General features: G+C 45.2%; 5 protein-coding genes and 1 long non-coding RNA gene across 16 annotated transcripts in view; 2 read left to right on the top strand and 4 right to left on the bottom strand.

Moving 5' to 3' along the window:
* The window catches only part of CPNE5 (copine 5), a 137040-nt gene extending 31713 nt beyond the window's left edge, over window positions 1-105327 (bottom strand). Inside the window, exons 1-12 of one of the 2 annotated variants that reach the window (XM_079980368.1) lie at window positions 104749-105327; window positions 70851-70891; window positions 69283-69329; window positions 53960-54063; window positions 52135-52174; window positions 50015-50091; window positions 37480-37539; window positions 33602-33665; window positions 28623-28726; window positions 27095-27199; window positions 13881-13922; window positions 13285-13360 (exon numbers count right to left, since the gene is read on the bottom strand). In XM_079980368.1, the coding sequence (XP_079836494.1) occupies window positions 13285-13360; window positions 13881-13922; window positions 27095-27199; window positions 28623-28726; window positions 33602-33665; window positions 37480-37539; window positions 50015-50091; window positions 52135-52174; window positions 53960-54063; window positions 69283-69329; window positions 70851-70891; window positions 104749-104858 (870 nt within the window). In that variant the 5' untranslated portion in view covers window positions 104859-105327. The remainder of the gene's footprint in view (window positions 1-13284; window positions 13361-13880; window positions 13923-27094; window positions 27200-28622; window positions 28727-33601; window positions 33666-37479; window positions 37540-50014; window positions 50092-52134; window positions 52175-53959; window positions 54064-69282; window positions 69330-70850; window positions 70892-104748) is intronic. The other variant, XM_079980367.1, reaches the window with a different exon arrangement.
* A 25464-nt stretch (window positions 105328-130791) lies between these two features.
* Window positions 130792-137014, bottom strand: PPIL1 (peptidylprolyl isomerase like 1). The gene is made up of 4 exons (XM_079980572.1): window positions 136867-137014; window positions 135124-135278; window positions 134622-134690; window positions 130792-133669 (listed from the first exon to the last, which is right to left on the bottom strand). The coding sequence occupies exons 1-4, from the start codon at window positions 136920-136922 to the stop codon at window positions 133449-133451; spliced, it is 501 nt and encodes a 166-aa protein (XP_079836698.1). The 5' UTR covers window positions 136923-137014; the 3' UTR covers window positions 130792-133448.
* A 7-nt stretch (window positions 137015-137021) lies between these two features.
* PSRC1 (proline and serine rich coiled-coil 1) lies at window positions 137022-148048 on the top strand. 7 transcript variants are annotated; one of them, XM_079980440.1, is made up of 9 exons: window positions 137022-137179; window positions 138666-138701; window positions 139690-139747; window positions 142700-143279; window positions 143996-144163; window positions 145138-145291; window positions 146063-146200; window positions 147496-147583; window positions 147691-148048. In XM_079980440.1, the coding sequence occupies exons 1-9, from the start codon at window positions 137134-137136 to the stop codon at window positions 147719-147721; spliced, it is 1299 nt and encodes a 432-aa protein (XP_079836566.1). In that variant the 5' UTR covers window positions 137022-137133; the 3' UTR covers window positions 147722-148048. The 7 variants fall into 7 exon arrangements, with proteins under 7 accessions (XP_079836566.1, XP_079836567.1, XP_079836568.1 ...); XM_079980442.1 differs by having other exon boundaries at window positions 137041-137179; window positions 138594-138701; XM_079980444.1 differs by lacking the exon at window positions 137022-137179 and adding an exon at window positions 137197-138303.
* Window positions 148049-148591: 543 nt separating this feature from the next.
* CELSR2 (cadherin EGF LAG seven-pass G-type receptor 2) lies at window positions 148592-260887 on the bottom strand. Of its 4 annotated transcripts, none has more exons than XM_079980211.1 (35): window positions 257257-260887; window positions 220722-221366; window positions 205472-205694; window positions 191274-191389; window positions 190876-190964; window positions 180600-180757; window positions 179451-179614; window positions 179039-179164; window positions 176607-176773; window positions 176163-176348; window positions 175582-175695; window positions 174196-174370; window positions 172938-173079; window positions 171568-171688; window positions 169979-170162; window positions 169141-169242; window positions 168682-168776; window positions 167878-168087; window positions 166541-166724; window positions 164767-164910; window positions 164317-164494; window positions 163393-163560; window positions 163135-163261; window positions 162763-162963; window positions 162390-162564; window positions 161968-162080; window positions 160850-160929; window positions 160188-160314; window positions 159460-159582; window positions 158268-158398; window positions 157584-157672; window positions 155919-156092; window positions 155425-155649; window positions 154405-154648; window positions 148592-153523 (listed from the first exon to the last, which is right to left on the bottom strand). In XM_079980211.1, exons 1-35 carry the CDS (start codon window positions 260738-260740, stop codon window positions 153496-153498), a joined length of 9012 nt encoding a protein of 3003 aa, XP_079836337.1. In that variant the 5' UTR covers window positions 260741-260887; the 3' UTR covers window positions 148592-153495. The 4 variants fall into 4 exon arrangements, with proteins under 4 accessions (XP_079836337.1, XP_079836339.1, XP_079836338.1 ...); XM_079980213.1 differs by having other exon boundaries at window positions 148592-153384; XM_079980212.1 differs by having other exon boundaries at window positions 148592-153000.
* Window positions 260888-265542: 4655 nt separating this feature from the next.
* LOC307218354 lies at window positions 265543-274315 on the top strand. Its single transcript, XR_013839939.1, has 2 exons — window positions 265543-265879; window positions 272729-274315. It is a non-coding gene; the product is annotated as an uncharacterized lncRNA (long non-coding RNA).
* SARS1 (seryl-tRNA synthetase 1) lies at window positions 273993-287462 on the bottom strand. The gene is made up of 11 exons (XM_079980393.1): window positions 287199-287462; window positions 285322-285392; window positions 283457-283537; window positions 280203-280361; window positions 278972-279115; window positions 278564-278719; window positions 277745-277966; window positions 276858-276987; window positions 276317-276474; window positions 275167-275296; window positions 273993-274668 (listed from the first exon to the last, which is right to left on the bottom strand). Exons 1-11 carry the CDS (start codon window positions 287332-287334, stop codon window positions 274511-274513), a joined length of 1545 nt encoding a protein of 514 aa, XP_079836519.1. The 5' UTR covers window positions 287335-287462; the 3' UTR covers window positions 273993-274510.
* Window positions 287463-288358: the final 896 nt, after the last annotated feature.

Below are 288358 nucleotides of genomic sequence, written 5' to 3'. Positions count from 1 at the left end.
GGCGCTGGCAAAGGGGTACTTCCCTCCTCTCCGGCTTGCTCAGGGTCAGTGTTGAGGCTCTCCCTAGCATCCCCTGGTCCCAACACCTCCTCTCCACTGGAGGAGGGGCTTTCCTCCTCTCCAGAGGAGGAACTGCTTCGCAAGACTTTCGGAGGTTCCCTATAACACAACTGCCCTTCCACCTCTTGCCTCTCAGCTGATGACAGTTCCCTGACAGCTAAGTAGCAATTGTAAGTCACTTAAAATAAGAGACCCCACTGCTTCCCTTGGGGGAGGGTGATCTCACAGTCTCTATGAGTAGCAACAATTTTGTCTGTTGAAATTCAACCTGCTACAGCAATGTAGTACCTGCTCACTTTCTAAATTTTTTTTAGAGCTGCTGTAGAAAGAAAGGGTGAATTCAGGTCTGCAAAACTGACCTTTTCTGTGTGTACAGTAGAGATCAACATACCTAAAAAAATTCCTTGCACAGCTATTTTTTCCCAAAACTCTACCTTCCATGGACATTAGTCAACAAATGATCACATTTAATTTGTTTAACTTGTATAATAGGCTACTAAAAACCAATGATGTATTAATTCTTAGTAGCCTGAGACCCAGTCATTCAGTGCATACATCTTAATCAGATTTTCTGGGCCCAGTACTGTTAAGTATAATTGCTTAATTGTACCTTGAAATGGAAAATGAGTCTGAATGTGTATTGCTAAAGGGGAATGGAAAATTCCACCAAAGCTAAGAAGAGCTCTCTGGGTACCTAAACAGGTTGATAATTAACTGTTGATGTATCTCTGCTGGCTCACTCACATGGTGTTTAACTTGGACTTCCGGTTTCCGCCACGGAAAGAAAGGGAGCGCGGAAAGCCTCGATGAGGCTTTTCGGACAATACAGGGGCTTGGGGGGGCTGCAAAGGCACTGCACCCCCCAAAAAATCCCCTTGAGGGATGGCTAACCGGCAGCGCGGAAGCGGCCCAGCCGTTTTTTCGGGGTTTTTTCTTTGAAGAGCTTGAAGACGATGGGACCGCGAGCGCAAGAGGAAAGCACCGACCCTGTATTGCGATGCCTCTGGCTCTCGATAAAGAAAGCGGCGAATCTCCAAAAAACCTAAGAACGGACCCTTCGTGTGAGAGAAGCATCTTAAAGCAAAAATTTGGAAGAACGCACTAAGTGAACGCTGGATGTTGAAGGATTAAAGTTAGGAATCCATCTCGGCAGAGGAGTTAAAATGGCGCACCATACAAAGTCGCAGGGATGAAGAAGGAAGTAGCTGCCTGCCTGACTGCGTGAGTATAAAACAAAAGACCACGGCAATATTTGTCGAGGCAAACAGACTTTTGAACTCTTAAAATAAAGCTGCAGATAAAAGACTATTGAGAAGCTTTGTTGCTCCCTTCTTGGGAGAGAGAAAGATGGAAAATTAGAAACGTTATAATCACAGTGCTGACTAAAAGAGCGGACTGAGACAATTAACAGAAGCTTGACTTCATAAAAAAAACGGGAAACTGTGGAAGAGGCATTAAAGACAGAAAAATCTTAGTAGGGAAGATCTGTAGGAACAACTTCTTTCTTTTAAATGAACTGCATAAAGGAAAAAAGTTATAGCGGACTGTAGTGACTTTTGCCACCTTCTCTACTGTAGGAATATCGGACTTAAGCTAATCCACTTTTACCTGCATCTCTTTTCTTGGTACTTATCTTTTTTGAGAAACTGACAATTAAATGTTGGAGTCAGAAATCATCAGAAATAATTCGAAGTGAAGGACATTATTGGATTAATTTGGGGAAAATTCATAAGTTACTTTAAGTGCTAAGAACAGGGGTTTTTATACCTCAGTTGACTATAATCTGATATACAAATCATTTTGAACTGAACATCAATACTTTATTGAAACTTGAAAATATAGACAGGAAAAGGGGAGGAAACTAGACTGAGACTGTGTCCTGAAACCAGAACATTTTGATTCCAGATTGGGTTTAGATTAATGCATTGGATTGTGGATTAAAGCTACAATTAGACCAACGCCGTCAGACCTCAGATTAAGATATGGACTAAATTAAAGAACTCACCTCGCTCGTAATGGATTAAGCTGACAAGTGGCGGAAGATTAAAGAAACAAAGAGATTGGAATAATTTGAACTGGATATCAATCAATTAATTAAAAAAAGGAACTACTTCCCTTTTGTTTGAATTTATCTAAATTTATCTAAATATCAGAAATCTACTTTAATAGGATTATTTGAGTTGTGGGGGAATTTTCTAAATTCTTAGTGGCTGTTAATATCGGGAAGGACGGTGTGGGAGAATACAAATTTATGGTTCTAGATTACTAATAAATCCCTGGAGGTGGGGACATTCAAGGAAAATTATAAATTTAAGAAAGGTATTTAGAGGTCCAAACAAACTTAAAATTACTAAGATTGAGCTACATCAGGTCTTCAAGTGAAATTATACTTTTTTTTATTTTGTGACTTCATTTTATTTACGGGACTTATAATCGTATACTCATTCTGGAACATCACCTTATTTAACAGGACTTATAAATATATATTAATTGGTATCTGGTATTAGAAATTGGTGGTAACTGGAGATATTTGGTTATAAATTAATTGTATTCTAAGACATAATTGAATTAACCTGACGTGAAAGGTAGTATTCTGCTTGAAAAAAAAGGAAAATAGAACATTAAGAGATATAAAGGAAATTGTAAGAATACAAAATAAGGAAAGCAAATTGCATGGGAGTAATAAGGTAAACCAAAGGAGAGTGGTTAAGATATAGAAAAATAAAAATAATAGAAATAGATTGTGTGCCCCCACCAGGGGAGAGAAAATTTAATATAGACCATTGTAAAAACCACAAAATGTCAGGGAAAAATGGAAAAAAAGGTAGGAGGAACACCTGGAGATAGAAAGACCTCGAGACAGGAGGAAATTAAAGACTTAGACATTCTGTGGTTAAAGATCAAAGAGGAATTTAAACAGAATGAATTACATATGGAAAGTAAATTGGGAGAGGTGCAGGAACAGATAGATAAAAAAATTGAAGGAGCTGTGGGAGAACTCACTAATAAAATACAAGATTTATCAGTCAGATCAAAAGTAATAGAGGAATCAAATAAGAAAATTCAAAAAGAAATGAAGGAACATAAAAGGGAGACAGAAAAAATGAAGGAGGAAATAAGAGAATTGAACAAATCACAAGAACAAATTGAGAATAGTTTAGCTATGACAGAAATGCGTCAGAAACAACTCAATTTAAAATTCAGAGGAGTAGAAGAAGAAACCAACGAGAACATAAAAGAAAAAATGATAAGAGAATTAGCAAAATGGTTGGAAATAAAAGAGGAAGAAGTAGTCTGTACTGTAGAAAGCGCATTTAGAATAAGGGTGAAATCCCAACAGCTCAAACTAAAAAAATCTCCTGGCGATCGTTTGATGATTTTCAATTCAATTGAGATGAAAAACATGATACTAAGAACAAGTTACCGAAAAATAATAATAATTGAAAACAGATCAATTATTATATACAAAGAAATACCAATTAGACTTTTGCGTAAAAGACAAGGATACCGACAAATAGTAAGTGTCTTACAGAGAAATAACATACAATATAGATGGGAGTTCCCTGAAGGAATTAAGATAAAAGATTCAGATTGACAGATACACAAGAAGCAGAAAAATTCTTGAGAAGATATGAGAAGGAGCTTGGAAAAGGGGAAGAAAGGTACGGAGGAGGAGGGAGATATATAGAAAGGAAAAAGTAAAAGAAGGTAAAAAATACAGAGAAGCAAAAGAGAGGGAGAGAAGAGGAAGAAGAGGAAGAGGAAGAGGAAGGAGCAGTAGGTGGAGAAGAAGAGGAGGAGGAAGAAGAAGAGCTAACAGAGAAGAGGTCAACTAGAATATAAATTAAAATCAAACAATATAATGTCGTTAAAGGTTGTGTCCTGGAATGTGAATGGTTTGAACGAAAAATCTAAAAGGAATAAAATTGAAAAGGTGTTAAAGATTAAAAACTATGATGTGATTTGTTTTCAGGAACACACGTGGCAAAAAAACACAAACATATACTGGCAAATAAAAGGTTGGGGGTAGAATTTGTTAATTCAGACATTAATAAAAAAAGAGGGGTTGTGATATATGTGGAGAAATGGGACCCAATATTAATATGTAATAACGATGAAGGAAAAATCTTAGGAGTACAAATCAATCATCAGGGAGAAAAGATTAATGTTATAAATTTCTATGCACCAAACATGAATAAAGCAGAATTTTTTAAAAAATTGGAACAAATGTTAATAGAACTGGAGGATCATAAGGTGATTTTACTTGGTGATTTAAATGCCGTACCAATACCTGAATTAGATAGAAGTGTGAAAAGAAGAAAACTCAAGCAAGGGAAGTTACCAAGAACATTTAATAATCTGGTGGAAAATCTAGATCTGATAGATATCTGGAGACATAAAAATCCAATAACGAAACAATATACACATCTGTCAGAACCACACCAAATTTGGGCTAGGTTGGATCAAATATGGGTCTCAAGAGAATTAACACTAAGAGCAGTTAAATGTGAAATCCAACCCAGAACTCTTTCAGATCACAGCTCAGTAACGTTGGAGATAAAAAGCAGACTACGAGGATCATATAGATGGAGAATGAACGATTATCTTTTTGAAAATGAGGAAATAATTGAGAAGGCCAAAAGAATGTTAAAAGAATATTTTGAGATGAACTTAAATAAAGAGACTAATATAGAGATAGTTTGGGATGCCAGTAAGGCAGTGCTAAGAGGATTTTTAATTAATCAGAACAGCTATAGGAAAAAGTTAAGAGAGCAAAAAAAAGAAGAAATAATCAATTAAGAGATTGTGAAAGAAAATTAGCAATAAATCCAACTGAGGAGCAGGTGAAACAAACTTACAGAATATTACAAACACAATACTCAATTTTAATAGGCCAAGAAGTGGAATGGAGAATCAAGATATGGAAGCAAAAATTCTTTGAATCAGCAAACAAAACCGGAAAATTACTTGCGTGGCAATTACGAAAAAACAAAAAACAAAATGTGATCATAAATTAAGAATAGAAGAGCAAATTGTGGAAGAACCTGTCAGGGAACTGCCATCGGAGCCAGAGGGAGAAGGAGGGCTCCAGAGGGATTCTGGAGAGCGTACCGGGAGGGAGAGAAGCAGCCCATCTTCTGGGGAAGGAAATCAGCGTAACACTAGTGGAGAAGGGGGGCAGATGGGGGAATCGACGAGGTGGCTCCATGACTCCTCACCGGAGACCAGCGGGGAGAGCACGGGTCCTCCGCTGCTCATACCCTCCCTGCGCAGAAGGCTTCCGTGCAGGGAGAGTAGGCGGAGACTAGGCGTCAAAGAGCTTCTTTGCTGGAAGAAGTTCAAGAAATGCCCACTGACGGATTCTGCCAGCGACTGAGACAGCCACGGGTGAGTGGCTGTCCGGACAGAAAGGGTTCACCCAGGTAACTCAGCCAAGCATGGCGCCGATTTACACATGAGCAACCCCTAGAACCATTACAGAACCTAAGAAAATAAAGGATTTTTTTATCAAATTCTATGGAAAATTATACAAAAGAGAAAAAGAAGATAGCACAGAAATAAAGAAATATTTAGAAGAAAACAGATTAAAAGGATTAACAGAAGAAGAAATAACACAATTAAATAATCCTATCAACATTGAAGAAATCCAGGATGTGATAAAAAAAATGAAATTAGGAAAGGCTCCAGGGCCTGATGGCCTTTCTGCTAAATACTACAAAGTCCTAAAGGAATATCTAGCCCCGGTGCTGTGCGAAGTAGCGAATAACATCTTAAGTGGCGGAAAGACACCAGACTCATGGAAGGAAGCTTATATTACATTAATATCTAAGCCAGAAACAGATAAATTAGACATGAAAAACTACAGACCAATATCATTATTAAATAATGATTATAAATTATTCGCGGAAGTAATGGCCAACCGTCTTAAGAAATGTTTAAGAAACCTTATTCATACAGATCAAGTTGGATTCTTACCCAATAGACAATTAAAAGACAACATAAGACATATAATTAATATCATTGAATATCTAGACTCCAAGAATGAAATCCCTGCGGCACTAATTTTTATTGACGCCGAAAAGGCCTTTGATAACACTGGGCAACAATTTTTTACTTTTTGAATGTTGTCTAGATTTCTACAACTGATTTAGGGTATTTTTGCACTGCTGAATCAGGAAATGGCATCCATTTCTCTCCATCAGGTCAGGTTTACTGTAAACTGAATGGTGGGCATTGATAAAGGTAAGTACACGTAAATTGCATGTTGCTTCACCATTTTTCAAATTTCAGGGCTTGAACTTCCATTTCTTGGAACTCCAGGAATGCTCAGCGGCAGGGAGGTCTCTCTTCAGAGTCCAACAGTAGTCAGCCATCATGACTGCATCCCAGCAACCCTGATACCTGGTCTCCATCTCTTTCATGTCCTGATGGAATCTCTCCCCCTGCTTGTCACTCAGTGAACCCAGGTTCTCAGGAAACTGGTCCATATGTGAAAATAGGTAGTGCATCTTGACGCTCATGTTGCAGCCCAGGATTCTGAAAGCAGTCAGCATGTTGTTGACAAGTTTTGCGTAGGTTCTGGCCTTATTGTTGCCAAGAGAGTTCTTCACTACCAGAACAAATGCCTTCCAGTTCCACTTCGTTGAGTTTCCGAACTCTGGATCTCTGATGAGCTGACGGATCTGAGGACCGTCAAAGATGCTAGCTTTCAACTTCTCCATGGTCAATCCTGGAAAAGCCTGGCACAAGTAAGTGAAGCAGTCACCATCCTTGTCCAGAGCCTTGGTGAACTGCTCGATTAAGCCGAGCTTGATGTGCAGCAGTGGGAAGAGTATCCTGTCTCTGTCCACCAGAGGGTCGTTAATGACGTTCCTTTTTTTGTAAGGCACCAATTCCTTCCGCACAGGCCAGTCCTTCTTTGTGTAATGCTGAGCACAGTCCCTACTATCCCACATGCACAGAAAACATGGGTACTTGGTTAAGCCAGACTGTTGTCCCAACAAAAGTTCACCATCGTCAGGTCAACACAAATAAACCACTTATGCTGATCATAACTAATTTTCTCCAGCACATACTTCACCGCTTCATAGTTCTCCTTCAGTGTACTCGAGTTAGCCAGGGGTATAGAGGCAAACTGGTTGCCGTTGTGTAGCAGAACACATTTCAGTGATCACTTGCTGCTGTCAATAAACAGTCTCCAATCTTTGGGCTCATACTGTGGCACTCCAAGCTTGAGCAGAAGCTGCGCAATATCTGAACAGTACACCAAGTCCTCTTCTGAGAAAAAACGGAGGTTTTATGACTTCAAACTGATCCCTTTTTGACATAATCACCCAGAACTATCGGACCTGAATACTTCTTGTCATTAAAATAATCATTTCCAAACAAAAAAATTATTCGACATGGCATTTTACCCCCACCAACTTCTTCTAAAATGCTCCACACAAGCGTACATGTGAACAAAAACGTAAAAAAAAAAAAAAAAAAAACGGCATGTGGCCATAGCTCAAAAACCTGACCTGATTGAGCGAAACCAATGTGATTTTGGGATTCAGCGCATCAGATTCATCCTAAATCAACTGAAAAAATGCAGACAACAAATTTGTTGTTGACCAGTGTAATGTATCTTGGCAATTCCTTGTAAGATGTCTAGGAACAGTAGGGATAGAGGGCGCCTTCCTGGAAGGGATAAAAGCTATTTATTCAAGCCAGAAAGCAAAATTGATTATTAATAATGATTTAACTGATTATTTCGAAATTTCAAAGGGTACGAGACAGGGGTGCCCTCTATCACCTCTTTTATTTATAATGATATTAGAAATTATAGCAAATAAGATAAGAACAACACCAGAAATACGCGGAATTAAAATCGGGAAAAAAGAATACAAACTGAAAGCATATGCTGATGATCTGATGGTATCATTAGAAGATCCACAAAAAAGCGTCCATAAGGTAATAGAATTGTTAGAAGAATTTGGAAAGTTATCGGGTTTTAAGTTAAACAAATTAAAAACTAAAATGATGATGAAGAACATGGAAGAAGTTATGAAAAACCAGCTAGAGGCCAAAATTGGAATTAAAGCGGTAAAAAAAGTAAAATACCTGGGAATTTGGCTAACTATGAAGAACATAAATTTAATGACAGACAATTACGAAACAACCTGGAAAGAAATTAAAAAAGATTTAGATATATGGAACAGAATAAAATTATCATGGTCAGGAAGAATGGCCGCAATTAAGATGAATATACTTCCGAAGTTGTTATTTCTGTTTCAAAATATTCCGGTGATAAGAGGAAACACAGTATTTAAAGATTGGCAGAATTTTTTATCTAAATTCATTTGGCAGGGAAAAAGGCCTAGAATTAAATTTAAATTGCTTACAGATAGAAGAGAAAGAGGAGGTTTTGCGGTACCGAACTTGAAACTGTACTACAAGGCCTCATGCCTCTGTTGGATTAAAGAATGGATTGTAATAAAAAACACTGACCTATTAGATTTAGAAGGCTTTAACACCAGATTCGATTGGCACGCATATTTGTGGCACAATAAAGCAAAAGTACATAAAGGATTCTCCAATCACATCATTAGAGGACCTCTGCTAGAGGTTTGGGAAAGAAATAAAAATCTCCTTGAAAGAAAAACTCCCTGGTGGTTGTCACCAATAGATATTTTAACAACCAAAAAAAAAAAAAAAAACCCACACACACAAACAAATATAGAAGGTAAGAGATGGACATATGAAGATTTATTGGTGAGAACAGAAAAAGGTTGGCAGATCAAAAGGTATGAAGAACTAGGAGATAAATTAACGAGCTGGTTACAATTTCATCAAATTAACGCACTGTGGACAGAAGACAAAAAGATCGGGATGAACGAAAAAAAATCAAGATTCCAGATAGAAATACTGGAAGGAAATTCAAAACTCTTATAAAAAATGTATAATCAGCTGTTAGAATGGGATACTAAGGATGAGGAAATAAAAGAAGTTATGGTGAAATGGGTGATAGACCTGGGATATAATTTGGAATACGATAGTTGGATTAAGCTCTGGAATAAAGATATGAAGTTTACTGCTTGTGTTGCCTTAAGAGAAAACATGGAAAAAACGATGTACAGATGGTACATCACCCCCGTAAAATTAGGAAAAATCTATAAGAATGGAGATAAAATGTGCTGGAGGTGTAAAAATAAGGAAGGAAGTTTTTACCACATGTGGTGGACTTGTGAAAAAATCAAGAAGTTCTGGGAGCTCATTTATAATGAATTAAAAAAAAAGTTTAAATATACTTTTGTTAAAAAACCTGAAAATTTCCTTCTGGGTATGATTGGCAATGAAATTAAGAAAGAGGACCAGACCTAATTCCAGTATGCAACAACAGCTGCTAGAATTTTAATCGCCCAAAATTGGAAATCAATTAATATCCCAACAGTAAGAGACTGGCAAAGTAAATTATTTGAATATTCAGAATTGGCAAAATTAACACAAAAAATCAGAGACCAGAAAGAAACAAAGTTTATTAAAGAATGGAACAATTTTACAACCTACTGTATTTTTCGCCCCATAGGACGCACCGGCCCATAGGACGCACCTAGTTTTTTGGGGGGAAAATCAAGGAAAAAATTTTTATTTCCCCCCCAGGTTTGCGTTTCCATCCCCAAGCTAGAAGAGGGAGACGGAGCGGTCCGTCTCCCTCTTCTGCCTTCAGGGACAGCCTCTTTAGCCTCGGTGGGGAAGCGGCTTGCCCCGCTGTCCCCCGAGTTTGTGGGGCCGGCGGGGGGGAGAAGCAAGATTGCTTCCCCCCCCGCCAGCCTCCAGATCAGGTCGGGGAATAGAGGGGTGGCGGCACTCCGCCTCCCCGCTATCCCCCGAGCTTGTGGGGCTGGTGGGGGGGGAGAAGCAAGCTTGCTTCTCCCCCCGCCAACCTCCAGACCTGGTCCGGGAATAGCTTCCAGATCAGGTCGGGGAATACCGGGGTGGCAGCGCTCCGCCTCCCCGCTATCCTGAGAGTTTGTGGGGCTGGCGGGGGGGAGAAGCAAGCTTGCTTCTCCCCCCCCGCCAGCCTCCAGACCAGGTCGAGGAATAGCGGGGTGCCGGCGCTGTGCCTCCCCGCTGTCCCCCGAGCTTTTGGGCTGCAGGCTGCTGCCCGCAAGCCTTGTGAGCCCGCGGGACCTCCCGCCGGGCTTGCAAGACTTGCAGATAGCTTCCTGAAGCCTGGAGAGCGAGAGGGGTCGGTGCGCACTGACCCCTCTCACTCTCCAGGCTTCAGCGAAAGCCTGCATTCACCCCATAGGACGCACACACATTTCCCCTTCATTTTTGGAGGGGGAAAGTGCGTCCTATAGGGTGAAAAATACGGTATACTGAAGTAGTTTTAAAAAACTCAAAGATCACAGTAGGCTTAATATAACCCTACGACATACAAAAGCTTTAAAGATAAACTGCGAGGAAAATTGTATTACATAACCCAAAACCGGGGTGGGGGGAAGTCAATAACTTACATGTTTGTCTCTGTTTTTTTCTTCGTTTTCTTATAATTTAGTTATGTTGTTTGTATTATTATTTTTGGTGAAGAATTTATTTTGTGTATATATGTGTGTATCTGTGTGTATGAAAATTAATAAACAGAATTAAATCACACACACGGTGTTTAACTTAAGATCACATGGGAGGGTTATTCAGTCGCAAATCCCTATTTTGGGTGTGTGAGTTGTCTTTTCTCTCAAGTCACAGAAGACAAAGGTGTGCAAATGAGTCTCTACTGGAGAGAAAACAGCCTCCAGGCTAATGGACTCTGTGGGAGAGAAAGAGCTCTGTTTGTCAGCTCTGATTGTAAATAGTATTCAATATTTGTAAGAAGCTGAACCTGTGCTTGGACAAGTACATGATATTATGCAACTATTTGGATACATCATTTATTACTTTAAATCAGTCTGGAAAAAGTTGTGTTAGTAAAGGTTTGAAACTATATTTTGGGTCTGGACAATATTTATTCCAAGGGGAGTCAGTTTTTATTCATCGTATTGCTTCAAGCTGTGCAATATTAATATCTGAAATATGTACACTGTGTGTGGATTGGGTCCTCTGTCCCACTTGCAAAAGAGAACACAAGTATTTGCAACACTTTGTGCCACATGCAAGTAAGACGATGTCTGACAAACAAAATTCTAACATGTGAAGCTTTTCCTGTAAATGTATTTCCACACTAGAAAAAGCTTAACTTGTTGGATTTCTGCCTGCCACACAGCTGCTAATGACACAAGAACCCTGCTCTCCCTCCAATGCCATTCCTAAACCATGCAAACAAGCGCTGTGAGTTGCAAACCAGTTATGTTACTGGGTATAGGTCTTTCATCAAATGATCTTAGGGTGGCAATACAATATTCAGGTATTTCGGATGGCAATGTGTGTGTAAAGATATTTAAGGTTTACAGCAACCAGATGCCCATGCTTGGATAAATTCAATATAAGAATTGTTAAAAAGAAAGCTTTGTATTCTAAGAGCATGTGTTGCAGTTATTTATTATTTATACCTCAGAATAACTACAGCAATGTTATCAGCACAGGTCAACTAACCCTTTTTGTTTTCTTGAGCAAAAAGCATATGAGTCTCTGTCATGAATATACACATTTTAGTTTTATACCAGCAACAACAACCCACCCCAAAGTATTCCACCATCATGGGTAAGAAAGCAGCTAATCACCACTGTGCCAATCACATTTCCCTAAAAATGCACATACCAGAAGGCTAGATAGTGGACTACATTGCACTCCTACTACTCTCTCACACTCTGCCCCCTGTAATATTACTATAGCAACACTGGGCTACTTTGCAGGGGTGATGTAACCCACACTTTCTCTGCCACAATACCCACCCCTTTTGCGATACAGATATGTGATTGATTTAATGCTTACATACTCAAAAAACAAAATAGTTTGCATGAAATTAATCTTCGGTTAGGAAGAGCAATAAGCTCTTGTCTTTGCTGCTTCCCTTTGCTTTAGGGGTGGACATGCTGTTGCCCATTTGCAACTATACTCAAATTCTGGATTTCTCTATTATTTTCTTATTGCAAATTCTTATTGTTATTCTCTTTTCCAGAGAAGATGGGAAAACAGCTTCAAAATAAGCACTTAGTCATTTCAAAATGAGCCAGGAAGTCCTTTCTCTATTGTTTGAAGAAGGAACTTCCCTGGGCCATTTTGAAGCCATTTGAGGTCTTCCCTTGCACTTGCATGACTCCAAATTTCTACCTAGCAGTTATTACCTAATGAGTTACCTGGCCACTTTTTGGCTAAACACACTAAGGTGGGAACAGTCACATATCTCACAAAGCAATTGTTTCAAATGGTTTCTGCTCATTTTCTTTCATAACTTTTGTTCCAAAAGGGTTAGATACTTTTTACAAATGAAATTTAGAATCTGGATCCCTTTCTGGTTCTGGGCCCCATGAAGATGTATGGCCTGCACACACCTCATCAGCTCTGACTTTCATCCTTCAAACTCCATCCCAAACAGAGTTTTTCTCCTGTCTCAATGGCTATCCAGATAGATGGACTCATTCAAAGCTATCATTTTATTGATACAATAGTAGTAGGATGGGATGTGAGCATCTCAGTTGCCATGGCTACAGGTACTACATTAAGATATGCCAAATACAGGCCACTATCTGTTATATGATCTCTAGGGTCAAGGAATCATTCACAATAGCATCTAAATTGGCCTTCGCCGACCTGGTGCCATCCAGATGTTTTGGCATACAACTCACATCAGCCCTGCCAGCATGGCACCAGTTGGGGTTGGGTGAATGCTGGTCTAAACCCTTCATTAAGTGCCAAGTTCAGTAGAAAGGGTTAAATACAATAGCATGTTGAAATTCATGAACACAGTTATAGTTAACACAAACTCACCACCAATCTCAAGTTAACACACACAACACTGGGGGCAGAAAATTGTTACTGAGCCAGTAGTGCTAATAAAGTTAAAGGACACAATCCTTTGGGGAGTTCAACTGAGAAGGCCCAAGTGAAGTGAATGGGAGCTGCTTTTGCACAGCTTCCATTAATCTCAATGGGACTTACTTAGGAGAACAGCATAGTGGGTTGTGCCCCAATATGCTCTGAGTGCCTGGAAGAGGCCCCTTTTCTCAAAAAGCTCTCTGGGGTCAGTGCCAGGAAGGCTTCTGCCCTGATGTTTTGGGGACAGCTGAAGAAGTCACTCACCTCATAGACATTAAATTGGCTTTGTCCTCGTGCCAATTCACGGTAACTGGTCGTAAACTCCCCAATGAAGTCGTGGCTGTTAAGTGGGAAAGAAATTGCTATGAACAACACTGTAGAACAAAGGTACTCCCATTCCATCACCTCCTCTACTTGATAGGCCTCTTTTTTTAACCGAATAATAATGATGATCCCAGCAAATAAGTGACAAGATCCCCTTCTCATCCCTGCCACACCCACCTTTCATTTTCCCAATGTGAATCTTACACATGTGGCCCTGGGATAAAAAAATGTTGTTGTTGTTGTTTACATGATAGGGGGAAGAATGTACTCTGCCAGTACAATGCAGCCAACTGCATAAGCCAAATTCCTTTTTACTAAATGTGTTGATTAATGGGAGAGGGGTCATATTTTGTATAAATTGTTTTGTTTTGTTTCCTGGGGATCCTCAAAGAACCTCAAAGCATTTCACAGACCTGCAATACACAACACTGCTAAATTTCTTCTATCTAACTTTGGTTTCAGTCCAGTTCCTCCTAGCCAGAAATAATTTTAAAAAACCCACCTTTTTAAACAAAGGAGTTATAAATGCCACTTACCTGCCATCTCGGTCCCAGTCATATACCTCCACCTTTATAGTTCTGGAAAAGATGACATTAATGGTCATTCCCAAAGCAAGCTGCCATCCCTATTGCTATCACTTCAGATTCTTTCTCTCTGTGGAATTCGTTGGCAAGAAAAATGTCAAGCTGTACACGAGAGATAAAAGTTATCCTTTGCAGAAAACCTGGGGGAAATGAGCCCCAGTGGGATTTTGGTGATATTAAAACTGCACTTCTTTCTTTCTGTGGCAGGGAGTTTCCTGTGTGGGTCGTACAGTAGCACTTCTGAGCTATTTGGGAATGAGGTTTCTGTACATTCGTATACTATAGTTCAGGCATGTCCAACAGGTAGATCATTATCTACCGGTAGATCATAGCACGTCTGCAGTAGATCACTGGTAGATCATTGGCTCCCCCCAAAGAAGCTGAACAACTGTGGCTCCCCTAAAAAAGCTCAACATTTGACCTCCTCCCTGAAAAAAACTCAACAACTTGATCCACCCCCCCCCAGGGGGTAGATCACTGCCAGTTTTTAACTCTGTGAAGTCTCTTGGGAGTTGGCCACCCCTGCTACAGTTAAATGAGCATGTGTTTAAGCTGATGGGCTGTGTACACATATACAGTATCTCCAAAGCACATTCAGAGCACATTCTTTCCCTCAAAGAATTCTGGGCACTGTAGTTTGTCCCTCACAGAGTTACAACTGCTAGCAACCTTTAGAAAACAACCATGTCCAGAGGGGGGAAATGTGCCTTGAATGTGCTCAAAAGGTATAGTGTGTACACAGACATGGCTTTCAATGTGTTAGGCAATTTGTTGCCAGGGAGTGAAGCGGGCAAGATGCCCTTTCTTCTAAGCCCTTTCAGAATGTGTCCCGACAGGAAAAGGAGCCAGAGACCCCCATTTTTTCCATCCCCAGTAGCCTGTCCACCCATGAAAGAGAGTGAAGAAGCTGCCACAGCCCCTGAGGTGGTGTCCCTACAGGCCCTCTCCCTCCTGCCTTCATCACTGGCAGAGCGCGACAACTGCATTGATGCCAATTTCTGGTGATGTCTTGCAGGGTCTGGCCGAAATCTCATGGGTTCTCATGGAGAGTGACAGATCTCGTGAGATTTTGGTGAGATCTCACCAGAAACTCGTGCCGATGCCAGTGGTGCTGTCAGTGCCAGTGGCCCGGCAGAGCAGGGTGGCACTTCCTATCTTGCCTCAAGTGGCAAAAAGGGGACAAACCACCCCTGCAGCCATAATTTGATAAGTGAAAAGTTGGGATATAAAAGATTCTGACAAATAAGCAAATAAACTGGCTTTGCTTTGTCTTTGAATAATGAAGAAACGTGAGTGGATGCTGCCAGATGAGCTCTCTAGGCTTTATTCAGTTGCACCAGGAAAGAGTTTCATCTTTGGTTAACAGATGGACCCACTGTGGCCAAGTTTGCAAACCCAGTGTCTAAAGACTATTTTGCTTACAACGACACCAGCTGTTCTCATTACTCCGTAGAAGGCAGTGGAGATGCTGGCCATAATCACTTTCCTCCTACTGTCCCCCTTCCTATGCCAGGTCCGCAGCCACTGGGTTGTTGTCAAGAAATGCCCTTGGCTAGCCAGCTTCTTAAACTCCTGTTAGAAGAGTGACAGTGATTAATTCACCCGTGGCTCCATGCATGTTGACAGGTGACAGGTGAAGTCTCACAGGTATTGGGGAGAGCGGAGAAGTCAGATCACTCTTTCAACTCCAGTTGGAGTTCATTTGCAGAGAATGTGCCACGTCCCCCAGTGACTTTTGCAATTGCTGCCTAAATATTTTCACTCCCTCTTGAAGCTTGCCAGTCTGCAAGCCGAACGGCTGCACTAGCCAGCAAGTTATAGAAAATGAATGAGTGGTAAAATATACAGCAAAGCCAGTATTTCATCAACGAATAGATAAGAATTCCTAAAAGGCCATGAAAAGGGGAAGACAGCAAATAACAATAAACATACTCATGAAGATGAAAGAACATCGGATTCCTGTTGTGTGGAATGAATGGATATCCAATGAATGTGAGTTCTATGAATCCTTCTGTTGGCTAAGAGACTACAAGGTTGGGAGGATACACCCGCCATCTTTCACCCAGTGGTTTGAAGACCTCACTCCCTTTTCTGTGTTTGATCATACAGTGATACCTCTGGTTATGAACTTAATTCGTTCCAGAGGTCCATTCTTAACCCGAAACCATTCATAACCTGAGGTGCGCTTTTGCTAATGGGGTTTCCTGCTGCCGACGTGCCACGGGTGTGCGACTTCCACTCGTATCCCAGGGCAAAGTTTGTTGGGAAACGCCCTGGGGTTGCCCCTGCAGTCCTGAACTCCAAGCGTCGTCCAGTATGCGCAGCTCTCGAAAAGGCATTTCCCTTCTTCTCCAGTGAGCTTCAGTGACATATATCAAATGATATATGCACACTAATTTTCTAGCATGACACAGCAAGAAGTGTGAGACATCATAGAGCTAATCTACGTACAGTGGTACCTCGGGTTAAGAACTTAATTCGTTCTGGAGGTCCGTTCTTAACCTGAAACTGTTCTTAACCTGAGGTACCACTTTAGATAATGGGGCCACCCACTGCCACCGCATGATTTCTGTTCTCATCCTGAAGCAAAGTTCTTAACCCAAGGTACTATTTCTGGGTTAGCACAGTCTGTATCCTGAAGTGTCTGTTACCTGAGATACCACTGTATTTATTTACACACTTTGTACAGACAAAGGAATCATGGTGCTCACTCTCTCCAGCTCCGAGAGGAAACAGGAACAAGTAAAAGCAAAAGTACAGTACAATAGTAAATACAGCTGAAGAGATAAGACTGTCTTCTGTTCCCACACTCTTCCCAGACAGGCATGTGATTTACGCCAATCTCATCTGCAGCATCGGAGGCGTGAAATACTGACAAAGTTTGCTACAGGAGCATCTACTTCTGGGTTAGCGGAGCTCGTAACCCGAAGTGTTCGTAAGGAGGACGGTACGTAACCCGAGGTTCCACTGCATGGCTTATAACCACCAGTTTTGTTTAGATACCTACCTGGACGGCCTACATGTTTAAATCAGAATTGATAAAATATTCTTTTTCTGTCAAGCTGGCAATGTTTCTTTTAAATTATCACTAGTTTGATTTTTCTCTTCTTTCTTTCTGCTATATTCACAAAATCTTTTGTGAAAAACATTTTTCTAAAAAGTTGAAAGAATCTTCACAAAAATATTCACAAACTTAAATGGCAGCAAAAGAGAGATGCTGTTATCTCTTGGCGAGCTGGGAGCAGAGCGCAGAAAGCAATCAAGGCAGCCAGTGGTCTGCTACATTCCTATCTCAAATCACTCCAAAGCTCTGCTGAAGGACAATATAGAATTCTTTTCAATAATAAAAATATCAGAGGTGGGGAACCTTTGTACAGCAGGCTACATTCCATCCATGTAGAGCTTTCTACAAACACCTATATATGTCCATAGAATCATAGAATCGTAGAGCTAGGAGGGACCTCAAGGGTCATGTAGTTCAACCCCCTGTAGAATCTCAGCTAAAGCCATCCAACCTCTGCTTTAAACCCTCCAAGGAAGAAGAGTCCACAACCTCCTGTTCCACAGTCAAACAGCTCCTACCGTCTTATCCCCAACCCAGTCAAGCAAAAAGCATTATAACCGTTCAAAGCCCAAATTGGAGATTTCTCGCCTAACCAATGATGAGGGCTGTCTATGGGTTGCAAAGTCCAATGGGACAGCACTGATAACCTCTTCTTGGGTTGAGAAGTGCTGCTCTGATCTAAAAGGTAAAGGACCCCTGGATGGTTAGGTCCAGTCAAAGGCGACTATGGGGTTGCGACGCTCATCTCGCTTTCAGGCTGAGGGAGCCAGCGTTTGTCCACAGACAGCTTTCCAGGTCATGTGGCCAGCATGACTAAACTGCTTCTGGAACACCGTGATGGAAACCGGAGCAGCGCACGGAAATGCTGTTTACCTTCCTGCCGCAGTGGTACCTATTTATCTACTTGTACTGCCGTGCTTTCGAACTGCTAGGTTGGCAGGAGCAGGGACAGAGCTCACTCCATCACATTCCATCACTCTGATGTGTATCACTACTTGGACAGTTAATCTGTGTTTATAGTACCCAGAACGGAAAACGGCAGTTTAAGCCCTAAAAAACAGGCAGATACTCAATTTAAAGCTTGCCAGTTGGTAACATCAGGACACACATTCTCTTTCTTGGGTCTCTATGTGCATTTGCTATTCCCTTCTGCAAATGAATTCCTTTCAGTCTCTCAGATTTTAGAATTTCACAAATTTCTTAGAACAGACGTACACACTATTTTTTAATGTGGTAAACCCATGAGCTTATATTGTCTTATCAGTTTAATACCCTCTAAATATTTCACATTTCAAAAGAGCGACACTCGGGTGTATTTATTAACACCCCTATTCTCACACTAAAGATCACTGCTAGACATCCCTCCCTATGCACACAATTATACCTTGTTGAAGGCTCTTCTCCACCTGACAGGAGCTGTGTTCTGCAAAAGCCCGATTTTTTTTTTGCACTGATTTAGATGCATGCTCTTCGGATTATATGGTGGAAAAAACACGATGGTCTTATAGACCTTTGTTCCATTCTGACTGGTGGAAATTGCAGCGTTGCGTCTCAAGCAAACAGTATTTTCTGCCATCTTTAACTTGTTCATCTGCTTCTGAACAAGTCCAAACAAATTATTAAAATGACTCCCACCCTCTTATCCTTGCAATTCCTGCATTGGATCTTTAATTAGTTTGTTTCGACTGCTGTGTGGGCCTTCCCCACCCCCACCCCTCATTTTTAGGTGGTATATTTTTAGCTTTAGTTGCCATGGAAACATATGACACTGGGACCAAGCTAGTCACCGATCGAGACAACAAATGCAATCTTCTCCTCATTCTGTTTCCTGATTGAAAGTGTGCTTTCAAATATTAACCTTTTCCTCATCCAGTAGTTGGAAATGACAGCAGGTGTTGGCTGCAAATCCTGGCTACTCACAGGGTAGGTGTTTGTATAGAAAGTCACTACCTATAGCTGTATTTAGAGCTCTCCCCTTGATCCCTTTTCTATGATCATCATCCATGTGCGGGACTGGAACTGCCCATCTGATATGAACAGGCTTACGGTACATCCATACTTGCAGAAGTACAATCGAATGTAGCAGGTAAAAGGTAAAGGTAAAGGTACCCCTGCCCGTACGGGCCAGTCTTGACAGACTCTGGGGTTGTGCGCCCATCTCACTTAAGAGGCCAGGGGCCAGCGCTGTCCGGAGACACTTCCGGGTCACGTGGCCAGCGTGACATCGCTGCTCTGGCGAGCCAGAGCCGCACACGGAAACGCCGTTTACCTTCCCGCTGGTAAGCGGTCCCTATTTATCTACTTGCACCCGGAGGTGCTTTCGAACTGCTAGGTTGGCAGGCGCTGGGACCGAGCAGCGGGAGCGCACCCCGCCGCAGGGATTCGAACCGCCGACCTTTCGATCGGCAAGCCCTAGGCGCTGAGGCTTTAACCCACAGCGCCACCTGCGTCGAATGTAGCAGAAGAAACCCTAAAGAAAAGTGAGGAAAGGCAGTTCGATGAAGACTGAGCTGCCCCTGACTGTTGTGGGGCAGGGGTGGAAAGTTGGAGGTGGAATGTCATATCTTGGAAAATGCCATGGCTAGCTGACTCAGATCCTGAGCAGGAGCATACAGAAATCTTCAGCTGCAGGTCCCTCCTTGTTGCCTTCCAGTCTTCATTAGCAATAGCTTCTGCAACTCTCTACCCATCCTCCTCTACATCAGACTCAAGCAGACAAAATGTGCTCCAACTCCATATATTTTATTCTCTGTAGGAAGCAGATTGGTGAAATTGGTGCAGTCAGCATATCTCAAAGACCTTCATTGGCTCCCAGTACATTTCTGAGCACAATTCAAAGTGTTGGTGCTGACCTTTAAAGGCCTAAATGGCCTCAACCCAGTATACCCAAAGGAGCGTCTCCACCGCCATCATTCAGCCCGAACACTGAGGTCCAGCGCTGAGAGCCTTCTGGAAGTTCCCTCACTGTGAGAAGTGAAGTTACAGGGAACCAGGCAGAAGGCTTTCTCGGTAGTGATGCCTGCCCTGTGGAATGCCCTCCCATCAGATGTCAAGCAAATAAACAGTTATCCTATTTTTAGACGACATCTGATGGCAGCCCTGTTTAGGGAAGTTTTTAATGTTTGAAGTTTTATTTTGTTTTTAAGGTTCTGTTGAAAGCCGCCCAGTGTGGCTGGGGAAACCCAGCCAGATGGACAGGGTAGAAATACATTATTATTATTATTATTATTATTATTATTATTATTATTATTACAGTGGCACCTCAGGTTAAGTACTTAATTGAAACTGTTCTTAACCTGAAGCACCACTTTAGCTAATGGGGCCTCCTGCTGCCGCCGCACCGCCAGAGCACGATTTCTGCTCTCATCCTGAAGCAAAGTTCTTAACCTGAAGCACTATTTCTGGGTTAGCGGAGTCTGTAACCTGAAGCGTATGTAACCTGAAGCATATGTAACCCGAGGTACCACTGTATTATTATTATTATTATTATTATTATTATTAGGAAATGTACTTTGAATATGCTTTAGAGGTCTAGTATTTACATAACTTCATTGCTACCTTTGCAGAACTCAGATACCCAAACCATCTGAATGTTTAGGGAAGTTTTTAATGTTATATGTTTCTTCCTCTTCTTCTTCTTCTTCCTCTTCTTCTTCTTCTCCTCCTCCTCCTCCTCCTCCTCCTCCTCCTCCTTAATAATAATATTCTATTGGGAGCTGCCCAGAGTGGGCCCAGAGTGGTTGGGGAAACCCAGCCAAATTGGCAGGGTATAAATAATAAAATTATTATTATTATTATTATTATTATTGGCTCAGTATTTCTGCTGGTTATTATTATTTTTAAAATTATCAAAAATAAATGTGAGAACAGAGATCTAGCACTCACTTTTGATTATCATGAGTTAAATATTTTTTTAAAAAGTTCTTATAAAAATTCAGCAGCAATTTAGTGCTCATCTCTCCTTATATACACATTACAGTATGCTGTTTGTCCTAATGAACATGCATTTTTGTGAGTCATTTTCCTTAATTAAATGTATTTTTGCATGTTGTTTATATGAATATATGTATTTCACTGCACACTTCACCCTAATATTCTATCTCTATCTTTCTATGACCTTATTCTTTTGCTACTGTTTGCTTTAAACTGACTATAATTCTGTGTTTTGTAAATTGCTATAAGCAGCCAGTGTGGTGAAGGGTGAGTAAAGATATCAACAAAAACAAAAAAACAAAAACGGAATGCAAAATGTTTGGTTGGAAGGCTGCAACACAAAATTCAGAGAAGCTCAAATTTGGAAGAGTAGCTGCCTTTTGGTTTGTGTATTGCTCTGGGAAATGAGAATTAGGCAGGTTCACATTAAAATGTGAACTGCATCTCTTTCCATCCTCAGTTCCCTGTCACAGATAGGTTTAGTCTTTTCATTTTACCCAGGTAAAATGCAGTGGCAGCCGGAATCATATTTCACATAAATTAAGCCACCTCTAGATGAGAAAAGTGATAGCAAAATTAGAATAATTTAGAAAACGAAACAAATACTGTTAAGTGGGGGAATGTGAAGGGTGGGGGAGAAACACTGAGAACCAACCCTGAAGAAACATATCCAGCCCTTTGCCTGTGTGCTCTGGGGGTCAAATAACTCACAGGGTGTGTGATGTTTTTTATTTAAAAGCAAGAATTCAACCATCTGTGTTGTTGTGAGAAGAGCACTCTTGGCTGGCGGAGAGAGACCTGTTCCTTTTCAAAGCAAAGAAAATGGAAGGTAGGTGATAATGCAGCGAGTTTTCAGTTTTGCAAGAAGCAAAAGGCCAGAATCATTTTGACCCTTCCTTCGATAATCTCCAAACTGAGGCCCTAGTACGGCAAGGTCAAGAACTGAATACATCTCAACCTGTCTGGTTGCTATTCTGATTGATGCGCTAGGTCTAAATGTGGTTCCCAAGAGGAGGATTGTAACATGTTCTAGGGCATTGCCAGATCTAATTGTTTATTAGTCTCTTCTAGTATAGAGCCTTCACCAGAATAGCATTTTTGAACAAAGTTCTGACCCCCACCAATGCAGCCCCTGACATAAATTAGCAAGCCATGATGAATTCTGACTGGCTCCAAGAGACACAGACATAAACATCTAGAGGGATTTGTATTAGAGGGATGGTGACAATAATTAAAGCTGATGGCAGGCCTTCATGGCAATATATAGGGCTCCCATGTGTACTCTAAGCAGAGTAAGATGGATCTTGGGCACTGCCAAGAATTGCCTTCATAAATATATTCTGCAAACTTTATAGTGGCAACATTGCAGACCCAGCATTTGGGTGGAAAACCTTCACGCTGAAAAACTTAATGGCAAGGTTTCTATACATGCAAAAGTCTTTTTCCTTGGAACTGCCTATGACTGGGTCTCCAGTGATTCTACTATAGTAGCATCATTGACACAAGACACTTTCTCTTCCATTCAATATAGTTCTCTTCAAGAAGGAAGATAAGGGAGAGAAATAAGAAATCCACTCCACTTCACAGTGGGGAGGAGTTGCGGTGGACCACATGGCCACCCACTCCTCTCCAGGGGCGGAGGACAAAGTCCCACGTCTCCCGGAGGTTCCTGGCCACATCATTCATCTGCCAGCCAATCTGCTGGCTGGGGGGGCATGGCCAGGCCCCATTTAAACTGAGGCTCAAGCCATTTGGCCATTTGGTTTTCACCTACCTTGTAGCAATCATCACAACTTTGTAAGGTTTGGCAGTTAGGCATCGGTTGATCTTATGATGGGGGAGGGGAGGTGTGGCCATCACCTGCCCCTCCAAGCTTAAGGGTATTCCATTAAAGGAATCCGGGGGTGTGGATCTTGTCCGAAGTCCGGGGCTGGACTAGGGCCATGCCACGACCCCATCGGGAACCCAGGGGGAGCTCGAGTTGGTTTGCATCGACGGGGCTCCCCCTACCGGTGGTTGACCCTTACTGGACTCCCTGTGTGACAGGCAGGAGTCAGACATAGTCGGGTCAGTTCCAATGCCTAAGCCAATACTGCTCATATTCTGTAACCAATAAAGTTGTGGCCTAAATTTGCCCAATAACATTAACCTAATATCCATTTCCTTGTGTTTTATTCATCAACCTCGGGGTCTCGACACACAACTACTGCCCAGTTTGTATGCTGGATGTATGTATGCATGTATTTATGTATGTATTATCACCTCAGGTTTCTTCTGGAGAAGCTAAAAAAATAATAAAAATGGGTAGAGTTAAAAGGCTCCAGAAAGGACGCTCAACAACCAAGAAGCAGTTATGAGTCTGTCAGTTCAACAGTACCATCAGACTGACCCACTATTTCCCCAAGCTTATTCACTTTGTTCCATTGGTGTACTGAACCTGGCTTCTCTATGGGCAAATCCTACACTCTAGCCAAGCCAATGCCAACCTGGGCTCCTCCAGAGGTTTAGGCTACTCTGGGGCCGATGGGAGTTGTAGGATGAAACATATGAAAGACTCCAGGTTGGCAAAGGCTGCTCTCATCCACAACTGAACATCTGATTTCTGGGCCAATGGAATTATATGCAGGTCCCAATGGAAACCATTCCTCTAATATTATCCTTGTAACAGGCACTTAGAAAATCCACTCTATTGGCAAATAAAAAGACATGGACCTCTCAGTGCGAATGTGTGGCTAATTCAAATAACTGTAAAATGAAGCCCAGTGGGCACAATCTAGCAATGCCAGGAACTTTAAACAGTGCCATGCTATGGCTGTATACACACCTACTTGGGAGTAAGCCCCACGAAATTCATTGAGGCTTTCTATTGAATAGACACATACAGGATTGCACCAAACATTCCATTGCCTTCAAACTGCTTAATGTAATCCTGATCCTAGTCAGAATTTCTAAGCAATAATTGCAGCACTCAAGTTTCATGTTGCTTGCATAACCAGCAATATTGCATCGCTAAGTATATCAATCTGGATGTATTTAGCTGTTCAGAAATGAAAAAGAAAATCTGTAAATAAAATTAAATTAACAGTATCACTGGATTCAAATCACTCCCATATCAGCAACCATCAAACTTGAGAATTTATGAAGATGGGGGCGGAGGGAACCAAAAAGCACTTGAAAACCCATTCACATAAATAGAACTATGTCATTAGATATGTGGCTAGCATCCAAAAACTTGAGTGCATCCCAGGTCTTATTAGGCCAGTAGTCACTTTCTAAAAGAACAGAATGTGTCAGTGCAGAATACCCTGAAGGAAATGTCTGCCACCTCATTGGGTTGTGTAGTAATTTGTCGTGAATGCTAGTTTGGGCAAAATTAAAGTCACAGTTGAGCACACTGCATCCTTGTAGAATGGGCAAGGCTAAGAAAAAGGCAATCCAGAGCACATATATTTGGAAGTATGTGTGGAATAATTTCACACTTACTAGAAAGCAAGCCCCACTGAACTCAATGGTATTTAGTTCTGAGCAAACACACAGAAGACTGCTCTGAACAGCTGCAAGAACTAGAGGGCTATTATGGGCTCTGGTTCCTGAATGCTCTTTACCATTCCTTTTCCCCCTTTATGAAATGGAGCTCCAGTGACATGGTTGCTTGTGAGGATTAATAAGATAACCATAGCAAAACCCTTCACATGCCTAAATGGTTATAATAATGCACTGACAGATTATCAACGTAAGTGATGGAGTGTTCTCAGCTATATTTTTTGATGGATACTTCGGAGTGCAACCTGGAGTCCTTCAGAAAATGATGCATTGTGGTTTTTCTTCCATTTTAGCAAGATAGCCTTATGATATGAAGCCAAGAAGTTGCAGCCAACTGGGTCATTTTTACACCTAAGAAAATATGCCTTGTGGGAGTCAATATTCTTATAGATTCTTCTCTTTATTTACTTCATTTCAGGAGGAATTTTATTAGGTTCATTTGCTTTTAAATCTCAGAAGTCTTAGCAAAGCAAAGCAAAAAAGTTAAAGGGAATTGTATTAAAGGATATGAAAGCAAATCATTTAGGAAAATGCAGTGAGCTGTCAGCCCATTTCTGGAGAATGACTGAGCAAAATAGGTATGAGGTACTATATCTTACTGATTTAAGATTCCAAGTTACACAGAACTCTTTATCATGAAACAGAATGAATGAATAGATCCTAAGATAGTCTTACACTTGCTTACCTGGGAGACAACCCCACGAAGCTTACTTCTGAGTAGATGTATTAGGATTGCATTCTCAGTCACATTTTTTTGCTTTTCTGCCAAGAAATGATACCTCCTCCACAATGAAGGGGTGGGGAATACGTTTTGTTCATTTGATGTACACTTTGCCCAGTATATAGCTGGGTTTTATCACCAGGAACCACTGGCATGGAAAACAGCTTTGTAAATCTACATCAGGGCTGAGCGTCTAATCAATGGTAAACATTGTAGGTTTCATGGTGGTAAGAGCTGCAATTAAAGCACAGCTCTCAAGCTTGCAAGTGTAAACACACGGATGCTGAGAGTGAATTCTATTGTGTTTTATGACAACCGCAAGCTGAGTGAAGAATATATTGCACTGGGTAATGGGCCCAATCATTCTTCATGTAATTGGCATTCCTATGTACAAGGTTCTCTTATTACGCTGATTAACATGACTGTCAATCCCCTCCCAGCAAGACTATCTCTCCTGAATTGCTACTGACCTTTTCTGTGGTTTTAGGCATAGGAATGCTAGCTGCTTTTGCAAATGAAACAGATAATCCATCTCCAGGACATCTTCAATCACACCTTTCCCAGGCCTTTTAGTTCATTTCCATCCATCAATCACCCATTAAGTACATCTCTGTTCCAAGCAGCCTTCTCTAGGGAGTCGTCTCTCTTCACACCACCTCCACTTTTGCCTTTTCAGTTATGTTGACAGAACCTGAGCCATCTAATTTGGAACAGATCAGAGCCCCAGGTTTTTAGATTCTCTTAAGTCCCCAGGGAAGAGAAAACACTCACATCACTTTGTTACTGGATGTGACAATTTCTACAGTATATAGTGCATAGCCAGTTGGGTTACAGAAATCATGAGCCATAGCTGACCTTGGTTATTGAACATACCATCATTTAAAGTAACCAGAGTTTGGACATAAATACGGAACTCTGGTAAGTTTAAAAGCAAGTCCGACCTCATCTTCATGTGTGCATATAATGCTAAAAAATAGTTTAGTGCTATATCCAGAAAGGGTCAATACGAAGCAGGGGTATCTCCTACTCCACTGCTCCAATGGTCCACTCATCTTCCCTTCTTTCACCCACAGTGAAGGCCAGTCCATTCAGGCAAGTGGGGCACTGCCCCAACAACCTGTCAGCTCCCTCTTCCTTGGTCTCAGTGTTGCCCTTATAGAACTTGGCAAGGAGGCAAATAGGAAGGAAACGAGAATTAGCTGGCTTTGCCTCTCCTCGGCTTTGGCTCCACCTACTGTTTGGGCTCCCTCTCCCTGCAGTCTGCCCTTCCAGTCCCAATGGACACCAGTCACCACTGATCCCCACTCTCAGCTCAGTTTAAATCCCACTCACTGCAGCATGTGGGTAGTGAATGAATTGACTGAGTACTGGTGGTGGTAGCACAGTTAATGCATATTACCAGATCTCACTATACAGCTCTGAAAGTTGCAGGAGGCTCTCAGGGTCTGGCCCCGAAAGCCTTAATCCTCAAAGGGCTTGTGATCCCTATGAAGTCAAAGAATCAGTGCAGTTGCTAATACAATAGGAAGAGGTGAAATTGACAGTTACTGTTTGCAGAGGCAAAAGGGAGCTGTTGTCGATTGCTGCATGCTTTTCTTATTTTGAACCTAAGAGCAAACGAAAGATCCTGCTCAACCAGAACAAGGGACCATGGAGTCCAGCTTCCTATTTTTCCAGCCGTGACCACCCAGGGGCTTCCAGAAAGCCCACAAGTGAAGCTTGAAGGCAAGAGCACACCTGCATTGCTTATCCCCAGCATCTAGAATTTAGAGCACAATTTTTGGGGCCTCTGTGACATTATGTTGGATCCAAGCCTCCCTCAGTGTTGCTTTCCTGTAAGACCTCGTGATCCTTTCCTCTAACACACAGTTATCAAAGCGGCATCTTATTCCATGGGGTCTGTACCTGTCATAGTCTCCATTGCACAGGGCCCGCACCGGGATAGCAAAGGACTGCCATACAGGGTTCAAAGTGTTCTTCACCACTTCGGTTTTGTGGCAGATGGTAAATCTGGCAGGATACAAATAAGGCCAGTTGAGTTAGGGTAGACAGGGAAAAATAAATAAGAACAATGCTCCCCTAATGTCAGGCAGTCATGGACAGGGGCAGACTAACACAAGGTTGGACCATGACCAAAATGGATTACTTGCTTTTAAAAATGTAACAACTCCCTAACGAAGCACCATCTTGGTAAAAGGTATCTGGATCTTCCTCAGTGAAACTGGTCTTTTGGAGGAGCCTAAATAGAACTGCATACAACCAAAGGGCAGCATCATAGGCCTTCAGTGCCAGCAGATCAAAATTTAGAAGCCAGGGGTCGGGAACCTGTAGCTCTCCAGATAGTTTTGGACATGCAACTTCCATAAACCCCAGGTGCTTCCTCGGCAACTGAATGAATGAAATGGCCTTATACTGAGATCAGCTGGTAGTAGCTGTCTGAAATCCTCAGCAGAGTCTCCCCTATCTTGGGAGGGTGGAGAACACCAATGAAAATGGAAAAGGAAGCAGAAGCTGCTGTGATTTGCATGCTTGTCTGTGGTCAGGAATGGAAATCTGTCAAGCAAATTCAATTGGTGTCCACCAATATCATTGCTATTATTAAGTCTGCAGATGATACGTAATGACATAAGAAGAGCCTGCTCTATCAGGCAAGGGGCCCATCTAGTCAAGCTTTGTATTCTCATACTAGCCAAAGAAATGCAGGACCTGAACACAACTGCAATCTCCCCTGCTGTGGTTTCCAGTAGCCCTTGCCAATTCATGCAGTGAATCTGGGGGGATATCAGAATCTGGATCAAACTGGGGACCCCCACCCTGCATCCAGTCCCAAATAAGTTTGGGGTGGGGATTATATTTAATTAGGCCTTTAAAACCCTAATTAAACACCTAGCTGAAAGATGGGCATGGGAAGGAGACCATGCATAGTTCTATTCTAACCCCATTTAACTATGTAATTAATTTCCCCCTCTTTTTTTTTACAGCATTTTGATGTTTCCTTTAAAATGAAATGTGAATGTAAATTATGTAAACAGTTATGTATGTTACATAAGTTAGGTACCTTATCTTAAATAGGGGACATGAAACGTATAAGGTAGTATTTGGCGGAAACTAAACTGCAGCAACGCAGAAGCAGAGCTGATTTTTTTCCATAGTTGTTCAACTGTTGTTACCTAGTTTCTAAGCTGAGTCCCTTGTTTGGAGCAGGAGGATGGGTTTATAATACTTCTATTGTTAGAAAAGGAGAGCAGCTGCACCATGGATGTGGTGCCCAATACATTTTGAACAAACTCATTATCAAGGGAAATATTTTATGCTTCTTGGCGGGGGGAGGGGGGGAGTGCTTGGGACAACATTTTGCTACAGGTCACCTAAGCAAGCTCTGTTGCAATCTGAATAATTATCCTGCCCCCAAAGCAAAAGCACTTTGACTTACGTCCCATCCTCGTTACTCCTATAGAATACCATGAACGGGTCGGATTTTCCAAAGAAATCTTTCTTGTCCAGCTTGTTGGCACAGAACTGCATTGTGGCCACATCCTTGGAATGGGGAACAGAAAATATATCTATAAACTATTTGTTTGTTTCTCAAAATATTTACATACTGCCTAATTTGCACACATCTCAAGATCAGACTGGGCTTCCTGTACCTGCGATTTGCCTGTAAGACACCATCTGTGCAATGGCTAATTATGTATTTGTTGTCTTTTTTAATTTGGCCCAGAGATCCTGAGGGCTGCAGTACACTTTCTTGGTAGTAGGCAGATATGAGAGAGAGCCAGAGTATCCAACCTTACATGTTGTTTGTGAATTCAACTCAGTGTGCAATTCTTCTCCCATTCGCCTGCCAAACTCCCAGCTAATGATGCTACAGGCTGTGATCCTCTGCCCCTCTTCAGTTGGAAATGAGTGACTCACCGTGTGAATGGTGTAAGCATTTAATCTTTCAAAGGATACCATTGTAGGGGAACGAATAGGAGGAGCACATCTTCAAGAGTGGAGCAGATTGAGGGGAGTTGGGATGTCGTAACTCTGTCCCAGGTGTGTCACTATTGCCTTGTCATGTGCCCCCCCTCCTCCTCTTGTTCCCATTGATCTGTCTTGGCATCATGGTTTGTTAATAAGTACCCAATACTTTTTGAGAGTGGGGACAAGGCAGCAAAAATCCAGGGTAGAGAGACAGGCCAACTCTTCCAAGAATTAAATGGCTGCCTTGTCCCCACTCAATGTGCACATTCTCATGCTTCCTAAAGGAAGTTTGAAAAGCATTGCTTTCTAAGCTAGGACCTGTGGGATGTGATACATAAATAGCAGTAAAGTACAACATTCCTGGTTTTCCTAGAGTGAACTTGCAGGGGAATGTTTGGTCCAGTCAGTAGAAAACTTCCTCTTACCTCCTGACTGGGACATACTTCCTCTTGCATGTGGCTAGAGGTGGGTGTGACCTTACCTGCCCAGGTAACACAAAAGGACATAGCATGCTGCACACTCCCTCTCTCTCACTTCCTCTCGTCGTAGGACCAGCAGCTTTTTAGCTAGTGATGCTCTGTTGGCCAACAGAGGACAAAGGGACTATTACCATATGGGATAGATTCCACATGTATATACTCTGTAACTAAGTTTGCCTTCAGGGATCCATCTGTGAACTGAATGTGTGAGTAAACTTATTTTATATACTTTACACAAGATTGTGCTGTGTCTATTCTTTTAAGAGGGAGATATAAGGGAAATTACCAGGAATCTATATTGAGAAGCTTAAACAAGCGTGCAACCAGCTACCTGCTGTGCGTTTAAGAGGGGAATGTAAAACTCTGCTACGTTATAGAACTTGCTAGCACAAGTTAGGAAGGATATTATTAAACAATATATTCTCTCCTGCCTCCCTGAACATTCCCACAGGACCAACATCACTAGTGCTTGTAGCAGCAAAAGCAGATGGTGGGATAAGGAAACCCACCAGGTGATGCATTGTGCAGATAAGAGTAGGGAGTGGAATGTTTTAAGCAACCCCTGATCTCAGCCATTTCCCAACAATGGTCCAATGGCTTTACTGGTTTAGGGGAGAGAATCTTCACCACAGTCCTAGAAGATGCCTCCTGAGATGGTCAGCAGCAAACTATCCTTGAAGACCATGGTAGATGGTCTAGAGCAGAAGATGCTCAAAAGGCTCTCAGGTGATGCAGGATGCTCAGCCAGAGGTCACCTGCTCCTTTGTGCAGCTTTAACCCTTGGCAGCACTGCTCCCTGATCAAGCCAAAAACAGCACTCAAGAATCAATCAAGCTGCTCCTGATCTGGGGACAAAGTCAAAATGGAACAGTGCAGAGGTCTCAGGGCATGTCATCACTTCCCATGGGGTGTCCACCAGATAATGCATGGTGTCCTGCATGCTGCTTCTGGAGCAGAGAGCAAAAGCTGGGTTGTCCAGGAAAAAACAGCATGCAAGTACATTCCTTCTGCCATGGCAGGCTCCACTCACAATGGGATGGCCGATCCACACATCCATAACTTCTGGGAAGGAGGAGCAATGATCTCATGGCTCAGAGGTGTGGCCCTCTAATAGCAGCTTAGCTAGGCAAGGTCTAATAATTGTTCTCCCAGCTGGGGTTAAGAAATTGGCCATTGATCACTTACAGTATGTTGAAATAGTAATTGTTTGGAGAAGTGGAATGTGCTCAGGCAGTACGACTGTTGCTGTACTCCCCGATCCATAGAAACGAGGGAGTATGCAGGTTTGATTTTCTCTTATCAGTGTGGCTTCCCATTATCAGCATTCAGGATAAGATAGGGAGGGAGGCAAGAAAGTGCTGGGTGGGCTCTTGGAAAATCAGGGGGGAACACAAGCATTCCTTGGGGTGATGGTGCCGAAAATGCCAAGGAACAATGTCACTGAGTGGAAGCACAGTTAATCCCATATGATGCATTCCCATACTATCCTCAGCACAGAGGGAAAAGTTAAACCAGATTCTAGCGCAGGCTGCAGAACGGCTCATGCAGAGCTAATTGGTTCTGTCTCGGTTCTTTCAGATCGAAATGAGTATTAAATTCTCTTTATGGCACAACAGATGGTATGCTGCTTTGGATGCATTCAAGCACATTCCCGAAATTCTGAACGGACATCAGTGTCACAAACAGCCTGCGTTAACCAGACAGTGCACGTCTCGTGAGCTGGAGGGGTCTGTGTGCTGTATGTTCATGAGCAAAAAGTGTGAAACACTTTGTGTTGTTTGAATGTAAGTATTTGGTGTGGTGCATCCATCTGCACAAGTCTGCCTACAGAAAGACAAATCCACAAATGAACATGTGAGAAAGAGTTGGTCTGTATGTCTTTTTTTAGCTGTGCAAGTTCAACATAGGTGTGTCAAGAAGGGGGTTAAAAAATATATTGTAATTGTCTGTGTAGGAGAAAAAATAGGATTTCCTTCCCTCTTGCAGACGTCAGCTGTGTGGGCGAGAGAAGGTGACAAAAATGTGGTGATACTGTTTGTATTCATTTCTGTATGTGGGAGAGAAAGGGAATGAAAGAATCTGTCTTTGCTGATGTTTAGTCTCTAGGCAGTCCTGTCTTGCTCTTAAAAGTTATACACCAACTGTTCTGTTTTGTTCTGTTCAACACCAGCAGCAAGCAAGTGGACAGATTCTGACGCTTGTCAGGGGCTGATACTTGACTCTTGTCTACCTGACAGCTGGGTTCAACCAGGCATAGGCTTGTCACTTGCCATCCTTTCCCATTCTTCTCTTGTCTCCCCTTCACAAAACAAATTTGTGACCATGAATGCTAGGAAGAACCTTGATCCAGATGTAAGATTTTCCTCTGGAAGAAACCTGATTTTACTTCATTAACCTCTTCAGGACAGATAATCCAGAAAATTTTCTGTGGCCATTTCCTCTGATGGAGCTGGCTGGAGAAAGGACCCTTATGAAAGGAGGAAAACATTTTAGCAAACAGGCATGCCCAGTGGCAGGTCTGTATGGCAAGTCAACTCAGTTGTGAACAGCTTTCTGCTTTAGAATGTGATAGAGTTGGGGGCAAAGATTCAGATTTGTGCTGGAAGCCCAATGAGTCAGCCATTGATTCATTACATTTTTATCTTGCTCTTCCTTTGAGGAATTCCAAATATTATTGCACATGGGTTTCTCTCTTTTATCCTCACAGCAACCCTTTGAGGTAGATCAGACTGAGAGAATGTGTGACTGGCTGGAGATCACCCAGTCATGTTGAGTGTGTGTGTATTGACTCTGACAAGTTTTGCTTTGTTGCATTTCTGCAGGTTCCGGCTTTAATGGTTTATTTTTACTTTGTATTTCAATGGGTTTTTTACTTATTCATTGTAAACTGCCAGGCAACTTCGTACTATTAGGCAGCATACAAATGCCACGCAGACACAGACAAACACTCCATCCACACAACGCTGTGCAGATATTCATTTGTGTTCTGACACCCACCTACCTCTACCCAGAAACTGCATCCCTAATGGTTAAGGCATCAGATGCATTTCTCTGCACAGCAAATCTTTCCACACACTTATGATTTCTTAGTTGCTGCCCTTGTTTGTCCTTTAGTACACAATCTGAACTCTTAACTTCCAGCTGTGACCACACTTTAGCCATTGACGTTGGCTGTAATCTCGGATCTTGCTCTGAGAGCTGTTGAGAGGAGTGTTTGTCCAGAAACTGCAGCAGACAGTGAGCTTACATGGTAGTCTCCCCACCCCACCCCCACCATAAGCGATAAAGAGCTGAAGGGAGTGGAATCTCTCATTGCAACCTTATGACTCTCCAGAGCTGCACATTTTCTATTTCCACATTACAACTATTCTGGTCTCTGCTGAGAACTTACTGAACAGTTTGTCCAACTTCACAACACGTTGTTCCACCAAGGCTCTACAGTACATACACATACATGTACCATGTGTCCAATACCTCATTTCAGTGTTCTCAGAGGCGTAACATGGGCAGGGCTGGGGGGTGGGCGTCACCCCGGGGACAGTTTTCTTTGGGGTGCATTCCTCATGACACCCTGCCAGCCCGTGGGTTGATGGATACAAGGCAGAATTGGCATGCCAGCATACCATCTGCAAGGATGAGAAATTTTGTGTGCCAACGCTAGAAATGTACGAGCCAGCATGCATTGTAGGAGCACTCAAATGAGATGAACAGTTGCATGGAATAATTGTCAGGGTATCTACTTTGTCTGTGTCTCAGCCTCTCTCACCATACTCTGCATTATTATACAGCTGATCTTCACAAGCCATGAAGTACGGTAAGGACTTAGAAAAGAAAACACCTTGTTATATATGATTATCCCTAGAGCTCTTTGGCTTTTTGAACTAAAGACGCCAGCAGACAGGAGCTTCCCTTGCTCCCTCAGGAGCAGAGGCCTGACCAGAAGCTCAAAGAGCAGAGAATTACTTACTCGGCAGTTACCCAGTTCCTCAGCAGACAGGATAATGGTGCCACACTTCTTCCCTGGAATCCCGCTGCAAGAAGAAAGAAAATGGTTCAGCAGCTGGGAAGAAGATGAAGAAAGAGCAAGCAACTGATTGATGCTGCCAGCAAGTCCCCCTGGTATTGGCTGCACTATAGGCTGATTGGCAACTGCAGTGAGCCCCTGTGAAGGCATGCTGTCAGCATCAATCAGTTGTTTAGCGCTCACACGGCAACTTCAAAGAAGCTTGTTGAAACTGCTCAATAACGATTACAGTGAGCCTTTCTGAAGTCTTAGTTGCAGGTGTAAGTAGTTTTCCAGCTTTATCTGGCTGGAAAAAGTCTAACTTCCCAAAGATCATGCAGAAGGCTTAGATGGAAATATGGGCTAGGGCTTCCCATGTTCAAAGACTAGCATTTTGCTACGGTGGTTTTCAGACCTGGGATCTATCCTCAGCCCCAGCTTGAAACATGAGGCCCTGCTGCATTAGGGCTGTGATTCTGTTGCTTAATTTATTTGGTTGCTGTTGGTTTTTATTTTTTGTCTGGGAAGTTTTGCTGGAGGCTGAAACATTAAACTATTATAAATAAATAAAAGAGTCCAACTGAACAGCCACTTTCAGCCAATCCTGTGCATGCTTACTCAGAAGTAAGTCCCACTGTGTTCATTGGGACTCACTCCTGATAAGTGTACTTTGAATTGCATCTGCAAACATTTCTGAAGGTGGCAAAATAAAGGAGAAGCCAAGAAGGGTTTTTTCCTCCCCAGATGAAAAGATGAAGTTTTTGGTCGATTTGTGCTACTGGTTCTGCAGCTTGAGACAAACTGAAATATTTATTTTGAGTGCACAAGTAAGTAGGACATTGAGAGATACAACTCACCATGGAGCAAAACTAAGAAAAGAGGTTTACTTCAACACCCCCCGCCCTCCTTTTTACTGTCAGCATCTTTGAATAGAACAATTTTGGCCAGCTTTGTGATTTACAATCATTCTGTCCATTCAATTCCACAAGAGCAGGAAGCCCTGCTGGGTAATGATCACTCAAAACGAATTCATCCTGCAGGCCAGATGACAAGTTTATTTGTTTGATGGGGTTTGGAAATTAGGAGTAAGACAGTAAGCAACTGATGTGACCTTTTCCCAGACGTCAAATTTTTGTAAAAGAAATTCCAAAAACAACATTACCCATGGGCTACCTTAATTATGGTTTCAGTTCTTGACCAGCTTCTTGCACAAGAGGAGAAAGTAGGTATTTGAGCACAATGTTTGTTGTGCATATAGCAAACTGGTCATCTGAACAATTTCCCATGAACACAAGTTGCAATTTTGAGCACCACCACTCATGCTAGGAGTAGGGCATGAAGTCCTAATTTGTGGCAGTGACAATTAGGGTTGGTGGATAAATTTGATTTACTTTGCATTTAAAGGTGAATCTGCCTAATCCACACTTTCAGAAACAATATGGGACCTGAAACACAGTCATCCTTTGAAATTTGCACTTCTCTGAATTTTGCAATGTAGTTCTCCAGGCCAATACTGTGTACAGAAATGCAGAATATGAGGGTAAAGTGTGCATACAATGGAATGTATCTGTGAAAACGGCATACAAAAATGCACTGCATTAGGGAAATTTCCTTTGGGAAATGTGTATATTAGACAAAACTGCAAAGATGTGCACACATTAGGAGAAATTCAGACTAAAACACTGGTTTTTCATGAGGACTTAAAAAACATTTCAAACATGTGAAAATGTGGCGAACTGAAATCAAGGTTGGCAAAATGAGAAACCAAGAGAAACTAAAGTTTACAGATGTGCCCATCCCTTGGGACAATAGAGTCAGACCACTGATTTGCCACATGTCTGGAGCAATCTGGATTTTAATATAAGTGTCCCGTATCATGCAAATTAATTGAATTATGTGGACTGGTCTCCTTGGCTCTTTCTGTGCAAGAAGGCATCCCCGTCGTCTTTTCTACAATTGTGATTCATATTGGTTACAGACTGCCCTCTTTCACTATGTGCCCCACATCTCATTTCCCTTTTTTGGGGGTGGGGTCATTTGCATACATTGGGGTCATGCCAGATTAACTAGGTTCTTTCAGGATAGAAAGGCAGAGTGTGAAAATCTGTGCCTTGCTTGGTGTACACACTAACTCTGTTAAAAAGAAATATGACAGTAGTGCAGTTTTGCACAAGTGTGTGGCCTTGGGACAAATTTCTTCAGGTTTATAAATATGTGAGAAATAAAAGGAACCAATACGATGAAGACTGGCTCTACTGGGGAAACTGCAGCACCTTACTGGGAGGGAAGTATGCATGGATACTACTACATGCGACAGCAGTGATGGTTGCTGGAATATGCAGGAGACATGATTATATACTTTTCAGTTCTATCCTACCTTTCCACTGCCAGAAAGGAAGGAAGAGAAACTGGGCTGGGGAAGTTTTTTGACCCAATGGGCCATTCATTTATCTCCCCTACCCCCACCCAGGCCATCTGTCAGTCATCTAGCATCACAATGGTGCCATGTGATTGATAGGTGTGTTGTCCCACCCACCTGTCAAACTTGGCCCAAAGAGGTGGTGGGTGACATTGACCAAGTGCAATTGAACTCCCTGCACATCAGCTAATGTGTGGGTAAATGTTAATCCTGCTTACTGAAAGGTATTGCCAGCCAGTTTGCAACAGGAACTCACTGGCCAGCCTGAAGCAAGCAGGATCAAACTCCACACCACCCACCAGCTGATGCACGTGTGTGTGTGTTTTCAATCCTGCTTTCAGCCGCCATGTCTCTACTTGGCCCATTCCTAACATCACATATAAGCATAAGTATGCCCCATAACTAGGCAGCAGTAAGATCACAATTAGGTTAGTGTGCTGTTAAGAACCAAGTGTTTGCCTGCACCCTTTCACCGCTTTTTATCAGTAATTTTAAATGTTTTATCCTTTTGTCAACTGCATAAGAAGTTTTCTTGCTATGAAAAGTTTGATAAATAAATAAATGCATTTAGATATGAATTATCCAAGTTTTTTAAAAAAAATCCCTGCTCAATCCAGTGTGTTTTAATCTGTCTTTAGTGTACTGCTGATTTTATTTTTTAATGTTTTAAATAGTTGTTTTTCATTGTTTTTACAAAAAATAATAATAATCTCATTGTAAACCTTGTTGAGTTTTTTGTTGTTGTTTTTTGCAATCTCAAGGTGCATAAAATTTATGAAATAAAATGCCTACATAAAATAATAAGGCACAAATCTACCTCTGAGCCTATGGCTGATTCTGTGATGTATCAAGGACAAAGAAGAATCTGGAGTGCCCCTTTTTGCACCGTCCATGTATGGCAGTACCTGCTTTGAATGTTACACATCTCTCTCTTCTTCCTCTATTACCTAGAGTCAGCCATATGTGCTGTGCTCTTATGAGGATTGATGACATAAGCATTGCTAACACTGAAAATAGTGTTAGAAACAATGGGTTGGTCTCAGTTGTGTGTAAACCCAATGGAAATATCACCTGAACAGGGGTGGGGATGATAGCACTAACGTAGTTCTCTCCAGCAATGTGGAATCCCATCCGCAAAGTGAAAAATCTACTCCAGCCCACAGCATCATGCTCAGAATGGTGTAGGACAACCATGTGGAGGTACCATCATTGGGTAAGAAAGACTGGTGTTCTTTGTGCAAATTATGCTTATATTTAGCAGTGGGTGAAATGTGCTAGGTCAGTGCTGGAATTAACAGCTTTTCTCCTCCCACTTTCTCCTCTACCACTTGGTTCCTTAATATATGCCGACAAGCCAACCTATGATAAAAAATAACAGAGTTATTTCTAGGGTAGGAGAATAAGAGGCTTCGGCATGACTTACCCATTGGAGACAGATGGCATAGGCTTCCCGGTTTTGGAATGTAATGTAAAGGCTCCCATCCTGGAAAAGGGGAAAGGAAAGAAAGACGCCTAAAACTTCAATGCCTACTGATTCCGTACTTCTGTGTGTGCGCTCTCTCTCTATCTGCATCATTTCCTGTTCATCCAATGCAACGGTATAGACTGGAATTGGTTCTGATTTCCTGTCCTAAATATGGCAGTTACTAGCTTCAAAGCTCTGTGCAGCTTTGGACCAGGACACTTAAGGGATCATAACCTTCAACACAAGCGTTCAATACATTTAGTTAGGTTAAACAGATGAAACAGAAAGGTGTCCCAACTCTCCCTGCCAAAGCCTCACTTACCAGGATCATGAGGCAGCTGCGACTTCAAGTGAGATCTTGTGAAACTCTTGCGAGGTCTTGCACAGCACTCACGAGATCTTACCAGAAGCCACTGCTTCTCCTCCCTTCTCTGGTGGTGATGGCATGGGTGGGTGGGGCCCCCGTGTGGGTGCTGCCCCACAGAATTCCACCACCTGAGGCGGCTGCCTAGACCAGCTCTGTGTGGAGGCTCTTCTGCATATCCCATAATCAGCTGGAGTGTGAAAAGCTGGAAAAGCCTTTTTTGAAAACATGCCAGATGCCAGTGAGTACAAGCTGCAGTCTAGTCTCATGCTGAGTTTCCCATGTGTTTGTTCCTTGCTTGGTTCCTGCTACATCAAGCAACTACTTACATGATCAAAACTATGCTTGCAGATCAAATATTAGAAAGGCAGGGCTTTCATATCACTTCACATGTCAGCTCAAATAGCAACCTTTTGAGTTCGTGGTAAGTAACCAAGCAAAAAGATATACTGAGCAATTACATGCATGTGTGTGACTCAGACCTCAACCTAATAAAATAATGGCAAATGACTCAAGATATCCTCCCAGTTAAGCTACTGAACAGTGAATCAGCCCCCTGGTGCAAAATGGAAATTCCAATATGGCCCTTGCTCTCCCTGGGCTCACAATGGGACCCTCTTGGATCCCATGTCAAAATCACTGAGCTCAGAGATGTCTAGCAGTGAAGTTGCCTTATTAGCTCACAAACAGCCTCTCATTAACAGCAGGCAATAGGCTCATCTGGCTGTATTGGGGAGAAGAAACCTCTGGCTGTGTTTCTCCAGAACCCTGCTTTTTGTCCATAAGCACTCACCCCACAAAAATTCTCACTTCTTGAAAACCCGCTACAGACTCTGAGGGAAATTGCATCCAGAGAGATAACATCATGACAGAATCTGCACGCTTGCCAATGATCAAGCACGCCGTGACCTTGACAAAAGTTCAACTCGGGCTCTGGAATTCAACTTAACAACTTAGTGTTTGCACGTAAGTTGGAGACTCATTGCTGCCATGACGAGGTTGAGCTCACCGCTCCAGCCTCTTCCAGGCTGCTAAGAACAGTTAAACCTTTGAACTTCCCCTGTATTCCCTGGTTTGAGGGCCACAGCTACAGAGACTGTGATCAAGTCCCCTCCTATACAGATGCAGCTTCCTTGATAACATTTATAGAACCTGACTCTAATAGTCCTTCCTCCTCTCCCCAAATGCTCTGAAAGAGCCATGACTCAGAGACACATCTGGAAAGCAGCAATTTCTAATCAGTTTGGGTTTCCTTCCACCCTGCAAGGACATGAGACTGTCCTGTATTTCACAGGTATGAAGAAGGGTAGACACAGGATTGTTTCATCATAAGCAAATGATCTCATTGAATCAGTCTGGGTCAAAGTGATCAGATACAGAACAGCAGAGGCCAAAGTGATAGTATTTTGGGGACCAGCGGCAACACCCTTCTGAAGAGTGATGATTTCTGCCAGGATTTGGCATTTTTCAGCTATCAGCTGGCTTTTTGCCCAAGACCTAGGACATTCACAGGTAGTGGACTCAAGCATCACTGTTGCCCATTTTGTACATAATCCTAAACCATCATTTAGTATATGGGAACAAGCCTAGTATATGGGAACAGGCACACATGCTTCCCCATCTCCTCTTCTCTAATGTGGGTGCAAAGAGGAAGCAAGAAGCAATGTTACTGCTTTTAAATTAAGCAGAGTTCCTTGTGTCTTGGGAAAACTCTACGGTGAGTTTAAATCAGCCTTCCTCAACCTGATGCCACCAGATGTTGTTGGACTAAAATACAGTGGTACCTCGGGTTACAGACACTTCAGGTTACAGACTCCGTTAACCTAGAAATAGTACCTCGGGTTAAGAACTTTACTTCAGGATGAGAACAGAAATCATGCGGCAGCAGCGGGAGGCCCCATTAGCTAACGTGGTACCTCAGGTTAAGAACAGTTGCAGGTTAAGAATGGACCTCCAGAATGAATTAAGTTCTTAACCTGAGGCACTACTGTGCCCATAAGGCCCTGCTAGTAAGGACAGCTGAAGGGAACCAGGTTTAAATCCTGGTTTGTTCAAACAAATTGTGGCATGCAGTCTGCTTCCATGTCATTTATTACGGTACCTCATATCCTTTCCTATTTAAAGAGGGCTCCAAGAGGGTTACACATATTATTATATACCTATCCTCTTTGCTGCTCTTTTTGTGATGTCAGCAGCACAGGAAAAGCGGAGGAAATAGGCTGTGGCCAAATTCTGAGAGCCATGCCCTGCTTCTGCTGTGAAACTCTGCCAGTTCCTGCTCCAACTGAAGGGCTGAGATTACATTCTGAGGCTCAGCAAGGCTTTTTTTGTCTATCCACCACCAGCCTCACGTTCAGGCTTTGGTAACCATGCTGTCAGAGTGATGGTAGGTGGCAAAGGAGTAGAGATGACGGATCATCGCAGCTGCAGCTACTGACAGCGAAGTGAGGCAACCTCTCTCCCTACCAGCTGGAGAGAGCATTGATTAAGAAAATTGCAGAGTCCGAGGACATGGATTTGCCTGATGCTGTTTCCCCCAGAAGAGCAGGGGGATTTATCCTGCACTTGCCTTCAGTGAGCAAGAGTCAGCCTGATCAGCTTCCAGCAGCACCAGTGTGGCTATTAATATAATGTACCTTGCTCTATTGAACACCCACTCTGAGCCCCAATACCTACATGGTGATCAACTCTCCATCAAAGGACAGAGGCAAGAGAGGGTCTGGCCCTAAAACATGAAGAAGAAGAAGAAGAAGAAGAAGAAGAAGAAGAAGAAGAAGAAGAAGAAGAAGAAGAAGAAGAAGAAGAATAGTAGTAGTAGTAGTAGTAGTAGTTTGGATTTGATATCCCGCTTTATCACTACCCGAAGGAGTCTCAAAGCGGCTAACATTCTCCTTTCCCTTCCTCCCCCACAACAAACACTCTGTGAGGTGAGTGAGGCTGAGAGACTTCAGAGAAGTGTGACTAGCCCAAGGTCACCCAGCAGCTGCATGTGGAGGAGCGGAGACGCAAACCCGGTTCCCCAGATTACGAGTCTACCGCTCTCAACCACTACACCACGCTGGAGAGAGGGAAATAGGCAGGACTAAGAAGAAATTTAGGATCAGCAGCAGGTTCACGATAAAGGATCACAGAAGATACAGGACAAATAGAAACAGGTAGTCAAGTCAGGGGTGATACAATATAATGTGAAATGATGTTGTGCAGAAATGGTTAGCCAGCCTACTACATCCAGTATTTTCCTGCTTCTCTTTCAGGGGCTGAGGGGTAGATGAATCCAAGAATGGCAAGGCAGCCAAGTTAGTCTCAGCTTGCCTCTTTATGGGTCAGTAGGGCAAGGCCAAGCTTCCCAACACCACCCTGGCTGCCTTCCAAGGTCAGGTCAATCCACATAACCATGTTTTTGGTTGCTGAACATTAGCATTATGCAATATGCAACCAAACTATTGGTACTGAGAGGAGACTGCTGAGAATACGAGTGTGGCTGCTGTTGCAAAATATGCACATATCCAGGAGTGTCAAGCTGTCCCACACAACAATATTCCATTTTAATGACACTTTGACCACTTGTCCCGTTTTCTGTCATGCCATTTATGTGAGATCCAGGTTGAATGAAGCGAGAATTATGATAAAAATTGAGATTTAAGAAAATATGGGGAATATGATAAGATGCCGTTTGAAAAGAATATCAGGGGAAACCACAGAGGGGTGGAGGAAATCTGAGGATTCTGAGAATCCTACTTGTAAAATGATTAAGATTTGTGTATGATGACAAATGTTAAAAGTGAAAATGAATAAACAAAATTGTAAAAAAAATGTGTGTGAGATCCAGATTGAGGGGCACAGTGAGGCCACAAAAGAGCCTCCTTTGACATCCTATCCAATGGCTCAGCAGATTGTCATTGGATTTCAGAGCTGACTTGCTCACTGCCTTCACGATGAAGAAAATGCACAAAGTCAAGCCCACGGCTGTGTATGTTCTAGAAGGCAGTACAGATGGCAAGAACGGGAGATCCCTCTCCATGCTTGTCACGAGAATCGGCTGCAGCTTCCAGGCATGCCTATGAAAGCTGGGCTAGTGCAGAACATCCACATCCACAATGGAAAGCTCCAGAGGCAGTTATTTGCTTCCTTCTGACTTGTACTGCTTGCGTGGGTGAGCAGGTGGGTGATGTGGCAATGGGTAGTACTGTATTTTTTGCTCTATAAGACTCACTTTTTCCCTCCTTAAAAGTAAGGGGAAATGTGTGTGCGTCTTATGGAGCGAATGCAGGCTGCACAGCTATTCCAAAAGCCAGAACAGCAAGAGGGATTGCTGCTTTCACTGCGCAGCGGTCTCTCTTGCTGTTCTGGCTTCTGAGATTCAGAATATTTTTTTTCTTGTTTTCCTCCTCCAAAAACTAAGTGCGTCTTGTGGTCTGGTGCGTCTTATAGAGCGAAAAATACGGTAAGTGGGGATTGCTCCCAGGTGGCTTCAGAGTCACTGCCTCATCTGCCCATCCATCTAAGCAGCACCCATGAGAAGGATGCGTGGAAACTATTCTCCCACTTTGCTACTTCCCTAGAGCTATTATCACTTTGCTCAGTCCTGGCATGATTCTGACAAGCAACAGCTGAGGATCACTCCCCCTGATATCTTGCTACCTCCAGTGGGGGAAGTGGAGCCCCCAGCCAATTGCATTTATCTCTAGAGCAAGCAGAGTCTTCTCCTTCACATTCTGTGTATCTGAACAGGAGGAGCTAGCTTGATTCCATGCATCCCCTCATTATGAAAGCACATCAGCTACCTGACTGAGTAGCTTCTACTTAACTCTCCCGTTGCCTGAGATGTACTAAACTTGCCCTTTGGAAGATGCATAGCATGATTTTCTTGTGCACTAACATCTCTCAAAGCAAAGGGGTGCACCCAATGTGCCAAACACATTTGGAATTGTGAAGAATGACTTCTGTAATAGAAATCGAGATTCAAGTGACAAGTGACTGTCATGCATGGAAACCGTGCTGAATCCAGGATGTGGGAGCGGGGTGGGGGGTGGGGTGGAAGGATAATGAATCATTTATCCTTGGTTGAAAAAGTCAAAAACTCTCAAAGCACAGGCATCATATGAGGAGAGGAGAAACAATCTTGAATTAGCTTAGCTGGAAACTGTGCTTAAGAAATCTGCCGCTATTTTGCTAGCATGGGATTTCAAAATCACCAATGAGAAGAGGCCCATAATTGTGACTGGAAAGGTCAGAAAAGCTCTCCAGCATGCTGTTCCCACTGCCTACATGTCCCAGACCTTTGCTGAAGGAGGACATCCTGGCTGTGAAAAAAGCCAATTAGAGCTAGAGGCCGACTGCAATAAGTGGCTGCAAACTCATGTCAATGGCCAGCAAGGTGTGTTGGAAATGCAGAATCTGCCCATGCCTTCCATGCTATTGCACTTTGTCAAAGCACATCTTCTGATGAGGCGAAAACACTAAATGGGGAGCAGTAGAAAGCCCCATATGGTGACATCCTAAGGGAAAAACTTCTCTGGATGTCCAGTGCAGTTCAGTATTAAGACCTGAGGCATTCCTGTCCCTTACCATAAGTTGACTTGAGGCCTTGTTGTGGGTGACTAATAAATTGAATAAATATAAAACAGTACTTTGTAAATTACCAGTGGTTTAATAGTTAAATGCTGATCACAGAAGTTGACCATAAATCTAACTGTGTGTTTGTGCATCCAGGGTGGGGTAACAGGTGGAGTTTAGATTTTCTACCTCACACACCAAAATTTATTATGTTTTATTGTATTGTTATGTATGCTGGAAGCTGCCCAGGGAGCAGGGGTAACCCAGCCAGGTGGGTTTACAAATTATTATTATTATTATTAGCTGGCCCCCTGGGTCTGTGGATTAATAATAGCAAACGCTTCATTCTGTGTTCCATTATCACTTTCACTGAAGCAACTCTCTAACTTAGTAGGCTGCAAACAGATGTTCAAAACACAGAGGCCAATTACGTTCTGTCTCCCAGGAGTTGGCTGTTCCCAGGCCACCCTCTCCTTCGTACTATTAGACCAAATCACAGACTAGGAGATGAAAAGGCAAAGTGCTGTGTCAGCAGCTCCTGCATCTTCTGTCAAAAATATGCCTGGTACCTGGAGGGAGAGGGGGGAAGAGACACACGCCAAAACATGGGTTCTGTAGCTGTGCTTGAAAGGCCTGCTCACACCTCCTGGAGATCCAAGCAGAACGAAGATTGTGCTGATGTAGAGGTACATCTTCTGCTCCCCTCTGTGTTTGTTATTAAATCAGTGCAGTTGCTGGCTTGCTGTGAGCTCCCTGACAGCTCACCGGCTCTGCCTGTTGCGGTCCAATCAGTCTGTCCACGCTAAACACAAAATGATTCTGCACTGTGGCCTAGGAAGGGTTGCTGTTTTCATGGAGGATAAGATTATATTTTACATGTCTAAATACTAATTGATAAGGAACATGAGCAGAGCATGTGATCATGTCCTGCTTGGGGGGCTTCCCATAGCATACCCTCCAATATGGCGTGGCCCAAATCTGGGACACCATCTTCCAGGTCTGAAATCCTGTGTGAGTCACACGGCACATATGTGTTTTGGGGCACTGCGTGAGATCGCGTACCCAGCAAATGCTTTTTTCAGGGCAAGATTTCAGCCTGAAACTGTGCGAGAACAAGGGGTCCAAAATGGCTTCTGTACTCTAGCAGGGGGAAATGGGATGTCCCTGTTTTTCCGGGGCAGTTGACGGGTATGTCATAAGGATTTGGTTGGCCATTGTGGGAGCAGAATGCTTGCCCAGATAGGCCTGTGGCTTGATCCAGCAAGGCTCTTCTTACGTTGTTCACCTGTTTACATTATACATTTCGTTTATTAGAGTGCATCCATAAGTTGCACAATGCTTGGAGCCTTTAGCAGCCATAAGTTAAAGTCGGTCAGTGCTGATTCCAGTTTGCCTCCAGGAGCTGAGCTAGCTTTGTTCATGCTGATATCAATACCTTATGCAAGGAATGAAGGATGCATAGCTGTCAACTTTTCCCTTTTCTTGCAAGGAACCCAATTCAGAATAACGGAATTTCCCTTTAAAAATGGGAAATGTTGACAGCTATGGGAGGGTGTGGGCTTCCATCCTCTAATACAAATTGATGTTTTCATCTCTGGTGTCCTCAGGCAAGTCACAGGCTTGGATCCTAATAAACAGGAGTGTAAGTCTATTTTGAAGGGCTGTCAGGAGACAGTCCTCTTTCAAAGGTGTCCTCTGTTTGCTTTAAAGATAAAGAACCATAAAAATGGAGAGCAGGAAGTCCCTTGGAATTGCACGTTAGCAGTCTGCGCAGGCTGTCACAGCAGTCACAGGTGTCCTTCCGATTATGTCAAGATGTATTTATTGTAATTATTTCTAAATTTGCATCTATATGCATAAATTACCATATATAGTTTTATGCATATTAGTATCTTCTTTTGTCTTCTTTTTGGGGTGATGCAAATCCTCTTTACTACCTTATTTTCTCCCCACCACTGAAAAACATCGCAGGGGAGTTGGAGAATCGCAGGGGAGTTGGGGAAGGAGGAGGTGGAGTCATAAGTTTGGTGTGGGCACCTTGCACAAGTTTCCCAACAGACATTTCAGGAAGTGCAGTATTTTTGTGGGGTGGGGAGATAAAGTCCTTTCCCCACACAGTTCTTTCTGCTGACAGGTCTCAGGATCCAAGTCACTATGCCCCAGTCTTTATTCCCCTGCCTATGGAATGGGAATAACAATGACCTATATTACAGGGTTCCCATGAGGCAGAAACAAATGAGAATTGGGAGTGCATTTTTTTACACATGAGAAGAGCAGTGCAAGGATTAAATAATGATTTGGAAATCTGCTTCCCTTTATTGTTTCTTTATATCCAGTCAGGGTCAGCACTTTGTACCTGCTGCTTCTCTAAGGAGAAAGCATGGGGTTCTGACTTATTTCCAGCAGTAATGATAATTAATTCCACAGTGGGTTTCCATAATGCCCCCCACCCACCAGGAAGGACTGCCTTGCTCCTTGCAGTCACTCTCCCGTGGTGCTTTTGAATTAAAAAGCAGCTTCTCAAAAGATAGAAAAAGTGAATCTTTTTCTCCCACTGTATGAATCTTCATTTCCAATTATGTCTGGCAATTGGAAGTGGTCCCTTAGCGAAGGTTGCCATATTTTTAAAAGTAAAATTCCTGACACCCACAAAGTTGCTGGATTATTTTTTTTAGGAGACCACCAAAATTGTTGAGCTTTTCTTTAGAAACCCTCCAAAATTGTTGAGTTTTTTTTAGTTTTGGGGAGACCTCCCCCCCAAGTAATTTCAAGCTTTTGGAGCTGCCATACATCTGGGTTTTCCCTGACATTTTGCCAGTTTGGCAAAATCCCCGTCTGAAAACCAGGACATATCAGGAATTTTCCTGACCCATGGCAAGCCTACCCTTGGCACCTGCTGCCTTCCTGGAGCTCTGGAGGGAATGGAAAACTACACGTGTATGACTGTATTGTCAGAGTTTCGCACTCCCAACAGTTGCTTCCCGTTGTGAGTTCAGAAGGGAGGGTCAACTGCAGGATACAGTCTGCATCCCCATGCTTTTCCTAAAAAACAGCAGGGCTTATCCAACATAAGATTTTGCTAGGCTGATATCCTGAAAGTTTTCCTAAACCTGCTTTGGCACTGGTGGAGGAAGGGGGGTGCAGTAGGTGCAGTCCACCTGAGGTGTCATCCCTGAGGGGGGTGTGACACTGCCGCCCCACTCCCATGGGCGGCTAGCCCCGCCCCCAGCTGCATAGCATGTACGCTACTCTGGGTGCCGAAGCAGCTAGCTCTGACTCTGTGCTTTGGCCAACCTAGTGTCCTCTAGATGTTTTGGACTATCACTCCCATCTGCCCCAAACCAGCTTCCCCATGCAGAATGGGCTTGATGAGAGCTGCAGTCCAAAAACCTCTGGAGGGCAACAGGTTGGCATTCTAAAATTTAAAAGCTCCTACTGCTAGAAGGAAAAATGCCATTGAGGGAGAAGACTGGTCGGGGGAGGGGGAGTCGGAAGCTGAAGGGCATAGTGAGCTGGGAGAGTCTGTGGCAGAGAGGTCCAGAATCAGAGGCAGAAGCAGGAAAGGAGAGGCCAAGAGGCAGAGATAAGTCAGGCTGGTGAGGAGTCATGAGTGTCTCCCACTCCTGTTACGACAGCAGTGGCGCAGCTAGCTGCTTGGGTGCCTGAGGCGGTGCACATGCCCTGGGGGCAGGATGAGTTGTCCATGGGGCAGGACGAGCCAGGCAGGGTGCTCTTGGTGGAGCCTGTGAGGAGTCCACTTCGCCCTCTCAGCCACCCTCCAGCTGAGGGGGAGGCAGCGGGCTGACGTGAGCCCCATGCTGCCTTTTCGAATGGCACAGTGGCTGTAGGAGTCCACCCGCCTTCTCTCCCTCAGCTGCAGGGCAGCTGAGGTTGAGGTGGCGGGTGGACATGAGCTCCATGCCGCCCCAAAAGGTGGCACAGTGGCTGTAGGTGCCTGAGCCACCGCATCACTCCCAGGAGAGATGCATGGCTTGGGCGCATTGCAGGCCCCACGGCAAGTGCTGCCCCTTGAGTAAGTGGCGCCCAGTGCGCCTCGCCCCCTCTAGCTACCCTGCTGTTAGACAGGCTTTCCTGCCCCCTGGTCTTCCAGAACCAGAAGGGGCATGAAAAGGGCAGAGGAGAAGTTGGCTTTACGTAGGCACTGTCTCTGATTGCTTGGGGGAAACCCTGGGGCGGCAAGGACTTTCAGTCTTGGCAACTGATCCATAGGGTCAAACTTACTGCAGTGTTCATTGGGCCAGATACTCTGCTAAGTCCGTGCAGATCATGTTCTTGCTAATAAAGAGTTAACTCCAACTTGAACAGTGCAATATACTGCCAGCTTGCTTCTGTCAATTGGCCAGCAAAGGGTGGGGGGGGGGGAGAGATAACTATGTGGCCCATTGGGTAGATCCACTTCCCTACCCATGCTTTAGTGCTCAAAACATCATATCCTTACTTCTTTATTTCCTATAGTTACAGGCCACCCCATAGCCATAATGGCTGCTATAGAAGAATTCACGGTTAAAAGCAACTCAAGCCCAGACAATTAATCCAAAATGTAACACAAGAGAAGAATCAGCAGGGCAATGAAAACAGAGCATCAAAATAAGCAAAACAGAACAGCAAAAAGGGTTTGCTTAGTGTCAAACTAGATGGGACTTTACACATATTTTTAAGCAGTTGGCTTAAGACTAGCCATGTTTCAAAAAGCAGCCCTGGGACCCCGATACAAAATGGGATCCTGGCACAGCTGCTATTGATTGTTTTTGAAACAATATCCTACTTTATTAAATGACTATGTACAAATCACAGTTTCCTGTGTCTGGAAAAAATGGGAAACTGCAGCTTGCTTCAAATCACGAGCAGAAGTTTCCATTTTTCTCTTTCATAAAATCTAAGGAGAGGGCATAAGCCTGAGACTGGCCACAGTGTATCATCCTAAAATGGGTTCAGCATTACTTTTGAAAGAGATAGATGGCATGTTAAAAATGAAAAATAAAAATAAATAAATGTAGGGCTGGAGGTAGTTGGAAATGCATTGGTTTACAGAATCTGCACGGAAAGTAATTTTGAGAAACTGGAGAACGGAACCAAAAATAATAACTTGAAATTCAATAAAGACATATGTAAAAGCATTATACCCAGGGAGGAGGGAGGAATCCTCAAAAATTATATTTGTTTTTCTAGAAATATGAAAGAAAACTAACCAAGATAGGCATTTCTAATACAAGCTAATGCAGATTGCAAATTAAATAAGAGGCAGATGCCACTGTGGGATGCATTGATGAGTCCAGAGAGTAGAAAGAAACGTGATAAATGATGTGGATTATATATATTAGCCAAGAGAAAAGGTTCAAGGAGCTGGATGTTATCTGCGGCACACATATACATATATTCAAGTTTATTGGAGAAAAATATATATTTAGCATTCCTAGCTCTCCATTCCCCTGCCTCCACATCAACATATTTGCTCAAAAATATTGTTGATTTCAGTGGAACTGATTTCCTAGTAAATGTGTTTAGCATTTAAGACACTGCGCGAAACCAAACATTAGATGTCTCCCTCTGTAAATGCTAGCAGAACTTATGTCATGTGGTTATGATTTCCAGAGGAGTAGCATAATGGCATTAGCTGTCACAGACTAAAGCCCACTTCTTCAGATGCATGAGGTGAAATCTAAAGGCTCATTCTCAGCACCCTCGCCTGTAATTCCCAGGAGTCTTTGGGGGGAGCCGTGACTATTAAACCGCTACAGAACTGATATGGAGTGCATATATGTGAATGATTTTCTCTTGTGCTTTCATTTAATTTGACTGGGCAAGAACACCTTGGCTGCAGGCTGCATCATGCATTAGCAGCAACACTAGCCCACATTTTTATCTACTCAACTATGAATCAGTCAGGAAACCTGTACAGTGGCCTTCAGTAGCCTGGTGCTCTCCAGATGTTTAGGACTACAACTCACATCAGTCATTGCATACCTGTAGGAACCAGGTAGACAAAGGTTACACCAAAGGATCTCAAATAGGAATAAGACTTGTGTGATTTCATCCTCTATTGGTTTCTGCGATCGCCGAAGAATTGATGCTTTTGAATTATGGTGCTGGAGGAGACTCTTGAGAGTCCCATGGACTGCAAGAAGATCAAACCTCTCCATTCTGAAGGAAATCAGCCCTGAGTGCTCACTGGAAGGACAGATTGTGAAGCTGAGGCTCCAGTACTTTGGCCACCTCATGAGAAGAGAAGACTCCCTGGAGAAGACCCTGATGTTGGGAAAGATGGAGCGCACAAGGAGAAGGGGGCGACAGAGGACGAGATGGTTGGATAGTGTTTTCGAGGTTACCAGCATGAGTCTGACCAAGCTGCGGGGGGCAGTGGAGGACAGGAGTGCCTGGCGTTCTCTGGTCCATGGGGTCACGAAGAGTCGGACACGACTAAACGACTAAACAACAACAACAACAAATTGGTTTCTGCCTAACTTTCTGCCTAACTTTATAACTTTGCAGACAAACAACACCAACAACAACTACCCATCAGGCCCCCAGCAGATGTAGGGAGTGAGCACTCACATCAATGGCTTCTCCAAGCGGCTTCCTGGTGACCCAACAATCTCACCCAGTGTGCAGAATGTCTGGCCAAGGAAATCCTGATGAAGGAAATCAATATAATCATTATGAAACAGCACAGGTCCATTGGAGCTATTTCCCTCTGTCCAGGGATCCCTGGAAACTGAAGGTGAGAAGATGGCCTGGTAAAACCTTTATCTATTCATGGAAGAATCCAGTCAACAAATTCAACATTCCTGTGGGGATTTCTTCATTTCAGTTAAATATGGAAGAAAAAGACCATGCACATCAATATTTCCTGCCTGATACAATATATCAATATATTATTTTGCAAGAGGAAGAGCTGACTTGTTTTTTTAAGGATGGTTCAATTTCCCCAAAGCTGCAGGAGAATTAAATCAGCCCTTCAGCCAAGCCGCATGGCTCCTTGCAACAGACGTTACTGGAGCAACGGGAAACTGAACTAAGAGGAAGTGGCTTCCTTACCACACCGATAATCCCTGAACTGGGCCCATGGCATGCTGCTCTAATCCTACAACACAGGAGAGGCAGCTGTTTCAGATCTAGTCCAAGGAGGGCGGGATACCAGTGCCAGAGTCTGGGTCTGATTGGCTTCTATCCATGCACACAGATGGGTGCATGTCCTGCTTGGTCCTGCTTTGCAGTGAAGTTGAGATGAATTTGGCTATCCTGCCTTCAACAACTCCAGGTTGTACTGGTAAAACAGAGGCTGGAGGAGACAGATGGTAGGCTGGCTAGGAGTTTTTGTCTGACATAGCTCCTCAAACCTACTTTGCCTGCTTATTCCAGGACTTTTGCTTCCGCTTGATTTCCATCCTCTGTGAATCTCTGCTTTGGGCCTGCCCTGAATTCCTTCCCAGTCTTGACTCTGTGTCTGCCCCTTGGAAGCATCCATGCCTTGTGCATGGCTTTGACCCCAATCTGCTTCTGCCCTGAACCTGCTGGACCAGATCTGGCCAAGGTTAACTGGGTCTCGTGGCACTAGAGTCATTGTGACTTACCAGAAGGGAGAAGTGGTGGGGAGATGGATGCAGTGCTCCACTAGGGGACCAACTCTCTGCAGCTTCATAGCTCTGCCTCCCAGTAAGACACAGCGATGCCAGTGCCACGAGACCAGCTTAGCACTGCCCCTCCTCACCGGTTGCTCCTGGCCCTATATGGTCCCTTGCCTATTAGGGTGGCCACATGCAACAGAGGACAATGGTCCTATTTTCAATAGCTGTGTGTCACATTTTTGCACATCTATTTTCTCAAACAGAGGCACCAGCATCTGTTGAAATTTTCTCTTCTGACCAGTTATTAAAAGGTACAATAATCCTGCCCGCCTTTTCACGTGGTCACCTTACTTCTATGGGCAACAGAAAAACAGTAAGTAAATAATGTTCTGGGATGATGGAAGTTGTAGTCCAGCCACATCTGGAGGTCTAGAGTCCCCCCCATCCCCCCCATTCCCTGATGTAGGGAAATTAGAGATAGAAGAAGTGGAGGATGAATCAACAGAACAAGTAAAGGAACCTTAAACTAAATGAGGAAAAGGAAACGATAACCAGCTAAAAGAAATTAAAAGCAGAGAAATTATTATCATAATCATGCATGCAGACAAGATAAGGGAGGTGTCAGAATACTAAACAGAAACCGAAGCTGGGAACAGGGAAGACTGATTAAAAAGAGAATTGCAATAATCCAACAAGGACAAAAAGAAAGAGAGAATGAACCAAAGTATAGACAGAATCAGCAGAAAGAAAAGACTGGATTTTAACTGGGTTTTACTACATAGGGGAGGGACCATTGTACAAAGCACATGATGATTTGCATGCAGATAGTCCAGGGTTAAATCCCTGGCCTCTCTGGTTAAGAAATGTTCTGCTAGCAAAGGACGGGGAAGACGACCTCTGCCTGAAACTGAGGTGAGCTGCTGCCAGTCAGAGTGGGCAATATTGGGCTAGACAGGCAAATATTCTGATGCAGGATAGGACAGTTTTCTATATTCCTACCAATGGAATTGTAAGCGGGGGGGAGGAAGACAAGGATGAATGGGTAAATATCTTAGAATGGATGTGAAAGGATCACACGAAGAAGCAGAGAATGTGCCCTTAGCTTACGTGTTTTGACAGGTCCGGGCTCTTGGAGTCCACATCATAGCTGCACAGAAAGAGAAGCAGAAACCATATGTCACATTCCAGCCATGTCCTGCCCTGGCATTTTGTACTTTGCAAAGCCTATGCAGCAAATGAGAGCATGGCAGCTAGGAGACTGCAACATCTGTGGAGAAGGAAACAGCTGCAATGGTTTTTAAGGCCAGGCAAGCAAACCCACTACTTTCCTTATGTGGGTTCGTATGCTTTGCATCTTGAGAGCGGACTTGAACTGTCTCCTTTATTCATTACTTAAAGCAACCTGCCGTTTCCTAACCTGTGGCCCTCCATATATTTTGGACATGTGCTCCCATTAGCCCTAACCAGCAGGTCCGTGTTGGCCGGGACTGATGGGAGTTGTAGTACAAAACCTCTGGAGGGCCCCCAGTTGTGGAAGGCTGTGTTAAAGCGACAGTGGGGATTTGCAGGAGTAGCTGCCAGGGAGGGAAGAGTTAACCCTCCCCACCCTCTGTCCGACCAGGAGCTGTCCAAAAACCCTTGCTTCCCTCTCCTCCCCACATAACAACTAGGTCTTAAAACACCTAAAAGGCCTATTGGCACAAATGGGAGTTTTCTTTCCCAAGCCTAACTATCCTGCAGAGTTGTTGATACAGGACAAACAATTATTTGGATAGTATCTGTTCTGTGCTGGAGAATGGTTTGTATGGGATAAAATGGCAAAGAATAATTATGAGGAAGAAATTTGTGTCAGCATGAACCCTTGCTCCTCAAGGGTTTTTTCCCATGCCAAGGGCCTTTGGCAACATTGCTCAATAAAGTACAGATCTCCTAAATAAGGAGGAACTTTGGAGAAGCCAATTTCAGGGCAGAACAGTGTAAGAATTCCAAAGGAGAACTGACAAAGCCTGGCTCGATAAGGCAATAATCCTGAGATTAATTGGAATTATTGCTGCCCTTGAAGCTCTGAATAAAAAGAAGTCTGTTGAATTTCAATGCACTTGGGGCTCCTTTCTGTCTTTGCAAATCCTAGCAAGGGAAATGCGCATGCTTTCTCTTTCCAATATTGTCTCACCAAGCCATCGGATGTTACCCAACCAGACACGTTATTGATAGGCATTGGGCCTCTCCAGACTGCCTGCCTGCCTGCTTTTTTGTAGGTGTACAGTGGTACCTTGGGTTACATGCGCTTCAGGTTACAGACTCCACTAACCCAGAAATAGTACCTCGAGTTAAGAACTTTGCTTCAGGATGAGAACAGAAATTGTGCTCCAGCGGCGTGCCAGCAGCAGGAGGCCCCATTAGCTAAAGTGCTGCTTCAGGTTAAAAACAGTTTCAGGTTAAGTATGGACCTCTGGAACGAATTAAGTACTTAACCCGAGGTACCACTGTATTCTTCAATGTGTCGTTGACACAGTACTAGTGGATCAGTGTGTGAATTTACACTGGGCCATCCACACATCAGTCCGTTCTATTCATTGCTCTGTGGTGCTTTCCCAGTGTCGCTACCATATTGCCATCTGGAGAAGCACTCTTGCGCTATAGCAAAGCAACAGTGAGAGTGTGCGGAATATACTAGAACATTTGTGGTGTAAGAAATCGCAGCATTTCAGCAGGGACCGGCACTGACTAGAAATAAAGCAATATGTCTACCCAAAAACATTTGCAGGCTCAAATGGCATTGAAGGCGGGATCGCATATAACTGCCCCGATGCCATAATGAGCACAAATTGTCATGAATGCACCATAAAAAGGACACATGGAGGGGCCATTGAAATTCTCTTTGCACCTTCTCCTCGCCCACACTCAGAATGCCCCGAGTGATGTCACTCACAGATCAAAACGTAAATTCTGCTTCTCTTCAAAAAAGTAATCGAGGATGAACTTGCGCACGAAGTCAGGGTTCAAGGTGTTGTCAATGACTTCGGTCCTGCCAAACTGTGAAGGGAAGGAAGACAAATGAGATACAGTGGTACCTTGGGTTACAAACACTTTGGGTTACAAACTCCGCTAACCCGGAAGTAGTACCTCGGGTTAAGAACTTTACCTCAGGATGAGTACAGAAATCGCGTGCTGGTGGTGTGGCAGCAGCGGGAGGCCCCATTAGCTAAAGTGGTAGCTCCAGTTAAGAATGGTTTCAGGTTAAGAATGGACCTCCGGAACGAATTATGTGCGTAACCAGAGGTACCACTGTACAATGATGCATACAGTGGCAGGCGGAAGCCCCCAACCTCATATATATGGTGCTGAGGCCTGAGTTGTTAGCGACTGACCAGGAAATGGGCTTGTGGAGAGTCGCTTCATTCAAACTTCAACCCAACATGTGGTAGGGTCATGAGGAAAAGTACTGAAAATGAACCTGCCAATATCAGAATGCCTTTATATAGATTGGTTGACAAAAGCATGAGGCAGGCAGTCTGCTGGTTACATTATTTATTGTTACATTTATATTTCACCTTTCCTCCAAGGAGCTCAAGGCACACGGTTCTTTCCCTCCCCATTTTATCCTTACAACAACCCTGTGAGGAAGGTTAGGTTGAGAGATGGTGGCTTGCCCAAGCTTCATGGCTGTGTGGAGATTTGAACCCTGGTCTCCCAGGCCCTAGTCCAACACTCTAACTGCTGCAGCGCACTGGGAATGGTCAGTCATTAAGTGCAAACTAGTTGTGTGTTGCAGCAACTGATGCACATGGTGCATCCTATGTAACTCAGCCTACTAAATAGACACTGCTGAAGGATATGGGAGTGGTTTGACCTTTCCAGAGATAGAGAAGGGTGTGTGCGAAAAGAAAATGTTCAAACTGAGGAAATGCAACAGCGAAAACAGAAAGGGGGTGGACAAGAGAGTCAGTGTAAAGACAGGAACCTCTTAGATCTGAAACTGCCAATTTCTTGTTTGCATTGTAAGTATGGTAGCAAAGGGCAGCTGTCTTTGCACAAAGCTAGCCTAGCAAGAGTTCATAAAGGCTGTGTGATTAAGTCTCTCTAGGTGCATCAATTAAACGGATGTTAATTATACGTCATCAGTCCTCAGGGGGTCACAGAATAGCGGGGTGGACTTACGGAGCCTTCCTGTCTGCTAACAATTAATATCTTTAGGGGATAAATTAATCCTATGACACAATCATGGTTCTCTCTCTCTCTCTCTCTCTCTCTCTGTATTCCAAATGGCAATGGGTGGCTTCTGATGGGAGATACTTCCAAAACCATGGAGAAAGGAATCTGCCCTTGAAGAAATTCAACTTTTGGCTGTTGTACAACCTGAGAGGTAGGAGAGCCCTGTTGTCCCTTGTGAACTGAAGGACAGAAAGGTAAAGATATAGAGCCCCAGGACCTGATCATCTCTGTAAGAGTGCTGACTTTGTCAGCTGACCACTTGATGGAACTCATTTCAATTGCTGTTTGTAAAGCAACAAAGCACAGACTGGAACAAACCTAGGAACCTTGGCAGTTGCCTTATATCAAGTCAGACCATTGGTCCACCTAGCTCAGCACTGTCTACACTAACTGGCGGTCACTCTCCAGGGTATCAGGCAGACACCTATCTCAGCCCTACCTGCAGATGCTGAGGACTGAACATAGGATCTTCTGCATGCGCTTTGCCATGACTGTGAGTTTGCACTGGTGTGGTAGAAGCACTGTGGGTTCAGTCTCTTTCCCAACATGTATATGCCATGCATGGGGAAGAGCCATGGCTCGGTCATAGAGCATCTGCAGGAGGTTGCAGGTTCAATCCCCAGCATCTCCCAGTAGGGCAGGGAGAGAGATTCCTTCCTGAAACCCAGGAAAGCTACTGCCAGTCAGTGTAAACAATAATGAAGTCGATGGACCTGTGGTCTGATCTGGTACAAGGCAGCTTCCTGTGATCCTACATATTTTAAGAGCAGAGAATAAAAGGGAAGTATTCTTAACAGGACTGTGGTTGTGAAAGAACAGCTCACTGAAATTCCTACAGGGAATCAAGGCTTCTAGATTTCCCCATATCTCTGCCTTAGAGATCATAAGATACCCAAAATGGTTGGGTGAGTTAATTCATCTTCTTTTCAAATGCCTTTAGAGACAAGCAACAAATCAGACCACTGGAAATTTGTCAGATTTGTCAGAAGCTGGACAGCATCAAGAGTGTTACTTCATTTCACTTTCACAGCAGCTATGAGGGAGATTAGGATAAGAGAAAGTGATTTGGCCAAGGTCACTCAGTGAGATCCCTGGTGGAGCAGGGATTTAGATCCAGGGATCCCCTTATCCCATCACTTTCGCTATGACAACATTTAAAGAGGATGGTTCAGTTGTGAACTGATATTTTTTTTAATGTGATCTGTTGCATGAAAGACAAGTGCCAGAAAGGTGTTGATATTGGAGTGTTCCACTTCCTGGCTTAATCCACATTGCAAAGGCTACCCAGAAAATTGTGGACTGCTCAACTCAGCACATTGTTAGGGTGTGTCATTTAGCTCTCCAGCCATCCCACCCCTCTATTAAATCAATTCATAACAGCTTTCTCATTTCAGGCTCTGTCTCACAATGGCTGTGTGAAGCCACCTGCAGACTCATTTTTTTGTCTTTCATGAGAACGAGAAAACAAACTCAACAGGGGGAAATATCTCATTGAGGCACTTGGACTTATTTGAGCTCTGCAAATTAGACTGATCTCAGTTACAGTGATAATAACACTAAGCTGATCATGGGAAAACCAAGCTCCCACTATTATTATTGTTATTATTGTTAATATTGTTATTATTGTTATTATTGTTGTTGTTATTATTATTATTATTATTATTATTATTATTATTATTATTTCACCTTTCTTCTTCTACATGTTTTAAATTATAAACTAGGTAGCAGTAGCCTCTGTGTATACTTTGTACAGTGACTAGTGAGTTTAGGTGATCAGAACTACTAATGACATTGCTATTACATACACAACATTTCTCCGATGAAAATAGGGACGCCCCATACATAACAGTAATTTTACTATTTATACCTCACACATCTGACTGGGTTGCCCCAGTCACTCTGGGCAGCTTCCAACATATATAAAGACAAAATAAAACATTAAACATCAAAAAAAACTTCCCTATACAGCAGGCTTCCTCAGCCTCAGCCCTCCAGATGTTTTTGGCCTACAACTCCCAATATCCCTAGCTAGCAGGACCAGTGGTCAGGGATGATGGGAATTGTAGTCTCAAAACATCTGGCGGACCAAGGTTGAGGAAGCCTGCTACAGGATTGCCTTCAGACGACTCAAGGGGCTGGATAACTCCATACCCTCCAACATTTCTCCAATGAAAATAGGGACATCCTAAGAAAAAGTGGGACATTTGGGGATCAAATCAGAAACTGGGATGGCTTCTCTAAATCAGTGACGTCCCTGGAAAATAAGAACACATGGAGGGTATTTCATTATTCTTACGAGATACAGGCCTCTGCCCCAATCTTAAATCATCATTCCAAAATTTAAGCTTGCCCGTATCATTATTCCTTAGTTGCAATGGAAACATGGCAGACCTTGCTTGCATTTTTCTGTGTATGATACTCAAGAATTAGGATGACGAGGGGATAATCGGCAAGAGGATTAATATGCAAACATCTCAGCAATAGGCCAGAGGGGGAAAAGCTTTAAAGTCCTATTTTATTCTTACGGTTCATTTCTTTCACTCTCTTTCTGTAAGGCAAAGTGTGAAATTTAGGCAAAAAAGTGACTCTAATGATAAGAAAGAGATTACATGATACAGTGAGAATCCTGTGGAAGTAAATCTTATTATGGCAAAGGAAAAAAGGAAACTAGGAAAACACACATTTCTGACTGTGAATTTCTCTTGCCCAAGGACTCCCATTCCTCAACCTCAGCTTGCAGCAGAGGTAAAAAGGGTCAACACAGAGCGTTGCTCCCCCAGAGGGAGCTTGCTCTGCCCTGGATAAAAAGAATCATGGTGAGCAGAGCAAAGGCCAACATCTCTGATCATGAAAAGTTGCACTTTCCTTCCATCTCATCACCACAAGGTTTAGCATAAATAAATCCATGCTTGCCTATTCAAAATATTTACACTTTGTTGACTGAAGAAGGAGCTAAGCACAATATATAATTAAAACTAATTCCCATATAGTTGATACGCTTGCCAGGCAGAGGTGGTGAACGGAACCTCTTTGTCTGAGTCACTCTCAGGATGCATCTGTTATGTTAACCAGGGAGACGGACAGATGCCAGAGCTTAAAATAATAATGTGGAATAATTCTCGCAATTTGCCCAGAGGGCCACCTTGTCACAGGCTGAGCATCTGCTCTTTTTCAGAAAGCAGAGACATCAAGGTGTTTTCAAGCTGAATGTTTCTTAATGCCATTTTAAAAAAAAGGAATTCAGGAGAGATTCAGGAATTGCACTATTGGCAAAGCTACTTGGAGAAATAAGAAGATAAGACAAGCCTGTTGGGTCAAGCCATCTAGTGCAGCATCCTGTTCTCACAGTGGCTGAACAGATGCTTGTGAGGAGTCTCCAAGCTGGACATGAGAGCAACAGCACTCTGTTCACCTGTGTTTCCCACCAAGTGGTATTTAAAGGTAAAGGTACCCCTGCCCGTACGGGCCAGTCTTGACAGACTCTGGGGTTGTGCGCCCATCTCACTTAAGAGGCCAGGGGCCAGCGCTGTCCGGAGACACTTCCGGGTCACGTGGCCAGCGTGACATTGCTGCTCTGGCGAGCCAGAGCCGCACACGGAAACGCTGTTTACCTTCCCGCTGGTAAGCGGTCCCTATTTATCTACTTGCACCCGGAGGTGCTTTCGAACTGCTAGGTTGGCAGGCGCTGGGACCGAGCAGCGGGAGCGCACCCCGCCGCAGGGATTCGAACCGCCGACCTTTCGATCGGCAAGTCCTAGGCGCTGAGGCTTTAACCCACAGCGCCACCTGCGTTCACCTGGTATTTAGAGGCAGGTAAAAGGTAAAAGGTAAAGTGCCACCTGGTATTTAGAGGCAGGTAAAAGGTAAAGAACCCCTGGACAGTTAAGTCCAGTCAAAGGCGATTATGGGGTTGTGGCGCTCATCTTGCTTTCAGGTTGAGGGAGCCGGCATTTGTCCACAGACAGTTTTCCAGGTCATATGGCCAGCATGACTAAACCGCTACTGGCGCACGGAGGACCGTGACAGAAGCCAGAGCGCATGGAAATGCCATTTACTTTCCCGCCACAGTGGTACCTATTTATCTACTTGCACTGGCATGCTTTCAAACTGCTAGGTTGGCAGGAGCTGGGACAGAGAAACGGGAGCTCACTCCATCGTGGGGATTTGAACCACCAACCTTCTGATCAGCAAGCCCAAGAGGCTCAGTGGTTTAGACCACAGCGCCACCCACATCCCTTGGTATTTAGAGGCATACCACCTCTGACAGCACCAGCCCAGGAAGTTTTTTCACTTAAGGCAAAACAGAAAATGGCAGCCTCCCTACCTCCTCCTCCACTGCCACTGCCACTGCCCCCTCCACTGTTGTCTCTGCCTTAGGTGATTGGAAGTGGCACACCAAAGCCCAGGCAAGCTGAAGGAGGCTGAAGATGAGCAGGCAGCAGCAGAGGGGCAGTGGTGGAGGAGCAGGAGGAGGCAGGCGACAAGCGACAAACACAGGAGGCAGCAAGCAGCACACTCCTCAAGGCACAGATCTGCCACCCCTTCCAGCTGTCCCCAGCCTACCGCCTGAGGCAACTACCTCACTGTGCCAGCCCTGACAGCAGAGGTAGAGCATAAAGGTAAAGGTAAAGGTAAAGGTAAAGGGACCCCTGACCATTAGGTCCAGTTGCAGCCGACTCTAGGGTTGCGGCACTCATCTCACTTTATTGGCCAGCATGACTAAGCCACTTCTGGTGAATCAGAACAGCGCACAGAAACGCCGTTTACCTTCCTGCCAGAGTGGTACCTATTTATCTACTTGCACTTGACGTGCTTTTGAACTGCTAGGTTGGCAGGGCCAGGGATTGAGCAACAGGAGCTCACCCCGTCGCAGGGATTCGAACCGCTGACCTTCTGATCGGCAAGTCCTAGGCTCTGTGGTTTAACCCACAGCGCCACCCGCACCCCATGTTTAATTTCTTTACATGCAAGAAGGTTTTGGCAGGGGCCAGGGAGGAATCAGACATGCAGACCTTGTTGTCCAGCCTGAAGTGACATTACCAAAGATAAAGTTGATACTGCTACAGGTATAAATACAACTATTCATCGCTCTCATGCCTGAGCACTGAAAATCCTGTTCTTCCACCCCACCACACTTCTGAAACAAGATTGGGGAAGCACCCTTCCAAGTCTTTATTCATGAGCTAGAAAGAAACCAAAGCTTCCTGATGCTCCCTCTTGCACCCCATACCAACTTTCATGCTTGCAATCACAGAAGAGCAGAAAATACGCAGATACTATCCCAAATGAGTGGTGATGCCAGAATCAGAGCTCTTTCTTCTTGAGTCCTGAGCGGCTGCTCTGACAGTTGAGCTGTTTAACCCCTAGTTGGAGGCTCCAATTAAGCCAGCAACATTTGCTCAAGCACTGAACAGGACCAATTTCCTGCTTTATCCTCCACATCATCCCATGATGGTTACTGTCTTTTGCACATTTCCCCCCCATGCTTCTTTACTGCCTCCACTGGGAGGTGAGATGCGGATGATGGGTGGATAGGTAGGAGCTGGGGAATGCTAGCCTTGCAGCTGTACGGCAGTGGAGATATAATACAGGAGGCCAAAGATAGCCTCAAATATTATCTCCAGATATGGGGCAGTGCGTCAGGGAACAATTATCTGTGATGAGTGGCAGTATTAACCACCACTTCATTGTGCTAATTTGTGTCCATTGTGCAATAACACAGAATGCCATAAAATGTTCTGAGAAGCAGCAGATGAGTTGATAGGCATTGGGCCTGCTTTTAATAATTAAAGTCAACTCTGGACGTAAAAGTTATTTCACACCAAGGGGAGTTTGAACCTCGACAGAATCGTGAAATGGACCAGGTCCCCATCTCAGGGGAGAAATCAAGACAGCTCAGTCTAAACAAGCAAACAAATTTCAACATCGTCCAATGGGACAATGTATATTTTATGACTCAAAAAGTGTAAGAGTGATCCCAAGGGAAATATCAGTAGGTACAAGATGGTTTGAATATGAGTTGTTTCCCATGCTTCAACTCACATGCTTTTGATTGGCTTATGCAGGCAGTAGAATCAAGAGGAAACTCTTTTTCTGGATGGTAGAACATTAGTTGGCATGTCAGGAGCCAGAAATCCAAATGTTCTCCTGCCATACACACATCTGAAGGCAGAAAACTAGTGTGGCAAAGAGAAGTCTAGTCTTTTCCCTAGTTTTCCTATGGCAGCAAACCTCCTCCCTGCAGGAAGCATCACGCTATAGCATTAATGGCCCCTCCAGGCTTGTGTTTTTTTGTGGGCACATCCTACAGCATGTCCCTGATGCAGTAATAGAGGATTAGTGATACATTCAACTGAGATTGCATTTATTTATTTATTTATTTATTTATTTATTTATTTATAAATAATTTTTATTAACTGGCCAATCACATCAAATTAAATCACATCATATAAATTCCGAATTACAAAGCCAAATTTTTAAATTTTGTTGGGGGAACCCATACTTCAAGATCCAAAGGGGATTGCATTTAAAGGGAAGGCATACTTTCCAAAACAATGCAAGCGTTGAAAATACAGCCATCCTTTGAAATTCACACTTCTCTGAATTTTGCAATGCAGTTATCCAACCAAGCAATACGTAGAAAAATGCGCATAATGTGTCTATAAAAATGCATATGCTAAGCGAAACATACAAAAAAATCATTATTTTAGGGGGAAATATGTCTATATCAGGCAAAATTGAGGATATTAGGAGAAATTTCCACTAAAATGCTAATGAATTTTAATGAAAACTAAAGAAAAAGAAATCACAAACTCAAACAAGCAAAGAAGAATTTTGCACCCCACACAAGTCATTACAGCAACACAGTCAAACATCTTCTCATGGGAAATTATACAAACTTCCAGGCAATTTTCCCACTCAGCCCCCTGCAGCTTCAGGAGAGAGAGAAAAAATACATCCATTAAAGAATACTTTCATGATTTAATTTTGTAATTTCTTACATATAAAAACTAAATAATTAAAAGTGACATTTTCTAGTTTGCTTGTCATTCTTCTCTTCTCTTTTCTTTTTTCCTTCAAGATGCATGAATGCCAAAGCTGCAGTCCTACCAGGGAATAGATCTCATTGAATTCAATGGGACTTACTTCTGAGTAGAAATCCATACACTTGCATTCTAAGTATCTATATAGAATGTTTCCTAGGTGCTGAAATCACTTTGAGCACGTCCCATCAGCAATCCTCCCAGCAATGCCAATATTATTATCCTCATATTGCTGCTGGGTTGGGGGGAGTGAGACTTGAGAGGTGGTGACTTGCTGTGCCCACCCAGGGAATTCATGACTGCAGTGGGATTTACACCAATGACTTCTTGATGCACAATTCACCCTGTTAATTACTACAGGAGCTCTCGATAAGCCTCCCTCTCTTCACTTTCACAAACAACAGCCCATGGTGTTGATTCAGCAATTATCCAGCTCACAACGCTGATTTGGGTGATGCCATCTTCAGAGAGATGCCAGACCTCTTCCTTTTTAGTTTGGGAGTTTCCTTTTTAGTTTAAGAGCAATACCATGGACAGCATCACAAAGAGCAAATTTGGGCTCCCCATTTTACTACTTGCCCAATATTCTCTAAACAGAGCTCCTGATCCAAAGTACTAACAGTTAGGATTGAACAACTGTTTAGAAATCTGAGAATTCTCTTGATATTAATAAAACAAAACAAAAAACAAAACAAAACAAAACCTGACTATCAGGCAGTGAAATGTTTGGCCAAGATTTGCAATGTTATCACAGCAAAATGAGCAACTTGCTCTGACAGCACGCACACACACGCGCGCACACACCCACCCTCCAGGATCTTTCTATTGCCAGACTGCAAAAGAAGGGATTGAGTGATCCTTTCTTTTTCCATCAAAGGCTCTATGGAAGGAATGGGAAGTTGTGGCTCCCTTGTGGAACTAGTAAGTTAACTAGGGTGGCTACAACTCCAAGAAAGAGAAAATGCATCAGCAAAACGGAGTACAAACGAGGATACAGATCTACATTCATTTCTATCATAAGCACAAACTTAGAAGTAACGTTTTACTGAAAAAGAAAAACAATGCATCTTACCACAGAGGGGATAGTCTGTCCATTCCCAACAGCAAGGGCTGACAGACTGGCTGGCTGTGCTACCACACCCACTTGCATGCTTACTCCAGGGCAGCCTCAGCTCCTGGCAACCAGCACCTCCTGGCCAGCCCCAGAGGCACCATTCACCTGTGCAGCTTGTAGGCAGGGACACGAGGGGGCATCAGAGGAGGGAGGGAAGGAAGGAAGAGTGACACCCCTGGCCAAGGCACCCCAGGGTGCCATGGCACACTGGTTAAAAACCACTGCAGTAGACCTATGGTCCTCAACAGGACACTCATGGGTGCCGTGTTGCTTGGGGTCAGGTTTAGGCTAAAGACTAGATTGGTCTTTCCTTCTACTCTGGCCCCATCTGCACTACGTATTCAAAGCAGTATCATACCACTTTAAACAGTCAAGGCTTCCACCCAAAAACCCTGGGAACTGTAATTTGTTAAAGGTGCTGAGATTTGTAAGGAGACCCCTATTCCCCTCCCAGAGCTCCCATTCCAAAAGTGCTTTAACAATCAATCCCTCTTCCCTGGGAAACAAATAAAACTTAATGTTGTGGTGCTCATATGGTCAAACCAGACTTTCCAAAACAGCGACTTTCTCTCCCCACTATACACTTTCACTGAATGGGGTCATGTAACACTTGCTCTCACATAAGTTCACTTCAGAGTGGATAGACTTCGAACAAAGCATCATAATCAACCAATTGATTCTAGTGTGCAATGGTGCACTTAATGTCCATCTGCTCTCAGCCCAGTACATGCTGGTAGTGGGGTAGAAGTCCCCTCAATAATTCAAAAATGATAGTCTCTCACACACCCTCTGTAGTTCAAGCACTGACTCTGTGGAGAGGAATATACTTTCAGCAGCAGCTGATGCATGTAACTGCTTTGGAATGTAAGTTTCAAGCACTGGTAGTGTGTTAAAGTGGCAATATATGATAAACAATAACTGTCTTTTACAGACCAGCGACACTCAAGTCTGGAGGAGTGGGATGGAATCCTCCAAATGCAAGTAAATATAAGAAAGAATGGGATTTTATCATTCCTTTTGTTTCCTTTTCCAAGTTTCCCTTTCCCTGGGGCGTCAAATTGAATGGGTATGAATTCTACGCTGAGACAATTAAACCAACTTAAAGCCTCCTACAATTAAACCAGTCTAGCAATCTTTCCCATGTCTGCTCATTGATGTCATCCCACACTGCTTTATGCATATTCAAATATTTGAATAATTATGTTCCACATTCAGGGGACTGCTGTGGAGAAGGCCTGTTCCCTTGTTTCCGCCCAGCATGCCTTAGTCAACGCAGGCAGGAGGGCCTCTTCTCCAACTGAGCGCATGGGGTGGGCAGGAAAGCCAAATGGGAGATTGGATCTTCCACTGTCCAGCAATAGTAAATTCTCCAAAAAAGACACACACCAACAGCCTATAGAGCATGGATCGCCAAAGTGGCTCCCCCAGGTGTTGCTAGGACACCCATCATCCCTGACGGCTGGTTATGTTGGTCAGGACTAATGGCAGATGGAGCCAAACAACATCTGCAGGGCACCATGTTGCTACTCTTGCTATACCTCAATTCTCCCAAGATATCTCTGCACAAACCTCCCTGCACACAATCATGGCTCGTAGCACAGATACAAAGCTGCCCTGCCCTGAGGCCATCTGACCCCTTACTAAGCAGGCGCCCGGCGAGAGCTGAGAGGTTAATTGCCATGGAGAAACAACTGCCAAGCTCCTCTTACAACAGCAGCTCAGCCAGTAAGTATTGTGAGAATGTCCTATGAACCTTCCTTTAGCCCAACAAAAGTAGGTTCTGCAGTATTACAAATAAATGAGGATCTTGTTTGTATTGTAAATGCAGACAGGCAGGTCAGCGCTCTGCAGCTGCATTTTAAAGGATCCCTTTTTTACAGATGTGGCGGCTTTTGATACGGGGGTCCTACCGCCTGCCTACAGATATGCGGAAGGGAATGTCCATGTGTGATAACTATCCGTGCTACTATACTAGGGAACAAACAAGGTTAGAATATCCTGAGCCATATTGCCAAGAACGTATCACAATATTGACTCCTCCTTGTATGTATACTTCTCATTTGTTTGTACGTAAATATTTGCATGTGTTGCTGGGTACACTCAATTAGGACTTGGCTGCCTAAAACTAATTGCTAGAATCTTCCTGCCAAGAATAATTGCTTTTTTTTCCAAGAAATGACTTCTGCATATTGGCACCACAGCTATCCCTAGACGCTACACCACCCTGGCTAGGCAACCGTTGACTTCAGGCATCGGGCTAGATGGGATTCTGCTCCACAGCTTTATTTACCTGGTGATTTATGAGCTTTGGACCCAAGCAGCAGCTCCATAATGCCCGACCTCAGGCAGTCCTTGCATTGGCCCGCTGTAGCGTCTCCGTCTTTTTAGTGCACTGGATTAAGCTGAGGAAAGTCACTTATTACAGAGAGGGGACTAAATGCAATTTGGTATATCCTGCAAGTTCTAAGCAAGCATTCATGAAGCTGACTGAGGGCAGGGTGGTTTTAGTGTGGCAATACCTTATTCACCCAATTGGACCAGCCTCCACTGCAATAGGCCCAGCATGCCCCTTAAATTTTTAGTTTTTCCTTCCCTTATCCTCTGATCCCCCCCCCCCCCCATAGAGAAGCTTCTCTGAGGATTTTCCAGCTCAGCTGTACCTTTTGCTACATTTCTTTGAGCTCTGTCTTTTCCCGCTGCTAGAGATATAAATTGTGGTTTGCTGGCATAATTCTAATTTCTAGTTTTGGTTTCTCAAGACTGGACTGTCTTGTATAACTTCCTAAAAGCACACACACACACACACACACACACACACACACACAGAGTAAATGACAAACCAAAACCACATTTGTTCATCCAACAGTCAACAATTAAAGTGCATATTAATGTAAAATGTACCTTCTTATTTTATAAGCATAAATATATCTCTGAATCATCCGCCTTAATCAAAATCTGAAAATGAAATTAAGCTTAACCATGTGTAATTTATTGCAATCTTCTCTAATGAAAGTTGTGATTATAAAAGATAACTGAGGGGGATATGAATGCTTTAAATTAGGATTAATTAGGTTTTTGTCAGCATTGTACAAAATTAGGACATGATTGCACATTCAACCTTCCGCAGGCAGAGCTACACATGAGGGGTGGGGTGGAGGGGGGGACTAGTATAAAGGTCAATGGATCTCTCCTTCTCCCCCCATCACTGGCCAGTCCTTGGCTGGACTCACACACAATGAAGCTCTCATTTTGATATAGATATATAGATATAATGTGTATGTATAAAGACACACATGAATGTGGATGTGTGTTTATTTGTGTATGTATATATGGGGCTGGGGTGGAGGGGGAGAGAGTGAGAGAGATGCATTTTATATAAATATATCAAAATAATCTCCTTATATGCACCCAGGATCACAAGGTGATGCATATTGGGAATAAATAAGAAAATAATACACAACTACATGAAATCAGAGACTAAAAGTGATTATATAAAAATAAAAGCAATTTAAAACCTCCAATCATCCCCATAATAATAATAATAATAATAATAATAATAATAAATTATTTATACCCCCACCCATCTGGCTGAGTCTCCCCAGCCACTCTGGGCGGTTACCAATCAAGTGTTAAAAACAGTACAGCGTTAAATATTAAAAACTTCCCTGAACAGATGTCTTTTAAAGATAGGAAAGCTGCTTATTTCCTTCACATCTGAAGGGAGGGTGTTCCACAGGGTGGGCGCCACTACTGAGAAGGCCCTCTGCCTGGTTCCCTGTAACCTCACTTCTCGCAGCGAGGGAACCGCCAGAAGGCCCTCGGCGCTGGATCTTAGTGTCCGGGCTGAACGATGGGGGTGGAGACGCTCCTTCAGGTATACAGGACCGAGGCCATTTAGGGCTTTAAAGCTCAGCACCACCAATTTAAATTGTGCTCGGAAACGTACTGGGAGCCAATGCAGATCTCTCAGAACCGGTATTATGTGGTCCTGGCGGCCACTCCCAGTCACCAGTCTAGCTGCCGCATTCTGGATTAATTGCAAACATTAATATAATCAATCACCATTGAAACAACCGTCAGCAAAAGCCAGCGAAGAGGATACAAATTAGCAACCAAATGCTTGACATTCAAAGTAAGTCTTGAGCTGGTGTCAACGAGATACCACTGAGGCCAGGTGGGCCTTCCTGGAAACAGCATCCCTTCAGTCTGGGGCTATTGCTGAAAAGGCCCCATCTCTTGTAATAGCCCCCCATACTTCTATAAGGCGAGACCATACAAGGAGGGCCTCAGATGCTGACTTATGGGTCTGGTTAGGTTCATGCTGGAAGAGTTGTTTGTAAAGTACTGGGATCCTCAACCATATATGGCTTTATATGTTGAAAGCAGCACTTCATAGTGGGCCTGAAAACATACCAGAAGCCAGCGCAGCCAGAGTAGAATCATTGTTATATGATTGAACCCTCAGTCTGGCCACAAAACAACTGTTGCAGCTGCAGTTTCCAAGCCATCTTCAAAGGCAGTCCCAAAAATAAGAGTAATCTAACCATGAGGATACCAGGGCATATACTACTAAAGACAGGTTACCAACATCCAGATAAGGGCGCCTCCACTCCAGAGACCATAATGGATCCAGAAGTGTCCCCAAGCTATGTACCTCCTCCATCAATGGGAGTGAGATCCCACCCAGAGCTGGGAGAATGCCATTTACCCAGACAGCAGAACCACCCATTAACAGTATCTCTGCCTTATTTGGATTGAGCTTCAGTTTATTGGCTCTCATCCAATCCATTATCTCAGGTAGGCACCAGTTCAGTGCATCCACCAAAAAAGCCTCTGGCAACGAAAAGGAGAAGCAGAGCTGCGTGCCACCAGCATATTGATGACAATGCACTCCAAAACTCTGGGTGACCCCACTCCGTGGTTTCACGCAGTTGTTCAATAGCAAGGGGCTGAATAATATTCCTCCAGCACTACTTTATGGAGTCACCCATCTAAGTGGTGCCAGAACCACCACAAAGCAGTACCACCCACCTCCGATATAGCTGCTTCAGAAGGATACCATTAAGGATACTCTGGCCCTCCAGATGTTTGGGACTACAATTCCCATCATCCATAGCTAACAGGACCAGTGGTCAGGGATGATGGGAATTGTAGTCCCAAACATCTGGAGGGCCGGAGTTTGCCAATGCCTGGTTAATAGCATCGAAAGTCACCAAGAAATAAAGGAGGCTCTCCTAGAAGCTAGCTGGGATGAGAGGAAGAGGAGAATAGTTCATCGAGCATCTTTAGGGGCTTGAAACTTGCTCAGTTACACTGTGTGGCTAATGCTGGGAGAATGGAGTTGCTATCTCATGCACTCACATCAGCTAAGTCAACGGCCTATAAGCAGGATGTGCTTGTATGGGTACTCAAGAAGCAAGTAGCATTCATTTGCCTTTTATTTTTCTCTCTCTCTGGCTTTTGGCTGCTTGTTGTTTGCACCCATCAAAGGCTCCACTTATATGCTCATAGCATCCTGGACAGCACAGCATCCTGGAAAGCTCAGTCGGTTAGAGTTGGAATGTCGCCTGCACCACACATACTAATAATATACGATATCCAAGTTGCTTTGCTGGGCCCTATACAGACCCCCTAGTGGTCTTCCATGTCATAGAGGGGAAAGCTGTGCAGGTAGTAATGTGGGCCAGCCCCACCAAGCCTGCATTTCAGGAGATGAACCATAAAGGTGAGAAAATTGAGGTACAAAGCAGGGAAATCATTTGCAAATACTGCCCAAGGCACCAGAGGCAGAAAAGTGGAATTAAATGCAGGTTTTTATCACCCAGCATCTTTCTAAGACCAGACCTGTTCCAGTCAAAAATGAAAATAAATGCAGATACATACCTCTCTCCACTGCTTGGTCTCTATGCCCTGAGTATACAGCACACACACTGCAAAGGGAAAACAGCTCAGCTCAGTCACTGGCAGAGTGAAGGCAGTGGTATCATACAGCATAGTCTGCGTTACCCAAATCCATCACAAGTTTCTGCAAAAACAGGAATCCTTAACTACAGCCTGATTCCCCATTGGTGATGGGGAGGGAGAATCCCAAAAGTTGAATAGTTGGGATCTGTTATCTCTCTCTTTTCCCTTTCTACCACATTGACAACTGTGTAGAAAAACAGCACCAATGCATTTTTCTGCACAACGGATGGCATTGTGCACAAAAAACCTATCAGAGTCAAAAAGACAAAAGCAGGGTCACTCAGTTCTAGACATGGGGCTGTATCCAATGATGCCCTTTGCAGTGATGGAAGATCCAGTGTAGGGTTTGGTCCGTGGAACAGAGAGGGAGGCACTTTTTGGTGGTTATGTGCCCCCAATATCTGCTCCGGGGAGTTGGGGGAATTCTTTGGAGACGTGTGGGTGGTGGGGTGCTGGATGGGAGAGGGTGGGGGGTGGAGATCAGTGAAAACTGCTTCACTCCCCTGTTCTGCTGATGCCTGAAGCACTGATTAGATATGACCCATGGTATGTGGACAGGTGGAAGTTGATTTCTGTAGAACCAGCCCAAAGTTCTACCCATCTGAAAGGGTGGACCATCTCTCCTCTCAACCATTTTTCACCCTCTGGCTCATGGATTTGCTTGTTTTTTTAGAGGCCCATCAGAAAGCAGCCTCAACATTCTATTATGGCAAATGCAAACACAAAGGCTAGTCTCTCATGATTTAGGAACTATGGAAATCAAAACGAGATCTTAAGGGTGTCTGTTTAAATTAGCCAATAATGATACCTTCATTAATGTATTTGGCTCCCTTTCAAATACTCCCCATTAGCAAAAGCACGGTGAAGATGTAGAGAAGATTAATGAGATTTTAATGAAGAGCCGCTGCCAAGGCACCGGTAAACTGGCTGGCAGCAAAGGCTGCTGCCCCACCAAGATTTGATCAGGATCTGTTGCTTGTCCTCCTTCATCTGCGTGTGCTGCTAAGGATGCTGTCTATGTTCCCAAAGGGACATCTCAAAGAAAACGGCATTTTGCAAGTGGAGCCACCAACCAAAGTGGAGGGCTCCTCTTTAAGGTTCTAGCCAGCCAGCCATGTTGCCAACCAGGAGTCAATGAATCCAGAACACTACCTGGCAACTTCAACTTCAACTGATGTCAATGGAAGAACTAAATTTATGTCTCAGAGGTTAAAATGAATGGGATTTAAACTGCTTAATCTTGTTCAGCATGCTCAAAGAGTGTGGTCTTTTATTCATTCATTTAAAGCATTTATAAACTTCTTTTTTAAAAAAAGAAATCTCTAAGCACAGGGAGGGGGGAATCTAAGCAGTGTTAAACTCCAAGAATCCATGCATTTGAAATGTAATGCATGGATTCTACAAGAACCTCTGTGAGCTAATCACAGAAGCCCTGTAGCCAAACTATATTTTACAAGGCAGTCAACCTATATAGAAAATGTACATACATGGGTCAGATTTGGAGAAAGTATCCTTATCCAGAAGATTTCTGAAATGAAAAAGAGAGAGAGAGAGAGAGAGAGAGAGAGAGGGAGGGAGGGAGGAAGAATTACACAATTTCCAGTACAGAGCAAAACTAATAATAATAATAATAATAATAATAATAATAATAAACCAATTCAATTTAGCCCAAACATCAGAAGCCTTTCTACCTAGAATAGCCTAGTGGCCAGCCTGGGTGGGAGACACCAATCTGACAATACTGTCAAGGAAGATGCTCTGTTACACAGTGGTGTAACTTAGCTCAGCACACATTGCTGAGGGTGCCTGGCTGTAGTTCCTAGCAGAAGGCAACTATATTCTATATCTATCTATCTATCTATCTATCTATCTATCTATCTATCTATCATCTATCTATCATCTATCATCTATCTATCATCATCTATCATCTATCTATATTATTATTTATTAATTTTCTTTTTCTCATAACAAATATCCAATATCAATAACATTCATTTTCCAGTTTCGCCCCCTCCTTGTTGACTTCCCTCAGCTTCCATTTCTGGTTTGTTACATAAAATGTTACGTTCTGCTGTGTATATAATAATATTTTATCAACTTGTATAATCTTCTTGTTCTTTGTAATTAAAGTTGTGAATATTTATTTAAATCCTGCCAATGAGTCCATGTTTTTGTTGTTGTTTCTGTAAATATGTTGTAAAAGTCACTGTTGTCCTTTTCACACAATTTGTCCGTAACTCTGCATAATTCATCAGTTTTTCTTGCCATTGTTCTTTAAAAGTAATTTGTCCAGTCTTCCAATTTTGCACTATTAGAATTCTTGCTGCTGTTGTAGCATACATGTTTTCCTTTCGGAATATCTTTTCCTAGAATACCTAACAAAAAAGCTTCTGGTTTTTTAACAGACGTTACTTTAAACATTTTTTTTTCAATTCATTATAAATCATTTCCCAAAATTTCTTAATAATCTTACAATCCCACCACATATGATAAAATGTACCTTCCCCTTCTTTGCATCTCCAACAATTCTTTTGTTCTGTTTTATACATTTTTGCCAATTTATTTGGTGTGACATACCACCTATACAGGGACGCGGGTGGCGCTGTGGGTTAAACCACAGAGCCTAGGACTTGCCGATCAGAAGATCGGCGGTTCGAATCCCCACGACGGGGTGAGCTCCCGTTGCTCAGTCCCTGCTCCTGCCAACCTAGCAGTTCAAAACACGTCAAAGTGCGAGTAGATAAATAGATACTACTCCGGCAGGAAGGTAAACGGCGTTTCTGTGTGCTGCTCTGGTTCGCCAGAAGCGGCTTAGTCATGCTGGCCACATGACCCAGAAGCTGTACGTCGGCTCCCTCGGCCAATAAAGCGAGATGAGCGCTGCAACCCCAGAGTCGGTCACGACTGGAACTAATGGTCAGGGGTCCCTTTACCTTTACCTTTACCTTTACCTTTACCTTTACCTTTACCACCTATACATCATCTTCATATAATTCTCTTTCAGCAATATACAGTCTGTAAATTTCAAAATCACTTTCCAAAGCCTTATCCAATCTTCAAATTGTATATTATGACCTATGTTCTCTGCCCACTTAATCATTACCGATTTAATTTCTTTGTCTTTAGTTTCCCATTCCAAATGTATATTATAGGCCTTCTTCAATAGTTTGGAATTATCGTCTATAATATCCCTTTGGAATTTGGAAGCTGTGTAAGTAAATCCTCTCTTATTGTCCTCTTTAAAGATTTTGTTTAGTTGCCTGTGATGCAACCAACTCTGAAGATATTCCTTTATCTCATCATAGTCTTTAAGTTTTAGTTTTCCTTCTTGCTCAGTTAATAGATCTCTGTATGTTGGCCATATTCCTTTCTTTGTTGACGCTTTGGATGATAATGCTTCAACTATATTCTAAATCAACAGCACCCAAGTGTGTGTTTCCTTTCCACAGAGCTCAACCTTTCCAATGCAGGCAGTGGCCCTTATTATCTCTTGGTATAAAGATGATGATCTACATCAGGGTAGTCAATGTAGCACCTTCTAGATATGGTAGACCCCAACTCCCATCATTTTTGACTACTGGTAGAGCTGGTTGCAATTGATGAGAGAGATCGTCCACAATAGTTGGAGGGCTCCACATTGGTTATCCCTGAGCTATGTACATGGCAAGTTATGTCCGTGCAAATATGAAAGAATGGAACTGGAGGGGCTTCAGCAAACCTCAAAATATACATAACTAGTCATTCAAGACATCTCAGGAATTCTAATAAACTCAAAAACCAGTGCAGTTTTGAAAGGTTCAGTCCACCATCATGATTCAAGATGGTATCCAACTACATCCAAGCTTAGATGAAACCATCTCCTTGATCTCATTGTGAAAAATGGCATGTCAAACTGACAAACAGCTTCAAAATGACTCTCTTGTAGTAGCAACCAAGTCCATAGGCACATTCAATTAAGAGTTTCTTGCTCGGCTAAGTTGTTCCCAACTTTATGGAGATCTAAGCCCCATTTGTGAAGAATGCATCTGGTCTTGATGCGGGAAGGGACACACACACAAGCCCGTCTCAACATTCCTGAATATTCCAGATCCACTTCCCACATCCAGCACAAATATATGATAGGGACATGCTAAGCACATTCAGGTAAATCTGCTTAGAATCCTCCCAGCGGTTGGGAATCTTGTGTTATCAGGGTTCCTGATCAAAGGGCAAATTCTAAGCACATTTACTCAAATGCACTTTAGAATCCCCCTTCATGCCATCATATTGCATGTAGAAATGTCTGAAGTGGAGCCAGCACACACAGGAGAATTGGAGTGAGGCTCCATGTGTGCCCCCTCTCCCTCCCCACTTTAAGCCTACACGTATTCACCTTGAATCCAAAAAAAGGTTTCACAAAACCATTTATTCTGAATGTAGACAGAATGTTGATTTATTCTTAATGTAGACTAGAATGTTGGCATGCAAACACCTTGTCCTCCAAGGTATTGATTTATTTATATCAATTATCTTCCCCATTGAAGAGCAGCCACCTCCTGCATCCTGAGAGATTATGGAGATTTTAGGACTTTTTCTAAAGATATTAGGGGAAATGAATGGTTGATAGCACAAAGGAACTAAATAAGGGCTCATATATTGGAATCACCTGGAAAGTGTTTGTTCTGCATTATTGAGTCCATTCTTAAATTGCCTCCATCTGGGAATGTTATGGCATGAAGACAATGCAAACAACAATTTTATGTTCTGCTGACTTCATTTTGTAAATAAAGTAGTGAGAGCTGGACCATAAAGAAGGCTGATTGCCGAAGAATTGATGCTTTTGAATTATGGTGCTGGAGGAGTCTCTTGAGAGTCCCATGGACTGCAAGAAGATCAAATCTATCCATTCTTAAGGAAATCAGCCCTGAGCGCTCACTGGAGCACTTGTGAAGCTGAAGCTCCAATACTTGACCACCTCGTGAGAAGAGAAGACTCCCTGGAAAAGAACCTGATGTTGGGAAAGATTGAGGACACAAGGAGAAGGGGACGACAGAGGATGAGATGGTTGGACAGTGTTCTCAAAGCTACCAACATGAGTTTGACCAAACTGCGGGAGGCAGTGGAAGACAGGAGTGCCTGGCATGCTCTGGTCCATGGGGTCACGAAGAGTAGGACATGACTAAACGACTAAACAACAACATAGTGTTTTCTCTTTATGAGCAATAATGATGTATCACAGAATAATTCTGTACTGAAACTATTACTGCCCTACATAGACTGCACTTGCCATGCTGACTTATGTGCAACTGAGGTTGGTGCTGGCTGAGTGGTCTTCTGTGTAGATGATGTGTGCAATTTGGACCATACTGAATGCATCATCGCTACATGTAAATAATGCCCTATCTACAAATGGACTCTTGTAATATGAACAGAGGGGAGGGAAAAAAGGCTGCAAAAATAATTTAAGAAATTTAAATTAAATTTAGATGAAACATTTGTTCCATGCCAGGTGGTGGGTTACACTTAGACATCTTTGTGTGTTCTATGAATAGGAAAGTTTGTCATACATTTTACTATAACAGGAATTTGTCTCAGGGTTTCTGATACCAGCACCCAGTGTGTCTGAAAGTTTATAGCTTCAGTTCCTTCAAGATCCCTTCCCTCCCTTTGCCCATTTGATTAATCCACAGTCCTCAAGATGACAAGATTCTGGGAGCTGTCCACCACTTGTGGTGCTGAATGCAGTCAGAAAATTCTGCACTTAAGATCACAGAACTGTAGGGTTGGAAGAGACTACAAGGACCATCTAGCCCAATGCCCTGCGATGTAGGACTCTTTTTGCCCAATGTGGGACTTGAACCCACGGCTAAGCATCTCCTGCTCTACCAGCTGAGCTATCTCAGATGAGCTGCTACCATAAAAGTTAGTGGGATCTTTTGCTGATTTGGATGAACTTTGGATTGGGCCCTAATGGCAGAGAGTGTCTGCAATGAATAGCAGAGATAATGAAGGATTAGAAAGGGCTTAATAGCATTCCAGTTTCAGAGCCAGAACTTCTCTGAATGTTTCTTTCAATAGCTTATCTTCAAAGCATGCAAGAGCACCAATTAAATGTAAGGAGATATGCAGACTGAGTGCAGAGGGAGCTTGCTTTAACTCACTGGCATACTCATTCCAGGAAACGATATTTCATTGCTTTAGAGACAGGCTCAACTTCAGGGATTGCAGCAGGTCAGGCTGTTGCATCTGGGCAATGAAGAAAGTTGCTTTGAGTCAGCACAACCATGTGGTTCAGTAACAAGGGAGATATAAAGAAGCCATAGTATTGTTTTCTCTCAATTGCTGTCAGTGAGCAGGTAAGGTGTGTTGGTGGGATTGCAGAGGGCACTGAATACCAGTCCCTGACTACAGTAAAACATGGAGAACCGAAAGCTGCAGTACAGGAAGTTACAGAGAGTACTAATTACTGAGTGATTCATCCACTGTAATTCTTTCTAAACACTCGGAATATTTAGGGGCATCTTGAGAAGGATAATCTATCCCCTTGTCTTAGGAAGTGACAACCAGTGATTAAGAAAGCAGAAAAACTCTACTTGGCCTGTTAACACCCATGGATAATGAAATCAGAGGGGCAGAGAAATTCTGGGGAAGCTGTCAGTTATTGTTGTAATTCCTTGGGCAGCAGGAGCGTAAAAGGAGGGTGGGACTGGAGGTCACAACTGCACTAGCCTTTTTTTGTTTTGTTTGTTTTTTGGTGTGACACTTTCCTGGCACTTTTTGACATCCGATGCAGACAGCTGGTCCTACCTTGCACACTTTGTACACTTGTCCTCTCACAAAAATATGGATGTGAAGTACATAAATCTCCAAAGATGGAATATGCAGTCTCAAGTAACGCCCTGCCAGACTTGTTTCCACGCATGGGCTCTGGTTTGCAGCAACTGGTGTTGAAGCACATAGTACTTTAGAAGTGATTTATAAATAAGAAAAGTAGAGTCTTCTTTTTGACAAGACTGGAAAATGTGGAATCCATGAGCCTCTAGCTGTAATGCTGCAGGAATTCTTTGGTTGAGTAGCATGTCCTGCCCTGCAGTGACAAGCTGCAATTGCTTGACAACGATGTACAGAGATGGTAGAATTTGTGTGGGTGGCCACCGCAAATTACCTGAATGACCCGTTAAGCGTGAGAAGCATACAAGGAAAAAGAAAACCCCTCTTGTCCCAAATGAGACAGAATAACATGTGGGGAATTGGCTGCCTTGCATGCAGCTCACCCTGAAGAAGAAGAAGAAGAAGTGAAGAAGAACTGAAAACAGAACAGTGTGAGAGCAAGAGAAGGAACTGAAAAGAGAAGGAAACCAAAAGACCAGAAATTAGAAATATAATAATTCCAATCAAATGGGGACCATTTGTCCTTCAGATAGTAGTGCTGGCCTTTTGATGATACCTAAAATACCACTCTCCTCTCAGCATTGGTTTCCTCAGGGAGTTCTTGATACATCACCCTCTTCCCTCCCTCCATAGCGTCTCTCATTCCTGCAATAATAAACAGCCCATTGGGATAGAACAAAACCTCCTCCAGTCTCTCCATTCATTGAGCAGCTATGACTTTCTGCTGGAGGACAGGGCTTGGATAACGATCCCGCCCCCAGCTCCCCCACAAAATAAAATAATACTCTATTGGCAGGGTAAGTCATACAAGGGCTGCCAAAAAATACAAAAAGATTCACTGCACATGAACTAAGCAGATTGCAGCTGCATCACACTTCAAGGATGGGAAGGGAAGCTAGTTCAGAGCTGGCGAAGAAAAGCAGGAAGAGGAAGCAAGGAGAGTATGAGACAGGTCCACGGGGAGGCAGCAGAAAGGGTCAGACAGTGAAGCTTCCAGTCCCAAAGGGAAGACTTAAAATGTCTATTGAAGGCTCTCAGTCCTGTCTACTCAGCTATTTTGTGTTATACATCAGTAAAGACAATAATAGCATGTTGAAGGTCTGAGTATTCAGTCCTCAAAGCCTTAGTGGAACTCCCTGGTTCACTGGCCCCACACTCACAGAAGTGTATATTAAAACAACAACAAAGACAGGCACCCCCTGGTCAACATTAGGCACTTTATAAATAATTCTTTTGAGAGAACAGGAGACCTGTGAAGAGTGGGTGGAGCTAGAGATGCAAAAGGTCATGAGTGTGGGTGTATTGGGATCTAAGAGTGGAGAGATAAGGGGGCAAGGGCATTGAGGGTTTTGAAGGGGATGGCAAGAAATAAAGGGAAACTAAACACCTCTATTTTCTAAAGCATCAGGCCCAAATCAGGAAACCAAATTAAGACCCAACTAGATTATGCAGGTGGAGCTGTGGGTTAAACCACAGAGCCTAGGGCTTGCCGATCACAAGGTTGGCGGTTCAAATCCCCGCAACGGGGTGAGCTCCCATTGTTCGGTCCCAGCTCCTGCCAACCTAGCAGTTCGAAAGCACGTCAAAGTGCAAGTAGATAAATAGGTACCGCTCCGGCAGGAAGGTAAATGGCATTTCTGTGTGTGGTTCGGAAGCTGTATGCCGGCTCCCTCGGCCAGTAAAGCGAGATGAGCGCTGCAAGCCCAGAGTCGTCCGCAACTGGACCTAACAGTCAGGGGTCCCTTTACCTAGATTATCAGAGGAGATTGTGAGGACTAAGGAAGGTTTCAAAGCACTCTGGGAACAGGACTTACAAATGGTGACTGAAGACAATCTCCGGAATAATGCTTTGAAATCTGCTTCCACAAAGGGCAGAGGGAATTCTCCCCAAGTTGCCTTACATTGCCCTACATTGGACCATCTAGTCCAGCATCCTGTTCTCACAGTGGCCACCAGAAAAGAAGAGAACAGGTAATCTTTGTTGGGTGGTGGTGGCTACAACTAATGTTCAGAATGCCTTTCTGCCAGGGGTGCATCGTTGGTGAATGTTGTTAATGGGATATGGAAAATGAAAGAGAGTGAAACTGAATGTCAATGTAGTCTCTTCACTGTATCAACAAATAGGAGAAATGAGACACCAATCAAAGTGTCATTTGTGAACAACAGCCCAAGCCACCCACATTTCTCTCCTGGGTGGTTCTAGCACTCTGACAAAAGCTGTATGCTGACAGCTTCTCATATAGACAGACAGAAATGCAAACCAAAGGATGTCAATTTCCTTCACAGCTAGAGACTATAGATCTGGGTTGCTGAAAAGGCAACAGAGCCTAGTTTTTAGAACTTTATGATTATGGAATTATCTTTCAATCAGCTATTTGTGTATGTAACCCAAAATTACTCATGGGAGAAACAATGAGAAAAAGAATTTATGAGTTTTGGGGACATCAGCTTTCCAAGGATTTAAAGTCCACAGAAGTACAGCCATCCACAAAGCCTCATTGCTGAAGTCACTGGAGGAAGAAAATTTAGATGGTTAAGGCTAAGGAGCCTGGCAATAATGTACAGTGCAGTGCGACAGAGATGCTAACCTGGCCTCCTAACCTGACAGGTGAGTCACTGCTGCTTACCAGGATTAGACAGTGACTGGAATGGTGCGGTGCAAACACACAAGCAGAAATAGATTGACTGCACTGGTGCATTTGCACTGCATTGCCCTCACCACTGCCTCTCTTCTCCCAGAAGCAGCAACTCGTCTGCTGGGAGGTCAGGTAAGAGCCCTTGCCCCACTGTGCTGTCCGCTACTGGAGCCTGGATGTCCCCTCTTGACACTACTAGGAAACACCTTTTGTTCACCCAAAGCAATCCCAATAGCAAATACAGGCTATGACGCTGCCACATATGTAAGCCAACACATACCCCATGGATTTTGTAGATATCCAACCTTAAATTTATAATTTCATTTAATAAGCACACAGAGAACACAGCTGAGTTATATCTGGGGGCTGGGAAGGCAACATTTCAAAAAGGCACTAGTGCACAACAATTTTCATTCTTTAAACAATAATGTGCAGGTCTGTACTGGATGTTCCCTAATTTCAATATTCACTTTGAAAGAAACACATTTTTGTTAGAGTTTTAGAGGCTCGCGGGTATGTCATTTTTGTGACACTGTTAATGATGTAATTTATCATAATTATTTTAATGTTTCTGTTCATTATGCATTATGCTTTTATATTCCATTAGAATCATAAAATTGTAGACTTGGAAGGGATCCCAGGGATCATCTGGTCGAACCCCTTGCAATGCAGGAATCTCAACTAAGGCATCCATGACAGATGGCCATCCAACCTCTGCTTAACAAGCTCCAAGGAAGGAGAGTCCACCACCTTCTGAGGGAATCCAGTCCATTGTCACACAGCTCTTGCCATCAGAAAGTTATTCCTGAAGTTTATTCGGAATCTGTTTTCTTAAATCCATTGGCTCAGGTCCCATCCTCCAGAGCAGGAGAAAACAAGCTTGCGCCATCTCCCATGTGACAGCCCTTTAGATATTTGAAGACAACTCCTCTCAATCTCTTTTCCAGGCTAAACATATCCAACTCCCTCAACCATAAGTCTTGGTTTCCAAACCCTTGATCATCTTGGTCACCCTCCTCTACCAACATTTCAGCTTGTCAATATCTTTCTTAAATTGTGGCACCCAGAATTAGACACCGTATTCCAGGTGTGGTCTGACCAAGACAGACTAGAGCAGGACTATTACATATAGTCACATTGTTGATTCATGGCAAACTTGTGGTCTGAAACTATCCTGAATCTTCCAACAAAGTAAGCAGCTCTTCAACACATGGAAGAAAACTCAAAACAAGGCGAGGCAAGTCTTTTTTATTATTGGAAAATATCTGAAAGCTATCTGTAAGGAAGTTGCAGCATGTAGGGGAATCTCACCCTGTGTTTGTGAAACAGACTGGGAGCCTGAAGCCAATGTTTTGGCTGGTAAATTCCAGCATCCAAACACTCCTCGTACTGGCTACCTAAACACCGGACAGTGGAAGAATCTTTCTTGTGAATGCCCCTCCCTCTCTGATGCACACTCTCCACATTGCCTCTTTTCTCTCTCCCATGCTCTCTTCTGTATATCTCTATCTTGGAAGTAAGTCACCTGTCTGTCACCATCCTTCTCTCTTTTCCACTGCATCTCCTCCCACTTCTGCCTTTCTGTTCCTGCTTTTCCTCCCAGACAAATACACGTCCTGTTCACAACGATGCTGCAAGAGCAATACGATGCTATGCTTTCCAGACTCAGTGTGGTGTGGAGTGGCTTGAAATTTGGAGGTGGGTGGTGTTGAGCAAGTTACCAGATGTCACAGATATGTTCTCAGAGTGTGGATGCTTGGCAGACCAGAGGAAACTTAAGGTTCGCAGAACTGTTGCTATTGTTTAGTTGTTTAGTCATGTCCAACTCTTCGTGACCCCATGGACCAGAGCACGCCAGGCACTTCTGTCTTCCACTGCCTCCCGCAGTTTGGTCAAACTCATGCTGGTAGCTTCAAGAACACTGTCCAACCATCTCATCCTCTGTCGTCCCCTTCTCCTTGTGCCCTCCATCTTTCCCAGCATCAGGGTCTTTTCCAGGGAGTCTTCTCTTCTCATGAGGTGGCCAAAGTATTGGAGCCTCAGCTTCACGATCTGTCCTCAGGGCTGATTTCCTTAAGAATGGATAGGTTTGATCTTCTTGCAGTCCATGGGACTCTCAAGAGTCTCCTCCAGCACCATAATTCAAAAGCATCAATTCTTCGGCGATCAGCCTTCTTTATGGTCCAGCTCTCACTTCCATACATCACTACTGGGAAAACTATAGCTTTAACTATACAGACCTTTGTTAGCAAGGTGATGTCTCTGCTTTGCAGAACTACCCCCCACCGAAACAAAACCTTTAGAAAAACCTTGAGTGCGGGGCTGAGATAAAGGCAGCTCAGTAAAGGCAGCTCAGTGGGAACAGAACACTGATTGACTGCTGGAAGGGAGGAATGGAAAAGGGAGCAGAGAGCGGAATGGATTATCATGGGAAAGGGCATAGGATCCTGAAGAGAAGCACTCCACACTGCAACATTTACCGGCACAAACTACTTCACGCAAGCATGTTGTGAAACTAAAGTGCCCGCTCTCAACTTCTCAGGGGGTTGAATATAAACAAAATGATTCCTCTTCAAAGCACTGGCAGGCTGCAAATGGGCTTGCCATCTTTTCACTTGCAGGGCTCCTGTGCCCCTTGAAACCTGCAGGCTAGGTTGAAATTAAAATTCTTTCCCATCATGGAGAAAACAGAATAAGGAAATTATGCCATGCAACTGCCAAAGAGACCGAGCTTTTGTCAGAGAGGAATCATAACCACTATCAGCAAACTATAATGTGATGAGGTAAAAAAATAAACTCTACTGCAAGGGAGAGCCAGCCCATTTTCTCTTTGTGTTGCGGTTTGTGGTCATTCTGACTGCCAGTGCATTTCAATATGTAGAAGGCTATTTGCAAAAGAAAGCCTAAATCCATTTCAGCAGAACATAATTCATCACTATAATGTGCTGGTGATTGATTTACAACCCAATCCTTTGCAAATTTACTCAACATAAATCTCTCTTACTTCCATGGGGCTTGCTCCTCTGTAAGTGTGCATAGAACTGCTCAACACATATATCACCCTCAACTCCTAGGGGCCCAGGGCAATTCCTTACCCCCCCAATAAAATATTTGAGGGGGCTGCACACACACTCAAGGTGCTGGACATTGCCCAACTTCCAATCTCCTGTTGTAGGTACAATAATGTTGCATTAACGCCTGCCTTGGAAGCACTGCATCAGAGGAACTTTTGCTATGCACTTCTCATAAGAACTATGCAATAACATGAGGGCCTCTAATGAGCTCTTTAATTTTCTCAGACTCATAACTCTGTTTGCATCCCCCTACGCTATCAGCACTTCCTGCTGCAAATTTTTTTCCTCTGCTTCCCTCTTGCCTTTGCACTTTACAAAGGGTGAGAAAGTCACCCTAAATATGATGACATGGCTGAAAATCTCTCTCCAGTATAATTTGTTTCCACGTTCCATGCAGTTCCGTTCAACCCTCTGTAATACAAGGTGCATAATTGCCTCCTTCTCCTGGGTTAACTCCAGACAATTAAGCCCATCAAAGGCATCAGCTTTTGTCATAAACAAAGTACCTTGTGATGATCTTCTGTTCTCTGTCACCAACTGCAGGAGAAAGGCTGTTATAATTCTCTCCAGTTACTCTCCACATTTCCAAAGGGCTTCAACTTTGCTAGACTTTTTAATTGCTTCATTATTCACTCTGGATATCCTCTCCCTGTCATTTTTTTCCTCCAAACAACAACTCCATGGTTCCGTGTGTAAAGTTAGAAAATAAGCTAAGACACAGCTACCAGAGTTGCCTTCTTTTGTAAAATCTGGTACAAAATGCATTGGGCAAAAGCACTACAGCTGGTCAATCCATTTGATGCCAGTCTCATTTAACATTTATACTTGGGAAATAATATTTGTCTTACAGTAGTGCCTAACTACTAATGCGTGCCTAATCTCAAATTAATATCCCAATACTTAATGGAATGCCTCTGTCAACAGGAACCTGTCCATACCCTTAGATCAACATCTGAGACCCTTCTCCAGGTAGAGGAGATTGTGGGTGCCCAGTGGCACACACTGCTTGACCTCTGTCCGCTGCTGCCACTCTCCAGTGCCATAGTGGAGACTGAGCCAGGGCCTCCACCAAGGGGCCTCTGTTGGGAACATGCTTCTGCAGCGGCAGTGGGGGTGGGGCAGTAGAACATGGGTGCCCACGTCCCATGGAGATGGTGGAGGCAGAGGCCCTGGTCCAGTCACTGCCACAGCCCCAGAGAGAGGGAGGGAAGGCAGTGGTGGTGGCAGGTGGAGGCCAGGCAACCACAGTGAAAATTTTGTGGGTGCCCAGACACCCAGGGCCCCCCTGGAGATGGAACCAGTGCCTTGGGGTACCCGCTCTGAGGGAGATTCCGAGGATTGTGACAAAAGAGAGGGCATTTTCAGTAGTGGTAGCTCTTCCATCTGTGGACACTCTCCCCAGTGAGGACCACCAGGCACCAACTTTATATTAGTTTTGGATTAGTCCTGGGATGAAGGGTGGTATAGAAATTTTGATGCTGCTGCTGATGTTGCTGGGAAGCCAAAGTCAATTGTTCTCTGCCTGTGCATGTGTCATGTGTCCCACATGTGACAGAGCTCCATGTCTCCACTTGGCTAGGGGTGCTCTCATAACTGCAACCGAGTCCTGCCATTTAGTCCCACAGGGAGTAAAGAAACAGTGTGGAAATGCCAGCTTCAGATGGAAACAGAGGTGATAGCAATGCCAGGTTTATTGCTGTGCTAAGTCAGAATTTCAAGTGGGAAAAGAGGATTTTGTAGGCTTCTACATGTCCCTTCATTACTGCACCAGGGAGCTGCTGGATTTCTCCCTGTGTTGAAGCTGCAAAAGGCATCTGGGAAAGGCTGCAATAAGTAATTGGAAATGGGCTAGAGCTCAGTGGCAAAATCACATGCTTTGCCTCTGCTTCCAGCCCTGTGGAAACCTCCTGTCTGCAACGGTGAAGAGCTGCTACCAGTCAATGTCTATGTAGACATAGAGAGCCAGAAGGATCAATGTGCTAACTTGATAAAGGGCAGCTAGCTATGCAAATTGCAAGAGATAAATGAAGTTCTACAAGGTAAGAACTGTAGTCTAACGAGAGGAGAGACGGTTAATACCACACACTGAACATTAATTTGTGCTTGATTTAGTGCTGCAGAAATTAACACTTCTACAAGATCTACTGGAGTGTATATGCATATAACTTGAGGGAGGGAGGGTTTTGAGGGTAAAGTAATCTATATATGACTAAGGAAGAAGGAACACCAGTCTTGTACATCTAAGCAAAATAAAAGCAATCTTCAGCCAACAGGAGGGGAAGGGGGGAAGTCCTTAGAATCACAGGTCTTTTCTCTTTGAAAAGTGAAGCCAGGCTAAACAGATCCAGACAGAGCTCCCAATTTCACCTGATCCAGTAACAGCAGCAGCAGCAAAATGTAGTATTAATTTACAGTGGTACCTCGGGTTAAGAACTTAATTCGTTCTGGAGGTCCGTTCTTAACCTGAAACAGTTCTTAACCTGAAGCACCACTTTAGCTAATGGGGCCTCCCGCTGCGCTGCCGGAGCATGATTTCTGTTCTCATCCTGAAGCAAAGTTCTTAACCCAAGGTACTATTTCTGGGTTAGCGGAGTCTGTAACCTGAAGCCACTGTATTTGCCACTTACTAAAGCAAAGTGGCCATCCATCAACAGCTGGGAATTCAAAGACGCAGATGGGAGGAGGAAGAATTATGAGACTGCTCCTCAGCTGGTACAAAACAGGGAACCTATGTTGTAGCGAACTGTGTTTCCCCTAAAATATATCAGACAAATATATGACATACGACCCAGATTTTGCAATTGCTCACACAGTATATAGGCCAGTTCTATTACTATTAATATACAATCATAATAAACAAGAGCAAAAGCAGTTTCTTGGCACACTCTGGCTTTGGGAGGAATACAATGTAGGACTAAGTCACTGGTTACATCAGTGCAAGGATTTCTTCTTGCGCAATGTAATGTTCTCCTTCTCCTCCCCTCCCCTCCCCTCCCCTCCCCATTACCTTTAAAAGCCATTCTTGGGGTTCCCCCAAACTTCTGGAGCAGATCTGAGGATGGCACTGGGTGCACACAGGGGGATGGGAAGTCATTCTACTCATGCAATTATTTAGTTGAATATTGCCCTTCATAAATACCATTATTTGCTCATGCCATATTTGGGATCCATTTCAAGTGATTGTGAAGGAGGTTCTGAGTTTTGACAATATAAATTCATTCTAACATGTTATCTCCCCTGTTTTTACTTTGGATTTTGGTAAAAACTTAATACAAAACTCTGTTTTAGCTTGAGTTTTATGTTTACTCCTACATGGAGCTTTCAATGTGTTTTATTTTGCTCTTTCTTGATGAGGTCTGCAGACTGAAAGAGCTGGCCTCCATCAGCCTCCCAGTGGCCCCCACCTAGGAAGGGATGCCAGGGTCACTCTTTCGGCACTGAGCCCCACTTCTGCCTACGAAACAGAAGTGCTGCCAGTGAAAATCCTGCCAGTAACCCATCAAAGGGACTTTCTGGGGTGGGGCTGAGCCATCCCACGGCCCCCATATGATAGAATTGTGCTTAATGCAGGCCTGATTGTTTCAACACCTCTAGGCTAGGGCAGCTATCTGCTTGCCCCTCACCTTCTCCTGGGCTGGGTGGGTGGGGGGTTGAGATTGTTTCCTTATTTAATAAATTGATGGCCATTCTATTCATGCCACCTGTACCTAAGTGAACTCTATCCATGAAAACATGGAATATTCTATCTTCACAACAACCATGTGAAGGAGATTAGCCTGACTGGCCCAGTGTGACTGGCCCAAGGCTACCCCAGGCTTCTCAGCAGGAATGTGAACTCAGCTCTTCCCAGCCAAAGTCCAGCACACCCTCTACTACATCACACCAATTCTCTCATTTTATCTAGCACACCTTTCAAGAAGTGTATCGACTCTTCCGGGAGAGTCAGAATCCGGTGATTCATCGGGATCACCAAATACATTCAGAGCACCAAAAATATTCTTCTAGAAAGTGAGGCAGTCTTATCTCTGCATCTATTAATTGGAAGCCACACGAGTCATTCAAATCCATTGACTTTTAGAAAAGAAATATGCATAGTTTAACCTCACTGTTAACCCCCTCCATGATGCTGTAGAGTTCTATGGGGCTTGGGGGTAGCCATGGCAATAAAGCATTAAGGAAGAAATGTTATGCTGCATTTTCTGCCTTGGCAGCACAAGCTGCCCTGTGCAATAGAGGGGGATTAATATTCCTTGAAGAAGATCCAAGAGGGAAACCTGAGAGTCATCAGAGAAATGCTTTAATCCTGTTTAAAGGCTTGTTAAGGCTGATGCTCAAAACTGGCACTGAAATTAGGCTTTTGCCCCCTTTCATATTTGCTTTGCATTAGAAGAAAATCAATCAGAATCCGGGTGTCTGGTTTACAGCTGTTGGAAGAGCGCAACTTCGAAGGCACGGCACCCACGGCTCTCTATCTCCTCCTTAATCACCCTCACAAACGCACAACCCAGAACGCCATCGAGTGAAAAACCCATCTGCTTTCATCCAGAGTTGGAGAGAAAGAAGCCTAGATAGGGAGATTTGTCAGTCCTGCTGTGGGCTCCCTGGGATCTCAGCCTCCCCCTCCCTTCCCTTGTAGTGAGAGAGACCAAACAACTTGAAAGATGACGGAGGCTGTGCTTATTACTCCCTCAAGGATTTTCCAGTTAATGAGGCTGCCTCCCCTCGGCCCAAGCTCTTTACTCTGGTACCGTTTCAAGGAAGACCTCGGCTCGCTACAAAGGGCACTTTCTGAAGTTGCATTTTCAATCGCGCAAGAGTCTCACTCTCAAGTTAATTGTCTCCCAACTATATGCCGGTTGAAACCGCTTCCTAAGGAGGAGTTATGAAATGAAACCAAGCAATAACTCTTGTAAGGAGAGAGTGGTTGCACATCTCACACAGAGCTGACTCGTGGGGTCTGCAAGGACACAGCACCAGTCTTGTCTGCCAGCGAGGCTACAAGGTGTGGGTTACTCTGGGCCACTTTGCCCCTCTTGAAATGATGGAGATGTTCTGCCATTACCCAGCTTATCCCATGACAGAGCTACCATCCCAATTGCAGCTGCAGACACAGCTGTGGTGTCACCGTAAATAGAGGTGGCAGGGATGCTCTGCTGTGCCTCACTGAAACGAGTCCTGGGAAGGAAGATTAATTAAGGAGGATGAAGCAAGTAAAGTAGAGAGAGGCAGAAGGGAATCATGCTGGAATTTAAGGGCGGGAAGCGCCTGTGGATAAGCCAAGTACTTTCCCCCTTTGGGATCGATGATCCTGTGCTGACAGCAGGAAGCCAGTTGCTCTTCCATCAGTCATCCTGATGGCTGCATAGACAAGCAGGGAGTCTCTTGCTGTGTGCTGAAGCTGGTAGCATGTGCTGACTGCAGAAATGGGCAGGGCATGTTGCAGACTTGAACTAAGCAACACAAAAATACTACAATAGCATTCCTCCTTTACATTAGAGGCTAGAATTGTGGTCCTTCCTCATCCCTGCAGTGCACCCCTGGGATTTGCCAAGATCTAGTAGAATCTTCAAGGGACGCAGGTGGCGCTGTGGGTTAAAGCCTCAGCACCTAGGACTTGCCGATCGAAAGGTCGGCAGTTCGAATCCCTGCGGCGGGGTGCGCTCCCGCTGCTCGGTCCCAGCGCCTGCCAACCTAGCAGTTCGAAAGCACCTCCGGGTGCAAGTAGATAAATAGGGACCGCTTACCAGCGGGAAGGTAAACGGCGTTTCCGTGTGCGGCTCTGGCTCGCCAGAGCAGCGATGTCACGCTGGCCACGTGACCCGGAAGTGTCTCCGGACAGCGCTGGCCCCTGGCCTCTTAAGTGAGATGGGCGCACAACCCCAGAGTCTGTCAAGACTGGCCCGTACGGGCAGGGGTACCTTTACCTTTACCTTTAGTAGAATCTTCATGACATTTGTGCAGCCATCCCATCAATGTCTGGTTGAGTAGGGATTTAACCCTGGTCTGCCAGGCCATAGATGTGGGTGGTGATGTGGTCTAAACCACTGAGCCTCTTGGGATGGCTGATCAGAAGGTCAGCGGTTCAAATCCCCGTGATGGGGTGAGCTCTCATTGCTCTGTCCCAGCTCCTGCCAACCTAGCAGTTCGAAAGCATGCCAGTACAAGTAGATAAATAGGTACCACTATGGCGGGAATGTAAATGGTGTTTCCGTGTGCTCTGGTTTCTGTCACAGTGTTCCATCACACCAGAAGTAGTTTAGTCATGCTGGCCACATGACCCGGAAAGTTGTCTGTGGACAAACGCCGACTCCCTCAGCCTGAAAGCAAGATGAGCACCACATCCCATAGTCACCTTCGACTGCACTTAACCATCTAGTGGTCCTTTACCGTTTTTACCTTACCGAGTCCAACACTCTAACCATTACACCATACTGCCTCTCATTACCTTTCCCAGGCCTGAAGAGATGTACAATAATAATCCAAACCATAGAAACACAGTGAAAACATAAACCAAAACTTCCCATTCGTTCTTTCTTTTAAGCCAGAAAACTGCAGCAGCAGCAGTACAAAGCTTTAGAGCCAAAGGTTTTTTGGAAAAGATAACTCTTCATCTTTTCTGAAAAGCCAACAGGGAGAAACAACTAAGAAACAACTGGTGACCCTCTTCTGGGAGGTTATTCCACAGCCTTGGGGCAATTTGTCATAAAGGTCCTGCGGATCCTAAAGAGCTGTAGGGGTCATAGGTTTCTAAGATGTGCATTTCAGGCCAGGCCACAAAGGACTTGAAAAGTTAAGAACCAGAACCATGATTTGGGCTCAGAACCTAATTGGCAGCCAGTGCAGCTGCAGACAATCAATTTGAATATGTTTCTGCATCCCTAAATCTGACAGGAGGCAGGTCTTGTATAGAACTCATTACAGCAGTCGATCTCAGAAGTTATGCCAATTTGGATGAATGCAGATATCTCTTTCACTACTCCATCAAGAGGCACAGCCTTCGTAAATAGATATACAGTGGTACCTCAGTTTACATACGCTTCAGGTTACAAACTCCGCTAACCCAGAAATAGTACCTCGGGTTAAGAACTTTGCTTCAGGGTGAGAACAGAAATCGTGCTCCGGCAGTGCGGTGGCGGCAGGAGGCCCCATTAGCTAAAGTGGTGCTTCAGGTTAAGAACAGTTTCAGGTTAAGTACGGACCTCGGGAACAAATTAAGTACTTAACCCGAGGTACCACTGTATCCAATATTGCTATCTCTTAACTTAAAGCTGTGTAGTAGCTTACATGGTGGAAAAATAGCTCCTGATAACCCTTGACACCTGCCTACCAAAAGGCAAAGGGGACTCTGAGAGCAATCATAGACTCTGGGCCTGATCTGATGGAGCAATTGCTACTCTATCACAGGTAAGACAGCCCCCATCTAGAGCATTAGGACCATCTACCGCCCCCCTTACCTCTATCTTGACTGGATTCAGTCGCTGATTGTTTGACCTCATCCACAGTAAGTGCAGTGAGACTTAAGAGTAAACATGCCCAGGATTAAATTGTCACTGACCTGTATCTCCCCTGAATGTTTCTAATGCACTTTGAAGTCATCTAAAGTTGTGGCCAATGTGACATCATTTAATTATGCAACCTGCTGCACTCACACAGGATCCCCACACGACTTGGAAGCTGGAGTTTCCAGGGCTCTAAATCGGCAGGGAGTCTATGCGAGAAGGTTCCTCACTAGGTCAGTGGCTCCTAACACACTAGCAGCATGTGTGTTGGGATGGTGTCACCTTTGCTCACTTGGATGGGGCCAAGGCAGGGCAAGGCGGTGGCAAAGTCGGGGCTTCACAGACACTGCAGCTGAGCCACTGCTGCCAATCCAGCAACAATTTAGAGGATGGTGATAGGGTTGTGCTTTCTTGACCTGGAGAAGCCCTAGCCTCCGAAACAGTTTGAACCTCATCTTCATCACAGACCTTGCACACTGCAAAATCCCCAGGCCATGACCTGTGGGGTTAAAGGGCTCGTCTTCACTCTTCTGTTGCCCAACTCTAATCGCACGGAGGGTGAACTTATGGTCCACATCTGTAGATGGGTGGAGGGTCAGCCATGCTGACCTTGGAATCCTTCTGCGACTTGTGGGGATGAAATACACTGATTTAGTGAATCTGATCCCTTATGAAAGCTCTGTTGAAACATTAGAGCCCTGGAGTGAGGCTTTCCATTTGCAAGGAGAAAACAGAAGGTCAAATTTAGTAAAATATGGAGCTGGAAGCAGTGAAATAGCTTCAAAATATCCAAGCTTTGAGGAGAAAAATGAGATTCCCCCCCCAAACAGCTGGCTTCTTCATTTGCATATGCCAAAGGTCAAGCACTGAGATCACAGGCTGCTACAGGAGTGAGTTGTTACTTTGGGCTTCCAGCTGGCTCCCCAAATCAAATGTGATTTATCATTGTAATCTATTATCCTTGTGCATTATATATTATAGATTTGAATTTACATTCACAGCGTAGCTCTGCTGGGTTCCTTGCTCTTATTGTATTACTGAAATATTGGAATATTCTTTCTTTCGCAGCTGCATGCAATCATCCTGACTCCTTTTATAATCTGCTCTGCTCTTTTCCTTCCCTTGTGCGTAGGGACGGTTGCAGGGAGAGGATCTAAGTGGTGCTGGCCTCTGGAATGGGTTTAATCACCAGAAGAGGAATAGGGAAAACTTTGGCCCTCCAGGTAGACACCAACGCCCAGCAAGGCCAATGGCCAGGGCTGATGGGAGTTGTAGTTCTTGTACATAAGAACATGAGGAGTGTCTGCTGGGCCAGGCCAGGCATCCTGTTGTCATGGGGGTCACCCAGATACCTCTGGGAAACCAGCAAGCAGGACCTGATCACAAGAGCCCTCTCCACTCCCTTTGCTGGCTTCCAGCAACTGGCATTCAGAAGCATCACTGCCTCCAACCCTGGAGGCAGAGCGTAGCCATTCTGGCTAGCAGCGATGGATAGCCTTCTCCTCCATGAATTCATTCAAGTCAACCAAGCTGGAGGCCATCGCTGCCTCCAATTTGAGTGAGTTCCCTAGTTTAATTATGCACTGTCTGAAGAGGCACTTTCTTTCATCTCTCTTGAGTCTTCCAATTTTCAGCTTCACTGGATGCCCATGTGTTCTTGTGTTGGGAGAGGGGGACTAAAACATTTCTCTGTCCATTTTCTCCATCCCCTCTGAGCAATGGGATTGGGCAAGTAAGTGGGCACTCTTGTGAGTAGGCTGGGTCTGCTTGTGCCTGTCCGTGTGATGGTGCCTCTTAGGGGACAGAGGTGGGGTCCACTCAGCTGGTTCACAGGTGCAAGCCCCTCCCTAGTTGCCATGAAGATCTCCTAGCACAGGGGTCTGCAACCTTTAAGACAAAAAGAGTCACTTGGACCCGTCTCCGAAGGAAAAGAAACTGGGAGCCGCAAAACTCGTCATTATAAAAATAACTTTTTTGTCACTTTATTATTATTTATTTGTTTGACCCCTCAGAATTACGCCTCCTCATAGAAATAAACGTTAAATTAACAAGTTACCTTTTCGTGTGTGTGTGTTCTTCACTCCCCTTCAAAACAGTGACCAGTGTACATGCCCCCTTTCAATGCAGTGACCAGCGTACATGCCCCTTACAATGTAGTGGGCGGGCGGGTCGGCGGGAAGGTGACGTCGGGACGGTGTGTGACTAATGCACGCACTGCCCCCATGCGACGTCACAGCCAGTACAGCGCCCACCACAGTGGGGTGTGTCGGGACGCACAATGCGCCACCTCCCCTCATTAGTATCAGCCCCGGAGCAGCGGCAAAGGTGTAAAAGAGCCACATGCGGCTCCGGAGCCGTGGGTTGCAGACCCCTGTCCTAGCAGGAGCCAGAGCAGGGGCTGGTTCCTTCGTGTCTCCCTCATCAATGGCATCTGGTTGGCCACTGTGAGAACAGAGTGCTGGACCAGATGGGCCATTGGCCTGATCCAATCCAGCAGGCCCTTCTTATTTTCCTTCCTGCCACTATCATCCCATTCCTCTTCCCACCCCCACCAGTCCTGCCAAGGAGTTTTTGTGGGGCTCATGGCACAAATGACTTTCAGGAAAGATGAAACTCAGACTAAAAGTGGGGTAGAAGAAGAGCTGACGGTGTTGACCTAGTTTGGGGTTTCCCTGTACTTTGTTGATTGGGTAAACCTCAGAGATGCTAACAAAAACAGAAAACAGAAAAACCCCACCATCTTTCTGCATTCACTCTTTGGGGAAACACAGAAGAGGAGACAATGCTTCTGGCAAGTCCAGACCTGATAGCAGCTACATTTACACATTATTTCTCCTCCAAAGCTCAGTCACCACCTCTGTGACTGAGAAGCCAGTAGCTAATAGGAGTTGCTGACTGCCACAGTGGCGTGATGGAGGGGGCAGCTGGATTTCCCTTGCTTACCAGTAGCAGTCAGAAGTGGCCGCAGAGGCAGGATATGTCCCAGACATCACCATGCATGCACACAGTCGCTGAGTCGCAGTTCAGTCAGCACAGGGCAAGCATATCAGAAGGAATTAAACAGAGCGCTGGGCAGCTCTTTCGATCGGGCAAGCAGAAATGTTTGCCCTGATGGAGTGAGCTGCTCTCTCTTCCCCCTGCAGGCTGTACTCCCAATCTGTCCTCAAGACAACTGAGGGGGTGCAGGGGACAAGTGGTAGGAGGGGAGAAAGCCCCATTACACGAGTGGAAGGTGGTGGACTCTCCTTCAGCAGAGGTTTTTAGACAGAGGTTGGATGGCCATCTGTCAGGAATTCTTTAGTTTTGATTCCTGCTTTGAAGGAGGTTGGAGCAGATGACACTTGGAGCTGCCTTATAACTCTACAATTCTAAGTCCTTGCAGAGGCAGAGCAAGGTCTGGGCGGTCCACCCCAAGTGTCATCCCTGAGGGAGGGGTGACAAAATCCCGGCCGGGCCCAATCGTGGCCGGGCTGGATTGCACCCCCAGCCTGGCCGGCGTGCCAGATCACACCCCCAGACAAGCCGCCATGCCGGATCACATCCCCCCTGGCCTAGCCGCCATGCTGGATCGCGCCCCCCAGCCATGCTGGATCACCCTGCCCCCTGAGTAACAGGTGGGTGGTGCACCATTACCCTGCGCTCCCAATTGGAGGAGGCAGGCAGGCAGGCAAGAGGACAGGAAGGAGGCAGGCAAGCAAAGGGGGGTGGGAATGGGCGCCATACTCCTGTCCCGTCCCTCCCTATGTGTGGCTTGCCCTGCCCCTGGGCGCGCCGCCCCAGATACCCGAGAGGCTTTCTTCCGCCACTGAGTCCTTGCACAGGGAGGGCTCATTAGTTGAAATCCACCCTCTGGGCAGCATTCAACTAGGTCTACTCAGAATAGACCTATTGAAATCAGTGGCCCTAACATAGTTATGTTCATTAATTTCAGTGGATCTACTCTGAGGAAAACCTAGTTGAATGCTTCCCATGGTTGTTTCCTGGTTAATTTCCCTCACGGACAACAACAGCTTATGCCAGGGCAACTAGACAGTGAGCAACCATGTGTCTGTGCCATGCTCAAAGAACCACCACTGCTTCTGCCACCTGCTGTCTGCTGTCTGCTACCAATGTAGGCAGGAATCTTCCTCCACCTCAGAATGACCTGCTATAGCAGTCAAGGGTTTCTCTCGTTGAATGGCTTCACCAGCCACTACTGGTATGAGTTAAATGACTCTATGAGAGTGACGTGCCCCAAAAGGACTCAAGCTATCTCATAACGGAACAAAGATATAAACTTATAAACTACAGGACTCTCCTCACCCCAGAACACTCTATACACACGAGCTCCGCTTGGGGGTGATTCAACTATAACAGCCAATATACATACACAGATGACTGTAGTATATATCCTCCTCCTTCTCAGGCACACAAAGTGGCTCTATCATATATAAATTAACACCAGGAATCACTTACATGAAATATCTTCTTCAACACTGACAGCTTGGGTTGATAACAGTAAGAGGAGTTCCTTTTTTTTGTCCAAGCTGATCTTGGCCAGCCGTTCCTTTTGTGGTTTAATTTGTTTGTGTGTTTGTTTTCCAGCTCAAACTCCACAGGGTATCATTGCAAGAGCGAAGGCATGGTTGGTCTGATTTCTTGTGATAAAGAAGGTGCATTATTTAATCAATCCCATTGTGCATTTTTATTATTATTAGGGGAGAAAAGGGTAAATCGCAGGAGGAATCATATCTTCTCCCAGTGCTTTCCCAGGCCAAAGTATCAGAATTATTATTTATTATGATTATTATTTATTGAATTTATATGCTGTCCTATATCCAGATGTCTTGGGGAGGTTCACAGAATAAAATCAAAATATAAAACCACAAAATACATAATCAAAATAAAAACAACAACCCAATAAACCCCCTCCCCAAAAAACACATTTTTAAAGTGGTGCAAACAGGTGGCCAATTAGGGAGATTCAAAGGGTTCTCCATTACAGAGGGGTTTATATGTATTTTTCTTCCAAAGATGGTACTAAAATTGACAACTCATATTTCAGGTATTATGAGAGGTACAGACTCAAAAGGTTTGTCTCCTTAAAGCCTCCTTGAATTAAGTTCCAAAATTTGGATCTATTCCCCTCAATAAGAGTGAGAAACAAAGATTTCCAAGGTTTCCATAATGCACATTTTTTCTCCCTTATCCATGTTTTATACTCTTGCCATTGCTGTTGTAGAAGAGAAATGTGTTAGAACTATTAATATGGGAGGAAAGGTGGAAGTAGCAAGAAAAAAAAAGTTTGCCAAGATGTCGAGTTCTAAACATGGAAAACCAAAAGATCACCAATTTGACACACTGAATAATAAACTGCTGAAACAAGAGAATTCTTTTTAAAAAAAATCTATTGAAATGTACAAAAAAGGAAATGGTTAAAATAATGCATTAAAAATATGAAACCTATTGCAGAAAGAAGGGCCACCAAACTACACAGCACAAATGACAGATATCTGAATGAAGGATGTCGCCAAGGCAATACCAACACCTGACTTTTTCTCTCCCCCCCCCCCCGGTGTTAAATCTAGAAAGAAAGAAAAAATCCCATCACAAATGGAAGTGCCAACAGAAAAGGTTTCAGAGCAAACTGATAGGTTAAACAGTAATAAGAGACCCGTCCCAGACAATATTCACCCAGGGGCTCTGAAAGAGTTCAGATACGAAAAATCGTTGAACTGCTCATTCCAGTTTGTAACGCAAGACAGCATCTATCTTGGTATCAAAGAACTGGAAGGCAGACAATGCCACACAAATCTTCTTAAGTAACATCTGATGTAAATGCAGGGCAGGGAGGATAGCAGTAATGATCACTAGAAGCAGAGAGATGAAATTCTTGAATAGAAGTGGCATATTGAAGAAGACGACGACGACGACGATGAAGAGATAAAATTCTTGAATAGAAGTGACATGTTGAAGAAAACTCAACATGGGGAAGGCCCCATAACTCAGTGGCTGAGCACATCAGAAGAGACTTGCTGCATCAGACCAAATTCTGTTTTCCACAATGGTTGACCAGATGCTTATAGGAAGCACACAAACAGGACATGAGCACAATGGCCTTCTCCTGTTGTTATAGCCAACTAGTATTGAGGCATGTTGCTTCCGATTCTGGAAGTGGTATATAGCCATCATAGCTAGTGGTGACCAATAGCCCTTTCCTACATGCATTTGCCTAACCTCACTTTTATATGCCTGTTGTCTTTGTCCATGGAGTTTTCTTGGCAGGGATACTGGAGTGGCTTGCCGGTTCCTGCTCCAGGTGGATCACCTTTGGTCAAAACACTCCACTATGACCTGTCCATCTTGGGTGGCCCTGCACGGCATAGCTCATAGCTTCTCTGAGTTATTCAAGCCCCTTCACCATGGCAAGGCAGTGATCCATGAAGAGTCCCATGGACTGCAAGATCAAACCTTTCAGTTCTTAAGGAAACCAGCCCTGAGTGCTCACTGGAAGGACAGATCATGAAGCTGAGGCTCTAATACTTTGGCCACCTCATGAGAAGAGAAGACTCCCTGGAAAAGACCCTGACGTTGGGAAAGATGGAGGGCACAAGGAGAAGGGGACGACAAGAGGACGAGATGGTTGGACAGTGTTCTCAAAGCTACCAACATGAGTTTGACCAAACTGCGGGAGGCAGTGGAAGACAGGAGTGCCTGGCGTGCTCTGGTCCATGGGGTCACAAAGAGTTGGACACGACTAAACGACTAAACAACAACAACAACCACCTCACTTTAAAGCCATTTAGGCTAGCAGCTATTACCAGATTTTAGCCCTCTCCAAGCTTTTGGGCAGGGGTGGGGGCAGGGAACCTCTAGAGGAAGGCCTACATGTGCCAGCCCTGACCACAACAGGCCCATGAATATTGGGTGAATCAGATCCACCTTGAACTTTATACACTGCATGGGATTGTCTGAAGGGGGCTTCCAAGCATGTTGGATGAATTTGTCATTACTTCAGATACTAGGTTAGAGGCTATGGTGCCGCTGGCTATGGAGGCAGCTCAGGTTCCTGGCTCTGAGCCTGATACTAGTGATTAGAAGACCAGGAACTCAAGGCTAGAAGGAGCCCAGTTAGATAACATCACCAGGGTCTTTAGAAGCAGGGCCAGGACCATCACAAACACTTTCTCTTGGGTCTGAGTGTGTCTCCCACAGTACTTTGCCAGTCCAACTGCACAGGGAGCACACCAGCAGAAGACCATGGGATGCAGAAAATGTGCCCTTCTCCAGGACAAAAGGTTGGCACTATTGCAGTCCCTAGTTCTCCAAAAGGGAGCAGAGCCTAGGAGTGGAGTGGAGGCAGAAGCTTGAAGGCCTCAGTTTCCTTCCAACCCTTGTCAAAGCAAGTTGCCCACTAAGAGCTCTCCATGGTCTAAGGTAACTGATCTCCTTTGTCCCCTGGGCTCCTCCACAGGACCAACAAATGGACTTTGAAGCCTCCTCGCAATTGGAAACACATTGTGGGCAGGTTTCCAAGCACGTTCAACTGAACCTTTGTTTTTTTTTTTGTTTTTTTAAATGATATTTTATTAAGTTTTACAGAAAATTAACAATCAACAAAAATCACAAAAACAACAAACAACAAACATCAAAAATAAAAAAGAAAACATAAAAAAGATTTAACATAAAAAATGGAAAAAAAATAAAAAAACTCTTCTTCAATTTAATAACCTTCAAAGCCTTATTTTCTTTACTTCCACCCACCTTCCTTTCTTGTATTCCACTTTAAAAATTATTTCAGCAAGCTCATGCATTATTCATTTTCATCCTTTATCCCTCCCTTTGTACTCTTATTTATCTTAGTCACTAGAACCCCTTCCTTTCATTTTCAATGCCTTCAGCATTCATAAATTTTACAATGCTTTTGTAAATACGCTTTAAACTTCTTCCAGTCCTCTTCCACCTGCTCTTCTCCTTGATCTCGGATTCTGCCGGTCATTTCTGCCAGTTCCATATAGTCTATTAGTTGCATCTGCCATTCTTCCAAGGTGGGTAGATCTTGCGTCTTCCAGTGCTTTGCAATAAGTATTCTTGCTGCTGCTGTAGCATACATAAAAAATGTTCTGTCCTTCTTTGGCACCAATTGGCCGACCATACCCAGGAGAAAGGCCTCTGGTTTCTTCAAGAAGGTATACTTAAATACCTTTTTCAGTTCGTTATAAATCATTTCCCAGTACGCCTTGATCCTTGGGCACGTCCACCAAAGGTGAAAGAAAGTTCCTTCAGTTTCTTTACATTTCCAACATTTATTATCGGGCAAATGGTAGATTTTTGCAAGCTTGACTGGGGTCATGTACCACCTATATATCATTTTCATAATATTCTCTCTTAAGGCATTACATGCCGTAAATTTCATACCGGTGGTCCACAACTGTTCCCAGTCAGCAAACATAATGTTATGGCCAACATCTTGTGCCCATTTTATCATAGCAGATTTTACCGTTTCATCCTCAGTGTTCCATTTCAACAGCAGATTATACATTCTCGACAATATCTTAGCATTGGGTTCTAACAGTTCTGTTTCCAACTTTGATTTTTCCACCTGGAAACCATTTTTCCTATCCAAGTTATAGGCCTCTCTTACTTGAAAATAGTGTAACCAGTCTCGCACCTTATCTTTAAGTTTCTCATAACTCTGCAATTTCAAATTATCTCCCTCCTGCTCCAGAATTTCCCAATATTTTGGCCAATTAGATTCCATATTAAGTTTTTTCAAAGCCTTTGCTTCCATAGGTGAAAGCCACCTTGGGGTTTTGTTCTCCAAAAAATCCTTATACTTCATCCAGACATTAAACAGTGCTTTCCTGACAATATGATTTTTAAATGCTTTATGTACTTTAACCTTACCGTACCACAGGTATGCATGCCACCCAAACGCATTATCGTATCCTTCCAAATCTAGAATGTCCGTGTTTTCAAGAAGTAGCCAATCCTTCAACCAGCAGAAAGCTGCTGCTTCATAGTACAGTTTAAAGTCCGGCAGGGCAAACCCCCCTCTATTCTTTGCATCAGTAAGAATTTTATATTTTATTCTGGGCTTTTTGCCCTGCCAGACAAATCTAGAAATTTCTTTTTGCCACTTCTTGAAACAGTCCATCTTGTCAATAATTTGTAACGTCTGAAAGAAAAACAACATTCTTGGCAATACATTCATTTTAATAGCCGCGATTCTACCCAGTAAGGAAAGCTTCAAATTTGTCCAAATTTCAAGATCTTTTTTCACTTCTGACCAACACTTCTCATAGTTATCTTTAAATAAGTTAACATTCTTAGAAGTCATATTCACTCCTAGGTATTTTACTTTTTTCACCAATGTTAAGCCTGTTTCTTCCTGAAACCTTTCCTTCTCAATCGGTGTTAAAATTTTCTCTAATACCATTGTTTTTGATTTATTCAATTTAAAACCTGCCACCTGGCCAAATTCTTGTATTATTTCCAAGGCTCTTTTAGTGCTAGGGATTGGCTCCTGTAATGTCAGTACTAGGTCATCTGCATAGGCTTTAAGTTTGTAATGTTTAGCTCCGACCTGTATACCCTGAATCTGTTGGTCCCTTCTAATCATGTTCAGCAAAATCTCCAGGACTGAGATAAAAAGCAGAGGGGAAATCGGGCAGCCTTGTCGTGTCCCTTTCTCTATCTTAACTTCTTCTGTAACTTCATTGTTCACTATTAGTTTTGCCTTTTGTTCTGAATAAATCGCACCTATACCATTTCCAAACCTTACTCCCACCCCCATCCCTTCCAAATTTTTCCTCATAAAAGTCGAAGAGATATTATCAAAGGCTTTCTCTGCATCTATAAATATCAAGACAGCTTTTGTATTAATATTAACTTGTAATTTTTCCAAAATGTCAATTACGTTCCTTATGTTATTTGACATATGTCTACCTGTTAGAAAACCAGCTTGGTCTTTATGTATCCTTTCTACTAAAACTTTTTTCAATCTTTTAGCCAATATATCAGCAAAAATTTTGTAATCCACATTAAGAAGGGATATGGGGCGGTAGTTCTTAAGTTGTGTCTTTTCAGACTCATTTTTCGGTATAAGCGTGATGTAAGTGTCTTTCCACGACTCCGGCACTCTTTTCCCCTCCATAATTTCATTGCAAACCTCCGTTAGCAGTTGAATTAAATAGTCTTTCCCCCTTCAGACCTTTGTGCTAAACATGCAAAGGACAGGAATGAAGTTGGATGGGGCCAGCATGCATGGGATATTGGGGGCAGGGGTGGGATTCCTGCCCCACTCTGTGCATTTTACCCTTGTGTGTTCAGGCCAAATGCTTGCAAAGGGTCTGTGTGGTAGCGAATTCCATAATTTTAGGTGCTAGGAAAGATTTCTAGCTGATGCTTTGGAGAGCAAGTGTCAGTCAGAAGACAAAAATACCAGATAGAGAGATAGATGGGTTAACTCAGAGTAATGCATTGAAGCACTGATCATGGTTCACAAACGTATTACAGCTGGCCTATCTTTCAGTAAAAGGGTTCCATTTAATGGTTGTGTGGAAGAGAGAATGTCTGTGGTTGGTGCTCATCACATCACATAGCTTCAGTTTTTTGGAGAGGGTGGGCAGAACCCTGCTGCCACTCCCCTCTTCTGCACAATCAATGCTGAAAGGTTAATGATCCTTGTGCTCTAGCTTCCTTGGGTTAGGAAGCACTGAGGTTCCTTAGTTTAAATGTACAATCTATTAACTCTTTCCTGAATGCCTTTGACTTAGTGGGCTTTGTCCCATCAATAGTCGAGAGGCTTCAGTTGTTGGGACCACATGGGAAGGGGGAGAGAATTAAACTTCCCCTCCACAACTCCTATGCTCCCACTGCTACACAAGCCCCCTTATGGCTGCTATTTTACATGTTTAAAACATATGCAAGTCTATTGCATTCACATAGTGTGACCCAGATATACCCAGAAGCAGACTGACCTCCCTCCTGCTGGGTTTTTTGTGTGGCTGGCAGTGCAAGGACCAGATCTCAACTAGTCAGGAGCCCACTAAGAAAACGCTTTGTGGTTACAGAACTCTTATGAAAAGAACACACTGCTTTGAAAGATCCAGCAATCCTCCTTCACAGTGGGCTGTAGTTAGATCTTCAGGCACCTAATCCCAGTGCCTGGAACTCTAAGCTATAGCCCAGCAGGACGCCAAGCTGCTGGAAATTGTGGAGGAAGAGATTCTTCCCTATGGGAGTTATAGATATACGTATAACCCTCTTTGACTGGAGTTTTTTCTGGCCCTGAGCACTACAAGCAAAAAGATAAAGGAGCCTCGGTTTCACCTGTTGGGCTGTTATTCCAGATGTTGAGTGCACAATGAGAATATCAGAAAACAGGAGCTATGCGAAACAGTTGGGGTTTGGATGAATTTCTAGCATCATGTAATTGCTGTTAATTTGCCAAAAGATCGCTCTAATCCTTGCTGCTGTAGCCTGAATTCCACACTGTGAAATTGAATGCAAATGCATGTAGCAAAATATCACAATTCCATTGTGAGCATACGTATAGACCATGTGTGTTTCCAACTAGAAGAGTCAGTCGATGGCTGAGTGGACCCAATAGCTAGGTTTTCTCAACTGCACATTGAAAAGCTCTTCATTCCCTCATCATTAAAAAAAAGGAAGAATCTATCCTTATGAACCAAATTAGCTGTGGTATACAAAGAACAAACTTTACTGGAAGTTGTGCCCCTATCGCTAGCAGGAAAAATAGAGTAAGATTCATGTCACGACCCACATCTTTTGTTCCATTCAGAAACTGGTGAGCTTTCATCGAGACCACTCTGAAACCAACACATCTGATTCACTGGAATGAATTCACACTGTCCAAAGGCTGATCTGCAAATTGAGTTATCTGCAAGCCATCTGATGAATGAAAGGAGATGTGTTTCAGTGGGAGCATATCAGTAAAGCCTCCCAATAAGGCACTTGCTAATATCCAATCACAACTTGGCACTTTTCAGGTGCAGACATTAAACATTACTGATGGTATTTAGATCTATTATTTTCCTGGAAGCATTCCACCAAACAGCAGCAAATTTCCAGTGCTATCTATGCATCATTCCACAAGTGAATTACAGACATTCCAAATAAACCACTATAATCAGGTGTACTTTTCATTTGTTCTTGCAACTTAATTAACCAGAAACAATTTTACTAGTTAACGTACAAACAGATAACTGTGTCTATTGGAAAGGAAAGGAGGGAGAGCTTTGCCTGTTTCCCTGCTTGGTCACCTGGAGGCAATTCCTATTCACCACAGGTCACCAGGTGAGTGGTTATTTACAACTTTCAAGCCTCTTTTAATTCCCCTTTAAGAAAGCAATCTAATCACAAGTTATGTTCTAAGCAAGGCTATTTTATATATGAAAGAAACATCCAGAGCTACAGATAGTTCTCCTTAATTCTGCATGCAGAGATTTGTTTCCATCTATGATGCAATGTGAACAAGAATTACAGCTGGAAAAGTTTATTTGTTTTTTATTCATTTCATCAAATTTATATACCAGTTATTTTGTTTTTTAAGCCCTCACAGCATCTGTATTTTCTCCTTCCCAGAAGGCCTGACTACAACCTGAAACCTGCAAAGCACTTGAAGGGCCTCCTCTCACTCTCTGCTTCCATCTGAACATGTTTAACACTAAGGGGGCCTTGCTGCCTTGCACAAACGCATGTTCTCCCTCAGAAAGTAGGGCATGGATGGCTGAAGGAATGCTGCATGCAAAGTTCCATTCTGATTCAGTTCTGAACCCATTCACTCCACTTGGCTTGGATTGCACTGTTAAGAAAGCATGACAGCGTGTGATTCAGTCTGATGCTTCCTTCGTAATAGGCCTGCTAATTATATGCAGCTAGAAAACACACAGAAAACCCCGTATCTTCTCCAGGCTGAAATGAAGATCCCAAATGATACACTGCTCAAAGGATATGCTCTGCTTTCTGGGAAATCACGAAGGCACTGATGGGAGTTGTAGTCCAGCAACATGGGGTATTATTATTATTATTATTAATAAATAATTAATTACCACAGGTCCCCCATCCCTGCTAATCTGGAGCACATCACAAGACCGCATTATTGTATCTGTTAAGTAAAGTGGAGTGACTTCTCTTTCCCACCCACCCTGCCCCCAACTGCTCACCTCCTTCTCCTTACCAATTGTACGTACAGCATAACTATCTTGCATTAATTCCAAACTCCACAGCTGGGCAGTACCCTTATTAAGTCCAAGCAAAATGTCTCAAAATAGTGAGCAAGCTTTTCAAATTGAGCGGAACTTTTCATCAGCCTGCACATGAAGCAAGCAACCTGATGAAGGCTACAGAACTCAAAAGCTTGTTCATAACCAGGACCATTTCAGTTGGTCCTAATAAATATATTGCCCAGCTGTTGACTTTGGTGGTAGTTATTTTTCTCTTATGGACAAAAATGGCTTCCTATACTTTTTGTCTCATATTAAGAGATCTAGCAGCATTTTGCAACATTAAACGTTAAAAGGATGGATCTATGGCAGGGGTGGATAAAATGCAGTCCTCCAGATGTTATTGAACTATAATGCCCATCATCTGTGACCATTAGCCATGCTGGCTGGGATTGATAATACCTGGGAGAGTCCCCCTATTCTATAGTTTGAGAAACGTTTTGTGTAAAAGTAGTTCAGTTTTAGACATCTGTGCAGAACAATTCCCTGCAGCCCTTGATCAGCATGAGCTTGCCAACAACAACAAAAATAATGTGTGAAATCTTAAAGGTGCTGTCTATATTTATATAGCAGTAAGATTTACATATTGTAAAACAACTCATGTTTTGATGTTCTATATAAATGTTGTATTTGTGGAGCTTAGTAGAAGAGGAATTTATTCCTCACTGGATACATGTTCTCATTTCATTATCAAATAAGAGAAATTTTCTCCCAGGGTTTACAAATATAACATAGGTAAGATATTTCCTTAAATTAATTTGTTGCAGTTGCAGCAGTGTGGAAGCTACAATTTGAGAAAAAGGTTCCTTAGAGACTAAGTTAAGCCCCTGGTCCATCTAGCATCACTCCAGATGTTGATCTACATCAGGCTTGGATAACATGTGGCTTTCCAGATGTTGATGGAGTACCACTCCTGTCATCACTCACTACTTGCCACACTGGCTGAAACTGATGGGAGTTGGAAGTCCAACAAGTGTTGGGGGACCACCACAGAGGTCCACCCCTCATCTTCTCCACCTGGAAGCTACTCTCCCAGACCTCATCCATTAAAAGCTGTATCATAGCACTTTAAACAGTCATGGCTTCCCCCAAGGAATCCTGGGAAGTGTAGTCCGTTAAGGATCCTGAGAGTCATTAGGAGGTTCCTAATCCCCTCCCGGAGCTACAGTTCCCTGGAAAGAAGAACTGAATATTATACCATCTTGAGGACTGTAGCTTGTGGAGGGGAATAGGAGTCTCCTAACAACTCTCAGCCCCTTAAACAAACTACAGTTCCCAGGATTCTTTGGGAGAAGCCTAGACTGTTTAAGGTGCTTTGATACTGCTTTCAATATAGAGTGCAGGTGGTCTTGCCTAGCCTCACCACCAGCAATGCCAAGAACTGAGCCTCTGCTCTCAATGATGAGCAGAGGCTCCGCCACGGAGATGTGGGTCAGTTCTGAAGGTACAGCTTCACACAGTTCCAGCAGGATGAAAATCAGCTATCACAGGTCTAGAGAGCAAGAAGAAACAGCCCAAATACCTCCATCACAATCTGCCTCCTTTTGTGAAGAGTTCTGAGCTCAGTATACTTCTTGAGATATATGCAGTGCCTCACCTACAAAAGTTGATCCAGCGATTCTTGAGGCATCCTTTCCTCCTTCACCAATAGCCTTGCTATTGGGATCCGGACCATGGGCTGTCTACTCAAGAACAGGTAATGTGCAACAGAGACCCCCAATAACATCTACCATCTCAAGTTCTCAGACAAGGCAACTGATGCGTGGATTATTTCTATCTTCTGTGACTATGCTTCCCCCTTAACTCAACCGCGCCTTTTCTCTCAAGTTTCCAAACGCTTTCCAATCGGCCTTTCAGAATCCCAGCCGAATTATTGGGAGAAGCAGAAACTTTGAGCAAGCAAGCGGCAAATTGCACATCTTTCCCCTCTCGCTGAAAATCTCTCCCAGCAGCTGCTAGCTGCGCCAGGATAAACTTGCTGCCTTCCTTTACTTGGAGCTGTGCGCGCCCCCAAAGGCAACCCCACCCCGACACACGCGTACACCTTGCACACGAGCCCACGCGGCCTCCCATTTACCTGCAGGAGACGGTGACCTCCACTTTGGTGGCGGGGATGCTGCCGGTGAGAGGGTCGAAGTCCCGCACCGACGCCATGTCCTCGAGTTTGTCCAGAACGTCCTCCTCCATGGGGGCTACGCCGGAGAGGGCAGCTGTCGGGGCTCGACGAGGCTCCCGGGCGCCGGCTTGCGGGGCGTGGAGAGTCCGATCTTGCTCGCAGGGAGCTCTCGTCGGCTCAGCAGGCTCGCCCTCCTCGCTTTGCCTCGGCGCTGGAGGCGAGGGTGGGCGGTGTGCGAGAGAAACAACCCCGGGGCTTGGAGCGAGAATCCGGGCGCGCTCTCCCCGCGACACCAAGACGCACACACCAATACACCGACCCTCCCTCTCCCCGGCGATCCCGTTCTCTCTTTCTTTCCTGGAGTCCGCGGAGTGGGATTTCGAAGGAGCTCCGCCCCCTCGCAAAAACAAAATCACGGGGGAGCAGCAGCCCAGCCCAGCCGCGCTTCGGCGGGAGGGAGAAGGAGCCGCTTCCCCAGTTCCCTGCGCCCAGCGCACGGGAGGGAGACTGGGAGTAATAAGGCGGCTCCGGAATCCAGACTCCGCGCGGGGAGAGTTTGCCAGACGGGGCGGTCGCTTCGTTGCGCGGGGTCTATCAGGGGTTTCTGTTTCTTCTTTTCCTTCACCCCGTGGCGCTGTCTCGAGGGAGCTGTCTTGCGAGTGAGAGGGTTTGTCTACGTTCGGGCATGTGGGAAAGGATGCGCATGGGGCTGAGGCTGATGGCATCCTAGAATCGTAGAGTTAGAAGGGATCCCGAGGGTCATCTAGTCCAACCCCTGCAAAGCAGAAATCTTTTACCCAGCCTGAGGCTCGAACCCACCACCCAGAGATTAAGAGGCTCATGCTCTACTGCAGGGGTCAGCAAACTTTTTCAGCAGGGGGCTGGTCCACTGTCCCTCAGACCTTGTGGGGGCCCGGACTATATTTTGAAAAAAATAATGAACGAATTCCTATGCCCCACAAATAACCCAGAGATGCATTTTAAATAAAAGGACACATTCTACTCATGTAAAAAGACGCTGATTCCCGGACCGTCCGCGGGCCGGATTTAGAAGGCGATTGGGCCAGATCCGGCCCCTGGGCCTTAGTGCACCTACCCATGCTCTACTGACTGAGCATTGGGGGGGGCCTTTCCCACAGCAGGGACTCTGGCTTCTGGCACAAATATAGGAAGCTGCCTTGTACTGAGTAAGACTATTGGCCCATCTAGCTCAGTAATGTCTATGGTGGCTGGGAGCAGGTTCTCTGGGGTTTCAAACAAGGGTCTTCCCCAGCCTTACCTGGAAATGCCAGGATTGAATCTGGGGCCTCAAAAGCAGATGCTCTACCACTGAGATGGCCCTTCCCATAAATGAAACATGTCACATTCTGCTGCCCCACTGCTCTACTCCAGGGAACCATGCATGTGACACATAGGATCATGACTCAATCATAAAAGGTAAAGGTAAAGGGACCCCTGACCATTAGGTCCAGTCGTGACCGACTCTGGGGTTGCGGCGCTCATCTTGCTTTATTGGCCAAGGGAGCCGGCATACAGCTTCCGGGTCATGTGGCCAGTATGACAAAGCCACTTCTGGCGAACCAGAGCAGCGCACGGAAACGCCGTTTACCTTCCCGCCAGAGCGGTACCTATTTATCTACTTGCACTTTGACATGCTTTTGAACTGCTAGATTGGCAGGAGCAGGGACCGAGCAACAGGAGCTCACCCCGTCTCGGGGATTCGAACTGCCAACCTTCTGATCGGCAAGTCCTAGGCTCTGTGGTTTAACCCACAGTGCCACCCGCGTCCCCATGACATGCTCATGCACGCACATATATGTCACATGATTAACATTCATGGGTAACTCCATACACAATGACAATATACAAAATATGAACAATTCAAATAAGCCAATACAGGCATTCATATAGGCTGAGTGGACAAGTGTGCAAACACTCTCATATGCGAGGACTCTAGAAATCTACGTGGTTGTAATGGAGATAAAAACCATAGAGGACAGCCAACTTTCTGTAGCAGTCAGTGCCTCCCCAAAGTAGAAGTGGTGTGGTCCCACCCAGCAGCACTGCATCCTTTGCTGGCACCCAGGGTGCACACACATGCACCAGGGGGGCCCAGGAGCTGGGCACGGAGAGTACACTAAACCTGCTATGCCAATGCAACCCTCACCACCTCAGGGGCAGGACATGGGAGGTCCACAGGGCCACCCCACCCCATCCTTCCTGCCTGCCTGCCTGCCTGTGCAGGGGGGAGCTCAGCCAGGCAGCCATTCAGCAAGAGGGCCAGAGGTGCAGTGGCAAGCCCAGGCCAGGCTCCAGCTGCCCCCGCCCCCAAGCAAATAAATAAAAATACTTAACTGACTGATTGCATCACAGATAATTCTGTTTTGCACCTCCTAACATAAAGCCTACCTCCCCCCGCCCAAAAAAAAAAACACCAAATCCTGGCCCATGACCAAGTATCTGGCAAACCCTGCTACTTGCTCTCAACATGTGCAGCGACGGTTGTACTAAGATGCAGGGCAGATTTCTCAGATAGCATCACCACTGCCTAATCCAAACCATGTTAAAAGTCTCCAGTCACTTTTTTTGTTTTGTTTTTTGAACAAGTCAATGCCCTCTTGCAAATGGCCTATCAAAAGTTTCCAGGATAGTCAGAGGAAGGAGCCATGTCCTGATTTGGAGAGTTGGTGAAGAGTTTCTGGAACTATTCAGGCTCCAGAGGTACAACCTTGCAATGCTAGGAAAAGATGGTTGGAGGATTTAGGCCCAAGGATGCGGAAACATTTGCAGCCTGAGGGCCACATCCGCCTGTGAGCAAACTTCTAGGGGCCACCAACCAGATGTGGGTGCTGCCAGATGCAATAGGGCAATGGATAGGACTCTTAAGGTGACATTCCAGCCATGTCAAAATCAGTGGTTTCTGCACACAGACATATCACCCAATCTTCCTTCCAGGAGCATTCAAGGAGCCTCTGAGCTGTGGGAGGCTGTGTGGCCTCGGGAGATTCCCAAGGGACAAATGGAGAGGTCTGGGGACCAGGTTTGGCCCCAGAGCCTGAATCTCATCGCCGCCGCCCCCCCCCCCAACCAGTGTTGTCCAGATCTCTAACTCCACCTTTTCCATTCATTTATTATACAGTGCAATGTTCTTCATGCCCCATTCACTACATGCCCTAATGCTACTAGGCAGAGCCCAAGCACTAGGCTATGAAAAAACAAGGACAAACTGTGAATAATGCAAGTAATTCTGCCTTCTCTCTCCCCGCCCACCCTCCAACCACCACCCACACAAAACAGCCCCAGAGCAAATATTTGTACTAAATAATTGAATGCAATTCTGTGCAGAAGAGTTTTTGGAAAAGATCGAGAGAGAGAGAGAGGTGGGGAGCAATTTTGAAATTTTGTAGCCAGCTAATCAATTGTAGCTTTGAAGGGTAATTTGTGATGTGTATTTGTGTTTTGTTTTGCTGCACAAACAATGAAAATCTGGCATGTTGGTGTGTCTCACATATAACCCAAGAAGTTTAATTTCCAGCTTTCCTGATTTTGGCTGCAATCCTAAACTTGCTTACCTGAGAGTAAAGCTACTTAACCCAGCAGGGCTGAATATGTTAGTTAACTATTATTCTACCTTTGAAAATCTGCAGTCCACAAAGAAGTTATTGTGATTATGATTATGTATTAAATTTATATACTGCCCTTCATCACGTGATGTTCATGCTACATGCGTCAGCAAAAATATATGCAAGCTTATCCAAATTCAACTTTTTAAAAACCAAATTAGAGATGAGAATTAAATAACATGACAGTACATTCCTTTAATGTGGACTTTTAATTAAATAAATATACATTGATTCTGTTTGCTGAGTTTTACTTTTATGAGTTATATTGGCAGCTTCAACATACAAATGTTGTCTCTGATGTCCCTGGGTAGAGAGTACACTTAGATAGATAGATAGATAGATAGATAGATAGATAGATAGATAGATAATGGTGGCATGTTTTCAAAAGTAATGAAGTTGTGCTTAAGCTTGGATTTGCTGTGTGGCTTTTTAGAACAAGTAAAGTGGGGGACATTTTTCTCCCTGAAAAGGGCTAAATGCAAAAAATAGTCTACATCCCTTGGGATATATGTTACACACACACACACACACACACACACACACACTTACTTTCATGGCAGAAGAATGTGGGCGTTGTTATTGTCTTGTAACGAACCATTTTAGAGTCTGAAAGGCAGGAATCCAAAAACCAGGCAATACTGTACTTTTATTAGAACCAACAAGTACATTGCAAAATAATGCACAAGCAGTTCCTCTTCAGTTTGGATGCTAAACTAAATGAGGGCTGTGGGAGCCAGGGTGGGGGGAGGGAGGGACGGAAGGAAAAAGCTGGACATGATCTTGGAACCCCAAAATCTGCCATTTCTAACAGCCAAGATGACATGTAGGCGGTGTTAGGCCCTAGGGTTACCAGACATCCCCAGTTCCTGGGGACAGTCCCCGGATTTGCAAATCTGTCCCCGGACAAATTCTATCCCTGGAATGTCCCCAGATTTGCAAATCTGTCCCTGGGAAACGTGGCGGCAGCAGCCTCAGCAGCCCGGAGCCAGCTTGGTAGCCCACCATTTTTCCTCACCAGAAGTCCCCATATGATGGGTCTTGTGCGCATATGATGTGTTTTGTGTGATCTTCTGCCCCCTTCCCCTTTTGTTTTGACTGATCAAGGGAGGCTCGGGAGTCGCGGGCAGGCAGCCGTTGCCCAGTTTTTTTTCAAAACTCTGTGCATTTATGTTTCACAGGGTGTGAAAGAAGGGCTTTGCACATTTATAGAATATGCATGTATGCTTGGGCCCAGGGTCTTTTGCTTCACCATCCCCATTACTGATTCCCTGTTGCTACTCAGCTTCAAAAAAAAAAAAAAAAAAAAAAAGGAAAGAAAAGGGTCCCTGGATTCATTGAAAAAATCTGGTTTTTTGGCAGCCTTGATTAGATTTCTTTTTATTGGGTGCAAAGCAGGTTTTAGGTTGCACTTGGGGGTGCTGGGACAAAGAACTAACAATATCTGTCACCGTATATTTTTGAAAATATAAAATCTAACAGTTATTAAAATCTGTCTCCAACAATATTACACAGCATAATGTGACCACTCCTCTGGAAATAATAGTTGTAATAACAGTAATAGTAGTAATATGTTTAGGGAAAATTTTAATGTTTGATGTGTTACTGTGTTTTTAAAATTATGTTGGGAACTGCCCAGAGTGGCTGGGGAAACCCAGCCAGATGGGCGGGGTATAAATAAATAAATAAATAAATAAATAAATAAATAAATAAATAAATAAATAAAATACCACCATCAGTGTGCTTTGCAGAATGCAATATGACAGGTCCCTGCCTTGAAGAGCATACAGTCTCAAATAACATGGTTTATTCTCTGGGAGAAGGAGAACCTCCTAACTCTCTCTCTCTCTGCACACTCATATATGCATGCACACACTTCCATGTTTACATATAAACAGCACACATGCCATGTATTTAAAAAACACACACACCCTGGTAAGAATTCTGGGAACTGTAATTTAAGGGTGCTGAGAATTGTAGCTCTGTGAGGGGTAAACAACAGTTCCCAAGATTCTTTAGGGGAATCCATAACTAACAGTATAAATGTATGTTGTGTAGGCAGCCTGTTAATCTGAATAAAGTGGTTGCCGCATGAATTGCTGATGGACCATCTGAAGCAGAGCCTGAAGTCATCATTTTGCCACTGAGCATAGAAGGCTGGTCATGGCTCCCATGGCATCATATCCCAGGCACCTTATTATGTGGAGTTACTCTCTTCCAATGGGTAAGCTTTTGTGACCATGATAACATGGGGAACCACTTGAACTAGGAATGGACGTATCTTCTTAGATGCCTCTAGGGGGGCATTTTATTCATCTTTCAGGAGTTGTCCAAGATTAGCTCTTCAGATTCAGTTGAGGCCTCGGGCTTCTTATCCAACAAAGACCCTTTTGTTGTCTTGCTTGCAGTTCACTGGCATTTGCTCTTCCTAATGACTGAGAACAAATCTCCTCACGTTTAACAAAAAAGAAAAAGAAAGAAAGTGGCAGTCTAGAAAGGGACTTCCTCCTCATATCACTAGGTGTCACTACAACCAATAGATCTCTATTATTTAATTTGTAATTATTTTAAGTTTTTTTATTATTCTACTAGCATTAATGTTGTTTTAAGAACATAAGAGCCTACTGGATCAGGCCAATAGTTCACCTAGTCCAGCATTCTCACAGTGGCCACCCAGATTGTCAAGTACTGGTGTGGTTGCTCGAGAGCAAACAGGCAAGACTCCCACCTGTCTTTTCCAGGCTTTATTATCTGTACAACTATTTACAGTGCAGAGCGTCGCAAGTGGGCAGTTCTTATACCTACCCCAGCATAACAGTCATGTGACCCCCATCCTTCTCCTCCCCTCTCTGCACGCAAACCTACTACCCAGAATGGGCGTAGGCAAAGGGGGACTTGCCTCCCCTCCTCTTTGCTCAGGCTCTCCTAGCATCTTCTGATCCCTGCACCCATTCCCCACTGGAGGTGGGGCTTCCCTCCTCGCCAGAGGAAGAACTGCTTCGCAAGATCTTCGGAGGCTCCTTGTAACACAACTGCCCTTACACCTCTCGCCTCTGAGCTGATGACAGTTCCCTAACACAGATGCTTCTGGGAAAACCTCAACCGGGACCTGAGCAAAAGAGCCTTCTCCCCTCCTGTGGTTTCCAGCAACTGGTATTCAGAAGTATCACTGCCTTGAACTGTGGAGCCAGAGCACAGTCATCATGGCTAGTAGTCTACAATTGCCTTCTCCTCCAGAAATTTGTCAGTTCCTTTCCTAATGATCTTCTAAAGCATGCCATTCACCTTTTTCACAGCTTCTGTGTACTGGGTCGACATCCTCATCAAGCTATCCACTACAAACCCCAAGGTCTCATTCCTGGTGCATCACCACCAGTTCACACCCTATGAGTGTACAGTGGTACCTCAGGTTACATACGCTTCAGGTTACAGACTCCGCTAACCCAGAAATAGTGCTTCAGGTTAAGAACTTTGCTTCAGGATGAGAACAGAAATCATGCTCTGGCGGCACGGTGGCAGCAGGAGGCCCCATTAGCTAAAGTGGTGCTTCAGGTTAAGAACAGTTTCAGGTTAAGAACAGACCTCCGGAACAAATTAAGTACTTAACCCAAGGTACCACTGTATATGTGAAATATTTTTTTTTGCCCTGATATGCATCACTTTACACTTGTTTACATTGAACTGCTTCACCTTCAGGACTTCCTCCCCCCCCCCCATCAGGAACCTGCTGAAACTCAATTCTGGCACCTCTCAGGTGGGCACCATTGCCATTATAAGAGAAGCATTCATGGCAAGTCCTGGCACCTCTTTTTTGAGAAAAAGAGCACTGCTTGCTTTATATTAGCTTTGGATAAACACAGAAGTTTTTTTTTAAAAAAAACCACTTGAAAATAAGCTCACATATAAGGAATGCTAAGGCTCTGGCTGTCTGAAAGCACTGCTTGGGTAATGGGACTGGATGAAGGGGGACAATCTGAGACTCTATCCAGACAAGATGGCAGTACTGTTGACTGGTGGATCACCCACCCTGGTGAATAATATTCAGCCTGTTCCAGATGGGCTGCCTTTCTCCTAAGGCGCCAGGTTCATAGTTTGGTGATCCTTCTAGATCAAACATTGTTATTAGATGCTCAAGTGACTTATACAACTTGAAAAGCCTTTTATCTTCAGCAGATATGCCATTTGTGACCTTACCTGAATGGAGATTGGATGGCCACAGTCACATATAGATTCTGGTAGTACATGGGACTACCTTTTAAAATGATCTAGAAACTACAGTTGGTCCTGACCATTATATATGTGCTTGTCAGCTGCATTGCCTCCCATTTGGTTTCTGGACTGGCTTTTGTTGGTGGCAAGGAACATCCAAGTTTGGGGCAAGAACTTTGGCAAGACAACCCCAGAGATTAAAAATCACAAAATATGCAGCAAAGTAGAGCATGTAAATTATAGGTTGTTAGATCTTTGAAATATGCCCTTTTGAGTTCCAAAGTTTCCCTCTTCTCCTAGCTCAGAAAAAGTTTGGTAAGTTAAAAATGGTCTACTTACAAACTCTGCTTTTCCATGCAGCATTCAGAAAAAGTTGCACATGCAATAAAACTTGGCTTAGTCACAGTGGTGAAAGCTCCTAAATTTTTTGTATAGAGACTTGAGAGAGGCTTGTAAGACCCATGTGATCTGAGCTGCAGCAACCAGCTCAGACTTCACACACTGAGCTCCTCAATAGGCTTGATTGTCCGTTTGATCCCAACATAAGTGAAGTGGACATAGCTAAGCCTAGCAGGACAGCTTACTCCATGGTATTAACCCCTTCATGTATTAATTAGACTTAAGCATGTTGGTTATTTGGGACTTGACTTATCTAAGAGTCTCCTCCTTCCCTATTTACCCACTTGAACCTTAAGATTCTCTTCAGAAGTCCTGCTCTAGAAGCCCACACCAAATGATGAGGGCCTTTTCAGCTGTGGCCCTCTCCACATCAAGATTCCTCTGTACTCATTATTCCTAGTCAATGTATCAAAGTTAGCAGGTCACAAGAATACTAGATTGAAGTGGGTTCTTTTGGAAGAAAAGGCAGAATAAAAAAACCTAAGTGATACTAATAACTGATATTTACACTGGGATGAACTGGGCATTTGCAGAAATAACCCAAGAATATTTGTTCACCCTAATGTGATTTTTAAAGAAGTTGTGAATGTGGATAATGTGGCCAGCAATCTCTTTTTTATTTTTATTTTTTTAAAATGACAGATCCTAGAAGCCTGGTTATTTTAATCAGGACAAATGCTGATCTCTTTCTGTGAATAGCTGTGTTCAAAGGGTGCATGTTATCAGCTGCCAGTTGCCATTTTTGCTGCAGGGAAAACATAGCTTCAAAGCTATCCTTTTGGGATATTAGCAACATTATAACGAGAGGGGAAAGAAGGAAAATAATAACGGAATATAAGAATCATCTATTACCTAAGCATGAGAATATCTTCATAAAGTAAAGGGCTTATGGTTCTACCAGTTACAAAGATCACCTGTGTTGCATTTCAATTATATAAGGTGATTAAATCCATCCAAAAAGTCTTCTGTTGCAAAGGAGGTCACACAACAAAAGGTGCTCTATTGAAGCAGTTCAGTAAGAAGCATTTTGGTTTATAAAATCTCTATATAACAGAGGGACACAGGATGCTATTTTGTACCATGTCAGGCTAGTTGTCCACCTAGACCCCTACTGCCTGCCCAGATTGCTGGGCTACTTTTCCCATAAGGGCAGTTTCCCCAAAGCATCCATTCCAGAAAACCTAGGGCAAATGGGTTAGTCAATTTTTGAATTTTAAACTGTTTTTAACTTATGAAGTTGTTTTTCCATAAGAAAATGTTTGGTTTAAAATAAAAATAAAAATATGTATAATTGCTTTTATAGATGAAGTTGCAGAATTGTTCTTATTGCAGTTTTTTTGTTGCGAAATCACGTCAGGATATTTTATAGGAAGCGATTAATAAATAGGATTATAAATGAAGCTTCCATCAAAGTGGCAGTAGTAGGTAAGCCATATTGCAAGATGTGGAGATTGATTTTTGAAGAGCATGAAAAAAATATGTATGAACATGCATCATATAGACCAGAACAAACCCATTTAAAAAAAAATTATGTGTTTGTTTCATTTATGAACCACTGTTCATAAAACACTCCTGATTTCAGACAGGTAGGATCACTCCCAGGATATAGTTCTACTGTATACACCTAGGGTTCATCACTCAGTTGTGAAGTCAGGGTGAAACTGGCTTTGGGCAAACCCTATCAAAATGTAGAATATTTCAGAAGAAACCAGGGGATTGTGGGTAATTGTGTGCAAAGTCATGTGTACACAGATTCAAAGCACAGGGGTGAAAATGCACTGAAGCCAGAGTAAAGGGTTGTGGGTATAAACTCTGAGATAGCTCTGTTTAGGGAAGCTTTTAATGTTTAATAGGTTATTGTATTTTAGTGTTCTGTTGGAAGCCACCCAAAGTGGCTGGGGGGACCCAGCCAGATGGGCGGGGTATAAATAATATGCTGTTGCTGTTGCTGTTGCTGTGTGAGAATCCGAATGCTCTCAGGTAGACTGGCTGTCCTAGCCAGGATCTCTAACCATACCAAGTCAGTTCAGTTCCACTCAGTCTCCTGACACTAAAACAGTCAGCTCCTAATTGGCAAGTAGTTTTTAACCAGCAACCTATACATTTTTTTCCAATTACCTGGCACTGATATAGATCATTGTGGGCTTGGTCCTGGTTTTGCACCCAGGAAGCCAACAGCACTGCCTGTAAGCTTAGAGAAAGTTGTGCAACGTGGGGTTGTGGAGGTGGGGGGAGTGGAACGCCAAGGAAGGTAAACTTTCATTTTAACCTTTCCTCGTTTTTTATAATATAAAGACATTTTGAAACTTGTGACATTTTTCTTTTCTTTTTAAAAATACTTTTTATGCTACTGGGTTTAGAAAATAGCACAGGATTCTTTTAATGAAGTGCCGCATTGTAGTCTGCACTAATGTTTCTGCATAATGACAATATGCTCTGCCTTTTCATTTTACATTATCATTTATTATGTACATGAATATGTTCACTATCATTAAGGTGCTTTTCCCCCACCCCACCCCCAGAAATGAACAAATGCACACTAATTAAAATTCTCTGTTTAAGTATGGATTATAATGTCTTTTAATATTACTTCCTAAAAATAGCCCACTGAGTCACATTCAGATGAACTTCCTAATTTTCTTCCCATATACAGTCATAATACACAACTGCCTATTCAGTGACATCAAAGCCCTGGGATCATTTCCTTGGAGACAGTTTAAAACAACAAAGTAGGAGGTCCCCCAGTACTTTAATGCTTAGACTGATGTCATTACACATCTTATTGGCTGGTGGTGCTGTGGTCTAAACCACTGAGCCTCTTGGGCTTGCTGATCAGAAGGTCAGCGGTTCGAATCCACACAACAGGGTGAGCTCCCGTTGCTCTGTCCAGGGGCATAGGAAAGGGGAGGCGGGGGATGGTCTGCCCCAGGTGCCATCATGGGAGGGGGACAAATTATCAAGGAACAATTACTGCCCTACTAGGGCGGTTCATAAAAAATCTTTTTTTTGAAAATGCCTGCTCCAAAGGTCTTATCTTACTACACTAGGGATTATATAGCTACTGTACATATGAAATTTCATGCATATCAGTTAATATATTGACCCTCCTTCACGAAAATAGCTGTTTACTTGGCCATTTTCCTTTTTTAAAAAAAATAATAATAATATTTATTAGCTGTTAATACAAAAACAAAACAAAAACACCACACAACCCAAACCCTAAAACATTGAATCAACAAAACAAAACAAAAACAATTAAAAACACATCCAATAATTTTGATACTTGGCCGTTTTCCTATGTCGCGAAGGCTGAAATTTCAACAAAGCACATGCCTTTGCTAGATTCTTTTCAGGCACCTGCTAAAAGTATTCTTTAGGCAAGCATACCTAGATACTTAGGAAGCTGAAGCAATTTTAATCTTAATATTTTAGCTTTTGTATGTTTTAAAGTAGGATTGTTAATTTTTCTTGATTTTACTGCTGTGGTGTTTTTTTGTTTTGGTAAACGACTTTGCAGGTTTTTAAAAAATAAATTTTATTAAATAATTAAACAATAAATATAAATAAAACAACACAAGCCAAAACACAATCCATCCTGTAGATTTAAGTATGTATGTCCATAGTTGCCTACTTGTTATCATAGGCTCAGAATCCACATTCCTTTGTAAGAAAATATGAAATAACGTGAAACCATTTTTGCAGGCAAGGATAAAAATAAAAATCAATGTGGGGGGGGGGGGTGCCAATAAATTTTCCGCACTGGGTACCACCTGACCTTCCTACGCCTCTGGCTCTGTCCCAGCTTCTGTCAACCTAGCAGTTCAAAAGCACAGCAGTGCAAGTAGTTAAATAGGTACCACTGCAGCTAGAATGTAAACAGCATTTCCGTGAGCTCTGGTTTCTGTCACAGTGTTCCATTGCACCAGAAGCAGTTTAGTCATGCTGGCCACATGAGCTGGAAAGCTGTCTGTGGGCAAACACCAGCTCCCTCAGCCTGAAAGCAAGATGAGCTCCACAACCCCATAGTTGCCTTTGACTGGACTTAACCATCCAGGGGTCCTTTACCTTTTACATCTTATTGTTGTCTGATGCAGTTGTGAAGAGCTTCTTTTACTCACTTATCAAAGGACATGGGCACCTGTGGGATTTTTTCCAAAGAAGGGGACAAACTAAATACTCCAAATAAATAAATGAGCATAACGAGCACCAGAGAACAAGTCTACAATGCTTGGTAGATCTGGTTCCTGAATGGTAGCAAGACCTGGATAGACCTGGCCTGAGAAACATGTATGCCAGGTCTACCCCTCCACTGTTTCTTTTTCTGTGGGTAGACCTGCTGTCTATCTCAGGTGGACCTGGCATCCAGACAACATTTGATTCTTTTTTACAATAGGGTTACCAGACGTCCCCGGTTCCCAGGGACAGTCCCCAGATTTCTGTCCCTGGGAAACGTGGCAGTGGCAGCCTCAGCAGCCCGGAGCCAGCCTGGTAGCGCAGTTGGCTCTGGCTGGCTTCAGGAGCTGCTCACTGCCACTGCCGAAGGGGAACCGGGGATTTCCAGCGGTACAGATCTCCTGCCTCCTTCCCCCTTTGTTTTGACAGATCAGGGGAGGCTTGGGAGTTACGGGCGGGCGGCTGTTGCCCAGGAGGGTGCAAGGTGCGTGGTTTCTCTGCTACGCAAGGTGCAAAGCCCTCCTTTCACACCCTGTGAAATAAATACACAGTTTTTGAAAAACTGGACAACGGCCGGCCGGCCGCAACTCCCGAGCCTCCCCTGATCAGTCAAAACAAAGGGAGAAGGGGGAAGGGGGAAGGAGATCAGGGGAGGCTTGGGAGTCACGGGCAGGCAGCGCGCCATTGCCATTTTAAAAAAAACTCTGCACATTTATGTTTCACAGGGTGTGAAAGAAGGGCTTTGCACCTTGCCCAGCAGAGAAACCGTGCATCTGGCACCCCTCCTGGGCAATGGCGTGCCTCCCGCCCGTGGCTCCCTAGCCTTCCCCAATCTCCTGCCCCCTTCCCCCTTTGTTTTGACTGATTGGGGGAGGCTCGGGAGTCATGGGCGGGTGGTGTGCCGTTGCCCAGTTTTTTAAAAACTCTGCGTATTTATGTTTCACAGGGTGTGAAAGAAGGGCTTGGCACCTTGTGTAGCAGAGAAACCATGCGCCTTGCGCATTCCTCCTGGGCAACGGCCACCAGCCCGTGACTCCCGAGCCTCCCCCGATCTGTCAAAGCAAAGGGGGAAGGGGGAGGAGATTGGGGAAGGCTTGGGAGTTATGGGTGGGCGGTGTGCCGTTGCCCAGTTTTTTTAAAACTCTGCGCATTTTTGTTTCACAGGGTGCGAAAGAAGGGCTTTGCACCTTTATACAATATGCATGTGTGCTTGGGCCCAGGGTCTTTTGCCTCACCAACCCCACTACTGACTCCCTGTTGCTACTCAGCTTCAAAAATAAAAATAAAATATGTTCCCGGATTCATTAACAAAATCTGGTAACCATATTTTACAACCCTCTTTGCTTATTTCTTCTACAGGGAAGGATGACATTTCAGGGAAACAAAGGAGCCTGCCCTCTCCAGAGCACCTGTGAAACTATCTCACCTCACTTAGTCCCTAATTTAAAAGGGGGGGGGTGGTACCACCACCCCTTTCCCTCAATGAAAGTAGTAGCTTCAGTAAATTTAATACAGCAGGATGCTGCAGGGGGAGCATGCATCCAAGTTACATACACAGCTAGTCTCTTTCTCCTTTTCTCCAAGTGCCTTATTAGTCAGTATCTGCAGTGAAGAACACCAAACAGTAGTTACCCTTAAAAGCTCCGCACAGTTTAAAAAGCAATCGGGGCTTAAAACAAATATAAAATATTACATAATAACGAACTGTTAATGATACATACAGTGTGTTTATTAATAGGGCAATTATTCTCTTCCGTGGCAAAGATGTTAAAAGTAGGGCACGTTATCTAATTCTGCAGCATCTCTGCACCTTCCATGCAAAGTAAAGAGCATTTGGCGTGGAGCTGCAGAAAGTCAAGCTCACTCGGAGCAGAATATTTTTGTCTTGATTATTTCAGTCAATTATTCAGGAGCAGGAAGCATGTTTTAAACCCAGGCTAGTTTATCTAAAAATGCCTTCTCCCCAGAAACAGTTCACAAGGAACCAAAAGCTGGAACCTTCTCAACCTTGCCACGACTTGCTGAAGGGGTCAATTCTTTCGTCCAGCCGCTAAGGGTGGAGGTTCGTGGCACCTTTGGCCACTGATTTTTTTTTTTTTTGTAATCAGTAGGAACAGGTTATGTTGTAACTGAGGCTCTGCCCCTCCCCTCCCAACATAAATCCTGGCTACGCCTATGCTCCCAGCAAGCAATACACAAGCCCTCCAGGACTCTGGTAATAAGGGGAAAGGCGCCACATTCTTGCTGTTCCTGAAATACAGTCACGACCCTATTTTAGTCAATGCAGAATAACTGCAACCACCCTAAACTAACATGGATTTGAAAACCCACTTTATGAGCGTGCATTAAAGGTTTGGGGTGATTTCATCCAGTGGCGTAGCGTGGGGGGTGCAGGGGGGCCGGCCACACCGGGCGCAACACCTGGAGGTTAGGGTTAGGGGGCGCAAATCCACGGGTTGGGGGCGCAAATTACTTGCCTTGCCCCGGGTGCTGACAACCCACGCTACGCCACTGATTTCATCTTCATGACTCTGGATGTATTAAAAACTAAAAAGCACTCAGCATGCACAGACAAACTAAAGTGTGTGTGTGTAAATAAAAGAAAAGTTAGCATTTTAAATTAGTGCTGAGATTTTTTTACAGCCTGATCCTAAGTGTGTGTGTGCTTGGAATTCATTTTGAAGTCAATGGGACTTATTTCCTCACTAGGAGCATAGCCTATTGATGAGACTGCCGGCCACAATACAGATTTTGGAAATCCTTCTTATCTTCTTGGTTGTGCCTGCATTAAAATTTAAAAAGAGCTGGCTGTTCCATAGAAAAGGCCTCCCTTCTCTCTCTTTATATACTTGATTATTTACATTTGTCATATATGGCATCCAATAAAAATGCAAAGCAAGAGAAAAGCACATGTCCTTGGAGGACCTGGAGTGGAATTGCAGAGCAGAAGAGAAGCATCCCTGGAATCAAAGATGCTAAAGGCTAATTTTAAACCAGAAAGAAGCTAAAGCAAATGATAAATGCCATTATGTTTAACATGAAGGCAGTCTCCCCATTGCTCTCATCATATACATAAATAGCATTCAAGTGAATTGCAGTTAGGACCAGGCAACTTGAGAATCAAGGCACTTCCAGACAACCTGTTTATTGAGAATTCAGCCTGTTTTGTTTGGGAGGAGATTAGATGATGCTGGCTATTTAATGAACATTCACTCTGATTTGTTTGTGGGGAAGTGTGTTTTCCCCATCACTTTCTTTACTGCAAATAGTCTGGTTTTTTGCTTCTCCACCAGCTTCCCATATGCCCTTAAAAATATGTTCCAGAGTAGGGGGGGGGGGCATGTATAAGGGGTATAAGGGGAGGAGAGGAAGGTAAAGTCCCTCTGTGTGAATGGAAGGCAACACTGGATTCTGCCTTCAATAATGGGTTGTCTCCTCCATCCCAGATTTACCACCTGAAGCAGGCTGCCTTATCCTATCTAACGGTAGGACTGGCCCAGCATAGAGTCCTCAGCTCCCTCTCTTTTCCTTTTTAGAAATTCAGCACTGCTTGCACTTACCGTTTGATCAGAGTGGAGATTCCCAGCATGGTTGCTGTGGTGGAGCAGAAAGAGGTGGATGAGACTGCTCAATTTATTATTTACAAAGAGGTACTAGCTGTCATATTTAGCTTACATAGATGATTTCTGCTTTAACAATCCAGCAGTTTCAAAAATCCTGGCCCACTTTCTCTATCCTGTGCAGGCACCTGAAATCATCATTATTGCCATTGGCCGTGAAGAAGCTCATCATGTGCCAGATACTAAATCTAACTAATTGGAGGTATGGGGTATGCCTTTCAAGCACCTGAAATTCCTGGCCATTTTCAGCTGGGCAAATACGGAAGGCTGCCGGTGTCCCTATCCCCTGTTTGTAGCGGGGCTTGAAATTAACATGCTGCCTTATCAACATTCACAAAGACAGAGCACAATACAAGAGCTATATACCAAAGAGAGCTGTACAGAGGACTCAGTGTGTTTGCAAAGCCTGCAAGAGCAACGGTCAATTACAGATGATGGTTATTATGTTTTATTTCCCCGAAAACCTGCACTGAATATCAAACAATCTGAATGTGATTGAGTGACATGCAGCAGGTGCATCAGCAGCTATGTAAATCAGTAGGTGTCAATGTGGGCATTTTTTGCTGCTGGGAAGAAGATGGGGGGAGGTGTCTTTTACATTAAGAGCATTTTACATTAGGAGCATCAAGTCTAAGGTTCAAGCCCCACATTAAGTTAATGGTGTGAACGCCATTAATGTACAGTGGTACCTCTGGTTACGCACTTAATTCATTCCGGAGGTCTGTTCTTAATCTGAAACTGTTCTTAACCTGAAGCACCACTTTAGCTAATGGGGCCTCCTGCTGCTGCCGTGCCACCGCCGCATGATTTCTGTTCTCATCCTGAAGCAAAGTTCTTAACCCGAGGTAATATTTCTGGGCTAGCGGAGTCTGTAACCTGAAGCGTATGTAACCTGAAGCATATTTAACCCAAGGTACCACTGTACTTTGTTTTGTAAAGTTCAAATAGCAGTTGCAGGGGTCCCCTTTGAGTACCTAGCTCATGGTGTGCAGGGAGGTGATGTTAACCCTTTCCCCTCACTGCAATCCCATACCCTCCAACATTTCTCCGATAAAAATAGGGACAGCCTATTCAATAATAGTAATAATAATAATAATAATAATAATAATAATAATACCCTGCCCATCTGACTGGGTTGCCCTAGCCGCTCTCGGAAGCTTCCAACATATATAAAAACATAATAAAATATTAAACATTTAAAGACTTCCCTGTACAGGGCTGCCATCAGATCATTTGGGTATTGGATAACTGCTTACCCTCCAACATTTCTCCAGTGAAAAGAGGGATGTCCTAAGGAAAAGCAGGGTATTCTGGGATCAAACCAGAAAACAGGAAGGCTTCTGCAAATCCAGGAATTTCCCTGGATAATAGGAAAACTTGGAGGATCTGCAGTCCTGATGAAAATCTCTCACACACCCCTACTATAAGACACCAGAATGACACTTCCATTGGCTCCAATGAACCATGCCTTCAGAACCAAGAGCACACCTATGAGAACTGTGGCTATTTAGAAGGGGTTCCAAGAGTTAAAACCAGACCATGGGCCCACACCCCAATGCACTGTTCTTCATTAGCAATGCACTGTTTCTTTATGTTAAGCCTAGGCAGTCTCAAGGCTTCCAAATGGCCACAAATGCCCCATTTTTCAAAGTAACAACACCTCACATCTGCCTCCCTAAATAACTCACGTCAAGACAGGTTTCTTCGGCTGCTCAAGTTAGATAGGAAATATTGGCCTGCGCTGCATCCCTTTCAAAGGTGTCCTTTTTTTGCCTCTTTCTAACTCTGAATTTCCCTCTCAGTCCTAATTACCTTACAGGTAGACGCGCTCTCTCTCTCTCCCCCAAGCCAGCCAGCCAGCGCTGCTGAATAAGCAAGGCCTGATTCGTTTCTATGCAGGGCATCACTCCCTGTCACTGCCTGCCTATTGCGCCTGACATATTCTGCCAGCAAAATGATGATTAAATTGGGGTTAGGGAGAGGAGTCAGCCCTGTGCTGTTATTGCCCTGCCTTTTGCGCTATGGCCAGTGTTGCGGCATTGATGGAAAATGATGCTTCAAGGCAAATTGTGTGTTCTCTTCCTTTTCTGTTCACACTCAGACATACAGCCGCTCCAACGGAACACGCTTTTGTTCATCGTCATTGGCTTATCACAGCTGAGCCAAAATGCACACACTCATTGATAGTTCTGGTGATATATTATTCAGAGCTGAGCCTTGGTCTGTTGCCAGTGAGCCAAGTGACAATCTGACAGTCTCTTCAACCCAAACAGTTCAAAAGCAGGCAGTGAGCACAAGATAGCAAAGCAAGAATGGAATAATTCTGGCTTTCTAAGGTGGAAAAAACCCTTAAAAAATTAAATCATGGCCCTTTGCTATCTTTGCAAAAATAGTCACACTTAATGAGAGCTTTGCCACTGACTTGGATGGAGCCAAGATGTAACTTTTGCATATTGAAAGGCGACAAAGCTTAACTTCGATATCCCAAGAGACGCAGGGCAGAGGTGGCTCTATAAAACTGTTCCCCAGAGCTCCAATCTGCACAGCAGACCTGAAATTACCAGGCTTATAAATTTATATAATTGCATGTGTATATGAGGATTTAGGCACAGGGACATTGTAAGGGCACATCTGTGTTTGCTGTTTACCACAAGTGCTGATTTGAAGCATCTGTTATATACACCTGACTTGCATAATCTCTTCAAACAACATATGGGAAGAGAATGTGGAATTGTGTAGTAAGATGTCATTGATTGCATACACATGGCATTTTATCGTAGAATCAATGGAGACTAAGCATTAAATCTTTGTCAATGTCATCCACATGAAATCAAGATTCATTGCATATTTTTTTGCCCCTGAAAAGGGTTTCTTGAGAAACTGTTTTCATTCTGAGAATAAAAGCTCACTGCAGATTGATACATTACCCCCAGAGCGTGGCCATTTGAGAAAAGAAGAAGAAGAAGAAGAAGAAGAAGAAGAAGAAGAAGAAGAATAGGAGTTTGGTTTGGATTTGATATCCCACTTTATCACTACCCAAAGGAGTCTCAAAGTGACTAACATTCTCCTTTCCCTTCCTCCCCCACAACAAACACTCTGTGAGGTGAGTGAGGCTGAGAGACTTCAGAGAAGTGTGACAATCTGACAGTCTCTTCAAACCCAAACAGTTCAAAAGCAGGCAGTGAGCACGAGATAGCAAGGCAAGAATGGAATGGTCACCCAGCAGCTGCATGTGGAGGAGCGGGAAATCGAACCCGGTTCACCAAATTATGAGTCTAACATTCTTAACCACTACACCAAACTGCCCACATTGTTGGGCAGCCCCGACAATGGCAATGACAGTCTCTAGAGGCACCCTTAATGCACCCTTGTTTCCAAACCCTAGGTTTGGAAAATCTGTGCCTACCCTCCTGACTCAGATGGTACTGGATTATTACCCCACCCCCATCCCTGACCACTGCCCATGCTGGCTGGGGCTGGTGGGAGTCCAGAAACATCTGCAGGGGCACAGGCTCTCCATTTTTGGCCTAGGAACGTCTCAGAACATATCAGGTTGTACCCCATGTTATTTGACAAGTTAAGCATAAATTGACTTTAACCCCACCGATTTCATGTGGACCCAAGTTCAACTAATTTGGGCTGTGTACATATTACTGTTTACTCTGCCTCTAGGGCACTCCCACCTTTAGTGTACAAAGTCAAGCACACTTGACATTGACCACAGTCCTTGCACACCCTGTCGCTTCCCGAGAAATACTGCTGTTCAAGGTACTTTCCCGCAAACCCACCTCAGCACCAGTTAAGCTGAGGTGTGTACCTTTGAGATGGCTGTTGCACATGTGCAGATGACAACTTCAGTGAAGAGGAGTTTGTGGATGTTGCCGGCGCAGAGAAACAAATTCTGCAATGCAGATCAGCTGAAGATATATCTGTGCCCTATCTATGGTGTACAACAATGTAAACATGCGACTTGCAATGCAGCAGATAAAAGTGACATTGCTGTATTTTAAACTGCAAATGTCTTAGTCTGGATCCAACCCAGAGCCACCGCCACACACAATCTTCCATATTCCTTTGCACACTTTTCCCTTCCTCCTCTTTCCTCCTTCAAAATGCCTTCTTTCCTGAGAAATATCTGCATGGGCAGTAACAACCGCCCACAATGCCAATCAATGCCCATCTCGTTGCCACACATGCCCACTCCTATATATACCTCTGTACAAGCTGACAAGTGTCAGGAAACATCTTTGAGATGCTGACACTCAAATTGTGTCATTTCAGCCATAAATCTTACCACCCTCCCATTAACAACAGCAATCTCACTTCTGTACAGAGTAGCTGAAAACCCTTGGGGGAAGTTGATAAATGTAAGATAATGAAATATAAGCTCTACTGATAGTCTTGAGGAATGAATATCGGAATTGCAGGGTTCTCCCCAGCCCGCCTCAAGAAGTCCTTGTTTGTAACATGTTAGCTGCTTTCTGGAGCTGTATGGCTAGTAAGTGTTTGCTGGGCTGGGGACGCTGCGTTTCTATGGTTAATTGGCAATTAGATGCTGATTACATTTCCTGTAAGACATTGTCACTGTGAAGCCAATAAGAGGCAATTATAATTATAGTGTAATTTGCACTCAGTTCAAAAGCTATTGGTAAGCTCCTGTGTTACATTATAAGGACACTGATTATAGCGCATCCAGCGTGCAAGGAAAATATTATATTACTTGTCCGAGATTCACAGTCTGATTGTGGGCTCATTAATTCAAAAGTAAGACCCACCGAGTTAAATGGGGTTTAGCAATATGGACCAAACTGCACATTACATTAAGTAAACATGATGAAGACCTTTGTAACAAGAAGCAGCCATGGGGAGTGAGAGGAATCAGCACTGGAGACAGAGACAGTTTAAAAATTAAAAAATAAATTAATAACTATTGCGTGGAGGTAGAAGTGGGCTTCTGGAATTCTTTTGCATTTAATTTGAGTCAGCTTGATAAGACCAGGATATGGTTATTTTAGCACGGGGATTTATTGTGAGGGGATACACAATTGTTTCTGAAACGAGTTTCTATTATATGGTGCAAGGGATGACACGACAAATGCATTCAGCAAGCAACTGATTTGGAAAATAAGGCAGGAAATGTCTAAGCAAAACTATTTTGAGATGGTGTGCATATATATTATTTGCTCTCAGTAGAAGTAAAAACAGCAATTAAGTCCTGTTTGCATGGAATGCAGCAGTGTGTTCAGAAAATACACTAAAATCTAATCCTTAAAAAAAGGTCCAACAATCAAATTGATCTTTAAAGGTTCCTCAGTCAATTGCCTTAAGAACAACATGGACCATCTGAAGACATCAGTAAGGGAGAAGCTGAAGGGGCATTTGATATGGAAGACCTCTCTCTGCGCCAGTGGAGCAAAAGATCTGTCCCTGGAGGCTTTCCTGGTGCAGAGGGACTCCACCAGCAGTGGGCCAAAAACAAACCAGATGGTATTCCAGGAATGGTAACACACACACAAGATCCTAAGCCTTCTCTCTCTTCAGAGGAGGATCTTGGGGTCTCAAATTTCAGTGGTGCCAATGCGATGCCAAAATTCAGCAACCCTCCACCTCTCATGCTCCAATGTAAATCATAGTTGCCTCCCCCCCCCCCCGGCTCCACGCCCAGTGTGACTGAACCAGTTGCGATCCCCTAAATCTTATGTGCTTTCTTTAATGAGCATCACCCACCCCACCCACAGCTTCCAAACAGGCCGATGGCTATATCAGTCCAGGAGCTGGCATTATATATCTCCTCTTATTGCTTAGACCAGTGCTGCATTTCCCAGAGTCCCTGAGGAATCTTAAACTGTCTCCCACCAAACCTACTGAAGCAAAGCAGGGACAGCCTACCTATGAGGTAGACTGAGACAGCCTGCTGGGTGGTGGAATCCATAGGGTGGTGCCCCCACAGGTGCCCCTTGTGCCCCCACCCAGCCCTACCAGAGAAACTAGTAGAAGGAGTAGTGGGTTCTGGATTCCAGTGAGATCTCAACAACAACAATTTTATTATTGCTGCCCACCTGACTGGGTTGCCCCAGCCACTCTGGGTGGCTCCCAACAAAATATGAAAAACACAATAAAACTTCAAACATCAAATACTCCCTGTACAGATGACTAAAAGTCAGATAGATGTTTATTTCCTTTCCTTCATGGGGGTGGGGTGGGGGACACCTTCCTGTTTTGCTTCAGGTGGCAAAATGGGGTGAACCTTATTTCATCCCACAGCAAATAAGGGTGGAGAAGTTGCCCATTTTGTGACCAGTCAATCCTGGATAACTCAAGTAGTCAAAAGAGGCAGCTCCTTTGAGCTTTAAGTTACAGTATGCCTTATGCACCAGGAAAACAAAGCCACAGTAACCCTACAGTTACTAGGCAGCCAGCTCCATCCATACACTAACCAAGCTGCTTTCAGGTAAACTTTAAGATTGCTTTTTTCTTTTAAAACCGATTGCAGATTGATTATCTGAAAAGATCAGTGCAGCCCCTCAAAAGCTTTTCTTAGGGAAGGAGAAAACAAACCGTGTTAAAAAATAACATTTCCTCCCAGCTCATCACACTGAAGAATGTAATAAAACATCTGGGAGAGTGAAGGGGTAACTTGAGAAAAATGAAACACAATTTTCAGAAAGCTTTATTTTCCCTCTTGTTCTCTCTGTTAAGCTCTCCCCCCCACCCTGACTTCACAATTCATCCCAAAGAACCAAGCCAATGTGGTATTGTGGCAGGAGCAGGACCTGGAAGGTGAGGGTTCAAATCCTCTCGGCTATGAAGTCACTGGGTGACTTTGGAGCAGTCAGTCTAACCTACCTCACTGCTGTGATATGGGGATTAAATGAGGAGAAGGAGAACCTTTTATACCACCCCAAGCTCCTTGGAGAAAAAAGTGGGATATAAATGTGATAAATAAATATAATAAAATAATATAATATACTGTCATCAAATTCAGTCTGTCAATTTTGGTTTCTTTCCATTTCTCATTTTTCCACATTTGTTTTTCTGCATTTCATGAAGCTTTTTTTTAAAAAAAAAAAAAAATCAGTGCGAACTTCTCTCAATATTTGCAAGCTTTTCTTCCTAATATGATGCAGATTTTAATATTTTCACTAACACGTGAATTTTTGCACACACATTTCCCCTCATATATTATTTCCACACACATTGGGTATGATCTAACTAATGAGGCCTGTCAGCGGAAGCCCTTCAGAAGGATTTTCTCTTCTGCAGCAGAGGCTCAGGGGAACCTCCAGAACAGAATGTGGGGGAAAGAGGGGAGGGTTGGCTTCATCTGACAAGCCAAGACCCTTTCCCTGATGGAACGATCCCTGGTTGGTTGGAAAACTGCATCACAAAATTCAGAGAAGTGCACATTCCTAAGGATAATTGTGTTTCGGTTGGCATACTGTTTTGAGAAGCGTGAATTAGATAGTTTCTCATTAAAATGCAAACAAAATGGAATTTCTCCGTTGTCCCTAGTCATGGGTATATGATCTGGGAAATCAGTGTTTTGAATCAGTCCACTGATGCATATGTGAAACCCAGAAATGACCTGAAAGAGATGCTGCACTTCTGTGTGATGAATTATGAAGATTTTAACCTTTAAATCTGAGATTAATATTATTATTTTTTTTGGGGGGGGGGGAGTAATTGGAGATTTTCAGGTGCATAATGTGAAGACATAATGTGAAAAGCCCTTGATTACCAGGCAGTGCTGATGCACTTCACATCACAGTTTCTAAAAAAGTACTGTAAATTAAATTCTCGAGAGGTTCTGCCTGTACCCAGGGCCAGCTCACCCAGGAGGCAAGGTGAGGCGACCAGCTTGGGCAGCAGATTCCACAGGGGCATCAGATGCCAATGCAGATCTTATGCCTGATGCAAATCTTCACTCACTCCTTCATCCCTGGTGGGGAGGGCGTGTGCCATTTTGTGGTTCACCTCAAGTGCCACCATGTCTTGGGTCGGCCCTGCCTATATACCTTTTGAAATGCCAAGGCAGTCTGATTTAAACCTTTAACCGCTTCAGCCCTGAACCATTCAGTGAATCTGCTTGCATTTCCTCCTTCCTGAGCACCTGCTTGCATAGTTCTAGCTCCACATGACGGCCACTAGTAAAATATCCAGCATTATCTTGCCAGTCCATTTGGAAGAATAGCTGTGGAATAACACTGCCGCCTAGGGGCCGGCTAAAGATGTTGCAACACCAGGATAGGTATGGTGGGGAGTTTCTTCTACATATCACCAATGCAGAACAATGGGAACTAAACACAACATACTGTTAAAATAAGCACAAAATACTATTGCAGTTATTGGGCAACCCGCCCGTTCTAAAGCAAGATTGTTAATAGCCCAGATTGGTATACATTTCATTAATGGAAGCTAATGGTTGGGAAATAGTTGGAGATTGTTTTGCAAAATGCAATAGTTCTTTTGGATTCTGTTGCATTAATAACCCTAGTGGAGAGAAGTTCAGTACTTTTATAAGTATCAGGCTTGAACGCAGAATGAAAAGCTGTATTTAAGCAGAATAACATAGTATAAACAAGATAAAATACTTGCCCCTTCAGTTATCAGGAGCTCCAGGGAACGAGAGCAGACTCTGACTGCCCAGTACACAGCACCCTCCTGGTCTGGGTTGCTGTTGAAGCTCAAAAGTCAGATCCATCAGAGAGATTTATGTACCTTAGACCCTTAGTCCTGACTGGCCTGGTATCCAAATGTCTCACACCTGTTCTAGAAGCAATTGCTGTGGTAGTGTGAGGGATGGTACATCACCTGCCAGGTGACCTTAAGCTAACAGACGGGGCTAGTATAGTTAATTAATCTTGTTGTCCTACTGCTGACAAGCACTCAGCTTTCAGCCAGCCCAAAAGCAGATCCTCCCACAGCCTGCTAGCATTCATCCCTGAAGCACGAACAGCAAATCAAGACATGAAAGCAAACCAAAAGCCCTTGAGAATGCAATACCCTTGAGGATGTGGCAATAAGCAAGGTGGAAGAAACATACAAACCAATTGACCCACCTGCTCAACAGGCAACATTCTTTAGCAATAGGTTTTCCCTACAGAGATTATCTCATAGGTAGGCTGGAAGAGCATTGATGGTAACTTCTCCTATCCCAACTTAAGTGATGTAAGGTAGGTGAACAAATGCATGTGTGTTTCGAAGCAGAGATTGTAGCTGAGTAATGGCTGAAAGTGCTCAGTGGGGTGGAAAGTCCCCTCTTTCTCCGAGAACCTGATGTGGGGAAGGGGATCTTTGCCCAGAGTGTTCCCCCACCCCCTGCTGCTTGCCACCACAGGCACTACCATGAAACCCAATTGATTTCTCTCTTGAAGGATATCAACCCAAGGGCCTCAGGGAAGTGAACAGCACCTAGCAGCAGCAAGCAAACTTAATACAGCCTAACTCTGATACTGACTTGGAAACTGTAAATCAGAAAGGCTAAAAAGGGCGCAGAGCACCCAAGCTGGCTTGCCTGAAATCGTGCCAACTGGTCTGCTTAATCTGACAGTGAAGTTCATGAGCCACCAAGCTCACGTTGCTGGCAGGTGGGAAAAGTTCAACCAGCATCGTGAAATGTTTAACCTTCTCAGGCAGAAGCCGTAAGAAGATTCTCATAATCTTCAGAAGAATACCGGAGATGATTGAGAAGAAAGCTGCAGAGATTATACATAATGTCCCACCAATTACTAATAATTAGCATTTATTATATACATGCAGAGAGAGGAGAGGAAGTAGAATTCTAGAAAATGTAACCAAGGTACATGGGGAGCTGGAGAGCATGAAACCTCTGGGAAAGGGGGTGCTACAGAGAGCCTGTGTGGTGTAGTGGTTAGAGAGTTGGGCTAGGACCTGGGAGACCAGGGTTCAAATCCCCACTCAAATATAGATTAACAATTGCACTTTAAAGTAATGATAATAAAAAAACAGAACTGAGATGGATGTATAAATACTCACAAAATATTTTATTTGGTTATAAAAATGCATTCAAATAACACTTGAGTTGCCAGAGGCAGCCCCTAAAGAACTGGCAGGGATCAAATTTATTGTGTAGGACACAAAACATTTAAACAAGGCATACCTTCTTTAGATCAAGAGATGCATTGATGGCAGTATAAATCAGTTCATTAATATTGCTCATGAAAGTCTGCTTCCCAGCTCAACGATGAAACATAACCACTGGACTTTTCCATAAGGCATGAAATCTTGCCCTTTTTGAGAAACAATTTTATGGTATATTTCAAGCCATAAATGATTGCCAGCAATGTGAATCTGATTCCTGGGAATCTGATTACTAGGAAAAGAATGACCATTTACAGCCTTCTGTGTTTTGAACATGGGTATATAATGGTTATGTGATCTGCTGAAATCATTTTGGGAAGGGCTATGTAACAGAACAACAGCAACTCAGTTGACTAACATGTGCTAGTGGTTAGCATGGCACTCTTGCATATATTATGGGGCTTTCATAGACAAAGTCCCACCCCCTCACTAGCAGACTCTTTGTGCCCTGAGCAGCTGCAACAGCCATGGGTTAAGTGTTCTGCTTTGCCCCATTCTCAGAAAACTAAGTAAGCTTTTTGCCTCATTACACTACTATTCCAATCACACAGCGACTCTGGCTCTTGAAGTTGATTGATGTTGTCTACTGTGGGAAAATTGCTCAAATGCCAAGATCAAGGGCATACAACTGCATCTAGCCACCTAGAACTGGGCCAAAGAAACCCAGTGCCTGAAAACAAGGTTATGTTCAAAAGCAGCTCTGACAGTGCCAATTAAGTAGGAAGCCATGGGCTCCAGAATAGGGGCTGCTAGCAGCCAAAGGAATGCGCCCTACTCATAATGCCAGAGCAGCTGGAATCATGGAAGTTATATTGATGGGGCTGTTTGCATCCTTTTGTCCTACCACAAGTTCATGTTGCTGCCCTTGAACAGAGCTAATTTGTGTGCAGATCATAAAATGCTAAATTGTACTCCCAAACTCTCATTAAAGAAACACAGGCAGATGTAACCCAGAGCCTTCTGCCTTTGAAGGCATCAGGGTGTGCTGACATGGGCTAATCCAGCTCCAAGGAGGAACTGAGCTCCATGGATTACTTTGATCTTCCTAGCCTGAAAAAAAAAATCGCCTTCATTCAGAATGTAAAGGGAATGTATCTGTTTTCTCTCCTGGCAATTGACTGGATATGGGACAGCTGCATCCATCAATCTCACCCCCAAGCCGGGATTCTTCCATGCTGAACAGAATTCCTGGATGAACAGGCCCATGCGAAAGATTCCCTATGTGAAGCTTCTAAATAAAAGTTTTCTGCAGAAATGAGAGAAGACACCAACAGTAGAGCTCTTGAGGAATTGAGAGCATATTCAGGGAGCTGCATACAATTGCTAGGTGCTGAGAAAGGAGTAAGGTTTTCCTAAAGTATCATCGTTATATAGAGCAATACTTTAGAATCAGTTAGCATTGCCCTCTACATAGCTGTTATAACTTTAGAAAAACAATTTTGTGCCTGTTGAAACTGACGGTACCAAGTATGATTTGAAGTCGGAACTTCACTGCCACAAATCTATGCTAGAAAATGCACTACTTGGAGCTACTTTTTGCCAGAATAAATTGAAAGGTTTGGTTAGGTTGTATCTAATGTTGTCCGTGCACAAATGGAAGAGACTTCTACTCATACAGCAGGACTCCACCTTACTCTTCTCCCCCTGCAGTTCCCTACACCCTCAAATTTGGCTCTGGAAAGAGCAGATTTTGGGGTTGCATGGCAGGCTGAAAAGCTGAAGTCCATCTACACCCGTGAAAGTCCACACAAGCAGGGCTGGATTCTGCCCTCAGTATTATCTTGAGAACAAACACTAACCCTGAAATTTTGGGTTCCCTTCAAACTGGTGCAGTTGTTTTGCAAGGAACCCCAGTTTGATGTATCAATTACTCAGTTTGGGGGCGCTTCCACAAATGGGGTTTGTGATGCAAAATGACTGCAAAACTTTGGCACCGGTTTAGAGGGGATCCCAAATTTTGGGATTTGTAGTTAATGAAGTTCAAGCACTATAATAGGAAAAGGTGGCTTTTCAACATTAGAGTGCTTATACTTTAATAGTCATGTGGAAGAGGGGGGTTATTTGTTTAGGCACAGATTTTCAATTATGCAACTTGTAAAAGGTATACGTGGAAGTATAGGGCAGCGCTGCCTTGAGACCCACACAGACACCCATGACCCAATATGCAATTCTGATGCTTACAAAATACTATATATTGTCTTATTTCTGGTGCATTTAAGGTGGTTTGTTTACAATACAGATGGCTTGCTGCACTCCAAGTGGACGCTGGGGGCGGGGAGACAGAATAAAGCTTAGAAAGCAACAACACTGTAATTTGGTGGTACAGGCCCTGTTCAAATGGGTCAAATCATTTCTTGATAAATTTAGCTTTACATTTTTGAAGAATTGTTAATGATAGTTTTAGAAGACACATTTTAATACAGGAGTATCCTGCACCTAAAAAACTAGCAAGTATCTTTCAGAACAAAACAATTATCATCTTAAGAGACCAAACACAAAGGAATACCATTAGATTCAACACAAAATTCTCAAATCTCATTTAGCCTGATGGGAAAACCTTCAAGAGCTTGACATCATCCACTGGACGATCTTGTGCATTGGTTTCCACCATGCCCACTCTGTTGACTATGCCAATTCCTTGGCAAATTCGTCCAAATATAGTGTGCTTCCCATCAAGCCATTGAGTTGGTGCTAACGTGATAAAGAATTGGCTCCCGTTGGTGTCAGGGCCTGCATTTGCCATAGCAAGAATTCCTGCACCTAGAGAAGAAAATCTTATGTTAAAATTGGCTTGGGAGTCTAAAGGTACCTAAATACATACAAAGTAAATGGGAAAACCTTGGTTTTTAAAATGCTACACTAGTCCTTAGAAGTGATCAGGACTTTGTGACAGAGGTGCCTAACCTGCACACCTCCAGGTATTGCTGTACTGCAACTTCTAGCATGCCTGAGCACTGGCCATGCTGGCTAGGACTAATGGAAGATGATCCAACAACATCCGGAGTGCCATAGGTTAGCCACCTCTGCTCTATGAGATCAATGGAACTTCTCTATAGTGAATGCAAGACTGCTCATGCAACCCAGCTGGCTCAGATGGTTCCCATCTCCCCTGCCCCAACATACACACCACTGTCCACCTATTCACTTTCCTTGGAAAATCCATTTGGATGAAGATTTCACTTCTAAACTAAGGCTGCTAGGAAATGTATATGGTGTGTGTGTAAGGTGTATAAACTTGAACATAGAAGCCCATTTCTTACAACAATATGGGAAAAGAATGTAAGCTGTACTCTGTGATGAGGACAGTTCAATCTCCTTCCTGCTCCTGTATACTAACCAATAACTAAATGAATTTTTTTGAATATGATTTTTCATATACAAAGTGGAAACCTAATGATACATGATTATAGAGCATAAGCAGTTAACAAATTTAGATGCCAAGTTTTATTGACTTAAGATTCAAGCCAGGCTTATGGCTCCTGAGGGCAATATCTAACACTGCAAGTAGATTTCTGCTTGCACAAGAGCACTCTCTGTTCCTCTCCTCCCCACACAAGTCTCCTGCATTCCCCCAATCTTCCAGAGCAGATTATGGGAGTGTGGGAAGGGGGCTAGAGAATAGGGGAATCCATTCTGCTAACCACCATGACCCTGAAGCTCTTGCACAGAAAGCAAGAGAAGAACTCGAAACACCTCTGAAAAGATTACCTACCTGTAAACTTTAGTTCTGGATGGAGTTCATCTTCAAATTGCTTGCCATAAATGGATGCGCCTCCTCTTCCTGTCATAGAACAAGACCAGGTAAATCAATCTGCAAAGTCGCAGATGGGACAGAGGTATACTGAAAGTTCCTTGTGAATGTGCAGTACCAGACCACCAAGATCTCCTTTTATTTTACTGGTAAGAGAGGAAGTGCTGACTATTAATGGATATCATCATAATGCTTCTGAGTAAAGGGAGAGTAGCCATCTGTTAAGTCAGAAATCTTTATGTTATTTTACAGCAGGGGGTCATTTGGCCTCACCAAGTGTGATAAATGTGTTCTCCTATTCTTGCAGAACATAACAAGAGCACCATGCAGGATTTGGGGGGATGATGATGATGGTGATGATTGCAAGATCTACTATCCTAACATCACCTTTACTATTCACATTAGTTTGCATCAGCACAGATTAACACAGTATCTGAAGCAGGTACTTTGAATATATTCTTACCAGTTCCTGTTGGATCACCCCCTTGAATCATGAAGTCCTTGATTATCCGATGAAACTTTGTGCCATTGTAGTAACCTCGTCTGGCCAGTTCAGCAAAATTTTTACAAGTTTTTGGTGCATGTTTCCAGTATAGCTCCACAACAATGACACCCATTCTGCAAAACACAGGCAACGGAGGATTCCAAACACATTTGTTACATCACATTGATTCAGTGACATCGAGGTGAAAAACCACAAGACTGTGTCTTCATATTACAATCTATCAATTTTATCAGGTTTGTTTTCTAATCAAGATGCAAAACATTAAGAATAGCAGCTTTAAAACCTGATGAAGATAAACAGCTTACATTTTTTAAAAACTGTGAAAGTGGAAGGTCTTTGCATAGTACTGAAATGATATCAAGGAGGGCACTAAGATCACCCTATTCAGGGGGGGGGGGGAAATACAGGTCAACTGCCACTATTGGTATCCACCAGCCACACCCTAGATGACACAGGAACTGCACTTTTGATAGGGACAGTAGGGCCTTCTGGCAGAAACAGTCCATGTAGTCCTGTTCCTCCACCTCTGTGTGAACTGACAAAATATCCTTGGTCAGACCCACCAGCCTGACTTCCTCTAGGGTGGCTCCAGCCCCAGCTCCACCTGCTCGGCTTGCCAAGTGGCTTCTTTGAATGCAGTGGCTTCTGACTCTGGGTGTGGGAAGTGGACCAGGGTGCTGCTGTAGCTGCACTGGCTGGTCAGAAACACAGAGACAGACAATCATTCAGGTACCATGAAGGTGTTTAAAGTCAAAACCTGCATTTTGAACTGAGCCTATAAGGAGTCAGTGCAGTTGACAAAGCAGGAATGTAACATGATCACAAAGCCTGGTCTCAGTAGCAATCTTGTAGCCGTATTCTGAACTTTCACCAGTTTCTCAATCATCTTCAGTGGCAGCCCCAATTATAATCTACTACGGTGATCTAATCTGACGGTTACCCAAGGGTGACTGAAGATTGCCTGTTCCTTGTAAGCATTTGCTTTTAGCCGTAATACACTATTTAATGTGAATAGGCTTGCCATCCTACCTATCCCATCTCACCTCCATCCTTGTGTGTTTCACAACATATTGTATTTCTGCATCTTCATAATAGGCAAAGCTGCATATGTTGAGCTTCTGCCCGTCATAAAGATACTAAAGACAGAGGAGCATAAAAAGGAGGAATAGGGAGCCTATAGGTCTCCAGACACTGATTCCAACTCCTATCAGCCCCATGGCTGCCTGGCCAGTGATCAGAGATTATGAGATTTGTGCATATGTGGGGAATAAGAAGCATAACAATATGTTTCTGTATCTTTCCAAGCACAAGAACTGGCTGTTCACCCAGCTTTGTCACCATCCCTTTTTAAATACATATTTGTAATTGATTTTCCCTTTGTTGAAACACACACAGGTTTCTGGAGAGAGAGAGAGAGAGAGAGAGAAAGCAGGAATTAAGCAGAATTTGGTAGCTAGTATATAATTAGCCAATGTGGAAATCAGTTCTCAGTGGCGAGTCGGGGGAAAAAATCAACTGAAGGCAAATAAGCTTTTTGACAGCTGATGTAAACACCAGCCTTGCCTCGTGCCGGGTCAGACCATGGGTCCCTCCGACTCAGCATCATCTGTGCTAACTGGCCTTCCGGGGGTCCCAGACTCTTCCCCAGCCCTACCGGGCGACGTTACTTTACCACTGAGCCGTGGCCCTTCCCTCACTCACGTAGTCTCCAAAGAAACAGTGGGCGGCTGCCACGTATCGGGGGGCACCGCAGCCATGCTTCCCCCACGCCGGACACACCTTCCCGCCGGGGGAACCAAGCTGGCAGAGCACACTTCCGGTGCAGCTGCGTATGCCGTCCCCTCGCTCTCGGGGAAACGAAGGCCGAGGCGCGGCGGACAAGTTCCCGCAAGCCTCGGGCCAATCAGCGCGCAGGAACGAAGCGGGTCTTTGTGACGTCGAGGCGGGAGGGGAAATTCGAATTTGTTTATGCTTCTCCTCTTCTGTGCGCTTGCCAAAGCGCCGGAGCTTCGCGGTGAGAGCGAGCGGGAGGAAATGCCCGCGCCGGCGGGAAGGGGTTGCATGTCGCATGGCGGCTGGGCCCGCACGTGAATGGGTTCTGCGGCGCTGGATTTCCCTGGGGCCGGAGCGGGGGGGGGGGCGGCTCGCAATTCGGAATTCTTGCCTGTCACCGCTTTCGGGCAAAACTAACACGCCCATCAGCAGCTGCGTCTTTTTTCTTTCCCCCTTAACAGCCCAGTCCTAAAAGCATGTTTACTTTACTCAGGAGTTAGGGCTGCTATCCGGTGCACGTTTATCTGGGAACTGAAGTCCTCCCTGAACGCAGAGGGGCTTATTTAGAGAAAACGTTCGACTCCTTTACTTAAAACGATAGGAATGCTGTGCACGACAGAATAAAGCAACCCAAATGTCATGCTAACATTCACGAAGCAGTAAAACCGGGTATTCAAATAGCAGAGGCTCCTAAATCCTCTGAGCAAAGAAAAACATCTTTAGTCATCGGCGCAATGCCAGCAACGCCTTGCACCTTTCCATGAAGCGTGCCTTGGAGAAAGCAAACTCCCGTCAGTGGTTTGACTAAGGCAAGAGAGAAGATCAGAGACATCGGTCCCGACACAGAAGCATTTGCCAGTGTTTATAAACATTATGGCAATGAGCGGGAGAAGCCCCAAACATCCCTCGCTACCAAACTTAGGGCAGATAAGTGATGAATGCACTTCTAAAACAAGTCTGGTTAGTCTGGATGCTGGCGTCTACCTTAGACTCACGGGCAATGGGGCTGCATTGCAGAATTAATGGAGAAGGGAAAATGAGCGGATATTGCTGGTTGCCCCGTCCTCATGTCAACACTGCTATCTGCATTTTATTCAGTTGGGGCGGGAAGGATCCAGGATACCTTTAATTACGACTAGCTTCAAAGCCACCATACAGTGAGCATGCTTTGGAATTCATCTTTTTAAGACTTCTCACAAAAAAGCAAACCCGCGGGGAGAGAGGACCGGAAAAGGCTTTATTTGCAGCGGCAATGGGAGGTGCTTTTGCATACTTAATGTTGGAGTGAACGCCCGGTGATTGCTCTCCCTTTAAAACCAGAAAAGCCACGGGTGATTCGAGACGGAGGAGAGAGGCGTATCGGAGGTACAGCTACCTTATATCCCATAAGGACCGTTATTGCTGCTAAGCAGGCTAGCCTAGCTACAATTCAGAAAGCTGTTTCTAAGTAGGTTACAAATGGAAATAGGATATGGGAAGTAGGGGGAGTGGAGGGAGAGGAACAGCAGGTGAGAAAATGCAGAGAGAAAAATACAAATCTGCAGCTTCTTCTAAAAAAATGTACCAAATTAGGTTTCTAGTAATGAACTACAGCAAAATGTTGTATTTGTCTTTCTTTCACTGTTTGTCAACACTTTCTGGTAACCAATTCGCAGCATAAATTTCACAAACCAAATCAAACCCAAAACTTATCAAGCCAAACCCAAATTCATGCTATTTTCATGTAGGATGGTTCCTGAAAAACATGGAGTGGCCAAACGAAGGTGAGCACTGGAATATCCGTTGCACTCTATGACATGATTCATATGTAACATTAAGGCAAAACATGATTTACTACAAACAAGCAAATGTGTGGGTTCCCTGGTCCTGCTGCCGCCACCAATTTAGGGCTAAGCTATGGTTTGGCTTAACACTAGGTATGAATCCAAGCTCATAGTTTGTATCACTCCAGACAAAGCATGAGCTATAACTTTTGTTCAAGGTTTGAATGTAATGCTAAGCCAAAGTATGGTTTAGCCCAGAGCAGCAGAACTGAAGGAACAGCTCATGTTTGCTCATTCATGCTAAGTCATGGTTTGGCCTAGGTTTTTTTTTTGTGTGTGTGTGTGAATTGCTACTCACAACTTTCTAACTGGATGCATTGATTTTAGTTTCTGACTAGTCCAAAGCAACTCATTTCTGAATTTTATAACAACAATCTTCTCCCTACCCCAATATATATATATATAATTATGCACACAGGGGCTGCATGTAAACTGAAATATTTTGAGGAAATGGAGTTTTATTATTTTTATGTCATGTGATATTTAGAGCACATATTGCTGCCAGATCTTCTATAGAACTAGGTGCACCTAATCCAGTGATTTCAGTTAACTTGGGTGCATCTAATTCTGCATAGGGCCAGGCTGTTAGTTGTACAAGTTCAGCTTCCTTTAGCATTGGTATTCTGACTTTCTACCATTCTCAGTACATATTCATGGGAAGTGGATCAAGAATATACACGTGTTTTAATTTCCTGTTCTGCAAAATATTCCCCACACAGTTTTGGGAATGGCATCTTCAATACCCAAGCATTTTAACTGAGAAAATCTCAGTTCTACTGCAAGCCAGTAATTACCTTTCACTGGGAGGATTCTGGCTTGTATGGAGGTGGTAATTGTGGTGATTCCTGCTTAGTTGGTAATATGAGCAGGTAGGTAGTCAGGGTTCAGTGAGTACTTGTAATAATAATGATTTATTCTTTTTCTCCAGATATAAAATTTATTATTGATGAGAGACTGGATTTTAGTCAGTCTTCTTCTTTTGACGGGTAAGGTTCATTGACAAATCTAATCCCTGGTGATATAAATTGGGGTATGTGGCAGTACGCAGGCGACTTCTCCTGTCCCACCCCCAAATCTGTAAATAGCTACTGTAAGGCTTCATTAAGCAGGTCTGTCAGAATCTGTAGCAAGGCTGCAGTGCTTGCTTAAAGTGTGTCTGCACTGCTAGTAGGTATCAATGGATCAATCGCCTGCGTAGAAAGACCTGCCCCTTTTCTTTTGTAGGGAGACACTGGAACAGAATGACGTGTCACAGCTGTAAGCAGGTTCTGATGGAAACAATTTCTGTAGGTCCAAATGTAATGTGCAGCATCCTTTTGCTGTGCAGTGGTACCTTGGTTCCCGAACTCAATCCATTCTGGAAGTCTGTTCGACTTCCAAAACGTTTGCAAACCAAGGTGTTGCTTCTGATTGGCCCTGGAAACAATCCTGATAGCCAAAACAGATGTTTGGCTTCCCAAAAACGTTTGCAAGCCAGAACAACACTTCTGGGTTTGTGGCGTTTGGGAGCTGATTTGTTCAGGAGCCAAGCTGTTTGGGAACCATGGTATCAGTGTAGTCACTTTCTTGCTTTAGAACACTCTTCTCCCTGGAGAAGCTTGCAATGCCTGGTTGAAAGATACTTATTCCTGCAAGGTTTTAGAGATACTTAAGTCACTCTGGTACTAGCTGGTACCTAAAGTCTTAGTCTGTTTAATATGCTGCTGTTTTATCTGTAATATAAGGATATTTTAGTATGGGTTAATTTATTGGTATTATGATTTTAGTTACTGGGCCAGATCCACCCAGTGTGCTTGCAGAAGCCACCCCAATGGCTCCCACCAGCACAGTGAGGCCTTTCTCCCCACGGCCCCACAACTTGCCCAAATCCACTCCTCCAGATTGGGAGAACCCCCAGATCATGGGGAGGAATGCGGGGAAGCTTTGAATAGCATGTCGTTGAATCTTTCCCACTATGTTGGAAACAGAGTGGATTTGATTTAAATCAAATCAATTTAAATCACTAGTCAGTAAGACTTGATTTAAATCACTAGTCACTAAGACTTGATTTAAATCACTAGTCACTAAGACTTGATTTAAATCTTTTCTTTTTTTTTACAGAAAGACTCATTCTTGCTGGTATAATCTTAATATTTACAACAAGAGGAAGGTTTCATTTTTGGAATAATAAATTTTCAGAGTACAGTGGTGCCTCGCAAGACGAAATTAATTCGTTCCGCGAGTTTTTTCATCTTGCGATTTTTTCGTCTTGCGAAGCACGGACTTTGGAAAAGCTTCAAAAATCACCAAAGTCTTCAAAAACCTCAAAAAAGGCTACCACACCGCGTGCTATGAGTTGCTCCTTGAAGTGAATGCACGGTTTTAAGAAAAAGGAAACAAACTTGCAAGACAAAGGAAACAAACTTGCAAGACGTTTTCGTCTTGCGAAGCAAGCCCATAGGGAAATCCGTCTTGCGAAGCAATTCAAAAAACGAAAAACTCTTTCGTTTTGCGAGTTTTTCGTCTTTTGAGGCATTCGTCTTGCGAGGTACCACTGTAGTTTTTACAGTTATATCATAAATTACTGATTTGGTTATACTATTAGAAATACATAGACAGATAATTACGAAATTATTGTGAGGTTTAATAAGTTAACTTTATATTTGGACAACTTTTTTGCTGTACTTTATTGGAAGGAGAAAAATAATCATTTCCTTAATAACAATTTAAACAATTTATTTAACTATAGCAATAACATTATAGGATATGTATCGATGTTTGTTAACTGATGTGTTTAAACATTTTTTATATATATATATAAACTTAGACTGAGTTTTAGCACACATGAGAAACTTAAAACAAATCCTTATTTCCTGATGAATAGCCTTTGGACTATAATGTAACTTAAATAGAAAACTATCTTTAGAAAGATTTTTCGTCCAAAAGCATTTTATTTTTAAAATCTGATTTTTTTAAAAAAAATCCGATTTAAATATTTTATTTTTATTTTTTAAAAAAATCATTGATTTTTATCCACCCTGGTTGGGAACCACCCTGTGATTACTTTGAAGTGAAGGGCAGTCTATAAGTTTTGTTTCTCAATAAGGGGCCAGTCCAAGACCCTGGCCTACAGCGGTGGGGCTTGATGGAGTGACTCAGTCATTGCCACTTCCACAGCCCTGCTGCTTCCGCCAGCCAGGGTGAAAGGGAGAGGAAAGAATGCCTGCTTGCTGTGCCAGCTGACTCAGCAAAGAGGCTGGATCAGGTCTGTTGCGAACAGGAACCAGCAGACCCTGTGCCAGCCCAGTCCTGCTCCAGAAACTCCCTGCTTTGGAGATTTGTGCTGGCTTTGGGGGGTGCAGCTGGTGGCAGCTTCTCTTCCCCACTTGGATGGGGCTTCTCCCAGCAGCAGAGGCTGAGGCCAGCTGGCTGGGGCTAGGCAGAAGGACACCCCGGCCACATCCAAACCTTCCAATGCCATAGAATCATAGAATGGTAGACTTGGAAGGGACCCGAGGGTCATCTAGTCCAACCCCCTACAGATTGCTGTGTTAATAAAATAATACATTTCTAATCAGAAATCAAAGACCAGTCATTTGAAGCACTAGTGTTCAGAAGTATGAGATGATCAGAACCCTCCAAACTTGAAGCATGGGAAGTCCTATTAAAAAATTGTAATTTGGCAGAATATTCAGATTATTTGATATGTATATGTATAATCTGGAATATTTAATGTGATTTGATTGGATTGTTAAAGTGGAAAATTTAATAAAAATGGATAAAAAGAAAGAAAGAAAAAGCACTAGCGTTCACAAGCTTTATTCAGATTTTATCTCAAAACTGATGCTTTGAATTCTTCTGAGGGATGGGAAGCCTCTCTCATTGCATTCCTTTTTGCACAGTGCTTGTATATTTTGCCCAATGCGGTTCCATGTTGATTTTTTACTTTCTTGCTTCAGACAAGAGGAGGAGGAGGAGGTCTCTGGCATTTGCCCCACAGAATCCAGTGAAAGGTGTGCGGCCCAGTCAATTGACACGAACTTTTCTGGGGGGGAGAGTGAAGGCAAGGCCTTGTTGTGGAGCCCTCTGAGTCCCGAAAAGCTAGAGAAGATGATGAGCGAAGCCAACAGGCTGGCTGCACTGATGGAGGGGTGTGAGCTGCTGGAGAAGGAGAACGGCAGCTCTGAGACGAGGCTTGAGATGGTTCCAGATTTTGAACCTTTGCCCTCCATTGAATCTTTGCATGCGGTGAGGAAGGACTCAAGGGCCCCCAGACGAAGGACATTCAACGTGAGCAACAGCCCTCTGCAAGCCCTGCTGCCAACCGTGGGACCTGAAAGCTGCTGTTCTGTAGGTTCCCCCAAAGCTCCGCTTCCAGACATGGGAAGTCCTACTTCCTGTGTTGCAGACCCACCTGTTCCCAAAAGACGCCAGAATAAATCAAATGCCTGCATCCCCAACACCCAGCTCCCCAAGAAATCCCGGCCCAATCAGCCACTCAAGTCACTGGCAGCAACAAAATCTCTGGACATTAAAAAGGTACAGTGGCAGGAGCGGGACCAATGCAAATTTCATTTGGAGCACAAAATGTGTGCTCAGGGAATCCCTGGCTTTGATCCCGATTCTCTTCCTGAGCTTGCATGTGCCAATTACTCTTAGCTGTGACTCAGTCTGCAACTCTGTCCCCACTTAGCTTGGCATAATCCTACTGAACTAAATGGGACTTGTTTCTAATAAGACACACAGTCAGTTTCTGTAGCTGCAAATGCTCTATGAGCCAGTGTGGTGTAGTGGTTAAGAGCGGTAGTCTCGTAATCTGGGGAACTGGGTTCGCGTCTCCGCTCCTCCACATGCAGCTGCTGGGTGACCTTGGGCCAGTCACACTTCTTTGAAGTCTCTCAGCCCCATTCACCTCACAGAGTGTTTGTTGTGGGGGAGGAAGGGAAAGGAGAATGTTAGCCGCTTTGAGACTCTTGAAGGGGAGTGAAAGGCGGGATATCAAATCCAAACTCTTCTTCTTCTTCATGCTGTTTACACTTGCATTTGATGAGGGATCTTCTCTTGAATCTGATCTCCAACCCACGTTCTGTTGAGTAATTTCCCAGGGCTGAGAAACAGCCTGGGCCCAGGGGAATGTAAAAGGGCACCTTCACGCAGAAGGCTCCAGGGTTCCAAGTTGTCCTTCTCAGAGGTGTATAGCTTGTTCCCACTTCCTTTCCAAAGCTCCAGCCTGTTTCTTGTGTCTTTTGTCGCAGACAATTACCAGGTCCAGCAGGAAGGAAAGATCAACTCCACCCACCCTTCCCACGCAAAATAAGAAGCCCCTGCCAAGTCTGAGGCCTCCCCTTCAAACCAACAGGCAGGGACCTTGGAGGGAAACAGAGAAATCTTCTGGCAAGGCCTCTTCTTCGGAGGGATCCCAGGTATAGTTGAACTATTCACTTCCACACGAGGTAGTGATCACCACCTGCTTGGATGTCTTTAACAAATTAGTGGAGGGGTGGGACTGTTACTGGCTGCTAACCACAATGGCTAGGATTCCACCTCCAATGAAAACGAGATATGAAAGCTAGGAGCAAAATGACTCCTTAAATCTAGGTTAGGGGCGCAACAACGGAATATCTAGGCGTGCTTTTTTATAACAAGAATACAAAGCTGAAAATGAATGAACTGCAGCCAGAGTTCATTTTTCACATGCTCTAGTCCTTCCCCTGTCCACCCCCCTAATATTCTTGAGAGGGTCTCTTCTCCAGTCTTCAGAGAGTACCTGGAAGTGGGGAGGTAGAAAAAGGTCCTCCTTTCCTTCTACTTTGCAGTTTAAGTCTGAAATCTTAGGCTCAGTACTGCACCCAGAGCTCAGAAACTGCTCATGCTAATGAAATTCCCTGTCGCAAAATGCGCCTGGAACAATGGGAGTTTCAAACACTGGTCTCTGCATGTCAGTGGTTGGGAATCGCAGGCAGGGAGGGCGCTGTTGTGCTCAGGTCCTGCTTTGTGTCTTCCCACAAGTTGGCTGTGATGAGAGCAGGATGCTGGACTAGGTGGGCCACTGGCCTCATCTAGGAGGGTTCTTATGTTCTTTAACAGTATGCAGAATATAGGTTCCCTAAACTAACCTCTACAGGCGTGCCTAGCACTGTTTACCTTTGTTAATGTGAATGTGCATTCTGGAAATGGAACTCCTGCATGTTACTTGTGCAGCTCAGTTTGTCCACACACATGCAGCCATTGCAGCGAGGCCTGATGTGCTCCAGTGCAACTGCTGTTAATGTTAAGCAGCCATTTCCAAGAGATAGTTGCTTTTTTGCATTCTCCCCACTTGACTAGGGAGAAATAACCATAGTGGTGGCTGCTTTTGACATAGCTTGCTCTTCTTTTTAAAATCTTGCTGCATTAGCTTGGCCTTCAGGATCCACCTAGCAAAGGTAAAAAACCAGTACCATATGCAAAAGCAAGGCTGGGCCCCAGGCTGGATCCACTGAAGACTGGTCCTGTGAAGAAGGCCTCTGTTGCTCCAGAAAAGGTGGCGCATCTCCCAAAGGCAAATGCAAGTAAGTTGTGGTAGACGGTGCATCATTTGGATTTAGTCTTCTTCTCCCTCCCACTCCCATGAAAGGTCAGTGCCCAGTATGAAGACACCAGAGCACAGAATTGGGCGTAAGAGTTGCCTTGCTGATGCAGACTGAGCTTGCAATCCTATTCACCCTTACCTGGCAGTAAGTCCCATTGAACCCATTGGGAGGAATTCGATTCAAAGTAGTACTATGGCAATAATTCTGCCAGTGCAAGCTTTTCAGCTTGCTGGGCAGAATGGTCCGCCCCCACCATGTGCTGTTCTGGGGTTTCCCAAAGCTGCCAGCCAATTTTGGGAGGCACAGGGGGGAACCCTGTTGTTTTAGCTTCTCCTAGTGGAACTTCGTCACTTGAATGAGGCCCAATAGGACTGACTTCTGAGTATATATGTATAGGAACGTGCGGTAAAATTATAAAATTCAGTTCTTAACCTGGCACACCCATTATTTACCAGGTGCTTAGTACTTAAACGTCTGGTCTTGAAGGCTTCGTGTCTGCAGCAGAAGATAATATTTAACCTATTTGGAAATGTGTGATTTGGTCCCTGTGCAGATTCTTAGAGGGCTCCTATAACTTGTTTGCCCCTGCTGTGAAAACTGTCTGACTTTTGTTTCATGCTTGTTCAGAAAGTCTATGTGTGCTGTAAGACAGCTTCTGTCTCTTCTCCCACAACTGCTAAGTGCCCAACCTCTGCTGGTCGCTCCTTATCAACATATCTGTTTATGCCTGCTTTCTCTTTTCCTCTGCAGGTCAGGTGACAAGTATGGGTGGCAGCGCCCCACAATTGCAGGCCAGCTACAAGCCTCACAGCAGTTGTCGTGAGATTCGAACCAGGAACACGGCCAAGTCTGGGCTGGCAAGCAGACTGCCGGTGTTAAACTCTAACAGTAAGCATGCAGTTTCAGAATGACCCAGGCAGCTTAAGTCACTGGGTTTGGGAGTGGGATCTGGCAGGAAGGATCTTCTGGGAGGAAAGGGAAGAAAACACTGAGAGGGTTTTGAAGGAAGCTGGTGGGAACATAGGAACCTGCCTTATGTAGTCAGACTGCTGGTCCTTCTAGCTCAGTACAGCCTAGAGTGAATGGAAGCAGCTCTCTAGGATTCCAGGCATCTTTCCCAAGGCTACCTGGATGTGACAGGGATTGAACCGGGGCAACCTGCATGCAAGGTAGATGCTCTGCTGTGGCCCTTTCCTAGTGGTCCTGTTTGCAAAGGTGCTTCTAGGAAGGCAGGACACCCAAGCGCCCCTCAGCTGTGAATGATATGGCTGGACTCCTGTGGAGCAAATGCTGGTGCTCAATCGGATATAAGTCCATTAGCATGACCTGCATCAGTACATTGCTCTACCTCTGGACTGTGTTCCCTTCCTCCCATCATTTGCATATTTATTTACGACTGGCTCTCAAGGTGCCACCACTTGGTGTGTGGGTGTGTACACACCTTCAGATCATTCAGGTTTCAACTTCAGCTGCAATTTCCAACTTTGTTCCAAGCCGTTTCCATCCCTGGAAACCATGAACAAACCCCCAAACCAAGCCGGGAAACACAGAGTGAAATGGCTGAACTAAAATTGTCCTGGCAAGTGCACACTTCTTTCAAAAGGTAAAGGTAAAGGGACCCCTGACCATTAGGTTCAGTTGTGGCCGACTCTGGGGTTGGGGTGCTCATCTTGCTTTATTGGCCGAGGGAGCAGGCGTACAGCTTCCGGGACATGTGGCCAGCATAACTAAGCCGCTTCTGGCGAACCAGAGCAGCACACGGAAACGGCGTTTACCTTCCCGCCGGAGCGGTACCTATTTATCTACTTGCACTTTGATGTGCTTTCGAACTGCTAGGTTGGCAGGAGCAGGGACCGAGCAACGGGAGCTCACCCCGTTGCGGGGATTTGAACCGCCAACCTTCTGATCAGCAAGTCCTAGGCTCTGTGGTTTAACCCACAGCGCCACCCACGTCCCACTTCTTTTAGGAACTGCCTATTGGCCCATTTAACTCAGAACCACCTGCACTGGGGATAAGTTTCAGACAGAGGTCCTTCCCAGTCCTACCTGTAGATGCTAGAGATTGAACCTGGAACCTTTTGCATGCAGTAGCTCTACTGTTGGGACATGGGCCTTTTCCAAAGCATCACAGTTGTTCTGACCTCCTACATGCCGATCTCTTGAATTTCTCTCCCCCCTTAAAGCGCCTGCATTTCAACAGACAGTCCCTTCTGGCACTTCCCAGAACAGCAGGCTGCGACTGCCCAAGAAGGCAACCTCTGGCAAGTCGAGGTGAGGCTCTTTTCAGAGGCTGCTTATACCTGCTGGGCTTCTACCATAGATCTCCTCCATCACTGTCAGGGCCTGGTTTCATGTTTTTGTTTTTTGTTATGTTTCAGCCTTGCAGTGAACAGATCTGGGGCTGGATGAGTGTGAACCCACAGAGCATTGCCTGCTCTTTCCCTTTTAACGACATTCCTGGGTGCTTTTTAACGTATGGCCCAAACTTGCATGGTGAAGGAGGAGCTGCAGCCTGGGAGACTTGGCCAAGGCTTTGCTGACAGAGAGAACCACACCTCCATGATCACTGGCTGAGGGCTGGTGGGAATTGGGAGTCAAAACGATTACCTGGAGGGACTACAGGTCAGCCTTGTAGAATCTCTGCTATATGATTAGGTATGTCTGTCTGTACTGTACTAATGTTTGTTAAAATATATACTTTTCTAATAAAACAAAATAAGCTTTTTAAAAATAAAACCATTGAGGAAACCTAGTCTGAACGTGGAATACTGTAATGTGAACAGCTATCAGACTAATGTGTGGATCTGAGTAATGGAACAGAAAATCTATTACTGCCTTAGTCAAGCAATGTGCTGGGAGGTGAGAATGTATATTCTTGTTGTCTAGGTAACAACAGCTGCCTCCTTCCTCTGGGTGTGAGTGTATGGCTGAATCTCCATACAGCCTTTCCTAGAACTGGTGGGTTTTGCAGATGGAGCCTAATGGACAAACCGGCTCAGTTAAGGAACCTGCTGTGTTTTCAAGGAGCTGAAGAATTTCTTGCGAATTACCAGTGGTCATGCTAGCATCAGAGCTTGGCAATGGCCTCCCAATATTTAAAGTGTGTTGCAGCTTTTCCTCCCGGAAGATTAGACCAGTATTGGTCTGCCTCCTCCCCATTCACCCAAGCAGTGAGAAAACTCAAGAGCTTCAGCTCTGCCAAATCTTGCTTATTGGTTTTCCCCAAGACACAATTCTCTAGCACAAGATGTGGGTGTGGAACTGAAATGAAGTCACCTGCACAGAACTATGGTTTTATTGTTTAGTAGGTAAGGGGAATGAACCCTACAGTATTTACATTAACAACCCTACCTGTACACTTCAACTATTTTGTTTCCAGGGAAGAGCCAGCATCACAGCAGTCGTTAAAACATTTTGTTCCTCCAAAAGGTGAAGCCACCACATTTCCCCCCCTCCCCCTGATCTCCCCCCTACACCCTGGCTTGCTAAAAGGGAGAAGAACTAGGCTTCTTAGGGAAAAGTAGAGTTGCCATTCTTTCCTGGTAACGCTTCAGCACCTTCAATAGCTACCTGGCAGGCAGAAATCCAACAGGTGTAGCATTCCCTTCTTCCAGCCTGAAGATACAATAACAGAAAAGTAGTCTGTTGAATTGTTGTCTGTCGTGCAGCAATCCAAGGCACTGGTGCCCTGCCAGCAAAAGGAGGCAACTGTATCTGGCTCTGGTTGAGCTCTGCTGAAAATGACCCCATTGGCTATTGCAGAGGAAGGTGGTGGATTGACAAGTCGGCTGCTTTGGAGCTAATATTGACACACTGAGTCCACAAGGGCATGTGCTCAGGTGGGGATGGTGGTGGCTGTGAAGCGAAGGATGTGGTGAGCTGTGCAAAGGAGCAGAGCCAAAGTCTGCAGCAAATGCAACTTCACTGCAGGTGCCAGTTCATTCAGACTCATGACTCCTATTATATGGTCCATTTAGTGCAGGAACAGGGATGTTGCGGGGCTCCAGCTCCCACCAGCCCCAGCCAGCATGGCCAATGGTAAAGGATGAGGCAGAGTCCAGTGGCATCTGTAGAGTCACTGGTTCCCCATCCCTCCCTTACTGAGTGCCACAGGGTCAGCCGATCTACCTAACCTCCCAGATGGAAGATCCATGTGGCGGGCTGTGCCTTCTATAGGATGCAGCTTAAGATGATTAACCAGGAGTAGGCTGCTTCTCCATGCACTTCCCTAGACGTTTCCCGACTTCACATACCTTTTAACTTAACACTTCTGGTTCGAAGGACTTAGGTGGTGGTATTCTCTCCACCCCCTCTCACCCCCTTGACTCTCTAATTTGTCCCAGCCCTTCCCCTAGGATGGCACAGCAGCAGGCAGATAGTTGCCAGTAAATATAAGAATACACATCAAAAAGATAACAGTAAAAAAAATAAATTAAAATGCAGACACGCCAAACACATAAATTCTATCGATGGGCGAAACTGGTTCTCTGTGGACGGCAGGTTTAAGACTCAAAAAGATTTTGCAAATTGCAATAATGGAGCAGAAGCTGAGTTCTTGCATGGTGCTTCGTCTAGGAGCTGCCTCCTCAATCTCTGGTGCTTTTAAAGGTTTCATTAACACTTGGTCACAAATGGAGGGACATGCCCTCGCCGCTCCAGTTCTGCCCCGTCTTGGACAGAGTAATGGGGCAGAAGACAGTTTGTTCTAGAAGTTAACAGCTGCTTCAAGAGAGCTTGTGCTGAATAATTCTTTCCTCAATACTGCTTTTCAGATCTGTTCAGTTAGCGCTTTCTCCACGTGAGAAAGAGCTTGCATAGGAAGGTACGGTAGACTATTCTGTGCACGGGGGTTGCAGACTAAAACCTTAGGTTAGAGGTACTGTAGGGATTGGGGTGGGGAGCAGGTTGGAAGCTCCCCCCTAGTACAACTCCTGTGTCTTTCCTGGTCTCATGGCAAGCGAAAAAGGTAGCAGGTGAAGCTTTTCCTAGCATGCAGCTTCAGTAATAGGAATGGCTGCACCTGCTAGCTAGCTGCTTGTCGTGCAGCCTTGAAAGAGAAAATATTTGGCAAATGCTGGCAGGAAGAGATGCGTCCAGCTTTTCCTGTGGGAGGGGGCGGTGTTATGGAAGACATGGTAACAGTAACTGTTGGTCCTCCCTCCAAGCCATAATTCAGCACCACAGAAGGTATTCCTCGACTTCTGCAGATACTTCACTGGAGTCTAGAGATCCGGGACGTTGCTTGCTCTCGCTTGGAGTTAGCAATGCAAAGTCTGAGAGGGTAAGCTCCTCTTGTTGCCTCTCCTAGTCCATTTCTGAATTGGTTCTGATTGTTCCGTGTGTCTAAAGTTGATCAGCACATGCAGCTTTTGTTCTAGATGATTTGGTAGACCAGCAAGGACCAAGGGCTGCACCCAGTTCCCTGTGCTCAGAAGCCTCGGTCACCTACGGGAGGAGACAGGAAGTCCAGAGATTGCTTGATCTGTGTTTAGTGCTGGAATACCCATCAGATAGCATCACACAAGGGGAATTGTGGGCCCTTGCCTGTCTGGATCACCCTTATTTCAATACAGGTCTCCTCTTTGCTTTAGATAGGAGAACAAGTTGTCCCAAGTGGGGCTGGATGTCAAAGACAGCATAGACTTGCAGGTGGAAATTAGTCAGATACTATTGTTTTGGATAGAGAAGCGAGGGAAACACCAGTTTCTCCTTTCACTTAAATGGGCTTACCGGGGACACTAGTTGGAAGCAAGACTCTCTCTGGCTAATCCATGTATTAAAGAGGCTGGAACGGAGCCCCCTTGTCTGCTTAGCGTTGTGGGCGGCTGCTGCTAAAGTGCCAGGCTGACATTACACAGGTTCATGAGAATCACATCCATGTTAAAACATTCCAAGAAAAGGATAGGACTTGGCAAGGACAGAGGCCACTAAAAAGGCCTGACGGCAATGGCCAAGATTCCTAGAGGCGACGAACACAGAAGCCTTGGGGTGTGTTTTTTGGAACCATATCCTTTGACAAGCCAGACCATAGCAATGGCCAAGTCTCAATTAACTCCTCATTGTGCAAACCTCGACCAAGTCAGTTCAAGCGCATCGTATCTTGCGCCCCGGCTAATGAGACTTAACATTGCTACGAATCTAAAGATGTAGCCCCCTAAGGGGCTTTCCATCTCTTTTAAATTAGAACATCCTTCAGCAGTGGTCAAATATTTTTTTTAAAAAAACCCACAACATCAAAATAAACAGTGCCTTCACCCCTCTTCCCCCGGCCGCCCTCCCCCTCTTCCCCCAACTCCCTTATCAGAAAAATCTCTCTTCTCCCCCCACCCCCACCCCAAGGAACGTTATAAAAAAGTACTTTCCAAAAGGACCCAGCATGAAAATCCCCATTATGAGCAGGCATCAGGCTTGGCTGAGTGTAGAAAAATGAAGGCTTCTGAGGCAGAAAGGCAGCACCCTGTTGGCATGAGAGCCAGGCGCTATTGAGAGACATCAAGGCAGCATCCCGGCTCCAGCCTGGCAGCACGTGGACCAGGTGCTGATTGGCTGAGAGGAGCAGGGAGGTGGGACTTTTTTCTTTTTGTCATTGTCTACGAAAATAATTGCAGCATGGGCTGACGGCTCAGCAGGCCACACCCACGGCGCTCAGCACCTTGGTGGGCTGCCTCTCAGAGCATCCCCACGGGGCCGAGTCACTGGATTGGCAGGCTGAGCTTGGAGAGGAGTGGCTGTTGCAACCAAAAAACGGTTGAAAAGGATGTTAGCCCTGGTCCAGGATGGAGCATTTCCACGGATGCCAACAGTGGCCCACTGGGGAGGTCCTAAGCCCCTGGTCCCACTGCGCAGTCTGGGGCACTGAGGCTGGCCCAGGGAAGGGGCTAGATCCACAGCAGACCCAGCAAATCTGTCCAGTCCACGGCTGTAGGTAGCATCATGGCGATTCGCGTCCTGCGACAATGGCTCTGGGTTTCTGTAACAATCCAACCACTCTGTTAAAACTGTAAGATCAGGAAAAGCCTTTTATTTTCCTTGAGACGAGGTGGTACTGCGCACCTGCGGGGAGCGCTAGTGTATGTCTACAGAGTCCAGGGAAAGCTATTTGGACGATCTTTTCCTTCTCAGTTCTATGGTTGATTGGCATTGCACAACCAAGATCTCGGGCTCCAAACTTTCCTATGCGCCAAATAGCCAGAGACTGACCTGCACATTGTTTTACCGTGCCTTAGTTGCACCTTGGGAGGTGTGCTTAAGCCCATGCTACTGGGTCATAAAAAGCATGATTATGATACACACACACACTGCAGAGCAGGGGGATGAGGGCTCTCTCCTGGTTTTGTTTATATGCAACTGAGGTCTTAGAGCCTCCGAAGGAGTCAGCTTCAATGCAAAGCCTGCCTACCTTCTCCAAGCGGCATGTAGCATAGGTCTCATGCAGGTCCCTCCCGCATGGCCAAGTCTGTCACGCCCTCAGGCTTTAATTCCAAGTTACCATTTGAGGAGGAAGATGCCATCTACATTTGCCTCACATGCTAAAACCTATGGTTTTCAGTGCCCTCTGGCGGCAGCCATCTTCAAGTGCACAGGCTCCTAGCTCATCCCCATTGTCAGATATGCAAGCATCTTCACAGGTAATGCATTTCCAAGAAGCCTGGGCATGTGGTTACCGCTGAGGCTCCCCCAGCCCAATTCTGATAGATAAGAAAGAGAGAAAAATATTCCAGACACACAGCAGTTCCAGACTGGGCAACAAAGCATGAAAATCCCTGAAGACGTGGAGGTGGTTGAGTTTGTGTTTCTTGTTTGTCTGTTTTCACAATGATCCAAAGTGCATCGGTTCAAGTAGGTCCACCTCCTGGGACCTGGTGTTCCCCTCCCCCCCAGGTGCCGGGGCGGCAGCTCGGTTTTCATTTGGCACTAGGTATGGTGGGTCCGGCTCCCTGGGCCGGGCTGGGCTGAAGGAGACAACATTCCTCGCTGCGGTTTGAGAGCAATCCTGGCTCCCGGACTGGCCAAAGCACAAGGGAAACAGAGCCTGGTGCAGGCGTTGGCATCAGATTGAGGTTTCATCGCTCCTGCTCAGTGATCAAACACAAAGCGAGACGGGGGGACGGGGGGGGGGACACAAACACATGAGCATGGTCGTGAGCAGGTTTGAGCAAAGCACCCCCCCTGGGGCTCGCGTGTTAATGGAGGAAATTAAAAAACAGAAATCTGGGCGAGATTGAAGCGAGAGGGGAGAGAACGAGAGAAAGACAGAGAAGGGAGGAGAGGCTGGGTTAGTGCCAGAGAGCTGAGGAAGAAGTTAGAATAGGACAGCGTTTCCCCCCCCCCCACACACACACATCCACCCAGCCCTGCCCAGGGTCAGGATGGCTCCTCGCCCAACCCACTTGCTCAAGTCAGGATCTGCAAGGCAGGCTTGTGCCCAGTCCCTGAGCATCTTACAAGAACATAGGAAAAGACATTGAGAGTGTCGGAGCCCATTGCCCAGAGGAAAGGATGCCTCATCTCAGGTGGTCCGAGCGACTATAGCTTCTAGCCTCAGCCCCAGGATGCTATCTTCTCCCAATATCCCACTGGGCAAACTGGTTCCCATGCTCCCCACACATTCCAATAAATCTCTCCCCCCCCCCCCAGCCTACAAGGGGCGGCAAAGGGACGGCTGACACAGCCTGTTTTTTAAGGCTGCCTCAACACCTTTTCCAAATTGGGATGTGGGGCATGGGGTGGCTCCTGAAGAAACAGGTACACTCCTGGCCATGTGCCAGGTCAGGATCTAGCCCAAGAGTGGAAAAGGCAAAGGAAATAGAAGTAGAGATTCTTAGCAAGCCCGTGTGAAAATAAGGTCCAGTGGAACGGCAAGAACGTTTAGCGAAAGCTACAAAGGATCTAAGGAGCTACAAGGCAACAGACAGGGAGACGTTTTGAGAGAGGCACAGCCTGGGGACAGGTGAGACACAGCGGAGTTGCAGCCCGGAGGATCCGATGCACCAGGCATGGTGTGGGCGAGGGGGCTCCACAGAGGCGGTGGGCTCAGGCGAGTGGGCTGTGGAGGGCATCGCCCCCCAGGGAGAAGGCTCAGCCATACTCACTCGGAGCCCGAAGAGTCCTCATCCACTGTGCCAGTCTTTATGCTCATGGTGATGGGCGTAAGGCCATTGAGCTGCTCCTGTAGCGTCTGGCGGGGGCGCGGGGGCCCTCCCCCACGGCTGCCGTCGCTGCCCGAAGAGCCGTGCGATGACACCATCCCTGAGCGGCAGCTGGAGAGCTTGTTGTGGATCCGCTGAATGCTGTTCTTCTCGCTGATGGGCGGCAAGCACTTCTTCTTGAGGATGCCTGAGGAGGGCACAAGGTTCTGGGGTCAAGGGAAACATCCTCACCAGGTAGCAAGGTTGCCAGTATGGAATGGGGAATTGGCCAATCCTGGCTTTCTGGAGCCGGGTACGGGCAATGGAAGGGCGGGGAATCAATGTTGTGGGAGAACAGTTCCCATCATTCCTGACCGTTGGCCACATCAACGGGGGGCTGGTGGGAGTTGCCCAAGGGGCATCTAGTCCAACCCCCTGCAATGCAGGAATCTCAGCACGTGGTCCTCCATCCAATTTGAAACCAGACCAAACTCTGCTTAGCTTTGCAAATGTGTAGCAGTTTTATTGCTGCACCATTAGCTGTCAAGCAATATCTGGAGGGCCCCAGGTTCCACAGTCGTGGCATGAGAGTTCAGTATGCTCAGCACTCCAGATACAGGATCCCTATTCTGCACCACATAAAAAGGTGCTTCTGCCACCCATGTTTATGTCAATCAAGAAAATGTGTGTGAGCAGCTTCCAGTCATGCCAAGGGGCAATGAGCTATGCAGTGCACTGACGCCCACCCTGAGCCCCGCAAATCATATTCACCCCCATGAAATTTCACCAGGTAACTAACTGCTTTCAATCATGTTTCTGGGCTGAGGCTTTAGGTTGCTGAATCCTGCAACTGATATGATGAATAAGACTGGGATTCCAGGACGCAATTCTGCAAGGTACCACAGATGGAGGGGGTCCCTTCTAAGTTTTCATGGGTGGGCAGGTGAGTGGGCGTTGGGGTCTCCCACAGTCAAACCTCCTTACCTTTCTGGGGCTGGGCTGTGGGGTGAGGCAGCGAGCCCAAGATGCCGTCCCTGGTCTGTGTCTCTCCATTCTCTCTGGGCATCTCCTCTGTGGGCCCCAGCCGGTCGTTCTTTCCCATGGGCTCCACGCGCAGCTTCTCTGAGCCAACATGCCCATCGCTCTCGCTAGCAGTGGTCACAAAGTCACCTGGCCAGTAAGGTTTCCCAGGGCCAGCGAGGTTGTCCACTGGGGGAAAGGGAGAAAAGAAACCTAGGTATGAACACAAGGTTTGTAAATTCTGACCTTGTCCCACCAGTTCACAGATAGGAGGGCTCAGATATCCCTGGAGGTTCCAGAAGCTGTGTTTTAAATCTGCTTTTTAAACCCCCCCCCAATAGTTTCGATTGTTTTTATGTTGTAGAGAACCCAAAGAACCTATGGTTGGCAGGTGTGCCGGGGTCTATATAAATGAATAAAATTAATAAATAATGATAATAAGCCGTGCCCAGCATTACCCTTTGGAGTGCTGTGTGTTGGCAGCTTCTCATTGTTGGGGCACAGCAAGTTTTCCCAGCAGGGCTCCCTAGGAAATTCTTCATCCTCCTCGCTGTCAGAAGAATGGGTGGAAGCGTACGAGCCACTCTGGTCATCCTCCAGGGAGAGGTCGCTGTCTGAGTCAGTGTCACGCTCTGTGTCCAAAGGAGGGGGGTGGTTAGAGAGAGAGAGTTCATCACTGTAGCTAGGCGGAGGGGGCTTTCAGTCTAAGAACCATCCCTGTTGCATCCAGTCTTCTCCCAACTGGTGCCACACACAAACACCTGGTATCCTTAAGTCAAGTTGGTTTTAATCTCAAATTTGCAAGAGTCCTGATGGTGAATTGGAGCAGTCCTTACGAAACAAATCAGCTGATTTTTTACATGTGTGGAAGCAATTCTTTTGTGCATTCACTTCCCTGCAGGCTCAGTTCACAGTGACCTACATTTATTACGCTTCCATCGAAGCGACATTCTGGTGACAGCATAAACGAGGAGTTTCAAGCTGTGCATGTATGTGGCATTCCTCTTGGCAATCACACAACTGCTTCAGCAAGTGCCTGTCTTAGCTCAGAATCTCCTAGTCTATGTCAGTTTGATTGTGTGAAATGGCTCTGATAAATATCTGGATTATTTTCTAGGAACAAAAACAAATTCTAGTGGAGTCTGTGTTTTCGGAGTCCAAACTACATGCAATGCAGGAGATCTGTAAATGGATCACATGACTTTTTAATAAACCATCAAAAAGGCACAAAATTTGAAATCAGCAGAACTAGGAGAGCTGGTTTTAACCTCTCCCTCCTATGCCACCCCTCCCCCAAGTTCTTATCAGCATCCAGGAGAAAGTGGGGGGGGCGGAATCAGAGAAACAGTGTGAACAGAAAGGGTTAAGCACCCCCTTCCACAACACTGCTATAATCACCAAAGCATGAGCTTCTTGTGCCTGTTTTAAAAGTAAAAACAGCCACCACCATTACTTCTACAGAAACTAAACAATATTGGACATCCAAGTGATGTGTGACTTGATGTAAAGGGTCTAAACACATGCATCTTGGATCGTCCAATGTTGTTTAGTCCAGGGACCACCAAGCACGAGAAATGAAGCTCACTGTTTTGTACCTGTTTGTCTTTGATCATGTTATCATTGCTCAAATTCTGTCCATTGTAATTTGCCTTTCATTAAATTTGTTTTATCTCAGCCCAGTATGGCGATTTATAGAAACAACACTATTGTGTTCAGTCCTCCTGAAAATGGCATGATCACCTCTTACATAACAGATATAATTATATTCCTACATTTTTCACTATTTACAGAGTACTGTGACTATTACCAATTGTCCATTATTAAGTAGCCAACTTCCCCAGTCAGTTTTAGTTTAAAAGCCTTATTGGAAACAAAACATTTAAAATCTTTGTCTATCCGTGAATGACACAGATCCTCAGCAAGATATCCACACTGTGAAAAAAGCACTGAGACACAACAATTCCAGTCATCTCCCTCACCCTCCCTTCCCCTTCATCTTGAAAATCTCCTGTGACATTAAGAACTGTATCACAGCACATGCCAGTTTTAAAGGCTATTTTTGAATACAGATTCATACAGTTCTGCAGTTTTGCTTAGAAGTTGCCCAGTTCTCATCTCCTTACCGTTGCTCGGATCCTTAGCTTCCAGGAAAAGTGAACTGGGATCTGGAGGCCCAATGTGCACCTGGCTGTTGTTCAAGCCAGATTCCTCCCTGTAAAGATAATGCAGGAGAGATTATAGCTGCTCAGAGCTCCTAGAGTGCAGAGGGGCAAGCCTTATGCCAGGCAGGAAAGGTGTTATAAATTCTCTGTACACCATGTTCCTGTGAGTGTTGAGCATATTCACCTTGAGGGCAAGAAAGACTTGCATCATCAACATTATAAAAAAGCAAAAGGCCCTCGAGGCATGCCTTTGCTCATGTCAGTGACAAGCGGTTCAGAAAAGGAGTTCTCAAGTGGCTGTCCCTTATTCTGACTTCAGCAATCCAGAAGGAACACTCTTTGCTCTGTTCTCCCCTGCGTGATCAACATCAAGAAACAGCCTCAAACTAAAATCCTTAGTACAGCAAAAAGAGAGACAGAGAGGCAAGCCTCAAAAGAGCAAGGAAAAGGCAAGCCTCAGCTGAAACTCTCCTTGAGGTCATAAGAATTCAGTTTAGTGAGTAGTTCTAGGAAGGTAACATCTCACAAACTGTTGCTCTGAAATGGCAACAGGCATACTACCTACCGCCTCTGCCCAATATTAATTCTTCCCACCCTGTTTTCAGATATCCATTGTGCAATGAAGGGCCCTGGAACTGGAATTACCTGAGCACAAAAGGGATGTAGCTGTGCTGACTCTTGCCGGAGCGGACAGTGCTGTGCAAGGAACCAGTGGAGTCTCCAAAGGGCGTGTGGTACAGCTGCCCATCAACATAGGTGTTGTTGCAGTTATAAGCCTGGTGAGAGAACACTGTGATCAGAGGAGAGAAAACCCTAAGAGCAGCAGAGAGGCAGGAACTGCCTCCCCTTGTATATATCTCCTTTCTTCTCAGCAAATGCATTCCAGAGCTGGGAGTCTTTTCCCCCACCTGTGCTGCCCCTATCATTAGGCAGAGTGAGGTGGCCACCGCAGGCAGCTGAAAGGCCAGCACATTGTTGCTTTTGAATAGTATGCTTGCTGCCAGGGAAGGGAAGAGGCCCATGTGAGGATTTCTGCTTCAGGTGTCAGCTCTTAAAAGGGCCAACCCTTAAAACTGTGAAGACAGGGATGAAAGGGTATAGGTGATGCCTGGTGAAAACCTCAGAAGTCTGTGGACTGGAGGTTGCGTACAATTTCCAGTGGCAGTGCCGTATATCACTCACACTTCTTCTACATGGCTAGCAATAGCAGAATAAATCCGGCAAAGCAAGCAAATACCTTCACATTTGCTTAATTGCATTGATTCATGTAGGTTGCCAAATCCAGCTTCTTTTCTTGGCATAGAATTGGAATCTGATTCACTTTTTCTTTTAATAACAGAACACACAACTAGCATGGCTGCATTTGCCTGGTATGATAAACCGTGATGGGAATAATAAGCCTAGTGCCCTCCCACCCTGGGCCTATGCATTCTGCCCTCTCCTTCTTCAGTACAGCCACAATGAGGAATGACAAAGTGTTTACTTCTGTAGTTTGTGGCTTCTTCCAAACCCAACAAACCGGCTATCTTAACTTTGGTTTGTTTAAAACAAATCAGCCACAAACCATGAACTAAGATTAGTCAAAATTTAGGGTTAGTCAATGATTAATTCAAACTGTAAATGAAAGCTTCAAATTTGCTCCTTGTGGATGTACTAGAGGAGAAGAGGGGATAAGTGTGTAAGCCTGAGGTTTGCCTAGGATTCCTCCCATCAAGCTAAACCACAGTTTATTATGATGTCCAAATGCATGCTATAGAACACTGCTTGGTCATACATATAGATTTTCACTGTTCCTTGCTTAAACGGCTACTGGGTTGCCACTTCCTCAAACACTCACCGCTGTCAAGGTAGATTTGGTGGTGAATGTGGGGTCTGTGCCATGCTTCTTGCCACAACTAGATTTGAGAGCCTTCCTCACTTCTTTGCACAAGAGGACACAGAGGATGAAGATTAAGGGCCCCTGTGGAAGAAACCAAACAGATCACAAGTCTTGACTGTCTTATCCTGGAATATCCCAGCCTGCATTCAGGCAAACATCAACAGCATCAAGGGTAAGCCCGTCACTTATTCCCACCTTCCATCCCAAATGGCATCGCTGTTCTCTTCCCACCTGTTTCTTCTGACTCACAAAAGCAAAGAGTAGCACTTTCCTTCAAAAACATGCTCAAAAGCATGATATCCAAAGTTTGCACTGGACGCCACAAAATCCAGTCAGGGTTTCATTAGGCCGATATGGATGAATCAATACAGATGTAAACAATTTCTATACGGATAATTATTGCTGTTTTTCTTAAATAGCACTTCATTTATATAATTCATGTGTTAGCTTGGAGGGGGAAATGCGGGGGGGGGGGGAAATCTACTTTAAGCAAAGCTAGAGATCAGTCCTTTGGGTGAAAGATCATATTCCAAACTAGCATCTTCCTCATGACTTAAGCACAACAGAAGTGATTTCTAGTGTGTGCGTGGAATCTAGTAATAACACTGGACCAACATGACTGATCTTGGGAGATTTCCCACCAGCTCCTCCCCACCCCCTGAGCCTCTGCCTGGTGCCCACCATACCTGGAGGCAGTTGAAGCCAGCAAAGAGGTAGTGGAAAAGGATGGCATCGCTGTTGACAGACAGCAGGGCCAGCAGCCAGGTGATGCTGATCAGCAGCAGGGAGACAAAGCCTGAGCGCAGGCCAGAGCTGCAATGAAGAAGGAGCACAGTCAGTGGGGTCTCTCCCACACAGCCCCCATGGAACTATGTCCACGGGCACATGCCATCCCTGGTCCCCAGCAACATGCTCTTCACAGGGATCCCATGTGCCAAAACCTGTGGGGCACTCTTGGCTTTCCCATATCAGTTCTAGGCTTTATGGAGAAGGATTAGGTAGTGCTCTCAAGAATGCTGGAAGTATCAAGGCGGGGTTGGGTGTGACAGTGGGTGGCCATCAACAAGGGGGGAAATGACTTGGCCAGAGTTCTGTAGGAAGTGAAAGGGCGGCACAAAGTGCTATATGCAGAGGATGAGGAAGGGGGAACGGGATTTTGCGGCTGGGAGAAAGCAGTGTGGCGAAGGCAGCAGCGGACATGGCACAGCACTGGAAAAAAAGCACATGGCAGCAGAAGCAGCAGAGATGACCAAGCAATGGAATCAAGTGGCAAGACAGTGCAGGAGACACACAGAAAGATGGTGATGTGCCTTTATTGTGGTGGAGCAAGAGCAGTGCTAAGACTCACACTGTCCCCTTCTTCTCAAAACCCTGTTGCTGAGCAGCACAAGTGGCCTTGGTGGCCAGAATGTAGAGGAAGACGCTCATCTGTGAGGAGAGAGAGGGGAAAGGTTAGCACCAGCTCTCTTTCCAGCCAATCCAAGGTCCTCCCTCAAACCCGGACTATTCCCATGCCATTAGAATCAGGATCAGCTCCATTTCTTTAGAATGCTCTGGGCTTCCCTGTCTTGCAAAGATTAGCTCTCTCCCTGTATGACGGTGCTGGGGGTGGGGTGGGGGGAACCTGGAAGCCCCTGACACAATGGGGAGGGGGGAGCTGTGATTGAGGAAGGTGCTTCTTTCCAGTTCCACTGCTGCAGGTGATGCAACGGGATGCTTTTCTTTCCCAAGCATCTCCCAGACATCTCCAATGGAGAAAGAAGATTATAGAACTAGACAGCCTCTCTACCCATGGTTGGGGCAAATCTAAGCACAGATTGGAGGATCTGGATCCCACCTTCTCCGGCTCCTCTTTTTCTCTATTTACAGGAGGGGTGGGGAACGGTATGTGGCTGGCAAGCCAGAAACTGACAGCTGAGCACCGTCCACCTGTCAGTCACCTGCTGTTACGAAGCTAGACAGCAAAGGAAGTGCCCTTCCCAAACAGAGTTTGAAGCAGGTACTGCTGGTCAGCTGATTGGAGGTGCCTGCAAAACTTAGCTTTGGGCAGGGATGAGCTCCAGTGTGGAACTCCAGCTGGGAGCCCCTGAGTGGAACCAATCCCAGTGGGGGCTTGCATTCAATTCCACATTTGCAAAGCACCAAATGCAAACTGGTCAAGGAGCAACCAGGAACACACTCAAAACCATTCCTGTGCAGCCAGGTCTATAACTGCCCCCACATTTGACACCACATCTGACATTAGGTGTGGGGCATTGGGTGGGAGAGGCTTGGGAAAAGTGGGCCAATTTACAACCCTCCCTAATTAGCCAAGTTAGGGTCCACAGGTTCTGCAACGGTGATTTAGTGCTTTTCCCAGAGCATCAAAATGGTCCTATACTTGCCCCCATAAAGTAAGGCAACTTCTCTCTGATGGTATATTTACATTTGCTTTTTCCTCCACCAGCCCCTTGTATCTCTACTCACCGCAACAGCAAAAACAATGGGTCCAGCAAAGCTCCAAATCAGTGTATCATAGATGGAGAGCCAGCAGAAGTCTGGGTTCCCATAGCCTTCAGGGTCCAGGCCCACAGCAAGTCCTAAGCAAGGATGCCATGCAGAACCATCAGAAGAGTAAGAGGAAGCATTTAATCACAGTCAGATAAGTAGCTCACGGCCAAAATAGCAGGAACTAGAACTGAAATGCACCAATACAGCTAGGCCTGCAGCCAGTCCATCTCAGCCCTATCCTTGTTTTAGGCCAGGCTTCTCTGGCTATAGTTTGGCCTCAGGTGCTCTTGCCCCCACCTCCTGCTTTCCAAACTAAGGCTTCACAAAGGGATGCTGAGGCCTTGGAGTGGTCAGGATGGCCCTGAGCTAGGAGATGTTGTGTCTGGTTTGGGCCCCACCTGTAATGAATGCTGGCACGCCCCATCCGACCATGTAGTAGAAGCGCATGGGGCCGTAGTTGATATCGCGCACCTCGCTCAGCATGCGGTAGATGTGCAATGCTTCCAGCAGCGCCCAGGCAAAGGTGCACATGTACAAGAAGTGCAGCAGGATGGCAATGACTGTGCAGGCAAACTGACAAGGAAAGAGAGAAGGGGAAGCGGTTAGGCAACACCAAATTGGCACCAGTAGCCATTAGCAATGGGCTCCCCACCCACGATGGAGACCACGTTGGTGCCTCCACCTATGGCAGTGACCGGAATCATGGCTCTGGCCTATTGAGCTGAGCTTCTTCTTGCCCCCACAGCTTCCCACCCCACCCCAGGAGCTCACTGGCAGGTCAGCCTGATTGATGCCCAGCAGGAAGATGAGCTCAGAGAGGAACAGGGCCACCACAAGGTTCTTGCGAATGCTTTGCTGGTTGGATCGCAGGGACCGCAGGCCAGCCAGGAAGAGGAACGTGAGCAAGAGGCTGCCCAGCGTCACAGCAATGGAGGCGTAGGTTATGGTCTTCAGGGGCAGGATCTCACCATTCTGGGGGGAAGAGAGAGAGGGAGGGATATCAATGGGCACGTAAGAAAGTTGATTTAGCAATGAGATCATGTTCTACCACCCTTGTGAGGCAGGAGCCTTATCCCCATCACAATCCCACCCCTCTCTCTTCAGGTCACCTCCTGGAGATGAGTCCATGACTGTCTCTCTCACCTCTCTGCGAGAAATGTCCATCAGCACAGCAAAGCTGGTCATGTGGTTACACTGGCAGCTGACATGGGTCTCGTTCCTGAAGACAACCTCACAGCCTTTGGCTGACCAGCCACCAGTCCCACTGACCCTGGGAAAACAGCAATGTCAAGGTCAAGCTGCCAGCCTTAGGGTGTCACTGAGTGCCTCTCCCTCAACCCCCACCCCCCAGCCCGACATCCTTCATCACCCAGGCCTTGTTGTCTGGGCAGTGGGACTCACAGAATGGAGTGGTTCCAGAAGACGCAGATAGGTTTGGTCCGCTCCTCAGTTTCCAGCAGCCGGAACTGCACCGTGATGGGCTTCTCAAGCGCCCGCTGCATCAGGGCATCGTTGTCATGGATGCTGATGCTCACCACTGGGGTGTTGATGATGGGCCGCTTGGGGACTCTGTGAGGACACATGGCACACATTGAACCACATCCCTGTTTCCTACATGGGCCTGTGAAGTGGCCCATCCCACTGCTTCCTGACAACTGCTAGCACCACACACTAATACAAAATAACAACAAAAACTGTGTGAGAGCCCTGCTCCCTATTTAAACCACGAGCACTGGGAATCATCTGCATGGTCAGAGGTGGGAGACATTTATCATACTGAGGGTCGCATTTTCATCCAGACAACCTTCTGGGGGCCAGAGAGAGAGAGAAATCACAGAAATCCATCTGCCCTCCAACCATGCAAGTAAGAGGCATTATCAGAGTTCAATGACACATTCCCGTCAGGCAAAAATACTCAAAGAGAGTGTGATGCAGGGCCAGTGAGGGCGTCTGGCCTAGCAAGAGTGGGAATGGCTGAGGAGAAGGTGTGCCCTGAAGAGAGTGCCAAGGGCCCAAGAGAGAGGCCTGAAGGGCCACATTTGACCCCTGGGACTGAGGTTTCCCACCTTCGTGCTTAGTTGGCAGGGGACCAGGAAGCCATATAGAAGCTGATGAGGCTTTAACAACAGAGAATGGAGCCCAAATCCTCCAGCATATGGGAGGGTGGGGTGAGAATGACATGAACGGACCCATTTGCAATGGATTTTTGAGGTCTCTGAACTGGCCTCCCCTAAGTATGGGCATTGTGTATAATATCCGGTATCTGAGATACCCTCTGCTTCTGAGTATGTGTGTATATTTGGGGTGGGGGCAGGTATATGTTACCTCAGGCTCCGTTTATCTGTGTCATACTGCTCTGGAAGCAGACCAGCCAGTGTGCGATAGATGATCACACTGGCAATGGCCTGTCCCTCGTTCAGATCTGGGTGCCTCTTCTGTCTTGTCATCAGCGCAGGTTCTTCTTCCTCACCAGGGAGATGCTTGGCATTGGCCATAGAAGGTTCTGGAAAGTGAGCATGAGACACTGAGTGAGATATTACTTTGCCTCAGAAGCAGGCCAAGTCAGGCTGGATCCTCTATTTTTTATTTCCAGAATTTATAGACTGCTTTTCTGCACAAAATCACCCAAAGCAGAGCTCTAGTTATTTTATCTTGAGGGGAATCTTCCATGGACTTACTGGACTCACCACCACCTGTCGAAAAGGGATGTCCTGTTAAAGAAAGCCCTACAAATGGCCCACTGTCCCCAACCCTTTCTAGAAAGCCTAGACTTACGTTTGCTCTCTGGAGCTTTGAAGACACTTTCAGGCAGGATGACGGTAGTCTCTAGGTCTGCAGGTTTCTCACCTCGGAGTGCCTCATAGTGAGGCAGCTTGGCGCCAGCAAAGTTCATTTTCTCCAGCCTCACTACAGAAATAACTGGCCAAAAAAATTGCAAAAGTTTCTTATCATTAGGCAAGCCAGCTGAATGTCAATTTGCAGCTTGGGCTGGAGGTGCAACCCTAAATTGATGACTACTGACCTATTACTCCCAACATTTCCCATGAGCCCCAACAAATTTTCCCATGAGTATCAACTCTAGACTTTGGGCCAAAAAAATCATAAGATTTCAAACCATAAGAACAAGAAGTAAACCACATAATCAGAGTGTCTGTTCATAGTAACAGTGGTTAACAACAGGGCTCTCTCTGAAACCACCTCACATGTTAAATGACTATATAAGGGAGCTAGGAGGCCAAGCTGTGTAGCTGGCAGCTGGAACAGGTGGAGATTAGAGCTGTTATAGTTATGTTGTTTTACTTACTGTGACCTCATTTTGAATTAATGTTTACAAAAACCTGTTTGGCTCAAAGTCTGTTGCATATTTGCATTCTTGTTAGGGTCGCAATATTTACCGTATTTTTTGCTCTATAAGACTCACTTTCTCCCTCCTAAAAAGTAAGGGGAAATGTGTGTGCGTCTTATGGAGCGAATGCAGGCTGCGCAGCTATCCCAGAAGCCAGAACAGCAAGAGGGATTTCTGCTTTCACTGCACAGCGATCCCTCTTGCTGTTCTGGCTTCTGAGATTCAGAATATTTTTTTTCTTGTTTTCCTCCTTCAAAAACTAGGTGCATCTTGTGGTCTGGTGCATCTTATAGAGTGAAAAATACGGTAGTTGGTTCACTGATTAGGTGAATTGATTTTTTTAAAAAAGGTATCCTTGATTCACCAGGAAACATCTTAAAAATAATAATAATGATCGGCTTTTTCAATAGAAGAATGCACAGAAATGGTGAAAAGCAAGCATCTTCTTACAAGAGAGATGGGGAGCTTGTGGCCTTTCTGCTGGTGATGGACAGCAACAACCCATCCACCCCAAACAGCATGCCCAATGGTTAGGCATGGTGTGAGTTGTTGGTCGATGGTGCCTAGAGGGGTACAGGTGCTACATCTCTATCTTAAAGTAAGCATTCCCTCTCTCACACAGAGGGAAATGCCTCTTCTAAAAGTCTGCCTGCCACATGCAAACACCATCACAAGTACTATACTTCAGTAGCACTTCCTTAAAGGTAAAGGTAAAGGTACCCCTGCCCGTACGGGCCAGTCTTGACAGACTCTGGGGTTGTGCGCCCATCTCACTTAAGAGGCCAGGGGCCAGGGCTGTCTGGAGACACTTCCGGGTCACGTGGCCAGCGTGACATCGCTGCTCTGGCCAGAGCCAGAGCCAGAGCCAGAGCCGCACACGGAAACGCCGTTTACCTTCCCGCTGGTAAGCGGTCCCTATTTATCTACTTGCACCCGGAGGTGCTTTCGAACTGCTAGGTTGGCAGGCGCTGGGACCGAGCAGCGGGAGCGCACCCCGCCGCAGGGATTCGAACCGCCGACCTTTCGATTGGCAAGCCCTAGGCGCTGAGGCTTTAACCCACAGCGCCACCTACGTCCCCCTTATTCACCTGCAAATGTATGCATACTTAACTGATGGCCTCATCAACTGAAATGCATACAATTAGTCGATTCGCAAAGATTCCTTTCATTGGGAAACAGCCCTAATGGCTATCATGCTCTCACCGATGTTGGGTGTGATTATGGTGAAGGGGTTCAGGTATGTCTTGCGCATGTTCTGGGCCAGAGTGCTGGCGTAATCTTCAAAATTCTTGAGCAGCTGTGCCGTGCCACCCTCTGACTGCTGGATCAGCTCCCAGTGGCGCTTGTTGCCATTGTCCAGCAGGGTGCTTCCCACCTTGAGCAGGTTCTACAGGGCCAAAAGAAAGCACAATGAAAGCTGCAAAAGTGGTGTCTAGTTCCTTCTGTGGGCAGGATGGAGGATTGACCAAGCAGCTGCAAGAGCACCATCACAGGACAGCTTGCCCATTCCTGGGATTCCCATGCCAAGGGACAAGCAGCTGTCTTGGTGCTCACAATGTTTGTGGCCTTTGAGAGCCTAGTGGAACCAAGAAAGTGATCTTCACCTGCAGTGGCAGCTGATGCCCACTGGGACTGGTAGGGCATAAAACAGGAAAGTCAACACTCAGTGAAGCCAGAAGCTAATGACAGACAGAGCCAATGATTCCTTTACCCTGCTGAGTTCTACAAAGGCAACACAAAGACCGAGGAGGACGGCCAGTGTCATCTCATGGACTGGTAAAAAATAAGAAGGTAGGTAGGTGGGTGCTAGTGAGGGAAAATTGAGTTTGGTGGAACGGTACCTCAATTGCCCATAAGCATCAGCCTCCCCTGCTCACCTGAGGATTTGGCTTTGCAACTGGATCTGCTTGGGATTGCCCCATATTGTACCCCTTGCCAGCTGAGATCCAGGCCAGTGTAATTCTCGGTCTTGATTATGACATATGAAAGCCATGGGGCCATAGGTAAGAGCAGGTTGCTCCAAACTCAAATGATGCAAAGAGTCACATTTCATCCAAGCTGAACTGACCTTCTCCAGCATTTTCCAAGTGCAACACTGAGCAACTTGGTTCTCCCAAAAGTGCAGCAGGATGCTCATCATCTGCTGACCCGCTTGCTTTAGGAGCCCCTTCTCAAGAAGAGCCTGCTGGATCAGGCCAATGGCCCATCTAGCCCAGCACCCTATTCACTCTCAGTGGTCACCCAGAGGCCTGTGGGAAGCCTGCGAGCAGGACATGAGCACAAGAGCACTTTCCCCTCCTGCAGATTGCAGAAAGTGGTACTTAGAAGCATCACTGACTGTAGCCATGAAGGCAGAGCACAGCCATCCTGCCTAGATGCCCTTGATAGACCAGGCAGGCACCATCACAGCAGCTTTCTGGCACTGCAGCAACTACAACAAAACCTATTCCATGTTTTGCCTGTCCTTTCTGATCTTGTGTGTCCCTTTGCCATGACTTTCACAGTTATAGCCTCGTGGGAACTTGAGCCTATGGGTTTACCTCTGTGAAGTGCACGTCCTGTGTTGCAGCCAAGCCAAAGCCTTCTTGGGTGCTTTCATGCTTCAGGAGCTGAGCTGAGAGTTGATAGGCCACCTTGATGTCACTGCCAAAGAAGCTGGCCGTGTTCTGCGTGGCGTTGCGAAGCTGGAGAGCCACCCGCTGAGACTGCTCTGTGTCCAAGACGGACTCATTCCGCCACAACCTCTCGGCCTACTCAGCAAGGAAGAGAAAGGCACTCAGAAACCGGATCACAGACCAAATGCAGTCCCCAGGCTACTTCAATCTCAGCTCCTAAGTGCAAGAGATAGTGAGAACCATAACCCTGCAGGGTTGGCCAGGCTGGGCTGACACTGTGTCACTCCAAGCACTGAATGAAGTGCTTGTCACACCATTCAGCATCCCGGAAACCTGTGCTTTCAAGATTTTAGCTCTTTTGGCTGTAAGATAAGCATGGAAATTAGAGGGTGATGCAGGGTAAAACCTACAAAGCTAGAAGGGGCTTGCTGTGGTCAGGAGGTGGAGCATCAGTGCTCTATATAGGTCCTAAACCTTCACAAAATCGAAGAGAATTAGAATCAGTTATGCCAAAAATGTAAGCATATACCCATTGTAAATTTTGCTATAGCTTTTCGAAATGTGGAAAAACATGTTACAGTGGGTTACCTTGCTTAATTTGCTCAGGCCTCAGATATGTGCTAGCTTGGTACAGGTTAGAGAGTTGGTAGATGCATTTGCCTGCAGAGCATATGCAATTCTGGTGGTTGCGAGAGCAAAGAAAATGTAGAGTGAGGAAAGAGCACTTACAAAACCCTTGAGAGCTGCAAAAGTCAGCGAGGTGCAGTTGAAGAGGTTGGGTGCCAGCCAGCCCTTGTGTTCATCACAGTGGCGCACAGCAGTGCCTATGGGGCAGCAGGAGGGAAGGGTGAGTTGTGCACATCCGACACAGAGGACTCTGGCCCACATGTCACAATACATTTGTTTGCATCTAAGGGGCCATCGGACTCTTTGCTGTTACTTTGCTACTATAGATGAACGCAGCTACACCTCTGAAATTTGCAAACACTCTTTTGTATCTAAGCAGACAGGCTGGTTCTTTCTTTCTTTCTTTTTTAAGCTAAGCATGTGGCACACAGGGAACCCTTGACCAGAAGCAACACAGACCTCCTTGGAGCCGAGGAGTGCTTGGTTCATGCAAGGCTTATGCGGAAATCAAACTGCCCACCCCACATCCACACAATATACGTATCAAAGGTGCTTCATTACCGACAGATCCTCTGGGGCAAGGTGCAGCTGCAGGCAAGCCAAAGCGGGTGCGTGGCCACCAAATGTTTGCTTCGATGGCACGTGGGCAGCTATCATAATTCACTGCAAAGGGGGAAAGCGATAATTTGTGAGCAGGGATTTCCTTTCCATGCAAACTCACTGTGGCTCTTCAATGAAGCATGTAGGAGATAGTCTGGACGTCATACTCTTGCAAATGTTTGGCGCGCTCATATGTTTGGGGCAGAGAAGCATGAGCAACGAGGAATCCTGGGTCATCAAGGAAATAACAACCCGCTTCTGAGATAATTGATTGTGCTGCGATTCCTTACTGTATTAATGAATTGCCATGTTTAGAGCTAATTGTTTGTTTGTATTGAATCTGAGTGCATCAAGAGAAGATTAGGACAGAATGTGATGATGATGATGAAAACTGGAGGCAACGAAAAAGGACAATGACCTTGCAGAACTAGAGCTGAATCCATCTCCTCACTTCATCCAGGTAGCCCTTAGTCCAAGGGGTGGCTAACCTGCAGCCCTCCAGGTATTCTTGGATTGCAACTTCCACCATTGCTGACCACTGGCAGTGCTGCCTGGGGCTGATGGAAGCTGGAGTCCAACAACATTTAGGAGTGGATGGTCACAGGTTCCCCCTCATTGCTCCAGTCACTCAATGAACACCAACTAGGGAACACCTTTCACAGAAGGCAGACTGATCAGTAACATCACTTATCCAGTCCCACAACATGGTCAGAGATTTGACTTAGCAACCTCTTCCCTGCTTCAGCTCAGCAACGGAATTCTGCTCTACTCAGCCCGTTCCCAAGGAGTTACTGCTGACCTTCACAGCCATTGGTGGAGACTTCTGCAAAGGGGTTGTCGCAGCGGTCACATCGGCGCCCAATCACGCCCGGTTTGCAGGAGCACTGCCCAGTCTCAGCGTCACAAGTGCGAGAGAGAGAGCCTGTGGCGTAGCATTCACAGAGCAAGCACATGCCACTGTCCCCTGGTTGATAGTGGTTCTCCTACGGAACAACAGGAAGGCATGTAAGTCCCAAGGAGCAGGGTAGAAGATTCTCTGCAGCTCAAGAGCAGTCTACAAATCTCCTGGCTAACCCAGCACCTAATCCCTCTCCCAAAACCTCTTTAGAGTCAACAGCAGTTTATTTTACTTTATTTAAGAGATTTATAAACCACTGGATCAAAGAGCTTTCTAAGAAGTGTGCAAATAAAACTGCAGACAGAATACAGCTAAAATCTACAAACCAATTAAAAAACAAATGAAGATAAACCCAACAAAACTTTAAAAACAAAGGTAACCACTTCTTCTTTCTTGAAAACATATAAGCTGAAGTTAATTATTCTCCAAGTACTTCCTGCAATAAATGCTGCTTCCCATTAAAACACAGTTCACTAACACAATTCACATACACTCACCAAGGACGGAAATTCCCAAGGTACTGTTATGATTACTACCAGTCAGCACTTTTTTGGGGGGTGCAGGGGGGTGCATACCCCTAAACATTTTGTGAATCTTTGTACTTTTGTCCATTTACTGTATTTATTTTCCCCGATTTGAACTATAAAATGGTGGTTTTCTTGAATTCAAATTGAGAGTGCCCCTAAACATTTTTTTTTAGAAAAAAGCACTGCTACCAGTCATTTCTAATCTAACTCACCCTCCTAACAAGTCTGTGAGCTATGTTAGGCTGACAGGGAGAGAGAGAGAGAAGGGGGGGGGAGGGGAGTGATTTACCTAAGACCACAGAATGAGCTTCTTGAAGCAGGAACCAGCGCCTGTGCCCAGTCTCTTAATTTAGTGGTTTCCACACCACATTCAAGGGAACTCCAGAGTAGCTTGGGAGATTATCAGGATTTCTCAATTAGAATCACCAGTCGTGCTGGACAATGATCCATGCAAGACAACTGGGTCACCACAACTGCTCACCCCCTTCAGCAGAGATGGGGAACCTGTGGTCTCCATTTGTTATTGAAATCTAACTTCCAACAGCTCCAACCAGTCTGGCCAATGGTAAAGGGAGTTGTAGTTCAACAACACCTGGAGAGCCACAGGTTCCTCATCCCCTCTGTCCTACAGTGTGCAATTTTGGGGGAAGTTGGGTGTCTTCTAAGTCAAACTCTCTCAGTTCAAGAATGCTAATACCTGAGGCCCAATAAACATTGCCTGAAGCCCACATACTGTGTGCCAGAATCTTGTGCAATATGCTGGAGTTCCTCAGCAGACAAGTTTATTTGGAAAGATTTCTGAAGGAAGAATATTGAAAAGCCACTCTCCTAACTAAATAGTCATTTTCTGCCCATGGGTGGAACAACTGCCCTGCAAACAGCTAAGATCCCTCTTCAGTCCTCCTTAAACCCCTGCTTGCAGCTCTAACCCCAACCGGGACTATCAAATTAGGCAAGGCCCACCTTGCAGCGACACTCTCCGTTGGTTTTGTTGCAGTCAGGGTCAAATCCTTTGCCGACATCACAATTGCAGGGTCCGCATATAGGGTGCCCCCACCACCCCCGTGGGCAGGGCTGAGCAAGCCTGTCACAGAGAGAGCACAGGGCCTGTTACAATCACACACAAAAAATAAGAACAAGTCCAGGCAGCAGCACCATATATGTGGGGGAGAACAGACGAGAGAGAGAGAGAGAGAGAGAGAGAGAGAGAGAGAGAGAGAGAGAGAGATAGCTGCCAACAACAAAAAAGAATATGCGTCCAATACTGAAAAGCCTACTTTGAGAAAAGTCTTGGAAACTAATTGTGCTTTGAGGGACAGACTTCAGGGGGTTACAATGTGTGGTGTTGCCTCTTTCAGGCACCATTCTTTAAATCTTCTGATCTCATGTGGATGACGACAGTTGTGCTTTTCAAGCCATTGATGAAGGGTTTATGACTCAACGTATGTAGGATTTCAACATATCTGCTTATATATAGTCTTTTGTTGTTGCATCACACTATGCAAGGCAACCTCCCTGTCTTGCATAGACGCACAAATCACACTGTCAGCTTTGTGTACCTTCTGCACTCACCACCTAAACGCATGGCAAGACTGTCTCCTGCTTTCATACCCACAAAGCCCTTACTGCATCTACTACCTTCCCAGACTGAGAACATAGAAGCAAATATACACAATAACAGTGGGTGCACTCTCTACCGGTAGCAGCCCCAATGGAAATAGCAAAATGTTGGAAATTAGGTGTGGGGCTGACACTTGACTCCTGGTATATGTGTGTATGGACTGTTGGGTTAGTGGGGAAAACTGACGTGTCAACTTCATGGTGCCAAAGGGAAACTGGACCCATTATCATTCTTTGTAACCTGGCAACTTTTATCTTGTACATGCATAAGGACAACCAGACTCGAAGACCACTGCAATCACAATCTTTGGAGAGAATTAACGAGAGTGAAATCATTGATTTGTTATGCTTTATGACTTTCCCCTGTCGATGGAACAACCATCTAGTTGAATTTAATTAAATGTGTTTGTTGATTTCTCAAAAATTCGACAAAAACAGTTCTTTCAAAAAGACTCTCCATTGGGTTGATCTTTCAGAGAAACCCATTGGCACAGACTAATTTAGAAATATGCCCCCTCCCACTACAACTGCTTATTCACAGCACTTTCAGGTACAGAGACATATATCGATATCCTCCCCCACACACCTGCAGCTCTTCAAGGATCCATTTCTACATGCATGCTGGGAGTTGTACACACCTATCAGAACAGTCGCACACCCACCCATGCACACCCACCAGATGCCCTTTCACAAAGCAGCAGGAGGCAACTCACTTGTTCTCGCAGTATGGCCCAAAGTAGTTGTCTGGACACTCGCAGGTGTAGCCATGGGAGGAGCTGGGCTTGCGGGCGCACACGGCTTGATGCTCACAAGGGTTGAGCGAGCAGACATTGGCACAATTGTCACCGTAGTAGCCTGAAGCAGCAAGGGGAAAACCTTGAGCCCTATGTCATCCTCACCAGTGTAACTCTGGCCAGAAACTCCAGCATAAGGGTGAATGGAGGACACCCCAAACAAGAGTTTCCGGCTGGGCACAGAAGGAAGGGAACCACCTGTCAGGGACTGGACTGAGGAGGGATGGTGGAGACCTCCTCCCCTCCTCCTGAACCTTCCAGAGAAGAGGAAGACAGTATAGATTTTCAACAGTGGTTTGCAGAAGGTCACGGCTCAGAGGTAGATAAGAGACAAAGTTGGGAAATAATGGAAGAAGAAAAGGAGGAGGAAGCAGAGCCAGAGCAGCTGGCTGACACGTCATCACTAGAAAGCATTCCAGACCCCCCTCCTTCCATAACCTGGCAAGCATTGAAAGTAGGAGAGCAAAGAGCTAGGAAGCAAATGGCCCTAAGTGGCCACCGTAAGGTGGGTGGTGTGGTGGCAATTGAGGAGAGAAAGGGGGTGGAGATTACTCAGAGGAATGCTATTACTCCAAGAGGCAACATTTCTAAGCCTCTCTCTGTGTGAATATTGAACAAAAGACAATGGTAAGAGCTTCCTTGTCTATCTATTCCTGGCAGCCTGCCGTGGGGTGGGGGGTGGGGGTGGATCGGATTCCCTGATGCCTGACACCACCCCTCAAGGTGCAGCAAAGAGTAACAGCTGCAGATGAGATGGATGGCTGGAGACATGCGGACCTCCAGATATGCCTGAAGTACAACTCCCATCATCTCCAGCACGTATAGCCAATGGCCAGGGTGTTGTTGTTCAGACGTTCAGGTGGAATCACAGCTAGCTCTGGTACAATGAAAACTAGGCTCCATCTCTGCAGTATCTGAAGAAGTGTGCATGCACACAAAAGCTCATACCAATAACAAAGTTAGATGGTCTCTAAGGTGCTACTGGAAGGAGTTTTTTTTAATTTTGTTTCGTACAGGCACCCTGTGTACCTAGTTAACCCTAATGGCTTAGCTCACCCTGTACCACACAGTGCTAAACTTTGGAGGGTACCAGAGTGGAATCTCTCCAGTACTTCTGGAGGAAGAGCAGCAGCAACAGCTCTTCCGTTGCCCCTTCTCTGCCCACCCCCCAACTGACCTGGGTCACAGCTGCAGGAGTAGCTGTCCCAATCATCATTGCAGTAACTGTTGACAGGGCAAGGGTTGGAGTCACAGGGATCCGGGATACTGCAGCCACGTTCCACGTTCACCTTCTCAGCCTGGTTCACATTCAGAGCCACAGCACTGGCTGATGTCTCACCCATCCTTACACCCTGGGAATAAAGAGAACACGGGGTGTGTGTGTTGGGTTGCAGCACCACAGAGATCCAGCTCTTAGAAGGGCAGACACCGGCACACTTGCATTTCCTGGTCAGAATTTGCTGGCTGTTGTGTGCAAACTAAGGGCACTTTCAGACTGGCACTATTTCTGAGTGGGATTCGATCGCATCTCAGCAAATTCAGGCTGTGCAATTAAAGTTGAGTTGGATGAGCTCCTGCAAAGGTAATGGATAACATTGACTTGGCGCAACATTGTCTACAAATACTCATTAAATAGTTGGTGGCACCTAATCTCTCTGCAGACAAATCGGTCCAAATGCGCATTATAAATAGGTTGTCTGGAAGCAGCCTAAATGCCCCCCTTATTGGGAGCAAAAAAAAAAACACACCCCAGAAAGAAGTAAGTTAGTCATGAACCACTGGAGAACTGCAGCCCCTAGATGGCGCTGTGCTCCCTGCGATAAAGGTGAACAGAATGAGTAAGGTCAGAGTTTGCACTTGGGAGAGTTGCACAAATCTGATAGCGATTCGATTTGTTCCAACATGCATCTTATCTGAGGTATCATACACTCGACCCATATCCATCTGCATGGCAGGCAAAACCAAATGTGGGCATCCAAAAAAGTGGGGAGCAATAAAAAATAGTGCTGCTCTGAGATTGCTGGTGATCTTATTTTTAAAGCGACCATCAGTTACACCCTCCATTCCTCCTGACAACAAAAAGAGAGTGACAAATGTATTACGCAAATGTAATCTACAACCAATCAGCAGGCCTGCTTCAGCCACACTGTTCCAACCACATAGGGTTGGAGGGTGAGAGCGTATAATCAAATGATTGTTGAATTGTACAGCTGGAAGATACCCAACAGGTCATCTATTCCAACCCCTGAAATGATGGTTGTCCTGACTGCAATTTTCCAGGTGGGAATTTGTGGCAGCTTCTAACTTTGTGCATATAGAGAGAGAGAGAGAGAGAGAGAGAGAGAGAGAGAGAGAGAGATATGCAGACTTACAGACAGGCACGCACCACCAGACACACAGATGCACAGAGAACACATGACACACAAATTAGCCCTGAGAAATATGTCCCTGGGAGGAAAGCTAATGAGAGAAGAGGCAGTGCCTGCACCTGGCTCAACATGGACCTGGGCATTACCTACAGCCCAGAATGGGGCCACTGATGCTGGCTCCTCGCCCTGCTTACCTGCATGCAGCCACGGAAGCCCTGCTGCACTTCACCCTGCTCCCCAGGAATGCCGCCAACACTCAGGTTCCGCATTTTGAGTCCGTGCAGCTCGCTGCTGATGTTGATTGCCACCTGGAGGACAGGTAAGAGACAAAGCAGCCATCTAGCATTGCTTTCCCCATATATTTTGAAGAGGCCACAACACTTGAGGGGGCAAGGGAATAGAGACAGGGCTTTTTTTCAGCAGGAACTCATGGGAATTCAGTTCCAGCACCTCTCAGGTGGGTTCAGGCACCTCTCAGGTGGGTGCCATTGCCATTCTAAAAGAACAAGGGAGTGGTGAGTGGCAGCACCTCTTTTTCTAGAAAAACAGCATTGGGTAGAGGTCAGGGGTGCAGGCCACTGGAAGGTAGGAAGGGGCTGGAACTAAAACAACAGTGCATGTTGGTTGATTCGGAGCAGGGAGGGACATGGGCAGAGCTTAAGAGAAAGCGAGTCCAGTGTTAGAACAGCCTGGGAGAGAAGTCACAAAGCCGGCAGCTGTTGTCGAGAAAGAATGGGGCGCACTTCTGAGGGTGAAGTCAACTCACTCCCCATACCTGATGCAAGCCATAGTCAAAGGCCATTGTGGCTAAGCACTGGGCTTCTGGGTTGTCCCTGCTGCTGCGCAGCTCCAGTTGCATGTGATGCCAGTCGCCATCGTTCACCTTCACCTGGTGCAGCCGCAGGGCGGAGACCCGGCTGTTGGCACGGTACACAGTCATCAGCACATTCCCTTCGCTCAGCTGGGAAAGAGGTAAGAAGCAGATGAGCTGGCACTATTGGGAGCAGTGCATCAATTGGGAGCAGTGCATCAATTGGGAGCAGTGCATCAATTGGGAGCACTATTGGGAGCAGTGCATCAATTGCGCCTGCTCCTGATAAGCTTGTGGAGCAGAGAACCCGCATCCCCTCCAACCTCTCTACTTCTTGCTTGTAGGCGAAGGCGGTCTTCTCCAGGCCACCGATCTACAGGGTGCTGCTGCCCTGGCTTGGAGACTTACCCACAAGGTGATGGTAGAATGCTGCCCGGCTGCCGCATGCAGGAGGACGCCATTGCTCTGCCGAGTACGGAACATGAGTCCAATGTGCCATGGAAGGGTGATGACCAAGGCCAAGTTGTTCCAGATGACCATGCTGTTGCCCAGGAAGCGCTGGGGGTTTGCCATTTCTGCATGGTGGGAGACACAAGTCAGCAAAAGCAGGCATTGCTACACAGCAGAGCAATCGCCGGAATATGGGTCCTGCATGCATGTAAGCCACAGATTTCCAGTCACACCCTGCAACAAGGCTGCCAGCACAAGTCTGAAAGGCTGTATGCGCCTCCTGAGGCATGCTTGTGCAACTCTGGAACTCCCAGCTCCACTTTTGCTTTTAAAAAAAAGTAATAACAGAAGGTTCTAGCCTTTGGGGTTACAGAGAGGCCTGGAAATATGGCAGGCTGATACATACAACTTTCTTTTCTTTTTATGCAACTCAGAACAATCATTGCAGGCTGAACTTTCCTCTTGATGCAGACATGTTATTACGGCCTTTTGAAATCATTCTCATGGAGTAAGACAGCAAGTTATAAGATCCTATTACTTTTCTCTCCGGGGCACAATGGAGTACTAAATGTGCATTTATGCAGTAGCTCCCCTCCTGGGCCTAGAATAATGTTCTGGTGACAATTCAGAAGCAGAGGAGAAATTCTGGGGGGTGGGGGAGCAATGTGGAGGAGAAACTCTGCATTGGCAGCAAACACAGAGTGCTTTTTTCCTTCCAAGGAGGTGGCCATAGGAGTAATCAATATCTACACAGCTTAAGCAGTGCATCATCTGACTGGCATGTCAAATGCATGTCAAATGAGTGCATCTGAGGTAGGGATGAAACTTATGGGTACAGCAGGAGGCCTTTGTTAATCCTTTCTCTCTCTCTCTCTCTCTCTCTCTCTGTGTGTGTGTGTGTGTGTGTGTGTGTGTGTGTGTAAATGAGAGGCAATGAGAGAAAAGGTGGTATGCTCAACCAGTGGATGCTGGAACCAGTGGAAGAGGTCACTAGACTGCCACAAACATACTAGAGTTGTATTAATCCATCTCCTGACCCTTCCAGTGTAGGATGTTTGGAACACTGTGGGATAAAAAGTATAGGAAGGGGAGAGGATGAAGGATAATGCTAGCAGGAGGGATCTGAACCCCCCCCCCCATCTTATTGCCAGGCATCCTATGGGTTTGAGATAGGCAAACGCGACCCTCCAGATGTTTTGGGACTACAACTCCCATCATCCCTGACCATTGGTCCTGTTAGCTAGGGATGATGGGAGTTGTAGTCCCAAAACATCTGGAGGGCCGAGTTTGCCTATGCCTGGTTTGGGAACTCCATCCATAAAGCAGAGCTTGTCCCAGGGATGGGGAACCTGTGGCCCTGCAGAGGCTATTGGACTTCTGCTCCCTTCACCCCTGACCATTGGCCAGGATGGCTGGCTGGAGCTGTTGGGAGGTGAAGCTCTGCAATATCTGACCGGTGCAGTGGTTCTCAACCTGTGGGCCCCCAGATGTTGTTGGACTACAACTCCCATCATTCCTGAGCTCTGGCCTTGCTAGCTAGGGGTGATGGGAGTTGTCATTCAACAACATCTGGGGACCCACAGGTTGAGAAAGGCTGGGTTAGAGGTTCCCCATCCCTGACCTAGACACCACCCCCTTGATCTTTGCCTGCTTATACTGAAGGACTAGACACCACCTTCAGCACAATGGCATTTGAGGCAACTGTGTCCTACGCAGCTGAGTAAACAGCTCCTGTTTACTTACACTCCCAGGCCTTAGCAGGAGGGTGTGAGCTACCTCTCACTCTGACACCCAGAAGTTATTCTCACTACAACCCAGCATCCAACATTTTCTGGACTACTGTTGGATTATGTTGACAGCGGCAGCAAAATCTTCTGAAGCTCATTAACTTAAATGGGTGTTATGTCCTCCCTGCTACCACAGCCCCACAAACAGGGATTGAGACTGGACAGAGATATTCTGTTAACATTCCACCTCTTATCCTCAGAAGAAAAAGGCAGCAAAAAGCCCCCCCCCCAACATCCTTGCTGCCCAACTATATGCAACATGAATCATGTGGTTTACTCTTGAGCGCAGCCCAATTGGAGTAGTTCAGAAACTCCCCCCCCCCCATGCAAATTACAGGCACTGGAGATGGGGATGGCTCTGGATTGGGACCACCACTGAGGAGAATGAGAAGCCCCCTGCCCGCCCCGCCCCCACACTGGGGTCCCAATCTGGATCATGGCCAACCCCACTCACTATTTCTGCAAGGGAAAATTCTGCGCTCAAAATACGTGATCAATGATATATGTAATTTGGCCTTCCATCTCCCAGGGACCGTTCAAGCTGCCTTATCAGAGCTACCATGTCCCCAAAGCCTCCCTTCTTTCACAGCCTCCACCTTTTACCTTGCTTGCAGTCCTTGCCTCCAAAACCCAGGGGACATTCGCAGCTGAAGGTGTTCCATTGGTTGACACACGTGCCGCCGTTGTGGCAAGTGTTGCTGTCACAAACGTTCTTCTTGGCTGAACAGCCTAGAGGAGAAAAGTGAGACGGCATTGGAAAGGCTAAAGGCAGCAGAAGATGCTCCATGGGTTAGGAATGGAGTGTCAAGGCAGGCAAGAGAGGAGGCAACTGATGAGAGTAATCAGGGACAGGACTGAAGCCCTTTTACAAAGACCCATCACTACACCACAACACACACACACACAATGGCACACCCAGCAATATTTTTAAAAAAGTCAGTACTGTACTTTTCTTGCCAGTTTTGCATCCCCTGTATCAATTGGATCCATCCACTAGATATAACATAAGCCATACCTGGCACCGTCCCATTGTTGGCAATGAAGTCAGCCATGTCCACCTCTCGGTTATCAATCAGGAAGTCCCGAATACAGCCTACAAAGTGCCGGTTCCGTACTGGGAAGCTCTCGGGCAGGTCAGGAACGCCACCTAACAACAGTGGACCTGTCAAATCCAGGGACCTGGGAAGCCAAGACAGGAGTAACTCAGGAGGTCAAGCTCAACAGAGGAAATGGCAGATTAAAATACATCTTCTGACCCAATCATGGCTGGCATCACTGTGGTCTTTCAGGTCAAGTGATTGACATCATCAGAGCTATAGGTACCTGGATATGCCAGGAGCTTTGATGAGTCCCACAATGGGGTAGCAAAGCTTTTAGCTCAGACTTGTCTCTGTCTGTGTAAAGTTGTAGTAGCAGAAGGTAGCTGGTGAAGACTAAGATGTCCAATAGCTCAACAGTGAAAAATAGTGCTGCCCAGAATACAGTCGTACCTGGGAACTCAAACACCTTGCAAGTTGAATGTTTTGGCTCCCCAACACTGCAAACCCAGAAGTGAGTGTTCTGGTTTGTGAACGTTCTTTGGAACCCGAACATCCAACGCAGGTTCTGTGGGACCTTCCTGCAGCCAATCGGAAACCACGCCTTGGTTTCTGAACATTTTGGAAGTCGAACGGACTTCTGGAATGGATTCCGTTTGATTTCTGAGGTACGACTGTACAGCAATTATTTGACCCTGGAGATCAGAGTGGTGAACTTTTTTTTGGCTCCAGGACCAGGATCCATATCAAGATCAGCTTCTAGGGCCAAATGTATAAGCTGGGCAGGACCACTGATCAGTCAATATCACACGGCTGACTAGCCTTCGCTAGTCTCCCTTTCCTTCACTTTTAGTCCCCAAACTTCAATCTCCACTCCATCAGCTGAAAGGTCATTAAGTGCAGAGGTCAAACTTCCCCAATTGCTCTACTGAGACCTCCAACTGCAGGATGAAGGTGGATTGTGAAAGCTAGAACAGGTGAACGCTATCCCACAGGGCATGATCCTAATAGGAATTTCCCCAGTGAACAATAAGCACAGTGGAGCCAGCCTGGCTATAGCTATGCCTGCTCGTTCTTCATTTCTCCAGGCTCATTAGTTGTGTTTATAGCGCACATAAAATTCTTACTTCTTGGTGCCTGACTGTGTCCCTTGAGCTGAGCAAGAATAGTTTCCCAGCATGGAACCAAACTTCAAGGCCACGGAAGTGTCACAGTCATCCACTGTCACCACAGCTACCTTCTGGTCAGAGGGCCCCTGAGGAACTCCAGACATCCCCACGATGGGCTGTGGAGAAAAAGCAGAATCCTGATGCAGTCAAGTAATGGCCATGGCAGCACAATCAAAGGGCAAGCCAGGAAGAGCAAGGTATTGTCTAGAAACATGTTGTGGGACTATAACTCCCATCATCTATTGGCTGTGCTGGCTGGGGCTGATGGGAACTGGACTCCAACAACACCTGGAGGGCCACAGGTTCCCCATCTCTAGTCTAAGAGATGCCAGAGCAGGTAAAAGCTCTCTCCCAGTATCTCTTGAACTAAACGTAGGGGGAGAGGAATCTGCCTTAGACCAAGGCAGGTCAATGGAAAAGCAGCCATGTGGGCAGCAGTTCTGGAAGGATCTTCAAGGAGCTGAAAGTCTGGGGCAGACACTTGCAAAGCCCTCCACACATCTGGGATGCTGAGCACTCAACAAGCGAGTGGAATTCTTCCCCTTGCAGCTTCACCTCATGTTTATGTGCGAAGCAGTGATTCTAACATAGCATATTAGAATCATTGTTTCACATGTAAACATGCCGTAAAACTTCACAGGCCAAAATTCCACCCTATTATCACCCGGCATTTAACAGTTGTAGGGAGAGAAGCGGGGGCCAGAATTTGCTCTAGATTAATGAATCTACCATAAAAAACGGTTCTCTGTGTGTATGCTCCCCTGAGGAGAGCTGAACAATCTGATCCAGGACACAAATACAGTGTCCCATATTGATCTAGCAGCAGGCAATGCCCAGCTGCTTCCAATAAGTATCTCTCAGCAGCAAGAAGGATGAAAAGGCTCACTGTAAAAAAAGGGAGACCTGAGATTCTTGTGATGCCTAATTCTGCCACAGAACACACAGAAACACACACATGATCCCTGCTTTAAAAAGCACTATGTAATCACAACACAAAGGAGAGGAATTATCTTGCAGAAGACTACAGAGGTGTGATGGACCTTTGATCTTAGGCAGTGCCTCTATCTGTACCAGTGTATTTTAAATGCAACACTTTCTTTTCTTGTATATTGTTCTTACTGTTCCCAAGCAGTTTGCATATATGTAATGTTTGTGCGTGCATGCTTGCGCACAAACACACACCAACACACATTTAGTGCACACCTACTTCGCTCTCCCATGTGAACTAGGTCACTTAATGCATTCCGAGGGCAGTGTTGTTTTAATCTTTTTGACTTACACCAAATGCATAGCAACCAAAGTCAGGTTCCTTTTTAAAAAAAATCAATTTATCGACCTACTGAATAGTTTGACCATAGTTCAAACTTTCATAATGTTACAATTTCCCAGCCCCACTGAAAAGATTAAGGAAATAAATACAGCAGAAAATCACATCATATTAGTTATAGTAAGGCAGGAGTTTGGGAACATGTGCCCCAATGGACGTTGTTGGACTCCCACTCCTATTAGTCCTTAGTCAGCCTAGCCAATGATCAGGGATGAAGGGAGTTGTAGTCCAACAGCATCTGGAGGGCCACCGGTTCCCCAACCATTGCAGGAAAGAGTATCCAAAGCAATTAATAGCATTAGATTTTACAGATTTCCACAGAGCTGCCAATGTGCAGAGAGCGTTGTACAGATGACATGTTCATTCTTATTGACTTAACGTATTTTGCTAAATGAGGAACAAAGTGCAAATATCTGTCAATAGCTTCTCCCCTTTTATACACAAAAATTGAGCAAGGGGAAAACTGGAGGAGAATCTACCATAAATTTTGGAAAGTTGTTTGTCTGATGGCTACAAATTTTGACACTTCTTAAGATATTGTAAACAACTTTTGCATGATGTTCCCCAATATCAAGGAGCAGGTTTCTGTCTATGTTTGGATACAATGGGACACCATTTTGAATCAAGGTTGTGGTAGACTGAACCTTTCAAAACCGCACTGGTTTTAACCACAAAGTTCAAAACGGCATTGATTTCTTGATTTCATAGAATTCCCAAGCCATATCACGAAAGAGACTGCTAGTGTGAAATAAGCAAGCATGTGCAAAATCAGGCGAGAAAGTAATCAAAGCTTAAGAGGGGTCTCTCTTGGGGGGGTGGGAACTGGTGAAGAGTGTGCACAATCAGATGAAAAAATATGTTCCACTGTAGATTATATCTGTGGGCAGGTGCTTATTAAAGGATAATCCCAAAATTAACCCCACATTTGGCCACATGTTGTTCCCTTTTGTGATTTTCCTGCTGCTGTTTCTTTTCCATTTCATCAGGCACAAAAGGTATATGAGTGCTTATTCAAATAAGCATGTCTATGTTCCACTGGCTTTTCACTGGTGGCAGTGGTTGGAATATTTATTTGTGGGGAGCTTTTTTAAATAATGTGATTATATACCTCTGTGAATTTTGTGAAACTCTCTACGAAGATAACTGCATGTCACTTTAGCCAGCATGTGACAGAGAGTGTGAGCTTCTGTCCTGGACCTCTTTTGTGTTTGCCCACTGGGCTGGCGTTCAGCCTAAGCCCCCCAACCCCACGCCTGGCAGGAGAAAATCACAGGTCATTGGTGACTCTCTTTTTTGGCGTGCGGGGCTGGACCGTAGAATCTCGAGAGCGATTCAAAGGCTGTGGCAAGGAAACATGACAGCTCCAAACAAAAGGAAATGCAGCTGGGGGAGAAGGAGGGTAGGGTGTGGCCATGGCAACAGGTCACAGCACAGCACCAAGGGACTGGCAGGCAGCCCAAGCCTTCCCTTCTCAGCTTTTGTGCCACTCCTTCCTCAGAACATGTAAAACAAATGGGGGGGGGGGAGAAAACAGCTCAAAACACAGCCCTTGCCTCAGCACCAGGATCAGCCAGGAAAGTTCCCCAGAGCTGGAATACTTTTCATGTTACTGCATGGAACTTGGTACAGGATAAGTAGCGAGGGTGGCCTGAGAAAGGATTAAGGTCTCTCTTTTGCACAAAAACTGCAAGCACCATGCATAATACTCTGGAACCTTGGTTTCTGAGCATCTCGGAAGCTGAACAATTTGGAAGACGAATGCTGAAAACCCAGAAGTAATTGCTTTTGTTTTCCAACGCGCATCAGAAGTCGAAAGGTTTCTGAGGCATGTTTTTCCTTTTCTTTTTTCCATTGACTTTGCAGGCAGCCCATTGATCCTCGGTTTTCAAACGTTTCGGAAGTTGAACGGTCTTCCAGAACGGATTACGTTCGAAAACCGAGGTACCACTCATAAACGGCACCCATAATGTGTATTTTTGCTCAGAAACAAGTTCCCAAGTATGAAAAGTATTATTCCACCCCACCCCACCCCAATCTGTTTGCCTGGAGGCATATATATATATATATATATATATATATATATATATATATGCAACAAAGAACCAGATGAGAAGCTATTTACAAGCCTGGAATAAGTTTATGCCAGGAATGGCCTGAAATCTAAGGACTTACAAGCTGTGGAAATGAGCTTCCCCTTTCTAGCCAGACAGCCAGTTTCGTAGCAGAGTGACATGTCCTCAGGTAAACTCACCACCAAAGAAGTCACAAGACACACCCTTTTTCTTTTTTTCTTTGAAGCCAAGCAGGACAGAGAAATGTTGCTCTTAGGATCTCTCCAAAACTATTCTTCTTTTTATTGAGCACTCATCATTATTTGTGCCCATAATACAATCAGGGAAGTTATATGCAATCAAGCATTCAATATCCATTGTGCATTCAAAAGTTTCACTCACAATAGGGGCATGCCCCATAAAATCCTGTAAATTTTCATTGCTATAGTGCAACAGAGCCCTTCCGGATGGCAATAATGTGGTAACATTGCAGAAGCACTGCAGAATGACATATGAAGTGTGGACGATCCAGTATAAACCACCCACTAATGTACTATTATTGCATCAATGACATGTTACAGAGTATACCCACACCCACAAAACAAGCCCACAGAAACACCAGTCTGGAAGAAGATGCCTCACTTCCCATCACTACTTGTAATCAGAGTGCAGCTCAGCCCCCAGGAAAATTCAACAACACAAAGTTAACGGCAAAGATCCAGGATTGCACAAGGGCAGTTTTGCCCTTGTTTGTGTGAACCACGACTGCACAAAGCTCATGTTGGGTTGGGTGAAACAGGACAAACTGCAAGATGAATCAATGGGCATAGAGTGGAACTTTAGCCGGGATAAAAACTGGCTTCAAATATCAGTTCATCTCCCCTACTCCCACTGGGCAGCTAAGGGCCAAATGAAATGTGACTTTAAATGTGCTTTTTGCATTGTCTTATGCATTTTGCATAAGGTGACGATGTGGAGCTTAACCCTTCCCCACATGCTTAGATCCTGATTAATACTCTCCATCTTTGGGAAGAGCTAAGTGGAGTTTTCCACCTAATGCAAAACAACAGCACTGGAAGAGCTGGCGATTTTCATCAGGATCAAGGCAGGAGTGGGGGGGGGGGGAGAGAGAGCTAAACTCTCCCTCCCTGCCTGCGACAATCCTAATCCTGTTCAAGTCCCACTGCTGTGGCTATTTGCATTTTAAAGCACCATGCCCATTAAATGCATTTAACGTCACATTTAATTTAGAGAAATGCTCCTGTTCACCAGGGCCATCCTTCGCTGTGCCCCCGGTCCAGGCTGCTGCAGCAACTCCTTCCAGGGCCTAAACAGATCCCACACTACACAGGCTCCTAATCACAGAGAGACTCCACATCCCATGTCAAGGCACATGCCTATCATGGAACCATAGCTGCAATGTCTGCTACATCTGTACCTTGCCCTTCTGTACTCTCAGGTTAGCATCAATGAGGGAGAATAAACCTTTGGGTTGAGAAATTCACAGCTGAGTGGACATTTGGACCTGAATTTCCCCATTTCAAGCCCAACATTATTGGCCGTTGTGTTGGCCAGCACTTCTGACCACAGTGCAGCCAATGGGCTTGGCTGCCTCCCCCTCATTCTTTCTGTTTCTCACTCCAACAATGCAGCCCCAGCTTGAATCATCCCCTTGCCAGTTCCTGGTGAATCTCATGGCTATCCTGCTTTTGAAGGGCAGGATGTGACTCCAACCCCACCGTGTCTTTCCACCACAGCAGGCTCTGCAACTTTTACCTCCCATGTACATGTACTCAATTCCATCCAACTGGCTGCATGGAATGAGATGTGCTAGAACGCCTGGAAATTCCCAAAGTGGGAACAAGGGAACTGAGCTGGCCTCAGGCAAACCATGTGCTCCCCTACCATCATTTAATGGGGACAGTTGGAGGAAGCAGCACGCTGTTCTTCCTTGATGAAGAAGCAGCCCATTTGTGGAAAGAAAGACCTCACTTCCCAGGCATCCCAGCTCCTGCAGCTCAGCGGAGGAGGCAAGGCGCCCTCAGGGGCTAGGCAGGCCCTCACATGCCTCGCCAGGGATTCACATTGGTTTTTATGTGCTGCACTTATTTCTCCGATACGAACAACTGAGAGGGAACGAAACCCAGAGACTGCTTGCCTTACCTAGAACCTAAAGGGGCATAAACAGTAATGGAGCATCTGGGGTGGGCAGAGCAGGGAGGTGCCCAGCCACTGCTTCAAGGGCACGCTCAGGCCCTTGTGTGCCACAGCCCAGCGGAGGAGAGATGCAGCAATGCTGCCTCCGCCTCGCCTCTTCTCCATCCCTGCCTGACCTAGGAGTGGAGTTGTGGCTGGCTGGCTGCGTTGGGCTGTCGCTTGCATGCTGGAACCATATTGTAAACCGCCCTGCGATCCTCAGAGGCAAGGTGGTCTACAATTTAAATAAATAAATAGGCCGATTAGCTTCAGTGGGTGTATTTGGAGTAAAACTTAGCTGGTCTTAATTACCCTGTTTGGCAGGGAAAGAAAATCTATGGGAATATTTCCACAAATCAACTCAGGTGAGGGCTAGTGTGGGTGCAACTTGGAGGAACACAGTGCTGTGTGTGGCATGGTGGTGCCACATCTTCCCTCTTGCCCTGGGGTTCCAGCTCAGGATCCTGCCCTCCAGGCCACCAAACCGGCCACAGCATTTCAGCTCACTTTCCTCCCATTCTGTTGCGTTTGTTAACTCATTCTTCCTTGGCACTCTATGGACGTGCAAGCTATGCAAGAGGCCTGAAACCCACTTTTGTCCCTCGGTTGCTTGTGGGGCGCCTACCCTATTGAAAGCAGCAGGATGGAGAGCTCTGGGGTCAGGAGCTGTCTATGTGCAGCACTGGCTGCAGGCACCAGGAATCTGGCCCCCTGCCACGTGAGATAGCAGGAGGTAAATTGTCTGCTGGCACAGAAGCAGAGTGCCTGGGTAAAGCTGCTGCAGGCAATCCAGCTCATCGGTACTGACGCCAGTCTCCAGGAACATTCTCAGGAGTGGGAGGGCCAACACCCCGTCCCACCTAAAGGGCTGTCAAGCGGGTGCAGGCAGCCGGACTCCCCTGGACTCCTGCAGGGGGCTCTAGCCCGGCTGCTCAGGGATTCACCCCCCCCCAGCACAGGGCTCTCTATCTTTCTCCCACTCATTAACTCCCTCTAATTAGTGGGGGGAGGAGTTGGCAACTTGAAGGAACAGGAGACTAATTGTGCAGCCTCACATTTATCATCTGCCTAACGCAGGGGTGGGGAACCTTTTGGGCCTAGCGGGCCAGATCCTTAACTGTCCCCACCCCACAGATGGGTCGTCCTGCCCACCTGTCAAAGTCCCCAGCGCAGTGCTTTCCAAGCCCTGGGTGCCAGGTGCTTGGGAACTGTAGCTCTTGGGAACCGTAGTGTGGGGGGCTTTGCCAGTCCCGTGCTCTGCAAAGCATCAAGGACAGGGCTGGTAAAGCTGGTTTCTGCAGGGATTGGCTGCACAACAGGGTTCTCAACAGGCAACTCAACCATGTCACCAATCCAGCAGGGCTGAACTCACCATCCCTCAGCAGCTGGGCAGTGAATTCAAACTGGCTTTCTGAGGAAATCAGCTGCATAATCAAGTTCCTCACAGGCCAAGCCAGCTGCATCTCTACCTGCTCCACATTTTGTCACAAGGTTGTCAGGCATGGGGCCAGTGGGTGTGGTAGGTAGAGGGACCTACGCCAGGCCAAATTTGGCTTGCGTTCCTGTGGTTCCCCACCTCTGAGTGTAACACGGTGCTGGTGCTAAATATGTTAAGCTCTAGTCATCTGATTCCCTTGTGTGTACATCCAGTTCCTGTGCAGCACAGCCTTGTGTGGTCATTACTGCGTACCTCAAAGAAGGACACTAGTACAGTACCCAAAATTTTAATCATGTGGTAACCAGATGTCCCACTCAAGGTCTGATTGGCCTGACAGAGTTCTCAGGGAAGGACTGGAAGACTGGGGCCCTGTTTGAGTCCCAGGAAGGTGAGACCTTCCTTCTATGTACAACTTTGGTTAAGTTTCTCTGCCCAGGAGACAATGACAAACCCAGCAGTACTGCACTTTGGTGCCTATGAAGCGATTCCTTATATCAAGTGGGGCTGCTGGTGGTCTAGGCTAGTTGTTCAGAGAACGGACGGTGGATCCAGGCTGGGGGCTCTTTGTCAGGCTAAGCTCCTTCAGAGTTTGGGAGGAAGAAAATGGAACGGGAAACCAAATGAGCCATAATTCCCCCCCCCCCCCCCGGAACGGAAGACTAGGCAAGCACACAAGGGCACAGCAAGTGGGCACGGCAGGGAATAATAATAATAATAATAAATTTTCTTTATATCCCGCCCTCCCCAGCCGAAGCCGGGCTCAGGGCGGCTAACAACGCTAAAATAGTGCAACATTATAAAAACATTATAAAGATTAATTAATTAATTAAAATCTCGTGAGAGGTTGCATGGCAATTTCTGGCCACCGCCTTGTTCCCCACCTCCAAATTGGTGAGACAGCAACTCCTGACCCCTGCGCCGTTCCAGTCCCCTGGGCTGCCCCAAGCTTATTAACTGAAGCAAGCAGCTGCTTTGCGACAATTGCACCAGCTGCTCACTTCCTCCTGCCCCCTGTCAGCAGCCTCCTCATTAGAGACTAGCTTTTTGGGACTTCATCATGCTGGGACCACCAACCCTCTGTCCTCCTCCCCACCCTGCACAAAAGTCCCTGCGCTGAGGGCACTATGAATGCTAATGGCGGGGATCTTCTCGAGCCCAAAGGAGCCAGGAATTGGTGGCAGCAACCCCGTTACCAAAAGCTCCTGCTGGTCTTTGAATATTTCATTGTCCCAGAAGCCACCCTCACCCTATAAAGCAGGGAAGGTCTCTTGCTGCAAGGAACAAGAGAAATTGCCCATCTCTCTAGACATAGGGTACCAGTGGGGAAAGCTGGCAGGAATCCTCTACAGGCTGCCATGGGCTGGTGCTGACAATGTCACCATCTGCCCTGTTGTTCAGGGCAAATTGAATCCATTGCTAAGTCACATCATCATTCGGGGCTGGTAGGGCAGATGGCAAGGAGGCCAACAGTAGGGGGAGCCAAAGGCAGCTAATTCTGGTTTTATCCCCTGCTGAGTTTTAAAAGAGCAATAGTGGGATTAAGGAGGAGGAAGGGGACAGGCAGTGGCACACCCTGGACTGGCTGTGAGATATGAAGCAGGCTGGCAGAGGCTGGTGGAGGCCAGAATTAGGTTACTACTGAAGCGCCCCATTTGACCTAATGGATCATCCTCCACTGCATGTCACTTCTCCCTATACAATATTACAAAAATACAGACCCGGCTGTCTGTCCCTTCAGTGAAAACCTGTTTTAGCTCCATTAAATATTTTTCCAGCATTTCTCAGCCTCTCGGGCTGCCTTTCTGATTTGAAAAAGCCCTGAAGGATAAGTTACTTCTTCCCCTGAGCTGGGGAGGCTAACCACCAAGAGCCTGAGATTGGCATATTTGCTTGTTTTGTTTTTAAGGGAAGTTCTTCCAGTTAGCTTTTAAAAACATTTCCATGCCAATTTCTTTAATCTTGAAAAAGACAAACAGCGGTCATCAACAGGCAGCTTCCCCATGTTCCTGTGGCTGCTAGAATGTCCAGCTGAGGATATTATGGGGGTTTCAGGAAGCATAGGTACCCAAGAAGGCTGCAGAGGGCAGCCCATCAAAGAGATGATTTGTAGAATGAAAAAAAGGACACTCACACACATCCAGGGGCCACCTTGAAAACAAGAAGTGTAAAAAACAACAACCCTGCATATTTTGTTGACATTTTCCCTCCCCTGTGATAATTTTCAAATGCAACTTATTTTCTGATTCATTGCTGAAAAACAGTAAACAACACTAGGAATCATCTCACTGGTGTTCCATTGTCTCACCTTCTCCCACTCACATGCATCCAGACATCTGCTGCCAAAAATATTCACCTCTGTTGCTGCTCTGACCATGTGACTTCCATCTTTAAATCCCTACCTTGGCTTCCTGCCTACTCTCAGATCCCTCACAAGCTTCTGGTACCCAGAGACCCTGCCCCTCCATCCTCTCTCTCTCTGTGCTTATTTCCCAGCACAGCCCTTCCTGTGACCTTTGCTTGATCAGCTCCACCACCCTCACCATCCAAAGGTCCCCTGAACCTTAAAACGACTCTGTCCATTTCCCCTTGTTGTCTCTGGAACTGCTTCTTGGAATGCCTCCATGAAACCATCCCCTCCTCAAACCTCACCTTTTTCAGGAAGCCGGTGGATCATTTCCCTAGTCCAGGCATGGAGACCCTTTGGCCCTCCAGATGTAGCTCCCATCATTCCTGGCCACTGGCTGATGAGCGTTGCACTTTGGCAACATCTGGAGGGCCAAAGGCTCCCCATGCCTGGCCTAGTCCCTGCACCTTATTGTAATAATCAAAGTACATGGGCTTGAAATACTGGTAATCACATATTCCTCTCTGCCTGCTCATGATTCCACTGCCTGCCACATGCTTCCTCCAGTGCGCCCATGTTTATTTGTAAGTGCCTTGGGGCAGGGACCTGTCAACCCTCTTCTCTGTAAAGTGCCATGTATGCAGATGGCCCTGAATTAAAAGTGAGGGGGGAGATGAGCTGGGCACAGCACCAGCAGGCCTGTTCAGGATGAAAGAGTCTTATAATAATAGAATTGTAGACTTAGAAGGAACTACGAGGGTCCTCTAGTTCAAATCCTTGCAAATGCAGGAATCTTTTGCCCAACATGGCGCTCGAACCCACAACCCTGAGATTAAGAGTCTCATGCTCTACCGACTGAGCTATCCAGTGAAACTTACCTTGTTGTAGTAGTGCAGGTGGACGGTGTGCCACTGCCCATCACTCACGCCCCCAGGGATGAACGGGGCTACCGTGCTTGTTGACTCTCCTGAGGGGGAGATGAAACACAACTCAGAGAGGGAGAAAAGACTCTTGAGAAGAGAATGCCTCTCCTTGCCACCATTTCCCATAAGGGCTCTGAAGGAGGAGCACCTACGCTAACAGTGGCGGCACTGGGGCAGGTAAAATCCTGAAGCAGAGGTGGGGAAGAGATAGGAAGGCTGGGAGATAATGGGGTAAGAGGCAGAAGCTGATGGGTTAGGAAAACAAGGCCTGGCAAGGGAATTTCAACACTGTTAGGACGTCAGGTGGGATGAGCAGAAGCAGAAAAGCCAAGGGGGTTGGAAGGAAACCATACCTGCTGAGAAAGTCAGCTGAACTTGCTCCTGGACAATCTCCAGGGCGACGAAATCATGTCGTTCATTGAAGCGCCCATTGTAGAGGAGCAGCCCATCCTGTTCCTTAGTGGCAAACCTGCCAAACAGAAGAGAATGGTGAGGCCCTGTACCCAGGATCCAGCATCTCAAGACAAGGCAGTAGACAGAGCTCAGGTGATTGATGGGAAGGCAACAAATATAATGCCTGTCTGGGCAGAATCTATAGGCCATGGGTGGAGAACCTTTTTGCATAGTGTCCCAGAAAAACCGGACATCCAATTTCCCCCCACAGAAGTACAGCAGCACAAACACATTTTTTTCCGGTGCACAGCCCCACCCCCCAGCACAACTTTTAGGCTCTGTGATCTCATGCACAGATGGGAAGATGCACATCCCAGTTTTGGGACCCAACATTTTGGAGGATATGTTTTTGGCTCGGCAGGCCAGTTCCTTATCAGGATCTAGCCTTGCAGGCTGAATTTGGCAAGTGGTTGGGGTTGCCTATCTGTCATTCACCTGACACCACAATGACATCAGGTTCCACCACACACACCCAATCCAGAAGGCTTCAGCTCGACCAGACATCAGTGGATGGAGGGAAAGTAGAGCTAAGCAAGACCTGCTTTCCCTTGCTAATGAACAGTCAAGGCTCCCAATTGTGCACTGGCAGCCACATTTCTATCTGCCCCACACCTGAAGCTACATATGGAGTGGTTTGGGGTAAACGGCCTTGTGGGTCAACTCTGAACCCCTGGTGAGCCAAGTTTAGCACACAGGCCAGATGTCCTTCCACCCCTGGCATATGCCATCATCTAGCTTGTGATGGCCTTCTGCATTCTACACAGGACTAACAGTCCAGTCTCTCTAAAATTAATGGATGCAAAGCTAACATCAGACACTGCAAAAAAAAACCTAGTGGGGGAAGTTTTCAACGTCCCAGGACACTCTGCAATTGACCTTAGTGTGTCTATATTTGAACAAAGGAACTTCAGAGGAAGACTGCGATGTGAAACTGCTGGATTACAATTCATCAAGAAGTTCAATGTTAGCAGTCATGGCCTGAAACAGGACAATGGATATTTATCACACTATTGATTTGCCAGTGGTAGGGTGTCTGTGCTAGCATCAAGTGGTTTGTCAATGGCCACTGTTAATCATATAATGATCACTGTCTCGGTACTTTTTGTATTTCATTGCCTTCTGACTTTACTGTTTGCATTCTCAACCACCTTACCCACAACCATGCATGTCAATTCAGAGTAATACATCCTGCATCTGATGAAGTCCCCATGAAAGTGTATGCCTTAATAAATCTGTTAGTCTTTAAGGTAACACAAGATTCTTTGTGGATTGTGAGGCGGGGAGTTTAGGAAAGCAAAGACCTTTTGGTTCCTTCAGACTCACGCACAGTACAGCTGTATATATGACAACTGGATCCTGGGACCCTAAACTTTTATCCTCTGCATGCATTCACACACAGAGGCAGGTCATAGGCACCAAGCAGCTGGGAGCTCTTCCTGCATGTGTGTGTGCTGCTGTAAACAGACCTGCATGTGACAAGCAACATGTGAGATTTGCACATGGAATACCTGGTGAAGGAATCTGCCATGTGTGAAGTCACCCTGACCCTGAGCTGTGTGTTGCTAGGTTGCCAATGATTTCCCCAAGCAAGTAAGCCTAGCCTAACAAAGGCATTCCTTTGTGATTAGGTGTGCGGCTCCCTCACACAAAGGAGCGCCCAAGTAGGCTGGCTCAACCGTGATTCATCCTGGCACCCTTCCCCCTCCTCAACCCTCCATTCATTCCTTTTGGCTGCATGTGGCTCTGTGAGTAAACAGAGCCAGGGACGAGAGCAAGGGGCTAAGTGTGGAGGCTGAGCATACAAAAGCAGTTTTTCAACCGCACAGGCTCTATAGACCCATCAGGAAGTTGCCCGTGTGGAATTTCAAATACCGTAGCTGCTGTTGTCAGATGATGGGCGGCTGCACATAATTACAAGGACTCCATCAACGCCTCCCAAAACACAAATTCAAGACTCACAAGTTGTAGCGCAAGGGTGGGCGGACTTTGGACTTGCAGGGTCTACTTTGTTCCCTCCCCCCTAGAACCTGAGTTCCACCAACCAAAGCAAGGCTGGTGGAACACAGAACTAAGGAACAGGACACCTCTGAGCACATGCTCAACTCAGAAATTTATTTTCAGTCCTAGCAGAGCTAAGCTCAGTCCTGCGTTCCTTTAACTGAAGGACTACAACCTGACATACTGATTCTCTGCAGCCAGAGCTTCCTTTCCTTCTAGCTTCCTGCCAACCTTCCTGGTGGAGCAAAAGTAATGCGGTTGCTGGTATTATGCTATATAGCTTCATGTCTTCAGGTCAGGAATGGAGAGCGATGGAAAAATGGAATAGGGGAATTAAAAGGTCTTGATAAACAAGCCTGATCCCAATCGTAGGTGTCACACAGCTCCATCCTCTTTCTGCTGCCAAATTGCTAAAGGGAAATTGTGTCATCTTCCCTCATATTTTGGGAACTCTAGTGCTTCCTGGAAAAGGGTCAGAAAGGGGCAACTAAAATGATGGAGCAGCTCCCCTAGGAGGAAAGGCAGCAAGAAATGGATGTTTTCCTGGGCATTTGGGCAGCACCAATAATTAGATGTTGTTACTCAATGTTTTTATGTATTTTTATTGCCGTATTTTAGTCTTGTTCTTGAAATTGCTCTGGGGCTTTTTGTTGTAGGAAGTGATTCACACATTCAACGAAGCTTACCTAACCTAGATTTATTTATTTATTTATTTATTTATTTATTTATTTATTTATTTATTGCCATTTTTTTCCCTTTTTCCTGTACACCATTTTTCAGGCAGACCTCACAAAGCAGTTTACATAAGATTATTACAGCAAAAGGCATAATCGTGGGGGGGGGGGGGGTAAGTTATTACAGTACAGAAAAGACAACTTGTTTGCTTAGAAAAAGCTGCCACAGTTTCTTCTCACTTCATCCAGGGCAAGATGGCGGCACCTCAGATGCTCCTGTGGCAGCAGCTGTGAGGAAAGAGGGGCCACTGTGGGAGCAGGCCCAACCCAGCAAGCATCTTCTCATGTGCTTACCTCCATCTTGCCAATCATCTTTATTTGAACATAACTGAATTCGGTGCAAGTCAAGAAACTAGGTGGGGAATAAGAACACAAGAATAGCCTGCTGGATCAGACGAATCGCCCACCTAGTCCAGCACCCTGTTCTCACAGGGACAAGACTAGATGCCTGTAGGGAATCTGCAAGCAGGATTCAGTCACAAGCCCTCTACCCTCCTGTGGTTTCCAGCCTCTGGTATTCGGAAGCATTTCTGCAGCCATCTGTGTGGGGCAGAGCATGGCCACCGTGGCTAGCAGCCATTGACAGCCCTGTCGTCCATGAATTTGCCCAATTCTCTTTTGAAGCTGTCAAAGTTGGGGACATCAAGCTCCCCCAAGATTTGTTCTTTAACACCAAAGACTATCAAAAAGATCGGCAGAGGGGACATGAAAGAGAGTTAAGAGCCTCGGACTTAAGATCTCTGGGTTGATGGACTTTTGGAGAACTGTTGGCAGGGGCCGAGACCGGGGAAGGGAGATGGTGAAAGAAAAATTGGGAATTCAAAGTGCATATATTGTGATATTAAAAAAAAAATTCTTTTAATGAGAGATGGGAAAATCGTGGAATGGAATCTTTGTGACCCTAGGGGAAACGTCTTAAGAGAAAGGACTTCCGGGTTGGCGCCAGCGCCAAATGGCGGACTCCCTCCGAGCTCCGAGCTCCGGAGGGAGCCTGCTGGGCAGGGGTTGGGTCCTGCCGCGCCGGCGACGCGGGGACCCTCAAAAACCATGGGCGGTGATGCCCATGGACTTGGTGACTCGGCGGGCACCATTTGCGCCCCCCCGACCCGCGAAGGAGCCTTTTTAAAGGCTCCAGAGCGGGGGATGGGGAGTGGTGCGGTGCTATGAGTCCACTGCTTCCCCTGCCGAGCGAAGCCGCATGCCATTCGACGGAGAGCGCCGACTTCTTCTTTTGAAAATTTGGATTAAAAATAACAACCCGTGAGTAAATTTACCGGACCTAAAAGGAAAAACTTGTTTTATGAATTCGGTGCGAGCGGGGGAGGTGCAAAAAGGAAGTCCGCCTCCCCCCTGTTGTAGATGATTTAACGCAAGGATTTGACAACTAAGATCGAGAGAAGAATCTGTTTATTTGGAAAAAGTTATTAATTTCACGAAGGGAAATTACAAGTAATTGTGCTGGAGGAGAAGAGTGGTTTGTGAGAACTAAAGTGAAACCCCCTGGGAACCGGGAGCGATCCGTTATGAGAGACTGGTGAAGAGATATAGAAATTTTGACAGCTGTCAAGGTAGCTGTCAAAGTGGGAGAATAAAAGAGAACTTTGTTATGATGACTTTGCTGGTTAGATTCGTTACAATTTGGATATAAATTACTGAAAACAAGGGTAACAAGTTAACTTGACTTTTGGGTGTGATCTGGAAGGAAACTAAGTTACCATAATCCCTCTAGAGGGAGTTTGGGGACATTGCAAGAATGGCGGCAAGTGGAAAAATACTCATGGAATTGAATAGGACTTTTTATCTCATGGGAAAGCTGCAAAAACAAAGCATTATTTTGTCTACAGAGGCCTCTACACTAAAGGAGACAATGGATTTATCTATTGAAGAATGGAAGGGACTTGATGTAAGTTTGTGTTCCTGAACAAATAAAGCCTCTGTAGAGGAACCAGAAGTTTTTGAATTAGAAGGTTTTTGCAGCGGAACAGGAAAAGAAACCAGAGGAACAAGAACTGGACTAAGCTCGAAGTTGGAACATTTGGGGCATCCAGACTTTAAAAGGATCAAGATACAGAATTTGAGTTTCACTCTTAAATATAGAGGTCTGGATGGAAGAAGAATGATCCTTTCTGAGAGTTTCTCTAAGATTGGGCCTTTTGAAACTAAAGACTACCAAAAAGACGGCAAAGTGGAATCGAGAGAGATTTAGATATGGACGTGGGATCTCCAGGCTGGCAGTAGATAGATGGATGGATTTTGGGGATCGAAACCGGGAAAGGGGGGAGGGAGATTAGGAACCCAAAGGCTGTAAAATTATATCTTTTTATTTTCTTTTGTTTTACTTTGTGTGACAAAAAAAGGGGAATTCGTGGAAGGGAACTGGGGTCGATCTTAGGGAAGTACAAAAAATATAAAGAGAAATGGTTATACAAGATAAATTAAATTGAACAATGGGCTAACTATAATTATAATAAGGTTTTAAAATTTGGGGTAAGAACTTGTGGAATTAATCTAATGAAAATGGAATACAAGAGGGGGAGGGATGGGGAAGTCCTGGAAAGATGTTAAAGAAAGTAAGGTTTTAAATGCAAATGTTTTTCTTTTTCTTTTTTCTTTTTTTTTCATCTTCTTTTTTCATTCTGGATTTTTTGGAAATTTTAATAAATATCATTTTTTAAAAAAAGAGAGAATAATTTCAGATATATAAGTTTTAAGGAGAAATAAGATTAAATAAAGTAAAAGTGGATGGCAAATAGGCGAATGAGAGAATGGAAAATTACAGTATATTAAGATAAGTTATAAAGATAAAAATAAAGATGAAGGATTTGCTGAAATATCTATTTGAATTAGAATACAAAGAGGGGAGGTGTGAGGAGGTCAAGGAGATAAGTTAAGAAAGGGAGTTATATTAAGGTTTAACTTGTTCTTTTGTCGTTTTTTGATTGTATTTCTTTTTCTTTTTAGCTGTTTTTGCTTTTTTTATTCCTTTTATTTTTTTTCCTTGGATATATTTTGTTTTTGTATTCTGTGTTCCTTTTTGTAACCTTTTAAAACTTGAATAAATATTATTTGAAAAAAACAAAGTTGGGGACATCACTACCTCCTGGGAGAGCAAGTTCCATACATTAACTGTGTGACAAAGCACTTTCTCTTATCTGTCCTGAATCTTCTGAGATTCAGTTTCATAAGTTTTCCATGAGTTCTAATGTTATGAGAGAAGGAGAAAAACTTCTCTATCCACATTCTCTATGCCATGAATAATTTTATAAAATTCTACTACACCGCCGCTTTTCTCTTAAATGATAGGGCCATTGGCCACTGCTCCTTATCAGGGTCGCAAAATTGGCTTCTCATCTGAGCATGGCAGGCCTTCCCCTCCCTGGTGACTATACTCTGTGTTGCTCTTGTGGGCTGATTTCATTATAGGCTGTCAGCACTTGGCAGCTCCCCCCGCATCCCCGTCCCCCATCACAGTAGTGTGACAAGTATGCAGAGCAAATCGGGGAGCTCCAACTAACCCTTGTCCAGGGACAAAGAGGCCTTGGCTGGCTGGCTCTTTTGTGCTTGGCTAACAATAGGGATGGAGCTGCAGGGATTATGGACTAGGCAAAGCCACGAAAAAGGAGGGAACGCTCTGTGTTACCATCAGCATAACCCAAGTGCATAATGCCCTTTGCCAAGAAACATTCTATCTATGGAAAAAAGAATGGGAAATGAGGCTTACCAATGATAAAACCTATGCTGGGCTTCCCCCTGGAGGAGGTTCCTTTCCGGGTGTTGTTAGCAGAGAGATGTTGATGATAGGAGAGGAAAACACTGGGCAGTGACTGCTGTGTCCCTTGTTTCCAGCCTGAACTAGAGGTCTGGAAAAGTTCTAAAGTGAGCTGGAAAGTGAGTGGTGGGATCCCCACAACCCCTGGCAGCAAATAAAAGATGTGTGGCAGCTCCCCAGGTCAGCACATTATCACAAAGCTAGACAAATCCTGGGGAAAGTAGCTACCTTTTTACAGGGGCCAGACCTGTCCTTCACTGTCATGATGAGGCTGGCTGTGCAAACAGTTCCACAACTCTGGGCAATCTTCGTGTGGATTGGTAGGAGCCTAAGGCAAGAGGCCATGCATCCCTGGCATGTATGCCCTACGTAATGTAACATCAAGAAATTTAACATCAGGAAATGACTCTTGTATGTATGAGATGTCCCTGAGGATCAGGTGCTCCTCTCTTCCATTCTTTCATCCCAGTCGCTTTGATACGCTTTCACAGTGAGGCAGGCACACACATGTTAACATGCATAGGTAAAGGTAAAGGGACCCCTGGCCATTAGGTCCAGTCATGGCCGACTCTGGGGTTGCAGCGCTCATCTCGCTTTATTGGCTGAGGGAGCAGGCGTACAGCTTCCGGGTCATGTGGCCAGCATGACTAAGCCGCTTCTGGCGAACCAGAGCAGAGCACGGAAACGCTGTTTACCTTCCCGCCAGAGCAGTACCTATTTATCTACTCGCACTTTGATGTGCTTTCGAACTGCTAGGTTGGCAGGAGCAGGGACCGAGCAACGGGAGCTCACCACATCGCAGGGATTAAAACCGCCGACCTTCTGACTGACAGGTCCTAGGCTCTGTGGTTTAACCCACAGCTCCAAACATGCATGCCCTCCCTCAAACAATACTGGGAAACAACTCTTCTCCCTGCTCTTCCATTCAAGGGCACATGCTTCCCAGGAAGAAGGGATGCCACGGCAATCTGCCTTGTTCAGCTCTTGACACAGATACAGTTGTTTTGCTGGTGCAGACAATTATCTCCTCCTGGCTTTTGCTAGATTGTCAAATTTACATTCCGTCGGAGGGCGGGGAATGGCAACTAGGTGTGCAAATCCTTGTACAAGTTGGGTGGCGGATGCGGAGGGGAAGCAGGGGCTGCATTGCATGCAGGAACATACCTCTCAGTGTGGGGGCATCTGCTAGCATGATGCATAGTCTAAATAGAATAAGCACTCTGATGTACAGTTGTGCACACATTGCCATCTGCAACTGCACATGCACAACTACAGAATCGTCTGCTGTATGGTCTACACAACAACCTTCCTGGTGTTAAAAGTTTAAAAGACTTTTTAAAAATTCCAGCCAAATTTAAATGCATTTTAAAAAACTTTTAATGCAAGCTGCTGGAGTTTTGTACTGCTGTCTTTACCATATTTTCACTGCCGCTGTCTTACTGATATGATTGATTTTACTCTGGTGCACTTTGTTTCGTGCCCTACGCCACTTTGATAATCTTAGCAGAAAAGCAGCACAGAAATATGAAACTAAACAAAACTGAAAAAAGAGCTAGGCAATATAAAATCGAAATTGTGATACAGCCAGCCATAGTTCACATCAGTTTGTTGCAAGTGTTTCCACTGCAGGAGCAGAGGGACAGGAACCCCATGTGATCAGCAGTTATTTGGAAAAACAAGATCAAAGAAACTCTACGGACCTTTCATGGAAAAGCATAATGGAAAACTCTACAGAAATAAAGTGACAGGTTTTGCACACCTTGTGCCCAGAGGTATTCCAGATTATTATTGCTAGCTTCATGTTTGAATTGGAACTTCAACCTGTTTCTTTTTAAAACTGTTCTCTGCATGAACAATGGAAAGAAACTTTTAATTTGAATCTCCATTGTTAAAGATGGTGGGAGGAATTCAACATGGAGCTAGAGCAATTGTTCTGTCACAGCACAAGCATATCCACTTGCCAGACAGAACAATCCACTCCTCTCCTTCCCCTGCACACTGTTCTTGAGTTCTCCTGACCCCGACCAATGTCAGAGCTCCAACGGTGGTAAAGGCAAAAAGGGGGCAGACTGCAGGCATGTCAGGGTGGGATTAAGGGTAGGTAGAGGTCTCTGTTCTATGCCCTATGGTATTCTGTAGGGTGCAGTGCCACAGGCAGAATTATCCCAGGTGATCTACGTGGTCCTACAGCTCTATACAGGGCCACGTGGTTTTTCAAGGAAGCTGGTCCTGGGTTGTTCAGGTCTTTATATGTTAAACATGATCTGGAACAAACGTAGCTGATCAGCAGCCAGAGCAGTGCCTTCTGCACAGGTATAATATGATGCAGCATTCTAGATCAGGCTTCCTCAACCTCAGCCCTCCAGATGTTTTTGGCCTACAACACCCATGATCCCTAGCTAGCAGGACCAGTGGTCAGGGATGGTGGGAACTGTAGTCTGGAGGGCTGAGGTTGAGGAAGCCTGATCTAGATCATTCCCAAGAAAAGCTCCACACAGAGCACATCGCAGTAGTCCAATTGTGAGGTAACCAATTCATGAATCTCAGTGGCCAGGAAAAGGATGCCGTTGGTGTACCAACCTCTGCTGACAACAGCTGTTCCTCACCACAGAGGTTACCTGAGCCTCAAGTGACAAAGATGGATCTAGGAATGGCCCCCATGTATGTGTCTGTTCCTTCAGAAGGAGTGCACTCCTCTCAAGAACCGATGAATTCCCCAACTCCTGGAACTGAGAACCACTCGCCCACAGTCTCTATCTTACTCTTGTCCAGACCACCAATGCATCCAGGCACTGGTTCAAAAAAGTCAGGGGCTCTCCTGCTTCAGAAGCAAGAAGGAAGTATAGCTGGATGTCAACAGCATCCTGATGACACTATGCCTCAAATCACCTGATGCTGCTCCCAGTGACTTCCTATGGAAAAGGTTTGGTTCTCCGTTCAGTGTAAGTAAGTTATTTGTTGTGTAATTATTTTGTAATCACTGGAATTATTTTTGCTATAATATTGTACAATACAGCTTCTTCATCTTCTTTTTCCTCCCATTCTAATAAACAATTAGCACTAATTGCATATTAGCATGGGAGGGGGGAAAGAAAAGAAGAAGGAGCAGCACCATACCATGTCTCACAGAAGCCACAAATAATTGGGCTGTAGGAGGTGATAATAACAATCAGGTGGAGGATATTCCATCTTTGTCTCTCGCAAAATGGAAAGATATTTTTCTTCCTGAGATTAAACCTCTGGAGCAAAGTACTAAGCAGAAATTAGAAGTTTCTGATTAAAAAAATAAATCAAAAGATCATGCGACCAATACTGAATCTAAAATAGATGCAACCAGTGCTTTTTTTTTTCCCTAAAAAAAATGTTTAGGGGAGCTCTCATTTTCCTACTCATATTGAAATACTGCCCCTCAATGAAGACAATCTTAGATCCACAAAATGTTTAGGGGTATGCGTCCCCCTGTGTCCCCCCAGAAAAAAAAACACTGGATGCAACAGAACAAGGCTGGCATCCAATGTTGCAAAGAATCAGAATAGTGGGGAAGGTGTATGTTTAGGACAAAAAATTAAAGTTAAGAGTAAACCATTATTAAAATTTCTGAGCAAGGTGAAGAGTTGGAGAATAAGCACTGCAAGGATGAGTCCTTTGTTGATTTTAATTACAGTGGTACCTTAGGTTACAGACGCTTCAGGTTACAGACTCCGCTAACCCAGAAATAGTATCTCGGGTTAAGAACTTTGCTTCAGGATGAGAACAGAAATCACACAGCGGCAGCGGGAGGCCCCATTAGCTAAAGTGGTACCTCAGGTTAAGAACAGTTTCAGGTTAAGAACGGACCTCCGGAACGAATTAAGTTCTTAAGCCGAGGTACCACTGTACTTATTGGGTGGAATTTAATGTCACACCCCATAAACAAATGTGAGACACTTTCATATTGTTGCTCACAAGCTTTGGATTTGCATTCTGTCTACACTCTGGAGCTAGCTTATCTGAAAGCACATTCCAAGGTCAGTTTCAGTGAGGTCAACACATAGTCTGAACACAAGCAGTGTACCTCTTCAAATAATAATAATAATAATAATAATAATAATAATAGCAGCAGCCTTGGTTACTATCCTTCCCTGCTTACACAACAGAAGTCACATAAGCAATGGCTACCTCACCCAAATCCTTGGCTTTTCAAAAAGATAGGAGGTGGAAGTATATAGGTGGGTAATATATCTATCTATCATCTATCTATCTATCTATCTATCATCTATCTATCTTTCTATCTATCTATCTATCTATCTATCATCTATCTATCTATCTATCTATCATCTATCTCTTTGCCTCCCTTGCTTCTGGCTCTACCCACGTCACCTCCTGAGACGCTGAAGAGAAGCAAGAGCATGGAGGTGAACAAGGAGGCCTCTCTTCAGCCCCTTCAGCCTCTGTCCAAGAGATGCCTTCATAAGGGCTCTGACTGCAACTTTAAGGAAGAGCTGGATAGCTCAGTTGGTTAGCATGTGGTGCTGACCACGCCAAGGTTGCAGGTTCGGGACAGCTGCATATCCCTGCATTGCAGGGGGCTGAACTAGGGTTCATGATGGCTTGCCTGATTATTCTTTACCTTAACCCAAAGCTGGGATAGTTCAGTTGGTAAAGCATGAGACTCAGGACTGTGAGTTGTGTCCAACATTGGGCAAAAGATTACTGAGCACTGCAGAGGGTTGGACTAGATGACCAACTCATGGTCACTTCCAACTTTACAATTCTATGAAAGCCTGTCCTCCCCATGATCTGGGATACATATAGCAAAGGGACAGATGGAGCATTATTGAAAAAAATCTCCTTTTCCATCCTTGTTCATGGCATGCAAAAGAGAACTCTTGCCTGCTTGTTTCTTCTAGATTTGGAAGCCTCAATTATTCTTTTTAAAGAAAAATCCAGCTTGTGCGATTTAATTTTTCTTCATTCAGTAATACCCACATACCACACTGCTGTACAGTAAAAAGGATGGAGGGAAAAACCTTCTGTGTTATTATTTTCAGCTTAGAGGATTCAGAACATCTGGTTCATAATCAAATGGGGAAGTTTTTTTTCTGAGGGAGAAGCCTGGGGCCAGAGGAGACTCTGCTGTCTCCATAGAAAGCAGGTTAATTGTTCCATGCTGGCAGCAGTGAGAATACTGGTATTTTTAGTTGTCAGATGAGAGAAAGAGTGGGAATGTTTTTCTCATTGAGACCTAGCAACTTGAAATTTGAACCTGACTGGAATTGCCCTCACCGGGCAAAACTGAAACATACAACCTGTTTCACCACAGGCTGTTTATTCAAAGAACTGTTTGGCAGAATTCAGACTTGGTGATGGATGGCTTGCCTTGTCAGATATTGTCTGACTTGTTGCCAGAAAACAGACTCTTGAGATTACTTTCCAGCTTCAGCAGATAAATATTAATTAAAGGTACTTTTCAGCTTCAGCAGAGAAATATGAATTACAGGTAGGGTGGGAGCCTTTTAAATTATCAATTTCCCAGAAAAGGAAAATTGTTTTCATGCACACCCAAGAGGAAGGAATCCTCTTTCTACAATGATTAGGAGCTCTGAAGATACCTGGCAGTGGCAGTGGGTCTTCTTACTCTTAGGCTGTGCACACACACTCCCCTTTACTCTGAATCTAGTGCACTCCCACCACTGGTTTGTGAAGCAGTGTCAGACGTATTCCAGACCTATCCTGTAGTTTCTTGAGAAATGCTGCTGTTTGATGCATTTTGCCCTAAACCACCTATACTCTGGAGCTGGAGGAGGAGAGGGCAGAGGGTGAAGAAGGAGCCCTTTCCCCATCCTCTGGGCCCCCTGGGAAACTCAACAACAAACCTATTGTGCCTGGAGATGGGTATGGAGGTTGTGGCTGGGTGGGACGTAGTTGTGGGCAGCCTGAGGAAATGTCATCCATTTTGGACCTGCCCCTGATGGGCGTGCCTGGGGTGGGGGGCTGGGTTGATGTCCAGGGGCTCTTCCCATCGTGGGACTCTTGTGGGTGACCTGGAACTTTGCTTGGAACCTGGGCGATAACCCGGAGGCAGAGAAGGAAAGGTACATCAGACGGGAAATGAATTGTTATTGATTTTTATATATTAGTAACTTTGTATTGTGGACGCAGGTGGCGCTGTGGGTAAAAGCCTCAGTGCCTAGGGCTTGCCGATCGAAAGGTCGGCGGTTCGAATCCCTGCGGCGGGGTGCGCTCCCGTCGTTCGGTCCCAGCGCCTGCCAACCTAGCAGTTCGAAAGCACCCCCGGGTGCAAGTAGATAAATAGGGACCGCTTACAAGCGGGAAGGTAAACGGCGTTTCCATGTGCGGCTCTGGCTCTGGCTTTGGCTTTGGCTCTGGCCAGAGCAGCGATGTCACGCTGGCCACGTGACCTGGAAGTGTCTCCGGACAGTGCTGGCCCCCGGCCTCTTGAGTGAGATGGGCGCACCAACCCCAGAGTCTGTCAAGACTGGCCCTTACGGGCAGGGGTACCTTTACCTTTTACCTTTAACTTTGTATTAATGTAACCCTTTTATATGTAACTCTGCATTTTTGAAATATTTTGTTTATGTTGTCTGTTTCAGGTTTTTTTTGTACACTGATTAGAGGTATTTCTTATATTCTAAGCGGTATAGAAATTAAATAATAATCAATCCAACAACCAGCTCCAATCCCATTTGAAAACATAAGCCATATGAAGACATCCATGCCTCCTCTTCCTACTGGCATGGACAGACAGCTGCAGACTTGGGGACACATCCAGCCATATTGCTATGTGCAATGATGTCAAAATGAGATTTCAAATGCAGCGCGGTGGTGAACAAGCTTGCAGTATTTTAAGCTGCTAATGTACACACAGAGCGAGCATCCACACTTTCACTTTATCTGTATTTTGATCATACTGTGTACTGATTTGTTCCCCAGGTCTGCGAGCTTTTTTCTTTGTTCTGTGATATTCCTTGCAAAAATCTAATCTTACCCACTGAACTGAAGCTCAGTTAAGCAAAATCTCTCTTCAGATTTTCTGTGCTTCTGATAAGAGCTGATTCAGGGGGTAGGACAGGATTTTTGCAAGGCGCAGCCACAGAACAACAATAAAAGCTCTCAGACCCAGAGGAATTAATCGGTACATGGTTCAATCAAAATACAGGTCAAGTAAAAGTGTAGATGAGCCCCCAGTCTTCTTCCCTGGGATTTTCCTGAATACATTTATTTTAGTTTTGCTTTTTTAAAGAAGAAGAAAAAGAAAACTTGCATAGAATAGTGGCAAACAGGGACGCAAATCAGAAAATCCCATTTGAATCTTGCCTCTGCCACGATCTCACTCAGTAGGTGATGTGAGTCAAGTTACTCCCTGTGTAGTTATGCCTACACTATATGACATGTGTGGGTTTCTAAATGTCAAAATAATATATATATATATATATATATATATTAAAATGGTAGCAAGAAATGCAGCAGAGGTGTCCCAATGCCTCCTAATCCAGAGTGCTACAAAGAGCAAAATGATGTTTGGGGGCATGGCAGCTTCTGCCCTGGACTCCGCTCCCCCCCCCCCGGCCCGGCCCCAAAGCCAAGTGCTACTTACGTGAGGGCAATGGTGAAATGGAATCGCTGTCGCAGTCCCTTGAAGGTGAGGAAGGAGTGGGCCGGGAAGCTGCGGGTGCTCATCTGGCAGTAGGGCTTCTCATAGTCTCCTGACAGGCAGTCACACTTGAACCCGCCCACCAGGAGATTGACGCAGGTGCCGCCGTTCTTGCAGACCCCCGGGGTGCAGCGACCCAGGCGGGAGTTCACCTCGCAGTTCTCCCCTGCGGCAGAAGCAGAGAGCAGCCATCAGTAGCTTCAACACAAATATACAGGAGCTTCACCACGCAGGCCCCAACCTTCTCATGGTCAGGAAGGGAAACAGTTCAAAGCAGCTCCAGGCCAACCAACATTGAGGGATGCAGTGCAGGGCCCTCTGGAAGGATGTGCGTTGATGCTCGCAGGCTGCCTACGGACAGACCCTTGCTAGGTAACTCATAAAAAAACTGCTGAAGTGCAAAGTGCTTTAAAACCTTATCTTTATTCATCATCACCAGAACCCCGTGGGATGGATCATTAATATTCCCATTTCACATACTGGGAACTAAGAGACTAAGAGGATAAGTTCCCAAAGGCCAATCAATGCATTTCATGGCTCAGCAGGGATTTGAAGCCGGCCAGTCTCCAGAGGGCCAGTCCACCAAATGCTCCACCAACTTGCAAGATGAGCAGCAGAGGCAGCAGGCAGAGCTGCACAAAGGGGGCAGCAGAAGCATCCAGACAGAAATAAGGAGCAGCAGGGAAGAGACTCAGCGAGAGCATGACCAGGAAGAGTTTAATGGTGTTATCCTACGCAGCACTGAAAGCAGTGGGAATGACTTCTAAGTAAGAATGCTTAGGGTTGCCCTCTAGAGCTGCACTCTTAACTGGACTTGCTATGAAGCAAATCCCACTGAACTTGCTGGGGCTCATTTCTCAGTCAAGATGCTCAGGATTATGCTCTGCATCTGAGCGCATCTCTGGGAAATACATTATCCCTCCTCACCAGCCACTGTTTGCTCCAGAACAGGACTGGCCAAAATATTGATATATCACCCAAAACCGTTTTGAAGTCCATATCATGATATCGGTTTCACAATTTTTGACCTGGCAATATATCGCGAATCATGATGTGGGTGTGTGTGAACTATGCAAAAATCACAATTAAGAAAACTGTGAAGACGTCCAATGCTTCTATCGATTCCTGCAGCCCCTGTTAACTCTGCCAGTTCTGCTCTTCCCTGCCTCCTGCAGGGACAGCGAATCACAAGAGCAAAAATCACAATGCAGGAAAACCATGAAGCCAGCCAATGCCTCTACATGGCTCCATCCTTATTTCAGACATTATGATATATCATACATTGCAATGTTTAGCTGGTGATATATCACAATGTTGTAAACCAGATATCGCCCAGTCCTATTCCAGAAGGAAACGGTCATGGGTTTCCTGATGTCATGTCTGCTAAATGGGAGGGATCCCAAATTTTGGGGGTTCATAGTTAATAAAGCTTTGGGAGGGAGGAAAAGTTTCCCCAAAGACAGACGCTGCAAGAGGCAGCATTTTTTACATAAGGCTGAGGAGAAAGAGAAAACTAAGAGTAGGGATTTGCTAGAAAGTAACTGTGAAATAGGACACATATCACTGAATCACGGTATGTATGATTTTGAAACCTTCAATACAATAAGCTTCTGGTATCACTGGGGTTGTCTAATACAGGCAACTGGGTGTTTAACCGTTCCTTTGGAGATAGGGAAAGAAATATGGTAAGTTGAGGGGTTTGTCCCTATAAGAGGCAATTGCCAAGAACCAGATCAAACCTTTCAACTGCTGGCAATAAAAAATAATCTGAGATGCAACAGCTCTGGTGTTGCAACAAAGATGCTCATGGGCTGATGGGAGATGACAGCCAAACGATCAGCTGGTGTATTCTTTCTTTTTAATTAATTCACCTGTCAAAGCTTTTAATACAGCAATCAGGCAGGGAGGCCCCCCAAAAGCTCAAGGCCATGGTCCTGTCCTCAGATCTGTGGTTCAAATCAGCAAAACAATAGGTATTGGCCTCAGGATGAAGCCATCACAAAATGTGGATGTGTACATCATTCATAGCCCTATTGAGGCATCTATCTTCCTGGTTAAAGCAGCACACAATGGGAAAGTTTGAGAGAAGTGTGCTAGCTCTGCCCCCCACTGCCCTTCACAAGTTGGGGGTGGGGCAACGCACAGGAACACGAAACAAATGGAGCAGGCTCCCCACTGCAGGTGCTTCCCACCTGAACTCAAGGAGGGAGACAGGGCAATGCTAGCACCCCCATCTCCTTCTCCCACCTTCTCTGTGTTGTTAGTGAAGTTTGTTACTCTAATGACAAATGTTAACATGAAATCATAGAATTGTATCATCCAGTCAAACCCCCAGCAATGCAGGAATATGCAGCTGTCCCATATGGGGATCAAACTTGCAACCTTGGCATTATCATCACCATTCTCTAACCTACAGAGCTATCCAGTGCTGACATATTTATTTTGCTATTTTGTTTTACTATTGCATTGATGTCCCAACTTTTCTCCAAGTTAGCAAAAGCAACATACATGGCTCTTCCCACACTCCAATTTTAACACAACAGCCCTGTGAGGTAGGTCAAGCTGAGAGAGACTTGGCTGGCCCAAGGTCACCCAAATAAGAAGAAGAAGAAGAAGAAGAAGAGTTTGGATTTGATATCCCGCTTTATCACTACCCGAAGGTGTCTCAAAGCAGCTAACATTCTCCTTTCCCTTCCTCCCCCACAACAAACACTCTGTGAGGTGAGTGGGGCTGAGAGACTTCAGAGAAGTGTGACTGGCCCAAGGTCACCCAGCAGCTGCATGTGGAGGAGCGGAGACGCGAACCCGGTTCACCAGATTACGAGACTACCGCTCTTAACCATTACACCACACTGGCTCTCTACACCCAAAGAGCTTCACAGCTGAGGGGGATTTGAACTCTGGTCTCCCAGGAAATAATTCAACAGTCAAACCACAACACTATACTCTTTTGCATTTTTTAACTCTTTTCTATAGCCAGAATGGCTAAAATCATACAAGGGCTTGTGAGCCCAAGGGCTGGAGTTCTTTAGGACAGTATCAAAGATCTTAAGAACTAGCTCAGTCAGTAGAGCTTGGAACTCTTAATCTCAGGGTTGTGGGTTCGAGTGCCCTGTTGGGCAAAAGATTCCAGCATTGCAGGGAGTTGGACTAGACGACCCTCACATTCCCTTCCAACTCTACAACTCTATGATTCTTGAAGTTAACAGTTTTGATATCAGTTTATACTTTATCCCAGAGGCTAACCTGAGTTTGGTTGTGGCTGGAACTTATCACTAAAGCAAAATGAAAAATTAGCATACAAATTAGAAGCTCATCTTAACACCATAGCGTAATCTCAGGTACTGTTTCTGGACAGAAATATATAGTCCCTGCCTTTTGACAAAGTGTTCCGTGTGGAAACACATATATATTCACATGCATACATATTATAGGAAGTATTTTTAAATGTTTTATTTTCTTCACCTCCTTTCTTGGGAGCCATTCTTAGGAACGAAAGGGGTTATAAAAATAATTTTATAAATGAAACTGTCCTTTTCTGACCTCACTTTGTCCACAAATTCAGGTTTGGGGCTGAATTTTAAGAGTGTAAACCTTGGACAGCAAGCTGAGTTACCACCGCTCAGTCTAATTTCTCAGAGTTCTGGAAAATCCCGCCTGCTTTGGTGAAAAAGTTGACTAGTCAAAAGGTTTGCAAATGTAGCAGGCTCTGATTGAAAAGAACAAAGATGCCCCACAAGCACGCATGCAGCCTGCTTTGATAATCATGGAAACTGCTTAACAGTGGGATCACATCTTCAAAGACACAATGCTCACTTCCAAATCATGTGTTATTGGAAAGAAAACCCTCTTCCCCTGTGTTGCTGGCAATAAAGAGGACTGATATATTAGGCAGCTTCTTATTTTAATGTGGTTTACACTCATTTCCAGGTTCCCAGGGCAAGGGGTGGTTTGGAGATACTGCAGGAGACCATGGGGTTAAAAAGCAAGGCCTGGCAGCAGAAGAGGGCAAAAGCTGAAATTAGAAGGGGACAGACTTTCATGGTATAGTGCCAAGCAAGCCAAGCTTATAATTTGCAAACCACAAATCTTAAAAAGGTTTTTCCCAAGAGTGTGTGGAAGAGGAGGAGGAATCAGAAGATTCTGCACATAGATAGCAGGCATTGATACTTTTGTATTCATTGATTTGCCAGTGCCACATAAGCCATAACAGTAACCACAATTCAGATTAGTCTGTATAGATTAAGCCACTTTGCATATCTTTGTTTAATTTGCATAGTTCATTCTGCTTCTACAAGCGGAGGTGGGGGAACAGGCAGCTGAGCCTGGCACCAAAGCCTCATAACCTGTAGAGGAAATCTGAATTTGAGCCCCCTCCTCCAGCTTCTGGGATTTCATTAGGCATTGCCCACACACTGTCAAGCCTAGCTATGTAGCCATAAGGGCTGAAACCCTCCCCCCACTTTTTCTTCTAAGTAAGGTTAAGTTCCTCCCCCCCCCCCGGCCCCAAATGCTGAATAGTGTGGCATCGCAAAATAGACTCAGCTCCACCACTTCCTAAATGATAACTTAATTATCATTTCCTATCATCCGCCGATCGAAAGGTTGGCGGTTCGAATCCCTGCAGCGGGGTGCGCTCCCGCTGCTCGGTCCCAGCGCCTGCCAACCTAGCAGTTCGAAAGCACCTCCGGGTGCAAGTAGATAAATAGGGACCGCTTACCAGCGGGAAGGTAAACGGCGTTTCCGTGTGCGGCTCTGGCTCGCCAGAGCAGCGATGTCACGCTGGCCATGTGACCCGGAAGTGTCTCCGGACAGCGCTGGCCCCTGGCCTCTTAAGTGAGATGGGCGCACAACCCCAGAGTCTGTCAAGACTGGCCCGTACGGGCAGGGGTACCTTTACCTTTACCTTTACCTATCATCCGCACCCATTGTTCTTTGTCACATCCACAGCTAGTTCTAGAGAGCATTTGTTCTCCCACTCTTCCTTCTTGGATCCTTTTTTTACAATATCTGAAAATTCCAACATGCTTTCTGCTAATCATTTGTTTCTCCTGAGGGTACACCCTTCCCTTCAGCCATCTCTTTAAGTATGATTTGCCTGTTAAGACTCTCTGTAATCTTCAAAGCTTTCTTTTAAATCCCTTCCAGTTTGTCAACATCTCCCTTTCCCTCTCTTTAACTGCTGTGTTCAGACCAGAGAAGACGACTCCAACAAGTGAGGGAGGAATGACGAGAAGCTGGGTTCTTCTGAATGGAGGTTGCCCACTGACTCCCATCGAGAAGGACATGTTTGCACAGGTCTTAAAGTCCTGTGTTTTAGTCTGAGCCTATGCATATATACTTGGCTTTAAGTTCCACTCAGCTGAATGGGGACTTGGGATATATTCCCAAATCAGTGTGCCTAGGATTACATGCTTTAATACGGGTTTGCAATTTAGGCAAGATTCCCAAGAGACATTGTAATACTGCAGTGGTAAGGGAATTCCCATGCCAACATCCCACCTTTTGTCACTAGGCTTCTGTCACACTCCAAAATCCTCTATCAGATGTCATTGGACCAACCTGGGACCATCGTTTGTTTTTTTAATTTATATGTCCAAATTTCCCCTCTATCTGTGATCAGATCCAAAGAAGGACAGAGCTCTTGCATCTTTAACTGATGCATAGAAGAGAGGATTTTGAGTGTTGCAGCTTCTCTCGTTGCTATATTGCAAGCTGTAGCAAACAACTACTGGTATTCCTTTTCCTTAATGCCTGTTAAAGTGAAATGAGCTCTCTCCCCATTGGCCTCTGATCTCTCCTTATCAACTTTCTCTTTTAAAAAGAAAACTTGCATACACACACAAAAAAAACCCCAGTGATGATGCTACTGGTGCAACCCACCTTACATCAGGGTGCAACCCACTGTAGGTGGGCCCTTAAGAGGCACTGTAGGCCAATGCCCTTAAGAGAATATATGAGTAAATCAGCGTGATCTGTGGACTACAATGAACTGCTTCAATCTTATCTTGGCTTATTAAGTCAAAGCATGCGTGAGCCTTTTGCTTGTTTGTGAAGCCTCTTCACCTCACCCTTCATGTGCATTACAATTAATACAGGAAGCCTCTAATTAATCATAGTTTCCCATTTTGTTCAAAGTGGAGAACTAGGGTTAGAGTATCAAGCTATTATATTAAAATAACTTTACACCGTGGTATAATATCCAAATTTGCTGTGAAGCTGGTAAACCACAGTATCCCTGTTTGGATGAAATAGGAAACTGCGGTTAATTAAACACTTCCAGGTTTAATCTGCCCTCCTGCCAAAGGGAGGAGCAAAGAAGCTGCTTGCATAAGCAAGGATCTTGTGCACATCTGAGCTTAATAAACTGAGATAAGATCATCCAAACATTGCTGAGGGTGAGTGCAGTGCTATCTACAGTTAGTGATGAATTACCAATTTGGGAGTGGTCACAGGAACCCAGCTTCATTATGCACACACTATGGAGCAGAGCTTTCAAAATTCATTGCATTGTTTCAGAGATTGGCAAGTTCCATGCCTTTGTTGAAGAAGCTACACACCTCACCTGGGTTGGGCAAAGAGAGCAAATGTTCCACCCAAACACTGGGAGACCTGCAAATGTATCTTCTATGGCTGCAGTACGTCCAGAGACGCACAGCATGTACATAATGAATAATTTTGGCTGAGATCTAGAAAATGCAGTATCATCACTTGGTCCTGACGAAATCACTGGAACATACTCATGCGTACATGCGCTCAGGCCTCCAGATAAAAGTTATGAAATCTCCTTGAAGCGCAAAATGAACAGGAAGCACCTGAAGTGGAAGCAAGCCTTAAAGGGAGTTTCTAGGAGCTCTTCTGAAGGTTTCTGGTTATGTGATGCAATCTTGTTGCTGGTCTGCAAAACTCCAGGCTGGCTTGCGGGGATAATTTAATAGAAACTTGGAGATCCTGCTGTATCATCCCAAAGGCACATTGTTAAGCTGCATGGGCATTTTGCAAGAAAGGAAGGGGTCAAATTGCTGCCTAGGAAAAAGAAAAGGAGTTGCTACAAAAATCTACACTAAGTGGAGCAACAGCTTGCGGTCATGTTAAAGGAGAGGGATCAGCAACTGGAGGCCTCCTGGCCAAATCCAGTCCTACAAGGTATATTAACTGGCCCCCTTGTTGCTACCTGAGATGCAAAGAAAGTGTGTGGAGGACAGGGTTTACAACATTACTTGTAGATCTGCTCTCCACCCTCCCTCCCGAATGCTGTTTTTGCAAGTAATAAACATGACTTTTTATCAAAAGAAGCATTTGCTGCAAAAAGGAGCTAAGCTGGGAAAGTTCCCCCCAGTAGTGCGTGGCTAAAGGCAGCAGTGCTACAAACCTCTCCAATGCCAGGCATCAAAGACTTGTGCATAGGGATTCAGGAGTCATGGTGACTACCAGAGAGGACAACCTCTGACATTACCTTGTCCGTGGTGGCTAGTTACCCCTGAAGTGAGGCTGAAAAAGCCCATCCAAGTTGCTCACACCTCTTCCTGCCGCTTACCTGCAGCAATAATTTAGAAGCCCCCTTTTTTTGAAGCATTAGTTAAAAGATTTCTCATGCAATGTACGTGCTTCTGAGATGATATTCTGTGCCCTTTTCTTCATGTTATATACAGGAAACCAAAGCATGGAAAAGAGACAGAGCATGGGCACAGAGATCTCCCTGCTATTAATACACTCCAGCCAAAGCAAGAAGCAGACGCTTGTTGGAATCATAGAAGCCACAGGACTTGAGCCAAATATACACTTTGGCAACAGAGTTAGTCTGTAGTAAGGGCCAAAGTGAAGGTGGCCATGTGCCCTGATTCAGTTTGAAGTCTTCTCTTCTCCAAAGCAATTTAAACATTTAAAAAAAAATAAAAATAAACATAATTAGAGAGAGCAAGAGCTTTTAAGATGCCCATCAAAACTCAGCACCTGGACAGCAGACTGGGGAAGGCACAAAGGTCACCAGGGCCTAATCTTCTTCACTATGATGAGATATCCTACATTTCTATTAAATTGTAGTAAATTTTTCTATATTTGCATCTATACAAATTATATGCAGGTATGCACCCTCTTTTGTCTTTGGGATGGGATAATGCATTTCTTTTTTTGGAGATGCATACCCACCCCAGCCAAACTTCAACGAAGCACAAAATGCATGATTGCAATTCATGTACTTTGTTCTAGCCCCGGGAGAGCCTGATCAGAAGCAAAACTGCAGTACATAGGAAAGGAGTTGATCTTTTCTCTCAAATACACTTAGCCTGCACCATGGCCCCACTGAAAATCATCTGGCAAAGCTGCCACTCAGCCTAGGAACGGAAGCTGCGACTGGCAACAAGCAATTTTTACTAACAGGGTGGATCACTTCAGGGACACTCACAAGCTTTTGGTGAGATGCCTTAGCAAAAAAGGCGGTACATAAATGCAATAAGCAGGTTAATAAGATTACCATTGCCCTTGGCTGCAGAACATCTGAAGGGAAGCTTTAAAATGTCTGGTGTTTCGTTGTGTTGGTTTTTTTTTATACTCTGCTGGAAGCCTCCCAGAGTGGCTGGGGCAGCCCAGCCAGATGGGCAGGGTACAAGTAAAATAATAATAATATTACTACAAGGTTTTGGAAACTCTGTGTTGCATCACTGCTTGTCATAGAAAGTGCTGGGACTGTCCGAGGTACAATTGGTACAGGACATTTTAACTTCACTGTACCTCCCCCAAACCCCACCCACTCCAAAAGCCTCCAGAGTAAAGGCATGACTACACTTCCTTCCCTTTCATAGGGCTCATTCTTCTGTCGCATCCCATTCTCTAATCAAAGCTTTTCCTTTCTCTGCTCTGCCCCTCCCCCTACTCCCCCAGCCCCTTCCTCACACCCTTGACAAGCATCTCCTCCCCCCCCCCATCTCCAACCCTGTAAGGGTTTTCTGAATAGAAGATTTATTCCCAGCCTCTTTCTGGTTCCCTCACCCTAGTGACCAGCTTTGGTTGCCAAGGAAACCAACCTTCTCCCACAGCGCCCCTCCCCAATCTTGAGCAGACAAAGCCCCTGTTCCCCCTCCCCCCCCCAACGCTGTCTGCCTCCCTCTCCCCCCTCCACCTGCAGAGGGAGAGTCAGCATCAATGCAAGGAACAACCATAGCAGAAATAAAGAGCAACATCAGGGAATGGTGGTTGGGGGCGTGCGGCCATCCAATGAGAATCCCAGTTCCCTCTCTGCCCGGCCAATCTATTCAGGGTCCTTCATACACATTGGGCAGAGAAACATCACCCCTACTGGGCGTTTGCATGGACAAGGGAATTTGCCTTTCCTGGAGACCCTTCAGGAACAAGAGATTCTTTTGGGAAAGAATTTAACTAGCCTCTCTATGGAGAGCCCATCTCCCTGGGCCCTTGATGTCATGCTGGCTTTTAGAGGAAAGGCTCAGTGGTGGGGCGTCTGCTGTGCATGCAGAAGGTCCCAGGCTGTCCAGGTAGGGCTGGGAGAGAACCTGCCTGAGTCCTGAAGAGCCCCTGCCAGTCAGTGCAGACAACACTGAGTTAGACGGACCAATGGTTTATGACAAGGCAACGCTTTAATTGTTGGTGTCCAGCTTGTAATTTCTTCTAAATTCTTTGGGTACATATCTCCTCCGAATAGAACACTTTGGTTCTGTCCCACCTATGGTGGCCCTTCATGATTCTCCTCACAAACTTCAGACATGGGATGACAGTGAATAGCCCAAGGTCACCCAGGGAGCTTCACAGAGGAGCGCCAATTTTAACCCTGGTCTCCTGCATCCTAGTCCATTCAATATCCCTCCACATTCTGGAAAGAAGGAAAAGAAGTGGGAAAAGGTGGGGTGGGGTGAATCTTTTTCCATAGGCCTGAAAGTTGGGGGGGAGGGGAGACCTTGTTAACTGTGTGGCATTTAAGACTACATAAACAATTCCGGCTCCAAACCAAGCTGGAAGCTATCGCCATGTAAATTATTGGGGATTACTTCTAAGTAACGCATGGTTATTGTGACATTAATCCACGCTAGCAATTGTGATGGCAGAGACCCCTTCTAAACCAAGGTGAGACACTTTTCAGTTTAGTTAACCACTGAGCACTTACAAAACTGCAATGCTTATGCAAGGGAGATTGGAAAGAAAACCACAACAACTTGGCCCTGACCATGTGACCTTATTAGCCCCTTTGGCCATAGGCTCCCTAACCAGGTCCAGGGACTACCAGCCACCACTGCTCAGGGACAAAAGGAAATGGGTTGAGGAGCTTTGGTTTGTAACACAGGAAGCAGGGATCATGCCCTGTTGCTCTGATCAGCATGGGCAATAACACTGGATTCCATTACGTTACATGCATTTTCAGTGTGGCTAATACTACAACTATTTTTGCATAATGATTCTCCACAATAAATAGAGAAACCTGCCCCAACCTGGTACCCTGCAGATGCTGCCAGCCAGCCATGTTGGCTGGGGCTGGAGGTGGGTTGTAGTCAGAAACATCTGGATGACACCAGTTTGGGGAAGACTCAAATAGAATGAGGGCAGCAGGTGGCTGCTATTAAGACCCTGGGGACCTAAAAGTGAGTTCTGGTTAACATTAGTTGCAATGGCATTCTGTGGAATATATTGCTCAGCGGGATGTTAACAGGAACTCAGTCCTCTAGTCACACCAGCTACTATCCTTTCGTGCTACTAATAACTCCTGGTTAACTTATCTGATACTTTTCATCCCATGGGGGATAGTATACAGGTGCTTATAACTTTTCGCTTATGGGGAGAAAAGCAGCCAGGGTGAGATTTCAAACAAGAAAATGGACAGAAAGGAAAGGGTCAAACAGGCCGCCACCACTACTGTTTTCAGCTTCTCTGGTTGGTTTTGGTTTTTGGAACCAAGATTGGGGGAAGTTGATGACAGCGTACCGTTCCTAGTTTTACGCAGACAACTGCTGCTGTGTAGGTGTCAAGAGAGCAAGAGATAAAGACGTGATCTAGAGGGCATACTTTAATGCATCAACTCTAACTGTTGAAAAAGAAATGCAAACATTTCACCACGTGCAGGTATACAAAGCAACAACAATAATAAAAGAAAGATTTTTCCAACTCTGTTTCATAGCTGGGGGGCAAGTGGACTTGGCTGCATTCAGAACAAAAGCGTTTAAGCTGCTCATCCTTATGCCAGATGCAAAAGCTACGTCTGTCCTTGAACATGAGGGAATGATATATATATCATCTGTATTTATTTTATTTATGCTTTGTTGAATTAATGTAGTGGTATTACTAAATATGCATCTAAGATTTATTTCCATAATCGAGATTAAGGATGGAATTCAGCATCGCACTATGATTAATGTTCCGTCTGCACAAGAACCTATGCTTTCTAGACAGAATGACCCCCCTCTCCTCCCTGAATGCTGCTCTGGGGTTTCTCCTGACCCCTCCCCTCAAGCCAATTTTGGGGGTGCAAACAGGACAGGGGGCATTGTGCAAGCGGGAGTGCTTGTGCTGTGTTTCTGCTGCAGTGGCTCTTTAGGTGAATCCTGCCCATATAAGTTTCTCAGCCTTGTTATTCAAAGTCAACATTCCAAATCAGCCCCTCACCCCGCCCCAACCAGCCCATCTACCTTGCTGTTAGGGTGGGATAGTGCATTTATTTAATTGAAGGATTCCAATTCCTAGAGGTGGTTTAAATAAACAGAACAAGTTAATAATCAACAGTAAACAAAACACATGTTTCCTTGTGGCCTGGAACGTGAAGATGGAAAAAGTAATGGACAGCAGGCAAGCTTCACTTCCTCCAGTGGTGAGAACCGCTAAGCAGATGGTCAGGCCCAAATCCCAGTCAAGGCAAAGGGTGGCACAGAATTTGGAGGCCTTTCAAAAAAAGCAGATCAGATCATCCCAGAGAAATGATGCAAGACCTGACTCTTCCAACTCTATGATTCTATGATTCTATGACTGGACAGAGACTCTGAGAAGAAGCCTGCAAGGATCCCAGGGAAGGCCAAGCAATTTGAGTGGGTGGGCCAGATGATCTGTAGGAGAAGGCGTGGGAGAAGATTTCACTCTAGGCGATTAGCACAGACTTGGAGGTGGACATGGGATTTTTAGACACACATCATGCAGAGGATTAGCGCCAAAGCTGGGGTTTCTATTGGTGCTGGGGACCTAGCCAACCTCGCAGCAGTAACTCTCCTTCCCTTTCTGCTGCATTCTTCATAGTTGTGGGTGCAACAACCACAACCACACACACACACATACACACACACGCACACTGCAAGTTGTGAACCAAATCCTTCCTGTTTGACTTGCAAAATAAACATACCACGGCATAGAATCAAGCTGATCACTTGACATTGGTACTTGAGAATTTAGGCTGTGTTCATATCCTTGGGCTAATCCAATGGCAGGCAGCAGGCCACCAAAGTCACACAGACGTCCTCTTTGTGGCATGGGAGGGGGCACCTGTAGTACCAGAAACCCCTTTCCTGGATCACCGCTTGCAGCAACAGATCCAAAACAATGCACCTCCCTGTCTCCAATATTTTCAGCTAGGCTTTGCCCTCAGACCTCTAAGGCTCCTGCTATGCGGAGCCATGTAAAAAGATGCTCTCTTCCCCCTTTCTGCCTTCACGGCATCAGTGGCAGACCTTGGAGTCTCCAATTTCAGCGGAACCCTGTGCAATGCCAAAATTAGATGCCCACCCACTGCTTCTCATGCTCCATTCTAAATCATAGTTGTAGTGTGCCCTGCAGCGCCCTTGAGGCTTGGCACCCAGTGAGACCGAACTGGTCACACTCCCCTAAATCTGCCTCTGAGGGCATGGAAGCAGAAGAGGACCACTGCAACTGCAGGTAGGAAGAGAGGCGATCCATCTCTTGTGAGCCTCCCCACTCCTGGCAAAAATCCCACCCCCAGCACCCACACACTGCACTTTGGGGGGAAAGGCCAGATGGCAATCGAAGTCCTAGCTGGAGAAGGGTTGGCTTAATTTCCCCATGTGCTGTAGCCCCAATAGAAAGTGTGTGGGGGGGGTGGATTACATTTGGTAGTTCCCTGATGTGGCATGAAGTTAATTTTGTATATACAGTGGTACCTCGGGTTACATACGCTTCAGGTTACATACGCTTCAGCTTACAGACTCCACTAACCCAGAAATATTACCTCAGGTTAAGAACTTTGCTTCAGGATGAGAACAGAAATCGTGCAGCGGCAGTGGGAGGCCCCATTAGCTAATGTGGTGCTTCAGGATAAGAACAGTTTCAGGTTAAGAACGGACCTCCAGAACGAATTAAGTACTTAACCCGAGGTACCACTGTATTATAGACTAAGATACATTATAGACTGGAGGCAGGCAGGCCCATTTCTTAAACAGACTACGGTATTTAACTGGGAGAAGCTGCTATACCAATAGGTAATGGGAATCACAAGTTCTGAGCATACCAAGCATGCCAGCCAAGTGACCGAGAGGCACACACAGACAGGCACACACATGCACACCCACACAAGACTCGTTTCCTATTGCTTTTATCTCTCAGCAATATGCAAGGGGTCAGGAGAGGAGAACTGCTCATTGTCTGTACTGGGAAAGCTATCGGGGAATCTGTAGCCAGCCTGCCATTGTCCAGCCCTTTGTGCAAAGAAATCCGGCTGAACTGGGGCACAAACAAGGGGCCATTCATATCCCGGCCGCTGCATCTGTTGTATCACAAACACAACAGAGCAGCAGGAATGCAAATAGGAGCGACACCCCGGGGCCAAGGCAGGCCCCCACTATGTTAAGCAGGCCGGCCCCAGAAAAGAAAAGGTCCATCCCTGCTAGCATTACGCCATCACGGAGAGGTCATCTTCCTGTGATCTAAAGCAGAGAACCATCTCAGGGAAACTTGCTGCCCTCCCCAACCCCAAAATGTGTTCCTAATATAGCCCAGCTCCAGACAACAAATAGTGTGGGTATCGCTTTTGCCTCTCTCATTAACTGCCCTTCAGAGAAACATATCTGCTCCCAAGCAAAGTGCAGTAAGGCAATGGACTCCGCAAAAATCAGTGCATATAAAGAGAGAAAAGCAAAGGGAGATTTCTTTGAGTTCTACCATTCCACATAAGCACACACAATTCAGCAGGGGCAGAAGTCAGCATCTCTACTTGGGTGTTAGAGCTGCAAAGGCAGGTTTGAAAACTTAGGTCCAATACCTGGTGAGATCTTAGGAGCCAGGAGTCAGGGGAGGTGAGGTTGAGTGGCATCAATAGTGGCCAGGAGATGAAGGGAGTGCTCCCATTACTGCCTTAGAAGTTGGTTTCTGTTTCATTTTCTGGTATGTTTCACACAGCTCTTTCCTGCCAGCTGTTCACATGAGCACAGCTTAAATTCGTTCCTGTTTGTGTATGCTACACAGGTGTCGGCACGCCATCAACAGGCGAGGGATGTCTTTTCCCTATGCAAACGTTTTCTCACTTTGCCTAAAGTCTAATTAAAACATCTCAAGGGCTCCTATCAGTGTGAAGCTGGCATCAAAGAGAAATAACTTATAACAAAGCGCAGGATAATAAAGCATTTTGAATAACGTGGGTCGTGTGAACACACATTAAAAACCTGAAAAGCAGTGAGCGCTCAGTAAACAGGAGTGTGAACCCAGCCCCTAGCACTTAAGAGGAATAGAATAAGCTACACAATGCTATTAAAGAGCTGCAGCAGGGCTCAATTTACTAAACTGACATAGTCTGAAAAATCCAAGTTTTCTAAGAGCAGAATTTAAGTTACAGTCATACCTCAGGTTGAAGTAGCTTCGGGCTAAATATTTTTGGGTTGCGCTCCACGGCAACCCGGAAGTAACAGAGCGCGTTACTTCCGGGTTTCGACGCTCGTGCATGCGCAGACACCCAAAATGACATCACGCGCATGCACAGAAGCGGTGAATCGCGACCCGCGCACGCGCAGACACACAGACGCAAGTTGCGTTTGCTTCAACATGCGAATGGGGCTCCGAAACGGATCCCGTTCACATCCAGAGGTACCACTGTACTGTGGTTCTGATCTTTCCTTTTCTTACACAAAAAAGAAAGAAAATAAATAAATAAGCAGAGAACAGAAGGAAAAACCAGAAGGTGAAAGAGAAAAGGAAGCAATAAATTGTGTGATGGGACGGATTGTTTATACTGCATGAGAAAAGTACAGCCAACACTCACCTGTGTAGCCCTCTTGGCACTCGCAGGTATATCCTCCCTCGCGGCTCCGGCAGTGCCCGTTGCTACCACAGGGGTTGGAATAGCAGAGGTCAATCTCGGTCTCACAGTAGTCGCCGGTGAAGCCAAGCGGGCAGCGGCAGCGAAGGCCGTTGACTGGGTGGATGGGACGGAAAAGAATGGTGTCAGAGGCAATGAAGGGCGCCGAGCTGTCAAACTTTAGCACCGAGACGCAGCGCATGTAATTCTCGCAGGGCTCCCGCAGGCAAATGTTGTCATCAAAGGGCAGGACTCGTTGCTCCGAGATGGCGGCCAGGAGTGTGCGGTTGAGGTACAGCCGCTCCTGCAGGTCCTCGGAGGGGATGTAGCGCCCGCCGTGGGCCCCGTCCGGCAGCAGCACGGAGAGGCTGACATTAAGGATTTGGGTAGCCTGCACATCCGTGTCATTCTGGATGTTGAAAAGGACGACGTGGTCGCGGGAAGCAGACAGCACGGCTGCCACCCCTTCCAGGAAGAGGGCCAGCAGCGGGGAGAGGAAGCGCTCCTGCGACATGTTTTCCAACCGCAGAGTGATGCTGTTGGTCAGCATCTCGTCGGTGATGATGGTCACCTGGAGAGTGCACTGGGCTGCCACACTGTGGATCCCATCTGTAGGAAAGCGAGAAGAGGAAAGAGTTAATGCTGCTTGTTCAGCACAGAGGAAGGTGCAGAGGGTTCAAGCAGAGAAACCAGTTCGTGCCATGTGACAGGAGTAGAGACAGAGGAGTTCTGGCACTCACCATTGCCAAAACAAAGAGCACAACACAGACTGCTCTGCTCCTTCTGTATAGGATAAGTCTCATGGCTTCAACCTGGCTACTGTGGTCCATCAAGGAATTGGTTCTACCCTCATCAGCAAGGAAGAGGAAGAGACCAATGTCTGGATGGCCACTGGAGACCAAGGGTGGACTTCAACATAGCGCTAAGGAGACTGCTCTGTTCTCAATGAAAGCATTTTTGCAATTTCTCCTTCCACAGCACACTGTTGGGGGGGGGTGTCTCCCAACCCCCTGGAGGCCATGGGGTGCTGCATAGGGGGAGGCTTTGAGGACCCTCCCAACTTTATGTTTCTATGATCCAATTTATGTTTCTATGATCCAATTTAGTTTTTTCTACACTGGCTTATAGTCTGTTTATTTCTGGGTGCAACCTAATGCGCTACGGGTTGTTGTGTTTGTTTGTTTGTTTGTTTTTTAAAAACACCAGTAAAGCCTTAAAGAGATCAAGATCAGGATATTTGAAAAGCCGCCTCCTTTCATCTGTCCATTACATTCACCTGAACAGCGGCCTGGAGGAATATTTTCAGCCCCTTAAGGAATTCAAGGACTGCCTGCATTTTCCTTTCTAGCTATCACTACCTGATAACTACCAGTGTCAGATCAGGCACCCGTTAACTACATTCAGGGGCATTTCAGGCATGGCCAAATCGCATGCATGCCATCTTGGGTTTCATCATGGAAGAAAAGCAGAATGTAAATATAATAAAAAAACAATCTAGATTCTTAGGACGGAAATGACATTTCAAAGAGACCTCGAGCTCACGGAGTTTGCATATTACTTTCTCCCCTCTTACAGAAGATGTCCAGTTACAATGCCACTATCTGTTTCATTTATTTCTTACATTTATGAGATGCCTCATAAAATAAATTATCTAGGTGTCATATAGCATAAAAAGGAAACACAATAAAAACATACTACAGTGAAACCACAGACACAACCAGAGGGGAGACATACAAATATAAAACCAGCCAGTATGTACTGCATATAAATATACAAAACCAGCATGATAGGATATACTATACAAGACAGAACTAAAACAGCCAACAAATAAATACACTAAAACCACCATCCATACTGTAAGGATGTAAATCCAGATCTTAAAAGACCTAGGAGAACAGAAAAGCCTTAACTTTGTGCCAAAAAGACAACAATGTGGGTGCCAGCCAAGCTTCCCAACAGAAAGCATCCCATCTGTGGGAGAACCATCACCAAAAAAGCTCTCTTTTTGCAAGAGAATGCAGCAGAATCAGATGGTTTTTCCTGAGGTAATACGAGTCAACTGTTCTACTCCAGACTGCCATTTTGGGTGGGACAGACCTTGTAATATTGAATTGTTTCCCCATATACCGAGTTTCTTGCAAATAAAAACCAAACCTTTGAATCCCCTGCCGATAGAGGAAAACCACTACTATACCATCCCTGATAAGTTATTTTATTTTTTAAAGGAAAGCACTCAAAAATGTCAGGACTCCCTCAAGTCTGTTCCACCACCTCAGGACTCCTCCAGCTCATTATCACCTCATTTGGCTGCATGTGCAGACCAGGACCAAATATGATGTGTGATGTGATCCCATCACACTTTTGTGCTTCATTGTCTGCTGCTGGTAGTGGAAAGAGAGAAAGCAATAATGTAATGTCACACATAATGTTGTGCCTGATCTTACAAGGGAGCAAGACACATTTTGCATCCGCTTCTACCCTCAGAGGCACTTCACCTGTTCCAAACAGGGAAGGTGACAAACAAGCTTTTACCCTGGGATTCTTCTGTAGGTGTTGGAAGGGCAACAAATATCCGAAAACATCCAGGAAACAGGGCTTTGCCCAAAAAGCAGAGCAGAATTTATTTTGAAGCGAGTTCCCAGAAGCCCCAAGCAGCCATTCCTCTCAGGAGCATGTTGTGACATATTTTTACACAAATGAATACTTGTCTAAAATTATTAAACATGTGGCGCCATCTTTTTGAGAGGAACATTCGAGAAATGCCGATAGGCAGAAATGTGGGGGCCCACCTTTAGTCGTAACGCAGCATGAGGCAACTCTCAGAAAACCAGCATAAAAAAATCAAAATACGCCAAACTATCCAAGAAGTCCTTTCTAATTATTGCAGTCAGTATTTACTGTTTGCAACCGCACTGGGCTAGATGTGACATTGCAGTAAATTATGTCTGCGAGCAGATATCGTCTCCCACTCCTCCCATCCCTTTAAAGACCCTCTTCGCTCCACAATTCCTGATGTTGTGACCTGCTTCCATTATCCAACTGCCATCTCATTAATGAAACTCCTCCTGCTAGAGGAGCCGAGGGCCCCCTCCCCTCTGCAAGAGGTCAGAGTCATTAACAGGGCACTGAGGTGAGGAGCAGAGGTTTTCTCTCAGAGCTTCTCTGCCGAGAGGAAAGATCTAGGCATGGTTTCTCCATTCATGGCTAGAACCTTCTTAACTTGTCCTGAAAGATCTGCTTTTAAAGTCAAGTCAAGTTTCAGACCCACCTGAGGATCAGAAATGGCCTTGGCCATGCATCTGCATAAATTTTTACTGGGTGGATAGAGTGAGCGTTTATCCACACTTCCTCATTTCCCTGGGGAAAACCACTCTTTAGCACTCAATCGGAGCAAACAGCAATCGGGTTTTCCGGGGATTGCTGTTTGTTCCGATTTAGAGCTAAAGAATGGTTCTCCCTGCGAAAGGAGAGAGGCAAGGGAGAAATCACTTGGCCTCATGCTTTCTAGCCACAGGGTGAATAGAAGTGTGGATGAGCCCCAAATCTTTCTCCTGAACCTATTGGATGCATTTACATCTATCAATCATAGTCTCCTTCTGAGCCACCTGTCAGTGTTGGGTATTGGGGCCACTGCTTGGCCTGCCCAGTAGTGAGATGGCACAAAACAGTGCTGGGGGTTTACTGCCCCACCTTGCAGGAGATGCCTGTGGAGTGCCACATGGTGCCATCTCATCCCCCATACTTGTTGTTTGCATAAGATCCATAGAGGAGATTATTTCAAGGGTTTGGGGAAGGAATGCTGATGATACTGACTCAGCCACTGCTTTTCTTCTGGGGGGGGGGGATGCAAGGGGATGCATACCCCTAAACATTTTGTTTTGAATCTTTGTACTTTTGCCAATTTACTGTATTTATTTTTCCCAATTTGAACTATAAAATGGTGATTTTCTTGAGTCAAAATGACAGTACCCCTAAACATATTTTAAGGAAAAAAAGCACTGGACTCTACTATGGAATGGTGCAACAGGGGGCTGGATGCAGGCAGCTAAACTGAAACTCACTCCCAACAAGACAGAGCGGTTGGTTGGTGGTCCAGTCTAGGAACCTATTCAACCTATTCTGAACAGGTTCACATTCTCCTCTTGTAGGATTGGGTTTGCATATTTGAATCTCTAATACTAGGTGTATCGAACAGGATACTAATAAAAAGATGCACCATCTCTTCGGAATACAAAAGGATATAAATGGATGACCATTGTAAGATAATCACAGCAAGCTCTGCCTGCACAGACAAAATACTACAGTAAAATATAGTAAAAGTTTTATTATCCTTCTCTGAGAGGGACATGGCTATATCATCCCTCTACTAATGTTTTGTCCTTCTGTGTTCCAGATCCATCTCTAGTGTGAATGAAATCCATATCCCTCCAGTATGTCTAAATAGAAGGGAGTTTGCTGTACTACAGCGGAAAAAGTGGGCTTGTATCTGGGAAACCAAAGGTAGCATTTTGTTACTGATGAGGCTCAATAAAGCACGCAAAAGCTGTGGCCAATGAAAAGCGAGGCATTGAAAATGATGCATCCTTCGTAAGAGTGGAACAGGTAGCCCAGAGCAAACAAAACGGCAGGAAGGATGGTCCTTGTTTCTGTCTCTCCAGTGCTTGGCTCAAGCAAAGGGAAACAAAGGGAGGGGAGAAAAAACAAATGAGCTGCCTGGTCAGGAAGCAGGGGAGGAAACTCAGGCCATCCTGTTGTTAGCCAAAGGGCTGGAGCCACCTGGCAACCACAACTGGGAACTGAAGGTATTCTGTGATACTGCGCTGAACTGGCAAGTCACTAGGTAACAGCATTCCACACACAGAGGTACAACACCACCCTAACCACACACATATAGCTGGGGCCTTTCTCTTTTTTTGCTTATGCAATTTTGTAAAGTGCTAAGCACATAGATGACGTTGGGGGGGGGGGAATAAAACACAAAATAATTATAACAACAATAGCAATGACTACCCACTATCAAATCAAAGACATGGTGAGTACAAGATGGCATAAAGCTGTTTCTCCAGAAGATATACAATTTCAGGACTATCAATTCCCATGCCCAATTAAGCAGTAATGAATGCAACATCTCTCCTCTCTCTCACATACAGATGCCACGGATGGGGGGGGGGGATGTCTCCCATCTCATCTGTTCAATCCATTCCACCTCCTAGCATATGAAACCAAAAGCAAAGATCGCTGGAGACCAGCTGCTTGCCAGAAACAAGGAGAGGAAATGCCCAGGTAAAACCAGGTAGCTACCACTGCTTCCTGCCCTTCAGCAGGTGAGAGAAAAATCAGAATATTGGCCTAGACCCTAGTAGAAAGGCTTCTCCCTCCCTTCTCACTTTCAAAGCAGGATGCAATTGGTCTGTCCAGCCCTCCAGTTTAATCAAATACTGTCAATAATTAACTGCTTTAATCTCAGCTATGGCAGGAATCCACTGGTTGAGTAGATGCCAGGAGCTATAACTATCCCTGGAAACCTGCCTCCCCTGCACACACACTGAAGAATTCCCTTGGGAAAGTGTCTCAACCCCCATCCAGTTTCGATTAAATACACTTCAGTTGTATTTCAGATTTTACTGTGCGTGGCACAAAGAGAAGAGGAGCCCAGAGCAGCGGCTCTCAAAGCCTGGACTAGAGATATAGCGAAGCTGCGGCAGAACTGTGCTGTGGGAAGGGAAACAGTCTCTGCACTGAGCATTCTTTGCAGTGAGCGCTCATGATGTGGGTTTTTTAGATCCAAGAAAATATCCACACCTGAGGCACTTTTGCAGCACAATTCCATACATGTTTACTCAGACGTCCCACTGAGCTCAGTAAGACATGCTCCCAAGTGTCTCACTACAGCACTGTAGCCTGGGGTTAAGATGCTGATCCCATTTCCAGTAGGGTGGTCAGAAGGTAGATGGGGATCTACTGGTAGATGTCTGGGCGATTTGCAGTGGATCAACAAGGACTTCCAACTCTCAGGAGGAATAGCAAAATGACTTTCCCCATCTTAATTACACTGCTGAAATGAAGAAAGAGAATCAGGGATGGACTTTTGTGCGAAAGGACTATGGGATCAGTCCAGCTCTGGTATTGGAAACCATTTTCTAGCACCTCGTTTTGTTTTTTCTAATTTCTGTTTTCGGGGTTTTCTAATTCTAAGTGTTGCCCCTGGCTCTGGTTGGTAGATCTTTGGGTTATAGGAAAACCAGGCGAGCCTGAGGTTTGCCCACCTCTTGCCTAAATTTCTGATCCACAGATGAAAATAATACTACTGCTTTACCTTCGGGGGAGGAAAACCAAGGGTCTTGGAGCCAGAACTTCTAGAAAGGAGGAGAAAGAGAACTTTTTCTGTTAAAAAATGTTTCCAACAAGGAAATGAAGATCTGCAGAACTAAAAGAATCCAGCTATTTAGTGCAAGAGAAAAGATGGAAGAATCTGTCAAGGCAGAAGCTTCAGAATCCTGCCGGCTGGCAGCCTTTACCTGGCAACTGCTTAATGCCACCCATCAAATGACTCTTAAGGCTGCTGAGGCCCATTCCACCAGCTTCTGCCTTACAAACTGAATGTGGATGAAACCCTGCAATTATTTAGCTACATGCTGCTAACAAGATTCCAGGAGAGAAGGGGGTGGAGGGCCAAACAATGTGTGGCAGAAGCAGACACGTGTGTATAAACCAAGATCTGCCACAATTGCATAGAATGAAGGTTAAAGGGTCTCATTTTAATACGGAAGTGGGTGGGGTGAGGGGCATCAAATGCCCCCAGGCCATGTCTTGATAGCCAGGCTCTGATACTGGAAATGAGCCCAGCCGTCAGAAGCAGAAGCAAGCTGCAGAGGGTTCTGCGCTCATTCGTGTGCCCTTTTTTGCTGGGGACAGGGGGCACACAGACATCCCGGCTTCTCCTTGTGGCAAATCAAGATTTAAACACAGAGCTCTGCCACTGAAGCTGCAGAAGTCAGGAAGAACCATCTATGAGAGATAAGCCTGTTTTTCTTTACACACCCCTATGTGTTGCAAAGTGCCAACTGATAAGGCTGTCCTTCTTGAATGCTTTCATGCATTTCGGAAGTGGCATCGTCTCTCATCTCTGATTTCCTGCTGAAATTCATGTGTTCCTGTCTGTCTCAAAACTGATTCAATTTCCTCTGTGGGAACTAACCTCCAGATGGTTGCTGCTTGTAGCACTGTAATCTGGGGAGGGGAGTTAGGAGATTTGGAGTTTAGAAACTTTTAAAATCTGTTTTGGAAGACAATGAAGGATGTTGCACAAGCCTCCTTAGGCATGGGGGAAGGGCATTGGTAATCCAGTTCACCCACAGGTTAGGCTGAGAGGCAGTGACTGGCCCAAAATCATCCAGTGGGCTTCATGGCTGAGTGGGGATTTGAACTCTAGACTCCAAGCACTATGCCACACTGACACCTTGAAACCATGGAGAACTGCCACATGGCAAGGGAGACAGTAACTGGCTGGTAAGGCAGTTCCAAACAGTTTTGTAAAGCTTTATAATCCAGGAAAGGTCCAAGTTTCTATCTGTTGCACAATACCTTCCTGCATCTGAAGAAATGGGCTTTAGCCCATGAAAGTTTATAATACAATAAATCTGTTAGTCTTAAAGGTGTCACAAGACTCTTTGTTGTTTTCACTGAGACAGACAACATGGCTACTGCCCTGGACCTTAGGATATCTATTTATCAATCTATCTATGCCCTAATACTACTTTTCTTGAGTCAGCTACTGGAATGATATCAAGGCACTTCCAAAAAAAATTGGAATGACTATGTACTGCTTGCTCTCTTCCACCCCAAACCTCTCCTAATGTTGGTACTGCACTCTAGTTAACTGCCAATTCTGTAATGTTTCCTTCCTGATTTTAGGCTTCTGGAAATGTGACTATCAGGGATGGGTGCTGTTGTTTTTTAAAGGATATTTGTCATCATCATGACAGTTGAAGGCACTTCAAAATGTCAAAAGCAAAAGCAAAATTAAAAGAAGCTAACAAGCTTCCATGACAAAAATGAAAAGATATATTTGTAGGAGTGGGGTGGGATAAGATATCAGAATGGGCTAGAACTGTGGGTCACTAGGATTAACAAGCCCAATGCTGATAGGGCCCTGGGCTGTTAAGTGTCTAGTCTAGATTCAGCACTATGATAAGATGCATCTGAACAGCTGTCTGGGGCAGCACTTTGCAGGGACAGCGCTCAGTAAGTCATACATTATATACAAAGAAATACATTTGCATCTGGGGGGGGGGATCACAGCTTGGAATTCACAGAAATGCTGAGGAACAGGCAAGGGAGGGAGCAAAGGCCCTCCAGCAGAAAGCCACAGCCTGATAGCCAGCAAAGCGAAGGAACTCACTTGGCGCAGAATGACAAGCCATGGCAAGGACCTACAGGTCATGGTGTATGGAGGAAAGAGGGATTAAATATTTTGTCTAGGACACAGCATTGGAAAGTGAGCACTGATCAATTCAAATGAGGTGACACCCCCCCAAGAGTAAAGAACTGCTGTGTTCTTCCTATCTATTAACACATCTCTGATTGATTGATTGATTGATTGATTGATTGATTCAGGAGTCTTTCCTTGAACCCGATAAAAGGAATAGAACCTGTGGCAGACATGGGATCTGTGCCCCTCCACAGCTTGCAGAACTCCATCAGCCCTAGCCAACATGGCCAATGGTCAGAAATGATGGGGGTCGTCATTCAAGAACATCTGGAGAGCCACAGGTTGCCCAGTCCAACTCTAAAGCAAGATTAATCCCTCTCGCCCACCCATAGATCACACTGGAATATAGTCATTTTCAATGACCAACCCTCAAACTGCCTCATCCTAGACCTAGTGCATGGCTGTTCTGTACTTTGGTTTTGTTTGCTCCATGCATAGGGTCTCAGCCTTCCTCTCTGAAAGCAATGCCTTGTGCAGGCAACACCTGAATCTCTGTCCCCCTCACCTTGCAACTGTATACACATGACCAACACCCCAGTAATAAGAGAACACCACCAGGGAATTTTGGTTGGTGCATAAATACTTAACAGTGTAATGACTATGCTGAGTCAACTGGAGTTAATTATAATAATAACTACAACACCAACAGTAATTAAGCTCTATTTCCCTCTGAAAACAGCCTCCTTGTGGTGTTTAGTGAATATTTCTGCTGAGCAGATAAGGAGTCTATTTCCCATCCAGTTCAAAAAATGTACAACTGTGCGGAAATGAAAAACTCCCCTCATTCCCCAGCAACTCCTAGATTGCCTATTTCACAACCCACACTGGAAAGCCAGATTGCATCCTTTTAGTGAAATGGGTGATTTCCTTGTCCTCCTGGGACATGCAAAAAAAGCAGTAGTTTGGATTGGGGTCCAGAACTTATGGCACTCCAAATGGTGTTAGCATCCAACTCCCATCAGCCCCAGCCTGCATGGCCAATGGTCAGGGATGATGGGAGTTGTAGTTCAGCAACATGGGGTTGTCCATAGGTTCCCTACCCCTGCCCTAGATCCTCAAGAAGAATGGTTTTTGTGGTTGCTTAATGCTAACTATACACTTGAGTGCTCCTGGGAGCTCCCTGCCTCACAGACACCCCCTTCCTTGATACACAGGAGGCTCTATAATACCCTCCCAGCTGATGTGTGGGGTGGCTTTACCTATCCTATGTGTGGCCTGATCAACCCTAGATGATTTATGGTAGTTCTTAAACTAAGACTTAAACAAGACTTAAGAATTGTTAGGCAGACAAGAATTAATACGACACTATCCATTTCCTGGAGTTTTTGTGCTTCAATTCCTTCAACTGCAGGCAGGCCATCCAGAGAGACAGTCCCATGATACTTCCTAAGATCTACATGACAGCTAATCAAACTACCTAGCATAAGGTATCTATGACCTCCGAGGACAGATTTCTACTTGGATGCAAAAATTAGCTTTCTGCTTTCCTCACCATAGGAATATCTCAAAACAGCCTCATGGCAAACCACTCTGAGCCACTGTCCCCTCAGTTGCCCGAACATGGGAGGACTCTTCTGCTGACAGTCCACAATATTGGCCTTTGCTGAATTGTCATGTAAACTGAGACCCTCCTGTCAGAGAACAAAGGTGAAGTTGAATTCTCTCCCACTACGCTTCTTCTCGCAGCCCCGCAGCCCACCCACCTTCCAGGAAAAGATGGCTGCTTCACCATAGCTTCAGGGTCTCCATGGCAACAACTACTAAACAAAGCATCTAGAGGGGCTGGACTTTTTCCTTGAGACACAGAAAGGGAAAGAGGCAGACTTGGCAATGCTACACTCCGCACCTCCCCTGACAAAGATGATGTTCCCAGCTCAGAGAGGGCAAGGGACACTGCAGCCTACCTGTCAGCTGACAACAGGGCTACGTAAAAGCTTCCTCTTCTTTTTAAAATTGCATTTTGTGACTGAACAAATGAATAAACAGCAAACACGGTGACAGTGATAATGAAAATAGGGAATGCTCTTGTGACACCTTAAGGACTAGCAATTTTATTATGACTTAAATTTTCATGGAATACATCATCAGATGCATGCAGTGAGGTCCTCAGTTCAGGTATATACATGGTTCAGCTGCGCTGGAGAGGGGGGAATGTAAACACTGAGGTCAGGGGGAAATAAAAAACAGGAAAGTACAGGCTGTGATAATTACATAATTCACAAAAAACAGGCATCCTGGAACTGGTAAGCCAATTAACACATATAATGTGCAAAAAAAGAGCATTTGTCTCAGTTCAGTCCACAAGTGCTCACACTGAACCTCTTCATGTATTGCAATTCAGCCCTTGCACATTACATACCTGACAACTAAGGCTTTTGTCTAACGCAGCACTAAATAACCGTCCCATCAGTGCAAGGTTGTCCACTTGTGCAACGAGATTCCCAGTCCCTTCCTCTTGCACACCCCTTAAATTTGTTCCAGGGGTTCCCAAAATCCTCCAGAGCCAACTTGAAGAAGGCAAAAGGGATACATAGTGAGAGGAGAAAAAGTCCCGTGGCACAAATGGAAATCATTGCACCAACAGAACAGTTACTTAATGCTGCACTGGATAATGCAAAGGATCTCACTCCATGCATCTGAAGAAGTGGACTGTAGTCCACAAAAGCTGCTGACATATTTGTTGTTTTTGCTGCAAGAGACTAACACAGCTACCCCTGTAGAAACAATACTGAAAATACAAAACAACATACGTTATTTGTATCAATTACTGCAATACCCAATGTTCTTTCTTCTGTGCAGTATGCTTGTTAGTCCAGTTATTTGACTATTCTCATGCTGCTGCTTCCATTGAGGAGAATGGGTCAGTCCTGAGAAGCTGGGGGCTGAAGTGCATAGAATAGTGACCTAGCAAAGGGTGGTGTTGTGATTTAGTGTGTTGGAATTTGGCTGGGAGACCTGGTTTCATACCTCCAATCAGCCACGTGGCATGTCTGCAATCCTATGCACAGTCAACCTGGAATAAGCATCAATGAACACTTCTAGTTGCGTAAGTTAAATTTGTACACTGAGCTGTAACAAAGGATCTGCAGCTGGCTCAAATACAGCCTTCGGCTTTCTATTAGAAATGCAAACAAGCTTTCAAAGAAAAATTTAAACTGCTAGCATGAAGTAGGAAAGAAGTATTCAGCATCTGTCTGATTATTTTCATCATTCTCCAACTTCCTCTATGACAGAGCCTATGCTAAACTGTCACAATCAAAGCAAAACTTGAAAGCCTCATTATCACCTCAGTTGCTTCCCAGAGCCAGGAGGACCTATGAATTACCCTGGCAGATGGCAGCATCACTCCTGCTCTGAGAAAAGTCCCAGAGCTGCACATTCTTGCCTGTCTCTTGCCTGCATTCCCGCTACACTACACCATGAACTATTACTTCTCTTCCATTATAAACATAGCTGTCAACTTTTCCCTTTTCTTGCGAGGAATCCTATTCAGAATAAGGGAATTTCCCTTTAAAAAGGGGAAACGTTGACAGCTATGATTATAAGCATTGTTTTAAGAAGCTAGTTGTCATCTTCAAGAATAAGAGGGGAAAAAGAGACAAGGTGATGTCTTTCGCCAGACTGACTTCTGGTAGCAAACTTTCTTTGCTATCAAGCAGAATGAACAGGTTGCTGGTCCTCAGCTTAAGTAAAATAACACATCAGTTATTTAAGCTACAAAAACACAGCAGCCTAATCACAAGTTATTTAATACTTCAGATCCAATGCACACTATTATGTGTCTAAGAGTGCAATCCTATGTATGTTATCTCAAAAGCAAGGCTAGCTGTGTTTAATGGGACTTATTCTAACTCAATGATGTCACTCTGAAGACTAATGAGGATCATTGAATTGCCACTCTTAACTACTTTGTCTCAAGTCATTACACCCTGCCTAGGACTGTGAAAGCTTCAGCTCTATAAACCAGGGGTGACTACTCTATCAGACACAGAGCTATTGTTGGACTTCAATTCCCATAATTCCTGACAACTGGCAATGCTGGTTGGGGCCGATGAGATTTGGAGTCCAACAATATATGGAGGGTCAATGGCTCTCCACTACAAACTTAAGGAACATTTCCTATTTGATAAATGCAAGGAATCCAATTCAAAAACATATCCATGAGATCAGAGACAAATGGGAGAAAATGAAGAGAGGCAAAGTGATGACAGCAAGTCAAAGGCAATTGGCTCCTTAAAACCTTGATGCAAAACAGAAGACAGCAATGTGTTTGATGGAATTAATGCACTTAGAACTTACTGGGAGCTCTTATTTCACACCAGTGTTTATCTTAGTGCTATTCAGATGCAGCAGAAGTATTTACTGAGCATGGGCATCTGAGCCCATCTGACAAGTATGAGCCACTGGAAGTATCTCATGACTAGTAGCCATTGACATGAATGTGTCTAATCCTCTTTTAAAGCTGTCCAAGTTGGGGGCCATCACTCCATCTTCTGGAGCAAATAGCATAGTTTAATTCTGTGCTGTGTGGGGAAAAGTTTCCTTTTGTTTGCCCTGGATTTTCCTACTTTCAGCATCACTAGATGCCCCTGGGTCCTAGTATTATGACAGAGAGAGAGATCTATTTTCTTCACATCATGTATAGTTTAAAACACCTCTATCATGTCCCTCCTTGCTCAGGCTTTTTCTAAAACTTCACTTGCCCAGAGGAAGGGTAGCAAACATGGTGCTGAAACACAACTTCCATCAGCCTCAACCAAATGGCCAATGATCAGAGATGATGGCAGTTGTAGTTCCCCATCCCTGTTCAAGATGACAGGTCCCGTGCATCCATACTTTATGTCCCATGATACTCCTCACTATTTAAGTTGCTGGAGCAAACCTCGGAAATGTATCAGAGTTAGAACTAGCTAAAAATTGCCATTTATTTTTATGCAATTGCTGATCTGCCTTGAATCAGTTAAAAAATATCTTGAATTCCAAACCTGAAATGGATGAAAGAGTTTTGCCTGCACACAGTCTCCCCTGTGGGCTGGTTGCTCAGACCTAAGGTGCTTGGTTACTAGAAGGGAGCAGACCCCTTAAAGATGCCCCAAGTCTGAATCCCCTTGTGTACTGGGCTAATAATACATGGATGGAGGTAGCTCTGTTCATGAGTAAACAACACAATGTCCTGACTCACTAGGGCATGTGTTCCCTCCATAACATAAGCATCAAAGCACCACACATTTTGAGATATTCAAGCTCATATTCTATAAGCTGTGTCAAGCAGCACACACCTGATAAATTTATTTCACAGAAACAGAGATGACAGGAGCCAAAAGGCCACAGATCCCAAAGGTCCTGCCCCCAAAGTAAGGTTCCCCCACCTCCGTACTGGCATCTGCAAGATGGGCAAAGCAATTGAGAACATAGTATGTCACAAGCAAAGGGCAGGTACACAGTGGAAAAGGTGCCCGCAGAGCGTTTTGTAAGCTACTCGTTCTTAATTCATGACTTCCCAATGCAATGGACTCAAAGACATTAAAGGCTGCATTGAAGTGAAAGCAGTTCTGCATTACAAATTCAAATGTGGTGAATTAATTGCACATTAACAAATTAATGAGTTATAGATTCTTGAATGATTAACTGTGAATTATTTGAGTCATGAGAGTTGTTCACAGCAGAGTTCATTTACTCAAAGGAAACTGAACCTTCTTAAAAGCACTCTGCTATATTTTTTTTTTTTAAAAAAGGGAAATCCTGGTTTTGTTTCAAACACTTGTTTACTCCAGACCCTATGATGGCATGGGGTTGTTTCCAACTATGTCTTACTCAACACAGACCCTTTGAAATTGATGGGCCTATATTTGTCATGCACATTTATTTCAATAATTAATACTCTCAGTATCCTGAGAGCAACTAAAATTGGATAGAACCACAAGCTCTGAAGTTGCCAACATCACCAGTGACACAGCTCTCCCCTTAAAAAAACAGATTGTGAATCTAAGCAATCCATTTCCCTAAATCCGAAGTAGGACCATGACCTGAGGCATAGATAGCTCAGGTGGTAGAGTATGGGACTCCTAATCTCAGAGTTGTGGGTTCGAGCCCCAAACTGGGTGGAATATTCCTGCATTGCAGGGGGTTGGGCGGAATGACCTTCGGGATCCCTTCCAACTCTAAAAGTGACCCTGGGACACATTTTGCAGCCCAAGGGTCACATTCCCTCATGGGCAAGCTTCTAGGGGCTCCAAGGGCAAAAGTGGGCAGGGCAACAGAGACTACCCTTACCTCCTTCTTTTTTTTACAGTAGGCTACATTCCAGATGCGGGTGGCGCTGTGGGTTTAACCACAGAGCCTAGGACTTGCCGATCAGAAGGTCGGCGGTTCGAATCCCCGCGACGGGGTGAGCTCCCGTTGCTCGGTCCCTGCTCCTGCCAACCTAGCAGTTCGAAAGCACGTCGAAGTGCAAGTAGATAAATAGGTACCGCTCCGGCGGGAAGGTAAACGGCGTTTCCGTGCGCTGCTCTGGTCCGCCAGAAGCGGCTTAGTCATGCTGGCCACATGACCCAGAAGCTGTATGCCAGCTCCCTCGGCCAATAAAGCGAGAGTCGGTCACGACTGGACCTAATGGTCAGGGGTCCCTTTACCTTTACCTTTACATTCCAGACATACCACAAATCAGGAGGCTTCTTCACACACACATACACACACACAGAGGAGGAAGATGCTTTATGCTACATGAGACCATTGGTTCACCTTTCTCAGTATTGTCTACACTGCTAGCAATGGCTCTCCAGGGTTTCAGGCAGGGAGTCTTCTCCCAGCCCTACCTGGGGATGTCAGGGATGGAGCTTGGGACCTTCTGCATGCAAGGCAGATGCCCTACCACTGAGCTACAGTGCTTCCTCACACCTCTGTCCAGACAAGCAAGAGGCATTGCCACTAATCAAGGAAACGTTCTGGATAGGCAGAAGCTCTTGAGGAGGATACAGGATTGGGTTGCCTGTGATGAATCCCAAGTGCCAGATAAGCTGGCAGGAGGCAATAGTCAAGCCTCTGAGCCTGAGGATCCCCACCCTTGCCAACACTAAGTTGAACGCACCCACCCCGGCCATCACATGGCAGCTGAACTTAAATGCATATCGGATGCTGTCAGGGGCGAGAGACAAAAGTGAGGGGAAAGTGGAGGATGATGAGCCACCGCTACATCCCTCCATTGTCTCATGACATCCTAGATGCTTATCGGGCTAGCTCCCCATCTGTGCAGGATGCCAGCTAGGCTAGGAAGAGGACAAGAGCCTCAGCACCATATCTGCTGGGGGGGGGGGGGTAATCATAGAATTGTAGAGTATGGCATAAAAATCAGTATCCAGAACAGATACCCATTTATCTGGTACGTGATATACAAATTCTGCCAAGATGAGAGAATGCAGGCCAAAATTCTTTTCAATGGCATTTGGCTCATGTTTTGGAAAGTCACTTTCAAAGAATCATAAATATGGTTCTGCTCATCCACACCTACCCAAGCTTTCTAGGCACAGGTATGCCTTTTCCCAGTCAGGGTCCACACACTTTTTTAAAATAAAAAATGCAGCAGAAAAACCTATTCTTTAACACTGCATCGGAACAAACAGTAATTCAGGTTTCCTGCAGACTGCCATTTGCTCCGATTCAGAGGTAAAGAGCAAGTTTTCGTGGAGAAAGTGCTAGGGGTAAAAAAAAAAGCACAGACAGGGAGTGTTAAAGTGCAGACCTACAAATGAGGAGCAAAGGTAAGTGTCTCTGAGCCCTTAGGGCTCATTCATACTTCTACGTGTCCTATGCCTAGAAAGCATGGGTCAAAGTGGTTTCTCCCCTGCCCTTCTCCTTTCCCAGGGAAAACGCGCTCTTTAGCTCTAAACTGGAACAAACAGCAATCCGCAAGAAACCCAAATTGCCATTTGCTCTGCTTGAGCACTAAAGAGTGGTTTTCTCCAGGATAAAGCAGCAGGACAAGAGGAAGTGTGGAAGAGATTTGTTGGGGGGTCAAACCAGGAACATTTGGTTCTTTGTGCAGAAGCCCTGCATAGTGAGCTATCAGAACTGTGGCATAGGAAAGCTTTACAGGCAGTGAAATATTCTCAGACTGTGGCCAGATCTCAGTCATCCAAACTGGTAAATGGGTTCTCCTGGACAGGAGCTTCCTTCTCTGGACTGAGGCACTGCCCGAGCCACAAAATCTTCCTGGCTCTGATACACCCCTCAGCTCTGATTTCCCGATTTAGGGTCCCTCCCAATGTCCTTTGATTGTGAAGTCATTGTAATCTATAGTCATGAAGGTATCAAGGCCCCACTTTCAATACTGTTTGCACCTGCAAAAGTTTCAGGACAGTCATGCTGCTTTGTTACTGGTCAGTGGACATCCTGTAACGTCCCGCTGAAATCCTTAAGCTTTTTATATTTTTTGTCCCACTTTTGTTGCCTGGCGTGCTACGGTCCACGGGGTCACGAAGAATTGGACATGACTAAACAAGAACAACAAAGTGCAAGAATGCCCCCTTCCCCAGACATCAATAATGGAATAGTATTGGTGAAGCATCACAGAACTAACTAGAGTGATGTGTGAGCAGTCCAGTATAAATCCCCTCACTAATGCACAATTTTTACATCAATGAACACCCCCATGAGAGCTTCAAAGCACAGACCTATGCCTAGAAATGAGCAGAAAAAGAAAGTATGTGTGGATGAGCCTTTAGGGCACATTCACCCACCCACAAAAAAACACCAATCTGAAGGAGCCTTTAGGCACTCAGCTCTTAGCTCACCTCTTTGATAGCTCCCTCACTGCTGCTGCCACCTCTCTCTCTCTCTCTCTCTCTCTCTCTCTCTCTCTCTCACACACACACACACACACTATACCTTTAGATCAACCTGGAGGACCCCCTTTTTTGCTCCCCATCCTCTTGATCCTGCAAAGGACCATGAATATCTGCAAACAGCGGACTCAGGAGTGCTGTTCTTGTAACAGCTAAAGGGCTCTTGAGGAGCTGGAGAATGCGTGCCTCAAATACTCGAGACAGGAGTGGCTGATAATCCCTTCTCTTTCGACGGGAAACTTTTGTGCCCCTTACGCTCTGCCTTGTTCAAGCTGCCAGGAGAAAATGAACCGAAACACAGAGGATTAGAGGGGTGAGAGGTGTGAGAGAAGAGAGCTCAGGGGCTGCACTTCTGAAGGAGGGTGGGAATATATACAGGAAGCCCAAGGCCAAAGTGTCAATGTAGCTGCGATGTGGGTTTGGGTGGCATCCGCCCAAGAGACCCCCAGCCATCTGCCTGGCTGCAGCCAAAGCTCCAGCAGAAAATCTACATGTGGTTTCCCCACATTGTTTGGTGAAGGGTACTAGCTGCCATGGCAACGGCTGGAGCCCAGCTTGCCTGTCAGGCATGAAGGAAAAGCCATGCTCTTTGGCAGAGGTCCTGGGCGATGCTTTCCTTTGGGAAAGAGCCCTTCTGCTGCCCACCTACAACACATTCCAAGCCAGGAGATCCAAGCCAAGAGGCTCTCCAGGCCGCTCTTGGGCCTTAGCTGAGATTCCAGCAACCTTGTTCTCTCTTTCCCGGTTCGTTTCTGCCAAAAGGTGTGCACCTTGTTGGAAGAAGGAAAGCCTTTCATGCCAAACTTACAGCTAAATAAAGGAAGAATCAGAGAGATGGTTGGAGGGTGGTTTTGGTGGACAGGAGTCAATACCAGGATAGTGGAAAATTGAGGGTAGAATTTGACATCACACTATAAGGCGATAGTTCTGCCATTGTAAGTATTTCTGCTTGCTGGGTGGAACCATCTCCCAGCTCTTCCCACCAATCTGTTGTGGGAGTTTTCCTGACCCTCCACAGCAGATTGGGGGAGGAGAGAGAAGGAGCTAGCTGCTGTGCACCCAGGGGTGGGGCTAGCTGCCCACGAGGGCAGGGTGAGCGGTGAGCGTCCCAGGGGGGCAGGGCAGCGATGTCACACACACATCCCAGGGATGACACCCGGGGCGGACCGCACCCCCCTTCCTCCCCCAGTGACTCTACTGTGCTAGCAGGAGTCCTTGGTGAGTTGAATCCAGCCCAAAAGTCCCAGAACGTTGTCCTAACACATTCAAGACATTCTATCTATTATGTTTGTTATCTATCAATCACCTCATCGCAGCATATATAGGGCACCAATTCCAGTCCTTCCATCAAGCCCATGGCAATCCTGAATGGCCTGCCCCCTTCCCCCAGTTGCCATCTGGCCTCCTGAATCCAGATCAGCGTCACTGATGAGATGCACTACGTTCTGAGAGCAGCCCTCTTCTTCCTTACCCCTAAGACTCTGAAGGGGAAGTCTGGAGCTAGCTGCCCAGAAAACATAGGCCTCACATACGGGACCAAAGATAGATGAGCCCTAGAGCCCATGCCACAACTGACTGAGAGCCTTCTCTATTCATGTTCCATGACTCTGGTGTGCTGCTGGACTCTCTCCGTGCCACAACACTGAGAAAACTGCATGCCACTAAGGCACTGTTGATAAGCCAGCTTCCCCAGATGCTACCCTGTAATTGTCTGGAGAAACTGTGGGAAAATCAAGGGGATTTGCTACTGGGTGCGGGGGAGGCAGAATCCCATTAGAAGAGCAAAGCATGAAATCCAGAGAGATAGAGGGTTGCAGAATTTGCAAGATGCGTCCTGGCACAGACATGGGTTAATTAGGGATCTAGGTTCAAAGGGAGTCAGCAGAAGCAATTAAGATTAGTCCACAAATGGGGTCTGTACAAGCAAGAATGGCAGAAGCACATACATGGGGAGACAAATCTGTCTGAGCGATCCTTCAGATGGCAAAACAACAGCCATGGCTCAGAGGGCGGAGAATAGTTTTTGATTACTTAGGAAGATTGAAATAATCAATACACAACAACAATTCTGTGCCACAAGAGCAATTCTGTGTGATTCTCCCAACAGTGCAGGGCTGGTGGGAAGAAATTACACACTGCAAAAATCCCCCTATTAATAGTATGCAGGAGGCCCATCATGTACAAAATTAGGCAATTCTACTGCCTGGCAAGTCCACCTCTCTGGCCCCATGCACACCCACACCCACACCCTTCCTACCTTCATCCAACACTGAAGGCATACGTGAGGTTCCTGGAATCCTAAACTGGCATCACTGGCAGTCTTTGGTGACTTTCCAGGCATCAGTGTTTGGATAGCATTGTCTCAAAGCCCTTTTTATTTTACTTTTAAGCAGGGCTGGGGGAGAGGTAAGCTACTGAAACTTGCCAAAACTACCCGCAGAAAATCAGTGGCAGAGTTCTTCTTCTGGTGAGAATTGAGGAGCTTTGCTTTCCACTGGCCTCGTTCTTCTGCAGCCATTGCCATTGCCAAAACCTGCCCTCCAGTTCTTTGAAAGTTTTCTTCTCCTGCTTAAGAGGCTTCCGTTCTGCCTCTCTCTCAGGTCACTTGAGAATGTCTTTAGAATTTCAGAGGCTGCAGGGTTTTCAGCTTAACATATTGTTGCACCAAACATTTCTCTCCTTTCTGTTAATTTTCAAAGGCATTTACTTTTCTCATTAACTGCTGTAGAATATTTTTTTTTTAAAAAAAGGGACAAATTTTCAATATAGCATTCACTAAGGAGTTCCTAGAAAGCCATAGGGATGGAATGGGTAAGAGTGAAATGGCAGGAAGTTATTAGGTACATGGCAAACACAGCAATGGATGGGAAGCCAGCTTTATTTGCGCAAACCATTGACTGGCAGGATCTTGCCACTGTGCAAATTGAACTGGAGCCACTTATTTGCTGTGGAATCATTTGACTCCATGAAGCAAAGAAGCTGGGCAGAGGGAAGCTGCCTCACTGGCAACTCCTGGGTGACAAAGAGTGGGGCAGCCCCAATGGAACGGTACTGTCTGAGCAGCTTAACTCCCCGCTCTGGGGAAGGGGTGCATGGCCAATCCCACATCGCATTAAGCGAATACAAACATATGGTAGAAACAACGCAATGTGCAAATCCCTTCAGCATTGAGTTTTCTTACTGCTATCCAGACAGATTTCAGCAATGGACTGAATTAGAATTGGGGGTGGGGGCAAGAGGGCTAAGGACTTAGCACTAGGTCAACTGTCACAGAGAAATAGTTACAAGGAACAACTGTGCGGCTTGCCACAGAGAGTGCACATCCACACTGCTTCTCTTTCTAAGTCGCAGATGGCTCCGACTCTTTCCTGGCTTCCTGTCTCTAGGAGGTCAGCACAAAGGGCAGGAACTTCTAGGAGGGAGAGCAGGTACTCTCACCCCCCCCCCAAAAAAGTACGAAAGATTGATTGTGAGCCAACCAATAAAGGAGCGCAAAAGCAACAGGATGGATGAACAACCAACACACAGGGTCAGCCAGCTGACAGAGGATGGCAGGGGTAGAATCGGCTTCCCTGCATGCCATCTTCTGTCTGCAAATGTAGATGACTCCGTCTTATGTCTATATGGCAGAAAACAGAAAGCAAGTAAGCAAGCTCAAACATTTACCTCCTTTCTCTTAGGCATGGACGCACGTATGGCTCAAACTAGAGGTGATTTTAAGCCTCTCTTTAAGGCAGGCGGTTGAAATTGACCGTATTCCTTTCTCTAAAATGCCCCCCACCCATTGGGATCAGTAACACAACATGGGGGAAAGGGGCTTAACCTCCTACATCATTTTCCTGCAGAGAAATCACCCCCAGCTATTTACTCCAACTGGGGGTGGGGTGGGAATTAAATAAGGGCAAATAGCTTCAAGGGGGAGTTCCAGCAGGAAAATGGTTCCATGGTCCTGATCCAGACCAGGGCCCCTGCTGTGGCTGCTTTTTGTAAAGAGAAACAATTCCAACCTGTGCTTAACTCATGTTTAGTTTGATCCTGAGAGTTCCTTCCCAGAACACCAGATGATCTTCACACAATTATTATTTTTTCACACAGAATGTGACACCATGCACAGCAGAAGCTGTATCACTGCACTTTAAGAGTTTGCAAATGTGTTCCAGGTCCCATTCCTAAGGGTTAATTTGCTTCTTATTTGAATAAAGGGCACAATAACAGTTTGCATACACTCCAACATTTCAGCAATGAAAACAGGGGTATCCCATTCCATAATGATAATTTTACTATTTATACTTCACATATCTTACTGCTGCATTGCCCCAGCCATTCAGGGAAGTTTCCAGCATATATAAAAACATAATAAATATTAAACCTTTCAAAAAAACTTCCCAATACTGTGGTACTTTGTTTTGAGTCCAGGATCCATTCCGGAGCCCCGGACGCTCGACAAAAAGGATGCTCAACAAAGTGCCACTTCGTGTGCATGCGTGAGTGGCAAACCCAGAAGTAACTCATTTCGGTATTTCTGGGTTTGCTGCGGACCTCCGCCAAAATGGACGCTGGATGGGGTGGACTTATACGGAGGTACCACTGTACAGGATTGCCTTCAGACCACTCAAGGGTTGCATAACTCCATAGCCTCCAACATTTCTCCACTGAAAATAGGGACATCCTAAGGAAAAGTGGGACATTCCTGGATCAAATCAGAAACTGGGACAGCTTCTCTAAATCAGGGGCATCCCTGGAAAATAGGGACACTTGGAGGGTCTGAGTTTGCAGTATGAGGCAGCCAATGAGCCAGGCTGAGTCCTCTTTGCCAGGCCCAAAGCAAATGTCTACAAAATAACCACAGGTTCTGATATCTCCAAAGGGCTCAAACTGGGGGGAGTCTGGAGGTTGTAGCCAAGTCAGTCACATGCAAAGTAGACTTGCTGAAATCAATGGACGTGACTAAGGTACGGTTCATCAATGCCAAGGAGCCTGCTCTGCATATAATTTTGTTAGATACAAAACTGGGCTTGTAAATGAGGAGAGTGATGGAAAAGGAGATTTGCATTTTGCACAATCTCTTCATGAAACAGGGCCTGCACCTTTGACAGCATCTTAGCCAGCTCTGTAATCAAAAGGACCACAAAGGAGAGAAGCTTTGCAACAAAATAAAGTGGGAGTCATTACTGGAAAGGAGAGTCTTAAAAGAAGAAAAGAAATCCAAGAATCCAGTCCATGTTTTATGAGCTGCCCGAAAGACATAAAGAAAAGCGCTCAAGTGCAGGGAAAGGCAACCAGCCGCTCTTGGAGCCTTTTGAACCTGTCACAACATTGCTTGCCACTGCCCTGAAGTGAGGAAAGCAACTGCTCAGATTCAGAAGACAAGAACCTGCAAGTGATACCCTCTGCTTGCTTCACTTTCCCAAATAGGAAGCTAAAGTTTTCCCAACACAGATTAATCTGTATAGATAGAGGAAGCAGCAAATAAAACCTAATAGGCGAATGAGCACCACCAAGTCCATTTTCTCCTCCTTGTACGCGTGACTCAGATCTAAGGAATCTATCAGCTCCCTAGAACAAGTGTAAAGAAGAAGAAATGAATTACAGTGGTATCTCAGGTTAAGAACTTAATTCATTCTAGAGGTTCATTCTTAACCTGAAACTGTTCTTAACCTGAGGTACCACTTTAGTTAATGGGGCCTCCTGCTGCTACTGCGCCACCGCCGCACGATTTCTGTTCTCATCCTGAAGCAAAGTTCTTAACCCAAAGTAATATTTCTGGGTTAGCGGAGTCTGTAACCTGAAGCGTCTGTAACATGAAGCGTCTGTAACCCAAAATACCACTGTACTCATGTCACCATTTTCGCCTTATATTTTGCATACAGTACTCTTTTCCACACAGTTATTGTTCTCTCCTGGGGAGGAGAGAGGAAGCAACAGTGAGAATTGGCCCCAAGAGATGACTAACTGTCAAATACAGGACATGGGAAATCAGCAGACGGGAACATGAATTACAACAGTTCATGTAGAGCTTATGAAGAAACAGCAGAACAAATAGCAAAAGACAGCTGACCAGTAACTCAAAGCCTAGCAGTAGAAAGCTTTAGGGAAAATAAGTCATTCGGAGGCAGTGGGATAAAGAGAGCTATTAAAGATCCTACAATATATATATCAAATTTATTTGCAGCACACCTTCAAGGGCAGGGCAGATACGATATCTACCTCAAGTTGGGCAAAATCTCCTCTTTTTAAAGGATAGAATAAATCAATTATTTGGCCAGTGCCATTGATTAAGGTGTAAAAGCAAGACTGTTTGGAACTGTTTGGGACAAAGGGCCAATAGACACATACAAAATGAGCAAACCATAGATGGAGACATTAGAATGAGACAAAGCTGTCATCACCATGTGCAGCTTACAACGTAACCAAATTTGTCATGCCATGACAGATTTGGCAGAGGTAGGTGGCACAGGAAACATGGATCGAATTGTGAGCAGAGTGCGTGGCAAAACAGTAACATGCCAATTTCAACATGTGCTGAACTCAATGCACCCATGCCACACACTCGGCATAGCAATTTGTTTGCGCAAATTACCCCTAAAGCAGTTGTTTAAACATGTATCTACCTGGGATACAAGAAACCAAGCTGTTTATCTAGGTGCTGCACTCTCAGAGAGTCATCCAAGCAGAAGTATGTGACAGGTCTCTGGAAAAGAAAGGTCCTTTTTCCATGGGACACCCTTCTCATTGACTGCAATAGCCAGTTTGACATCAGAGTCTTCCTTGGCATCAACCACTCTGAATGTACTTTTTAATTACTAGGCAACCATGTTGGAACATAAGACATGGCATATTGAGTAGAGCAGGCAGCCAAAGTTGAAAAGTGCACAGCCCACAGTGGTCCTCATCAGCCATGTGGGCTGCAGGAGGATAAGTGCTGGCTGAAATATGGTGCACATGTGTTAAACTGGGACCACATCCAGCCTCGCATCCAATCCCCTTAATAAGAGCTGCATGCCTTTAATGTGTGACCATCAGCATAGTCCTGCTATGCAAACGTGCCTGAAAAGAGCAAAGGAGCTAAGCACAGAATGGAGGACTGCAGACTATCCCACTTCTGGAACGTGCCCTTGGAATTTTAGGTCAAAAGTTTTTTCTGCAAGGGGGCAAAACATGGCTCAGAGACTGGCTAGAAGCCATTTCCTCTATGCTTTTTTGCAATCAAGAACATGTATCCAAGTTCAACAATACAGACTTTTCCTTGGCAAAATGCACAGAAGTGTTGGCTGGGATACCATCAACTTCCTACTTCTGTGTATGTTTCCAAGAAATGAAGCCATTTAAGTGCACATGAACAACCCACAACTGATGTGAGGTAAGTGCATCTTGTGCTCTGGCATCTGCACCCAAAAAAACCCATAGGGGTTTTTCATGTATCACTCCAATCTGCCTGCATGGAGAATGCTTCTGTTTTCCTAGACGATGGACAGGGAAGCTGTGGTCCTCTAGATGCTGTTGGACTCCAACTCTCATCGACCCCAGCCAGCTTGGTCAACACCCAGGCAAGATGAGAGCTGCATTTTGAAGCTACAGCTACCTTTGGACAGAAGAAGAAGAAGAGTTTGGATTTGATATCCCGCTTTATCACTACCCAAAGGAGTCTCAAAGCAGCTAACATTCTCCTTTCCCTTCCTCCCCCACAACAAACACTCTGGGAAGTGAGTGGGGCTGAGAGACTTCAAAGAAGTGTGACTAGCCCAAGGTCACCCAGCAGCTGCATGTGGAGGAGCGGAGGAGTGGTTCCCCAGATTGCGAGTCTATTGCTCTTAACCACTACACCACACTGGCTCTCAGAGATAACTTGGACACCATACTCCATGCTATTGTAACTTCCAGGCTTGATTATTACAATGTACTCTTCCAGCGTGGGGCTAACCTTGAAGATGACTCTGAAACTTCAACTTGTCCAAAATGCAGCAGGCAGATAGGGTTCTGTTTAGAGCTCATAAGCCCCTGCTTCAAAACAGTCACACTTGTTGCCCATTGACTTCCAGGTCTGATCCAAGGTGCTCACATTAGTATTTAAATCCCTAAACAACTTAGGCCCCAAATATCTGAAAGACTGCCTCCTTTCCCATGGATCTCCTATGGATCCCATGGATCAACAGAGGAGGCCCTCTTAGAAGCTCCACCACCATCAGATATTCAGGGAGTAGCAGCTCAGAAGAGGACATTCTCTATGGCAGACCTAAGTTACAGAATAACCTCCCCACAGAGGTGTCATGTCTGCAAGATCATATGCTGAAGATGTACCTCTTTACCCTGACCTTTGACACCCGAGATACCTATTTTTAAGACCCACCCTGTTCTTTTCTATTGTATTTGTTTTAAACTGGATTCAATACGGTCTTCTGGATTGCTGTAACCTGCCCTGGGACCCTGTGGTGAAGGGCAAGTAAGAAACCAAGTTAAGAATAGATAATAATAATAATTCAACAACCTCTGGAGGGCTACAGGTTCTCCATCCCTATTCTAGAGCATAAAGCTCAAGAGGACCTGCTGCCCTCGGAGCCTCTGACCTAGTTAATGTCTCCCCAACAGCTTACTGCCAATGATCTGCTCCTTCCCATTTTGTGTCTCATCTCATCTGCCTCCGCTATCCCACCACCCTAATCCCCTTGTAGTAAGGAATGCTTAATCCCTTGGCTTCTAAACCGCCCCCCAAATCCATCACATCTCTACACCTTTAAATCAGCATCATCCTCCATGCTAAACATCACAGACACAGTTGAGGGGCTGCATGAAATGTTAAAAGGGTAGCCTCTCCCACGGAGCCCAGATCAAAGGCAGCCTGCTCTCAAAGGTCCAAGGATGGAGCAGATGGCTTGAGTGCATTATCTGCAGTCAGCCCCCACCTCCACACTATCCTAGGTTGCCCTGCAATGGAGGGATCTTAGCAGCTGCCCAGCCTGCTCTGGGATTTTCACTCCCGCCAAGATAGCTAGACTCCTTCTGACGTTAACCTCAGAAGACTCAGCTTCACGGCTCAGAACACCTTGTCTTACACAGGTGGGTAGCAATTCAAAGCAGAAGGCTGTAAGTCAGGATTGTGGGGAACTGGAAGAAGAGGAAGAAAAACCCCTCTGGGGGATGATGTACCAGTGAATGAGAAGATCCATCCAGGAATGAGAAAGGATGCTAGTTGCAGGAATACCTGTTACAGGAAACCACAGGAGGGCAAGGTATTCTTGGGCTAAGGTTCTGCTTGCATGTTTTCCCCAGACAGATATGGGTGGCGCCACTGTAAGAACAGGATGCTGGACCAGATAGGCTATTGGCCTGATCCAGCAGACCCTTCTTATGTGGCAGCTATCAGCTGGCATTAAGCAGGATTGGCGCAAAGGTTGCCAACAGAAATGACCATTTCTACTGCTTCAACTTTAGCTTCCAGCGGAAGCCCCACACACCACGGTTTGTTATACACAAGGTTTCAACCTCCTATCAAGCTTGAGTCCCTGCACACTTTTGAAACATGTTTCTTCCCCTGCTCATAACCATAACAAGCTTGATGAAATGTCCCTGCCTAGCCTCTCTTCCACCTTTCAATCTTTAACCATGGGTGTTAGGAGGTTGGCCTATCTTGATTAGCATGAATGGGCCTCGTGCCAGTGGTGTTTTTGGTTTGGGGTTTTTTTTGCCTGGTGAGGGATTTAATGAAAGAATTATGTCCCATGATAGCTGGAAATCTTTCTCCCCAGCCTTCAGAACATGACGCCTATCAGCGTTTGAGTGATGAGCAGGGAGACAACTGAAGGCAGCTGCAGTTACAGATTGAACTGGGACACAGACAGAAGGAGATGGCGTTGACATGACCTGTCCACTGCTTGCTCAACATCTACCTTTTTCATCAGACTTTTACCCCCACACAGTTGGAAGTTTATGACTGATCCCTTGGAATGGGCAAATTCATGTGCCATATCAGGTGTTGATCAACTGTTTTGCCGTGATTTGTCTACGTGCTTTGTTTAGTTTCTTGTTTCCTGTTACTTTTGTTAGGTATATATTGTGTATTTAATAGTGTTGTGTTTTGATGCTGTGCTGTTAGCCAATCTAAGCATTTTCTTTTAAATGGAAATATAAATGTTTTTATAAACAAACCAAGTAAAAATGTAACAAGCCCAGTTCAACATAGTTCAGGACTGGTTGTTTTTCAGCATCTGCAGCATATTTTCTCCACAATTTGGGAGAAGCCATGTAGGGTCTTGGTTTACCTTCAAGTCACTAATGCAAGTGGTTTTAGTGGGATTCCAGCGGATCCCTTAAATCTGTACTACCAAACTCACATGATCAGGAGACCTAATCTAGAGCTAATTAAGAGAAAACTCCCATATACTGAGTTGTTCATCATTCACCATTTAGTCACCAGGCAAAAAGATTGCTCTTTTCCTGGACCCTTGGCTAACTAAAGAATCTACAGCCTTTAAAAAAAGGGAGGGATATTCTTTCTGTTTGTTATTATGTTGCACATCTTTGTGTTTTTATAATGGAACCCATCCTGTGATCCTTGGGTGAAGGGTGGTGTAGGAATTCAATCAACAAAATAAATGAAAATAAATTATATAAACCCCATGCAAGCAGAAGAAGCGCAATGGGAATCAGGACAAAAGTTGTGTGTAGTGGAAGATGCAGGAAGGTTACTAATAGCAAGTCTTAACTCTGTCTGGCCTGCCAGAAAGAACTGCAGAGAAACCACAGCCACCTCACCAGACTCCATACACTTGGGGCCATTTCACACATCATTATCATTATCATCATCATCTACCTGTCCTCCAAGGAACTCAATGAGGCATACATGGTTTCCCACCTCCCATTTAATCCTCAAAACAACCCTGTGAGGTAGACTAGGCTAAAATAGAGTGACTGGACCAAGGTCATCCAATGAGCTTTATAGGTGAGCAGGGATTCAAACCCTGGTCTCCCAGGTCCTAGTCCAGCACTCTAACCACTATACTACACTGACCCTTAGAGATAAGTCACTATTTGCCACCAAAAGGACATTCATTATCAAACGGTAGCCAAATTCAGCTAGTAGTATACATGTACAATACATGTTTTCAGGTGTATCATCTGTACACATTTTAAAAGATACACATTTCCTGAAATTAATAAAAAACATGACTATAATCCTGAGACCTTGTTTCACCAGGAAAATATTGCATCCTCCAATCAGTGGCAGGAAAAATGTAGCTTGCGGATTTTTTCCAGAAGCTATTGCAAACATTGCAGTCGTATACAACACACATAATCTGGCTAAATGGAAGGTGTTGGGGGGGGAGGGGACATCTTTTCAGAGTCCGATAGCCAAAGGCTGCTGCTAATCAGATTCCTTAGGGATCTTTGCCTACCAACCTTGTATAAATGGACAACAGAAAACTTAATGAATAATATATTTGGTAGTGCTTGACCACAAACACATTGCTCTAATCATGGCCTGTTATTCTCCCTGCCATCTACACATGCCGTTGGCAGTATCTAGAAATGCATTTACATAAAAGCCCTTCTCTAGGTGTGAACAGCAAGCTCTGATGAATAACATTATTGGTCTGAAAAAGCAGAAGTCATTGGGGAAAGCGAATGTTCTGAACAATTTTCCTGCCCTTGGGGCATCTTTGTCATGTGTTATTTGTAATTAGTCTTTTTGCAGGCCAAGAGTCCATCAGTAGGAGCAAGTTTGCTGTCAGGCCATCTCCAGCAAGGAAAGATTCACATCTTGCTATGCAGCTGTGTTGCGCTTTGCACTCCTCACAGTCTCTTTTTTTGCCAAGGCGAGGAGGGAGGGCAGCAATTCTCAACATCTGACGCAATGGCTGCATTCAGGTGTGCAGCTAAATCATGGTTTAGTGTTATGAGAAAGGACCACTGCAAGCCATCGGCTCATGCGCTCCTCCACTTTCATTTTAGAGATTAATCACAGCATGTCATAACATCTGACCCTAGACAAATTATGAGTAATCTTACCTACAGCTTGCTCAAACAAGCCAATTTCAAATGATTTCGAAGCTGGATTGTTTCAACAAACCACAGTTAAGCTTAACCACGGTTTAGGGTTCCGATGGTACACTATATCATGAGTAGACTAAAACAGAAGTGGAAGGTTCCAATTTCCTCGCAGTTGCACCAGAAGCAGGAAGGGAGGAATGTGCAAGCCCAAGACTCACTGCAGCTTGTTCCCATAAAGCCACACCATGGTTATATTTGGCATTATGTCCAAACACAGCCAGCCATGTACTTCTAGCAGTATGTCTCCAAATGCCAGTTGCTGGGCACTGAGAATGGGAGAGGGCTATTGTGCTCATGTCCTGTTTACGGACTTCCCATAGGCATCTGGTTAACCAATTAAAATCATAGAACTGTAGAGTTGGAAGGGACCATGGGTACTATCTAGTCCAACCCCCTGCAATGCTGGAATATGCAGCTGTCCCATACAGGGATTGAACCTGCAACCTTGGCAATATCAGCAACATACTCTAACCAACTGGGAATGCTGCGTGAGATGGGCTGGGGTCTTCCCCCCAAAATATTCTCTCATTCTTTTTAAGCAGGGTGTATGCGGATGGCACTATATAAGTGTTCTTGCACTCAATACTGTACAAATATTTTACATAAGCATCTCATCTCCCTGCCTGAGTTAGGAAGAGTCTCTTCACATACACTTTTTCCATGAAGGCTTTGGCACAAGCAATGGTGACTCTTGCCATTCTTCCATTCCCAGCCACCTCCTCTAGAGCTGGACTACAAAAGAAGCTGCTGGACTACCATGATGTCCACTTGCATGCATTGTGTAGTATGGCCCCCAGTGACACAGGTCCTGACTCTACTTCAGAGCCTTTGGGGGGATTCATTTCAGAAGAGCATAGTCACAGCAAATCTGCAGAACTGGCACGGTTACAGGTGCCACATAATACTCATTCCTCATCTGCAATAAATGACTCTTTTAGTGCAGCAGCACCCACAGTTTGGAACCCCCTGACTACTGGCAGACACCTTCACTGCACAGTCATACCTTGGAAGTCGAACGGAATCCATTCCAGAAGTCCGTTTGACTTCCAAAATGTTTGGAAACCAAGGCACAGCTTCCGATTGGCTGCAGGAAGCTCCTGCAGCCAATCGGAAGCCGTGGAAGCAGCATTGGACGTTCAGTTCCAAAAAATGTTTGCAAACCAGAACACTCACTTCTAGGTTTGCAGCGTTGAGGAGCCAAAACATTCAACTTGCAAGGCATTTGACTTCCGAGGTACGACTGTGCCTGCTAAAAACTTTTTGTTTAGGCCAGCCTACCCAGATATGTAGAATGTTTACATGTGTTTTAAGTGGGTTTTTAGCTTATCGTTGATTTTAATTATTTAAATAATTGTTTCTTACTGTTTTTACTGTCAATTTCAATGTCCTATTCTTTCTGTCAATCAAGCGGAATATAATTCTTTATGAAATAAATTATTACCATCTACCCACCAGCTGGAAATACAACTGGGCATTTGTTCTCTTGCTTTGACTGGCCACACCAGGAAAAAACCCTCCCTCTAATTCTGCAGTCACCAGCTCTGGAGTGCCAGCTGCAGCAATTTCCCAATAAACCCCAGCGGCTTGGATTCCCCCTGCATCAGAAGCCAGGAATACCATTCAGTGGGGCTCCAATGACAGCCAGGGGCTATGTGTATTATCAGCACTCCAATCTATCCACTGTACAGTATTCCCCAGTCCCTGTATTCCTATCCCCACAGAGCAGGTGCGACCGGCAGCCACCATGCTGAGAGTTTAATTGCCGAGACTCAGGGACAGCTGCTCTTAAGCATCTCCAAATTGGTCTCCGACAGGAAGGCCTGCCATCGGCTTCCATGCTATGGAGGGCAGCATTAATAAGGGGGTAACGTTAAGTGATGCTCCTGGGACCTTCTACATATACAAACACAATCTCTCCCCTTAGCTTTTTGACAATGTTTGTGATCATCCGGAATACTGAACTTGTGAGCTGGGATGGGAGAAAAGTATGCCATCCCTCTTAGGAAGGGATAGACTAAAAACATTAACGACTTTGCAAGTCCTGACTTGGCGTGTCAAATCTCTGACAGCAGACAGCATCAGAGACTGTGTATTTTGCCAGAACTCCAACCTCAGCAGCTTCACCACAAAAAGGGTTTTGGTTTCTAGTTGGTTGGGGTTTTTTTTTTTAAGTCTGCATGGGGAGATGCCCAATGCTCACATGATAATGATGGTGCCATTTTTAATCAATAACGATTTGGGGTTGGCTTTAGCAGGACGTGTCGTGCCCAATTTGGACGCCATACATGAAAGAGAATATATACACAAGCCCAAGAATGCCACTGGAGCAGGGGAAGAAAAGAAAAGAAAATGCAGGGATTAAAATGCAAGATTATGATGTGAAGAAAGAGTGACGACCAGGGAATTATGCAGCTGACAGAAAAGACAGCTAAGTAACTTATATATGGCCTTGCCATAAATCAAACTGAAAGCAAGCAATTTCTTTTGCCACTAAAAGGAGGACAGGAGACTGTGGGGTTTAACTTGCAGGTAAACAACAGTCATTCTACAAAATAGGAAGAACTTAGCTGCAACAGCAACTGAGCAACAAAATTATTTGCCTAGGATCTCATGAAATCATCTCCCTTTGAAGTTTTGGTCATTGTTGTTTTAAAGAGGACATGTTAACATTTATTTCTGCTGTTTAGGTAGAGAAAACACTAGCTGTGGTAAGGATTTGGACTACATGATCTTTGATGCCCCTGCCAACTTGAAATATAGCTTATACTGAATCAGACTTGGTCCATGTAGTTCAGTATTGTCTACACTGACTAGAAGTAAACCTCCAGGGTTTCAGATTGGGGTATTCCTGTTCCAACTGAGAGATGCTAGGGGCTGAACCCAGGACCCCCCACAGGTAAGACAGATGCTCTATCACTAAGATCTGGCCTTTCCCCAGAACTCAGATGCATCTACCACCCATTCCTACCCTGCCACAAAAATCTCCTGTCCCGTCGCCCTGCGAAAGCAGCCTAGTCAAATTACCAATGGCAGTTGGCAGGTTTCACTTCACTTTGTGCGTGCTGTAACAATCTGTTATTAGCCCTCCCTGAAGGCAGATGCCAACTGCATCACAAGCAGAATTTGGACCATAAATTCAGCTCTAATTCCTGGTGAAAACCTTGTTGAACAGGTGCTGCTACAAAGACCCAGGAGAGTAATAGGCAAGTAATAACTAGTTACTTGAAGGCGGAGAGCGATTGTAGATGCTGGCCAGGCTAGGCCAGGCTACGTTCATCCAAGGAGTTCCACCAGCAGATACTTCCCATCCTTGGTAGGGATGACTCTAGGGCCAATGAAAGTTGCCAGATTTGCGCACACAATGATTCAGTTTCACTAAGGATCAGGTGCAGGCGAGGCACCAACCACACCTGGCGTGATTTTGCCTTGAGGAAATTATTGCCTACAGAGGCAAAGAGGCTGGGTTGCGAAGAAGTGAGGAGCCCAAAGTTTTGTAGTCATAGCCCATCCTCTCCAAAGCCTCCAATTCCTGCTGGACAAATAGGGTGCAGGCCTCGAACTCCGGATAAAAGAGGGATGTGTGCTATCAAGCCACCAGATCTAAGTTAGGAAAAGGAGCATCTGCCAGGTTGAATTCGCTCCAGCACAGAGTGGGAGGCTTTGCAGAAGTGAGTCAACAACATCCTGATTCATGAGATTTAACATGAATGCGGGGGGGGGGGGGGGGATGTAAGGCGTGTAAGCTCTATCCTGTTTGCCCAAGTGGCTTCTCTCCCTTCCTCCAACTACGCCCACGACCACCACATGTTCCTCACTCACAGCCCAGCCCTTTGCGGCCAGAGTGGGGAGGAGCCAGCATCAGCCCCTGCTGTTCTTGGGCAGAGTCCATAGCCCCGGCAACTGGGAAAGACCCACCTTTGCCCCTTTCTAAACAAATCTGATCTGGCACTCTAAGCAGTGCCAGATAGGTGGGTATTTCCCACAATGCCCAAAAGCAATGCTACACCAGAGACATTGTGGGAAATTAAATTGCAAACAGACACAGCTCTGAGCAACGCCGTCGACTCAGTAAGCCCACCATAGAATGTCGACAGAGGAGGAAGCCCACTAAAGAACACTTTGCCCAGAGCCCCTTGAACCCGGAACAAGTTGTGAAGGTGCGGCAGGGTCTTCTCCATAGGAAAATCCTTAGTAAGCTGTATATACCCTGCCAGCCTTAGTTCATCTATCCATTCAGACATGTGTTCAGCACACACTAGTCTACAACATTATATATTGACGATGCTCGCCCACCAATGAAACACAAGAGCCCATCTGAAAAATGTGTTCTCCAGCCATTTTCAGTAGCATATTTGAAGAGAGCAGGGCAATAGCTGCAGCTCCATCGGTGGAAGGGTCTTCTGGGTACTCAATGGAACTTCTTTCCCCCTCCACCCTTCCATGTGCCCTCAAAATCGGCTCTAGAAGGTTGGGGGGACCATCTAGAATGGGAGTAGGAGAGAAAACATTGTGCCCATGGAACCCTGTTGGCAAAGCACTGAATACAGCCCACTGACATTATGGCATAGCCATAGTCTCTTTTAAAAGTTGCTGGAAATGGTCAGAAACACACACTTTGGGATCAGGAACTGCCTCCTGGATGAGGCTACATGCAAGTAAGCCTTGGATGACTAAGACATTCCTGAGCAGGACCTCTCTCTTCCTGATGTCACCATAATTCCGGAAAAAGGAAAGGGAACCTGTAGACTTCCATATGCTGTTGAACTACAGCTCCCAGCATCCCTGGTTGTTGGCCATGCAAGCTGAGGCAGATGGGAGTTGGAGTCCAGCAACATCACGAGGTCCACAGGCTCTGCATCCCTGTTCCAAGAGGCTAAAGCAAATTCAAATTATGCAGTTCACAGTCAATTTTTTGTAAATCCCCCACTATTCGGAGGGCAGCAGGGAGTTGGGAGACCCTTGTTGAACTTGGGTCCTGCATGCAGGCTTCCCACAGGCATCTAGTTAGCTGCTATGAGAACAGAATGCTGGGCTAGCTGAGCTTTAGCCTGATGGCTTTTCTTATGCTTGCCATAACTTGCCATTTCACCTTTCATCCACCTGTGGTCCTCTATGCTGAGATTTTGGCACTGGTCCTTCTGTAAGCTCTTGACACCCTGAAGGTGAGTTAGCTGTAGCTTTAACATTAACTCAGGGATGGGATGCCTGTGACCCTCCAGGTGATGCTGGAGTACCCTGCCCTCTTTGGATGAAGGCCGCTATACAAATTTAATAAATCAATAAATCAACTCCTATCAACCCCAGCCAGTATGGCTGATGTTCAGGAATGATGGGAGTTGTAGCTCAGCAACCTTTGCAAGGCCACAAGTTCCCCGTCCCTGCATCAGTTTATATCCTACAAACAACAACCGTTTCTGCTGATGCTTGCCTCTCTGCTTACCCTGCAAAGTTCTGCACTGGGGCAGTGGCATTTAATTTAATGTAATTGCAAAGCACAGACACCGGGCATTGTAATAAAGTGGCAGTGTAGGAAAAGGAGACTATCTGGCTAATTAAAGGGACTGCATCCTTCTCCTGGAACAAAACAGCTATTCTACTCCAGTGACACATTTCCCCACATGCTACACCCATCTCAGGCACACAAATTCCACGTCTGTGTTGAAGAAGAGTAGCTGCGTTCATTTCTCGGTTGCAGCAAAAATGCAACAAGCGGTGGGATTTGACTACGTTTCACTGAGAGTAGACCCACTACAAAGAATGGAAGTCATCAATTTCAGTAGGTCTGTGTAAAACTTAGCAGCATACCACCCAAAAAGTATTGTGGCATATTGAGGAATATCAAACATACAGGAGTATAAGCTCTGGGAGAAAAGAGCCCATGTTTGTTGTGGGACCATGTCTAGTAGCAATGACACAGACATACTAAAGATTTCCTTATAGGACAGCCAAATATCTCCCAGCATTCTCCCTCGTCTTCCAGGCACTGATAAACAGAATCTCAGAGCTCAGAGGAAGATCAGCTCCATCTTCCGAATGAATGATCACAGAACAGACCCATATTTCACTCCTCCTGCCTCATCCGCACTGCCCCAAACACCAAAAGCCAGTATTGGTGGCATCAAATCATCGTGCATTCAGCTCGCATGCAAGGAAAGCCAATTTTATATGGAATTAGCCTCAAGTGGTTGGTTCCATTCAAAGGGAACAGAAAGGAAGGGCAGGAGGAAGAAGATTCTTTGGCTGGGATACTGGGAGCCTGTGGAAGAGATGGGGTGCGGGGAGAAACTCTGCAGCTTCAGCTGTTCTCTCAGAGCAAAGACTGGGGCAGCCAACTGGAGCAGCGCACAGAATCCTGGATCGCCATTTGGCTGTTATGCAACCTCCACCAATTCCAAAAAAGCAGTTCTACTTTGCTGCTGCTGCTGCACCTTTGCAATGATCAGCTAAATGCTTCCTAATTGCAAACAACAGATTAAGCCAGCCTCCCCTGACCTGGTGCTCTGCAGATTATGATTATGATTATTATTAATAATTACCCACCCATTACCCTAAGGTCCCAGGGTAGGTTACAACAGTTCAAACAAAATATTAAAAACAGATTAAAACAACTAACCATCGTAGAAATTAGGTAGGTCCTAAAAACGTACATCTCAAGTGTCAAAAGCGAGTGTAAAGATGTTTTGGACTACAACTCGCAGAAGCCCAAGCCAGCATGGCCAAAATTCAGGGATGGTGGGAGTTGCAGTCCAGGGCTCCAGGCTGGGGGAGGCAGTGTGGCCCATATACCACATATTCAGAATGGTTATTAGCAAAAGTTTTCTGAGTGTGATCAGACGCCCTTTCTTTAAAAGCTTCCTTGGATGTTTTTAAGCAGAGGTTGGCTGGCCATCTGTCATGGATGCTTTAGCTGAGTTTCCTGCATTACAGGGGGTTGGACTAGATGACCCTTGGGTCCCTTCCAACTCTAGGATTCTATGATGCCATTTGAGATTAGCCACAAGGTTAGGAGAGCATGAGGTAGGCATGCAGAGTTTTGGAGCAACTAGATTGCTCCCAAAGCTTCTCTTTCCCCCAAAACTTGAGATCCAAACCCACATGCACAGGAATGCATTTGCCACCTTACCTGACACAGATACTCTCATGATCGCTTCCAAAGGCCTGTTGTTATCCAAGGCCCTGCTCAGACGTAGCTCTCCAGTGCTGTGGTTCAGGAGCACCAGCCTCAGTTCGTTGCCTTGCTCAAAGCTGTAGGTAAGCGTATCGGAGACATCCGGGTCATAGGCTGGGATTCTGCCAATCACACCCGTGGGGAAACTGCTGGACTTGTTGGTGATATAGTTATTGAAGAGGATCTCAAAATTCTTCAAGACAGGGATGTTGTCATTCTTATCCAGCAGACGGACATGCACAGTGGCCCGGCTGACGAGTGGGGCTGAAGTAGCCTGGACCACAATGACATACTCAGACTTGGCCTCATAATCCAAATCCATCAGTGCCGTCAGCTCTCCGGAGAAGATGTCGAGTTGAAAGACCTCGGGAATGTTGCCTTCCACTATCTGATACATGATCTGGGCATTGGTGCCCTCATCTGGGTCGCTGGCAGTGATCCGGGCCACTACTAAACCAATGGGGCTGTTCTCCTCAACAAAAATGTCAAACTCATCCTGTTCAAAGACAGGGGGGTTGTCGTTGACATCAAGAACAGTGATATAGACATCAATAGGGGTCCTCATGGCTGGCATGCCCTTATCGACGGCATATGCCCTAAGCTCATACAATGGGACATTCTCCCTGTCCAGCCTGCGCAGTGTCCTAACAATGCCCGATGTGGATTCAATTATGAAGTCTCCATCCCCATCATCCCCACCCTGGAAGGTATAGAACACCCTTCCATTCAGCCCAGAGTCTCTGTCAGTGGCAGAAACCTGCAGGACACTCGTGAAAGCTGGCACATCCTCATATACAGAACCCTGGTAGTTATCCCTTAAGAACTGAGGTGCGTTGTCATTTACATCGTTGACTAGGATCTCCAGGTAGGTAGTATCTGATTTCTGGGGGATACCATTGTCCCGGGCTGTAATTGCCAATGTGTAGGACACCTGATCCTCATAGTCCAGCTCCATCTGAGTGGTGACAGCACCAGTATCCATATCTATCTTGAACTGAGGGATACTGTCTTCCATGAAGTAAGTAATGCGGGCATTCTCCCCCGTGTCCTCATCTGTAGCACTAATAATAACTACAGTGGTACCCACTGGCCTGTCCTCATTGATGTTCACAGTGTAGTGGGAGCTTTGGAAGACTGGTCGGTGTGTGTTGGCATCTGTCACATTCACAAAAACCTGGGCCGTGTCAAGTCGTGTGCCATCAGAAGCAGTAATGGTAAGCAGGTACTGACGCTCTAATTTGTAATCCAAGGGTAGGGCAAGGGTGATGAGACCCCCACCACTCTGGCTGGTTATGGAGAAGCGATTGCGGGTGTTCCCATTAGTGATCTGGTAGGTGATGACGCTGTTGACATCTCGGTCAATGGCAGAGACCGTAAGGACACTGGTGCCCACAGCAGCGTCTTCATTGAGCCTCATGGTATATTCCTTTTGAGTAAACTCAGGATTGTTATCATTGACGTCCAGGACGGTGATGCTGACGCTGGCTGAGGAGGTCATGGGGGGGCTACCATGGTCTCGGGCCTCAACACCAAAGTTGTAGAAGTCCACAGCTTCACGGTCCAATTCAGAGGCCACCACAATCCAGCCTGTGTTGTTATTGATGGTGAAGGGGAAATCAGAGCTCGTGTCAACCAGAGCATACTCGAGCCGAGCGTTCTCCCCAGAATCCGCATCAATGGCTTGGATGTGGATGACAGAGTAGCCCACAGGGACATTCTCCAGCACCGTGGACTGAAAAGGGGTGCTGACAAATATGGGGGCGTTGTCATTGACATCCAACACCTGGATGGTCACCAGGCCACTGATGTTGGAAAGAGGGGGTCTTCCTCCATCCTGGGCCCTAATGCGGAGGGTGTATTCCTTGTTCATCTCATAGTCAAGCTGGCTGACGACATCAATGTTACCTGTCTGGGCATCGATGTAGAACTGGCCGCGGGTGTTGCCACTCATGATGCTGTAATGCACCAGAGCATTGCTGCCTTTGTCCCGGTCGGTCGCGTTGACCCGCAGGATGTGAGTGTTGGAGGCCACGTTCTCGGGCACCTGCACCACGTAGCGTTTCTCGCTGAACTGCGGCGAGTTGTCGTTATCATCCTCCACCGTGATGTGGATCGTGGCTGTGGTGCTGCGTGGCCCCGGGTCTTTGCCTTGGTCATTGGCCTCCACCATCAGCTGGTAGGCCTCAACCGCTTCCCGGTCCACCAGGCCGTTGGTGCGAATGACGCCGGACTTGGGGTCAATCTCAAAGATCCGGTTGGAGCCGTTCCCGTTCAGGATGCGGTAGAGGATGTTGGCGTTGGGGCTGGCATCCCCGTCCGTGGCCCTCACTGTCAGCACCTCGTAGCCCACCTCCAGGTTCTCCCGCATGCTCTCCTTGTATTCCTGCTGCTCAAAGACCGGGTCGTGGTCATTGGTGTCGCTCACCGTGATCATGAGGGTGGCCAGGGCGGTGCGGCGTGGCACGCCGTGGTCCGTGGCCGTCACCCGGAACACGTGGGTGCTCTTGGTCTCCCGGTCCAGTTCCTCAGCCGTCGTCACGGCCCCCGTCTGGGCATCGATGGCAAAGAAGCTGTTGGAGCGGCTGTCGTAGAGGGCATCCATGGAGTAGTCCAAGCGGCCCCATTCGCCTTCATCAGGGTCCAGGGCCCGCAGCATGATCACGGGGGTCCCCGCCGGCCTGTTCTCCGGCACCGAAGCCTGGTAGGCGGGCATCTGGAACTGAGGGCTGGCGTTGACGTTCCTCTTGGAGCGGCTGCTCCCCGCGCCACCTCGGGGTGCCCCCTCGGATTCCCACAGCTTCTCCATCTGCTGCTGCGAAGAGCCCAGGCCGAGGCTCCACAGGACCAAGGTCTCTCCCTCCTCCTCCTCCTCCTCCTCCTCACAGAGGCTGCACAGGAGCTCCAGGCGCAGCGGGTGCCCGGAGTGGAGGCACCTGGCCCGAGGGGGCAGCATCAAGTCCTCCTGGAGGTGGTCCGACGGCTCGCTCCCGCCGCTGTCGCCTCGCAACCGGCAGCGCAGCCGGCAGCCTCCCCGCGAGCTGACCGGCGGCAGGGGGACGCGCGCGCCCGGCTCCATGCACAGCGCCCGCCTGCGCCCCCTGCGGAACCGCGGGCCCGGCTCCGGGACCAGCAGCAGCCGGCTCAGCAGCACCAAGTCGCCGTCCTCAACCGCGTCGCCGCCGCCGCAGCGCGGCCCCAGCAGGTGCGCCCAGAGGCCGCGGGCAGGACGCGCGGCCGGGCAGCGCCACGAGAGCGGCGGCGCGGCGCAAGCGGGGAGCAGCTCCGGCTCCGGCGGCGGCGGCGGCCAGGCCGGTCCGCCGAAGGGGGCGCAGGGCGGCCCCGGGGGGCTCCGGGCTGCGGCCGAGCGGGGGACCCCCAGCGCCGCCAGCAGCAGCAGCACAGCCCGGCCGGGGGCGCAGCAGCCGCAGCCGCCGCCCATCTCCCGCCGCCGCCCGCCCGCACTCCGGCTTCCTCTCGCTCCGTCCGTCCGCGCGTCGCTCAGCAGCTGCGCTTCATGCCCAGCGGAGGATCCGGGCCAAGGCGCCCGCCGGCTCCGCCGATCAGCCCCAGCAGGTCCGCCGCCGCCGCCGCCGCCGCCGCCTCCGCGTGCGCTCTTGCTCGCAGCCCGAGAAGGTCTCTCCGCCTGCCAACCAGCCCGGCAAGGCTCCGCTGCGGCAGCAGCTCGCCGACGCTCATTTCCATAGACCTGCGGCTCTTAAAGGAGCCGCGGCAGCCCCGGCCGCTGGGGAGGAGAGGCAGCCGCGCGGTGGGGCCCTCTCCGGCGTTATACCGCCACTTTCTCCCCCAGCGGCGGCGGCGGCAGGGCTGCTGGAGAGGTCCGCCGGGCTCCTGCTGGCCGATGGCCGGGCCTTAGGAGCAACCCGGGAATAACGGGTGGTGGCATTGAGCGTGTACAGAGTGCACCAGGGCCTCGGCTTGCTCATGTCCGCAGGCAGCCTCTGCCCATCTGGACTGGCATTTATTTATTTCTGACATTTATATACCGTCTTTTATTCAGGGGGTGTACATGAAGCATAGAATTGGAAGGGAACAGGAAGGGTCATGGATGCTTTAGCTGAAATTCCTGCATTGCAGAGAGTTGGACTAGATGACCCTTGGGGTCCCTTCCAACTCTATGATTTCATGATCTAGACCAGCCCCCTGCAGTGCGGAATTCTTTTGCCCAATGTGATGTTCAAACCCATGACCCTGAGATGAAAAGTTTACTGACTATGGCTCTCCTGCCCACCCCCATTTCATCACTGCAACAACCTTGTGAGGTACTAAGAGAAGGTGGCCCAAGCTTCGTGGCTGAGTAGGAATTCATATCCTGGTCTCCCAGGTCCTAGTCCCCAACTCTCTGAACCATTACACCACAATGGCTCTCATTACTATTATTACTATAGCAAGGCATCCCTCCCAGAGAATTTGTAAACTGTGATCTGGGGCTTAATGTTCAGTGCCAAAGCTTAGCCCTGAAATAAATGAACCAGTAATGAGCATGCACAGAGTACCTTTTTCTTCACATCTTAGAGCAGGAGTTGCCCACATAGTGCCCTTCAAATGTTGCTGGACTACAACTCTCATCATCCCACACACCCTTGGCCATGTTGGCAGCTATCCATGGGAGTTGCAATCCAACAACACCAGGAAGAAACCACACTAGCTGGGCCTCTCTTGGAAGAATTGCAGCCAGCTTCCATATATCTGGGACTGGAGGAACGCTTCTCGTGTCCTGAACACTGGGGCTCTCTCGCAACATGCGAAATTCCATTTGGGAAAACCCCAACAGTTAAATCCTTTTAAAAAGCCAATTTATAATGTATTATAAATACACACAATGGAACTTCTGTGTCTGGTGCATTTGGATGCGTAGACCCATTCTGCATTTTTTTTTTTTAAAAAAAACCTACAACACAAAGTTGATTTGGCTATAATGGCTAATACCAAGGTTTGGGGAGCTGAAAGAAGAGTGTTTCTGTTTTTTTGCCATGGCATGCTATTCATTCTCAGCAGCTGTTCAAATGCCCATAATTTTCATTTTGCTGTTACGCAGTCTATTGAGACAGTGACACCACAGAAATACTACTTGTATGCTGTCCTTTATACAATAAACATGCACAAAAACGCCGACTGTGTAGGCAAACATTCTGGATGGATTTCTGCACAGAAGCAGTTCAACTCCCACTCAAAGTGGGAATTAAGCAGCCAAACTATGTTGAATTTCAATAACAAGTGTGGACAGGAATTGATAAGAGGCTGCCTCATACCGGATCAGACCGTTAGTCCATCTAGCTCACTGCTGTCAGCAATGATTGGCAAGGTTTCAGGCAGGCATCTTTAATCTATTTATTTATTAGATTTCTCACCTATCCTTGACTGTGGAACTCACTGCCACAAGAGGCAGTGTCTGCCACCAATTTGGATGGCTTTTAAAAAAAGGATTCAATGCATTCGTGGAGGATAAGGCAAGCAGGGTCTACTAGCCATGCTGGCTATGCTCTGCCTCCATGCTCAGAGAGAGTATGTTACTGAATACTAGTTGCTGCAAACCACAGGAGGGGAGGGGGCTCTTGTGCTGGAATCCTGCTTGTGGGTTTCCCACCAGCATCTAGTCAGCCACTGTAAGACCAGGGTGCTGGACTAGGTAGCATCTTGTTTGTAAAATGGGGAAGGACTGGAGCATTTGCCTTGCACACAGAAGTTCCCAATTCTTGTCATTTCCAGTTAGGGCTGCAACCCGGGATAAGCTGGCGCCAGTCAATATAGACGATAATGGATCAGATAGGTCAATGTTCAGATTCAGTGTAAGACAGTTCCCTATGTTCCTAAGAGGAGAATTCAGGACTTCTGTAGCCTGTGAAATATTTTGTAAAAGAAAGAAATTGGGGTTCCATCTCTTCTTAGAGCCAGTTTACAAGACGACCATGGGTGGGGTGGAGTGACTCTGTTCAATCAGTGCAAATCTTCGTTGTGCTGAACTGAAGGAAGAAGCCTGTGCTGGTCAGACAAGCAGAACTGCATAGGCTACGCTGGACAGCAGCCTGGGCCAGATACCCTGACTAAAACCTTCTTTCCCCCCATTTGAGCTTCTCCAATGGGTGGGCCAGTGCCAATCATTCCCTGGCTGGAGCCTGGTGCTTTCTTTCCCTTCCACCTCCTTTCCTTTTGCACCAACTTTTGCAGCACATTTTGCTTGTGTACGTTTTTGCATGTACAAGGAACCTGCTTGCGCAAGGCTTGCCGCTCCAGGAATGGTGCTTCTTAAAAGGGCAATGCCTCCAGCTTTCTCACAGCCTCGCTCACTGCAGGTGCACAGAACCTCAAACACGTCCTTTTCTTTGGACTGATTCATAATAATAATAAAACTGCTAGTGGTGCTGCTGTATTCCCCACTTAGGTAGTGCCCACTATGTAATCAGAACTTCAGTTCTTTGATTTGGAACTCATTATGACTCACATAGACACAAATTCAGATCCTCTTTCCAATGAAAACAACAACAGCAATACACTTTTATGCTATTAGATACACAAAAAGAAACGGGGGGGGGGAGAAAGAGTTTATGTACATCAGGCTGCAATCCTGTACAGAGTTACTTGGGAGTTAGTCTTATTGAACTCACTGGGAATCACTTTTTAACAGACATGCCTAGGATTGCACTCTCAGAGACTGGAAGTGTCTGTTATGTATTTTTGTTTTTTAAACAGTTGCATAACGGAAAGCGTTAGCATTTAAACACTACAGCTATAAGTGAATCAATAATAATAATTTGCATTGATATAGCAATTTAGAAGCACTTCCTATACATTATCCAAATACTTGTTACACAATAGGCCCATAATGTATGTCTCCACCCTGCTATTGCAGATGCGGGAGCTGAGAGGTAAGTGCCAGCCTGATGCACCTTGTGGGTTCACATCTGAAGGAAAATCTAAAACGGATGGATGTCTCGGATCGTACTGCTAATCTCTTGACTAGACTATTACTCACTCAACTCAGAATATAAAGGAAGCAATTTGACAGAAACCACAGCTGTACATCCTTGGATTATGAATGGGGACCCCATTCAGACCCAACTGAAATGAACTGAAGTTAAACAGAAGCAATGCATGCTGGTGGACCATGGTTGAAATAACTAGGATTTATTTTTTTTAAGACAGTTAACATTGTTGCCTCTTTAACTAGTCAGGGGGCTGAAAAGGTATATTGTACAGGTGTTTGTTCACAACAACGACAATAGATCTAAAATGTATTCACTGGCAGGAGCTCCAAGAAAATGGTTCTCTACCTGGGCATTTTTACCCTGAGAACAAAGGGTTTTTCTTTTGTCCTCAGAGCAGAGTAGCCAAGCACCATCACCCTGGGCAAATGACCAAATCTATTTTAATGTTCTGCTGTGTAAACCTATGGCTGATGATGGATCGCTGGTGGTTGGAAAACTTGCAAAATGGCTGAGCCAATAAAATATTAAAATTATGCCTTTTCATCATTTTTTGTAGCACAAAATCCTATACACACCTACTCAGAAGTAAGGCTTGCAGAGTTCAATGGGGCTTACTTCCAGATTAATCAGTACAGGACTGCAGCCCAAGTCTATTCAACAGCACCCATCATCCTTTGGGTGACTATCTGCATCTTGACTTATAATAACAAAACAAAACCTCTCTGCCCTGCCAAGACAAACTCCTTCGCAATAGATAACTTGTTTTGAACTGGATGTAGACAACCAACCAGCCTAGAACAAAGCAGGTGCAGAAAACCCAGCATCAAAGATGCTAAACTGGAACACACAGCTCCCTGTACATTGACATGGCATAACTAGAGGCAAATTAGGCCAAGTTTCTCTTAAACTCCTGTCTCTGCTGCTAAGGGCCAAGCAGTTCTCTAGCTGCAAGCCAATCAGGCAGGCAGACAGGCTGGAGCAACCAAAGGCTCCCAAGGATACAGGGAGGAATGTTGCCTCTCCTCCTAGCCTACTGAGTGAAAACAAACAAGTTAGACAGTGCCATTCAGGAGGAGAATGGCCATCAATTAATTACACCCTGGATTTAGGACCCATCCTGCGAGGCATGCGAAGGAGCCCAACACCATCCAGGACAAGAGCCGAATAAGGTTGGAATCGAACTCAGATACCCATTGTGAAGTCTCCAAAAGCACCTTGGGATATGAGCGTTATTGATGCATGCACTCTGATAAGAAAGGAATGCAGAAAAATGGGGCAGGGAGGGAGGTGTGGTGCTGGCTGACGGCCACTGTGTGAGGGAGGACTGCACTGAAAGTTACAAAAGACATGCGCAAGGGCACGTCTGTGTGGGAAGGAATAGGAAACAAGCAAGCGCACTGTAACATGCAACCATCACACACGGCTTATTTTCTCTTTTGAACACACACATGGTGTCCGCAGGATGTATGGCACATTCAGCTTGATTTGGTGGCAGATCTGAGGTTCTGCCCATAAGGAAAACTCAGGCTTGCTAGACTTCAGCTGTTTCTGCTATGAATTCAGAAGTAGAGAAAGAGTTGTGAGGAGAGGCTATTTTCCAGCACTCTGTCTAGGATGGCACCGGGAGTAGATGGGTGAGCTGTACTTATTTGTAATTGTTCATTCATTATTTCATGAATACTCAAGAAGGCTTCTGCAATGAGCTGGATCCCCAGAGGGCTGATTTCTCCATGCTATTTGGATGGGTCTTTGCCATGGAAACAGTAAAAATAAAATTACTAGGAAGTGGAAACTGGCTATATATCTTTAAAAAATAGCAGCAAGGAATTAAAGGCTTACATCATTTTAATGACTTTTTAAATCAATTTGAATCCAAGTTGAGAATACCCTATTCTCTCAATTGTGTGCAACAACTAGATCTATTATGATAACCTCAGTCTAAAAGGTTTAGGGAATATTTTATTCAACCACTTTTCATTCAGGATTTGAGGGAAAGCCTTTTGCAAAGCAAAAGCAGAATACAGGATTTTATGGCTGTTATCAAAGATGCTCAAGGTTGTGTAATGGCTTTTAGCTACAGATTGTATGAACCTGTACAATAGAATGGTATCAATTGGGAAAAAACTGTACATTCAGTGAGCAATGGAACCACTTCAGATTGTTCTAGGTGGGAATCTCCTCCTTGCAGACTCAGGTATCCTCATGGCAACACCACCATTATGGTAATGTGGCTGAAATCACAAAATAATTGGCCCAGTTCGTACATTACAGCACACCATTGTTAATGGCTTCCTGTGAACACAAAGATGGCTCCCATTTTGGTGAACAGGAGCAGCAAACCATAATTCTTGGCTTAGAATTCTTCCTGACCCAAGGATCAGGCTTCACTTCACTTAAGAAAATATTGCCTAACCAATTATTAGGGATTGCTGGTTTGGATGTAACACTAAGATGGGGAATGTGGGTTGTTGCTCCCACATGCGAGGAGAGGAGCTGTGTGGGAACCATCTGTACAGTCATGGCAAACCATTAGCTAGGCTTTACTGTGTGACATACAAATGCTGCCAAGATGCTTTAAGCATGGAACAAAAGACCCTTGCTGCAAGGACCCCAAAGAGTTGTGTGGGTTCTGCTAGCTAAGTGATTAATTTCAGAAGATCTGTAAATCAGGGCTTATTATCTTCCTGAGAAGTCTATTATTTAGCATTCGAGCACTTGGAAGAACTGGCAGTTGCAGCCACAAAGAGCAGCATGAATTAAACTGCTCTGGAGAGTGATGATAATGGAAATGATCGCTCTGTGCTTGGTCCACCTGGCTCAGGCCATCCAGATGAAGTAAGGAGAACACACATTTAATGGGGAATTTGGGGCCCTGTGAATGCTAGTCCTGGAGGAGATGAGGAACTGTTAATTCAGCAGCTCCGCATTGCCAATTGATTGGTTATGGAGGGTGATGCAAGAGACGGCTGCATGCATCTGGGCTTGTTGCCTGAGCCACTAATCTGAGAAACGGGTTCAGAGGCACCAGGGCAGGAAGATATTGACCAGGATTTAATGGGGGAGTCAAATCGGCTGCTGCACAGCTGAGGAATCTGGTGCTGCTCACAGGCCAAGCTTGCAGTCCTGCCTCTTCATATATTTTTTACTGTTGAAGTGAAGACATCTCAGCAGCAGCTCCAACTTCTTGGGGAAAGACCTGGATTCCTCTCCCCCCCCCCCCTTTGTACAAACGAACAGAGCATAGCCCTAAGGCGGCAAGTGAAGCACACAGATCGAGAACAAGTCAAACAAGTATTGGAAAAGAGGCAATGTCAAGAGTGGCCGGGTGTGGCCCCCAGGGAACTGCTAAATCATCACATTGACAATAAAGGGAACCCTTCTGTATTGTGGACTCTGTTCTGGAGGGAGGACAAAGAAGGGAAAATGGCACCGCCTAGTGGGAGGAAGGGGGATGTGATCGGCTGAGAACTTCAGGAAGGAAATGGTGGTAGCACCCTGGCCAGCTACTAGCTGGCCTCCTCCTAGACAGGAGTGTGGGGTGCTAGGCAGACTCTCAAGCACCCTTCCTTCCCTGTGGCCTGCTGGCATGTTCCTTTGCTGTCCCACCAGCCTCATCCTGCCCCCACCTGCCTGCCTTCTTCATTTACAACCAGTCCAGGAGGTGGGCCTTACCATCAGCTTCCTCCTCCTTAGTCTCAGCGCTGCCATTGCACAAGTCAGCAGGGAGGAGGATGGGGGCAACATTAGAAGTAGTTGGCTCTGCCTGGCATTCTCTGTGGTGTCACTGACTGTTGGACCCTACCTGCCCCAATGGGCAGCAACCACCACTGAACTGGAGGCATGGAGCTGGTGGGCAACACTCCAGGCTCCAGGGGGTGACTGGCCTTCATATAGCAAGAGGCCCCAGAGGGTTGTGGCTGGTTCACTGTATGGTTTCTACTCACACAGCTCATGCGGACAAATGCAATGCATGCACAGAGTAATTACAGACCGAGCCAGCAACCGCTCCTGTAATTGTTGCAGCTGGGAAGTCACCACCTTTGTGTATCTCTCATTGTACCCGCCTGGGGATGGTTGCGTGGGCAGAGACGGCATTACATGAATCGACCCTTGGCACCTGGAGGGTTTAGGTGGCTGCCTCCCCAGCCAGGGGCCAAAAGAAACATCTGCCCTGTGCTTGCTTCATCCTTTGAACTTAATGAGTAGCTTCATTTTACTGGTGACTTTTAAAGGGAAGCTGAGCTGGTGCTGTGCATCCAGAGCATTAAAAGGTACAGGAGAGGAGGAGCTTCCGATTTAAAGTGGTGGGGGCGGATTGCATGGTTGAGCCTGTCAGATCATCACTCTACCAAGTTTCACTACAAAAAAACAACCACCATATACTGTATTTTTCCATCTATAAGACTAGGTTTTTTTCCTAATAAATAATGTCAAAAAATAGGGGCCATCTTATACACAGATACATCTCCCCCCATTTTCTTAAATCTGAGTCCCCCAAAATAGGGAGTGTCTTATACATGGGGGCGCCTTATAGATGGAAAAATACAGTATTTCTCACCACCCGCTGTACAGTATAGCAGTCTCATGTCTAAAGCAGACATCTTTAATTGACCTCTGGATTCTACTCCTGTTGGCATTCTGGTCTAGAAAGCATATTCCAAGAGACCACTCACATTTTTTTTTATCTTGCTTATCCTTAAACCAGGACTCTGAGATAGTTCAGGTTTGTCCAAAGCAACTTGTCCAAATTACTTATTGTTTCGGTAGGGATTTCAGTCTCACATAGTGAATGCCCACACTGCATTCACTGCATCACACCTGTCTTCTTGATGCAATCAAGACAGCCTCTGTAGTTCCTTTTCCCAACTTATCAAATGCATGCGGTAGTGATACATTCCTTGATCTGTTCTGGGAGGGGGGAAGGTTATGTGCCAGAAGTCAATCCAAGTATCTGAAGATAGGTGCATGCATACACCTGGGAAGGCAGAACTATACAAGTGCTGTCATGTTTAGAGAAGAATGGGGGTGGAATAGTGAACTGCAGCTGCTTTTATTTCAAAACCCATCAGTTAATTGGCTCAGAATCACCCCAACTGTATGCTGATACAAGCAAAATTTTCACAAATTTCTCCCACTGTGGACCAACTGCACACCCCAAATGGGGGCAAGTCCACCTTTAGCACAGCCATTGGGAGTAATCTCACAAGTCAGATCAAAATTATGACTTGTTGCATCAATCCTTCAAACACAACACTTTTGATCACGGGGTTTGCTGCCATTGATAGGGCCGCAAGTCACAGAACTGACAAAAGGCAAGCCAAGATCTGATGGGTATACAATGACCAGGCGGTGAGAGCAACAGATTGAAACCATGGTTCTGTTCCTTCTCCTTTCTCAGTCCAACCTTAGGCTCCTGCTTTACATGCATCTTCATGTCATTTGTATGTGAACTCTGAAGCTGTCGGCAGGGTTGCTCTTTTCATAGCAGGAGAAAAGGAACTTCTGGGCTACCTGCCTCTGTGCCTTGCAACTCACCCAGCACTGAACAAACACTATGCAAGAAACACATGCTTGGTTAGCTTAGCACACTCAGCTCTATTTTTTTCTCACTCCTTTCGGGAGGTATGTTGTTTGCAAACTGCTGTTAACTCTGGTACATTTACCAAGTTTGGGTGAACTGGGACCCCACTGCAGAGTGTGTTGGATTAACCCACCTAAGCCATCTGATTTTCATTCTTGGTTGTGCTGGGCTGGGCCAGTTTAAAGGTTCACCACCCACCTTCCAGAATTAAACAGAAGGAATTTGTCTACCATGATTGGGTAGATTTTGTCTGAGTATCTCTCCCTCAAACCCCCATCTTATTGCACTAGGACTGTGGCAGCAGCCAGAAAACAACAGGCAATCATCAGGGGTGATGAAATCACGTCCCCCACCCCTCCTACCCTCCCCTCCCCCCCTCAAGGCTGCAGCAAGCAGGAATGTGAATTTCCAACCCCCTTTTTTGAATTACAAATTGGAGCCTCTCCAAGCTGCTCCTTTTGTTCCTCTTTCTATTTAGTATTATTCTCCAGTGTGGCTGATCAAAGGAAGCCAGGGAGCAAGTGCTCCCAGTCAGATGGATGGAAGGCCCATGGCCATTGAAAGACTGCTCCTGCCTCTCTGGGTACCAGCTGCTCTTTCATGTGCAAAAAAAAGTCCATGGGGGCGGGGTTCAAAACCAGCTATAGATTTAATAAGATCAATACTTTGAGGAACATGAGCATTTAAGAAACTTTGTAAGAAATCCTCTAAGGGCTTCTCCTTCTTGTAGGCCAGGCTGAATCTTTCTTTTAATTAAATGTAATACTTTGCAGATTTGTTTAGGAGGCTTTCCCAGGTAAATACTAACCAGGTAGAGGAGCCAGAAATATTTACATAATGAGAAAATGACACACCATTGTAACCCGTAATCCAAATTCACTTCAGCTTTCTTGCTTGTGGTGTAAGGCAACAAATGCAGAGTTATAAGTAACCAGAGGGTAGGAGCTATGGCAGAAAGGGACATTCAGTTTTAGAGTAATGCTCTAACAGGTATCTTTTAAAAAAAGAAAAAGAAAATTCATTCAGCTGAAAAGGCTTCTCAAAACAAAAACGTCTTTGGTTTCCAGAAAGTAGAAATAGTGAATGCTATTTGTGATGGGATAATGAGCTGCTTGTGCGTAAAAGCTTGATCCCTCAGAGATTACTCAGTGTAGTAAAGCTCTGCCTTGAGCGGAGCCCTTTGGCATGGCTCCGTCAGTCGCTGGTAGAATCTGACAGTGGGCGTCTGCGGAAACGTTTCCAACATAAAAGCTGTTTAACGGAAACGCGTCTCCTGGATTCTCTGCGTGACAGTTTCCGGCGAGGGATGGGGGTCCCTAAAGGGGGTCTTGATACCTCCTCACTGTTCTCACTGGAAGTATCCCAGAGCCTCCCCTCCGACTCCCTTTCCCTTGGAGCTCCTGCTCCCCCCCTACTGGTTCCCTCTGCTGTAGTGTCTCTGCTATTCTCCTGGAGCCTTTCCACCACCTGTTCTTCCGATGGCAGTTCCCTGACACTATTCAAAATATTCACCCCCCACCTTTCCTTATATAGTTCATGACAGCTTATGCATGTAGTGAAACACAATAAAAACAGCAATATATAAAAAAATAAAAGCCAACAATAAAACAGTATGAAGCAACTGCAGTAAGAAACGCCATAAAACATCATAATAAGCCAGGGTGAAAAACCAGAAAGACTGGGTTTAAATATAGGCACAATGAGGCACTATAATCGCTCTCATATATGCGAATAACAATCTCTGCTATAGAGCTCTTTGCAAATTCACAAACTATTTCATATTGCTGTTAAGCAACACTCCAGCACTCCATTCACTAACTGCAGTCAAATATACTATCCATTCTTTCATATAAACCCACGCAAGAGAGGCTCCACTCTACCTCTCACTTACCTTAGAGATGTTATTATAAACATATATACCTGGCATGCTACTGTGCCTGGAAAACTGCTGCACTTCTCCAGCTAAATTTCTTTGCTGAAATGGGACCTTTCGCTATTGTTGTTGTTGTTTAGTCGTTCAGTCGTGTCCGACTCTTTGTGACCCCATGGACCAGAGCACACCAGGCACTCCTGTCCTCCACTGCCTCCCGCAGTTTCATCAAACTCATGTTTGTAGCTTCGAGAATGCTGTCCAAACATCTCGTCCTCTGTCGTCCCCTTCTCCTTGTGCCCTCCATCTTTCCCAACAACTATAGCCATCTTCAAATATCTTGAGGGCTGTCATATGGAAAAGGGAACAAGTTTGTTTTCTCCTGCTTTGGAGGACAGGACTCAAACCAATGGATTCAAGTTACAAGAGAGGAGATTCCAACTAAACATCAGGAAAAACTTTCTGCCAGTTAAGAGCTGTTTGACAGTGGAACAGTCTCCCCCAAGAGGTGGTGGACTCTCCTTCCCTGGAGGTTTTGAAGCAAAGGCTGGATGGCCATTTGTCATGGATGCTTTAGTTGAGGTTCCTGCATAGCAGGGAGTTGGACTAGATGATTCTTGGGACACCTTCCAACTCTAAAATTCTATGATTCCACTATTTCTGTTCTGTTTTTTCAATCTAGGAAACTATTTAAGAAACTGTATTTTTTCTGCTCATCAGCAGCACGATTAGGCACAAACAGGCTGCATCCTACACTGATTTACCTGGGAGGAAATCCTACTGAATTAAGTTGGACTTAGCAAGTAAACTGCAACTTTGGTATTTCCTCTTACTTTAATCTTAAGACCATGACTAAATGCAGACTTTGTGGGCACAACATCAATCAGGGGTACCCTTTCCCCTCTCACTGCACGAGTTTAACAGCTTGTCTAATAGAGAGTTATTGGAGAGCTAGCTATATTGTGACATACTGGTTGGTCCTGATAAACATAATTGTCTGACTCTAGGTTTCCCCTCCTTATCAACCAACAGGGATTTCTTTGCCTTTTGTATGAAAGGGAAAGCACCAATGATGGAGAAATGGTGTCTCTACCGCCACCAGCTGGTAAGACGAAAGCATGCCTCTCAAACTTACTTCTAGGGGAAAATTCTGGCCCTTTTGCAGCCTCTTGCCTAAAAAGACATGGGTTGTCTCCAACGATGTTCTGCTCAGGTAGGTAGCCGTGTTGGTCTGACGCAGTCGAAAAAAATTGTCCGGTAGCACCTTACGAGATCAACTAAGTTTGTTCTGGGTATAAGCTTTTGTGTACATGCACACTTCTTCAGATACTCAAGAGTAGATGTAATTGGATTAACGGACCAAATTTCCCCTGGGTAGCTCAAAAAGGTCCCTCCTACTGTTGATCTGATAATTTCTTTCAGATTATTGAAAAGGTTACATTAAAGGAAAGAAAATCCTTGATGATTTTTTTTAAGTGCACTGGAGTGGAAGGAGTGTTTTGTTGGTGATGTAAGATATGGATAGGTCAACACAACCCAAAGATACATAAAAAAGGAATGGAAGTTTGGAGATGGTAGGAAATTTTCCCAGCAAGGAAATTGCTGTTTGAAGCTTGTAAAATGCTGTTTCTTCACCTCTGATATGAATGGAAAATGCCTGGACATTCCACCTTCTCCAGATAACTGTTTAGTGTTTGGTCAGCTAATTGCTCAGCTCCTATTTACCTTTGTGTCTTCTCTCCAAAGAGGAACCCTGTGCAATCTCATATAGGCAACCTGAACAGTTAAGAGGGTAGGATTGAAATTCCAGATTGATAAGGAGCTGGTTAGGAAATACTCATCTATGTTAGATGAGTTCAAGTCTTTAGGACCAGATTAATTGCATCCTAGGGTGTTAAAAGCTTGGTGGCATGCACTCTCAATTTCTATCTTTCATCTGATATGGGACTCCTTTTTGCTATGCAAATTACACAGATATTATTAAATATTACAATTTGAACGAATTAAATATCCAGAAAATTACAGATGACTGAGGTACATGGAAGATACTGGTCAAGTTATTATGCTGACATGGAAGTACTGCATAAATGTATTTGAAGGCATACGGCTAATAGGCCAGTACTTACACAAAACAAAAAGTTGGGTTCTATTAACTTGCATTTAATATCTGCAAACTATGGCCACTTACACATCTGTGTAAAACAGTCTGCTTCATATGTGAGCAGATACAATCAATGTTGTTAAAGGAATCCAAGAAATACAGAAGTCATAAAATACAACTGAGAAAAGCATCATATTTTCAATGCTTGCTTTATTCACTGAGTGCCACCATATCAGGTAAAATCCTATGACTAAGCAAAGACTGTCTTTACAGTAAAACGCCACATGCCTATACTTATTTTCCCTTTTGATCTTTGCTTTATCCCAGTGTTGCTTCTGCTCAGCAGAGATTTTCAGCAAATAAACATGATATAGAAGTTTGTTCCCTCTGCTTGGATTTGCAACTAGGGGTTTGAATAGAAACTGTTTCCGTGGATAATTAACATAATGTAAGACATACAGACTTCTGGGGAACTGGTCAGCACCTCTAGTGCTTTCCACATTCAATGTGAAAACAAACACCAGTGGATCCTCAGAGCCAGCATGGGAAGGAGCATCTTCCCAGGCTACAGAGGGTGGAAGCCGAGATGGAAAAAAGTAACTTGCCCATGGTGACAGGAGGGATGAGACAAAGCAGGAATTCATATCCAGGACCCCCTGCAGCTTTATGCACTAAACTGTGCAATTTCAGAAAAAGTAACACATAGATCCCTTTTAGGGACTGTTCACATCCATGTTCTGCATCTTTCCTTCCAGTGCACAGTCCCCACCAGCCGATTTCTTTTTGCTTCCCTCATGCTGTTTCTTCTGCTTCTTGGAAAGTTCCTGATCAATAGGAGCAGGTTTTACAAATTTTATCATTTCTTTCAGGCCTAAAAGGAGGAAGAAGGCAGAGCAAGATAACAGAGTGAACACACCAGGGCCAAACTTCTACAAAGGAAGTATCAACAAGAATCCTCCTTCTGTTCTCACACATCACACCAATCTTACACACTAAGTCACCTTGATTAATTTACTACATGTCCTTGAACAAAGTAAAGTAGACAGTGTTAGGGACAGCACATCTGAGCTTACCCACCCTTTTCCAGCCAAGGACCAGAGAGACCCACCTGCATCCTCTTACATATTGCTCCTTTTGAAATGTTATGGGTCAGTAAAAATAGCAACTGTAATGAATTCTCTTTGTTTAGTGTCAAGAGAAGATATATAATATAACCCTTTAATCTAGACAGGAGGAAATTGTCACAATTTTTTTATGAGTTGAGAAGAGTTGTTAGGCTCAGATAACAAGGACGATTAGATGGTATAAAATACACAATTATAGATGGCTATGGGGAGGGGGAGGGCAACAAGCATTTTCCTTTTATTACCTGGTGGCATGAAGTCCCTTAATTTCTCTGGTACAATGATTCCTTCCTCTGTCTGGTAATTCTCAAGGATGGCACATATAGCACGTGTTGTAGCACACATCGTGGCATTGAGCATATGCACAAACTCCACCTATGAGGGCAGAACATTTCATGTTCTTAGTATTCTCCAGCAAGTAAAAGCAGCAGCAAGAAAACACATTTTTGAAGAGGATAAATACCATCTCCAAAATAACCATTCCAATAAACCTAATTTGTCATTCTGTTACCCAGTCATCTGAAAAGGCAGAGCCTTCAGTCTAATAAAGAGTTTTCCAGTTTTAGGAACACTACGACTAACATTTTCTAGCTTAACCAATCACTCTGCAACAGACTTCCTTATCTAAACATTTTAGAAGCAGCAAGGTAGATTGCACTGTTAGCTGAACTAGATAACATCCTCCTTTTCTGTGATAATTGTGAGAATGAAAATAACCGAGCTTTGCCTTTAAATGCGTTTGTACGAATGTTGGTTTGTTTACTAATGTCCAATATTTGAACACCAAGTAACTATTAGGGGTTGTTTGACTTCACTGGATACAACCTCTGTCCTTCAAATTTAAAAAAAAATCTAAAAAAGAAAAGGAAAGCCCAATGGTTAGTCATTCTTCAGGTCTCCATTTCTACACTCTTCGTAATTTTAAGGGATTACATTTTTTACTTTTTTTAAAGAAAGCAATCCTAGGGCTCCTTGGTAGCAGTCAGTAATTCTCAACTGGCAAGTGGATCATTCTCAAACTGGCCACTTCCATGGCAGCATCACGGAAGAAGGAGTGAGACAAAATGACAGGCAGAAAACCTGGATCTTTATGGGAAATTATGGAAATTAACAGGGCCTTTCCAATTTTTGCTAGATCTCCGGAATCAACATTACTGCCAACTTGTTTCCCTAGCAAGGACTCAAAGTTGCAACCTATTGGGACAACCAACTCAGATGGCGAATAGAAAAAAACATATCAGACTAAAGCAAAAAGGCAGATGCTTTCCTGAAGGCTACAGTGGGTAAATAGCAGCACCTTCTTAATAACCCAAATAATTATTTAACTAGAACAGCAGTATATTGTAAATGATGCACTGGGAGAATTGTATATGTAAAATATACAAAACAGCCTACTTTGTCCATCATCTTCTTGGTTTGTCCATAACGGATCCGCAGCCGACGTGCCTGGTAGTCAGTGCAGTTTGAGCAAGAAACAAGTTCACGGAAAGCTCCTGAACCTGGGAACCATGCCTCCAAGTCCAACTTCTTACTGGCAGCATGATTCAAGGAACCTGTAACAACGTGAGATGGCATTTAGGTACTGATTCAGTGTTCTAATAATGGGAACAGAAAGATGTGCCTTTCTCACCCCTCTCATAGTTTTGGAGATACAGAATGAAACCAAGAGTAACAAGGAGATCTATGGTCATTTTCCTCAATTAGAATGTGTGTTAGTCTGGACAATAAACACGAGTGCATGGCTGCATGCTAAGATACTACAGGTCTTACAGTTAGAGCAAATAAATCCTGATACAAACGACCAGAGATTACTGGCTGTCAAGTGCAATTGTGTGCACACTTTCTAGGGTGTAGGCCACACTGAACACTGAAAGATTTAACTTTGAGAAACCAAACATAGATTAGGCTGCAAATTATTTGGGGGGTATATACATACCTGAGACAATATTCACAATATGGTAAGGGATGCCCAGAGATTGATAGAACTCTTCAGCAGTTGCAATCATCTCATCAAACACCTCCCATGACTTGTTATCATGAGGTGATGCGTAGACAAATTGCTCAATCTGGAAAGGGTCAAAAGCAGAAACTTTAGAGCAGGAAACAAAAAACAAAAGAAAGTAGCAATCCTTCATAGACACAAAGAGGAATTTAAATTCCAGAATATAATAATTTTACTGTTCTGTGTCTTCTGTGACTTAACATCAACCCCTAAAATCAGTTCCTCTGGGAACAATGCTGGATTCCCAAGCTTTTGACAACATGAAAAGTCGGGGGGAGGGAAACCCTGCAAATTTTACCAAAGATATCCTTACCAAGAAAAAAACAATGAAATAAAACTGAACACAATCATAAAATGGAGGTGAATGTAACTCAACAGCCTAATGCAACCAAACACAACTTTCAGTTACCAAACATAGACCAGCTTCTAAGTACTACTGAGACAGAGAAAAATAGCTATCGGCCTCCTACTGAATATAAACAACACTTTCAGTTACCATAAACTGTTACAGAGGAACACCAATTTCATTTCAATTGCCCAATACATTTCAACAATGCAAACTTCTTCAACAGCACATCGCTGAAAAACACACACTATCTGGGGATTGACTCAAGCGAAGTCATTGTGTGAGTGGAACAACTTCTGTTCAGGCAACTTAACTTTCCCTCCTTCTCCTTCCCCACCCTCAAATCTGATCTGGAGGGGAGAGGTGGTTGGGGGAGGAAGAGAAGAAGGGGAAGCTCTGTTGTGTGAACAGAAATTGTCTCGTTTGTGAAATGAGTAATACAACCCTGGATTAATAACTTTTGCAACTGCAATACCTTTTCAAATTGGTGCACACGGAAAATGCCTCTGGTATCACGGCCATGTGAACCAACTTCCTGGCGGAAGCAGGTAGACAGCCCAGCGTATTTGATGGGCAGGTCCTCTGGCTTCAGCCATTCATCCCTGTGCAATGCTGCAATTGGCTGTTCAGATGTAGCAATCAGGTATTTCTCATCAATAGTGTTATCATCGCTCTTCTCACTGCCTTTGCCAAGTACCTGAGAAGTAGAAAAAGTTAGTCCATTAGACCAGTGCAGCAAGATGTCATGTACATAGACAAAGCTTCAGTGGACCATTCCAATGAAAACCCTTGTGAGCTAAATTACTGGTTTACTGAATCATATAATTTCTTCTATGATTGATTTTTTAAGTTGTTGCTTAGCTACAACTTAGCTACATTAATTACCTTTCATATGAAAACATCACTAACCATTCTTACCCCCAATGACAAACAGTTAAGTACTTGTGGATCAGAAAATGGGGAAGACATGGCACAATGCCTGTGATGATTAGAAACAATGTTAACAAAACCTTTAACCTATCAACCCAACATTCCTTTTTATTATCATAAATTATTAGCACTGACTGTGGCTGATGGTAGAAATGCTTCCTAAAGAAGTGTGCAGCAATTTGAAATGAAGTACAAATAGTGAAATACAGTCAATTATCTGACTGAAAGTTTACCAGCAGTATTTGAAAAATTCCACATGGCTCCAGGGACAATGTGATTACACATTAAGGGAAGCAACACAAAACTTTTCTAGAAGCCTCTATAGTTTGCTACTAAAACAGTAATTTTACCCTTCCCACCTTACCTTGTAGAGCTCTTCATCAAACTGGCTTAGCTGGGCCACTTCCTGCATCACCTCTTTTCTCATGAAGAAAGGGGTATAAACAGGGGTGTAACCTTTGCTAAGCAGCGTCTGCAGGGCATACTGGATGAGAGCTTGCTCTAGAAAAACCAGGGCACCCTATAGAACAACAAAGAAGAAAGTAGGTAAGTGAATATTCTGCTCCCGAGAACCCACATTTTGAAATGGCACTGGCAGGAACGTTGTATTCTGACAGCCTTCAACAGCTTAGATATTAAACAAACCACTTTGTGAAGGTGGTGTTTTGGCTTTGAAAAGCAAGGTACAATTTTCAAAATAAATAAGTTTTCTTCTGGGATCCCAATTCTCCCAGTCCTATAAATAGCAATGATTAAGAAGTTAAGTTCTCACCTTTAGAAAGTATCCTCTGCTTCCAGCAACAATGGCTCCCTTTTCTCCCTCATAGCCATCCACCATGACAACCAAGTCCACATGAGAATACTTCTTTCTCACTGTACAGTCTCCCCATAGCCTCTCCACTTTGTTATCTGCATCCTACCCATGTGATAAAAAGGGAGAAAGTTTTGTTCTAGGCCTTTGAACATCCCAATAGAAACAATATCAATCCAAGCCAATTATCTCATCCATGATTTAATTGTATGTTTTCACATGCACAATCCCGGCTGGTATTTGCTTGCACAGTAGCACTTACAATTGCCAGAAGCTTCCTGCACTGCATTTGCTGTCTACTTGTGACATGCTGCCATCTGCATCCTATAGGCTGATTGAAGAGAAGGTGGTGTGTGGGTTTGCTCTGCCCTGGAGAAGGGGCTGAGATGCAGAGGAAGCAAGGAATAGATCTGATGGTCTTTTAGTCTCCTGCAGGGCTGTCACAGAAGCACCCAGCAACTCTCTTAAGTGCTTTCAAAATTACTACTTGCCAACAACTGGAATGAGTATGACGTCTCCATAGCAACACTCTTAGGCAATTATTCTAATGCAAAATCCAACCAGCCCAGTATTGTATTAGACTCACTTAATAGTATTATTAAACAAAAAATTGTCTTGTTGGACAAATGGTTGGTTCCAAGCCACACATCATGGGTAGGATTCACCTAAGGGGCCCTGTCAGTGGAAGCCCAATGCAGGGACTTTCACTTGCACAACGGGCCTTCCTGTTGCATGAGACCTGCACCCCCCAAAAATTGTCTCTGGGGGTGGATGGGTGTCAGGAGAACCACCAGAATAGCACACAGGGGAGGGGGAACTGTTCCACCTGGCAGGTTGATATGCTTGCACAGATGCGACATTTGTAATACCATGATGTTGAATTCCAGCCTAAGTCTGTTTCCCATACATTTCCTAAACAAGATCAGGGTTTTGTGCTTATTTGGGATTTTTTTTTTCCATTTGTGACTTTCTTTTCTATGAGGAACACTGTTTTAGAATACAAATTGCATAAACTTCTCAACCTCCTCACCTAGGATGTACTGTCTCACACCCTCAGGACTTTATACCTTCAGCTTGCCATCTCCCCACCCTACCAGCAGGACAGTTTAATAGTGATGCACAAGGCTGTAACCACCAAACCACACACTGTCTTTCATGCACATTTATATAAAAGTGTGGAATTTGCTTCTACCTCATCATTACTGATTGGCACAGAGGGATGAAGGAGATTTCCAATTTCTCTGAGGTTTTCAAACCGCTCTGCCTCCAGCTTCAAGCGCTCTTCATCACAGTTGAGTATTGCTTCATCAATTAGAAGACGAACTTTCTTTATTTGGCTTACTTGAAGACCCTGAAACACAAAAGTGGGCCTAATATAAGAAATATAAGAAAAGAATAATATCTTGTGAAAATAGACACATCCATTTTTTGGAAACCACAATTCTATCAACTTCAGTTTCACATTTCAGCCGGTGGTCTAGCATCACCAAGAACCAATGTTGGTTCTATCGAACTCAGGGTAAAAGGCAATACCTGGTTTACTACCAGCAGAAGCTCAGATAAGATCTTTGGCTCACACATGGAAAGCCTCATTAAGGACTAGCTTTGCATTATGCATTACAGACATATAAGTCTTAGAGTGGCACAAATTGGGGGCCAAAGGACAAGACAATGGTTGGTTGATGAAGTTTCTGATCCAAAACTCATGTCAGCACAGTATCCCATGCAAGAATGCTTTGTGCTACTGCTCAGTTTTTATTATCATAACAGAAGATTGGGATCTGCAATAAAATACCATATGGTGGAGGGCTTCTGTTCAGGACCACAGCAAGCCAGCCATGTCTTTTTCCAAGATACTCCATTCCACCATCGCCCTGCTAACTGTCAGCATTTTGTGCCCACTGAACAAGCTTGGTCCTCACTGGGATGCTCTGGGGTTCCTTCCCATACATCCCGTCCTGCCCTGCCCTCACTTTTTGAGACACCTGGAAACCTTGGTGTTTTCCAAAGCCTGCTGATGCTTCTTTCTTGTGCATAGACAATGCTGTTTTGGCTGTATAAGTACCTACACTCAGAAAGCATGTTTGCTATTAGTATATATAGCATCTTTCTCACTTCAGAGTGTGCTTGCTAAGAAAAGGTGCCAATTGGCATACGAAGCCCTCTACCTATCTTCTTCACCATTTTTCTGCTTTTATGGCAAAATGAGTAATGCAACAAGAAGCATGGCAAATAGTTTACTTATTAAAATCCTCTACCAACACATTTTATTCCTATTGTCAGGGTGGCTTACTAGTGAAACGCAAAATAAAGCAATAATTAAAATAACATAACCAACAAATATCAGCAGAAAAACAACAATCCAAAACAACGACCCTATAAAAAAAACCAGAGGTATAAAATACTTTGGCTTGTCGCTGAAAGGAATAAAATGAGGAAGCAAGTTCTAGGGCAGAGGTCTGCTATCACAGTATAGTAGAGCTGAACATACAATAGATGGTAAATTAACTGCTCTCGGATATACAGATTTTATAGTATCTGTAGTAGCAGCTGCAAGGCTGCAGTGTGAGGGAGAAATTCTGTGACTTGTGGAGTTATCGAAATGGCAGAAGATGTATGCCCAGCAGCTGGTGCCTGGACAAATGATTGTGCAAGGCAGGAGGCTTAGCTTCTTATTCTTTTTTTACTACAGCTGCACAGACAGTACAAGCTGTGCTTCCTACTGAATCTCTGCATTGGCTTATTCTACACCCAGAGAAGCAGCTGCTGCTGGGACAATAGCAAGTATGAAATCTTTGTGATAATCTACTGCTTGATAGTAAACACACACCCGTTTAAAAAAAAATTGTTACACTTATATCTAGCTTTTCTCTGAGGACCTCCAGGTGGTGTACATGTTTCTCCTTCACCATTTTATATTCAAAACAACCCTGTTGTTATACTGTGAGATAGTGGTGGCCCCAAATCACCCCACTATAATTTGTTTCAGTAGCATAAGAGGACTTATTGTTTTTAGCTCAGTGCTCACACTTTAAGCGCTTTTCACATGACAGTCGAATATAATCCAAAATCATCCCAATGTAATTTTAGAATTAATTTGAGGCACCCAAAAAAACATTTTTCAGTTTCTCTGGACCACCAGTGGACCACCACTGTACTGAATACAGGTTAACAGTTCAACAAAATGTGCCTGGCTATATATGGAAGCAGAAGTATAGTATACACAACGGATTCAGTCCTCAATCAGTCAGAAACAAAGTTAAGGAATAAATATGTTCCAAAAATCCTCAATTTTTTTACTATAAACTTATTTATTACAACATAATTATCTTCTATACAAACATTCTGATACATAATAAAACCTTAATGGGCCAAATCCTAAACAACATAAGGAAGATACAATACTTCTCTTTAAACTACAACTGCCCTGAATAAACAATTTGTTATTCATCAATATAGCTATTAATACAAACTTTTCTAGGCCAATTAATAAAACCAAAATCTTTTTTCCCTACAGATTCAAAGCTCCTGGTGTATGTGCATACACTCATACAGGGAACCTATATACTTTCCATCCTGGGGCAAACAGGAGCTTTGGGGAGGAGAGCAAGAATTTAGTTAGGAAATGGTGCAGAGGGAAATGGTTAAACAATTTCCTTTAGCATTGTTTCCACAATCAAAGTCCTTCCACAGACTCCTTTGATCAAAAAAATGCATCAGGAGACCCGACTGCAGATCTCCTGACATCTTATCTAGTTTGGTCCTTACTCTAACATAGGCTCCTACATTTTCACTCACTATGCTAGGGTAAATTAGCCGTCACTGTTGGCAAGTATAGTGACCCAAGTTTTATTAGCAGGTTGACATGTAGGGGACATCCCAGCAGTTATGCAGCAAATCCACCCCTTCCTTAGCTCCAAGACTTGGAGGAATGCTGGGAATAGTTTGGCTCCAATGCTGCCAAGCCAAATGGTCCACACAGAGCTGAACCAGCCATGCCACTCCCCTCTGTTCTACAGCAGGAAGGGGAGATGAGGAGCTTCCTAAACCTCAACAACCATAGCCTCTTGACTGAGCAGTGGACAACAGGCAAGCCTCACAGTTCTCTTGCCCATGAGAAAAGGATGAACTAGCAGAGTGAGGGGCAAATTACAGATCCACCCCTCCTCACAAAATTGTATTTCAGCTCAGGGTATAAGAGAGGTGAAAAAACACAATTTAAAAACCACTAGCTAGCCTGCATAGGGAGAGAATTACCACAGCTCCAACATTAGAGACCAGAATGCAATTAACATGTTTTCTCGTTCACACACGCTCCTCACCCAATCTGAAGCTGCACAAGTGAAATGTGTGAGGGGAAAAGCAAACACCAGAGTATATTTCACAAATACAATACACTGTAAACCAGTGAATGGTCAAGTAAGAAACTAGTTGAAAATAACTTACTGCTAAGATGTCTGCTGTAAGTTCATCGAGATTTTGTGCATTTTCTGGTATGTGGTCATCATTTCCTACTGGCTCTTTTTTCTATATATGTAAAAATACAAAAACAAAAAAAGCAATCAATCGGCAAATAAAAAGCAATAGAACAAAAATATCCTACAAATGCAGCTTGAAGGACAACCTGCCTAGATCACTGGTTTCCATTTCCTCGTAAAGATTATTAAATATCCATCATACATATCATTGCCATGTTCTCTCTCAGCAATTCTTGGAGTGCTCTAATGTGGGTGAGGAGAAGAGAATGACCCCTTCAAAGTTCCACTTGGTCATGACTAAACTAAGGGTGCTGTGCAAGGAAGCCCTCCTTCATATACACAATTCCATTTTTGTCACCATCAGAGTGCTCTGAAACAGGTGGAATATTACAATCTGCTCTTCATGGCAGTGCAAAGAACTTTGTGTAGAGGCAGCCTCTGATGCCATCATTTTCATTCTAAAGCCCTGAAAGCTTGAGTAAAACTGGAGAAAGGATGGGGGTGGGGGAGGAAATAGAGTTCCAATGGATGTTATTGGTCTCTGTGTGTGGCCTATGTGTGTCCTGCATGCCTGTGCAAGGATGGTGGTGTACATGTCCATTTTAGCCACACCCACTTTTACTTTGGCCATGCTGACCTTGCAGGCATGGTCAAAAGGTAATGCAGCCTTTGGGCAGAAGAGCTGCAGTAAACAAACAAATCTGGTATCACCCTTTATTTTTTCAACACAGTATCAATTGGAAATAAAACTGGAAAAGCACTCTTTCAGAAGTGTTAAATTAATAATTTGGAGATACTAAATCCACTTCATAAGTAAAAGAAGGCCTGTCTCCTGATCCTGCCAACACGTGTGGGCCCTCACTATCATTACATGCCCATTTGTGGAACTCCCTCTCATTAGAGGCAATGTTATCCCACTCTTTACTTAAAATGCAATTCTCTTCTCAGGGATTTAGCTGCAAGGATTAAAGTCTTAGTATCTGTATTTTACAACTGCTACTGAGGGCCCATAGGTTAGTCATTTTATTGTATTTTTATATATTTTGCACACTCCCCTCAGATTCTGTATATGAAAGGCAGTTTGAAAGGCCAGCCAATAAATAAAACTCGCTTTCCCCTCACCCAGTTCTAAGCGATTCTATCTCATTGCTTGGTGGGAGGGAATCAGACTGTGATCCTAAGATGATAGTGGGCTCAATTCAGCTTGACAACTTCTTTGTGCTTTAGTGTTCCGTAATATTAAAATGGGACGTGGGTGGCACTATGGGTTAAACCACAGAGCCTAGGACTTGCTGATCAGAAGGTCAGTGGTTCGAATCCCCGCGACGGGGTGAGCTCCCTTTGCTTGGTCCCTGCTCCTGCCAACCTAGCAGTTCGAAAGCACATCAAAGTGCAAGTAGATAAATAGGTACCGCTCCGGCAGGAAGGTAAACGGCGTTTCTGTGCGCTGCTCTGGTTCGCCAGAAGCGGCTTAAGTCATGCTGGCCACATGACCCGGAAGCTGTACGCTGGCTCCCTTGGCCGATAAAGCGAGATGAGCGCCGCAACCCCAGAGTCAGTCATGACTGGACCTAATGATCAGGGGTCCCTTTACCTTTAATATTAAAATTAACAGTATAGTTGAGCATGCTGCCTCATCATCATCCTCTCAGACATATCACTTTTCTTCTGGACAGCTCCCAATCTGTCAATCCTTTTATTTCCCTAATGGCGTTTTTCATGCCACTGATTGAACTCTACATGTTTTCTAGCACAGTTAATCACAAAACAAAATGGCATACATCATAGTGGTTTTGGTAACCAATCAGAAGCTGTGATTTCAATAAATCGCACCTTCATTTTCTCGCCTATAGTTTTGCTGCAGAGGTTCTTCAGTTTGTTCAGATTGTCTGCACGGAATCTGCCTGGAAGGAAAACATTTGAAAAAATGCTAAGAGGCGTCTACATTTAAAGGATAAGTTTCTACACAAAATCATAAGTCTATTGAACTATCTGGCTGCTGCTGCTGCTACTATGGGTGTAGCACAGATTGAAATAGGTTCATTCTGTTAAACTGAAGATTTTATCTTCTATTATGCATGATACTGTGCAAAAGTTACAATACCCAGGCAACCTCTGAGAAAGGATAGTAGTTTGTAAAGTATTATGGAAAGTGATGGCATATACTTTTTCTCATTTAATCTCAGCAAGATGCAATTCAGAGGCCTGCAAATACAGAACACTCCCACTACCAAAGGAAGCAGCTTCTGATTCTGAACACTCATTATGATTTTTGCACGGTACAGTAAAATGAAGATTAGCTTAAACTGAATATCTCATTTTTATTTTAGTTGTTATTGTTGCTGGATATATATATTTCAATGTATTACTCATCCTACTTCCAGAATTTCCATATACAGACAGCAGGCAATGCTGTACTTAATGGCAATGCTTTACTTGAAAACTGCTAAAGGTCTTAGCAAATCACTTAATGATTTTTCTGCTCATTACAGCAACTAAAACACACTCTGCTAGATGCTGTATAACTTTTAATTCTATTTTGATGGCTTCTTTTACTTATTATATCTTGTATTTTATTGCATTACAATTTGAATTCTATATCATTTCATAGACTCTTCACCACCCGCATACTGGAGATATGAAGAAAATGAAGTCTAGGAGAGATGATTTGGGGCATAGGATCATATAGTGAACCTCCATCTGACTCTAAATGAGTAGCAGTGGTCTCAGGCACCTGACGTGACAGGCCCATTCCATTTCCCCCCTCATTTTCTGGTTAGAGGTAATAAAACACATCTTTCACCGCAGGCAATATTACCAATGCTTTGTCACAATGTAAAGCACAATGTAAAAAGCATTTAACACAAGTTATCAAAATCGCTGGCAAGGAAACATGCACACAGAAAATGAAGCAGTGCTGCGGCTGATATGAGCTCTAGCGTGCCAGAGTCACTTTCTATGATGCTGGTTACAGCAGGATTGCATCAGACTAGGCAGCACCAATGCCTGAACAGCATCCTGCCAAATCGCAAGCCCCTCCATTTAAAGGGCAATGCAGCTGTGAAACACCAGAGAGGACGGCGAAGAGAAGAGGAAAACCCTAATTGGGAAATACAATTAAAACAACAACACCCTACACTTTTTTTTGGGGGGGGGGGGGGTTGTCCAGAAGACAGATGGGAGCGCCCTGTAGCCCTATGAAGGGATGACTTCCCCCGATGGCTCAAAAGAGCCACTCCAAACCTGCCCTTCGACCGGGGCCTAGAAATAATGCAGCAGCAGCAGCAGCAACAGCAAAGACGCCCCCCCCCCAAGTTGGCCGCAGGGTCATCTTTCCCCGTTGGACCTTATGGCTGGGGGGGGGGAGTGAGAGAGAAAGAGAGGTCTGTGCGCCCATTCACACGGCGGCGTGGAGGGAAGAGACGGCCGTGAGGAGCCCCTTTCTTCTCACGGGCCTCACCCCTCATCCCACGCCGGACGCCACCGAGGCGAGGGGTTCAAACGCGGCTCCTCACAGAGGCAGCGTGAAAGAGGTTCAAGGAAGGAACGTGAGGATGGGGAGACACGTGTCGGGGTCGCAAAGGCCCCCCTCAGGCTGCCTGCTGGGGCGTCGCTCTTTCTCTTCTGCCCCTTTCCTAACGACACCGCTACAGCCTTATCCGACACCTCACCCGCTGACACCCCCCCCCCACACCCTTCGCCCCACGTACATCTCCGCCAGGCCCCGTCGGCGGCCACCAGCGCGTCCACCAGCGCCGGGTCCTTGAAGCGCTTCCGCTGCGTCTCCCGCACAAGCTCAGGGTCTCCGCCTTTGTCGGCGCGGAAGAGGTCCAGATCGAGCACCATGGCGCCGGAGGGCAGCGACTGGAAGCCGAGGGGCGAGGGAGCGGCGCCGGCTCAGGACAGAGGAAGACGCTCGACAGCCCGCCCGGCGCAAAACTACAGTAGGAGAGCCCGGCGAGGCCACGCGTGCGCACTGCGAGCGCGGAGGGGCGTGGGAAAGGCGCTGCGCGTGCGCAGAAGATTCCGACGTAAAGGAGGAGGAGCCTCGCGCAGGGCGGGCGTTGGGTGCTTAGAGCGTCACTCGGAGGGCACGCGCTAAGCGTGGCGCTTGCTCAGGCGGGCTGCGGGTCCTCTGCAAAGTGGAGCCGGGATGGTCCAGGCAGAAGCAGCCTTTCAGGCTTCCGTGCCGAGGGCGGGCTCGTCAGGGTCACAAAGCAAGACTAGCATACAGCGCAGAAGAGAAAGAGAGTAAAGGAGAGCTCGAGGGCGGGCTGGGTAACATTGTAGTGTAGCAGCAATTGCTAACGCTGAAGATACATAGCTGTCAACTTTCCCCTTTTCTTGCGAGGAATCCTATTCGGAATAAGGGAATTTCCCTTTGAAAAAGGGAAACGTTGACAGCTATGTGAAGGTAAGAGCCCAGTGAGGACTTGGGAACCCCCAGCTGGCTGGTTTGAGCACTGTGAGTCATCGAGCAAGTTAGGGACACAATTCCATTATTCAGTTGTAGTGGAGCAATAAAGACAAGTTTTACCCACTGTCTGGGGATAGGCAATTTGTAGTAAGATCACAAATTTCATGGTCTTGTGTTGTTTTTTTAGTATACCTAAAATTATTTGCTTATTAGGGGCTGCCCCACATTTTCTTCAAAAAATTGCTTTCCACAGGTAACTACCATAGTTATCAAATTTTTCAAAAGTAGGAGGTCCATAACTTGGCTTTTGAAAGATAAGGGGTCATCAGTAATTAGCTAATTCAGAACCACTGGTTTAGACCACAGCACCACCATGGCCCAGTCCCTATTGTTAAATATAGCTGTTACAAAGACACTCTTAGTCTCTAGTACTCAAGGGAAAACTCTCCTTCC

The sequence above is a fragment of the Podarcis cretensis genome (assembly GCF_951804945.1).
Source record: "Podarcis cretensis genome assembly, chromosome: 6".
Classification (NCBI taxonomy): domain Eukaryota; kingdom Metazoa; phylum Chordata; class Lepidosauria; order Squamata; family Lacertidae; genus Podarcis; species Podarcis cretensis.
The sequence above is the reverse complement of the archived record's forward strand: the minus strand, read 5'-3'. Positions and strand labels throughout refer to the sequence as shown.

Excerpts from the sequence above, each read along its gene's own strand:
- PPIL1 (XM_079980572.1), bottom strand. The coding sequence starts at position 136,922 with ATGGCTGCGGTGCCCCCCGATACGTGGCAGCCGCCCACTGTTTCTTTG. Across the intron at positions 135,279-136,866 it reads ACTGTTTCTTTGGAGACTAC|AATGGGTGTCATTGTTGTGG; the intron begins GTGAGTGAGGGA and ends TGTGTTTTGCAG. Across the intron at positions 133,670-134,621 it reads TCCAGAACTAAAGTTTACAG|GTGCAGGAATTCTTGCTATG; the intron begins GTAGGTAATCTT and ends TTTCTTCTCTAG.
- CELSR2 (XM_079980211.1), bottom strand. The coding sequence starts at position 260,740 with ATGGGCGGCGGCTGCGGCTGCTGCGCCCCCGGCCGGGCTGTGCTGCTG. Across the intron at positions 163,561-164,316 it reads ACAGATAAACGGAGCCTGAG|AGTCCCCAAGCGGCCCATCA; the intron begins GTAACATATACC and ends GTGTCCTCACAG. Across the intron at positions 159,583-160,187 it reads CTGGCTTCAACTGCCTCCAG|GGGCCCTTAATCTTCATCCT; the intron begins GTATGGTGGGCA and ends TTTCTTCCACAG.
- SARS1 (XM_079980393.1), bottom strand. The coding sequence starts at position 287,334 with ATGGTGCTCGATCTGGACCTCTTCCGCGCCGACAAAGGCGGAGACCCT. Across the intron at positions 283,538-285,321 it reads CTATAGGCGAGAAAATGAAG|AAAAAAGAGCCAGTAGGAAA; the intron begins GTGCGATTTATT and ends TTACATATATAG. Across the intron at positions 276,988-277,744 it reads GTGTGCACCAATTTGAAAAG|ATTGAGCAATTTGTCTACGC; the intron begins GTATTGCAGTTG and ends GACCCTTTCCAG.
- PSRC1 (XM_079980440.1), top strand. The coding sequence starts at position 137,134 with ATGCTTCTCCTCTTCTGTGCGCTTGCCAAAGCGCCGGAGCTTCGCG. Across the intron at positions 138,702-139,689 it reads CATGGAGTGGCCAAACGAAG|ATATAAAATTTATTATTGAT; the intron begins GTGAGCACTGGA and ends CTTTTTCTCCAG. Across the intron at positions 143,280-143,995 it reads AATCTCTGGACATTAAAAAG|ACAATTACCAGGTCCAGCAG; the intron begins GTACAGTGGCAG and ends CTTTTGTCGCAG.